General features: G+C 38.4%; 4 protein-coding genes across 11 annotated transcripts; 2 read left to right on the top strand and 2 right to left on the bottom strand.

Annotated features, from left to right (window-relative positions):
- Positions 1-58146: 58146 nt before the first annotated feature.
- LOC121313515 (GREB1-like protein) lies at positions 58147-94250 on the top strand. Its single transcript, XM_041246164.1, has 33 exons — positions 58147-58238; positions 64723-64876; positions 65712-65915; positions 66487-66663; positions 67153-67329; positions 67794-67913; positions 68032-68166; positions 69319-69459; positions 69627-69746; positions 71155-71292; positions 71698-71883; positions 72485-72823; positions 74954-75082; positions 75165-75299; positions 76885-77082; positions 77312-77492; positions 77748-77937; positions 78037-78170; positions 80066-80405; positions 80813-80928; positions 82611-82855; positions 85260-85822; positions 86074-86176; positions 86320-86475; positions 88607-88746; positions 89100-89261; positions 89626-89830; positions 90512-90677; positions 90922-91149; positions 91339-91480; positions 91684-91884; positions 92130-92268; positions 93432-94250. Exons 2-33 carry the CDS (start codon positions 64726-64728, stop codon positions 93593-93595), a joined length of 5925 nt encoding a protein of 1974 aa, XP_041102098.1. The 5' UTR covers positions 58147-58238; positions 64723-64725; the 3' UTR covers positions 93596-94250.
- Positions 94251-94352: 102 nt separating this feature from the next.
- Positions 94353-111437, bottom strand: LOC121313514 (N-acetyltransferase ESCO1-like). 4 transcript variants are annotated; one of them, XM_041246162.1, is made up of 10 exons: positions 111035-111437; positions 107008-109234; positions 106160-106262; positions 104409-104466; positions 103026-103149; positions 101583-101714; positions 100937-101026; positions 100465-100608; positions 99089-99273; positions 94353-98384 (listed from the first exon to the last, which is right to left on the bottom strand). In XM_041246162.1, exons 2-10 carry the CDS (start codon positions 109231-109233, stop codon positions 98243-98245), a joined length of 3204 nt encoding a protein of 1067 aa, XP_041102096.1. In that variant the 5' UTR covers position 109234; positions 111035-111437; the 3' UTR covers positions 94353-98242. The 4 variants fall into 4 exon arrangements, with proteins under 4 accessions (XP_041102096.1, XP_041102094.1, XP_041102093.1 ...); XM_041246160.1 differs by lacking the exon at positions 111035-111437 and adding an exon at positions 110672-110852; XM_041246159.1 differs by lacking the exon at positions 111035-111437 and adding an exon at positions 110281-110453.
- A 6395-nt stretch (positions 111438-117832) lies between these two features.
- On the bottom strand, positions 117833-135129 carry LOC121313513 (phospholipase ABHD3-like). Its single transcript, XM_041246158.1, has 9 exons — positions 134689-135129; positions 132909-133072; positions 130045-130227; positions 128643-128688; positions 122469-122581; positions 121600-121773; positions 120500-120548; positions 120250-120415; positions 117833-118201 (listed from the first exon to the last, which is right to left on the bottom strand). Exons 1-9 carry the CDS (start codon positions 134848-134850, stop codon positions 118023-118025), a joined length of 1236 nt encoding a protein of 411 aa, XP_041102092.1. The 5' UTR covers positions 134851-135129; the 3' UTR covers positions 117833-118022.
- Positions 135130-135195: 66 nt separating this feature from the next.
- On the top strand, positions 135196-230262 carry LOC121313512 (E3 ubiquitin-protein ligase MIB1). Of its 5 annotated transcripts, XM_041246154.1 has the most exons (23): positions 135196-135253; positions 141529-141640; positions 147646-147860; positions 151010-151181; positions 155654-155783; positions 160021-160125; positions 162576-162642; positions 165386-165590; positions 168098-168281; positions 168723-168867; positions 169360-169493; positions 172893-173000; positions 174292-174489; positions 176357-176508; positions 212076-212208; positions 213280-213366; positions 214559-214720; positions 216768-216949; positions 220052-220244; positions 220401-220479; positions 222894-223007; positions 226448-226548; positions 227247-230262. In XM_041246154.1, the coding sequence occupies exons 3-23, from the start codon at positions 147659-147661 to the stop codon at positions 227385-227387; spliced, it is 2994 nt and encodes a 997-aa protein (XP_041102088.1). In that variant the 5' UTR covers positions 135196-135253; positions 141529-141640; positions 147646-147658; the 3' UTR covers positions 227388-230262. The 5 variants fall into 5 exon arrangements, with proteins under 5 accessions (XP_041102088.1, XP_041102091.1, XP_041102090.1 ...); XM_041246157.1 differs by lacking the exon at positions 147646-147860; XM_041246155.1 differs by lacking the exons at positions 135196-135253; positions 141529-141640 and adding an exon at positions 146334-146638.
- The last annotated feature ends 25041 nt before the right edge of the window (positions 230263-255303 follow it).

The raw sequence follows: 255303 nt of genomic DNA, 5'->3' as shown, positions 1-255303 counted from the left end.
TGTATAGTACCTCATTGTGAATATCTGCTGTAGATTTCAATTAAAAATTATTCACAACAGACAAGCTTCTTTATCTTACACTGCTTGTGTTAAACTGGCTTACCATGTGCCACGTGTTACATGTTAACTATTCCTATGTTATTTATTATGATAACAGCTATAAAATGTGCTTTCTGAAGATGCAGCATACAGTTCTGTATAAAAGGTTACCACTGTATTTTTGCACAGCATTTTTGCTGTTTTGCCCTGCTTTATTTATGGTTCTACTGTACTATGCACTTAGCATAGTTTACCATGATTTCACAATGCTGTATTATATGCACTTAGCATAGTTTACCATGCTTTCACTATGCTGTATTATATGCACTTAGCATAGTTTACCATGATTTCACAATGCTGTATTATATGTACTTAGCATAGTTTACCATGCTTTCACTATGCTGTATTATATGCACTTAGCATAGTTTACAATGCCTTCACTATGCTGTATTACACTTTTACTATGCTTTTACTATTCCATCATTGACTTTTTTGTATATAACTTGGCACATTTTATAGCTATCACATCTTCTGCTTATCCTACTTATAAATTCAACCCCCAATACACTGCCTAGTCACAGAGTTACAAATTGAAAATCACATGATATTGTAGATGCCCATTGTGAAATTTAGAAGTGTTCAATGCAGCTAATATCTCAGAAACAACACACTTAAGTAACCCTTTAAAGGTGATCATTCTCCAATCAGGTCTTTTTAGAACAGTTTACAATTCAGTCCTTCATCTGGTAAAAGAAAAAGCATCAGGCACTGGGGAAGTATTCCATGGTAATTTTCCCAGAGAAACCAGAACCATTTTCATTGTTCTTTTAATCAAAGATAACAAAAGAAGGGAGCTGCTTTTACATCCCATGCTCATTTTGTTTGCCTTTCACTTGGTTACTATTGCCGTGTTGGACAAGACCCTTTATAAAGCGCGGAAGGAGCTGTCTCATTCTACCCATGTGAAAAAGTATGACTATTGTTTACCTCATTTGAAAAGCGTTGATGTTTTGGCAATAAAGGAGCATACAGACCTATAGTAAAAGATTTCCGATGTTTTCGAAACCTGCATTTGTCTAATTCAAGTTAAGATTTTGACATATAAAGGGAATTTACTAGAGACCACAGTGGGTTGAGTGGCTTGTATTCCTATTTCTGGAGGCTCGAATCAAAAGAGTGGATGGTTATCATTCCAAAAATCACTTGTTTTTGAAGGTCTAAAAAGAAGAGAGTTTCTCCGCCAAGAAAAATTGCAAGAAGCAAGAAATAAGTGTTGAATTTTTTTTTTTTGCTAGAGAAATAAAGGGTCAGAAAATCGAATGAAACCTGCTGAATAATGATATGTTAACATATTAAATGACATACCGCTTTAGAGTTTTCCATATACTTTACAATAAACTGACAAAAATTGAAAAATGTGACATTTCGAAATCTAACATGACATACTACTGCTATTTTAGCTTTTGTGGTATCATTTTGTTGTTTCTTTGATTTCATGATGTTAAATTGCAGATCTAAATTATGTTCATATTTTTCAATCCTAAAATTCTAAGTGATGCAAGACTTTGGTCATAGCTGTACAAACACACACATTTTAAAACAGCAGTAAATACCTATCTGTACCAACAGAGGGCGCCTTTTACCTGCGTATCAGAAGTTTACCTCTTGTATTCTTCTAATTTCAAAGGCCCTAATGGCTGTGGCACGCTTCTCCTATGTGCTTGCTCCTCAGCAGAGAAGCATGCAGATGGTTTAATCTGACATGAGCAATTGAAAGAAAGAAATAAGGCGTTATTCCCCAAGTATTATCCCAAATATTTTGTAGTGTGTGTGTGTATATATATATATATATATATATATATATATATATATATATATATATATATATATATATATATATATATATATATATATACACATATATATATATATACACACATATATACAGCTCTGGAAAAAATTAAGAGACCACTGCAAAATTATCAGTTTCTCTGGTTTTACTATTTATAGGTATGTGTTTGGGTAAAATTAACATTTTTGTTTTATTCTATAAACTACTGACAACATTTCTCCCAAATTCCAAATAAAAATATTGTCATTTAGAGCATTTATTTGCAGAAAATGACAACTGGTCAAAATAACAAAAAAGATGCAGTGTTGTAAGACCTTGAATAATGCAAAGAAAATAAGTTAATATTCATTTTTAAACAACACAATACTAATGTTTTAACTTAGGAAGAGTTCAGAAATCAATATTTGGTGGAATAACCCTGATTTTCAAGTACAGCTTTCATGCGTCTTGGCATGCTCTCCACCAGTCTTTCACTTTGATGTTGGGTGACTTTATGCCACTCCTGGCACAAAAACTCAAGTAGCTCGGCTTTGTTTGATGGCTTGTGACCATCCATCTTCCTGGAGATTGAGCTGGCCATGACAGGGTCTTGATCTGGTGGTCCTCCATCCACACCTTGATTTACCTGGCTGTGTGGCATGGAGCATTGTCCTGCTGGAAAAACCAATCCTCAGAGTTGGGAAACATTGTCAGAGCAGAAGGAAACAAGTTTTCTTCCAGGACAACCTTGTACTTGACTTGATTCATGCCAAAGCTGCCCGATTCCAGCCTTGCTGAAGCACCCCCAGATCATCACCGATCCTCCACCACATTTCACAGTGGGTGCGAGAGGGGTGTGCCACTGTGGCTTGTAGGCCTCTCCAGGTCTCCGTCTAACCATTAGACGACCAGGTGTTGGGCAAAGCTGAAAATTGGACTCATCTGGGGGTGCTTCAGCAAGGCTGGAATCGGGCAGATTTGTCTTTGTGAAGGACGCATGAATCAAGCCAAGTACAAGGTTGTCCTGGAAGAAAACTTGCTTCCTTCTGCTCTGACAATGTTCCCCAACTCTGAGGATTGGTTTTTCCAGCAGGACAATGCTCCATGCCACACAGCCAGGTCAATCAAGGTGTGGATGGAGGACCACCAGATCAAGACCCTGTCATGGCCAGCCCAATCTCCAGACCTGAACCCCATTGAAAACCTCTGGAATGTGATCAAGAGGAAGATGGATGGTCACAACGGTACCTAGCAGTCATAAGCTAGATAGTGTGCAAGTGACCGCCAGTCAGACACCCATCATGATCAACCGACCCTAAAATGTCATGGCCACCCAATCCTCCAGACCTAACAACCATGAAAACCTCTGGATCATCAAACAAAGCCGAGCTGCTTGAATTTTTGCGCCAGGAGTGGCATAAAGTCACCCAACATCAATGTGAAAGACTGGTGGAGAGCATGCCAAGACGCATGAAAGCTGTGCTTGAAAATCAGGGTTATTCCACCAAATATTGATTTCTGAACTCTTCCTAAGTTAAAACATTAGTATTGTGTTGTTTAAAAATGAATATGAACTTATTTTCTTTGCATTATTCGAGGTCTGACAACACTGCATCTTTTTTGTTATTTTGACCAGTTGTCATTTTCTGCAAATAAATGCTCTAAATGACAATATTTTTATTTGGAATTTGGGAGAAATGTTGTCAGTAGTTTATAGAATAAAACAAAAATGTTAATTTTACCCAAACACATACCTATAAATAGTAAAACCAGAGAAACTGATAATTTTGCAGTGGTCTCTTAATTTTTTCCAGAGCTGTGTGTGTGTGTGTGTGTGTGTGTGTGTGTGTGTGTGTGTGTGTGTGTGTGTGTGTGTGTGTGTGTGTATGGAATTATATATATATATATATATATAATATATATATATATATATATATATTATGCGCTATTGAGTAATAAGTGCTATTGCAGATGCATTATATCAGTGTAATCTAGATAACAAATGGAAGATTACCTTTGTATCTGTCTTTTTTCTCTTATTTTTTCTTAGTATATGTTTTAGACTTAAGTATAGATTTGAATGGATTCAAATTCACAGCGGTGAACTTTGTCAAATAAATCAATTCATTACTGTGTCAATGTATTCCACCCAGTCGATGTGTGAGTTTAGTTTGCACAGCATGTTTTATTTAGGTTGCAGATATGCATAATGACACATGAAGGAACTTCATAAAACTGAAATATTTAAAACATGGTAAAACCTGGAACTAGTGAAATGTAAGTGTATGGCTAATGTATCAAGTGCAAGGCATTTACAAAAGGAATAAAACAATCTTATCTTCAATATAAACTTCTACTCCTGTATGAATCCAAGTTGTTTCTTTCTAGGTGTATATCATAAAAAATGTTATTTCTTTCCGAAAATTTGCCCTTGCATCACTGATACAAAAGGACCCAATGTAACTAAATGCCAAATATTTTATTTTTACATTTGTACATTTTTGTATATATAATAATATATAATAATAATATATATTCAGTTTGCAATTTGAATATATTCAAATAAAAAAAAAACCTGTTTCATTAGAGTAAATGAAAGAACAAATATCCCACCCAGTCATTCTATATTGGTGGTAAGTAGATAACATTTTATTTTAAAAGGATAATTATCTTTTCAGGGACAACAGTATATTTAGTAAACAAGGAGTCCGAGAGGAAATAAATGTATCGCTCACAGTTGCTCTTCATTCCTAGACAATAATCTTGTGGGGTACAACTGCTCTTTTGAGATGACATGCAAAGCAAGGTCTTGTGAAATATTAAAGCTATCCTTAGGGACACAACAGGGACTATGTGCACAGAAACATATCAATGCCTTAAGTACGTTTCCTCCTTTACTTGCAGAGGGCAGCCTGGTACCAACACTCAACTACATGTTTTTTTTCCCCTTAGAACTACCCTCCGGCATACTTCAGGATCATAATGTGGGTGACAGTTTCCAGGCATTAGAGTTTTGTTCATAACATCAGAAACACTCAATCAAAATTCTGAAGTGAAATGTACAAGGAGATCAAGACCAAAGTTTGTGTGCTACCCTCACACACATGCCAAACACTCTCCTTTCTCACTGCAGTGTTGTCAATGTTTAAATCTATGAGCACTGGTGTTCCCTTCTATTTTCTTGGGACGATTTCCAAAAAGAAAGTTTGAGAACAAACTGTTTTTTGGACAACATTGAAAAGCAATCAGTCTCTGGTACAGAAATGACTGAAAACAATGAAATTAAAAAAAGAAATCTGGCCTGATTTTTACTGAACTTGGGAATATACTATAATGTTACAATACAGCTATTTGAAAATATTGTTTTGTTTCATAACGGATGTACTCTTCTCAAAATAGCTTAATTGCTATGAATTGAGATTTGGAAAAAAGAAATTTAAATGACCTTATTTATCATCATCATTTTGGCACAGGAAAAGTATTCAATTTAGAATTCTTAGTAGGTCAAACACCTTTGCTTGGAATGCAGGGCGAGTCTTGCAAGCATGGTTAAAGCACCATTCACAGTAAAGTGACGATCTTGGACCAATAGCAAGCTCTGCATCATCCATTGTGCCTGTGTAACGGGCAGTGTTGTGTGACACACTGCTGGTCCAGATTCTGCCCCTGTCAGTGAAATGAGATGAGGTTAAAAGCTCTAAGAGCCCGAGTTCTTTTGCATTGTGGTTAAGACGCTCTCTTGTGGTGCGCAAGATCACCTTTTCGCACCCAGCCTCCATCCTGTTATACCTCAGGGGTAACTCAGTTGTAACAGTGAATCAGCATTCAAATTGGGCATTTCAAACTAAAAAATTTAGATTAAAATCCATTGTAAATTGTTTACCACTGTAAAAATTGAATGCTTATTATTTGAATCAATAAGCATAATGAACATGCCTTTATCAGTAGCGCTTTAAAGACAAATAGGGCATTGAGCACTATCAATCACAACTAGCCCAGATAATTTGCTACACAAAACAAACAGATACAAAAGTGCATTCCTCAGAGATTCAGCAATATTCTACATTCACACCAGGGTGACCGTGAGAAAAAAAACAGAAAGCACTGTTCTGAGAGGCAACACTTATTCTATTACTTATTATTACTTATTTCATAAACAATGCAAGTATATTTTAGAATCTGGAAGAAGACTGTAAACATTTGAATGGAGATAGAAAAAAAAATAACATGTCTTTGAAATGCTTTTTAGATTATTGATTTATTGCTTTATTGATTGATTGATTGAACAAATGATTTCACTAGAATCTCAAATGCTTTACATATTTGGACCCAACAAGAGTTTTGGGACTCCCAAGCTAAATGCCCAAGCACAAAAAACATGTGAAAAGAACATTTTTTAAGGATACCGGATAATGTGGAAGTCTATGTATGATGGATACAAGTTGGGTAGCATTTGAAATTAGTATAACCTAAAAAGTCTGCAATCGACGCCCCTTGAAATGTGTTTGAGGTGGAAATTGTTCCCAATGTTACATGGTGTTATTGGGTTAAGATCAGGGTCAGGGGAACTATATTTTTGTGGGAGTCCACTGCATGAACCAAAGTTAAGGCATAACTAATATAATACCAATACAAGTAAAAGTCTTTTTTTTTTGTTTTAGCATTGTGGCATGGGGCTTAGAGAAGCATCCCTTCAGAGACAGTGCCTGATGATAAAAGTAGACCTAAACAAAACAGAATTTGGGCAACTTCTCAAATGTTATGCGCTCCAGCTGGGTGGGGATAAGGCCAAAGGAGCTATTCCCAAGGTCACACAGACAAACGCCCAGGATTAGCTGGATTACAAAACCTGGATCGATTGGAAATTTGGAAATCATACTTTAGCTGTGGGCTTGACAATTAAACACGTACAAGCGACTTGTTTTTACCGAGGTATATATCTTTGGTATTTGTTGCATCATACATCATATAAACATATATTCATATTTTTTATTCTAAACCGGTGCAGATCTTAATACATTTAGAGCCTGATTTTCAGAAGGCGTGTTTGTACCGCTATTTATGGCCACCTAATTATACGTCTCGGTTTTCAGTGGGGCCATGTTAATTTCTACTCGTAACGTCCTTTGCGAATCCTGCTTAAGAATGATTTAGTTAAAACTACAGTTGATTTTTAAGGTTCATTAACAAGCCACTTAATTAACGAGTGTATTTTGGTGTTTTGCACCTTTTGAAAATAAGGCGTTGTTTGCAAAATAGAACCAGTTATGGATTTGAATTGCTTAACGCAAAGCCTAAAATTCAATTGCGCCTCTGACTTGAACGCCTTTTGAAAATAGCCTACATTATCTGGAGTCGCAAAGATGTTTTACGACCTGTTTTTCCCTCTGCCCCTTTTGAAAGTCAGGCTGTTACTCTATATTTATCTCACTCCCACTCACAATTGATATGCATTGAAAGCGAGAACTTTCACCCCAGATAGGACAAAGAGGGAAGTATAGTTCGCAGTCCAGTGATTTTCAACCTTTTCATCTGAAGTACCAGTGTTTCCAGCAGGGACTACGAGGTGCACCAGTAACTATGTGCAATCTTAAACGGCTGCTGTAAAACCGAAACCTACCCCATTACAAACAGGTTTGCTGTGTCTGTACAAACTTGTCTGTGGCCTCATTCTGCTGAATGGTTCATCTATGCAGCTGATGACTACAATGAACTCAGCATGTTTATATTTTAAATATTTTTCAAGTGCTTTGTATGGAATTAGTGACCGCACCTTTAATTGTGTACAGTTGCAATATGGGAAATAGCATGCTGCCGCTCCCACATGCTCATTGTTAGTGAAGTCCTGATCTGACAGCATGTAACACTAATACATCTTAAGATTAGATGTACTGTTTATTTTTCAGAAAAAAAAAACAAGTTTAAACTGAGTTTGTTGTGCTGTATTAACGATATTAAATACACCACAACAAGAACATTGTCATTTCGATATTTTCATTCGCGCAATCTGAGAACTAAATTTACTGAGTGCCTTTAATTTCAGCAATATTTCTGTGCGTTCTGCTCGCACATTTCTTTAAATCAATTTGAGAAATAAACTTTGTTTTACCCCCAACAGGTGACCCAGCTTTAGTAGAAAACTCACGCTACATTACTGCTTTTGATTACTCTTAAATTACAGTGCCTGCTTCTTTGGCTGAAGAGATATTATCAGCTAATCATCTAACTAGGGAAGCTGCTGCACAATCAAATCATTCCTATTTGATGGTAAACAATGTAACTAAATATTATATATTGTATATTGTATCTGGGACGCAAGATGAAACAGACGAGAAAAATCAGTTTGTGTTGGTTCTAAGCTGTATTTAGGCTGTCTGCGATTTGGCTGGCGAAAGCGTTGGTTTACTGGAGTTCACAAAGATTTGTTTTCAGGTTGGTACGGTAATCTTTTACTTCCTTTGTTTCATTGTTGAGCTTTGTGCTGCATTACCGCTCAGTTAATTATTTTCTTTATTTTAAGATTCAAGTGCATTGTGTTAATGCACGTATCCAACACATGAACCTCGTATGTGTTTTTGTTTGAGTTTTTGTCTGTTGTTCTGCATTTCTTAAATGCAGCTGTTAATTTTAAGCTAAATTTTTACACAACAGTACTCCTGTTTGGTCACCATCCCAACTGTTGCAACAAACTGGGGTTCCCGTATTGTGCTGATATTAATTCAGTACCTCGCTGCACTTACAATAATTTATATTCGACCAAATTGTTACCGTCCTTCTCACACCTTTGTTATTAAAACATGTGATATGCGTTTCTTTTATACAACAGACCGACGCATATTTACAATATACTGTTCAGGCTGGTATTAATTTCCCAAAACAATACTTTTGGGAAAGTGTACCAAAGTTGTGAGGGAGAATGCGCGGACAGCATATGAGGGACATCTCTCTACCGCCATCTAGTGTTGGTGGTGTGAGCGTGCAACCTCAAGGACCCTGGTGCCTATTGAAGGCATAGAGTGATCTACAATGTTAAGTCTGTAGAACCTGGTAAATGTATGGGGTCTAGCACAGCTAGCTGCAGCACAAATATCAGTCTGAAGAGGGCCCATGACCTGGCCACACCTCTGGTTGAGTGCGTGGCCACCCTCCCAGGTGGGGGGAGGCCGGCATTAGTATAGGCAGTCGAAACCGTGTCCACAATCCAATGGGACAGTCGCTGCTGACAGAGGGCTTGACCTCGGGTCCTTTCACCATGACAGACAAAGAACTGGTCAGACTGACGCAGCGCTCTTGTCCTATCCACATAACATCTCAATGCCCGAACCGGGCAGAAGGAATTTAATCTTCTATCCATCTCCTCAGCAAAGGGAGGGGGATGGAAAGCCTTTTCAAGTAAAAAGCTGTAATCACCTTGGGGAGGAAAGCAGGGTTCGTGCACAACGACGCTGTGTCAGAAAGACTATGATTCTTGGTGGTAAATATCCCTCCCGACCTGTGAGAGAGGTAAGGAACAGAACACTCTGGACTACTTGTCCCGCACTTCGTTCCGAGGGTTAAAAGGAAGTCGGTCATGTAGAAAAGAGAGAGCTTTTGTACACTAACTCATTGACCCTGCAGGTAAATAATGTGGCAGCTGCAGATTACAGGAGCGGCTGCAATCGTTTACCAAGGGGTCATGAGTGATGCTATAAATAGGGGTCGAAGCAATGTGTCTGTTCCTTCATTTTGGTTTGAGTGTTAAACTTGTAAGGACCCGTGGGAGACCCAGTGATAAAAGTTGCCATGAGTGTTTTGTTTTGTTTGTCTATAATTTGTCTATAATTGTTTGGCACAGCCTACAGATCTGGAGAAGGGAGAAAAGAGAGACAGAAGAAAAAAAAAAAACTGTCTTTTTTTAATATGGGAAAAAATTATATAGATGAGTGGTGGATCAATACTGCCTGTTACACTTGACAATAGGGCTAGATATCGAGCCTAATAGCTGGATTACCTTCACTATTATATATATATATATATATATATATATATATATATATATATATATATATATATATATATTGTGAGCAGGGAGAGGGTTAATTTCTAGAGAAAAAAAAAAAAGAGAGGCCCCTCTGTCTACAGAGCGAGAGGGAGAAGCAAAAAGCAAGGGAGAGGAGGTGAAGAGCCCACCTCCACCACAGCCCAAACCTCCACCCCTGCGATACAGTCTGGTGTTACTGCAGGTAGTACCTTGCCTGGTGCTCCTGGACACTCTGCCTAGACCTCCCTACTCTAGACCTGTAGCCCAGGAGTCTGCACCATCGGTCACAGCTCTGCCCATGATTCCCTACTCTGCTGTCCCCCAGCACCCAGACGTTGCTTGGGCTCCCCCTGTCAGCTGTGTCGCTCCCCCTGGGTGATCGGACATTGCTGCGCCTGTCCCCAGGTGAAGAACTCTGTCCGCTGCTGAGGCCGCCTGTGCCGCGGTCGTCGCTGCAGTCGCCCCAGTCAGTCCGGTGGGGTCCCGTGTCGCCGGATCGCGGTCCCTCCCTGGAAGCGCCGGAGGGACAAGCCCACCCTCAAGCCCGCCCATGGAAGAGGGTGAAAATTGACATTTGTGGACTTGAGGGTGGGTGGTCTTTTAAAGGAGGAGGGAGGTGGCCTTTAAATGGCCGGTGTCTTGAAAAGACATGGGGGAGGATGTGTGAGCAGGGAGAGGGTTAATTTCCTCCCTGCTAAAGGAAAAAAAAAAAAAAAAGCAACATGTGAGAATGTAGATATGCGTGCATTGTGTGAATTGTGTAATTATTAGTTATCCCCTACACCTCGTGTTTGTTATAAATTAGAGCCAGGTGCAGGGTATTTAAAGAGAGCAGCCAGTCTGTTCAGGGCTGCTGGTGTGTGAGGAACCCGGTTGATGGTGATTTCAATCAAAAAAAAAAAAAAAAAAAAAAAGGTAGTGTGAGAAAGCTTTTTTGCGTGTTGTTTTTGTCAGTGTGTGTTACAGGTAAACAGCTTAGCCGTCCTATGTTAGTTAGATTCCTGGGTGTAGTAGTTAGTGCTCAAGTGAGAGCTAGGTGTTTTTTTCTCTGTTTTGTCAATTATCACCTGCACCTGATCGTTATTGATAATTAGAAGCAGGTGCAGTTGTTAAGGAGTGTAGTCTGGTTGAGGCTGCTGCTGCTGTGGAGTGAAGAGCCCGACTGAAAGTCGTTAAGGTCTGTTTAAAACCAACCTTTGGTTTTATAAAAAATGTATTAGTGTTTTGTTTTGGTGCTATGTCAGGTGAACAGCTTAGCTGTCCTGTATGTTAGACAGAGACCTACATAAGTGTAGTAAGTGCTCAATGAGAGCTAGGTTTTTGTTTATTTGTATTGTGAACAAAAGTGCGCATAAGTGCAGAAAATTAAAGTTTTCTTCTCTGGGTCACGTTTATAAAGAGGCACGAACCTGAACTATGGCCAGCTTGTTCACTCATATATATATATATATATATATATATATATATATATATATATATATATATATATATATATATATATATATATAGCTGCAAGCAATAGAAACACAGACACTCAACAGTAAACTGGAATGTGTGTTTTTTTTTTTTTTTTACAGCTGCAAAAAGCAGAGGAAAATTCTAGAAAAGCACATGCTGCAGAGGTTAGAAAGCAGACTACAAAACACAGTTGTGTAGCGTTAGCTCAGCCTTCAGCTGCTGAGTTTCTGATTCTGGGGAAGTGGCAAGCTTCTTCCAACAATAAAATTGCAAGGGAACTGCGGAAGAACTTGAGAGAAGAGTCAATCACTCAACTGGAAGAGGTTAGTGTTATACTCACCCCACCTACCTGTTCACAAAAGGCAAAAGAGACAAAAGTCTCTGTGCAGTGACTATTTATTACCGGGAGGCGGGACCAAGGACATCACTCCACGAAGGGGCCTATCGGCAGCTTGGATATAAAATGCTCAGCAAATACCTGACAAGCAGGCATATCCCAAAAGTAGTGTTTTGGCGTCATCTTTGAATTGAAAGGGAACAACTTCCACTCTAAACTAATTGAAGTCAAATAAGATTTAGGTATATTTACATAATATACATATATACACACATTTCAGTTTGAGTGCAAGTAAAACATGACAATCAGGGATGCTCTTGATAAATCTTCACAGGTTTTCTTCTCAAACTGGCTAATGTCATGAAATTACTATGGCAACTGGCGATGCAGTGCTTTAGTTGAGGTAACCCAGTATTCAAAAGCAATGGGAGTAAAATGACCTTGATAAAATTTAACCCTCTAGTTCCCGGTAATGCTAACACATGTTTAATTTCACTTAATATACATGGCTTTGTTCTGTTTGGATGCTACATTTTGTTTACACATTAAATGGGAGTCTAAATTGTATCAAACTTAATTTTTACTCTGCCGAGGACAACCAAACCATATGTAGTTAAGCAACAGTGCATTAAAATAATACTAATTTAACGCATCAAAGTAAATAAATAATACATCCATACATACAAATATAAATAATCTTATTTATATATCGAAAGCATTTAAATTTTTTTTTTTTTGCACTGCAACTTAATTGGTAGAATAACAGGTTTGGTAATTTTGTATAAATGTGTTTTTTTTTTATGCTGCTTGTTGAAATAAATATTTGTGTCACTAGGCTCTATACTCAAAACTGTCTGTGCCGAAATTTCTTAATACATTTAACACGCGTCTTACACAAAACACTTCTTACACACAGCGACTATATAACCAAAGAGTTTAATATGAAACGCTGTAGATTTTGAAAACACAGAGGATTTGACAACATTCTGATATTTGTGCTTGTTATCCCCTCATTAACTGGTCATTTGGGAGTTCAAAGTGATACTCTATAGTTTTAGTAATGTTTCAAGAAACCTTTTTCCATGAATGTTTTCTGACAGGTCTGCCCTAAAAACACAGTAGCCTAGCATTCTCCATAGGAACTATACATTGTAATTGTAAACATGGATTTGTGTGCTGCGGTTGTAGCATGTATGGGCAGTGCTGTTGCTGTTGCTGGTATTGCTGCTAATATTGCTGTAATAAATAAGGAGGATCAAGTTCAGCCTTTGCAGTCACCACAAGCCCTCAGCACTGCAAAAATGAACTGTCAAACCAGGACACAATGTTAAATAATTGATAAGACTAACTAAACCATTTAAATACAGACTATATTAATGGTTATTTCATGGGGCGCATATGAGGGCTGAGTGTTAGAAGACAGACTGCACAAACGTAACTCTCACTACTCGGAGGACCTAGAGGAGCTTCCTTGCTCGGTCTGGGAAACAGATACCCATGACAGCGCAGAGGTTCCATGTGGCTGGAACAGAAAAACACATAGGATGGGAAGAGCCCCTACTGCTCGGAGGACCATGTTCTAGTGGCCTGGGTAGACTTGGCTTCCCAAGGGGAAGAAAGGTCTCGGACCTGGAATCGGAAAGAGTTAGACAGGGTCGTGAGCCCCGAAGGGATCTGAGAATAAGAAGACAGTCAGAGGCCAGAGCTGTGAAAGTACAGGTGTGGCCGGGGGTCTGGCTTCCCATGAGCTCCTCTGCTGTATTGGCATATTGGTGGTGTGGCCAGAACCCGAGGCAAGGGTAGTGAGCTTCACTGACCCCAGCCCCCCCCCCTCCCAAGATAGGATCTCGGCTTCCACAAGCCTTACTGTGAAGAAAAGACTGCTTGCTGCACACACAAAATAAAAATTAGAAATGACAATGTCTGAAGGAGAGGTTCTGATGTAAGTCTATATAGCTGCTGAAGAGCAGCGCTCCATGTTCTTGATAAGGTGCTGGTTTACGCCCACGCTTGTTGCTGAGGTAGCTGCTCCTATCTGGAAGGAGTGTGGTGAATAGAATTCAGGGGGCAAGCCTGCCCCCGAGGTGAGTACAGATAGATGAAAGGAGAACCAGTGTCTTGTGATAATTGTCCTGGATACATATGTGAATAGCTTGTTTGATGGGAGAGCATAGTTTCTTGTGGCTAGCTGTTTAGATAGGGATGAAAACAGGCATAATGGAGTATCAATTTTTGAAAGCTGAATAAGCTGCCCTTGCCGGAGTTGATCAGTCTTGGATATTCTGAGATATAGAAGGAAGTGGCTGTCAGGGACCAGTGACAAGTCAGAATGACGAATGCCTAAAAATGGAAAACTAATGGAACTGTGAACTCAGTGCATCGCATGAAGCCGAAAAATGCTGTTAAGCACAATGTTTCCATCTTGAGGTCGTCAGCTGGGTTGAAGCAGCCGCTTCACAATGTATTGATCAGTTTGGACAGAATGTCCAATGTTATCGGCTGTCTAGCTGGACAGGATGCAGGCAGGCTCTATTCCATCCCTCGGAGCATTAGGCGTACCACTGGAATTGAAAGCAAAGGAGGAGATGAAATGGACTTGAGGCAGTACTGGTCCTGGATGCCGGAGATGTAAGACCGGATTGATGATGGACCCAGTTTGAGAATGTTTCTAAGTTAGACTATAAATGCTAGCAGAATTTCTTGATTGATTTCATTTCACAGTGGGTGCGAGACACTGTGGCTTGTAGGCCTCTCCAGGTCTCCGTCTAACCATTAGACGACCAGGTGTTGGGCAAAGCTGAAAATTGGACTCATCAGAGAAGATGACCTTACTCCAGTCCTCTACGGTCCAATCCTTATGGTCTTCTGCAAGCCTCAGCCTGGCTATTTTTTGCTTCTCATTGATGAAGGGCTTTTTTCTAGCTTTGCACGACTTCAGCCCTGCCCCTAGGAGCCTGTTTCGAATCGTCCTCGCCGTGCACTTCACCCCAGCTGCCGTTTGCCATTCTTTTTGTAGGTCACTTGATGTCATCCTACGGTTGCTGAGTGACATTCGAATGAGTTGGCGGTCATCCCGGTCAGTGGAGAGTCATTTTCACCCTCTGCCGATCTGTAGCTTTGTTGTCCTCAATGTGTGCTGCTTGACCTTGTTCTTATGAACCGCCGTCTTTGAAATTTTAAGGATGGAAGCAACCCGACGCTCACTGTATCCTTCTGCCAGTAAAGCCAGAATTGAACCCTTCTTTTCCTCACTCAAAACTTTCCTTTTCAACTCTTTGGTCATGGTCAATAGTTATTTTTTGATTCCAATTAAGAACATAAGAACATAAGAAAGTTTACAAACGAGAGAAAGCCATTCGGCCCATCTTGCTCGTTTGGTTGTTAGTAGCTTATTGGTCCCAGAATCTCATCGAGCAGCTTCTTGAAGGATCCCAGGGTGTCAGCTTCAACAACATTACTGGGGAATTGATTCCAGACCCTCACAATTCTCTAAAAAAGTGCCTCCTATTTTCGGTTCTGAATGCCCCTTTGTCTAATCTCCATTTGTGACCCCTGGTCCTTGTTTCTTTTTTCAGGCTGAAAAAGTCCCTTGGGTCGACATTGTCAATACCTTTTTAGAATTCTGAATGCTTGAATTAGGTCGCCACGTAGTCTTCTTTGTTCAAGACTGAACAGATTCAATTATTTTAGCCTGTCTACATATGACATGCCTTTTAAGCCCGGAATAATTCTGGTTGCTCTTCTTTGCTCTCTTTCCAGAGCACCAATATGTTTTTTATATCGAGGTGACCAGAACTGAACACATTATTCAAGATGAGGTCTTACTAGTGCATTGTACAGTTTTAACATTACTTCCCTTGATTTAAATTCAACACTTTTCACAATGTATCTGAGCATCTTGTTAGCCTTTTTTATAGCTTCCCCACATTGTCTAGATGAAGACATTTCTGAGTCAACAAAAACTCCTAGGTCTTTTTCATAGATTCCTTCTCCAATTTCAGTATCTCCCATGTGATATTTATAATGTACATTTTTATTTCCTGCGTGCAGTACCTTATACTTCTCTATTAAATGTCATTTGCCATGTGTCTGCCCAGTTTTGAATCTTGTCTAGATCATTTTGAATGACCTTTGCTGCTGCAACAATGTTTGCCACTCCTATTTTTGTGTCGTCTGCAAATTTAACAAGTTTGCTTACTACACCAGAATCTAAATCATTAATGTAGATTAGGAATAGCAGAGGACCTAATACTGATCCCTGTGGTACACCACTGGTTACCACACTCCATTCTGAGGCTGGTTGGTGCAGACCCAGAGCGGACAGGCTCTGAGCCCGGTGAGACAGGATGCAGGACCAGCACGGCGGCGGGTTAGTGCTACCCAGACGGGGCAGGCTCTGAGCCCTGTGAGACAGGAGCAGTATTGGTGTGGGGGCTTTGACAGAATTGGTGGTTGGCCATGGAGTCCTTGGAATTATTTCCTAGGTAGCGAGCCAGACAGTCTCCGTGCAGCACCATAATCCGATTTCCAGCGTGGAGTCTCACGCGGTAGACCATCTCTGTCAGCCACTTCAGGATTTGTCAGTCTCCTTCCCAGGTGCTATCCAGCTTAGGACGGAGTCCTTTTTTGCGCCACGGGCAGTACACCCAACCAGCACACCTGCTTGGAATCCTCGGTCTCGGGCATGATGGTCGTAGGCCCATTTTTGGCCGACTCTGGCCCCCTGTAGATGTTCCCGGGAGAAGGCGTGGGCAATTTCCAGGTGTTCTTGGAGGGTGGTCAGATATTCCAGTCCAGGGCCCTCCCTCAATTCTGATTCCGATGGTTTCCTGAACTGTAGCTCAACTGGGGTGCGCAGCTCGCGGCCAAACATCAGGGTTGCTGGGGTGCAGCCCATAGATTCTTGGGTGGCGATCCGATAAGCCTGAAGCATCAAGGGCAGATGAATATCCCAGTCGCGCTGATGGCTGGAGGTCAGGATCGCCAGCTTGGTGGACAGTGTTCTATTAAAACGCTCCACCAACCTGTCGCTCTGAGGTTGGAGAGGCGTTGTCCAGGTTTTGTGAATACCCAGAGGGTCACAAACCCTACGAAGGACCTGGGATTCGAAGTTTCTTCCCAGGTCGCTGTGTAGCTCTTCAGGGACACCGAACCAGCAGACCATCCCTTCCAGTAGGGTGTTGGCACAGGTGGTGGAACCTTGACCGGGCACCGCATACACCTCGGGCCACTTCATAAAGAAGTTTATGGTCACGGAATGTAATGGTTTCCGTGATCTGTGCAGGGGAAAGGACCCAAGACATCGACCCCTACCCGCTCGAGGGGTGCCCCCACTTGATACTGCTGCAGTGTAGAGTGGCCACGGCCCAGGGGAGCCTTCTTGGCAGTGCAGGAGTCACACCAGTGGCAGTGAGTTTCCACATTGGTGCAACACCACCTCCAGTAGAATTGCTGTCATTGTCCCCATCGTTAACGAACCTCAACTCTAGTTTGTGCAGGCGTTCCTTCTGCTCCAAGTGGGTGCAGTACTGGCACTGGCTCTCCTCGCAGGGGCGGCGTGAGAGAGCGTCTGCGTTTGTATGACACCAGCTCAATGGCAGATGGCAAAGTCAAACCCCTGAAGCAACTCTATCTAGCAGTGTCTTCTTTCCTCCCACTTTCCTAATGCTAGTGCAAGCATTTCTGCTTACATTGGTTCAATGAAAGAAACTACAATGTATCTTTAGCAGAAGAGCTTTTTATTTAATTCCGAACAACCCTTAAAAAGTCAGCATGTCTTCTCAGAAGTGAGAGACCGGGGAAAGAAAACAAGCCAGTAATAAGGCGCACAGAGGGGAAGAGGCACACACAGACAAGACTGCGTCATGACAGTGACTGACCTACATTTCACAGACTTATACAGAGGGTCACAGGAACAAAAACAGAAAATAAAACTCTTAATTTTAACACAATAACATCTAATAATTTTGGATAATAATCAGGGAACAGGACCCCGCAACGGTGCGAGTACTTTCCCATAGTCCTTTGCTCCGGCAAATGCAAATGAGTCACTTCTCAAGCGTCCCGAAGCCGTCCGACAGAGAGCGGTAGCTCTGGCTTCAGGTCCAGCTCGTTACAATATACTTTTAACATCCACATAAGCCACTTGTATTTTCATTTTGTCCTAACGGCTCTAAATTGTATACCGGTACTCTTTTTAATTAAAAATATCAATATATGTATTTATTTTATGATATGTAGCTAAATGTAACAAACAAGCCTTTTGCATATGTTCCAGTGAATTGTATTAACATTATTAACGTTAGAATTAGGGTTGCCACCTGGTCCCATAATTCCGGAACACTTTGGGACGGGACAGGGTTTTTAAGTTGCCCTTAAACTGAAAGAAGTAAACATGTGAATTGAGCACAAAGCACTTGCTTAATTTATACTGCTTCTTAATTATCCGAATCATTGTGATAATACAAATCTAACAAAATAAGAAAAGCATCTTGAACAAACGTGTGTAGGTTTATTCAATATGTTTATTTTTATTTTGTACAAAATGATATTTCAGTTCTCAATATTTAAATTAGTAATATATAGCCCTAATTTACATGGGCTCTCCTAATTAAATAACAACAGTGATCCAGTGTTCACACTGTCTGGAGTCAGGAATAGTGAACAGCTGCTGAGTATTATTGATTTCAGTGGGAGAAGGTGATATACTATTACAAACTTTAAAGAAACTTTAAAATATATATTTTTAAAACTATTAATAAAATAAATATTGATGGTGTATTTATTTATTTATTTCATTTGTTAAAAGCTATTATTGTATTGTCATGCTGCCTCAAGATAATTAATCACCAAAATCAATTTATCAAAGGTTTAGGGCTCAATTCACATGTTGATTTCCTTCAGTTTAAAGGCAACTTCAAAATCCTGTTCTGTCTCGCAGTGTTCCGGAATTATGGGGCCAGGTGGCAACCCTAGTTAGAATCCAGACAGGAACCAATTTTACAAATGCTAATTTTCATTAACACAATCATCTGACATGTTTGTACCGAGACTACAGTCTTAGTTTTGGATATATGAAAACCATGTTTAACATTAAATTACCGTTTTTCAATATACAAACCAAAGTGGGATATGAAAATCCTTATTTCGCTCGTGCAGCTTCTTTTCTGCTCGAGCTCTTCGCCTGCAATTGCATCCTCGTAGGGTTGCATTGACCTTATTCAGACAACCGAGAGGCACAGGCGACCATTTTTTAAAGAGAGGGACTATTTGTTTATTTATTTATTTTTTAAAGATGGGTCATATTTAATGTCGCTTTCAGCATTCATCGATGCAGCCACCTGTATCGTGAGTTACATGTAAAGTTAATAGCATCAAGTTTGTTGCCTGAAATATGTCGGAAAGAAAATGGAAACGATCCATTGAGAATAACGGTTCCCCCTTTCAAAATAATGAACCTTTCTAGTTGCTGAAAGTTTGTTGCTTTTTAGTCTCTTTGATAGGGAGAGAGTAGCTTTCAAACGGAAACGTTTTCGAAGCAGCAGTATAGAAAGTAGTACGGGATCGTATTCCTCCTGAGCTGCCTGCAACAGTTGTTATTCCTGGGACGAAAAAAGAAAAAATGATTGCAGTTTGAAATATGTAAGTCCATTTTTCTAGTAATTAAACGTAAAATACGCCGTTAGTGGGAGAGAAATGTGATTTCTTAACGTTGAATGCGATTGGTTCATCACCTGAAAAGGTTTTTTTTTTTTAACCCATGGCCTGGATAACGGTGTTAATAGCCTATTTGGCACCTCCAAACTTTAGGCTTTAAAATGATATCGATTTTGTACCTTCTGCAAAAGTGATAAAAACAGTTATCGGTGCATTAATACACAGTGACTAGTTACATTTAAAATCGTATCCTCGTGTCACTAGACAGTTTTGCTTAATGCATAGACTATCTAGCAATATAAACAAGTTGTGTCAAAATAATATTTTAAATGTGAATTTGTCCTGAATGTATGCATTATGTTTTACTCAATAGTGTTAAAGGGAAGTTGTGTTTGTTGTTAGTAGGTCTCGTACTTTAGTGTGATTTCTGTAAGGGTGCCATATATTATTTGCCATTGACTCTGGCGGCATCTTCAGAGGGAACATTGGCGTTAATAAACACTTGTCCCAGAAGTGTGGCAAAAATGTTCCAATAGACTATCGCGCTGAATTTAAAACGGGCTTACACTAAACCTTTAATGTAAGCCAGTAGTCCAAAGCACTGTCTCGAACATCAACTTGTTCGTTATTCCTTTTGCAGTATCAAGGTGCTGCTGTTGTGTATTGCATTGGGTTTTGTATGTGAAACCAGTAAAACATTTGCTATGTATTTGCTGTTCCACAGTATAAATGGCATTGCTTCTTGTGTACAGTTAATTCCGGATTCGCCTTTGCTTTTACAGTTGGTCAGAACGGCGACACGTTTCTTTCAGCAGCTGTTTGTCCACTGTGGCTGAAAACGACAGGTTACAAGGCGAGACTCATTCAATTAGAGTAACACCTTGTTAGTGGAATAATGCTGCAGTTTAGGTGAAAGATACCTTTTGTTCTTCAGTGATGGATCAATGTGCCATTGACCTTGATTTACCTATAAAGACCATTTATAGGGTCAACATAAATTAATCGCCGTGAAAGTACATATTTTTGTTTGTCATTAAAAAATAAGATTCCAAAACACGCAAACAACTGTATTATAGTGTACGCAATGGATCAGATCTAGGCTAGTAAGCGCCTGACCTTTTAGATGGGATATTAAATTGTATTATTACAAAACTGCATGAGTGGAAAAAATACTAGCACTTTTTAAATCTGTGCTAATAAGTTACATACTAAATTTAAGTAAACAAACGGATATTTCTGTAAATAAAAACAAGCAAAAAATATTCTATTAATAAAGGTGGCTTACGCATGAATTTTGTTTGTACATTTTCTGATATTTAATTAGATGGAAAAGTATTCAGTATACTGTGAACAAATAATATTTATTTTATACTGTAATGTTTATTTTTCGTAAAAGTTTTTTTTTTTTTTGTCAAAATCTGCGTATTCTAAGACAATTTAAATAAACGTCAACGTGTGTGAAATCGTAGCTTACGATTGTGTTTAATTTTTCAAATTTGATTTTACAATGTATCAGTATCCATATGAAAGTTCAGGTCTTTTCCACCCCCTCGCACACATAGGGATGAAAAGGTTTTGTACTGGAGGTAGGGGATCATAATAGACATCTGGTTTTGTGAATTGGGGAGGGATGGCTAGTTTGTATCCACGCTGTATTGCAGATGTAGCCATTGGAACAGACTTTCTCCTATGGATGAGTGGCAGAAGATTGTGGGTGGGAAGCAGATGTGACTCTGGACTTTGATACCTCATTTTACCTTTTTATTTAGATACTAGCGATATAAAATGCATGCAGACCTAGAAGAGTTGTCCTTATTAATATTAAACACAGTTATAAATACTTATAAAATGGAACCCTATTTGACATATAATATACAGTATATGTATACATGTACGATACAGTATATTTAATTATTTATTTATGTGCCAATGGATCAGAGGCGTCTAGGGTTAGACACAGTGCCAGAGCATTTACATTTTCATTCACACTCACCTCAGTCTTTATTTTCTTGGCCCCTTTGAATAATGTGTTTTCAATTCAGATTTTATAGTCTCATATTCAAATGTTCTGTTGATTTGAAAAAAAAAATCTTTAAGGAATCTTGTAAAATTGGTCTAAGGAATGCTGGGTTGTTGTGTAATCATTTGCAGCTATTAGAAGCACAGAACACAGACATTTTGGAGGGGCTTATCTGTATCTGAGTGGCACATGCTTACTGATGTGTTCATGTGAACGTGAAGATTGCTCCACATTTGGGATTGCTCCACAATAAGGATAGTGCACCATTTGTCAGTTTTGGGCTGTGTTTTTTAAAAGAAGGGTTAGGCATATGTGAAGGGGGGGGGTTGGAAATGTTGACTTTATTTTTTAGAAGTAAAACAGTTGTTCTTGTCATGATCCTAATTGCAACAGTAGAACTAATGCAACTCTGCAGTTTTCCTTGAAGTAGAATGGCACTGCTTTTGGTAACATTCTATGGTTACTCCCACCCCCAATCTTTATTTTGGATCACAGCAGGACATAGACATGATGGAGCCAAAATACTTGGTCAAGCCAACTTTGAAGAGTGTCTTGGTAACTTGGCTTTGGATGCTTTAACATTGAGAAATTTGAACCTTCACTCATGTTCTTCCATCCCAAAACAGGAATGATGAGCGTACACTATTGAATATCGACAGTTGACTTTGTTGCTTTAATATCCATTTTAATGCATACTGCATTAAGGACATTATTTATGGTAGTGGAATGGACTAAACCAAGTATTGAATGGTGAAAAATGTTCTGTTAGCTCTAGTTTTGTTTACAGAGTTTGTATGTTATTGATACTCTTGTTTGTATTAATGTTTAACATGTTTATCATAATGAAACATTTGAATTCCATTCTGAGGTGGTGTAAGCACTGAGGAGACAGGTAAGCAAAATTTCACAAAGTATTATCCAGAATCATAACTGGCTAGTAAGTGCTGGGTTATGTTTTAAATACAGGGATGGAAATAAGACTCCCATTGCATCTAATTTTATCCTGGCACAACTGAACTTTTTACCTGTATGGTGGAGTGAATCAAACACATATTAAAAGCTGGAATGGGTGAAACTGCTATGAAATAGGAGTCTTATTTCCAATGATAAAATAAATAAAAAAAACTTGAGGCAAGATGTGCTGTATACATTATGAGTGATCTGAGGAAACAGGCTTGTCAGTGTAGGCAAACCCAAGTTAGTGTGATGTAAGTGTAGTTACAATGGTGTAAAAGGTGTACATGATTGTGTAGTAGAACTGTTCTGATTTGTTTGTGTAAAGACCACTGTGTTTAAAGTGAAGAAAGTAGCTCCAGTCTAATTGATTTTGTGTGAAATAGGGAAAGAAAGCATTTGGTTAAATGCTATGGTGTCCATGTTCTTTCGTAAACCAATTTACGATACCACATAGGTACCGACTTTACCAGAGCAACGTCACAATGGTGAAATTCTCACACATCACGTGTGGGTGGGGGGGGGTGGGTGTGGGGGTGGGGGGGGGGGGGGGGGGGGTCAGTTTGAAAGTGACCATCTGTGCTGAGACGGTACATTTTCTGTGAGGGCAGCTATTGTTTCATCAGAACAATTGGGATTTAATCTAGACAGATAAGAATAGCTTTGGCAGGCTTGTCATGGCTGTCTTCATATTTTCTTCCAAAGTTAATCATTTACTGACATTTTTCCTTAAACCATTTCAGCACTAAGACAACCTTACTGTAATGAATAGTTTCAGTTTCTTATGTGAGTCATACAAAAATTATATAGAGGCATTCTGAAGACTGGGACCAGTTAACTGGTCTGCTGTGTTGAGTGGAGTTAGTTTTTCTTGACTGCATTCGTTTTGCTGTTTGGAGTGGAGTTAATTTTCTTATGTTTTTGGTCTGCTGTGAGTTTTATAAGGACAGCGACAAGGCATCCAGTTAATTTATTAGAAATATGATGTTTCTTGGCAGCCACAGCTAAATATGCTGTTTATGAAGAGAACGCTAGAACATGAGTGTAGTGAACGTGTGCTTTTTGGGAGATCTAAACTAAACTTTTTAGTACATTGTGAACACGGATTGCACCTATTAGTTGTCGACGGCTCATTCTGCAGTGAACAGTTTTTGAATTGCCTCCTTACACTTACATGCCACACACTTAAGTGTTCGACATTAACCTTGTAGAGAGCGCAGTTTGGCCGGTAGTTATGAAGCACCACAGGACCGACGGGGCGGGTTACATTTAACTAGTATTATATATATATAATTAGTGCATATGGCTTCCGTTTTATGAATCCAGGAAAATGGGCGAGTGTGTCAAAAAGCTGAAAATTAATTTACAAACCATTTGTTAAAAACATAACAACGAACTAATCCTAATTTCCCCCCCGCGCGTCATATTTGTTGTACAGTCAGAAGCTGAGACCAAGTACCGAAGTGCTGTGTTGGTACTCGTTCCCGCGGCAAATCTTTTACAAAATCTGGTTTTCTACAACTAAGCAACCAGTAAGCCAAAAGGAAAGAGCTGAACTCAATAAATCATCAAGAAAGTAATTATGAAAATGAAGACGAACATTTAGAGTGGAGGCTTCATTATGACATAGAAAAAAATGTAACGTTTAGCCTTGCTTGGCGTCAGTTTCCCAGACTTGCAGATAAAACAGCAGCTTTATTTGCTCTGAATTCGAAGTTTTGTTTACATCATATCCAGCCTCTCAGTAAAATGTCACGATGGATACCCAGATACGCCTTGAATAGTCAAACTTCTTGATTTGGTATCCGATGTGTTCAGATCAAAAATGACTCGCTGGTATCACTCCGCAAGACTGACGCTGACATTGGAGAGGCGACACAAGCGACAACGCTCTCTGTAGGATTGTTATTATTTTGTATTATCAATATTGTTTTAATAGTGTTTATAATTAGGATTACGGGTGGGAATTTCGAATAGTTTCGTATTTGAATACACAGGATGCAACCTTTTTGTGTATTCGATTACACACACACACGCAGACAGCATAACTGTAAGCCGGTAAAGTTTAGCCGGGTTCACAAAGTGTTCAAACAATGTCCAAAACGAGATTTCTTCCCTCTGTACCCTATTTCCTTATGCACAAGTTTTTTTCTTTTGTTTGCTGAATTAAAATACAGAACACAATGAACAACAGCAACGTCACAGCGCGTATCTCTTCTAATTAAAGCAACAGTAGCATAATATTGCGAAAGCACTAAATAAGTTTTGCTGTAGTGTATTGAGAATAAAATTACACCTATCATGTAGCAACCTAAATATTCTACATCTGTTTAATTCTAACATATGTATAAAATAATCTTAGTGTAAATATTGTAACCTGGCCAAAATAGAAAATACATTCCAACATTACAATAGTTTAACATTACTAATTACAACTAGCCATCAAGTACTGACATCAGATGAATCGAAGTCAAGTTACTTTGTTTATTCAATAACCTGTAAATAATTCAAAACAAGGATACCTGGTTGTACTTTAGTGGTCAGTGCAAATGTTGCCGTTACCCCATCCATTCACAGAGAGTCAACAGTAGATGTTTTACATTGAACTGCAGTCCAGAGTTTAAAAAATAATTAAATAAATAAAAAATAACTCCTTTCCAACTCCAAGTATCTTGCCTTTTCTTATAGTCACTGTGTTGTTGTGCTTAACATTTAGTATGTCTTTATATTCATCATAACATTAAATTACCTTTCTAATTTCAATGATACCCAAGTTTGGATTACTTCTTATAGCACTTGCTATATACATGTTAAATGGCTGAAGTAACATATTTTGAAAGGCTTTGTTTAGCCACTCACTTTTGAGACGTGGGCACTCTGGTTACCATGCACAGTTAGAAACATACTGAAAATAAAAGTGTGGCAAAGTGGTTTGTAGTGCTCTGGTGTATAGGTGAGTTGAGGTGCTCCAACAAAGGACAAACACAAAGTCTACCGGTCAGGTTTCTTTTAATGCCCTTTATAAACCGGGTTTCAAATAATAAAGCTGGCTCTACCCAGCAATGGGTATTGCCAGTGAAAACTGGACCCAAAATAATAAAGCTGGTTCTACCCAGCAATGGGTATTACCAGCTACAAAACAAAGGGGTTGCAGTCCCGAAATAATAAACACAAAAACACGTCTCCAAACTGGGTGCTCTGGTGCAGGTGCGGTGCTCTGAGTGCTGGTGCTCGTGCGCGTTCAGGTCCGGGCTTCTCGCTGCAGCTCCAGCTTCGTATCAGCCGTCTGGCAAAACAAACACAATACTCCTCAATGAACCCACACTTCATTCAAGATTCCGTCCTTGTCTCCTCCCATTAACCACAACAAAGGAGCCGATTACGGCGTCACGTCCCCCTAAAGTACCCTAAGCCCCGCCCCCTCCGATAGCTAGTTCAATCACGTCTCCTCCAATTCATGACTGAAACTTCGCTCACCGTACTAGGGCGATGACTCCAGGTACCGTAACGCCGCCCTCTTCCTGAATGGCCGGCTCCCGACTGTGCCCAGGATGAACTGCCCAACCATTCAGTAGGAAGCCCGCAGCTCCTGTTGTACAGTGCCCTCACTGGTCGAGAGGGAGATTTTTGATTCGGATTCATTCGCTCTCCGTCACATATCCCTCAGAGTGGAGCCGAAGGAACACTCGGCTGAATCTACCTTACCCATTACACCCCCCTCCCTGGAAAAGTAATCCGCATTTTGATGATCTTTCCCTGCACGGTGTGTCATAAAATACATGAAGGGTTGCAGTGCCAGATACCACCAAGTTATCCGGGCGTTGCTATCCTTCATCGTGCTTAACCATCTGAGTGGGGCGTGGTCAGTAACGAGATTGAATGAATGACCCAAGAGGTAATAGCGTAAGGTCTGAGTGGCCCATTTAATGGCCAGACATTCCTTTTCTATGACGGAGTAGTTGCGCTCCTGAGGGAGCATTTTCTTGCTTATGTAGAGGATGGGGTGTTCTACTCCGTCGACCTGCTGGGACAAGACCGCCCCCAGACCAACATCAGAAGCGTCGGTGTGGAGGAGGAATTCCTTATCAAAATCTGGTGTGATCAGGGCGGGGGCTCGGCAGAGTCGTTGCTTAATGGTATCAAAGGCCCCCTGACATTCCCCTGTCCATTTAATTAAATTTGGTGCGCTCTTTTTAGTGAGGTTCACTAGAGGGTTTACCACTGTGGCGTACTCGGGGATGAATCGACGGTAATAACCGGCCAACCCCAAGAGAGACCTCACCTGGGACTTGGTTTTCGGGATTGCCGCGTCCATCAAAGCCTGGACTTTGGTGGCGACGGGTTTCACCTGCCCATGTCCCATAATAAATCCCAAATATTGTGTTTCTTCTTTGGCAAATGCACATTTACCCAAGTTGGCTGTCAGCCGGGCTACCCTCAGAGACTGCAAGACGGCTGCGACCCTAGCCAAATGCTCCCGCCAGGTGGAGCTGTAAATCACCACATCATCAATATACGCTGCTGCATATTCATGATGTGGGCGTAAAACCTGGTCCATTAGTCTCTGAAAGGCAGCAGGCGCACCATGTAGCCCAAACGGCATGGTTGTGAAATGAAACAAACCATCAGGGATAGAAAATGCCGTTTTCTCATGTGATCTGCGGGTTAATGGGATCTGCCAGTATCCCTTCGTCAGGTCCAAAGTCGAGATGAACCTCGCCGTTCCCAGTCTATCTAGAAGCTCGTCGACCCGAGGCATGGGATATGCATCGAACTTGGCAATAGCGTTCACCTTGCGGAAATCAACGCAGAAGCGGTTGGTGCCGTCCTTTTTGGCGACTATCACAATTGGACTGCACCACTCGCTCCTGGAAGGCTCAATCACCCCAAGCTCGAGCATATCCCATACCTCTTTGCGAACGCCACTTCGTCGACTTTCTGGGATCCGGTAAGGTCTCTCTCGAACTGTGACACCTGGGGGAGAGATAATGTCATATTCAACTAAGATTAGTTCTGCCGGGCACATCAGAAAAAACATCCCTGAACTCCTCAATTAACCTACGCAGATCTCTCTGCTGATCTGGGAGTAACTGTTCCCCCATCGGAATGTTCTGTATGCTAGGAGCCTCTATACAGGGTCCAAAATCATCCTCTACCTCACCTGGGGCTATAAATAAGGCATCCCTTGCCTGCCAGGGCTTTAATAAATTGACATGGTAAATTTCCCGTTCATTACGGCGATCGAGCTGCCGAATTTCATAATTAACTTTTCCTATAGCCCGAATCACCTCATATGGCCCCTGCCATTTAGCACATAGTTTCGATTCTGATGAGGGAAGTAGCAGCATTACCTTGTCTCCTGGTCGAAAGGTTCGAATCCGTGCATTTTTGTTGTAATGCTGCTGTTGTCGGTGCTGAGCCGATTTGAGGTTGTCCTGGGCCAAACGACCGACCAAATCCAGGCGATCACGGAGTAGGAGCACATGCTGCACTACGTTTTTGGACGAGCCTTTGTGCTCCTCCCACCCCTCTCTCAACAGATCGAGGATGCCGCGAGGCTGTCGGCCGTACAGGAGCTCAAAGGGGGAGAACCCTGTTGAACTCTGCGGCACCTCTCTCACTGCAAAAAGGAGGTAGGGGAGAAGCGATGCCCAATGTTTTTGCTCTTGGTTCACAAATCGTCTCAGCATCTGCTTTAATGTCTGATTAAAACGTTCCACCAAACCGTCCCATTGTGGATGATAAACGGACGTCCTGATGGGACGTATTTTTAATATTTTATACACCTGCTGTAGCGTTTGAGACAGAAAGTTAGTCCCATGGTCAGTCAGTATTTCTTTGGGGATCCCTACTCTCGACATAATCTGTACTAGTTCTTTGGCTATTGCAGCGGCACTAGTGGACCTCAATGGAACTGCCTCTGGGTATCGCGTTGCATAATCCACCACTACTAATATATGCGTATACCCAGAGTCAGAAGGTAGCAAAGGGCCAACTATGTCCATTGCAATGCGTTCAAAGGGAGTGGAAATAATTGGCAGTGGGACCAAAGGGCGGGGTGCACTCGACCCGGCGCTATTCGCTGGCAGTCTGGGCATGTGGCTACATATTTCGACACTTCATTATGAAGTCCTACCCAATAAAATCGAGCCAATATGCGTTCCCTCGTCTTGTCGGCTCCCAAGTGTCCTGCAAAGGGGATGTCATGCGCCAGCCTCATGACCTCAGGCCGACACGACAGGGGAACCATCAATTGCGTTACAGGCTGTCCTGCGCCCGTGGCAGGGTTTACTCTATACAGTAATTGCCCCTTGATAATGAAGTGCGGATATACCAGTGCCCCAGCACCTTCAACGTCCTTACCTTCAATAGACCGGACCTGTTCCCAAGCGTGCACCAGTGTGGGGTCGTTTTTCTGGTCCCACACTAGGTCCGCGCTTGAGCCCCACATGTCCGGTACATTGAGAGGGGCTGGAGTAGCATCTGCCCTGGATGGCCCAGTAACCTCGCCCCCTCGGTCACACTGCGTACCGACTCCCTTTGAGTGGCGTTTGATACCATCTGCACTCTCTCCCACTAGTCCCCAGCCTCGTTTCAGAGATGCACCTTCCCATTTTTCGATCCGTCTCTCTTTCTTTGTTTTCCTAGGACGAAAAAGAGAATTAAACAGGTCGGCTTGCAGGGGAAAAATATCACCAATCGTTTCCCCTGCTCTGTCTGCCACGGTTACGTGTGTGGTCGGGACTGCCTTTTGGAGCAATTGTCGATATTGTGGCCAGTCCCGACCCAGGATTACGGGATGCGGCAGCCTTTCCACCACCCCCACTGTGAGGTGGCGTTGTGTCGAACCTATCGACACGTATGCTTTTAGGGTGGGATATGTCGCCGTGTCTCCATGGATACAGGAGATCGCCACCTTGCCTTGTGGCTGCCACGACATACCGCCTAAGAGAGAAGTTTGAATTAAGGTCTGTGCACACCCTGAGTCCACTAAAGCATGGGTACTCACATTACCAACCACTATATCAATAATACAAGGCCCCTCCCGACCCTTTCCCCGTACCTTACCTGCCTCAGATGCCAGATAACAGGTCGCCACGTTGCATTCCATTGCCGCGGGGCACAAGCGGACGATGTGTCCAGGCTCATGGCACCTGAAACAGACGATCGGGGCATTAGGCACTGGGGTTAGCTGTCTGTCCCGCTGCTGATACTGCAGTGGGTCGGGGGCAGTAAATCTACCCCAGCTGGGGGCCAACCGCTGTCTCCATGGTAGGGAGGTGGGCCGGCCCATTGAGGCTGGTGATGTGGGAGGTCTGGTTCCCAACTGGAGAGACGAGGGCACTGATCCGCGGGTGATGGGCGCGACGAGAGGGGTCAGTAGTCCGGTCTTTACGGAGACCAGGGAGTCCTCATAATCCTCCGCAAGTCTGACGGCGGCCTCCAAGGTGGTCGGATTGTGGCGCCGTATCCATCCCTGGGTCTCGGCGCCGACCACATGGCAGAACTGCTCCAGGACGATGGCTTCCCCCATTTGCTGACCCGTTTTTTCTGCCGGGTTGAGCCAGTGCACCATATGGTCACAAAGTTTTTGCGCGACCACTCTGGGGCGGGTCTCCCATGGCCTCCGATACTCCCGGAACCGCAGCCGATGTGTCTCCCCCGTGATATTGAGGCGTCGGAGGATGGCCTGTTTGACCAGGCCGTACTGGCTAGCCTCCTCGTTGGTCATGGCCTGATCCTCCCCGATCAGACAGGGACCCAGTTGGCTGGCCCAGTGCTCCTTCGGCCATGACACAGTGGTGGCCAACCGCTCGAAGGCAACCAAGTACGCCTCCGGGTCATCCTCCGCAGTCATCTTTTGCGCCCGTATATTGAGAGGCGCCATCACGGGTACTGCTGGAGTTCAGGGTGCGTTTCCAAGACCGACCCTCTCGATCAGCGCCGTGAATCTCTCCTCCCTCTGTCTATCCTCCATCTCCCGTCTGTGCTCCAGTGCCTGTAGCAGCGTGGTTAGCGCAGCCATGTCCATGGCTCCCGTTTCTGACACCAATTGTGGCAAAGTGGTTTGTAGTGCTCCGGTGTATAGGTGAGTTGAGGTGCTCCAACAAAGGACAAACACAAAGTCTACCGGTCAGGTTTCTTTTAATGCCCTTTTTAAACTGGGTTTCAAATAATAAAGCTGGCTCTACCCAGCAATGGGTATTGCCAGTGAAAACTGGACCCAAAATAATAAAGCTGGTTCTACCCAGCAATGGGTATTACCAGCTACAAAACAAAGGGGTTGCAGTCCCGAAATAATAAACACAAAAACACGTCTCCAAACTGGGTGCTCTGGTGCAGGTGCGGTGCTCTGAGTGCTGGTGCTTGTGTGCGTTCAGGTCCGGGCTTCTCGCTGCAGCTCCAGCTTCGTATCAGCCGTCTGGCAAAACAAACACAATACTCCTCAATGAACCCACACTTCATTCAAGATTCCGTCCTTGTCTCCTCCCATTAACCACAACAAAGGAGCCGATTACGGCGTCACGTCCCCCTAAAGTACCCTAAGCCCCGCCCCCTCCGATAGCTAGTTCAATCACGTCTCCTCCAATTCATGACTGAAACTTCGCTCACTGTACTAGAGCGATGACTCCAGGTACCGTAACGCCGCCCTCTTCCTGAATGGCCGGCTCCCGACTGTGCCCAGGATGAACTGCCCAACCATTCAGTAGGAAGCCCGCAGCTCCTGTTGTACAGTGCCCTCACTGGTCGAGAGGGAGATTTTTGATTCGGATTCATTCGCTCTCCGTCACAAAAAGCCATCATGAAAAAATATATAAATATATTGAGCCAGATAAAATCGCATCTGGGCCAGTAAAAACACTAGCTCAGTGGCCTGAGGGGCCAGTAGTTAAAAATCTAAACGTAGAGCCCATGGTTAAGAAAGAAGAACATTAGGCATCTCTTGTGCACCTGAGGGATAGATTAGCACCCATGTACAGAGATATTATTACAGTCCTAACAATGTTGCTGTTAACCGTGCCAGTTACCCAGTCCTATTTCACTGCACTGCCCAGCTCTCTGGTGCTGATGCCTGGGAAGATGTGTTTGCAGTCGCTGGTCAGGAGTAAAGTCGCATCAATCCAGAGCTGTCATTTGAGGTCCAAAGTTCTGCTGGGAGGGACAAAAAGAGATGAAAATCTGGTTGTGTTGCTACTGAATTTGAAACAGTGGCTCTGCTTTGTGTTCCTGTTCTTATTTTAACATGTTACTAAGGAAACGGCTGATAAGAAATGCTTATTCCAACCCACATGCATGATTTTTTTTTATTACATTTATTTAAAATAATCATTCACAAAAATGCACCAAATGATCAGTTTTGCTGTTGGGATTTCTAGGGTTGTTTGTCAGAGCAGGTATGTTTTGATTGTGAAAGCCTCCAGCCCGGGATTGATTTGTAGAGTTTGTTGCTCTGGACAAAGCAGAAGATTAAGGGTAATCAATTATGGACAAAGGAAGCTGAGAGGCTGTTGAAAGGTTTTGGAGTAAGTCAAGACAGTGTTGTGAACTATTTACAAAGCTGACTGGTGAGATTGCTGTAAATCACCACAGCTTCATTTATTTGGCCTTATTGTAAATCTGATGAAAAGTGGGGGAAAAAAAAAAAAAAAAAAAAAAAGTAAAATCAAATAAAAAAACAAAAAAACAAGGAAAATATATTTTAAAGAGAGAAATGTAAAAGGACTAAACTGAATCTGAAACACCATCCTTAATATCACTTTTTCATCAAAAAAGGTAAATTGTACACAGTCATTAACTGTGACTAAAATGTGCAACTTGTCATCTCTCTCTTTGTATTTACTGGGGACCATGCAATAGAAATTGAAAGGAATAAAATGCCAGTGCTGTTTTTGCAGCATTTGTTTTATAGAAATAACACACATTCTGCATGGTCTGTTTGTTATGTGTGTTTGCAAGCTCACTAATGTGCTTAATTAGAACTTATTATCTAAACATGTAATTTGAAAATAAACTAATTTGACATGTTCAGCTTTGCATGGTCTTGATTGATAACACGGCCAGACCACTCTGTCTTTCTTGAGAATTAGTGCTTCTCTGTTCGTAATGAGCTTCAGTTTTGAGAAGGAGCACTCACAAGATGCCACTGTAACCGGTATGGTAAGAAACAGCATGTATGCAGTGCAGATATCGGGGAAAACTTGAAGAAAGTACTTTTCAACCATTAAAAGTGAAGCTATTTCCAGTATTATTGATTTCATAGCGAGTTTGGGTTTGATACATGATTGAAATGAAAGAAGTTGGCCAGAGGGTGACAAGTGCTAGTACTAGTGCTGGCTAGTGGAAAGGTGGTGGCTAGTCCTTTGACTTGTTTGTCATTATTCATTAGGCCTACTGTTTATTTTATAATTGAGTGTTTTGAACTGAAACATGTAAAAATGTTCACATATTTGATTAGTCCCTTTTTGAAGTGCGAGTGGGCATCAAGGCTCGTGGGCCCTTGAGCAGCTGCACCATCTGCACTTATGATAGTTATGCCCCTACATAAGCATAACATATTGTAATAGAACAAGGTTTTCTTTTTCTCTTCCAATTGTCATCTGGCAGTTGCAGCCTGAGCAAACATATGCATAAAATTATTTTGGTCCCCAGTATAAGATACCAGCTGCTGGTACCCATAGAGACTATAGTTTGCCAAAGTGATGTATCTGCTTTCAAGGGCCCTTGAGTTTTCTCAATAGGTTGTGAAGAATGGATTGCAGCAAGGCAAGCTGAGTTAAAGCAAAGTTATTACATCTGAGATAATTCTGTTGTATGTACAGCTGTGGTCAAAAGTTTTGCATCACCTTACAGAATTAACACATTTTGCTTCATAAAGTCGAACAAAACCTGCTGAATAATGTTACGTTAACATATTGAATAGCATACTGCTTTGTAGTTTTCCATATACTTAACAAAAAACTTGAAATGTGACATTTTGAAATCTAACATGAAATACTGTACTACTGTTATGGCTTCCAGTAGATTTTTGCGATATCATTTTGTAATTTTTATTGTTTTTAATTGTCGCAGTCCAAAAATTCTAGGTAATGCAAACCTTTTGGCCATAGATACACATGTGTACTCTCAACACATGAACACATTTGTTTTTCACAGGCTCGTCACAGGTTATGTGATAAATTTATATCAGTTTAGCTTTTCAGCACAATGTGTTATCTTTTGTTACATCTCCTTTTTTTAAGCTTGGGAGATCCCTGTGTTAACCGTGTTAATGCTATTAAATGTTCCATATTTTAACAGCAACTGTTTGAGATATTTACTACACCGTTCCAGGCATCTTCAGAAAACCACAAAGCTCTGTTGCCTCATTTACAGAACTACTTTCCTGATATGATGAATACAACTACACCAGTGGCATTGCTGAGATTTTATTTTTCAAAGTGAACATATCTCTATTTTTACCAAGAAAGATTTTAATTTTAACTTCAACAGTGACAGGAGGACTTTGAAAGTGACATTTTGGAGTTTTAAATCTAGCTAGGCTTGTTTATGTACAGTTGATTTACTGCATTAGGATTATTCTTGCTTTCATCATTGTTAGGTCACTGAAACCAACCTCTGCCTTTCTGCAGAGGTGAGGACTGACTACTCACCCGTCCACCCCACGCTCCCGTACCCCACCCCCCTGGGTGGGGTAGGGGTGGTGGGGTTGGCCAAGAGGCATTTGAATAAGCGTGAGGGTCATGTTCACAGATTGACCTGCCGGACCCTATGCAGCCTGCAGTGTTTTCTGAGTGCCTATGGATCCTCCCCAGCTGTTCTAGGCTCTGCAGGGCAATTAGAGCACATTAGTGGAGCAAGCCCAGGGTTTGAGCAGCCTGCGCAGTAATACTCAGTGCTACAGAGGGCGATTAATTAATTTTGCGCATTCCATTCTCTACAGTCCACTTGTAATTGGGATTCGAGGGATTTTATGATTCAACCCCCACTTAAAATTTAAAATGCCTCTTTGAGCTTTTGTGCATCTTTGATTTATTGGAGGTGGGGTCAGAGTTGAAAATCTGTGAAAGAGGTATTCAGTTTAGTGGTGCACATCTGCTTATTTTACGTTACTTGTTTGGTGATTAGAGTTGTTTAAGTAGTTTTTTAAAATGTTTTACTTAATGTGACGCCAGCAAGACGGTCCTTATGGAATATCTGCCAAGAGTATATTCCAGGCTCACTGACAATGTGTAGATTAGGTGTGAAACATGGTGTTAGCATCGGACCTTGATTTGTACTACGTTGCTCCGTTATTTGCCAAGCTTGGTGTTAGCTGAGCTGGGAGCCTCTTAATCATAAATGTAGAAATATTGTTGTGCAGGTTATTTATAGGTTGTCCATTGGCACCAGTGATTGTTTTATCAGTCATTCTAACAATTAGTTTTAATCTGGTTTCCTTCAAGGTTTTGCACAATAGAGTAGAATTGGAACTTTAGGACTCCAGATACAGAATGTTGTGGATACATTTCAATCAGTAAAGTATTTCATTAAATTGATCCACAGAAAATATTCTGAATTGACTACACCTTTCCAAATTCTTAAATTCCACTGTGGTTGTAAGGACTAATGCATACATATAATTGAGGGAAAGGTAATATTACATGTGATATAAAAATACAGAATGTGTGTTTTAATACATTCTTTTCACCAGGTTTGTGGTATGTGTGTACCAGTGAAAAGTTTGAGTATGCCTGCTTGAAATCAGGTTTTTCATGATTATCTATGCTTTTAACTGTATAAACTTGTCTATAAACAGTTTATTTCATTATATGATACATGTACTTATATAAGCTGATAATCATAAGTGAATCGCATTGAAAATTTTAATTTTTAAATGAAAATGTAAATCTTGTCAATTTCAATGAAATGGTCACCCAAACCAAGGGGATTTCAGTCTGAAGCCCAAGTCAGTTAAAAGTCTGAAATGTGTTTAACACGGTGTTAGAACACTTGCCTAAGTATAAAAGTGTCTTTGTTAGATGTTCTCTGAGTTAACTAGCATGATACCTAATTAACCCTTTGTCACCAATTATTGTTAACAGGTGAGGGTCCATGATTACTATAACTATAAGTAGCATAGGCAAGTTTGTCATTCCTGAATGTAAGTGAGCAGAAAGTGGCAAAATATGCTCAGTTAAGCAAAGAAAAAATAATTACTTTTAAAATAATTACTGTAATTACTTTAAGAAATGAAGGTCAATCTTTAAGACAAATCGCAAGAACTTTGCAATTGTCTGTAACTGCTGTGGCCAAGATCATCAAATGATTTGAAGAAACTGGCACTCCTGAGGACCGAACAAGGTCAGACAGGCCAAGGGTGACCTCAGAATCAGAGAACAAGTTCATTCAAGTCACAAGTCTGCGAAACTGGCAATTAACTGCCCCTGAAATACAAGCTCAGCTAAATGCTACTAGAAGTACAGATGTTTTTCAACATCAACTGTTCAGAGGAGATTGTGTGAAGCTGGTCATGTGTCATGGTCTGGGGTTGCTTTGCTGGTGACAGAGTTGGTGATCTTTACCAAGTCCATGGCAAGCTCAACCAGCATGGCTATCATAGCGTACTTCAGAGGCATGCCATTCCATCAGGATTATGGCTAGTTTGGCAGTCCTTCATTCTTCACCAAGATAATGACATGAAACGCATCTCAAAGTTGTGCAAGAACTATCTGGAGAAGAAGGAAAGTGAAGGACAACTCAATCTAATGACCTGGCCTGCCCAGTTTCCAGACCTCAATTCCATAGAACTTGTATGTACGAACTGGACAGAAGAGTCAAAGCAAAGCTACCCACAAGTGCCCTACATCTCTGGGAATTGCTGCAGAAGAGCTGGGAAGACATGTCGGGTGATTTCTTGCTGAAACTTGTTAACCGAATGCCTTGTGCTTGTGAGGCTGTTATTAAGGCAAAGGGTGGCTACTTTGAGGAATCCAAGATTTAGAGCTAATTTTCTCAAACATTGCTTTGATACTCCTTATATTTTGTTTTGTATATTGTAACATGTGTTTTAATTTTCAAGTATTTACAGAAACGTATACGATGTAAAACATTGTCGTTTAAAAAAAAAAAAACCTAGTTTCCAGCAAGTGTACTCAGACTTTTGACTGGTACTGTATATATATTGTGGTGCGTTGGTTGCACACGGAGGACACGGACAACAAAGTTTCAAAGAAAGTAATCTTTTAATAGCGACTCTGCTGCAGCAAAGGATCCAAGAGAAAAGAATTACAAGCAAACAAACTGAACTAATAAATAAACTGGAGGCAGGTCTTTTTCCAAAAGTAAAAAAACAAAAAAAAAAAAAACACAAACGGTTCTTAGTAGTCTTGCCACAATGTCCACAGGCTCCTGTTCATTCACCGTACCTCCAGTACTTCTCTTCCAATGAGATTCTTCCATGGTTATCTGGCGTTTCACCATTCTGTACAGACGATCCCAAACCACCTCCTGAACATAGAAGACTAATCCTTTTCTAAAGGATCTCCTATTGTGGCCCAGATAGGCCATAGGTGCTTTCCAAACGAGGCAATTACTAATTAATAAGCCAACTCTATGTCCTATACTAGCAGCACCTGTCCCTATCATTCAATTTACTCCTCAAACTCGTGGTAGGCTGATTGCAAGCCAGCCAAGGATCATTCCAGCTGTCCCCTAAGCTGGTCCACACAGCAGTTTCAGCCTGCCAGGAGAACCTCCTGCTGGTTGTTCTGTGAATATATATATATATATATATATATATATATATATATATATATATATATATATATATATATTATAATATATATATATAATAATGATATATAAAATATGCTATCTTTCACATTGCAATGTACTTATTGGTAAAGCAAGGGGACCCTGTTTTCTTTATTTTGTTTGGTACTCAGTGAATAACTAATACAAGGTGGTACAAACAATTTTCCACACTTAAATAGGTATTTACCTCAACTCATTTAGAAGTAATACTAAAAAACTAATGTAACATTAACTTGAAAAAGGAAACAAGTTGAGAATGTAAATACATCAATATTATGTAATTTCATAATAGTACATTTAAAAAATAGCAATAGCTTACATTTTCAATTGTGAAATATTGTTTTTTGTGAAAAACAAAAAAAACTTAGAAACCCTTTAAATCAATGCAACCTTTACAACAGTTTAATGTAGATCGTAATGGTTTAAAAAAAGAATGAAAGTCATTGTCGAAAATATGGATAGGGAATTGCTTCCGACTTGTTGAAGGAACGTGGCTCATCCTTGATGTTAGCTGGTGTATATTTATTGGTTGGTGATAAGTGACCTTTTCTTCCAGCTATTCAAACTAATGGCCCACTATGAATTCCTCTTCTGTGAGGTCATAAAGTAGCAGCAGTGACATTTAACCTGAAGACCTTTAGAACCCTTTTCTGTCATAATAAATCACAGAGGCTACCTGGGTGCATGGCAAAGGTCAAATGTGTTCTACTGATACATTTCATTAGAGCAGAAAGGCCAGGGGACGAGGACACACATTGACTCTCTTGCTCGGCAGCAGCAATTAATGGATTGTAAGAAGGAAAAAGGATGCCCTTATGCTGTACCAGCCAGGGAAGCACGTTGAGGTCTGACAATTAAATCAATAAACTAATTTCATGAGGAATTGTGTTTGTTTTTTCTTCACTAAATGAAGATGTCACTTTCCCACCTGCTCCTTTTAGTGTTTATACAACGTTTCATTACCTTAAGGACAGTTTTTTCTGAATTTCTTTTGTTTTTGCAAACATTACATTTGAGGCTGAAAAAGTCCTCAGTTGAGGACCTGTTTTAATGCAGTGGCAGGTGCTGTAGCAGACATTGTTGTGTTAAGTGAGGCTAGCAATCCATTCTTTATACACTTGTCTTTAGTTTTTGACCAGCAAAGTATAACAATCCATAGGTATTGGATAACCCCTTATAAAAGTTTCCCATAGTAAAAGCATAGCAAAGTGTAATAAAGAATGGTAAAGCATAGGTAAGCATTGTAAAGAATAATGAGTTACAGTAAAGCATATTAATAAACATGGCAAACCAGGGTAAATGTATAATACAGTATAACCATAGCAAAACAGCTAAAATACCAATGAAAAAATACAGTGGTAAACTTTTGTACAGAACTGTATGTCGCATCTTCAAAAAGCACCTTTTATAACTTATCATAATAAATATCATAGGAATAATTAGCATGTAGCATGTGGCATATGGTAAGCCAGTTTAACACAAGCAGTTTAAGATAAAGAAGCTTGTCTGTTGTGAACAGTTTTTAATTGAAATCTATAGCAGATATACATAATGAGGTACATACAATATTGCTCTTTAGTGATGTGAATATCGTTCAAGATCAATAATAATTTCCATATGGCGATACTGTGGGATTTTTTATTTTTGTACATTCAGAAACATCATTTTTGTTGTTTATACTGCTAAAAATATGAATGCAGTATAACCAAGTTTTTATTGCATTTTCAATTGAAACTGTTTCCCAAGACTTTCAAATGCAACAGTGAGCAACACCGGCTGTAGGATTTGATGAGGCGGTGGAGAGCAGTGGCTTTTCTACTGCAGCTGCAAGAAACCGTCTGACGCTGGTTCTTGCATTACCTTCTGGAAGAGTAAAAAATTACTTGGACAGGGAGAAAGTGAAGAAGTGCTGTTGAGCCCTCAAGGACTGGGAGAATGGTAATAGCTGTAAACTTGACTCTTAAGGTCACATTCCGTTAGCATTTCCTGATAAGCAGTTGATGAGCAGACATAAAAACAAAGCACTGATCACTGTCGACAGATCTGACAAGTAGAGGTGCTGAATGGGTCAGCGGTCTGACCTGTAGCTCATTATGAAAGATAGAGGATTGGTGTGTTATTCCAGTAAGATACATCTGTTTTTACTGAGAGAATTGCAGTTTTACTGTCCCTGTAAAGTTGTTGAATATAATTGAAATTGCTTTTTTTTTTAAAGTAACATTTTATGTCTTATGTAACATGTATTGAAATTATGAAAGCAGCTGTTATTGTTTGCATTTAGTTTAATACAGAAGCAAATTTAATCTTAAATGAAATTGCTAGAGCTCCTTATTCTTTACCCCTTTTTTTCTCCATCATGTTGAATGTTGTGGGTAATATCTTGATATCCTTGGCGACAGAAATAGTTGGTAGTAGATGGCTGTTTTTGTCTCTTTTATATTCTTAGCTGTATTATGAGAACCCCTCAGCCAGTTTTGAGAAAAGATGTCTGGGATATTGACTACTTCATAACAAGGTCATTCACATGTAAGCCTAATATAATATTTATTGAGTTAAATCAATACCATATTTTGGCACTAAGCCATTTAAAAAATACATATTTAAAAAAACCAAAAACAATTCTAGGTATGAAAAACCATTCGCTTTAATGCTTTAAAATATGTTTGTTTGTACTGAATACATTGGGAAATAAGTAAGATAATAAGTAGGAGAGAACCTTAACATAAGATTGTGACAAAGTGCCCGCCCCTGTGTATATTATCTGTTATGTGTTGCGTGTGGTGTGTTTAAATGTTGGTGTATAGACATTGGTACACGGGATATAAACGGGTCTGTGTAACACGAGTGTTTAAAAATGTATATGTGTATTTAGGCACGAGGATTGCACAGCACTTCACGTGCAAGTAAAATGTAGTAATATGTGAGCACGGGGAATTGCACTTTATTAATTCACGTGCTGGAATTCAAGTGAATAATTAATTGGTAATTGAATCCCAGCACAGCAGTATATATAGATGCACGTTGTCACATACTCGTGGTTGGGTGTTCGGTGAGTGGAGAACGGGATTGGAGACGGAGGAAATAATAAGTATAATAATAATAATAATGATGATAATAATAATAATAATAATAATAATAATAATAATAATAATAATAATAATAATAAGTATAATAATAATAACAACATAAAGTATCTGCTCACCGTATTTTTGTTTAGTACGAGTCAGTTTTTGTTTGTCTTTTTATTTTGGCATAGAGTGCCGTGTCCTGTTGTTTTCTGTTAGTTTAAACCCTTTTATTTACAATAAACCGGCGCAAGCAAGCGCCATCATTTCATTTCACATCATCGTCTTTGTATATTTCATTCCTTCCTGGTTCTGACGCAGCCCACTTGGCCGTCTTTGTGACACGTGGTGTCCTGCGTGGGATTTAACAGCACCTCCAAGCGTCAGACCAGGAGAGGTTTTTTGTGTGGAAGAAAAAAAAAAAGGGCGTCTTTGGATTACAAAAAAAAAAGAAAGAAATGGGGAGAAGCAGGAAAGAGGATAAAGAGGTGAGGGACAGGGAGGAGGAGTGCTGCCTAAGGGCCAGACATCCCCGGCGATGTAACCAGTCCTTGCCGGGGTGCCTCCTCTGCAACCAGGACCATCTCTTTGCCAACTGTCCCTTCCGCTGCCCCTACCAAGAAGGAGAGGAGGAACTGCCGCAGAAGAGGAAGGCAGAGGTCCCACCGCTGTCTCCAGAGCCGCACCAGTCTCCTGCAAGTGAGGGAGCGACACACCAGTCCCTTGTAACAAGGGGAGACTACATGTCGCTCCCACTTCCACCACCAGGAGACTACACGCCGCTCCCACCTCCACCGGCAGGAGCAGAGCAGCAGGAGCTGCCTCTGCCTCCGCCACCTCCATCGGCAGAAGCAGAGCAGCAGGAGCTGCCTCTGTCTCCTCCACCAGCAGAGGGTGAATGCCTGCTGGGTCCCCGTCCCCAGCAGAGGGTGAATGCCTGCTGGTATCACTTCCCCAACTAGCAGAAGGTGAATGTCTGCTGGTAGCACTTCCCCCACCATCACGAGGAGAGGAGCTGGAGCTTCCTATGCCTCCACCTCCATCAGGGGGAGAGGAGCAGGAGCTGGCTCTCCCTGGACCAGGACTAGATGCTGGCAGTCCTCAGCAGCCCTTGTATAGGCTGCTGAGAGAAGCACTGGGAAGAACCTCCCGGCCGCAGTGGCCGAAAAGAGGGCCAACACCCACACCCCAGCTTGTCCTGACTGCCAGCCTCGCTTCGCCCAAGGATGCCAGCCTCGCTTCGCCCAAGGATGCCTCAGCATCGCCTGGGGTTGCTCGGCATCGCCTGGGGTTGCCTGCCGCTCGGCATCGCCTGGGGTTGCCTGCATCGCCTGGGGTCGCTCGGCATCGCCTGGGGTTGCCTGCCGCTCGGCATCGCCTGGGGTTGCCTGCCGCTCGGCATCGCCTGGGGTTGCCTGCCGCTCGGCATCGCCTGGGGTTGCCTGCCGCTCCGCATCACAGCCGGAAGTACTGTGGCCGGAACCCCACGAAGGGGAGCTGCCGGCCACGAAGGAGGGGGAAGGTCAGGAGACCACACCCCAAGCAGCCTTTCCGCTGCTAGGACTACCCTGGCAGGAGAATGCTACCCCACTGTCAGCATTGCTGCTGACAGCATTACGACCTGTGGGCCCCTGGAAGCCTCCGGTCCTGGCCAAGGACTTTGGGCGGGACTTTTGGGCTTTTAAGGGGGTAGGTGGCCATTGACGCCACGTGTGCTTTGCACAGGGGGGGGTATATGTGACAAAGTGCCCGCCCCTGTGTATATTATCTGTTATGTGTTGCGTGTGGTGTGTTTTAAATGTTGGTGTATTGACATTGGTTGTTTAAAAATGTATATGTGTATTTAGGCACGAGGATTGCACAGCACTTCACGTGCAAGTAAAATGTAGTAATATGTGAGCACGGGGAATTGCACTTTATTAATTCACGTGCTGGGATTCAAGTGAATAATTAATTGGTAATTGAATCCCAGCACAACAGTATATATAGATGCACGTTGTCACTTACTCGTGGTTGGGTGTTCGGTGAGTGGAGAACGGGATTGAAGACGGAGGAAATAATAATAATAATAATAATAATAACAACATAAAGTATCTGCTTACCGTATTTTTGTTTAGTACAAGTCTGTTTTTGTTTGTCTTTTTATTTTGGCATAGTGTGCCGTGTCCTGTTGTTTTCTGTTTGTTTAAACCCTTTTATTTACAATAGACCGTCACAAGCAAGCGCCATCATTTCATTTCACATCATCTGTCTTTGTATATTTCATTCCTTCCTGGTTCTGACGCAGCCCACTTGGCCATCTTTGTGACAAAGATACATACTTCATTAATACATTTGTGCATTTTGAATAGATAAAGAAACAAATTGTGCTTTGATTAGTATACTGGATAAAGGATATTGCTGTGATAATAATCAACAATGTTCCCACTGCATTTGTTAGTGAAGCTTAAGAGTGTTACCTGCCACTTGACAGTAATCAAACAAAGTGTTTGGCTGGTTTTGATCTGATTTATTTTTTTAAAGTGACCAATTTTTTTTTTATTTTTATTTTGCCCCCAATTTGAAATGTCCAATTATGTTTTTTGTCCTCACCGCAACGGGTCCCCACAGAGCACAGACATTCTGAGGGCATGTGAGTGTCTTCTGATTTCACAAGCCTAAAGCCAGAATCACTTTGACATCGAGCAATCCAGAGCAGAGTTGGGTGGGTTGACGATCCTGGAGAACAGAGATCAGCCCTCCTTTTTATCCACTCTGAATGTGCTCGGTGTCTGGCCAGTAGGGTTCACTGTTGCGCGATGAGAAGGAATCCCTGCCTGTTTCCCAACCCCCACCCCAGGAGCGTCAGAGCCAATGTGACGCCCCCTTCAGAGTCCCCAGCAAAGTTCAGCCTCATCACACAGCCCGGATCCAAGCTGTGCTTTAACTGGATGAGCCATCAGGGACCTCCATGACCTAGCATTTTAGCAGATATTGTTATTGTACAGCATATGTTGTAAACTCCTTATGATATGGAATTGCAGTAATGACCATCACATTTTTTTTATATTGTAAAAACATATATAATATATATTATATTTATACTCCTGATTTCATATATATGTATATTTATTTTAACTTGCTCTAAAACAGTATGGCAAAGACAGGTGTTCAGTGATGGAACTATGAGTCCCATTGATCCATTTCTGGTTTTACTATGAGTTTAATAAGACCCACCTGAGCTTGTTACCTGTACACTATGGCTAATACTTTCATACTTTTTAAACGGATTTGAAAGTGATTCATGGCTGCTGAGTTTAATTTGAACTGATTGTATTTTACAATGTGTATATATTGTACAGTTAAGCTGCCCCTTAAGTGTGACCCCTGTAAAAGTAAATGGTAACACTTATAATCCTGTAGAAACCTCTCAACAAACAAATAAATCACACAGCCTTTGAGGTAAATGAAAGAATCGTCTAGGGCTTGTGGTAACGAGCAACGGGCCACTGCCACTTACTGGGCTGGAGTCCGTGTTTCTCACGTGATGCCCCAGCGACCCACTTCAAACAGGAGTTCATCCAACCGTGAAGTTGGGTTTTAGTCTAATTACTTTTCACTTGAGTGTGAATTCATGTTTATGGTGGTCCGCAAAGTGATACCTGTGTGTCAATATTTGTTAAACCTGAAATCACTGAACAGATTTTGACACTGTCCCTAAAATTAATTCAGTACTGTATTAAATTAAGCTCATTATTTGTCATTTTATTTTTTTTTCAAAATGTTTGAAAACTTAGTGTAAGTAAACCACTACTAATGAAGTTTGGGAATAAAGCAAGCCACATTTTGTGCACGTTTTACTTCTCTGAGCAAAACGGAATAGAAGTATAAGTTGAGGTACAAAAATAAAGTGAACGTATACTTTGGAAAATTGTAGAAGGAAATTAAAACAAAAAGATGTACCACATTTTGAATATAACCCCTGACGACTGGAAGGTCTTTAGTAGTTTGGTAAAGAAAAACAATGTGCTCATTTAAATTCATAGGTAAAATAGACAAACATTTTAGCTTTCTACAGCAGTGATATGAGAACATTAGCAGCCAACCACAGTAGTAAAAGTTGAATTCAAATGTCCTAGATAAAGTAACTGTGTTACAAGGGAGGTTTTCACACAGTCCTTGTTAATCCTTAATTTAATCTCTGTGTTTGTTTGTGTGATTGGGAGGGGGTCTGTTTGACAGTGTAAAAACATGGTAAAGACGCTGCAAATAGAAGACTGCTGTATCCCATGTACCAATCTGAATGGGCTTAAAATCCTTAAAGTGGGGGTGTGTGTTTGTGTGTCTGTGTGTTTCTCCCTGCTTTTAACATCAAGCTATATATTGGCAAATTGTCAAATAAGGCCATTCTCCTAGAGAGTTGAGATTAAGATTCTAGCCTACTGTAACATTTTAAACAATACTGAGCCGAATCCAGGCCTGCCTTATGCTAATGGTCATTTTACTTGTCTTGTTTTATATTCTGTATATGTTTTTCATATCTATTTACTTTGCTTTCCTTCTAAAACTATGCTCCACTAAGAAACATTCTTTTTCAAACAGTCATGTTTCTAGGATAACAAACAAAAAGTGAGAAAAACCTTCCAGACTCAGCATTTACAGGCTGAATTAGTCAAGCAGTGACCTGCGTACCCTAATAATTGAAGATCATTTGAAACAGAATATTTGTGTGTCTTTAATATACCTAGGCTATGTTTATTTTTAGCCAGTGTGCAGTGTGCATATTTGGTTCCTCTGACTTATTACAGGTAATACCTTCTGTCATCGGTCAGCTGTATCATCTCACCACGATTTTTTGTATTGATTTTGATGAAAGTTGTTTTTTTGCTTATTAAATCTTGTCAGTTTTTGAAGAAAATGTACATCTATTTAGGTATACAAAGGGATTTGGTTAGCAAGATGTTAGAGAGCAGTTGTTCTGCATTTATTCATCTTTCCCAATCTTGGAAGGTAGTGTATGTCTGGGATAATGCAATTTAGTTTTAATAAGTAAGGTATATTAAGTTCAGGAACCAACGATGCATACAGAACAAAAAGTAAAGCACTCTACTCAAAGCAGGGTTGAGAAACGTCTCTTACAGGTGCAATAAATAAAGAGCTTAGCCTCAGGTAATGCAAGGTCAGTGTTCCATCAAGACTGGAGTATGGCACAGGCAACCTGACTGCGCTGCCAGCACAGATTGAGGGGGAATGGACCAGTAGCCAACAGTTGCTGATAAGAGGACTCCTTTTGCGTCCTCTTATCTGCCTTATACCCATTCAGTTTTTTTGCAATATAGATAAATATGCACAGATTTTTTTAAGATTTTAAATTATAGCTCAGCATGCTAAAGAGTACAGTCAGTGTGCAAAGCATGGCCAACGTTTTTTGTTGTCTGGCAATCACTCAAGAGAAAGAAAAACAGTGCCTGATGTTGGCTTCAGTTATTTAATCATACATGATTTATCTTTTGTTCCCCCTATTAACCCACAGAAATAATGTGACATACTTAAATAACATCAGAATTACTCCGTTCACATTCCTCAACCTTCAGCTGCATGTACGGATATTATTAATAATACAAACTGTTTTAAAGTTTCAGTTGCAATTTATTTTTCCAAATTAGTTTCTATGGCATATTTGTTTCCTCTCATTTCTACTGCAGTAACTATAGCTTGAGGAAGTGGGTTTATTCCTGTTTGCTGCATGAATAGCTGTATTCATCCTTGGATTGAGTCTGTGCAAGGCTCTGCAGTAAATATTTTGCTATACTGTGTTATTTAAAGCCATAGTTTCTGTTTGGAATATAAGGTCATGGGCATTCATTGAAGGACCAGATCCAGACTCCAGCTTTAATTTTTCTTGTTTTATATAAATTATTTGTATTGTCTTTTTAGTCTGTGCTCACCTAGCTGCAAGACAGACTCCAGACTCCCAGCTGCACCTCATGATAAAACACAGACTAAATATTTACCTGTGAAGTGCAGGGCTGAGTCCTCAAGGTCTCTAGACGATAAGCTTTCAGTATCAGTCCTGTGGCCTTAGATGACATAGTTGTGTTTGGCAACTTCCAGCTGCCAGTGATTTAAAAAAGCTAATGATTTGCTTAATAAATGACCATCAGTGAGTTTCATATTGGTTTTTTTTTTTTCATTTTATTGTTGATATAGCCAACCAGAAAGAATGTTTAATGGTAATTAACCATATTGATTTTCGGTTAAAAAATAGCATTGTATAATTGCCAATCAAGCCAGGTACATTATGAAGATGAATACATTGTAACAAGAAACAAACACAACAAACTGTACCATAATTACAGCAATGGCCAAAAGTTTTGCATCATCCTATATAATTAACACATTTTTCTTCATAAGCCTGCTAGTTAATGTTACAATAACATATTGAATTACATACCGCTTTGTAGTTTTCCATATACTTACTTTAAAAATGTGACATTTTGAAATCTAACATGAAATACTATAATACTATTATGGCTTCTAATAGACTTTTACAATGTCTCGCTGTAGTTTCTTTGATTACATGATGTCAAATAAAAGATCTAAATGATGTCTCGGTCTTAAAATTTTAGGTGATGCAAAACGTTGTTGTACATAAGCAGCTTTGCCTCCAGAGTCAAATGAAAACATTTATTATAAAATAAAATAGTGATACTGACCCCCCATTACTTGTTCAATTAGTTATTTGACAGGAAAGACTAGCCTATCCCTAACAAACCAGTGCATTTAGCTAATTTATTCTTCAGTCACCGGATTTGAATAGTTTCTGTTTCATCAAATGGATGTCTTTCTTGAAGAGGGTTCAGAGAACAACAACAAGAAGAAGTGATTAGGTCGTAAAATGTAGGCCAGAGTAGACTTTGCTCATTCGAGTATTTTTTTTCTTTTCTTTTATCTGTTTGTATCTTTGACATGGACCAGCCTCTTACCCATCAGACAAACAGACTGCCCCTCCTGCCAGGCCCAACAGTAGGTTGTGCTGATGTGGAGCTTTAGGGAAGCAGGGGTCAGGCAGAGGGGATGATGGATAAGCACAGCCTCCTGTCTCTGCAGGAAGTGGACAGGGGATTCTTTCCTCTGGTCAAGAAGGAACTTCTTTGCCAAGGTGTCACTTCACCCGTTAACCTGCATTCTAGTTGCATTTGTCCTCTTCAGGGGAAGAGAGGGAGTGAGGTTCCGTTTAGGAACTTGCTGCTGTTTTAAATAACTAATATACTATAAAAATGTTAAAAAGCCACATGAAAACTGGTTTCCGTGGATACAAGCCTCCATTTAAGCTGATATTTATTACTGTCCTTTTGGGCGAACAGATGGCTTTATAAGCTTCTATACAAAACGTGTTATTTAAAAAGGAAATCATCTTTTTTAATTTTTTTTTTTGCAGGGAGATTTTTTAAATTTTATTTTACAGAATGTTATGTGCTTTTTTCAGTATGAAATTGTAGACCTTTTTTAAATTTAGTTTTATAACAACATAGTAGTCTAGTTTCTTTACATACGCCAAAGAAACCTTAAACCCTATATAACCAAATAACACTTTGCACTGAAGCATGTCTCATCAACTATTTTGAAATAATAGATTTCCCATTACAATCTTCATCAGTGGTTTTGTTTAAGATGTTAATACAGCTTTTAGGTACTGGCCCTGAACATTTAACATATTCTTTCCCCTTTATTTTCATATCCGATGATGTTTGGTAAAAAAAAAAAAAAAAAAAAAAAAAAAAAAAAAAAGTCTCATAAAACCATGTGGCTGATCTTGACCCTAAGTTGCTCCTGATAAGGGTGGATGTTTTGTTAAGTTGTGTGTCGCATTAAACATGGCTTTTAAACCTCCTTTTACAAACCATGACTAATAAGCTTTCCTAAATTGCATTTGAAACGGTTTGCCCTAGAAGGCTCATGGTGACAACAAAAGGAATTACAGGCTGATAGAGGGCTCCTGGGTTATTCCCTGAATCTGGGAAGAGGATCTATTGTCATTCCCAGTTCTATTGCTGCATTGCGCCTCCACCACAAGCTTTCATTTGTGTTCACACAAATGGTATATATGTGTATATGTATATATTTATATGTATATTTAGATGTGAGAGAGCTAAACAATAGGAATTCCTTCATAGTATAATAGAAAAATGTATAAACTATCCTTCTGTTAAATGTAATTTTGTAGTCCTGAAATCCATTTGCTGGGGGTGGCTTCAGGGAATTGCATCGCCACAAAGGCAAGCTGTCCCACTGGTGGGAGGTCACCTTTAGTTATTAAAATATCCCTGTGCCAGCCAGGTGACTTTGCAGTCAAAAATATTGTAGTCAAAAAATGGTGTTAATGTTGTATAGAAATAGTAGTATTAAACAGTTACATCTATACGTTTGTTTTATGTTAGTATTATTTACCTTAAATTATGTTAACGTAGCATCTCATCTGTTCTCAAAAGTGAAAACATTTTGGCAATAATATAACTTACGATCATAAAACCTTTTTCCATTTCATTTTTTTGTTTGTAATTCATGAAACCTTTTTTTCCACTGATTTAATCCAATGTTTATAAACGCAGTCCTTTAAAATAAATAAATAGATAAATAAACTGTTAGTCAAATTCAATCTCGGACTGTGGTTACTATTTGTACACAGTTGGAAAGGTCCCACATTGCAATAAGTTGCAATTTATCAAGTTTTGTCAAATTTCAACTGAAACCAACTTGGGAATAGTATTCTAAAGGAATTTAAATAAGGATATCCCAATTTTTTGCATTTCAAAAGAAAATAATATCAAAAGGGGGTTCAACGACAACAAAAAGGAAGTTTGATGAAGCTGTGCGAATTGAAATGGTCAAAACTCCTGCCCCTTAATGAAGTGAGTACAATGAACGTCATTGCCTGATGGATCCTATTGGTCGTGATCCGGCTGCGTGTCATCCTGTGGTTTGCACTTAATTGGAACAGCTGACTGTGCATTCTTTAGACTTTGCATATGCTTTGTTAGCCCTAATGGGCATGTTGTCCTTTCACACTGTGGTGAAAGGGATAAGAAATGGGGGCAAAGCTTGTGTTTACTTAGAGCGACAGTGTATTTCTCTAGTTACTTTTGAGCCTTTGTGGTTTAAACAGGTTCTTATTGCCAAAGGGGCGGTGCACGTTGGCTTTGTTACACAGTATTTCAGTTAAATAATACTAGAATAATAAACCAATTTCAGTTGAAACCTAAGCCACATACTGTATGATTGTAGGGGATTCGATCAACCCCAACCCCAACCCAACCCATCCAATTCAATTTAACTTTGTAAATTTAGTCAAAGGATTCCCTGCCAATGCAAAGTAACCAATTGAAAGGAAGCAATGTGGGGTTTTTTTTAAACGTAAAATATTAGCCATCTGCACAGACTTGTTGGTTCTTGTCAGATAAAGGACTACCCAGGGCTATTGAGGCTTGGAAAGAGATAAGCCACAGTAGTGGTGGCTTTGGCACTGGCATTTTACACCTATCTACTAGGACTGCTTAAGCACATTTGTAAACAGGTTCTGTGTAAATGTTACAGGAATGCTGGAATTGACAAGGTCATGTAGACCTCTCTTTTCCTAGAAGCCTGTTGCTATTTATTATCCTGTTTCAATGGTTAAACTAACATTGGGATGAAGAAAATATATATGATAGTAATCAAAATAGGGAAAAAATTGAGGAAAAACAGCAATTTAATCCTGTTAATGTAATTTTGTAAACCAACACAGTACACTTAATGGGCAGAAAAGCAGTATCTGCACAGCTAACATGTAAACAGTGCAATCGGTTATCACAACAATTACATTGATAGTATAAGATATAATAGTGAAAACAACAGGACTCTTTGAAGTCACTAGCACCCTACACTTCATATAAGATAATTCGATAAATACAATCATTTGGTGAACATTGGCCACTAATTAATATGACAAAGACCAAAAAACACCATGTCTGGTAGTTTAACAAGCAATCTTTGTAAAAAAGCAAATGCACTTAAGCAGTTTCAAATATTTGTTCATGACAAAAGTATTGGCACCTTTACATTACAAGTCTGTAAAAATGAATATAACTAATTAAAAAAATATATACAAATTGATTTAAAACCATTACACATTATAAAGACAATAGCCAGAAAAAACAGATCATTATTTTCAGCCTGTTGAAGAAGTGTGTTTTGGATTCACATTTGAGGAAACTACAACAAAGGAAATGGTTACAGAACAGTAGCAAAGAATAATGGAATACCGAAATCCACAATTAAAGCAATAATCAAGAAGTACCACAGAACAAATTCAGCTGAAATGCTTAAAAGAAGTGGAAGTCCAAAAACAACTATGGGTACAGCAGGTAGCAGAATCATCCAAGCAGCTAAAAAAAAATCCTAGAGTCAAGGACATAAATAAAGATTTAGAAGCATCAGACATAATAGTGCACAAAAGAATGGTACAAATGCACCTGAACACAGAAGAGTTGTACACGTAGCCTTGCTGCAAGCTACTTTTAAAGAGAATTCATAAAACAAACTATCTAGAATTTGGCAAGAAATATTAACTGGAATCTGAAGCATTCTTCAACAAAGTTCTCTGGTCCAGTGAGACTAAACTAGAACTTTCCCCCAAAATGGACCACAGTATGTTTGGAGAAAAAAAGGGAAAGCTTTCAATGAAGAAAACCTTGTACTTAAAGATAAACAAGGAGGTGCTTTGATTATGATGTGGGGATATTTTAGTAGTTCAGGTGCTGGAGACATTGATGAGATTGAAGATTGAATGAATACAGCCATGCATCAAAACATTCTACAAAGTACAATGATACCATCTGCTCATAGGCTGATTGACAGACAGTGATGCAAAGCGTACGGCTAGGTCGCACTCTCAAGATCTCAATCCCATAGAAATGTTCAGGGTTGATCTGAAAAAAATCTGTAGCTATGCATTGTGTATCCAGTCTGTCTGAGCTGAAGGTAATATTCAAGACAAAATAGGCCTGGATTTCACCAACAAGATGAAACATACTGGTTAAGAATTCTCATAAACATCTGAAAGCCATAATAAAAGCAAAGGGAGGACACATGAAATACTAAAGCAGGGGTGCCAATACTTTTGTCATGAACAATACTATAAATTTAAATAGGTTTGTTTGTTCTTCAATAAAGACTATTTGTTAAATGACATGAAGTTTTGTACTTTGCTTTTTGTTTTATTAAAACGTGGTTAAAGTTTACTAAATCCAATACTTTTGTCTGTGACTGTAAATTGGATATTCCTCAACATTTGGGAGGCTTAGAGAATATGGGTAATTACCAATACCAATGTGATCAATTAGTTTTAAATAAATACTAGATACTTCTGTTCTATAAAAGACCCTAGTTGTATTTCTAAGGATTTATTTTTATTTGTTCTAATTTTAATTCAACAATTTGTAGCTTCCCGATGGCACTGTAGAATATAAACTGTAGGTTTGTTGTTGTATAATGAGAGTCCAGTTAAGTACAGTGAAAGTCTGTATTGGAAATCCTTTTAGAGGGTGGTCTTCAGAAGCATTTGTTAATAGAAGGTGCTGACCTGTGTTGGAAATCTGTTTTTAGTTTAAGGTTAAATGCCTTGCACTTAAACCCGGTCAGATTATCAGAGTGTACCGCGAGGTCAGCAATCAACTATGTTGAGAGACAAAAGCTTGCAGTCCCTTAATTAATTGGCTGCAATAACTGGTGATATATAACCCCCCCCCCCCCCCATCAGTCTCTATTGCCCTTTTAAATTGCTCGATTTAAAATAAGTTTTATAACTGGACAGTAAACGTCCAAGGGCTTAATGATGATGACTTCTTCATCTGCCCAAATGCCCCTTTTGTCATTCCCACATTACCCCTTTAGATTCCCGTGGCTAATCTGCCTTTGGCTCATTCAGATCCCAGTCTCTGGTGCTGACTTCAGCAATGGCATTCAGCTGGAATGCTGCCTTTTGTCCTGCTATCTTGACTGAGGCCTCCTTGGTTTCTAGAGTCATCTGGTATCCTCACTCATGGGATTTGCACTTCAGTGCTCAGCAGGTAGCTGCAAGCTTAGCTTTTTATAAGGGAGTTAGACCATGGCCTGCCAACCTGCTAACAAATGACACTATGGGCTCCTTTTTAACCCTGGGTGAACGAGAAATACATGGAAAGTTAGTTTGTTCACAATCTTTAATTATTACTATTTGTTATATGTGTGATGGAGGCAGGATAGCAATTTATAGTACACTATCTGCTTCCCATAGCTTAAACAAACTGTGCTATTTTTTCATTGGTTAACAAAATTTCTTGTCAATAAAACACCTCCAGTACTGAGTTTTCAAGTGGTGCATCTTATGCATTGTGTTTTTGCTAAATTTGCATACTAGCCAGTTACTTTCGGTGAATATGGACAGACGAAGCAAAATGATGAACTCTACAGGACTCTACTTTTTTAAATAAATGAAGGTATTTAAAGCTAGATTCATTCATGCAAGTTTATTTTGTAAATACTATACAAATAATAATTTTCTTTTGCATTTCCTTGTACGTGGTTAAAAAAATAAAAGATTTCTTCCATGCACATAAAAGACTACCTAAACTTTGGGTGGAGGAATGACAGTTGAGTCTCGAGGTTGCTTCTAGGGTCTGTGTGAGTCAATGCATGAACCCCTGTGCAGTCCAAGAGCTCAATTTGCTTATCGACTTGTGCGGAACGGCCGCAGGGTACCCCCAAAGCTGGTCCCTTCCTGGAACTCCTGATCTGAAGCCTGTAAGTGGGTCCAAGCTAATGTGTGCGTGATCATGCACTTTACCAACAGGAAACACTGTGATGTAAAATTAAGAATGAAGAGCCCTTCTCTCACTCGTTCAAATTTTAAAATGTTAATTTAACATGCATCCACTGATCCCAGAACCATGGGATTATGGAACAGAAACTCCGATCCATAGCCTGGCTGTACTGGAACCAGAAGAATGCTGTTATCCAAGGCTGCTGCAGTGCCGGATCTGAACCCTACACCCATAAGATCAAAGGGAAAGCCTGTGCATAAAAATAATGTCTGGTAATGTAAAATATACAAAGGGTCTTATCACTTGATCAGATGATGGAATTTCCTAAAAAGTGCAGATTGACTACTGCAGGCTAAAGTCTTCCTTGAAGATTACATTTTAACAATTTTTAGCACTGGCCCTGTTATAAGAGATGATTATATCTTTTTGTTTCTGATCGCTCAGGCAGGGGTGACTTGGTGGAGCAGTGATTGGTGGTTTGGGTAGGAAGGGGCGGAGTTCTGCATACAATACGTTCCATTGTGCTTAGAGGAGAGTCTTTTGAGTTGAGAGGTTTCAAAGCCTCAAAGTGAAGCACTTCATGTAGAACTAGGCCAATGTCAGGAGTAAACTGCATGTATAAATATAAATAAACAATGTGCTCTTTAGGTGAGCATTGCTAAGTGCAGTTTATATTTGAGATGTTGCATTGGCTGCTTTTCCTGTAGAAGGATCAACTTGGCTGGGAGCATTTGGTGACAAGAGCCCCTTCTTGATGTGTACCTCTGTGATTAAGCTATTGTGCTCATGTCCTTTCCCTACTGTTTTAGAATCTGAATAGAAATAGTTGTCATGCTTAGATAGTGGATTAGTCTTACAATGTCCTTGTTTTACCTACAATTCTGTACCTTTTAAATGTAAAGTATTTTTTCTAACAATCCCTCAGATTAAATTTAAATTAAAAACTGTGATAAAGATTAGGATTTGTGGCAGTGTTTGCATTGTGACACCATTTTCTTTTGTTATTTGATGCATCTGAAAAGTCACTATAAGGGTTTGCCACTGTCAAAAACTCTACAGCGTACGAAAATGTTTTTTTTATTCTTTTCCATATTTCATGATGTACTGGAAATATACTTTAGTAAAAGTCTAGGGAAGTGAATAAATACGTTTTTTTTTGGTACGCACTGAAACGAATCTGCAAAATAAAAAAAAAAAAAAAAAAAAAAAACTTAAATACAAGTTAAATAAATAACTCTGTTTCAAAATATGTTGCAGTATTCCAGTGAGTTGCATCCATTAGATACTTTATATATTTTTAAAATATATTTATCTTTCTTGTTGGTCTGGAGTTTCTGGCTTTGCTTTACTTTTTGTTAGCTCTGACCTGCCATTGTTTGAGTGTCAAATTCTTGGTAGCAGTTTTCCAAGCTGTGCCGCCTTTTCTTTTTTTCAGTTGACCAGTTACTCCTGTTATGTTACATTATCCACACAACTATTCAGCAGCTGATCAACCCTGCTTCTCAGAGTAAAGGAAATAAAAATAAAGGCTTGTGTGTGTATAAAACAAATAATAACTGGTAGTCTTAACCACCCATGCACTTGAAGGAGTGGTTTCTAAGCATTTTTGAAGTCACGTGGTACGATTCATCAAATAGATTACAATTCTTCTAACAATTTGCAGTTGTTTGTAATATAAGTTATATTGCCCTAAAATTTTGAAACCATGTGTTGATATTTTTTTTTTTTTTTGTGAAAACTGTGAATTTACTTAAATGGGCTTGTACATCCCTTTACAGTTTGTTAGGTTCAGTTCTGCAGTTAATATTTTAAGTGCTGCAGTGATTGGCTTATACTAGAATACAATGTAGGTTGTCCAATGAAGCTACCTTCAGAATAATCTGTTGATCATTCATTGTTGTCAAAAGTTAGCACAGCAAAGGCCCACTGTGGAAGTCATAGCACTTAGCACGGTGGTGCCGAAATGGCTGAAGATAATTTTGACTACCTTAATCAAGATGAAAGAGATGTATTTTATGTCATTATTATTATTAAATATGTATACATATCAGTACTTCTCTGCATATGTAAGGGAATTTGATTGCTACTCAGCTTACATCACCAGGCACCAAGTAACTGAATGGATAAAATCAGAGCAATTAATTCCACAAATTATTTATTTATCTGCACTTAAATAAAGAAAAACTAAAGAGTGTTTTGTATATGTGGGGAGGAACAATCTCATGAAACCAGGGGCAAGTTCTGGTGAGACGTTCCTTGGAAAGCATTCTGATATTGACAAGGTCGCCCACGATTGGAATTGGCCCAATAAACCATAGTGGGAGAGTGAAGCTGTGGTTTTTCATGCTGGACTGAGATTTATGATCTTGTGATCCATCAAGGAGGGTGTCTTTCTGTTGGAGTTGTGGTTCTTCTCTGTCTCTCTCTTTCTCCCTGGAGTTGCTGGATGAGATGTTCTCATCTTTTGTTCACTCACAAGTATGGTCCTCCTAAGAGCAGCTGTCACTTCAGGGTGAGCCTGGCAAGATGGATGAGTCCCAAGTGAACTGGAGCAAATGGTAGAAATGACGATGGGCAAGGAGAGAGGGGGAGGGTGTGTGTGTAGAGGGTGGAGAGGTTTGGGTGGGTGGGGGTCTTACAGCATGAAGCAGTGAACAAGCAATCTCTGTTAGACCTGAGGAGTATCGTGTACAGTGTAGGTTGAACAAGGACAGAGCAGAAGGCTAGAATTAGTGTGGACAGTCTGTCAAGTTATTGAGCCAAAACTGACTTAAACTGTTCAGCTGCAGTTCTTTAGTTTTAGTGGTGTAGCTTCCTTATTTGGATGACTTCAATTTGGACTTGTTGCTGCTGGAGTGAGAAGACTGACAGCTGTGTTGCATGTCATGGAAGGTAAACTTTGTTTAATAGATTCACAAGCTGGGCTTATTTATTACCTGAGCGGTTAATGAATGAAAATATTATCTCATATTTTAAAATTAGCCATGGTGGAAACTTCAAGGAGAAGGCTGGAGCGTTTTTTTTTTTTCTTTGTGGATCTTACCTCCCTGATGTTTCCCTTTGGAATCAATACAAGATGGTGATTTCAAATTCTTGGTATTTGTAGTAAATGTTCAACCATTCATGATGCTTCATAATGGTAATTATATTGATGTACATTATTTGACATACACAGGCAACCTTTACTTTAAAGGATTATATTTCACTTTCTTTTTTATTTGTCAAACCTTTTGCTTTTTACAAAATTGTTTTAAGATCTGAAAAAATGTTTGTATGTCAAGTTTAGCTCATGTAAAAAATGTGTGTATAGAACTGTACCTCTTCACTTCTGAAGTTTTTGCAATATATTGCAGATTGACAAAAGCTCATTTGCATCCTGGTTACATTTCATCTTTATTGGGTGTAAGTAATTATGCAAATTAAGGGATCAACAAAGAGGTGGGGGTGGGGTGGGGGTGTAGGGGGGCAATTGAGGAGAGTGTATGCTTACTAAACAGAGGTTCTAGAGCCTGAGGGCAAAGGTCTTGTTTTGCATTGCAATTAGACCAAAATGCATCTGAAATGTCATTATTTGTCGGCATTAGTGTGACGCAGGGAAACAAAACTCGACTAGTCCTGGGTAGCCATTTGGATTGAGTTACCACTTTTTCATTAAGGCCATTGTTGTTCTTAGAAGATCAATTGTAAGAGCATTGAGGCTTGACCTTACTGACCATCTGTATCGGACAAGCATGTGCCATGCCCTGCAGACCAGCGGAGAGTGCGAGTGAGCGTGTGTGTGAGTGAGCACGCGTCCAGGGATTCACTCATAGCAACTACAGTGGCTTTAGTGGAATAAGAGAGGCGATTGTGGAGCATGGTGTGGTACAACCAGGATACAAATCACAGTGTTTTGGACTTGAGGAACAAATAACGAGGCTGTGTTACTGCAAGTAGCCGTAAGAAGTTTTGTATTTACAGGTACCATACATTTATCATTTTGATCAGGATGGTTTTTGCATTGGGATAATATCTTGCCAATGTGGGTGTATTACTGGTGAAGGATGAAGGAGTTACTGGACTAATGTTACATTTTTTGTGCTTTTTTTCACCCCAGTTCATTTTACCCTTCCTGTGTGAACTGCACTTTCTTTTAGAACATTGATTTTAGTCCTTTATTTTTGAAGGCTGTTTGAGGATTAAGATGTTGATGATAGAGTGCAAACATCTTACAACACTTAAAATGGACTTTACAGTTGATTTCTGTAAATCTTGCAAACATCAGCTGCTGGATGTTTTGGAGGATTACTAATTAACTGATATTGTGATTGCGCGCAACTGAATTGGATGGTCTTTTAAAATTAGTTTCTGTTGCTTACTAGAATGCTCTGTTTTACACATTTCCCTCTGACTCGCAAATGATTCTTTTGAAATGAATACAACAGTAACACACCCAAATGCTCCACTTTCAAATTCAAAGACTTCACACTGTTGTTTTGATCTACTCCGTACCTATCAGCAAAGAGAAAATTATGAATAACCTACGTCAAATTTTACTCTCCTTATCAAATCCAATTGTAATGTTGTATATATTTATATAACATTACAATATATATATACAAAACTATTCATTTGAATATGAACAAAGATAGAACATGGGTATAAATAAATGCACCATTTTGATGAACTGGTCTTAAACAGAAGACATTTTAACATATAGAAATAAACAGTAAGCCTTTTGCCTTTTATTGTCACCCGTGACATTTAGATGAGTTGAGTATGGACCCCAATTCAGTTCCACCTTTTAGAATAATACTACATTTTCAGTAATACAATATTTTCAGTAATACTACATTTTCAGTGCTTTACTTGACAGGGTCATGGAAGGAAAACATTTATTCCTGTTTTAATCTGGCATTAAAACTATTACTGTACATCTAAATTAGTGTGAGATTATATAAACTCATTGGACCTGTTTTGAAAGGAATAAAACATGTTTAAAGTAAAACTGCTTTTGCTAGCCTTTTCACTGGCTTCAAAATAGGGATTGTAGGTTGTGACATGGTTTTCCTAGAAGGGTTGGAAGGATACGACTGCAAAGTGATCAGCCCTGATAATGCTAACGCTATGCTTTGGTCTCTCTCTGTGTCTTTGTGTAGGTGTTAAGGCTCTGTCTTCAAGGAGGAGGGCTTTGTGAACTGCAGCTGCTTTTAATCATTGCTATGCTATGGTGAAAATGTTTCAAGAAGGTTAAACAAAACTTAAAAGGTAAGCCATGCATATTTATTTGTTCATTTACTCGGTGTACAGCTATGGTCGAAAGTTTAGCATCACCTAGAATTTTAGGATTGAGACATTTAAAAAAAAAAATTAACATAATTTAGACATTTTATTTAACATAATGTAATCAAAGAAAGTATGCTCTACGGGAAGACGTAAAAGTAGTGCAGGATTTCTTGTTAGATTTTGAAATTGAAGTAAATGGAAAACTACAAAGTGATATGTAATTCAATATGTTAACATTATTCATCAGGCTCCATTAGACTTTATGAAGCAACATTTGTTAATTTTATAGGGTGATGCAAAACTTTTGGCCATAGGTGCAGGTTGGGTTGGGTTGGGGTGGGGCGTGGGTGTCTAGACCTTGGCACCTGTTACAAGAAGTGTTTTTAAAGATCAACCGCAGCATACACTTGGGCTTGGTAATCTAGTATCTCCTACAATACTGGCAGATGGTTCATGACATGCCATATCCTCTCAAAATAGTGACCCTTTTTTGGGAAACACAGCATGGTCTATTCAATTGATCTAAGTATCACCACTGAGTTAAATATAATTTGAGAGCCAATGTTAAGAAACTCGAGCATTTAACAGTGCACATGAGCCTCTAGTGCATTTCTATCTGTTGAAAATATATAAAATGGATCCTATTTAGTGATTTAAAAGATAATTTAGTTCAGTTGAATAGTCCCTAACTTTTCTATATAGAATACTTTGAAAACCACTCGTGAAGAACAGTTAGTTGAGTACAATTATAACTTACTGCTAATTATCAGATGGGGTTGTCTTCACATGACTGAAGATTGTAATATTAGATTGTTTCATAAAGCAACCATTCAATACTGTTGGTCATTTGGCTGGCACTCTCCAGGACTTCCAGACCTGGTCTTTGTTCTAACAGTGCCCTTATTTATTAAATTAAACCAAGTAAACATCTGACCAGGTCCATAAATCAGTTATGTACCAAATAAACCAGGAATAGACCGGCACACATGCCCACAGTCACTTGACTAAATGTAATTGGATAGCAAACAAAACCGTGTATTTGCGACTAGAATACATCAGTCGGTTTTACTTTCCTTAGATTTTTGTAACCATTTTGCAAAATGCTATTCATTACCGGTGAGCTGTGGTTGAAGCAGCACTATAGAGCCCAGTGTGAGAGCAGAGTCATTGCCACATAACAGGCTCAATTTACAGCTTGGGTTACGCCACCCAGAAACTGACGACCTCTTATCAGACAGGCTTCTGTTGAAGCACCTGAGGCATGGTGACGGTGAGGAAAAGGGAGACCTCTGTAATTCTACATTTCTCCCCAGGCCAGCTGCTAGGAGGAAGAAACCTCTGGCAGTTTGTCAGACACAATTGCAATTGATAGACTGGGTCAGCTGCGAAGCAAACTGTGGTTTTGTGCTTTGAAGCTTTTACAAAAGAAAAGCATCTCCCATAAAGCTGTGGGGAGTTGCTTTTCAAGAAAAAAAGAAATACTGTAGATGCTTTGTTCATAAAAGCTTATCTCGATCAAAGCAGAAATAGTGAATGTTAATTTGTTCTTTTGTCCTAGCAAAGGGTAACCTTTTTCACAGGGCTTTCACAAATCTCTTGAGGTCTCATTCACAGGTTAATTAATTAAAGTTTTATTTTTACAGAATCAAAAATAACAAATGATTTATGCTGCTTGGCAGCTACCAGCCTGATTTTATATATTCCCAAAACAAATAGCTTGTACTATTGCAGTAAAATGTACCAAAATCGTTTGTTGGCTGGATTTGTACATTGGCACAAACTGGTACAGAATTTAGTAGTTGCATAATATGTAGCACACCTCATAAAGTGTTGCGTTTCCATAGTGATGTTTGTCCATTGTAAACATGTTAACCAGATTTGACTGAATTATTTTGTCTGTGTGAGCAAGTTAATGTGGGGGAGCAAAAACAAGACAGACGTAACAGAGTTTAATGTACAGATTGGGGAGAACAAACTAGAATTTGTATTCTTACCAGTTCCGTCCAATTTGTTTTTACACGTGCTGTTTATTTTACATGCACTGTTTAAAATATATATTTTTTCAGAGTAAAACAGTTTTAAAATGCACTGCATAACAAAAGGACATCAGTACTGTATCTCCAGCCAAGCCCCACCCCTTGTTCGCTGTATTTTTCACATACCTCTTCATAGTCGTGCATACTGATAAATCCTCTCCTGATTACTCGTTTTATCACCAAACTCCTCAATAATGTGATCCAAGTCATTATTTTATTACTATAACATCTCAAAAAGCTTGTCAAATGTCTGTATATATTCTTTGAGCACTGGATGCGGAAGCAGCTATCGTCTTTGTTTGTGTCCGTGTTATCTCTGTGGTGTAAGGGCTATGTGTATTGCTCAAATACGCCCCCTCTCCCTGCCTTTTTTTCAGCTTCATTCGGCTCCTATCGGTCTCACTCGGCCATTGAAAAGTTTTCTCTGCTTTTTCCAGAGAAAAAAAACGACTGGAGACCTGTGCTTGATGTTTTTTTGATGTTGTCAGGCAGGGTTAATAAAGTTGAGCCTTTTTTTTATTATTATTTCTTTCCACTTTTAGCCAAGTTTGTTTATCTCTCCCACTCACTCTGAATTCTGTAGGGTAGTTGCACAGACTTTTCTTACAAACAAACCTCGGAAGTTAAGTGTTGTAGTTGTTCAGGATAAGAAGGGGGTTAGCCTCAGAACCCTATGCTTGTTAGGAAAGAAGCAAAAGGTCAGGCACCCAGGGACTTAGCACGTGCCAGAAAAATGCTTTCTGCTTCAAGGCACAGATCCCTGGTCTTTTCAGTTTTTGACTCCCAGCAACAAAGCAAACTTATCGCACGGGCACATTAAAGATCGATTGAACACAATGAAGGACAGCGCAACTAACTTTTCACTATTGTGCCTAACATTGTTTAATGCAACAGAGCCCATCTCTGCTTCACATCATTCGTGTGACTGTACGTCCTTACATGACAAAAAAACACTCGTCAGCACGTATTGATAAACTATTCGAATAGAATTGTAGTATATATATAATATATATATATATATATACTATATCTATATATATTATATATATATATAATATATTCTCCCAACAGAGTACAGTCTCATCAGAATAAGACACTGGACACTTCCATAGTACTCCACAGGCTTTGACAGTACCAAATTCAAGCCAGCCTCATCAATGTTTATGACAGTTATCTCTATCCATTTAAAAACCTCCAACTGTAAGAAATGGCAGTATTATTACTTTATAGTAGAGGATATCAGTAATTAGTGACATAGGAGCTTAAGTCTGCAGCACACAATAGATAGAGATGATTTTAAAACTGGTTAATATTTAACCTGCTTAAAATAGTTCACCAGTGACTGATTAATACAAGGTCATGGAGGTTGTTTGTATTATTTTATATTTTTCTTATTTAAAACTATACATATGCAAAAGCAAAGATAAAAAGAACAGTTCAAAGAAAAAATAGCAAAGAACAAGAAAGACAGCAAAATAGACAGAAATCAGGCAAGAGATCAGTGAGAAGTATATAGACAGATGGACTGGAAAGCATAGGTGCCATTCACCTTTACACTGTAGCAAGTCTAGTTAAGGGTATATTATCTCAGTCTTTCAAATTGACCTTGGACTAGTGGATTCAATGAGGGAGTTTAAGTTAAATCAAGCCAGAGTATCTTTTGTTTGTTTTTGTATTTGAGGAAATGCAAGCTTTTCATTGTGTTACAAAGTTATCAGTAATCTAAGTATGTAGATATGAGATCAACAGGGACTGCTTTTACTTCACTGTTTGCCGAATGTAATTAAAAAAGACAAACAAGTTGTGCTTACTGTGGTGATTTTATTTATGGGACTCTTGTGGATTCTTTTTTATTTTTTTTGCTCCAGAAGTAAAGTTCAACATATCTGCCTTGGAACTTGAGGACACACAAAGCTGCAAGCTGCTCACCCAACTTGGTTCTTTAATACAAAGCTACAGCACTTACTCCAATTTACATGCTGATAGGGTACTTTAAGCCTCACAGATCAGTCTCTTAAAAAAGTTTAGTTAGATAGGGCTGGTTTTCCCATATCTGTAGTGCTGGTAAACATTAGGCTTAATATTAAACTGCTAACTTTTTCATTGCTGCAAAATGGTACAAAGGTCTAGTAAAGAAAACAGCTCAAAATTGTAGACCAGTAAACTAATGTGTTTTTTATGTCCATTTTATTTCATTAATTATCTGAAGGTTAACTTTCTATTCTTGCTGAGAGAGTAAAACTAAATTAACAGTTGGTACAATTAAATATGTGTATATGTGTGTGTGTGTGTGTGTGTGTGTGTGTGTGTGTGTGTAGGGGGGGACGGGGGGTGGGACCTTGTAAAAGGAATCAGTTTATTGACAGCTTGTGGCATGAATAGCCTTCGCAGCAGCAGCTATTGACCTGTGTGACTCGTGTTGTTCCTTTGCAAGGCCTGTCGGAAGCCTGCTGTGCTTGAAGAGCTTTTCAGCCAATTGAGCCACTTTAGCAAACACTCTGCCCCCTGCTGAAGTGTACATCTCATGGGCTGCCTCTCACTTCCTGACTCCTGGCACATTAGCCACCTGCTACATGAGGGGGCTGACCTTTGAGCCACAACAGATGTGTTGGCATGGGGGGGTGAAGGAGAGAGATGAAGGGGAGAAAAAAAGAGACAGGAGTTATGTAAAGAAACAAAACCACCTCATTTTGATTTCAAGTACCCCACTTTCCAGTGTTTCCATAAAAATAATCCAGAATACGAATTAATAGAACGATAAGCAATTTTAAAATATGCTGGTAAGAATAAGAGGCTTTTTACCCGGATCATGCAACGGTTAGGAGTTTCCAAACTGAAACCAACATTGTCGTGTAATTCCAAACCAAACGATACCGACAAAAGATAGAACCGAACTGAAACCAAACCCAAAATATTTGTAGAATGAAAATGCGGCAACAGTCTCGGCACTAAGCCAGCACCATTTTCAAGAGCTCATTGCACACCTTTCTGCCTGTAGGTGCTTCATATTAACATCCATTAATAATTTTAATATATTAACATTAATCAAAAGATATGACAAGACTTACCTGATTGAGTCCGACAGCCCTCAGTAGGGATAACCACAGCTTCATACTTAGTCTGGATGTTTAGATGTCTTGGGCTGTTTACTTTTTAGGTCTGTTGATGAACCATCTTGACACTGAGTAAGCACTAAACTGGGCAAAGCTGCAAAACAAGTGAAGGGGATGCTTGATAGTAATTTGAGAAAGACTGCTTACTATCACCTGGATTCAAAGAGACGTTGTAGCCTACTATTTGGAGTCTGAGTGCTTTAAATTGGATGCTTCTGTGAGCAGTTCAGTTTATTAAGATAGCTTAATTTACTGTGCATATATTGAAATTAGTTTTAATTGTCTGATTACGTTGTTGCTGCATTCTATTGATATGTTGATTGAAATCAAGTGTAAGAGCCTTACCCATGTTTTGTAACGGGCTCTAATAAACCAGCATAATAAACAAGAAATTTGCGTATATTTCTGGGGGGCTTGTGTCGGGCCCGAGTACTAACAGCTGAAAGAGTTGATAAAAAAACGATCAAAACTGACTCGTATCCCTACCTGAAAAAGATTTAAAACTAATATAACATTCTTGATTCATTTGTTTTATGTGAAAATATTTTGTATTTTTTCAATGTGGCTGCCAGTCTGCTTAAATAAAAGGTAATTGTAAGAGTATTGAATCTTTACATTTCACTTTAGTTGTACAGGCTCTGTTGCTGACTCATTTCTAATTTAAAAACTTTCTAGATGAGTGACACAGGCTTTCAATCTTGAGAGGGCCATGCTTGGTTTGGAGAATAGAAAGCTCTGTCATTTTTTGTGTTTAGTCCATAAGGTTTATTACTGGGAATGCTCCAAGCTACCTCACGTCTCTGTTAGAGACTTGTAACTCTACCTGTGCACTAAGATCAAATGATGTGTCTGCTTTTAAAATTTCTAAATTGAGATCCAATATGGGCCAGTGTGCCTTGTATATCCGGCATCTCATCTTTGGAACTGATTGCCTTCAAACATAAAAACGGCCTCTTCACAATAACATTTGAATCACTCATAAGTGTTTATTATAAATCTGACCAGGGTTGGAAGTCCTGTAAATATGGACTACGACCAGGGTGATGTCAATTCAAATTGCTCAACTTTTTATGCTTTTCTTTGTATCAATGCTTTTATGATTGCTTGAACTGTTTTTTGTCCTATATGAATGATTTATTTATTTTATAATGTTATTTCTTGCTGCCTTTTCTTGCCACGACCCCCCTGGAAATGAGATGTACATCTCAGTGGTTCTATCCTGGTTAAATAAATACATTTGAATTTGAATTTGACCCCTTGTTCAAAAGAAGACTAATTGGTTTCGTGTGTGCTTGTGTTTTTTTTATCTTTAACCAGACAATGGGTAATTCATACGCAGGGCAACTGAAATCAACTCGCTTTGAAGAGGCTCTTCACAGTTCCATCGAGACATCTCTCCGTTCAAACAGTGTCGTCCCTCGGCCTGTGTTCTCTCAGCTCTACCTTGAGCAACAAACTCTTAACTTGGAAGGTACTGTGACATCACTGAGCTGTGACAGCACACCAAGGCTTCAGCTGTAACCAAACCTTTAGTTTTAACAGCGTGCTTTTGGAATACACAGAACAATTTATTTGTAATCAGAAATAAAAGGGGATGCCTTTTAATTCAGGGCATGTTATCTGCCTTACAGTAGTGTTTTTCAGTTCAGTTATTAACATATTTATCTGCAGCCAAAAAACAGAGCATAGTATAATAAAATTATGATTTTCTTCTGTCTGCACGTCTGTATGCCTGACTTTCACAATCCAAAGCAAACAAACTAAGAAGGTTATGTAGGTCATTGTCTCACAGGTAGACTAAGGCATATGCAAAGACTGGGAAACCTTTGAATCTTGACCTCCAAGCTGATTCATTGTTTTCGATGTTCTCTCAATAGTAGTAGAACCAGTCAACTAATTTAGATAAAATGTGGGTAACATTTTGTAGAATTAAGTAGAGTAGTTTGGTACGAATTGGGTTTCAATTGTGTTAAGTAAATCTGTGTAATCACAAGCAGGTCAAAATAGCCTGTCTTATTTCGCCTTTCTTAAAGTACCATTGACCAAGAAGCAAAACCATTGATCCAACAATGTCCGTCTAAAGATTGCCATATATTAGACAGTATTTTGTTCTGAAAACACTGTTGGGAGAAACACTTGACATATTAACCAAAATGTAGTCACTTTCTGTATATTTCTGTGGATTTGAGAGACATGTTAGGTCATGGCTGCAGATATCGGAATACATTATTCTAGTTATTATTATAATTTGTGAATGATAATGAGCTCAGTAAATTGTGTTAAGAGACATTTGGTTGCTTCATCAGACATCAAGCCAAAGATTGAGGAGCTGAACAAGGCGCTTTCCCTACATCACCTAGAGAGGGGTAACCAGGAGCTTGTGAACGAACAAGACACCAACCGAGTGGACCAAGAGGAGGAGGAGGAGGATGAAGACATGTCCGAAACCAATAGCCCCCCAATCCCCTACACAGAGAAACCAGCCCCCGAAGGTTCTTGCACTGTGGACGGTAACTATGAAACCAGAATGGATTAAAATGTCTTGCTTTCTCTTTCTTTTCTTTCTAAATGGATGCTATGGCTTATTAGATGTATCATTCAACTGGGAATTAAATTTCAGTTTAGCCACTTGCTCACTAGCCACTTGCTCACAGCATGACTTTTGGAACACCATTGATTTGATTGCCTTGTACCTAAGTTTTGAAACATCTGTGAAAACACAGGCAAATGGATGTGTCATGTTTGGACTGTCCTTGATAAATGTTTGTACATCTCCATGTGTTCCAGTGCTTTTCAGAAGCACATTTTCTCAGCAACGGACATACTATACCACTCTATGTAACTGAAGGACATGATGGTCAAAGGATTTGCCCATGTGAACACAGTGAATATGTATATGAACAGGGATTTATGCCCAAGATCTCCAGCTTTTTGTTCAGTGTTTGACCACTTACAAACTCATTCCTCAAACTAGCCATTTAAATAAGGCATAAATAAAACCGCCCCATGTAGTGATTGCATTTTTTTGGGTTGTGCTGCCACATGTCATCCTATAATCTTCCTTTGCATCCGCCTTTTCAGGTTTCTGTCAGGCTGGTAGAGACTTGCGGCTGGTGTCTGTGAGTATGGAGCAGGTTGAAGTCCCAGCAGGGTTCGAGTTGGTTGGTGCCAAGTCACCAAACATCCCCGAGCACATACTTGTCTGTGCAGTAGACAAAAGGTTCCTGCCGGATGAGAATGGAAAAAATGCACTTTTAGGTAAGTCTTTGATGGGCATTAATGTCAAGTGGTTCCCTTTGTAATTTTTGGTTATTATGTTTAAATGTTAATCAACTATGCAAATAACAAAGAGTTTTACTTTACTTAATTATTAACATAATCATTGGTCAGATAAAAACAGGACTTACTTTTGAAGCAGGGATTAAATATTAAAAAGTTGTGTAGTCATTAGGTAAAAAAAAGACAATGGCAATTAATGTTTTATCCCAATACATGCTGCTTTTATTGACCCGCTGATGGGTCAGATATAATTATCTGTTTATCCAGCTGGGGTTTACCCCCAGGCGAGACTTATTGGCCCTCTTACTAAATTTACTGCATAAAATACTGCATATTGAGGTCCCCAATAAATACAATTGTAGAGCAACAGTATTAGGATCTGCCTCTCTCTAGATCATTAAAGTATGTTATAAAAAGAAAGGTTCATTTTTTGTATTTTTTTAAATATTATTATTTTATTTTAAACAGGATTTTCAGGAAATTGTGTAGGCTGTGGGGAGAAAGGATTCCGCTACTTCACTGAGTTTTCAAACCACATCAACCTTAAGCTGGCCACCCAGCCAAAGAAGCAGAAGCACTTAAAGTATTACCTGGTGAAGAACTCTCAGGGTGCTCTGTCTAAAGGACTGCTCATCAGCTGGAAAGGTATTGACATCGCTCTGCAAAGTGTCCTTGCACCCACCTGCTTGGGTGTTTGTTTGCATGCTGCCAAATCGGAACACTTGGTAACACAGTTGGCTAAGTATCATTTAAAAGAAATCACTCTCTTACTACGTGGCTGTCTAATGTCTCTTTACTTTTAAAATACAGCATGCCAGACTGTGTCCAATAATACTTTTGCGGGGAAATGTTTTCTTGTTAGTTCTGAAATGTTTTTTAATGAAAAAAATATTTTAAGAAATATGGGAATATTCTTCTGTCGAGCTTTTCAAGACACATTTGTTACAGAGTTGGAATATTAATATAGGTACTGGTATACTAATACTATGCTTCTGCACGTACAGATTTTGTAACATAGAAATATGTGAAGAAGATAAATGTCTGTAATAACTAAGCATTTAGCAAAAAACTTAAAATACAGCAAGTAATTATCACTTTATCATCATTAGAATGTAAAGCAAGACAATCGGCAGGCTTGTCGTCTATTAAACCAAGTTCTTCAACGTCCCCAACTAAGAGTCAAGAAACCGGAGCGAGTAACGGCTACAGTTCGGCCTTCATTCACACAGGTGTGTTTTTATGTGATTCTGGATAGATCAAGGTATGGATCACATATATAAACTGCAAGCGTTTCCATACAGGAAAAACACCAAATACACTGCCCTAACAACAGAGACTCTCTTGCAGCAGACTCTCCATCCAGTCGGACACAGACTTCCTCCACAGTCAGCTTAAATGGAAGTCTGGACATGTCCAGAGATCGCAGCCTTGCGAAACCTCCAGTTGTGTCCTCGCAGCTTGTGACAAAGAATCAAGCCGCAGGTTAGACTCTTTACTCATACCCTCATAATGTACTATGGGCTAGATTCTGAAAGCCATTTACTTCAAATTGTTTTTAGCACAATTTTATTAGATAGTAGAAATGCGCTCAATAAAATTACCAATCCAGAAATAAGCAGCTGTGACATTTAATGTAGAGGCTTGTGATTAGTCTAAAATTGTTTATTTAGAAATGTAAATTAGAAATGTTTTTTCTTTCAGACCAAAAAGGTGCTGAAGTCTTTATGGAGTAAATAGCTTTGAGAATTTATCCCTTTCTCGCTCTTGCAATGACCATATCGTACTGTAATCCTTGTTTACAGATAACCTCAGTTACCATTATTTGAGAAAATGAACAGGGCCTTTTATATATTGTGTAACAGCAAAGAGCTGCCTTAATTTTCAAGCTTTTCTTTGTTAAACCAATTTTGTAATCGATGATGGCTGTGGGGTCATGGAGATGTTTGGTTGCTGCCTAGCAACACTAAAAGCCATTGATAAAGAGGAGCAGGACTTTAATGTATTCTCAAGGCTGAGTTTCCCTTGAGCTGCACCTGTTCCAAGAGAGTCCTATTGACAAGCCAGGTCATCAACAGAAGACAGATGCAGTCAGGTTACAGTTCCCAATCAATAGTACACATGAAAAACAGCAGTAGTCCATAACCAACTGTGTTTTACCACTAAGCAATCTATCAATCAATCAACAGGCACTTTTTTTTAAAGATTTCCTGTGGTTCTTACTTCCAATTTCATTTCATTCTTCTATGTAATTATACAATGCAGTACCTGCATGTGCTTTTGGGTTGGCATCTCTGCATTTCTTAGCTTTTCTAATAAATGTATGTATTTTGGTGTCTTTAATTAGATAATCTGCCATGGTGCAAATGCAATGGTAGATTCCAAATTGCTATAAAAATGTTGGTATGCCTTTATAAAAAAAGTAGCAATAAAAAATGTCCTTTTCCTCCAAACCTCTAAACTTTGACCGACTATTCCATTACCTGCTTTAAAGCCATTTGATCTGTACGTTTCCATCCCGACAGTCATTATGAATTGTTTACTTTTTTATTTTGCTTACAAAGTATAAATAATGTATTAATCAGTTCTTGTAGAATAAAAAGAGTTTTGTGTGTGTGTGTGTGTCTGTGTTTTCAGCTTACGCTGCAGCACGTGTTAATGGCTGTGCTAACGGGTTGAGTAATGGAGAAAGGGCCTCCATGTCCAGCTCATCACAACCACCTCAATCGCTGGCTCATTCCACCTCACACAGTCCTGGCTACAGCGCTGCAGACCCAGGTGACTCTTCTCTTTTTCTAGTGTACCCTATTGTGCAGTTACTTAATATAGTATAATAAGTAGTATATATATATATATATATATATATATATATATATATATATATATATATATATATATATATAAAACAGTTCTCTTGCTCTTTCTCCCACTTTGCCGCTTCCCAGTAGCAATGAGCGCCGGACCTCCTAAGAAAAGGCATCGCGGCTGGTACCCTGGTTCTCCAGTGCCGATTCCTGCCACAGCCATCCCTGTTCCTGCAATCCACCCTGTAGCCCAATCATCAGGTAACGCCACATGGGAGCCACTCGATCACAACCCTGTCCAGCGTTCCGACTCTGTAGGGCTTCTGCTGCTGAGACCACATGTTTGCTGCGGCAAGCTATAGAACCAAACTATTAAAATATGAATATAGCTTACATGCCCTCCGGATGTGTACCATTCCTCCTAATTCTAATTTTATGTGTACAAATGTGTTTGACTTGTGCAGGTATTGAACCTATGACCTCTCAAGCCAGAGGGTCCCTTTTTAATACCCAGGATAATTGGTCGGGACAGTGCTGTTGGCACAAAAACCTCCCTTTATCTGAATAAAACCAATAAAAACTAAACAAAGAATAAATAAATAAATAGACAGCTTACATATGTTACAGAATGCACAGATTCCAATACATGGTTATTATATGTATAGTGTTCAGGGATCGGTGCCAGAAACGGGAAATGCATTAAAAAAAACAATATCTTCTCATCTATTGACTAAAAATATATATTTGTGCCTGGTGAGATCCAGATATCAAGAACATTTTATTCATTTGTTTCAAAATTAAATGGTTTGCATAAAAGTGTACTGGTTATATGAAATAATATTGACAAAACTTCCTTTTAAAATCTTGTTATACGCATTCATAGGGATGAAAGGGTTAAATAAATATCAGTTGCCATCTACAGCATTCTGTTTATTAATCTGCTAATACATACTTGTTAGAAATGAGATGACCAATTAAAATGGTTAATGTAATGGGATGATTATTTAATGATTTCTCATTACGTGGCTTACTGTGGAGGCTATATCGACATCTTTTGGCTGTAGGACTAAATTGCAGGTTAAAAGACAATGCAAAACCCATGACCTTTAATGTGTTTAGGTCACAACCCTATCCTCTTTGTTCTAAACATGTAAACATAGTTGACAATGGCATCCCAGTGGATTGCTTGTTATTCTTGCGTTTGCACTCATTTCGATCTTAAACACACATACCAAGCATGGGGAGGTTCCATTTCAAAAACACGGCAGCTGAGGAAAAGTATGCAATTTGTTCTCCTAAGCTTTTTAGAACTGTAAGTGGGAATACACTGTAATTGAATCTAGATAGTATCTTGGAAGATTATCATCACTTTGGTTTCAAATTCCACAAGTTTTTGAAAAACACAAAACAAAAGCTGATGGGCCCTTGTAATATATGCTTTTAATTGCATTTGTGACATTAGGAAATGTTTTACAAAAGACCTCTTCTGACATAATTAGGATAAATATCACACCTCACTGGGAAATATAAGAAGATTCACCATAGGGACCCTTCCCCGGTGTTGTAGTATTTATGCCACCATTTGTTTTTACTTTGAAGATCAGGACTTTCCGGAAGGTTGCTGGGATATAAACAGCATTGTTTTCCTGTGTTTTTGTTTTCCTCGCAGAGCCACTGTTGCCGGCCCCTGCTCCTCAGCCCATGGTGTCTGGCGTCTTCCAGCCTCAGGCCATTCCCGCAGCAGAGACAGTGATTGTACCTGAGAATCTGCTCAACGACTCAGGAGTCAGACCAGTTATTCTCATTGGTAAGAGTGTGAATTAACCTTTACACCCCAGGTCCTCTCCAAAGAAATGTCATATTTTTTAATTTCTTATAGTAAACCCTTTTCAATTTGGTTAAAAAAAAAAAAAAAGTATTAAAGGGTAGTGTATGTTTTTGTTATCATATATTAGAAAGTTGAGGTTTGCTTCACAAATGTATAGTTTTTTAATCTTGTATATGCACACATTGCAATCTCTTGTTAAATACACACAGCAGGGTCTAGGTAGCATATGTGCTTAAGGAGAATACAGTATAAATAGTATTTGTCATCCTCCAAGACTACATCTGTGGGCAGTGGAACTGAGCTGATGCTGTATGGAGGAAGGTGAAAGGTGAATGTGCAGGGCTGGGATTAACAGCTGTTTCTTGTCATTTTGTTTTATTTCAGGTTATGGCACTTTACCGTATTTCTATGGCAATGTGGGAGATATAGTGGTGAGCCCACTACTGGTCAACTGCTACAAGAACTCCCAGCTGAACGGCAAGACTCTGGAGAAGCTTGGCATGGCTATCAGCCAGTTACTGAGTGTGGAGAGTATGATCTTATTGACCCTGCAGTACCTGGTTAGATTAGGTAAGGCACAAGAATTGCAAAGCCTTGAGCAGCTACTTTGCAAAATCAGTAATACCCCTGTACAACCACCTATGTTGGTCTTTACTGCAGAAGAAGGCAGTCTGGAGATTAACAGACTTGTTTAATATCTCAAAGTGCTTTGGGTTTTGCTAATGGTCTAAGAGCCTTAGGCAGAATTAAAATGGCTCCTAGAAATTTCTTTAGAGCTTGCAGTGTTTTTTTTTTTTTTTGTATTCATCCCCAAAGCTATTTGATGCCTCCCACCTCACCTAATGACAATTCTGTAAGCTCCATGGCTATTCTTAGGCATTCATGGGTGTGGCTAGTGATGCTAGCTTAGTTGTGTGTTTGTTTGCTCTTACTTCAGTTCTCAGCCTTTTTAAAGCACCAAATATGCAGTAATATAATAATAAGGAATAATACCAAAGCGAACATTTACTGTACTCTTTAACCTCACTTTTAATCTTCTAAACTTTTAAAACCTTTGAACCAGACATTTGTCCTGTTGTTTATATTACCGTGTTACTTCAGTTGCATTAAGATGTATCTGTTTAGAAGAATAAATCTCTTCTTCAGCTGTTTTGTTTGCCATTGCTTGCAGGCTCCGATCAGATCCCACTGCGGGAGGAGTTTGAGCAGATCGTCCTCAAGGCCATGCAGGGGCTACCCCTGCAGGAGCACTCGTCTCTGCTGCCCAGCGCCGGCTTGCCATCCTGTTACTCAGTCTCTCAGGCTCAGCTGCCCTGGCTGGCCCGCCTCACCGCCAGCGTCTCCAGAGACTCTGTGCACGTCCTTGTAACCCACAACTCCCTGGGGGAGGGCATTTCAGAGACGCTTCGTTCCCTCAGCGAGGTCCCGCCTCAGCAGCGCCTGCCTGACTATGTTGTTGTGATCTGCACCTCCAAGATGCGAGGAAATGAGTTCTGTGTGCTGGTCCTAGGTAGATGCTTAACAGGCTTGGAGTGTGTTGAGTTTATGTGTAAATTGCATTATATATATATATATATATATATATATATATATATATATATATATATATATATATATATATATATATATATATATATGTATGTGTGTGTGTGTGTGTGTGTGTGTGTGTGTGTGTGTGTATATATATATATATATATATATATATATATATATATGATGTGTATGTATGCATGTATGTGTATATACAGTGCCTTGCAAAAGTATTCAGACCCCTGACCAATTCTCTCATATTACCGAATTACAAATGGTACGTTGAAATTTCGTTCTGTTTGATATTTTATTTTAAAACGCTGAAACTCAGAATCAATTATTGTAAGGTGACTTTGGTTTTATGTTGGGAAATATTTTTAAGAAAAATAAAAAACTGAAATATCTTGCTTGCATAAGTATTCAACCCCTGTGCTGTGGAAGCTCCCAGTTTGCACCGATAAAAGAAATTGCCCTAACGAGACACAATTACCTTACCATTGGCCTCTACCTGTGAACCATTAACGTTGCTGTCACATTTTCTGAATAAAAACCCCACTGTTGAAGGATCATTGGTAAGGCTGTGAATCTGAAGGAAAATGAAGACCAAAGAGCATTCTACAGAAGTTAGAGATAAAGTAATACAAATGCATAGATTAGGGAAAGGGTACAAAATAATATAATATAATAATATGATATGATATAATATGTTTGGATATCCCAGTGAGCACAGTTGGATCAATAATCAGGAAGTGGAAGCTGCATCACACCACCCAGGCACTGCCAAGAAAAGGCTGTCCCTCAAAACCCAGCACTCAAACAAGAAGGAGACTTGTGAGAGAAGCCGCAGAGGCCAACAATCACTTTGAAGGAGCTACAGAGTTCAGTGGCTGGGAGTGGAGTAATGGTGCACCAGTCAACCATATCAAGAGCTCTGCATAACACTGACCTGTATGGGAGGGTGGCAAGAAAGAAGCAGTTACTCAAAAAGTACCATCTGAAAGCATGTCTGGAGTTTGCCAGAAAGCATGAGAGTGACCCAGCTGAGATGTGGGAAAAGGTTTTGTGGTCAGATGATACCAAGATAGAGCTTTTTGGCCAAAACTCAAAGCGCTATGTGTGGCGCAAACCTAACACTGCCCACGCCTCAAGACACACCATCCCTACAGTGAAGATGCTTCTCATCAACAGGGGCTGAGCATCTTGTCACAACTGAAGGAAGAATGGAATGAGCAAAATACAGGAAAATACTGCAAGAGAATCTGCTTCAGTCCGCTTGGGAGGAAATTCAATTTTCAGCAGGACAATGATCCCAAGCACAAGGCCAAAGCAACATTGAAATGGCTCAAGAACAAAAAGGTGAATGTCCTGCAGTGGCCAAGTCAAAGTCCTGATCTCAATCCCATTGAGAATCTGTGGCACTATTTGAAAAATGCGGTCCACAGGCGTCGTCGAACCAACCTGAACAACCTGGAGCAAATCTGCCAAGATGAATGGGCCAAAATCACTCCGACACTGTGTGCAAAGCTGGTACATACTTACCCCAAAAGACTTAAAGCTGTTGTTGCAGCAAAAGGTGGCTCTACCAAATATTAATGTGTGGGGGTTGATTACTTATGCAAGCAAGATATTTCAGTTTTTTATTTTTCTTAAAAATATTTCCCAACATAAAACCAATGTCACCTTACAATAGTTGATTTTGAGTTTAAGTGTTTTAAAATAAAATATCGAACAGAACGAAATTTCAGTGTACCATTTGTAATTCAGTAATATGAGAGAATTGGTCAGGGGTCTGAATACTTTTGCAAGGCACTGTATATATATATATATATATATATATATATATATATATATATATATATATATATATATATATATATATATATATGTATATATATAATACTGTATATATATATATATATATATATATATATATATATATATATATATATATATATATGTATGTATGTATGTATGTATGTGTATACACACACACACAAACATTAGGACCATTAAAAGTGAGTGCTTGGCAGTGTTAAAATACACATGCTGAAATAAAATATAATTTTGGTAAATGGTGTTTTTCCTGACCCTTTCTCGCGTCTAAATCCAGGTCAGTATCAGTCCAGGGCACTCGCAGAGAGCACACTTACCACTAGCGAGTTCCTGAAAGAGATCAGTTATGAGCTGATCACTGGGAAAGTCAGCATCCTTGCTTCACATTTCAAAACTACCTCATTAGGTAAGTTGAATCCTTTTTTTTACTTACTTTTGCTCTTTGAACAAGTCTGGGTGCAGATATATTCTTTTTTTCTGTATTCCAGGAGATCATTTAGACAAACAGCTGGAGCGGTTTCAGCAGAGGAGAGGCGATAAGGTTATTGTGCCTTTCCATGGCACTGTTCACGACTGCGTTCAGTCGCAGGAAGCCGTTGCCATGGTGCCAATGCAGGACATGGGTGAGGCCTGGCGCTTAAACCACTTCACACTATTCTTAGTAGAGAGAAATGATTTTGTTTTATAAAATAAATTCTACTTACCCCTGCAATGCTTGTTTTTGTAAACATCCCAAATTGAAGCATTTGTGTTCATTCATGCAGGCTCACCCCTCCCATTAATAATGTAGTTTTTTTTAAATGTGTTATTTATTTTATACTGTTGGCTGTGAAAATAAGCAATTACTATATTAGTTTTGTTGATATTGCCTTGCAGTGCTCTTTTTACTTATCAGTACTAACTATTCTGCAGTAACACAGGGCTGTGGGGTCGCAAAGTATTTTTTAATGGTAGAGAGAGGTTGCAGTGCTGCGAAGTTTGAGAACCGCTGCTATAGAGTGTTACCTGGTTTCAAAAAGTTCTCCTATGACAGGATATGTTTTTTTTTTTAGATGAGACTTTAGGTTACAAAGCTACAAATACAGTTTATATTAGATTTACAAATAATTCTCTCAAATGAAAGTTGTGGAAATTAGTTTTCTAAAACAAAAAGAAAACAATTAAGGTTCTATTTAACAAAATTAAGAAAACATGGGGAAGTTTTTCACTGTAGTTAATATTAATGGATTGTCTACGAGTAGAGTTAACATACTGTGATGGGAAAAACAGTAACTAGAGAAGCAGGCAGAGGCAATAATTCTGCTATCAGAAACAATTCATTGTCAACTGTCTTCTGTTTTAAACAAACACACAATTGCTGTATATGAACACATATTGTCACTCAATCTGAATTTCTAAAGCAATGTCGATTCAAAAATTGTAATAGACACGCTCTTTCACTATTTGTGTGATTTTTAGACTTTCCTGCAGAATACTTTGCAATTTGTGAGTCAGGGAACATGTTTACTACAGATGTGCTGAACTAGTAACAGCATGTAGAGGTCTCTACACTTGCAACTTTCTTGATCTCCATTTTTCCTTTGGCGACCAAAGATGTTATTAATTAAAGCGTTGGTTTTCTGATCATCGCTGGCTTTTTGGTGTTTTGTGATCTGTTGTGCTTACCACAAACATCATTCCTGCATAGTACACAGAATGTATGTCTTTTTCCAGTGTTGCTTAGGATTATGTGAGAATATGTTGTTGTTCAAGAAGCTTGACATTTGCATCAATATATTTATTTATTTATTTTTACCCGACAAGGAAGGCTTATTGCACACGTAGCTATCGTAGATAGTCAACTATGTGAGTTTGCCTCATGCACTGATTTCTGTCGCAGGTCTCCCCTGGGTCCTAAACCCTGCTAGGTACAGATGGGGATTGCAGTAACCACAGACTTACATGCCTTTTGCAGAACTAAAAGGTTGCTGACATAATGGGGTTTAACAGTATAGTTGTGAGTAAAATATGTGAGAAAATCTGTCTGGGATAAGTGTCCAAAACACGGGAGAGTCCCATCAAATAAGGGAGAGTTGACAGGTCTGCATTCATTAGAAATACAAGCGGTGTGAAACACAGCGCGCCTCTGGCTTAAACATGTTTTGTAAATGGTGCTGAATACCAGTCCAATAATGAATCATACAGTAAAGTCTTACTGTGTTTCTCCAGGCTCCGGCAATGAAGTGTTCCAGATTTACGCTGCACAGCTGAATGTAGCCCGCAAGCTTTTATCCCAGGTGTGCTCCATAGCTGACTCAGGCATCCAGAGCTTGGACCTGGGCCGTTTCTGCAAAGTGGACTTCATGATCCTAGTGCCCCCCTCCGAGGTCCTCTTCCACCAGACTGCACAGCGAGTCAGACAATCAGGTAGGTAGAAAGAGCGAGATACAGTTTGAATGATGTTCAACCTTAGCTCTTATTTTGGGCTGGGACTTTGTGGCTTAGTAAACTAATCGCTTAATTTTTCTTTTATGTACTTACCCATGTTAGCAGCAAAAGAGACAAAACTGATGGGACTTTAACGCCAGCACTTGCAGTATGCAGTTCTGAAACGTTTCTTGACCTTTCTTGACTTTTCTCCTGTGCTGCTCTCTAGGAGTTCTGGTGGATCTGGGCCTTGAGGAAGCAGCCGCCACCCACCAGAAAGCAGAAAAATATGTTGTTCGGTTAGACAACGATGTTCACAGCAAGTTTGAAGCCTTTGTAAGGAAAGTCAAGCAGAATCCGTATACCCTGTTTGTCTTGATTCACGACAATTCTCACGTGGATTTGACCAGGTACGATTTTGTAAGGAATGTTCTGCGGATTGGATTTATCCTGTAACTACAAACTAATTACAGGAGACTGCAATAGTGTCTAGTGATATCTATGCAGAAGCTCGTCTACATTATACACACAGAACAAAACTGCAGTACAACACAAGAACACTCAGACCTTTCACTTGTAGCAAAAACAAGATTACTGCCTGAGCTTCAGGAACAGGTCAGCAGTGTGTGTGTGTTGGCTAATTGGTTGTTGACGTTCTCCCCCAGCTTGATCTCAGTGTCAGGGTCTCATGGAGATCTGCAGGGCTTGGCTGACCGCATCATTAACTGCAGGGAGGCTCTAGAGTCGATGAACCTCCTGGTCCTGCAGGTCAGCTCCTTCCCCTTCACCCTGCAGACACAGCAGTCCCGGATCAGTGTTCATAATGAGGTGCATTGGCCACTGTGCGAGAGCAACGTAAGTGCAGGCCTAACCCTCCTCTTTAAACTGGAAGTCAGCCTTGTTGTGTGTCTTCTGATGTGCTGGTTGTGATTATCCTGTCTTTCTGTCTGTCAGGAGGAGTCTGGTGCAGAGGAGCAGGTGTATTTTGGTCTGAATGACTACAGCAGGTCCCTGCAGTGGGGCGTAGCGAGTCCTGTTCTGAGATACGACGATGCCTTTGAAAAAATGGTGAACACCCTTTTGGAGAGGTAAATGGACTACAATTTCAAATATTGCATTTTTAGTAAAAGTTACCAGATATAAGTACTTACGATTAGCCTAGTTACACATAGCAGCAAATATAACTGCTTAGCACTGGGGTGTTATAGCCCCAGGGAAGAGGATAAAGTGACTATACTTTGGGGAAACACTAGCATGAAACATTGCATTGACATGTGTTGAAAGAAGTTTATCTGCATTCTGATCAAATGCTAGAGTCACTAATGTGCTCTACATATTGTCAGTATTGTGAATCATTAATCAAAAGTTAATGGAAAATGTGTGTTGGTACCCATTTGTCTAATGTTTAAACATTCATAAACATTTATAATGTCAAAAATGCAGCTTGTGTGACCCATTTAGCTCAGTCATTGAGCCTCATTCACCAAACTTCTGGAACTTAGGGGCAAATATTCAAAAGTCTTGCAAATTTTCTCATCTTTCTCGCAACTCTGCTTGCGTTATGCGTAAAATCGCAAGTGTCTGAAACCTAAAAGAGTTGCAGAGAAACTGAAATAATCGCAGCTCTACAGAAATTAATAAATTAACATGAATTAACACAGGAAATCAACCACAACTCTCTCGAGGTATATAACCATCACAACTTTTTTCAAAATGAAGACTTGGGCTTGACAAGACATAGCTCCAGCACCTCTTAAGCTATGAAAGTTAAAAATGTCAATAAATGTTTTGTTCTCAAATGCGTTTTCTTACACTTCTCAACACAGTTTTATCTATTCAGCGACTTCTTGCGTGCACTAAACAGAGACAGTCCACTGCCAGGGACATTTAGTTAGTTTACCATTTACGTGCCATAAAGATGCCACTGGCTGTGAAAGAAGGACTGTGATTTGAAAAACGTCTTGAACGATACAAGCAAATTCCTACACTACTTGGTTTGATTGAATGAGTAGTACACAACAAGGTTCAATATGAAAGCTGAACATTAATTTCAACAAACAACATGTTTTTAATGAAAATAAATATTGTAGCCTACTTCACTAAAGTGAAAACTGTCTTCTGTTATTTTTAAATGCCACTGCTTCTGATTTGTACTACTGCTTAATAACAACATGTTATTTAGGGTTGGTGTTGAACTTAAACACGTTCCTGCCTGCCTGTACCCCTACCCCCACGCAGGGACACTGCCTGCTAACTTCCCCTATTCAAAAAATATACAAAAACAATAACAACTGTCTGGTTCTCTTTGCTTTTTTCAATGAATCGAATTTAATTAATAGAGAATAAAAACAAACTAAGCTAACAGTTGTCTAGCCTAAACAGAAATGTATTTATTTATTTATTTATTGCAGTCTCCACAAACCGCAGGTTCTGTTGCTTTCACAGCGCTGATAATGTTAGATATAGCTAGATATCATTACAGCACGGACCATGGGTCAAACCAGTGTTTGTGAATTGTTTTTTTTTTTTTTTTTATTTTTTTTTTTATCAGTGTCAGCTTTCTGAAGTCATCTGAGTGCCTTTCCACTTTTTATTTAATTTTAAACTGTTTAAATGCCAAACCATAACAAAACAAAATAATAGTGCATATACACAGAGCAAAAAAAAGTGGACGGGCAAAATCTATTTTGAATGTCACTCAAAAGCACAACTTTTTTGCGGAAACAAATCTCTTCAACTCCCCTTGCAACACACGCAGGGCGTTTTGAATATTTGCCCATTAGTTCTTTGATTTCAGTAAAATTTTCTTTAGCTAAAAAAACAACATCTTAATAGTTGAGCTCAAACCACTAAAGGCTTAATCTTGTATATAACCTACAAATAATGTATTCAGATGATTTGTCCTGCGATTTGTCCTTTGAGTTTTCTGCAAGGGTTGACCAACACAATATGTAATAATCAATGCTCTCGATGTCCTTTGCAGGTACCCACGGCTGCACAGTATGGTGATTCGTAGCTACCTCCTCATCCAGCAGTACACTGAGGCCATGATGGCCCTGACCTCCATGACCTCCCTGAGGGACCACGCAACACCTGAGACTCTGGGTATCTTAGACGACCTGATCGGCATGCCAGGCAGGGACAACAGCGGCCGCGGCCACATGCTCATTATTCGCGTGCCCTCGCTGCAGCTGGCCATGCTGGCACGGGAGAGGCTGGAGGAGGTCCGCGACAAGCTGGGCCTCCAGTACCGCTTCGAGGTCATCCTGGGCAGCCCCTCGTCCGAGCTGTGCCTCGCCAAGCACTTCATAACCAGGATTAAGGTAAGGCCATACTGCTGACAGAGGGATGTCAGGTACAAATTACAATTAGGATTTAACAAATTGCTCTGTAGATTTTTATAGAGTGGAGCAGTATTTGAAGAATCATTGCTGGTTATTTTATATGCAATTTCAGTTCCGCAATATATCTCAGACATCAGTGATAAAAACAAAAAAAACAGGGTTCATGAATTAATTGAACATAACATAATATTTTCATATCGAGTTAAATGCCTAGTTCAGAGTTGTTATTTTTTGTTGGTATGTGTGCGTTTCAGTGTCCTTGATGCAAGATAATTCTGAATATGTTTGTAATTTTAGCAATGCTATAAAACTAGGCTTTGTTCTTTACTATTTTTTTTTTTTGGATCCATTTATATTCCAAGTTTGTGTCTGTTGCTATATTGCAGGCGTGGAGAGGCTGTGAAAGTGAAGAATGGGTTCCCCGCACCTATGAGGACCTGGAGGGACTGCCGTGTGTTGTGATTCTGACTGGAAAAGACCCACTTGGGGAAACATTTCCAAGGTCCTGCTCACGTAATTTATACCTCTTTTCTACTGTACAACTCTGCCCCACCAGGGCTGGTGCCTAGTAGTTGAGAAAAAGGATTCTTCTATGTTAGCACACATTTTCCAACACATGGAAGAATACAGAAATAAATGGAGCGGCAGAAAGCTCTGGTTACTCTTCTCAGTGTATATGTTTAAAACTTTTTTTAGTGCCATCAAGTTCCTTTCTGGTGCAATTTCCTTAGCAATATTACTGTATATTATGGGCGATCATTTGTATGGCAAATGGTATGGAAAGACAGCACCACACAATTACATTTAAATACAATTAACATATTAGTTTGAATTAACATTACAGTGTTTATTTTAAATTGCTAAAAACAGCTGCAGCACTTTTTCAAGTGTAAGTAGAAGTACTATGTTTTTCGAAAGGCACAATTTTTTATTTTTTTTTACGGTATTTGAGGGAGGCGTATATTTAAGCTTATTTCTGCGGTTAATGTTGTAAAGTGGTGCTGCATTTATTTGAGGTGGGGTAGGTAGAAAATGTACATGTTTCATTATCGAGAGCAGCGTTTATTACAAATCTGATAGCTGAAAATATACCGCTTATTCAAGGGTGGTGGAAATTCAAAGTAATATGGTAATTGTTAAATGGTGGAAAAAATGTTTTATTTGTTACTGTATGCCCCAGAATTCCTTCAGGTACATACAATAACAATATGTCTAAAATGTGTTTCTCATACAGTAACACAGTACCCTCTTTTAAACAAAAAAATAAATACAGCTAGATTGGAAAATCCTGCCTGTCATGCAATACTGATCGTTTCTTTGCAAAATCACATTAGAAAATGTGACATGTTTCTTGCAATTTATTTGTAGTTGCTAAAATATAACCTGTTGAACTAACTATTCCTAGAAGAATAGAATCCTGTTCGACACAAGTATAAATAGTGAACACATACACGCATGACTTGAGCTGCCTCTCAGTAGATGGAATGCTATGAAAAATATGTTAAACTAAATAGAATCTGCTTTCCATGCACTGTGATCAATATAGAATTAAAAATAGTGTTGTTTTTTTGTTTTTTTTGACACACAGAAAATGTATATTTTTTCCACTTTGGGAATCCATTAACCAATTAAGATTATGATCTTCTTGTGAGCCACTGAGAGAAAGGTTATTATCAAATTTTGAACCGGTGCTAAAATGATGCAATTCCTGCGTGTTTGTGTACAGTATATGTATGTAATTACATTTTTAAAACATATGTCAGTATTTTGTATGTACGCTATCGGGGGCTGGTGGTTGTAATTGATGATCGTTTTGGATATCCTTTACTGAATACCACTGTAATGCAACTATAGGCTGTACTTTTCCCTCCTCCGACTAGCTGCATGCTATGCTGTTAGTCTCTCGAGTGTACTGACTGACACAACTTAATGACAAAAAGCATTAACCTCGCCTCTGACCCTGCTGGGGTCAGTGCTGCGAGTTTCACAGTTTGGTTCTCTCTCACCTGGACAAATAGCCAGTGGAAAACCACCTGTACCATGAGGGCCTGGGACCTTCAGGGTTTGGGTGTGCCAGTTTAAAAGGGGTATTAGTAGCATGCATTGGAGTTGTAGCTTCCATTTTGTAGCTGTAAATCTGAGGAAAGAAACATCTATATTTAGAATGTGTCCTTTGCCGTGCAGGTCGCTGAAGTATTGTGACCTGAGACTAATTGACTCCAGCTACCTGACCCGCACAGCCCTGGAGCAGGAGATTGGGCTGGCATGCAGTTACGCATCACGGCAGGCGATCCACGGGCCCTTGGGGGCCATGGACCTTCCAGAGCAGCAGCAGAAAAAAGCCAACAGTAGTGAGAACGACTCAGAGGAGCTGCACATCGACCTGGAGAGACCGCAGAGCAATGGCAGCGCAGTCACTGAAACCTCAGGTCAGCCACTCTCACAGTACAAGAAGTGGGCCTGCTAGGTCAATCAATCAATCAATCAATCGATCTTTATTTTATATAGTGCCTTTCATAGTGGACCACCATCACAAAGTGCTTTACAAGATGCAGTAACAAGAAAATACTTCAAATACAGAGAAATGCATAATCCATGATATACAGTAAAAAAAAAATATATTGATATACTACAGTGGAAAGTGCATAATACATGATAGTAACATAATACATGAAATAGTAGCAGCAACACAGCATCTAATAGCAGATATCAGACTTAAAGCGCATGGAAAGCAAGAGAGAACAGGTGGGTCTGTAGAGTTGATTTAAAGCGAGCGACGGTGGGAGCATCAATCACCAAAGCTGGGAGAGAGTTCCAAAGAGTCAGAGCCATGAAGCTAAACGAGCGTTCTCCAAGCGTGGTGCACTTTTGCTTGGGCATAACAAGCAGGCCAGAGTCAGAGGACATCAGCTTGTGGGCAGGGACATAGCTGGTCAACAGGTTGAGGAGGTACTTGGGACCTGTGTGATGAAGGGAACTGTAGGTGAGCAGTAGAGTTTTGAAAAGAATCCTGAACTTTACAGGTAGCCAGTGCAGCTGGGCAAGAAGGGGGGTGATGTGAGCATGTTTTTTACATCTGGTAAGGATCCTGGCAGTGGCATTCTGAACTAGTTGCATTCGGTTTATGGTGCATTCCAAGACACCACTATATAGAGAGTTGCAGTAGTCGAGTCGAGAGGAGACAAATGCACGACAAAGTATCTCCGCATCTGGGAGGGAAAAATAGGGACGGACTTTGGAGATGTTTCGAAGATGGTAGAAGGAAGATTTGACTACAGAGGAGATGTGGGCATCAAAGGAGAGGTTGCTGTCAAGAAGTACACCAAGGCTTATACTGTGGGGGAAGGCAGCAGCAGACAGTTTCTGAGGTTCAGGGCAGCTATATTTAGATTCTTAAGTTGAGTTTTAGATCCTACTAGAAGGAGTTCAGATTTGCTAGTGTTCAGCTGAAGAAAATTGGCAGACATCCAGGCCTTGATATTTTCAGTGCAAGCTGAGAGCCTGACCATGGCAAAGGGGCTTCCAGGTCGAGTTTTAAGTAGAGCTGGATGTCGTCAGCACAAGAGCGAAACATGAGGCTGTGTTAGTGGATGAGGTGACCCAAGGGAAGCATGTAGATATTGAAGAGGAGGGGCCCAAGAACAGATCCTTGGGGGACACCACAAGTGACTTGGTTTGCAACACCACTGCTTCCATCACAGAAGACAGACTGCATGTGCCCACATAGGTAAGAGGACATTGAGGAGAGACAGGTTCCAGAGATCCCAGCATACTTCTGATGGCGGTCAAGAAGAATGCTATGATCTGTGGTGTCAAAAGCAGCTGTTATGTCAAGGATGACAAGCACAGAGGGAGCACCAGCATCAGCATTGAACAGGAGATCATTCACAGTCCGCAGCAGTGCAGTTTCAGTACTGTGATGCGGCCGGAATCCAGACTGCAGAGATTCAAGCAGATTGTTGTGTGTGAGATGTTTCATCAACTGACTGGCTACAGCCCTTTCGAGAGTTTTTGAGAGAAAAGGGAGACTGGAGATTGGACGGAAATTAGATAAGTCAGCCGGGTCAAGGGAGGGTTTTTTAAGTACCGGCGTAACTCGGGCAAGCTTGAGGGCAGCAGGAACTAAGACAGAGTCCAGGGACAGGTTGAGAGTGTGCATAATGGAGGGAGCAAGATCAGCACAGAGACATACAAGGTTAGTCGGCCAGGGGTCCAGGGGGCATATGCCAGTAGTTGATTTCAACAGTAAGCCGGAGACATCAGCAATGGAGAGAGGAGAAGGAGGAGAGAGCAGAAGGGGCAACTGGAGGAGCGCCAAGGTGCCGCTTGGGTTCCAATAACTTTTGAGTGTGGGCTGAAACCCAAGAGTAAAAGAATGCATTGTACCAGTCACCTAGCCCTATTGCAAACCTGGTTTTAATTGTCTTTATATAATAACATTTCTATGTTGATAGTGATGTTTTGCAGAGTCTTTGTGGAGGGGTACAGAGTAATTAAGCTGTGACTGAGAATGACCCATATTCTTTTTGACATGTCTGTTTCAATTTGGTCTTTTACTTCACATTATATTATTGCATGTCCTTAGAGACTATTTATTATCTCTGGTCTTATATTTAAAAGGTTTTATATTGTTGCCTGGTGATATTTCAGTATGTTGCCATGGAGATTTTCTTTTTCTAACCAATCAAAATGATGCTTCTGCATACACAGAACAAACATAAAAATAAAAAAATATATATTAACTCCTTTGCTTTGCAAGTTTAATCTCTTTAAAATAGAAGAACGTTGTATATATTAAATTATTAATAATATGGGATTTTATTCCTGTAGTAGGCTCCATCACGGAGAATGAGGTGAGCTCTTCAAGTGCTGCGGACAGCTCCCAGAAGACATCCTCCCTCACCTTTCAGAACATGGCCAGCAGTTCAGCCGAGGAGGGTGCCTCTCCACCGGGCGTGAAGCTGGGCTGTGACTCCCAGGGAAGCCAGCCGGCCAGCAGCAGCATCTCAGTCCCCCAGTCTTCCTCCTGTGGTGCCTCCACATCCCCCTCTTCCTCTTCCCACAACTCCCGGAGGCCCAGCCAGTCCACACGTGAGAGTTGGAGCCCCCAGGCTGCTCACCCCCGCACAGTCATCCTGTCCCGGGCAGCCTACAACCTGCTGGGCAGTGAGAGCGCCGGCCAGCTGCACTCTTCCTCTCTGCTGCCCCACGCCGATGTGTCCTGGAACAGCTCCCTGCGGCCCCTCTTCTATAGGGGCCTCAGCACAGAGGAGCAGTCCCTCTACTACCGCCAGTGGACCAGTGCCCGCCAGCACCATGCCGACTGCAGCAACCAGGGAGGGCAAGAAGCCATCGGCTTCCACCCACGTCGTTTGTTGCTAACTGGGCCGCCACAGGTGAGTTAGCCTCACACAAATAGTTACAGCATTGATTTCCAAAGAGGCAAAATAAGAATTAGGTTATTACAAGATACAGGATAAATATGTACAGTATGTTCATGACATACATAGAAAACTCTGTTTTAGACATTATTTAGCATACAAAGCTTAACTCCACCCCCAGAGGCCCTGCAAAATCAACATGGACATTTCGACACTTTGTAAGGAGTGCTCCAAAGGCAGCTTGCTAAGGCTGGGTTGTGTTTCAGGTGGGGAAGACGGGGGCTTACCTGCAGTTCCTGCGGATTGTGTTCCGCATGCTGATTCGCCTGCTGGAGGTCGACGTGTACGATGAGGAGGAGGTTGATGAGGGTGAGTGGAGTTACTTTCATAAGCGCATACTCGAACTGCAATGACTTTTCAGAGAAACAATATTTGGCATTGGTAATAAAAAAGCTGATGCATACAACAATTATATTTTTCTTCCATGTTTTTTCAATTTGAATTGTTTTCAGATATCACAGAAAGCAGTGAATTAGCACAACCATCCAGTGATCAGTGGCCAAACATTGAAGTCATCAGCAGTATGCCCTTTGACCTTCGCCCCCATGATCCGAAGTCCCGTCACACCAGTCCTGTGTACACTGAGAAACTGACCAAGTCTCTACAAGGTCAGCTTGAAACAAAATTGCAGTTGCTCAGTTACAAGTAGCATAGTATAATAGCATATGTGCATTTGACAAACTTACTGTTTGTGTTATAAAGGATGAATGATAAAAATTGAATGTAGGGTTTTATAAATACAGGAGATTTTGCCACTGATCACCACAAAAAAGTCCATAATATCAAAGTGAAAAATAAAATCTATGACATTGTTCTAAATTAATTACAAATACAAAACAGAATATAATTGATTGCATAAGTATTCAGCCCCTTTGCTATGACACACCTAATACGCTCTGGTGCAACCACTTGTCTTTAGAAGTCACATAATTAGTTGAATGGAGTCCACCTGTGTGCAATTAAGGTGTTTCACATGATTTTAGGTTACATACACCTGTCTCTGTGAGGTCCCACAGTTGGTTAGTACATTTCCTAACAAAAACTACATCATGAAGATGAAGGAACATTTAAAGCAAATCCGGAATAAGGTTCTTCAAAAGCACCAATCAGGGGTAGGACATAAGAACATTTCCAAGTCATTGAATATCCCCCAGATCACAGTAAAGCCCATTATTAAGAAATGGAGAAAATATGGCACAACTGTGAATCTGTCTAGAACAGGCCATCCTCAAAAACTGAGTATCTGGGCGAGAAGGGCACTAGTCAGGGAGGCCACCAAGAGGCCTATGGCAACTCCTAAAGGAGTTGCAGTCTTCCACGGCTGAGCTGGGAGACACTGTGCATATGGCAACAATAGCCCGGGTGCTTCACAAAACTGGCCTTTATGGGAAAGTGGCAAAAAGAAAACCATTGTTGAAAAAAACTCACATCAAATCTCGGCTAGAGTTTGCCAGAAGTCATGTGGGAGACTCTTAGACCAAGTGGAAGATTATTCTGTGGTCTGATGAAACCAAAATAGAGCTTTTTGGCCTCAACGCTAAGCGCTATGTTTGGTGCAAGCCCAACACCGCACATCATCCTGAGAACACCATCCCTATTGTGAAGCATGGTGGTGGCAGCATCATGCAATGGGGATGCTTCTCTGCATCAGGGCCTGGAAAGCTCATGAAGAGAGAGGGCAAAATGGATGCAGCAAAGTATAGAAAAATCCTGGAGGAAACCCTGCTGAAGTCTGCAAGACCCCAAACATACAGCCAAAGCCACACTGGAGTGGCTTAAAAACAAAAAGGTCAATGTCCTGGAGTGGCCCAGTCAAAGCCCGGACCTCAATCCAATTGAGAATATGTGGAAAGAGTTGAAAATTGCTGTTCACCAAAGGTCCCCATCCAACTTGACGGAGCTTGAGCAATTTTGCAAAGAAGAATGGGCAAAAATTGCAGTGTCCAGATGTGCAAAGCTGGTAGAGACTTATTCAAATAGACTCATGACTGTAATTGCTGTCAAAGGTGCCTCTACCAAATATTAACTTAAGAGGGTGAATACTTATGCAATCAATTATTTTCTGTTTTGTATTTGTAATTAATTTAGAATAATTTGTAGATTTTATTTTTCACTTTGACATTATGGACTTTTTTTGTGTTGATCAGTGGCAAAAACTACTAATTAAATCAATTTTGATTCCATGTTGTAACACAATAAAATGTGGAAAAGTCCAAGGGGGGAGAATACTTTTGAGAGCCACTGTAGACTCAACAGATAGCTCCGGAGTCTGAAATTCTGAGTTAATGGACATTGCAGGTTTAGGAGGCGTGGTGGAAATGTTTCAAAGCCTATCCAGCCAGGGTCACCATAATAGTTCTCCAACAATAGGGTAGCTCCTCAACAATAGCTAATCCTATTACTTGATTGTAAAGGTGGTATTTGGGACTAGGCCATGCAGGCCCATGATGAAACCAGAAATCGCATTGATTGTACGTTCACTACTAACCTAGGGAAAAACCCACCTGACATGCAAAAGGATCCAGTTCTCGGTACAAAGCCCCTACTAGGGCACCCAGGCTTCTGGGCTTGTAAGTTCTTAAGCCTGTTGTACCCAGCGTTTTAATTTTGAGAAAATTTTGCATGGTTTGTACATTACAAAAAATGAAATATATATATATATATATATATATATATATATATATATATATATATATATATATATATATATATATATATATAATTTTTTTTTTCTAACAGGTTATAATAAAGAAATAAAGCGTGAGATATCTGCCAAACGGAAGACAGTCTCTATAATGTTAACCAAGTATGCCACTCACAATACTTTCCACCACTGCGAACAGTGTCACCATTACACAGAAGCCAGCCCAGCAACACAGGTCAGTTACTCTGCAGAATATCGATGTACATTCAGAGGAATAACTTTGTATTACTACAGTTGCTGAATGAGATTCAAAGCATATATATGTTTTATATAATAATAATAATAATAATAATAATAATAATAATAATAATAATAATAATAATATGCTATTTTTTAAATGAATCTATTAATATATATATGTATTTATTTAATTTAAAAATCCACCATGAAAATAGAACTTAATGTTGTAACCTGAAAATGTAGTCATGAATAGTCGTATATAGTTTTTTAAGATAGTGAATATTAACTCTCCTTTGAGACTGAAAGAGAATCTTTTCTGAATGCTTTTACCTTGTGTTGTGTTCACAGTTGTCTGACTCCACACTCCATGCATTCTCTTTTTCATCCTCCGTGTTGGGAGGCGAGGTCCAGCTTCACTTTGTCATTCCCAGATCCAAGGAGAGCTACTTTGTCTTCAGCCAGCAAGGGAGGCAGCTGGAGAGCATGCGTCTTCCCTTGGTCTCTGATAAGGTGTGGAGCTGAACTGCAGTGAACACTCATAGCTGGAGCTTAGAAAACTTTCCCATAGTACAAGCAAAGCAAAGTGTATTATAGCATAGGGAAAGTGTGGTAAAGCACAGGTAAGCATCGCAAATCCTGTCTTTAGGATTTGAGATTATGCATTCTGTCACATGGCAGGTTTAACAAAATATTACAGGACCTTTTTGCAAAATCGAACTGAGTGCAACAGTGCTAATGTCCAGCATTCTCCAGGTGTATCTTCTACTGTCTATAAGGGGTTTTGATTCTCATTTGGAAAACTATGGTCAGGTGGAGTCACAGCAAAAATGTTAAGGTACTTGCAAATGGCTAGTGCATCATTATTTATTGACAGAATGCTGATGTGTTGAAGAGCCCCATCTTCACACCGACGACAGGGCGGCACGAGCATGGCCTGCTAAACATATTCCATGCCACAGAAGGTGCTAGCCATCTTCACGTCCTGGTAGTCAAGGAGTATGAGATGCCTCTTTACCGCAAGTATTGGCCCAACCACATCCTGCTAGTCCTGCCAGGGATGTTCAACAACACTGGTGTAGGCAAGTACCAATAATCTCGCTCTTCATTCATTCATACAAAACTGGTAGTACTGAGATGTTCCACCACCCAGTACGTACACTTGTACAAGTTAGTGTTTGGGGCGTAGAAAGAGACACCCGTGACTATTATTAAAATAACAATATGTTATGGTTGTTAGATAAATAATATCAATCTGCTTATGACAGGGTAGCGTCATTGCCAAACTCCTCCAACAAACAAAGGATTTCTGGATTTTTTCATACATGTGGCCACTCCCCAGTTAGCATTAGTTACCTAATTGGGTACCTGTGATTGCTGGCATGGACAGATTTAACACCATCCCTTCCAGCCTTACATTCCCACAGAGACACTATTTTCAGCAACAGGGCTTCTGCTCTGCCACACTACTGTACTATTTCAGTTCGGGCATGTGTATTGCATTCAGTGGTAAGGTGGAATGGGAGTACAAAGTAGTAATGCTAATAAGGAAACATCTTCAACAATGTTGTGTCAGATACTGTTAATTGTTTTTATAGCGTCGTTAATAATTTAACAAAATTGTAACTTTATCGGCATACAGTACTAATAATGTGCATCCCAGCTTCGGGTTACTCTCTTACTATGTTAGTAAGGTCTTATGGCCTCCATAGTTCCATGTATGTTGGCAGAGTAATAATTCAGTGTTTGGTGTTTCTGTTCAGGAGCAGCCAGGTTCATGATCAAGGAGCTCTCCTACCACAACCTGGAGCTGGAGCGAAACCGCCTGGAAGAGCTGGGGGTCCCGAGGCAGGAGGTCTGGCCCTTCACCCTCATCATGGATGACTCCAGCGTTCTGTGGAATGTGCACCATGTTCAAGAGCGGACCAGGTATCAACCAGGGCTACTTATTTATTAAGTTATTTTTGTACACCTTGTTTACAGAAGTTAAAGGTCAATTTTGCATGCCCCAAATATAGTAAATATCCATGTATTATTATAAAGGATTTTAGTATATGGACTGGAGGTAGAGTAAATCCTATTGGCAGTGCAAAATCAGGTAGTATGGTTATATAGCATTATCTCTTACGAAAAGACAGTATCCTGACATTCTGTCGTTCTTTCACTGACACAGTCAATCAGCAGACGCATCCCCCAACTTCAAGAACATCTCTCTAAAGACAGTCCTGCAGCACATAGAGGCCACTCCCAAGATCACCCAGTATGCCATGTGTGGTATCCGGAAATGGAGCCGCCACCTGGCAGCCAAGAGACCCGGTGCCCCTTTCTCACGCTGCCACATCCACGACTTTGTTTTGCTGAACATTGACCTGACCCAGAATGTTCAATATGACCTCAAAAGGTAAGCAGAACCCTCATTGTTTATTATGCACACCACCTAAACCCATCAATGGATTTATAGACAGTTTTACATACATTAATATTAGATGTAAAGTTTTTATTATTATTATTATTATTATTATTTATTATTATTATTATTATTACCCCTTTGCTGACACAAACCACTCCCTTTCTTCTTGTGACCCTGCAGGTATTTCTGTGAGGAGATTGACTTCAATCTGCGGGCTAATAGCAGCGGCTTGCTGATCTGTCGCTTCAACAACTTCAGCCTCATGAAGAAGCACATTCCTTGTGGTGGCCATAAGGACTTTGTCATTAAACCCAAGATCTTGGTAAGGAATTTCCCTTGTTGTTCAGAGCAAATAAATGAAATGATGACTTTGACCACACTGAAAAGTGTTGAAGCTCCAAATATGGTATGTTAATGTTAATTAGTCACCCATTGGAGAACAAATTACTTCTGATCTTTGCATATAGCCATTGCTTGCAATTGTGTGCCTACTTGTTTCAGTCTAAAGGTTGCGATTCCGTGCAGGTGTCTGATAACTTGACCTCCATCAGCCCCTCGCAGTATGTCTGCGCCCCAGACAGTGAGCACATGCTGCTGGCTGTCCCGGCCCAGTTTCTGCTGGAGAAGTTCCTGCAGCACAGCAGCTACAAACTCTTCCCCAAGGCCATTTTCAATGAGAAGAGCCCAGTTCTGGCCATCGACTGTTACCTGAATGTGAGCTCAGAGGTGAGGAAGATCTGTAGTGCCCTGCCCACACTACTACATTTACTGCTGCAAAGCAACAACTCGCAAGTCACTTGACTTCTCAGTTGAGAAGTGAGTATTGTTTATGTTTTAAGTTACTCTGCCTTCTGATACAACTTCAAAGAGTTTTCACAAACACATTTTGGCTTGTGCAAGTGGAACTTGAGTTATTGAGTTACTTGTGCCTTTGTTGACTAACACAATGTCCTGCCTTATGTCTGTGTCAGGTGTCGATCTGTTACATGAGCTCTCGGCCTCACTCAGTGAACCTGAGCCACGAGGGGCTGGTGTTCAGTGGGCTGCTTCTCTACCTCTGTGACTCCTTTGTGGTTGCGGACCTGCTCAAGAAGTTCAAGTTCCTTAAAGGTAATGATTAGAGCTAGGATTTTGTCACAGAAAATTTGGACATAAATCATGGCGCAGTCGCAGTCAGTGCATTCAAAATCACTGAGAAAATGACAGAGGGAGAATAAAGTCATAGGGATAAAAAAAATAAATAATAACTGTCTTTAATAAAAGCATATTGCAGCACCTGGTGCGCACAGGTTCAGCAAAGAAGGACGAGACAAGCAAATTGAAATTCAATGTATTGTTTTTTTATTTGCTCTGCAACGGTGACTATCTAATAGTAGCATTTATAAGAGTTGAACTAAGCAGAGAATAAAGACGCAAACGGGAAAGGGCAAGCAGACGAGAAGCATAACACACTTTGGGGGTGAGAAATACACACATCAGGATAACACAAAGAGGGGCAGACAAGAGACATGTACATTAAATTAAGTGCATCCGTACAACAATTAAACAACAAGTGGAGCAATCATTTCAATTAAAAAGAGAAAACTTTCAATGTGTGTCCCGCAGTGAATGCTGGCAGTTAGTATAGTACACACAGACACACTGAATTTATGAACCGTTAACATAACTTTCAAGAAGTATTTAATCGAAGAGCTTAGTTTGACTCTGAATTTTTTTTCTTCTCCATAAAATAAAAAGAAAACAGGACATCAAAGTACAAAGTTGGAGATTAAATGTGAAATTTACTGTTAATGAGAAACTTTCTAATAAAATCACATACAGATTGAACATAATTTACTAACATCCCCGCAAGTCACGCGCATCAGCAAAAATCACGGACTCAGTGACACCCGCAACCACTGTGACTAAATCCCGGCCCTAGTAATGATCCCACAGTCAAAATGGCTGTCTTTTATCTTGTTATGCTGATTTACTGCAGAAAATGGAAAACCAAGTTACTATGCAGGATTGCTTAGAAAATATAATTGCCAAATATGATTCTGAACCATCAACAGCTTTTGTTTGGATTTTCTTCGATAATGCACTGCATTGACTTGTAAGGAAAGCCATTAAGAACAACAACTTTTTTGTGTCTGTGCTTAACATATCAACCTGTTTACCTTTGCACAACGTAATTAGGGTTATCATGTATGTATTTTTTAAATTAAATGAGGAATCCTATTTGAGGCAAGCAGTTTTTGCCACCGCTTTTATGCAGTGTTATGTTCTTGCAGGTGCCACTTTGTGTGTTATCTGTCAAGACCGGAGTTCGTTACGGCAGACTATTGTGCGCCTGGAGCTGGAGGACGAGTGGCAGTTCCGCCTGCGTGACGAGTTCCAAACAGCAAACAGCAGTGATGACAGACCCTTGTACTTTCTCACAGGGCGCCACACCTGATACCAAAAACACCATTCATTATTGTAGAAGATAATCATAACAAGCGGAGAATGTGTTCAGCGAGAGCTGGACTTACAATCATATCCAAAGAAATGCAAAGAAATCTAGTTGCCCTCTGATCAGCGCGCAGAAAGCGCATTCCATCTACACTCGCCTTAAAACTGCATGAATGAAAATGATTGATGCCAAAATGGTGGTACATGAACTTGCACAGCTGGCACAAGGTGAAACATATATGGTACTGATAAAGCACAAAATTCTTGTAGCAGCTCTTGGAATGGTCTGGACAATTAGCAAATTTGAGGGTTTAATAGTAACAGAGTATATTAAAGTTAGAATGAGAAGTCAATGAGTATCCTACCCCGTGTCATTTGTGTTTTGTGGTTTCCAAATCCTGTCGTTTGTGTTTTACATCACATCATTGAAAGATTAAGCACAGCATGCTTCATGCTTTGCTGCTAGCATTTAACTCAACCAGTGCATCACAAATGAATTTCAAGGGAAGCTCAGACAGGTGTAGGAGAGACAAATAACCAAATTAGTCTCACATTGATGATGCAAAACCCTTATGTGAGATTCTCACATCAGGCTATTAGAAGTGGTCGTCAGCAGCAAGGCTTAGGGTTTATGAACTTTTCTTTAAATAAGTTTCAATCGTGATGAAAAACAGAAACAAGGCAAGAATTGGACAAAAATATACAAAGTGAAGGGATGAGAACTAATTGGGCCCTTTATTAGTTTCATTATGTTTTTTACTCCCAAAATCCCAATCATAAACTCTGATCCCGAGGGAACCAACAGATTGAACTGCACAGGTAACGAGTTGGAAAATGGGTTTAGAAAAAAAAAAAAGTGTTTACAATAAAATAAGTAGTAGAATAATATATTAAGTCAGAGAGTATGGTTTCTTATTTTGTGATAGAACCGATACTTTGTTATTGCTTTATTGAATTGCCGTGACGTGGTTGCAGAGGCACAAGGATTCTACCTAGATTCCTGTGATGTTTTTGCTAAATCCTGGCATGTCTCTTCTCCGAAAGAAGTAATTTTAATTGGAAAAACAGTCAGGCCTCTAAACAGAATTTTCTATATTTTAGAGAAGTTGTTTAAGCCGGATACTGGTATTAAATGGAGACAAATGGATAGATGGTGGAGCCCCTACAGGTGGGACTTGTTGTAACATACTTACAAAATATACCTTTCTACTAAAGCTTTAAAATGGTCTGCTTCTAAAATTCACTGTTGAAGCTGAGATGGACAGAAAGTTGCCAAATTCCCATTTACCAAAAAGGAAAGTACATCATCTAAACCAGTAGTTTTTTTTTTATTATTATTATATTAAATGCTGACACTGGTGGTGAACTTGTCTGACAAAACCCCATGCCTGAGCAAGGCACTAGTTAAATAAGCAATTTCTAACACTAATGTTATTTTCCAATCAGCTTCATTAATTAACTGCTGAATGTCAATGAAATGCCTCTGATGTATGCATTGTTTATTTTCTTTTGTTCTGTAGAAAGTAATTAAAAGTAATTTAGGCATGTAACTTATGCAATTGCTTTTTGTATTTTCGAACAGCTGAAAAAGTCTAAATTGCTGTCACCCCGCCCCCCCCATGAGACCTCCTTGGTCACCTGTGTGATCGAACTCACACTTACCATTTTGTATTTGTTTTTTGAACCTATGTGACATTCAAAATATGCTTTTGGCTTCAATTGGTGAATGTAATAAATTGACATTTAAGCTGTATTTATCTATGTTAATGGCATTTATTTTGTTTTGTTTTAGAATCTTTAGAATCTGTACGAGCAGTGTTAGGCTTGACATTCCTGAGGTGGCCAGTGTCACACTAACTTCTTTAAGACTAATTTATAAATGGTAACCTATCCCACTGGGTAAACAGTGTTTTTACTGTATCACATGCTGCCCTCAGTAGCAACTGGGACAACACAACTATGTTTCTGCTACTATGTCAACTTGGCTCCTTCACACTTGTTAGCCATACTCTTTGGCAGCATTTTCCCCATCTCTCCTACATGTACTGATGGTAGGATTGACTTTGGAATGATCAGTCACTTTCTATACCTCAGATATAACCGCCTCCTTGTAGAAGGTTATATGTGGAATTGAGGACATTCACATTATCATTACACACACAGTGATGAAGCTACATTGCTGTGATGAATCACAAAACACTTTACAACACAAGACCATGCAGATACCAACAGCTGCATACAGTATATTATGTAACAAGAAGTCTTTGACTTAGACAAAGTCTTTTTTAATGTCTTTGAAATGCTGGTCAAAGCATTTTTCTAGTTTTTATTTCAGTATTGCCACACCTTTCCATTGAGAATTGTATAGTTATGAATGACCTACTGTATACATTGAAGCAAGTATAAGAGCAGTTCGTGAAACTGAACCTGGGAGGAGCATTCTGTACTAATGTTAGTTACTCACTGATGCAGACACTTCACTCATAGCAACAGTCTCAACAGTTTGTGCCAGATTCAAGACTATACATAATAAACTACGTTGGGTGCATCAGAACCGATTTTAGACGGGAAGTCACATTAATAATTATAATTACACACTCCTCCCCCCATCCCAAGAATTTTACTATTAATCAGTCAGCACTGCGAACCTCATTGAAGCTCCTCTGGTATCTGCATGTTGTTCGTTCAGAAACTCTGAAAGGCCTACTTTTAATAGTCATTGCTTGTATGCACAAAGGAAAGCAGCAAGCTGGTTATGTTAAAGCCAGAAAACAAGTCACCAGTTATGTTACGGTTCAGAAATGGATGATAGATTTAGCCTGAAAATAAAACCCACCAGAGGAACCTCTGCATGCGAATGAGATGTTGCAGTTCATTTGAGAAATTATGGGAAAAATACTTAATATTATGGATTACAATACCTAGTAAAACACATTCATTTCAGATCATTGAAGAGCTTGAGAAAAAATGTCAAAATATGCTCAGATTTTTAAAAAAGGAAAAAAGACCAACAGATGTAATAAGGTGGCAGAACACTATAATATTGTTGATTCTATCATCTACTTGACAGATCTTTGAACATCATAACCTTGTCCAATTTAGGAGACCTACTGCAGTATTAAAGCTGAATGTGCAATCATGAGTGACCAACACGTTCAGTGAAAATGCTGGTGTCTAAAGAATGTCACAAGATGTACTGTTGTAAAAGGTATCTTACATGATTAAATTCCCTCACCTAATCGGACTTTCTCTTCTTCAAAGAAGTGTTTACTGTGTTGTTGTACAGTCCAAGCAATGTTCACTACCTGTTCACTAGATTTGAAGAGTCAGCGTTGTAAACCATTTTCCATGCATTCCAAAGTTGCTAAAAGTGTACTTATTCCAGTCAAATTTAATGTAACTGATGCGCTTTTACAAATCACCTTTATTATAGTTAACAATACTTTATGCTATGCCAAGCCAGATCAGCCAAAGTGTCATTATACTGCACAGGTGTCAATGCCATCTAATGCATAATTGTATTGCCAGAAATATAAAAAGAAACTGGCTCTATAAAGAGTGTGTTAGAGAAGACCATGGAGAAACTGCTGAGCATGGATAAAAGCAGAAACAAAAGTAATTGCAGCAAGAACCACTCAATGATTGAAAGAACGGGATAAGAACAGCTGCATCAATGGCACTTCTTTCTCTGCTACATACAATCATTATACCCAACAGGTACTGAATCTCACTGGGACTAAGAGTAAAGTAGCAGTCTGCAGTCTGGTTGAACCGGTGACTCATAATACAGAATGGGTAAAGAAACAGCAAAACAGTTTAAACCAGTGACAAGTATAACTGAAACCAAAAACAGCTGCTTTTCAGAAAACTGCTTGATATGCTATTTTAAATGTCTTCTTTTACAAATTACATTATATGCATATCAAATTAAACAGTCTCAGTTGTCATTTTCAACTGCATCATGGTGTTGGTGTGCAAAACGGTGCCACATGAATGCAGGTACCTGTGAATCACTGATTTACAAAAACTTGTAAACCATGTAGATCAGTGCCATCTAGCAACTGCTCAGGAAAATACACCCACATTTCAACAGGACTGAAGTGTTTGTTAGTTTAATTTTGTATTCACAACTAAATATGGAATCAAACTTCTGTTTTGATGGCCTTGTACATCTCCATTACCTGTGTAACACTTGTATTTCCAATAAAAGATAACAATTTCTAACACCTTTTGGAAAAAGAAAGAAGTAGAATGCATGTAACTCTTAATTTAAAATACATCATTATGTTTGCATTAAAAAATTAACAAAATACTATTTTCCTTTTAAAATATCAAAGAACTCTGTGGAGAATGGAAAAATAAAAAGTTCTCCAACTTATTTGTTTTTATTATTTAACAACCTGAGTTCCTGGAATAGCAAAACTTCAACCTTCCTCTTACCCTAGTCATGTTTTTTAAGAAATGCTTAAAGAACTAACTCTTAATGGCTCAACAAGAGAGTCCACGTAAATGCTTCCTCAGTCTCCCCACCCAATCATGGCCCTTGCTGCATTGCACACATTTCATGAAACAGAAAGCATTCATTGAGCCAGTTAAAATATTATTGATACATCCAGAAGTTTCAAAAAGGTTATCCGCCAACCTTTCCTCATTAGCGATTGCAGCTGATAAAATTATAGACCAAGAACTGCGGTGTTCCAAAGTAACGGGTTGCAAACAGCTTTCCATCAGGCGTTGGGTCTGAGAATGCAATTTCTTCTTTACTTAAATAAGAACCATATATAAAGGTGCTCCTGTAAAGAAATCAAAAATGTGTCTCATAAAAACCTGCGTAAGCAAATACCAAGAATCTGTTCACTTGATTCAAAGTTACAAACTGTGCATGAAATATCCACTTTGAATTTGCAGACTGCTTAGACAAAGACACTGTTCTTATGTTGAGAAATTAAACACAAGAACAACACTATAGAAACGCTGTTCGGACACTAACTGAATTAGAGTCCTTCATGCTCTCGTCTGCTGGTCTCTCATTAGAAGCAGGTAAACATCACATCTAAGGAGGTTTTACATTATCTGAGTACCTAAGTACGAATAGGATGATTACAAATAGATATTTTCAATATAGCTTTCTACTTCCATGATAACATAGAATACATTATTTATAATTCAAAGGTTTTTTTTTTTTTTTATAATACAATAATCCATCTGCCATAGGGGTGTTGTCATAGCACAACTAAAATTAATCTGTTGTGCTAGTCCTGCTTACTTAACAGTTTAAGATATGTTGGGGACATATATCATTAACAAGTAACTTTTAGATCCTGCATCACTCAAAGAGGCTTACTATCATAACAGGGATACTATTGAGAACAGAGTGCACAATGACATACAGTAACAAACTTTTTAAAATGGAGACAATTGTAAGTTTGAAGGACACATTCACACCAAGGTACTTTATATCAAAGATAATCGCAACCTGTTGAGGAAACACCTTTACCTCAGACAGTCGAGCAATCTGGATGCAATTCCCTTCCGTCTCATCAAGCTGAACACCCAGATGCGGCTGATGCCACAGATGGCTGGCTCTGGGGTGGTGGAGCAGCACCATGCCCGCTGACGCTCAAACATGACCTTATCCCCGTCAGAGCCCTCCAGGCCGCTCTCATCTATCACCCTGAAGCCCTGCCATGTTCCACAAAGCAACAGTTAGTACAGGAAACTGGTCAAAAACACAGAATCAGGTAGTTTCTTGGGTAAACCCCTACAGAAAGTGTACCATGGTAAAAGAATAGCAGTGTAATAAAGCACAGTGAAAGTATGGTAAAGCATATGTGGGAATTGTAAAGAATAGCATTCTGTAGCAACACACAGAGGAGCTGAATGCCTGTAAATCATGTAGAACACTGCCATCTAGCAACTGATCAGGAAACTGCACCTACATTTGAATACAGTGCTCCCTCGCTATAACACGGATCACAATATGAGCATTATAATCGAAGACCGTTATAAACGGGGGAGGAGGAGGGGGAGGGGGGGTGCCGCGGGACACAACATTCATCTGACTAAAATACAAAATAAAATAACTCCCTTTCTATAATGCACATACAGTGAAGTAAAAATGTAACTTTCCACGAATTAACCATGCATAAAGCACCATGTGTTTTTTACAAAAAAAAAAAAGATAACATTCCCACTCGTGGATCATTTTAATTAGCAGTTTTTAAACTATAACTAGCCCGGCTAAACGGAGGTCGGGAGTTCAGTTTGAAGCGACAGACAAGCAATCAAGTGTGAGAAAGAGAGCGGGTCAGGTGAGGTGAAGAGGTAAAGGGCTCGGCCCAGAGTGGGCCTGAAGTGAAACTGAAGTGTCTCGTCTCCTGGAGAAAGCTGCAAGCTGAACAACACGGTACTGTATTTACTGTAGAAATATTGCATGAAACACTAGTACAGAGAATTGGGGGACATGCTGTAGGAGTGTTATATCCGAGGCGCGTTATAATCGACAGCCTTATAGTGAGGGAGCACTGTATTACTGAAGCACTCAACATTAGCTTTGATAAAACACTGAGCCACAGTAGTGTCTCAGCTTGAACCTTTTCAACCCTGTGAGTTACCAAGCTAAAACTTCTATGGGCACAAATACAGCTTGACAGCAATGTTTTTTAAAGCTCAGATGGGTGATTTTTTTTTTTTCAATTCAAATTCTCCCTAGGGCTAAACTACAAACACCATCCCTGGTAGACTATGACAAAGTCAGGCAGTGGCCCACAGTTTCCTCAATCTCAATTTACTGTATTGGCTTGGTGTTCAAGCGGTTTTACTGACAAGTTGACAGATTTATTTATTTATTTATTTTTATTTTTTTAAACCGACCTCATGAATATGCTCGGCTATCAGACAGCCAGTAACCTTCTTGTCATTGGAGACGAACAGAAAAGTCTTGGTGTTGGAAGGGCACTTGGTTTCGACCTGCTGGAACCCTAGGTCATTGTCCACCATCTCACGAATCTCTTCAACCTAGCAAAAGATGCACTGACATGAAAGCACTGAAACATAGCACTTTTCAGGAGCTCCACAGTACAGAAGCATTTACTATGTAAACGCAATAGCTTAAGAGGCTGTCCATGTAGAATCGCAAACATTGACAAAAATAACTTAATTTGCAAATCCATAATAAAGTACAGAACACATGAATATTAATTAATACTAGTAGTACACTATTACTCAAATAATGGTGCTGAAGAGGACTTCCTGTATAAAACAGGAACCTGAAGATCAGCTAATCGACTTAAAATGAAATGAAATCAAAATGAATCAAAGATCATTAGGTGTTAAAAATACATACCTTTTTCAATGCATATTTAGGGTCATCGGGAAGAACCACTATGATCTTGCCATCAGGATATTCTCCTAGAATTCGCTCCTTTTTCCAGCCCTGAAAGAAATTGACAATTCAAAATTTCAAAACTGAGAACTCAAGCATCCAAAACAAGGGTGAGTGATACTAGTAATCTGTATCTCATTATTAAAAGGAGCCAGTGCAAGTATATGACCTTAAGTAATGTTCCCAAAATATCATGCGCTAAAGTACCAAACCTCTCAGAGAAACCAATCAGAGCAAGAATAAACTCATATTACAATCACTTACCGTCACAATTCTCAGTTTAAAAAAAGTTGGTCTTGCAAAGATGGCCTAATTTTAATTATAGATCTAAGCTCTAAGGTAGTACTGTACTGTACTGCCAAGCTCCGTTATAAGTGTCATCATACCAAATAGTTTGATCTTAAATTTACAACGATAACAAGACACAGCAGCAGTACAGAAATGTAATTTTTCTGTGTTTTCTTTTCATAATACACCAACATAAGGACACTGAAGAAACAGAATGTGAGTAACAACCAAGCTAAAGTACACGGCCGCTGTCTGAATTGCCAAGCGTTTAAGCCCAACATAGTGCATCAGCCATTAGTGCACAGCACGGTTTCCTCACCACATATTTGACAGCACTGATGAACTGATTGTGGAACAGCAAGTGCTGTGCCTCATCTTCAGGACTGGCTGCCGAGTACAACATTCCACACATGTTACAGGAAATGGGCCCAAACCGCTTCTGACCAGCATCCTGCACAGACAAACAACAGATGCCAGGTAAAGTTTCTGCTAGGGTTATTAACCAAAGCTGAAGGACATTCCAAAAGGTCTGTAAAGAACAATATTTGCATATTACCGTACTATACCAAGCTAAACAAAATCAAATTAGCCCCATATGTGTGAAGCATTTGACCACTAATACCTACTTTCCATGGACAGTCAACTCGAGCTGGGCAGGAAATACTACCCCAGAAATACTTGTCAAGAGCTGTCAAGACCTGAATTCGCTGCAGACGCTTTCAGTCAAATTGTCAGTGATTTAAAAGATAAATCCATCTAGATATTCTTTTGCATTTGTTTCACGCAGTACATATGCATAGTTCTACATAATCATCTATACAATGCCTATAGAAAGTCTACACCCCCTTGAACTTTTTTCACATTTTGTTGTGTCAGTGCCTTAGAGTTTCATGTATTTAAATAAGGATTTTTTTCCTCTTATCTACACACCATACTCCACAATGTTAAGGGGAAAAAAGTTTTTATTAGGAAAAAAATGATATACTAAAAATACAAAACTGAAAGATTATAATTGCATAAGTCTCCACCCCCTCGGTAGAAGCACCTTTGGAAGCAATTACAGCTGTGAGTCTATTGGGATAGGTCTCTACCAACTTTGCACACCTAGATTTGGCAATATTTGATCATTCTTTACAAAACTGTTCAAGCTCTGTCAAGTTCCTTGGGCCGTAAGGGCCATATAAGAATGACAAATACTGTAACTGATTAGAAGACCTTATTGTTGTTCTCCATGTTGCTGCAGTGACATTGTAGATGCTATAACGAGTTAAGATTTCATTAAGTAAACATTTATTTGAATGTTTTTGAAATTAAAAATATAAATTAAAAACTGTGTTCCATTTTTCTTTGTGAACGCGCTTAGAAAAACGCCAATTCAAAAACTGTCAAAATCACCCATGGTAGCAAATCCGCCAAATTTAATACCAGCCACAATATTCCCGCCCCCTACAACATGTTTGACTGACATTTAGTGATGGAATTTCCTCCCAGCCCAAACTCAGACTTTAGAATTCAGACCAGCCCGAGAAGTGAAGTTGGACAAGAGAATTTGGGCTCCCGCCCGAATTGGGAGCCAACTCGAGTAACTTCAAAACATGCAAACGGTGGTGTGGAGGGGCAACTCAAGCACATACCGGGTTATGTGGTTCATGGAAACGTGGCATAATTAGTATATTCCAGAACCCATTGTTGTACAATTCCACTGAAGCTATTTTACACAGATTTTAGAATTTAGACATCAACATAAAGATTATGTACTTACGATGGTCAATTGCAGCGTGCCGTTTTTTTCTGCTTCCTTTAACTTCTTTATTTCTTTGTGTATTATGGCATCAGAAAGAGGAGTGGAACCTTTCACCTGAGGTGGCAGGTCTGATGAAAGTACCCTGCCGTGGAGGGAAGAATATTTTTTAAGTTTCAGTTTGCATATTTGTCACAGATATGTAGAATCAGCCTGGCCTTCCATAACCTACATTTACTTTACTTACCTGTTTTATACCATATTATGTGTGTGTTCTCTATCATTCTCTATCGTTGTTTCTGCCTGGATCATTATTTTCCAGCCTTACAAACTATTCAAGCAACCACTTCTAAAAGTTGGATTTCTGAAGTTACTTCTGTGCCCGCTACAATGGTGGAAACTTTGAGTGAGTAAATTGAAAATCTCTATACAAAATCAGAGTTTCAGAGAGGACAAAAATGGCAGGCCTTGGGGTCATTGAAAATGACACCCTTGAAGTAATTATTCGAATCCACTCACTTCAGAAATCAAGCCTTTAGAAGAAGTTGAAAAGGAACATTTTTGAATAGTTAGTAAGTATTCAATCAAGCTTTATTCTATATAGCGCCTTTCATAGTGGACCACCATCACAAAGCGATTTACACGATGCAGTAACAACACGAAAATCCATAATACTTAAAATACAGAGAAATGCATAATACATGATATACAGTAAAAACAAAATGGCAAAATACATTAAATACAGTGGAAAGTGCATAATACCCGATAGTAAGCAAGGTAAGCAAGAATCTAAACAGAGAACGATAAGAACATGCATAATCTCCCACCACTGTGTAACTAATATAAAACAACGGGACAAGTTAGTCTCTTTAGTTTATTCATGGCCAATAAAAATATCTGTTCATGTTGGAATCTAGAGAGATGCTGTAGCCATTGGTTAATGGTGGAAGGTTTAAAACACATACAGAGAGGCTCATTTGTGGATTTTCCAACAATCTACTCTAGAAAATACCTTAAAAGATTAAGTATGACCATTCAAATTCATAAAACATTAATCGTTCTTTGATATGAAAGCACTGTTTCTGAAACTGATGACACTGTCAAATTCATAAACAGATTTCTGATTTCTTGTTCAAATCTATATGTTACCACTGCACTGGAATGTTTTCTTAGATTACATTAACATTTTGATGTGTGTTTGTCAAATAATTTCAATTACCATTTTTTACTGTGGCACAGTACAAACATTTTGGCAGGCAAAAAAGGTAAAACAGGTAAGAAATTAAACAGACACAAGTATCCCTCTATGTGCAATTTTGATGTGGAAACAAAAATACATTTACTGAGGTAGCCTCACATCTACAAATTATCAACCATATCATGATTACAGACATGACAACATACTTCTCCATGTTTTCTGAAGAACTGGAAAGTGTTTGAATCGGCTGCTTGTGTTCAGACCCTAGATAGAAAATGGAGACACAGTGGTAAGACATCTTTTTTTTTTTTTTTTTAAACAGTATAAATCAGACAGGAACGCAAGATGCTTCAACTCCCAATCATCTGTAAAATATTACTACTCAAGTTTTGCTAAGGATCAACTTTTTAGGTCAATTTAAAATCAGTACTGGTTGAATTAAATTCCTGTCTGTGACATATGGACCATATTCTTTTAATATGTCAGCACGCAATGCATGTGCTTTGTGACCCTGTGTGTTTAATTTTGAAAGCAGATTGGCGTACCCAAAACATTCAATACGTGTGCTTAGTACTGAATGTAATGGCTCAGAGACACATTAAACGATGGTTAAGTAATGAAGACATGAACAAAGGGCAAAATCGGGCAACTCAACACCACATGGTTCAATATATGTGTCGCAAAGTGTGGTCTCCCCTTTGTGGAGTCGATATTAAATCAGTGTTTTACTGAATCTCTTGATTTTAGTCGTCTCAGTTTTGAAGGGTTTAAAATGATATGTCGACATTCATTTTCCCTTCTTTCGAACCTTTGGACTCTAAAATAATTTACATATGCATACGGTTTATTCCGCTTAATTCGAAAAACATTGAAAAATCACAACTCAATTATTTAGTAAAAAACATAGTAAACTACCAAACTTTTTTTTTTTTTTAAAACCACTACAGTATAAATGTGCTATTTTTAGTTAAGACACTACCTTTACGGTTATGAGAGCAAAATGTTGTTAACCTTTATTCCTGCAGGAAATATATGTACTCTATTTCAGGCCATTTCATTTAGAACTAAATAAAATTGGCATGCACTGTTCAAAAACTTAAATTGTCCAGAGTTTACAGTCGGTGGTGTAGTCCTAAAATCTGAAAGTACCAGCTTGCCAATTAAAATATTGATTTTCCTAAAACAAATTATACAAATTCATGTTTTATTTGTACAGTGTACGTTGAACCTGAGGTAACACAGGTAATGCATGTGACTTTTAGGATACTCCCCTTTATCAGTGCTGCCAGATTGGCTTGGCACAGTTTTAAAACTGTGTTTAGGGCCAGTCGTAGAATGCACTTTCTTGCCGTCTTCTTTTTCAGCATTTTTACTAAATAGCTAGCCTTCTTAAAGTAGTACTGTAGAGTGTAATATAAGTTCCTAATGTTGTATTCATTGCATGACAAGGACGACTGACTGAAATCAGACAAGTGTGCGGGACAGTTGTCTGTGACTTCACTTTGAAACACTTAAAATACGCGCCGGTTATCAGACTCCGATTCGGAAAACGAACTGGAACGGATTTCTGGCTCGACTACACCACTGTTCATTGTGCAGCCAAATACTGCAGATTTAACTGGATATGCAGTCTTTTAATAAAGCAATCATCTCATTGCTCAGCTATGTTTTGTAGACCATATGCAAATATCCTACTAAACACATTTTACTACAAGATTTTAAAATTATTCTTATACCTACCTAAAAATAACTTATTTTTTATTTTTATACCCCCACCAAGAATTGCTCTACCCCTCAAACAGGTGGCCAATCTCCCTGAAGTCCTGGTTTTAGACTGTGTCCAAGGTCAGACACAGGCCAGATACACGACCACCGACCCTTCCCTGATCTGTGTTATACCTACATTTGGTGGGTGTCTGGTATTTAAATCAGACACCAAGTTGTTGTGAGTCTTTACCTCCAGTCTCTTGCTCTTTTGGCAGCTTCAGCTGTTTCAGTGAAGCAGAGTCTGCTTGGACAGCAGAACTTTCCGCACTGGAATCCACATGCAGAATGAAACCCTGACAGAAAAAGTTATAAGAATCACATCTGTATTCCCTTTACGATTTGCAGGGGCACACAATCGTCAGACTCATGGCTTAGGAGTGCTTTAGTAGACTTTTCAAATTGCTCAGCTTAGTATAATTTCAAAAAAGGTTCACAAATGAGATATCTGGCTTTCCTAATGTCCATGGACAAAAATTCAAATTTACATGTTTACATATTTAAAACCAGAAGTCCTGCACATAGCTACTAACTGGATGAAAAAATAACACATACACATACACACTTAAAAGATTCAGCTTAACAGCGTCTAAATAAAGCAGAGTTACTGTTGCTAGCTTTGTAAAAGCACCCTACCAGACGGCTCCTCCTCTTCTAGACAAATTAATAGGGGTAGCACTGTTATGCCTGAATAGAAGATTAGACCTTGTGACAGAGTAAAAATCCTGCCAGTGTGTGGGGGGGGTAATGTCGAGCTGTCAAGGAGGGTGTTAAATTCCTCCCTGACAGAATACATGTGAGAATGTGGCTAGAGTCTTAATTGAATGACCAATGGTTAATTAGGCTCCAGCCACATGGTACATAGGAGTTGAGAAATCCTTTGTCACAGGCCTATATAGAGAAACCCATCTGTTCTAGGAGAGCGCAGAAGTTTAATGGATTCTTTGAACACGTACCTGTTGTAGAAATCACTTTCAGTACCAAGGATTGCTGTCTTTGTAAAATTGTAAAGAGAAGCTAAAACTTAACTATTCCACATACCTCATTTGCGAGTTCTCTGGGTTCAATCTGTGAGACTGCTGCCTGCTCTGAACTCTTTGTAGCAGTTTGTTTAGGCTCATCAAGTTCGAAATCATCCGCTGAGTATTTTGCTCGAGGTTTAAAAGATATCGGTTCAAGTTTCCGCTTGTTGCTGCTATTGCCATTGGGCAGCGGTACTATCAAGACAGGCACTGGCTTTTTCACCTGGGTCTGTAACACCTTTACTCCCACAGTGGTGGGCTGAGAGGCAATGATGGCCGGTGTCATAGTCACTCTGGGTATTGGGACATTATCTGGACACGTCCTCTGTTTTGCCTGCTCCATTTTCATCTTCTTCATTCTTGTCCAGCTGAGCTGTTGCCGCATAACTTCAATTTTCCGCATTTGCTCAATTCTTGACAGTTTTTTTTTCTCCTTGCTTTTCAAAGGCACCACTACCTGACTCACGAAAAACTGTTTTTTTGGCTGCAGGGTTGGGGTTTCTGGCAGGTGTCCTGGTGGGCAAACTAGCTCAGGTAATGCCCCATCACTGCCTGGCTCCTCCGCAACCTCTGGCTCTGCTTGCTGTGGCCTGCTCTCCACCACCAGCTTGGCGTCTTCTTCCTTCCACACCTGCACTGTGTCAGATTCGATTTCCTCTGCTATCTCCTCACACAGTGCAAGTAAGTTGAGCTGTTTGGTGGGCTCAGGGAGTACAGCTATCTCTGCTGCTTGCCGAGCCCTTGCCTTGGTTTGAGGATTCATTTCACGCTTGCTAGAAGGGCCTGGGCTGGCTTTAGCGTTCTTCTTGATATTCCCTGTTTTAGATTTTTTAACTACAGGCACTCTCTTAGACAAGAAGGTCTTAGGATCCTTTTTATTTTTAACCTCCAGATGACTGGAGTTTTTCTTGTCATCCTGTTGCTCTGAAGTGGAGTCTGCGGAACCTTCTGCCTTGGGGCCCCTCTTAGTTTTTGGGGAATTTGAGTTTTCATTAACTTTCTGTTTCTGTGAAGTAAGAGGTGTAGATTCATTTTCTTTTTGCTCGGCTGAAGGAATGATGTACATCTCTAGATCTCCCTGTACCTCTGAAGTCTTTAAGTCTTCATTGCTTTTTTGAGCATCTAGAGGACTGTAGCAATCATTATTCAGCCTATCTAAAGTACTGGAGTCTGTCTTGCCTGCTCCCTGTGTCTGTATTGTCTTAGAAGTGCACTTAATTTTTTGTCCTTCTAAATCACTGGATTTCCTTGCATCATCTTTCTGCTGTACTAAAGGACTGAAGTCTGTTACACCCTCTCTCTGTACCGCTAAAGAACAATAATTCCTTTGAACTTTTTTCTGCACATCTGTTGTATAAGAGTTCCCCTTACTTAGCTCTGTTTTATAAATTGTAGATTCCTTGATCACTTTTAACAGTGCCATCAGTGGAGGAGAGGTCTTTTTAACTCCTCCCAGCTTCACCACTGAAGAAGCAGAACTTTTCTTAACTTCTTTTCCTGAGAGTTGATTCTGGCTGAAGTCCACTTCATCCTTTTTGTCCAGAGGTATTTTCTCAGATATGTCTGAAGTTGCTGCTTTATTGCTCTTTGGTCTGGGCGGGTCTTCTTGAATTCTGACCGAGCTATCTTGTTGTCCAGCTTTTTTAGATATTTTCCCAGAGGGTACAGTCTTCTTTGCCCCAGTCTCTGTCACCACATTTCCTCCTGGTTTTGAATCACTAGAAGAGATATCCTTTACAGGCTTTAATGATGATCCAGCTTTGTCAGATACAGACTTCCTGGCGTTCTTTGCACACTCGCTGTTTTCTCCGTATATAAGTTGGGTCTGGCTTTCTCCTGGCAACCGTTTAGGAAGCGAGTTTGGGACTGCAAGCTGTTTTTTCTTTGGAGCTTTAGAACTCGTTTTGGAGTTTTTCCCTTGAATAGGTAGGGCATTACTGTAGTTTGGTTTGCTTTCAGAAGTGTTTTCCTCTGCCTGTTTAACCCGAGAGGACTGTCTGATGGGTTTCTTGGTTACAAGGGCATTTGTGGTTTTCTTTACCTGATTCAGTGCAGATGATGGCTTTTTCTTGGCACGTCGGTTAGCCAAAGTACTTTTATGTGGAACTGTTCTCTTCTGAGGTTTGGTTGACTTAACTGAAGCCTGACGACTTCTACTGGATGCTGAGGCACTTTGCGATTGTTCTAGTTTTCTTTTCTTGGAATTAGATTCCAGTAAAACATTTTTTCTTTTCCGAGCTGGCATTCTGTAGATTTAATAAAAAATAAATATTAAAGTACCAATACTATAACAATAGAAAGACATCACAGGGATGGAAATATGATTCTCATTGCATAGCAGTTTGATCCATTACTGGTTTTGCTGTGAGTTTAATAAGACACACCTGAGCTTTTTACCTATACACTTTAGCTACTCAAAACTGTAATAAAACTTGGAATGGGTGAAACTGCTATGCAATTGGAGTCTTAGTTCCATCCCTGTATTAGCTTTAATTAACAACAAATATCTACTGTTTTAATTCTGAATCACATGTATTTAGCTACATTTGATATTCATAATTGTTTTGCAATGTGTTTTTTAAATCGATTTTACACACGTTTTGTCTAATTTGCAACACCCAATTTAAATGTCACCTAAATGTTTTATTTTCAAATATAACTTATTTCAATGTGAGAATTTTATTATAGCCTACAATGTCAGATGTGTACCAGTTTGTCGTTTTAGGTACACCCCAAAAACAGCTATATATAGATTACATAGTGCATGTGCAGCTTTGATCTGCAGAGTTACTATAAGATGCGTCATTGCGAATTGCATATGGCTAGTGTTTTAAATTTTAACAAAGTGGCTGCGTCACAATAGGAATACCCCGACCAGCAAATAGTAGTTGTACAGACACCTGTACTAATGAAAACCATGGCTGTGTGAACAGACACATGCACCACGTGCCACTGTCTGTGTTAAAAAAAGGACACCCATACCAGGTTAACTAGTTGGCACATTGTTTCAATTCTGAGGGAAACGGGAAGAAAAGAAAACACACACACACACACATCAAATAATCCCCCCCATCCACACACCGGAGAAGGACCCCGATTCAAATTCCTTAGTTCAAATACTTTTTTACATGTCACCGGGCACATGGTTATGAGAATAGTGTGGTTTCATGAACAGTAAAATAATGATAAAATAATTTTATAGTCTATTTATATACAGCTACTCACAGTAGAGCGACGCTAGTCTATAAAATGAACTCCAGTATGAGCAAAATACATTTGACGAACATATTACCGTAATATCCTTCCGGGCCCAACGGGCATTCTTCCAAAAATAACTCGTACTTACACAAAATATTATTATATTATAATAAATGGATGAAAGCTATATTTGCATCCTGAGCGATTCGAATAAAAACCATATACTGCTGTAGTGATGTCAAAATAGCATATTCGTCTAGAAGATTACGCTGGACTTTGATCCGTATTTAACTCGTGTGCTCCCCAAAATGTCTCGTGTTCAGTCACTCGACAACACCCACAATTCGTGGTTTTCAGGCACTTTTAACAAATCTGCCATTGTGAAGATTTACAATCAACCTCCACCAACGGCAGCACCAACCAAGCGAACGAGACAAATAATGTTTGACCTGGACAGCGACTAAAAAATGTAATAAAAAGCATACCCCATTGAAACACCTTTTCCTTAAAAATACGTTACTTTTTCCAGTTCAATATATACCCAGTTTAATTCACCGTTCCAGAATTATCAAAAAGAACATTATATTTTAGATTATTTAATATTGATTTAATTGACGTTATTATTATTCTAAATACACTTGCAAGTTCAACCTCAACAGGAAGTTATACGAAAATAATTCCATCTAGGGTTTCTGTGGCAGTTTATAAAGTACTCGGCCTAACGGTCTTGTAGTTTATGACGTCACATAGCCTCTAGATGTAATTATTTTCCTGTAACTCATTGAAACCCATCTATTATTATTCTACAGGGTACAGACGTGATTCTCTAAACCAATTATTGCACTAACCTCGTATTTCCCCCTTTTTGTACAGTCTTCAGAAATAAAATGCACGATTCACGAGTCCTCGAAATCTCCTCTGAAGTCCAGAGAATTAAAGTTTAAAATAACCCGTCTCATAATTATTATATTTTAAAGTAGCAGGGCGCAGAAATATTATAAATAATAATACGTTTCTAAATAAGATGCGTAAACACTGATTTGCAACCCATGCACATTTTTTTGTCTGCGAGTGTGATCTTGACAATTCCAATGCCCTTCAATTTTGAACTCCTTTATCGTGCAGCTTAGCAAAGGTTGATTAAATTACACTCGATACTTTAATTATTTACTGTCATTTTTTTTTGGTTCTCTGTCGCAGCTGTTTCTTTAACAGGCAGAAAGTTTTCTAGTACTTCCGGAACCAACAGGCCAGAACTCAAGAGGCGGAGTTTTGTATTAAAGGTATGAGGAATTAAAGGCTACGAGACACTTTGAAACATACCCTCCGACTAAAAGCTGTGAAATAGACTACAGACGGTGTTGTGAAATATCCTGCATCCCGAGTGATTTTTGCACCCCGCCCGCCCTTCGGGTCTCTTCGGAAAAACTCCGTGCTTTCTGCAGTCAATTATGTTGGATTGATATGGTGACATCTTATTGTTTATTTTCCTTTATAATAGTCAATTAGATATATCTAATATATGTATATTATTGCAGTTTTTGATATTATGCAATATTGTTTCTCAAGAAAATATCTAAAAATATTTTATACAATAACCCCTGAGTTAACTCTTGGTGGAAGCACCTTTGGCAGCAATTACAGCTGTGTCTGTTGGGATAGGTCTCTACCAACTTTGCACTCCTAGATTTGGCAATATTTGACCATTCTTTTTTACAAAACTGTTCAAGCTCTGTCAAGTTCCTTGGGAGGCATTGATGGACAGCAATCTTCAAGTCATGCCACAAATTTTCGATTTAGGTTGGGTCTCTGACTCGGCCACTCAAGGACATTTACCTTTTTGTTCCTTAGCCACTCCAGTGCAGCTTTGGCTGTGTTCTTTGGGTGATGCACTGTGTTGGGTTTGCACCAAACATAATGCTTTGCATTTAGGCCAAAAAGTTTCATTTTAGTTTCGTCAGACCACTAAACCTTTTGCCACATGGCTACAGAATCTCCTGAGTGTTTTTTTGCATACTTCAAATGGGACTCAAGGTGGGCTTTCTTGAGTAATGGCTTCCTTCTTACCACCCTACCATACAGGCCAGATTTGTGGAGTGCTTGGGTTATTGTTATCACATGCACACTTTGACCAGTCTTGGCCATAAAAACCTGTAGCTCTTGCAAAGTTGCCGTTGGCCTTGGTAGAAACTACAACAGGAACTGCTGAATTTATCCTGAAATCATGTGAATCACTACAATTTAACACAGGTCACTTGACTTTGTGTGTGATTTTGAAGGCGATTGGTTACACCTGAGCTAATTTAGACTGCTGGTACAAGGGGGGTGGACACTTATGCAACCAAGCTATTTCAGGTTTTATTTTTAATAATTTTTTTTACAAATTTCTAAATATTTTTTTCACTTGGAAGTTGTGGGGTAGGGTGTGTAGATAAATGAAAAAAAAAAAGTATTTTAATTCCAGACCATAAGGCAACAAAGGGTGAACATTTTGAAAGGGGGCGTAGACTTTCTACAGGAACTTTATATAAAAAATGTAAAATAAGATACTGCATATAAACGTCTTAAGTATGTAAAAAACGATTTGTAGTTACGTAATGTGTGTCCTAAAATATTGTCTTGAGAAAGAATATTGTGTAATATCAAAAACTAAAAGACGCATATCAGATTTATCTACTACGACTATTATAAAATAAAACAAATAATACAATGTCATCATAACAATCCAACTTATTATATTCTATAAAATAAAACAAATGATACAATGTCAGCATAACAATCCAACTTATTATATTCTGATGTAAAAAATGACTGTTTTTGTATTCTTCTTGCCTTGTTAAATGCTATCTACTCTCTCGCCTTCCTCCCCTTCCTGCTTCAAAATGCCATGCACAATCACAGCAGCCATAGCCTCTCGGTTTGTATCCAATCACATCAGTCTATCAGTTGAAAGCGCACACTGGGCGGGGTGTGCAGAAAGTCCACGGGATGCGGAATATTTCCAAACATATGTCTGATAATGAAAAGGTTTAAACAGGCCTGCCAACTGTTCCCATATTTGCTGGGCCTTTCCTGTTTTTTTGACATTTTTTCCAGACAACTCCTGGGATAGATTTTATCCTGTATTTTCCTAAAAGCTCTGCAGTTAAATCCCTTTATGTCCCTTATATATATATATATATATATATATATGTATGTATATATATATATATATATATATATATATATATCTATATAAGGTATAATATATAGAATATGATATATATATATCACAATAATTAATATATATATGCACAAATTTCAAGATTCTTGAAAAACAACATATTCTCACATAATCAGAAGCAACTTTGGAAAAATCATATTTTCTGTAAAGTGTAGATTGACTGATAACATGTGTTTATATACAGCAGTATTGTATTCATTTAAAACAGAAGATAGTTGACAATGACTTTACTGCTATTAATGATCTGATTCAATGCATCTCCGGTCAGTCGCCCTCGAAACTGAAGGTTCGTGGATTTTGATGCTGTTTAGCAGGAATGTTGGTGCCAGAGGTATAAGATTTCCTCAAGTTTCACGTCTCTAGGTGAAACAGTTTTTATGTGAGAGGCCACCAAATTGCTTCCAGATCATTTTTTCATTTAGTTTCATGGATGATAAATTTAGGAATGACTGGAAAAGAAAAACAACTTGCTCACCTTGTGCTTTTAATAATGTAATAATGTTGGCTCAGCACGTGATGTGAATGGTTATGATTCATACACATAATGGAAAGACTGATGTGATGAGGTAAGTTCACATACTTGGCAAAACTTGCAACATTATTGCAGTCTATATTGACTCAGTTGATGACCATCTTGAGCACTGTTGGCACTCTGGCAACTTGTAGGCTCTTCCTGATGCCCTGGTGGGGATCACCAACAGGAGGATTTGGTCTCGCTCCACAATCAAGATGTCTGGATGCTGTGGGAATGAAAAACTTTGTGCTGGTCCAGCAGGATGCAAAAACTTGACTCTGACCTCATCACTTTCTGGCAGACGTCCTTCAACAAAAGCCAGCCCCATTTGCCATTGTACTCGCAGGCAACATAGTTTGCAATATCTTCCAAAAAATTGTTTCAGTTCTTGTACAGCAAACCAACGCCACCCGAGAGGTAAAACAGATATTTCACTTCAATCTTTGTTTTTAGATCTGCATGGAACCTCTTTACAAATATTCCAACATCCCTGCCAAACAATATCAAAATTGGAAGAGGTCAGGTCAGAACCCTTCCTGAAGTGATTGATTTGACGTGGACTGACGACACATGTGCAGTGTAACGAATAACGTTACCACATTGTTGTGTATTTTGGATTTTTTAATATATATATATTTTTATGATGGACTTATTTTAATTTAGATTTTTTTTTCTTGTTATATAAAGTATTTGGCATAGCTTGTCCTTTAATGACAAGGTCAATATGCAGTACCAAACTCAGCCTTTAGGTTTGTTGTGTGATGAAAGTAACAACACAAAATCAACTACAGTGGATCTGTTTACAAAGTATTGGCTGCTGCCAAATCAGTACAATAAGAATTACAGTGCAATAAGAACCATAGATGCCAAGAGAGCATGTCATGATTGTTTTTCTGTTTTGATATTTTTCCTTTTAAAAGCAATTAAAAGGAATATCGTATCACAGTCTATCATTTTTTTTCAATGTTAACAAGTATTAAAAAATAAAATAAAATAAATAAATTATATCAAGGCCTTCTTCAGCTGTGTAGAAATAAAAGTAAACACAGTGAAGTAAAGTTGTTGTTTTTCAAGAATCCTGTGGAAAATAAATAATTATTATTATTTATTTTTTTTAATAACAGGGAGGTTCTGTTTAGTATAGAAGGAGGGAGGGGTTCAGCTGTTTCTATTGGGAATGGGGGTGTTGTTAATTTGTTAATATTAGTATTGATCGATATATGCAACACTGGAGCACTCCTGTCTTGGAGAGAGAGAGAGAGAGAGAGAGAGAGAGAGAGAGAGAGAGAGAGAGAGAGAGAGAGAGAGAGAGAGAGAGAGAAAGGCTAGAACTATAGCTTAAAGTTTCCATTGTCAAACAATAACCATATGTTCACTGATGTATGCTGTACATTGACTAATATTACCACAGATTTGTTTGGAAGAAGGATCTGACTCAGTTGTGCTTAAACTGAGCAAGTAAAACTGACATTCTAATACAGTGCTCAGTTTGCTACCTTCACATTTATGTTTTCACCAGCAGATGGCTCTTTTGTCAAGCAGACTACATTAAGCTTTATAATTGTCCTGTTGATTTTTTTTTTTTTTAAGTTGAACTGTTAAAAAGAATTGGCTTCCCTGTGTTTTATCCATTGATTTTTTTCTGTTGAACATCCAAGTCCACATGAATCATTCACTGAAAAGCTAACTAACTTGTTTGTTAAACACGCTGCGTCACCATCTTCCCCACCTGCGAACTTGCTTACCTCCCCAGTACCTAGTTTATATTGCAGTTAAACTACCTGGAACTTTTCACCTGTCAGTCATTAGGGGAAGTACAGGAAAGAAGGTATTAAATGGCAAAGGACAATTTGGCTCTCCAGGTTAAATTACCTTAGGTTCCGTAGTGCAAGACTCCTGAAGAAACACAAATTAACAAAAATCATAAAAACACAGAAACATAAAGAAAAAGCTGCATGTATGACAAAGGGAGTCACCTATAATTCTCATTTGGACCCTTCTGTACGGAGTTGCATCGGTGCCGTGTACAAATTTAAAATGTATAAGTTGGTAAGCCAGGTTCTTGGAGAACATAAAAATATTCTCCCAGATATGTTCCCAAGATGGAGCAAAATTATAACAGTGCAATTCCCTTGTCCATATACTATTAATCAGTAAGAGATCTATGTTATGAGTAAACAAAATGATTATACAATAAGGATACTAACCTCATTGTTAGGGTTAATCTGGGGAAAGATCTTCAAGACAAAGCAGCGTCCCTCTAAACACCATACGCCTTAAGGGCTGAGTGAAACCTGAGGTACAGAAAAAAAGAAAAGCTGGGGAGCTGGTAGGTTTCCTGAGGGTCTTGGAATGTGCGCAGATCAAACATATCATGCAGAATATGATATAATATATTTTTGTTATTAGCCTTTCTCCAGACATCCAATATATTGGCAATGATATGACCCATATGCAGAGAAACCATGCGTTGCTTAAGGCCAGAGAAGGGGAGATCTTGTAATCTATGAGGATTTGCTATGTTGACCTCAATAAACCACCAAGAGTCCAGCGAATCTACAGCCACAGCCAGAAGTTTTGCAATTATGTAATTCAATATGTTAGTGTAACATTATTCAGCAGATTCATTCGACTTTATGTAGCAAAGTTTGTTAATTCTGTAGTGTGATGCAAAACTTTTGGCTATATCTGTAGTAGCTTGCAGCTTTGGGTTTAAAAAGCTACCAAGATCCACCCTGACTCATGATGTTCAACTTGACACATCCTGTTTCCAAGGTTACCACCCAGAAGGAAACCTTTACATGTAAAGCACAGGTAAACAGTATTTTTATAAAATTATCTTAACCTACCCAATGGAACAAAAATTGTGCAGTGTGAATTAGCAACAATAGCAGTGATTGTAGTACTAGATTCTAGCTAGGGTTATATAATGTATTCCTTTCAGAGAGTGCATCTCTATCTTTGCATTGGCTTTAGAACGTAGGCCTTAATGTTGAATAACAAGAAACTCAGAAAGTTAATTTAAGCATTGAAAGGTGTGGCTAATTTATTGTTTTTTTTAATTGTTTTTATTAATTTCAGTTTTCTTTTTGGAAAGGACTTGGTAAATGTGTCCAAAGACACACACACACACACACACACATACACATACAAATAATAAATATAAATGCAACAACTGCAACATTAATAGAGGGTTATTTTTTGTTTATTAGATATAGGATAGAACTTACATTAAAATATTTTAATCTTACTGCAGCATAAACATGTTAAATATTAGTTAAATTATTATTTTATAATAAATATTACTAGCAGCAGTATAAAATATGAGCCTCTAATTGTGCTACTCTCTACAATATGACTTTGTTTAAATGCAGAGTTGAAGACAAACAGTTATACTGCCATAACACAGAGTACTTCATGCTACAGGAAACCAGAACAGAATTTAATTGAGAGAACTTTACGTTAAGTGCTTTTTAAAAAGGAATTACACTTAAAATAGTGCAATTTCACATTCCTTTACCAGCATTCAAAAACAGCATTTTTTTTCATACACAGTAAATGTTACTTATTCCTATTTGCTGAATGATGAGTGAAAATTGTATTTCCAGCATGCAGTATCGTGACATTTAACAATAAACAGATTATACTGGCTTTGTGTTGTTTTTTAGGACACCTTAGAAAATATTTTCTGTAAAAAAAAAAAAAAAATATTACAATGAAAACAAATCCTGTATGTGCAATAGACTGATATCCCTGAGGACTAATGGCTTCTGTTAATTAAAATAATTAAAATAACTGTAGAATATAAAATCAGAGGTAATAATAGTAATATAGTTTGTGGTATATGGTACTTTATAATTTTATTTTTTTTTTTTAACTTAAAAGAAGTGTGATCACCCAAAATGCAGATTTTTCCAGTCACTTCAAGGATTGTGTTGACACGATTGAGGCGTTGCAAAAAATCTAGACAAGTTATAAGTAGCTGTTAACTTGTTTTCTTACCCATGGTATTAACACTATACAGAAATTACTTTGTGCATTGAAACTGATGTGCCTTTTGCAGAGGATTTTTTTTTTTTGCTTGCTTGGTTGTGAAATGCTAGAGGTTTTCAAGTTCATTTCCTTGCTCAATCACAGCCTGCATGAACTGCTTGAAGACTCTGTCCATATAAGTGCTGCATCGAGGCCAGATTCCTTCAAGGAAGCCGATGTGACCCCCATGGGAAGTAATCAGGAGCGCAAGGTTCGGGTTCCGTTTCGCAGCTTCCACAGGAATGGCTAAAACAGGGAAAAGGTAAGTAGCCATGTTGACATACTGACTACTGACATACGAGTTCTTTTTGAAACAATAAATATCTGAGTAAGGTTTATTTTTGCACCATTTTTTGGAAATACAAAACACATCTACATAAAACGTTTGCAATTATACTGCCAGGGGGAACCTTTTTTTTTTTTTTTTTTTTTTTTTTTTTTTTTTTTTTTTTTTTTTGCAGATCTCAGAGATGAATACAATCTACTAACCCAGTCCGCCAATTTTTTAAATTCATATTTGGGATACCCAATCCAAGAAACTGGCCCTTTTAATAAAGATACCACCATGCAATTTGATTCCCATTGTGTATACAATACTGTGTTAATGCTACTTGTATATGCATCGTTCTAAAGGTACTGCACACATGGGTATACTAGGCAGTTTACAAAAGGAGAATGTTTGCTGATCTTATGAAATCGACTTTGGCATACTTTGCCAACAGTCATGGCAAATCACCATGTGATGGGGTCAGTGATACTACGAGGAACATCTTGGTATAAAAACAATCCTTCAGCATCCTTAGGTCAAACAAATGGCCATCTCCTTAAAAAAACGGTTCTGTCAAACGAACAACATAAACTTTTGTTTCATTAATAAAGGCTGAGATGAGAAGTTTTCTTATACAAGAAGTATTCTTCAGGAGCGATTTGCACAACCACAAGTGTTACTGTAAATTCAGCTTACAATATTAGTTTATTGTATTAAACATATCCACCACTGCAACTAAGATCATGAGTGAAGACACACTGCATAACCTCATTGCTGACTTCCTTGGAGGCTTGCCATTCAAATCTCAGCTCTCCACAAACTTATTATATATGTGCTCTATGTCTATAACTGATACAGGTATCAGCATGTTGGAAGAGACAGAGACGCGTGACTGCTGCCAATCTTCCAAGAAATCCCTGGGATAAGTTCAAACAATGTGGAGGAAATTCCAAGATGCTGAACAAGCAAAATGAAAAGGCTGTATATAGAATTAAATGCATTTGAGAAACAAAATCACTTGTAGAAAATAATTACTGCTGGTAACATCTGGAGGCCTATAACTCAGTCAACATAAAACGAGGAAAAGTATTGTCATGCTGTCACATGACCTTTCACACATATCTGTGTGCTGTTTCAGGGGCGTGACTGTTTGCACATCTACCACCTGACCTTTCACACATATCTGTGTGCTGTTTCAGGGGCGTGACTGCACATCTACTAATTATTTGCTCCAATACCATCTACATACTTGCTACACAGTACAGACCATATTTAATGGCAACATCTTTATAGTTATAGGCCAATTACTGCAGGGGCCAGGTTCTTGTAAAGGGCATTGCAAGTCAAATTTGAGTTATGAACTTGTAAAGCATTGTATGTACTGAACAAACACGTTGTCAGGGATTCATCATATCTTGATTGCTGAATACTGTCATCTGAAGTATGTGTCATGTCATCAAATTCTGAGTCAATGCTTGCATTCTTGAAGAAATTTGGATGATTGGACATGGAAAGGCTGTCTTTTTTTTTTAATCTAATTACTTCCTTGTGCTGTATTTTTTTATAGCAGTCTTTTTTTCATTTTAAACACATTCTAACCTTTGTTTTGCTGAAATGAAATTGCACAGAGTTTGCAAAGACAGAACTATAAGACAATAAGGTTTTTTTTTTTTTTTTTTTTTTTTATCTATGCTTGCTGAGCAAATCTAGTTAATAAAGTTTTGGAACTAAAGAAGCAATCACATTACTTAAAACAACACAACTCTGTTTCAAAAGAAAAACAGAATTACAGTATGCTTTTGAAACTGATGTACATTTATTAAAATCAGCTTTGGGTTTTGATAATAACCCTCTACGTGAGGAGACAAAAGGTTTGGCTAATCAAGGTTCAGGCATTAGCTTTGTTAATTGTTAGCTACTATTAATACAATAGACGTATTGTTTTGGTTGTGCTGTGCCAATGGGCCTTTACTTAGATACAGTGGTTCTGTTTATAACTATTAGCTGCCTTTCTGTAACAACTTACCATGGCCTGGAGAGAAGACATCATCCATAGCATTTAAGCACAGCACAGGAATCTGGACAGACTTCAGCTTGTGACAGGGACTGGCAGCTTTGTAGTATTCTTCATTTGTAGCATACCCAAACATGATGGACGTAAACCGCTCATCAAATTCCCGGATGGTTTTGGCCTACAATAAAAAACTTGAATCAATAAGTCATATAATACAGCGCAAGAATACAACAACTTACAGCAGACAACATATCAGGATTACCTTCATTACATGGTCAATATCGAAAAGCTTCTCAAGAATTTGCCTGTGTCTGAAATAAAATACAAAAATATATAGGTATACAGCATAGTTGAACAATTTAACACAGTTATAAAAGATATAGGTCTCTAAATGAAGAATGTTTTGTTTAGGTTTGTAAACACTGGGCTATTTTGTTGAGCTAAATGAAAAGGGAAACATACATTATAACAGTTAAAATTATTTCAACTGTATTATTTCAAAACCAGAAAGAAATAACTACTCCTAGCAACAAATCTGCAGATTACATTTCAATTATGACACTTTTTGTCTTTATAAAAACTACCAAACAAGAAAACCTATGGTAACTGTTTGCAATTGTTCAATACTAACACTGCATAAAAAAAAAAAAAAAAAAACACTGGTTAAAAGCAGCTACAAACAAATCAAGGTAGGTCCCATAATCCTAGTGTAAATTGTTTTATTTCTCTGTGCCTTTTGCTCTTCCTTCAATACAGGGCCCCATGTGTCAACTGAAGCCAAGCGCAAGTTCTCCTTAAACAGCCATGTGCCAGTACTTTATAAGACAGGCAGTGATTGTAATAAGAGTTAATGTGGGAAAGAAAAAATATCCAAACTGTCTGCTACTGTCTAGAAACTAGACAGCATGGAATTCCTGTTAACTAATCAGATCAACGGCACCATAAATGTGCTTGAAACACTTACTGGCTAACAAGGTAGCATATTTGATAAATAGGATTGGCTTAGGTTTAGGTTTTTTATTAAGCATAAAGCTGCCTTGCTCATCCAGCCCTTTTCACAGTTCATGCTGAATCCTGCAAGTATCCTTACAAACTAGGCTCTTGAATTATTTTATTGCAGGACCATGTCCCAGTATGAATAACATTTACAAATACAAAATTAATGGGCAACACGATAGCTTCATGCTGACCTCACAACTGGAATTGTCAAGTATCAGGACTGGGCTTCACTTGGCTAAGCTATTAGACTTATGTTTGACTGGTCCTGTAAAGGGGGAAGTGATAGACCTTGGAAAACCAGTCATAAAACACTAAACACAGAAACTGCCTCATGCTGCTGCAGAGTGTTTTAGTTTTACTAACCTGTTGACTGAAGCCTTCAAACAGCTGGTGAGGTAAGAATTGAAGAGGAACCGGTTGAGTGGTTTCTCCAGCGAAGCTGCGCACTCAAACACATCCCACCCAGCCGAGAACACAGCAGCTGCTCTCAGAGAGGTCTCCCTGCCTGCCCGGCACAGGTAGTTTGCCAGCATCATTCTGCAGAAAGCACAGCGGCCCCATTATCTGTTTTATTGTCACTGATCAAGTGGTTTCAGCAGCAGTGCAGTTGCCACACAGCTAATCGCACACAAAGGTGGCAGGGTAGCTAAATCCACAGTGGTGCCAGCAAATGGTGCCAGACAGGAGGGCGGGGACTACCTGGCAAGACAGTGGCAGCTGGAGAAACCAGACGCTCCAATATCCTCTCTCAGCTTGTGCCTCAATTTATTCCCCACATATCACATATGCCACTCAGACCGACTGGCAGATTCTGGATGTGCACAGAAAAGCACTAAACTAGGCTGTGTAAATCTGGGAAATAGATACATTTACAAGTGTATCTCTATATAGCAAGAGTGGAAGTTTGGCTCTGTATACAGTAATTAGATAAAGACTGACTTGCTCCAAATGCATTATGTTCAAACACTTACAAAGTAAGTAAACTTAGCACTAACTCACTTATATAAAAAGTTATCACAGGTTTTATACTTACACTTGGCAGGAAAATCACAAACAAGACAGCATCTGGTAACAGACATTATTAGATCTATAGGTTTTTTTAAAATTATTTTTACCATTGCCATTTATATAAATGTCTAGGATGTCTTTCTGGCATGAAATAAAAAATCTCCATGAGAGCGGCACGACAAGCACAACAAATAATAAGAACAGGATACAACTGAGATACCCACCCTCCCATCGAGACGCCTGCTGCCAGCAACGGAGCTGCTGAGTGTGTGCTCTGGATGTGATCGATGACAGTCTCCAGATCCTCTGTGTTGGCGGCACAGTATGTCCTTGGTGTCTGAAAGCAGCCATATGAGAATGCACATTAAAAAAAAGACATGGGATAAGCATTTTACCACTCATAAGTCAAGGAGAAAAAACAAATAGAATGACGGTAACAGAGATGTAAATCCTGCTGATGGAAGCTTTTTAAACCCACACACACACACACGCAGCCAGAAGAATCAATTTGATTACAGTATATGTTTCATTCCCATTTGCAGCTGCATGCTTTAAGGTATAGATTAATTTCAAGTGCTTTTTACCTAGCGCTTTTTAAACTAGAAGCATTCACCTAAATGCTTGAAATGCAAAAGTAGATTTTAGATCAGCATGTTGTAATGTTTACGAGTTCTTATGTCTCAGCTATCTGATGAATACCCTGCTTCCAAGCATTTTTTGTAGCTACACTGTAAACCCACCTGAATAACTGATGAATAGATGTGAAGGTGCTGAATTAGTTAAATTAATGGTCATATGCACATGCTGTTGTAGTCGATTTGGTTAACCTGTTGAAGAGTAAGTAGTGGGGTTCTGTAAAATATAGCGTTATAAATTGCCATGTGTTGCTCCAACTGTTTAAATCTTTCCATTGTTAACATCCTGACAGCTTTTTAAATTTATAACTTAAAGTCTGTTTAAGATTAAAAACAAAATTCCAAAAAACATAAGTGCTCTGACTTTTCTGTTCTGTACACATCATGGTTCATTATTGCTGTGTTACCTGTTTGACAATGTGGACAATAATCCTTGAATGATCAGTTTTGAAACAGACTTTAAAGTTGTAGCAACACATGGAGACGTGTAACGCTATATTTTTCTGAACCCCACTACTTATTCTTAAGGTGTCATGCAATGTGGGGTTGAAAAGGTTTCAAATTGAGGCATTGTCTGCAACACTTTGCATGTTAAAGAAACGTGTTTGACTTTAACACTGAAAAACAATGCATCTGGTTGTTAGCAGGGAACAAACAATGTATTCAGCTTTCTGGACCAACAACATTAAGCATTCACGGCTGCTGTTCCCAGAAAATGCTTAAAACAAGAGACTCTTTCACTTGCTGAATGGGAACATCATCACTAACGCCTTTTGTTTGCTGCTTTGTAGATCTCCATGAATGTGCAGAAACTGTTATCATAACCCTGGTTTCCTGGAATAGAAATGTAACCATTACTGTATGGGTATTTACCTCCTAAAGACCCCAATCCAGAACGTGATATGCCAAAGCTGCTCTCAGAGCCAATGACGCAATCATGGCCTGCCCCAAAGGCAAAAAAGGACTGCAGATTTTTCATTCAAGCCTGTTGCAATCCTAGACGTAGCGACCTTGAGGGTTAATGGTCACATTTATATTTCACGGAACCAGACAGTAGCCGGTCTGAGCAGTAGTAAGCACCCAGATGTCCGTGGTACTTTGACAGCAATACTTCAGATGGCTCCCTGGAGTAAACTCCTAGGGCTGCTGCTCGGCTTGTGGCTTGGCCTGCAACGTCTTGTCCACCGCGGGACTAAACATATGACCTGGAGTAATCAGGCTGTCTAACATTGGAGCCATCTCCCTGTCAGACGTGTGCCTGGGAAAGCCAAGGCTGTCTACGTGCAGGTACCAGCGCAGCCAGGTTCCTACCCACATCCTGCCTGTTGAGCTTGGAGATACGGAGCAGGTTCTTGCTAACCAGGCGCAGCTCATCCAATTGTTGTGGTGTGGGCCTGTGGTCCTCAGAAAGGGACCTCAGCAAATGATACCGGTAGGCTACCAGGATGCTATTATAATTGCCCAGCCTTGTGGTGAAAATTAGGCGCCTGGACCAAGGCGGCAATAGAAGCCTCCACCACTGAAAAATGGACCAGGCCCTGTTTCTCCGCATCATGTACCCTATACAGGGCATCAATCAACCAGGAAACAGCAGGAGCTGTTGCTGGATGATCCCAGGAAGACTGGATTTCAACAAGAAAATCTGGGCGCACCGAGGGGGACACGGGAGGAACGTTAGGCTCATCAAAGATGGTCTGCCTTGTTGCAAGAGGGTCACTTGCAAAATTGACCCTCTTGATCAGCAGTAGAAGCTCTGCTGACATGGAGAGCTTAACTGCAGGGGATGCACTGTCAGACTCCACGTCCTCAGTCGGAAATGCCAGCTCCTGTTCGCCGACCTCCACAGCCTGTGGCCACTCTGTGCTCGTAGCCCCCTGGGGCCCCAAAGGGACAGGCAGGGCAGGCAGTGCTGAACGTTCCCGCAGTAATTCCGCGAGAACAGTTCTTTGGTGGGAAACAGCTGCCCAGAGCTTTTCCAGTTGCTCCAAGTCTGCTGATTTCTTGAAGCAGAGGAGGATGGGGAAGACAGCCTTCTACTAGGCTTCAGTGAGGACAGCCTTCTACCTTGCTACTTTCCCAGGGGCACTGTCCACTCTCCCTTGGCACAACACCATGGGGTGATGACGCAGCCATCGCGCCAATAGAGGGTGATGGGGAAGAGTGCTGAGCAGGAGTAAGGGACACAGAGTGCTCCGTAGAGCTGCAGGATAGCAGCTTCTCAAGCAAGTGCTTGGAGAAAGGTGCGCAAAACTTGCAGAAGCTGCGATTACCTAGTGATCTGGCCCCAGACAGGAAGAGCATCTGCCATACTTGTCCTCATTAGGCAGACTGGCCTTGTATGTCTCCCAGGGATAAAACCCAGTCATGATGCAAGAAGCAACAGTTGTACAGTTTCTGCCTCAATCTGCTTATAGATGACCAGGCGAGTCAAGACCCGAGAGGGACCTTTTTGGTACCAGACCGGTGACTTGAGCCCCAGTCGGTAGTGGACTGGAACTGGATCGGTACTTGGAAGGTATCGGGTTGGTTCTGTACCGGCTTGCTGTATTTAACATTGGGTCGGTACTGGTTCAGGGCTGGTGTGGTACTGGTACAGAACCTGGTTGACACCAGGCTGGTTCAGTGGGTTTTACATCATGTAGGACTGGGTCGGTACCTGTTTGGTGACAGTAGAATTGTGTTGGTACTTGGTACCTGGAAGGTATCAGGTTGGTTCTGTACAGATTTGGTTACTTTAGCACCAAGTTGGTTCGGTACCGGGTCAGTACAGTACAGTACAGAGTCAGAGATCGGCTGTTACTGGGTCGGTTCGCTACCGGTTGACTTTAGAACCAAGTTGGTTCGGTCCGGACGGGAGCACAGTGGGTCGGTGACCTCGGTACTGCTACGGTTTGCAGTCACCGTGGGTGGCAAGGCACAGAGATGACCACCTGTACAAGCCACTGGCAGAACCACTCAGTTAGTACCACACACGAGACTGAGGGAAGCCTGCTTGTTATAATGGTACTAATAGCCTTCATAATGGTGATGCTAAAATTGTCACCAAAATGGCAGCAAGATACTGTGGAAGAGATTGCAAGCAATCACAACTGAAGCAAGTATTTTGGTCCTGTGCAGTGCTGCTGAGCCCAGCAGCTGCTCTTGCTGCATGTGTGCTACAGCACCACGATGGAGACAGGCTTGCAAGTAGTCTCTGTAAAAAAAACGTTCAACAAATACAGTAATTTTAACACTTACATAAAATGTTTCATATTTTTAGCCAAACCTAAAATGAGAAATAAATAACTCCAGCCGGAGCAATTGCAGCTTGGGGGAGAGCACAAAGTCAGCCGACTTATTTTGCTGGATCCTTGGGAAGGAGCCTCTCTAGGCTTCACATGGGGCACAAGGCCTCAGTGGGACTAACAACCAACAGGCTGTAGTGCACAAAATTTGCGTAATTAGTAAAAACTATTACATCGATTATTTCACTATCACATAATTTGTGTAAAAACACAATAAATTAGAACTATACTGCAGACAGAAGTAACAAGTACTTATCTGAACAAGACTCTCCGGTCATGTCAGTCTTGAAAAGAAAAATGGCGATGTGATCTGTGAGCGCAGTCCTTTTCTGCCCTCGGGGGCAGGCCATGACTGAGTCACTGGCTCAGAGAGCAGCTTTGGCATAACATAATCAGGATTTGGGTCTTTAGGAGGTAAATACCTGTATGGTAATGGTTACATTTTGTACTGGAAATGGAACAGAGTGCTAAGATGTAAAGCATTGGCACAGTGCTCTCATTGAAACAATTCAGTGAGTAAAGGGAAAACATTAGGCACCCATTTATTTACCCATTCCTATCCAACCCCAGTACATTGTGTTTGCAATGGCTGCACGGTAAACACACGGTACGTTTACAAAGTCAAAAACATAAAGCAAGCACAGTACACTGTAAATGTACTACCGGATACAGTGCTGATATGGATTTGATTATTAAGCAGTGTCCAAAAATGAACAAAAAAATAAATAAACAATATTATTTTGAATCTCGAGTTTCCCAATAATTAGTGATGGATACAGTTTCAGTTATGGGAAATTACACTTATTAAAATGATATCACTGGCTCACAGCAATTTAATTATAAATTGATAAATGAGCTTTTAAAGTTGCAATGGTAGTTATTTCTTCATGTGCTCAGATAGCAATATACCCTATGCAAGGACAAGATTGACCACTTAATATAAAGGCGTTTTTTTTTTTTGTTTGTTTGTTTGCACTATTCCAACTGGCATCTAGAGTTCACTGTACAGAACAGTAAAATACCAAGACAGCCTCCTGCAAACAACATTCCTGTTTTGCTGCATATGGTTGTGGCTGTTTAACACTTTTGTACTGAATGCCTGCATGTGTATATTGAAAATGTTTTCTCTTTAAAAAGAGACGAGAGAATGAATTGACAACAGTTGACAGGTGTTTAAGGTAACTGGGAGAAGACTACCTGTGTGTAGCAGAGAAAAACTAGCTACTGAAAACTGTTACCACAACATTTATCTGTATAGAGGGAGAGACTATGAAATATTTTAGTTAGGAATAAAAAACAGTCGTTTGATTTAGAAAACCTACTACTTCCAAATGCAGTTTAAAAAATTATGCCTCAGAGATACATGTCATTGTTTTTAATTGTCAACTCAACCTGCCAGTAGTGATAACAGCAGGGTGCAGTGGGTGTGTGAAGACCTGGAATCCCAATAAAAGTTAATTGCAGACAGATTCAACTTGTCATAACATGTGTGGTATGTCTACTAAAAATCGCAGTGGAAAAGTAATTGTCCTGAGTAACTAAATTGGACAGGATAGGACAGTCAAAAAACTGTTTTGTTTTTTGTTTTTTTCGAGGTCATGCAAGTTATTTGTTCAATGAAGACTCAAGAGTCCACTTACAAGAATGCTGCTTTTATGTTTTTGCAAAAACAGCAGGATTTCGGACCATGGTACATTAAATTACTAAGTATTTCATGGGTACTACTGTGTGTCCAAACACTGCTGTATCAGCAGCTTTTTTTTGCAGATCTTATTGGATGGATTATATACTTTCAATTTAACACTGTTAGTATTACTATTACAGAATAATTTTACATTGAGCATTCTTGGGGTGCAAACTCGGCACAGTTCTTTCATTTGCTGCGTTAGTGAAATCAGAATTAGTTTAAGCACGCACATAAGGACAAAACTAGCAATTTATACTACATTGGACCCTGGGGTGTTATCACACTATCTAGCAGAAGGGTGTTAAATAGAAAGTATTTCAAACTCACCAAGAACTGTAACAGTGGTCAAGGAAATTAAATGTTTCAAACAACAAACAAACGTTAGGGGGGTTTATTCAACTGCTCTAAATAGTGTTGGCGCCAAATGCTGCTGTACACTGTGGTTTGAATCATTAAAAGAAAGACCCTTTGTGAAAACCAACATATTTAACGGTGCCTGCAATTGTCATTTTTGTTTCAAGTCTGGTTTGTCTTTAAATATTAGTAACATTTCAATATTGAAATATGTAAACTATGGCATATAGTAGAAATGCCAGGACGAAAAGGGTATTGGACCTGACAAAGAACTACATTACAAGACCAGAAGCTCACAAGAGCAAAACTGCTTCATATACATATTTTTGAAACACTATTTCTTTCACCTATGTGCTGGCAGCTATCTGGCCATGGTACTGCATCTAAGTTATTGAATTCCAGTCTTGCCACTAGACCATAAATGTTGTATTTTCTTACCAAAAGCCTCTCTCCAGTCGCTCCTCTGTTATTAAAAACAACACACCTGAAAAAAAAACACAGAAACCTCTTTATTTATTTAAAAAAAATCTGAATGTAACAGTATGGCAGGCAGTGGTAATTAAAGGTTAAACAAAAAGGACCAGGAACAAAGCCTGTCTGCTGTTAAGAACCTGAGGAAGGACTGGAGGGAGTTCAGAAAACTGGGCAAGTAACAGGTTAAAAATGTGCTCAAGTTAATTGGGTAATTGGTTAATTGTAAATTCCTGGAATTCCATGCTTTCAGTTGAAAGGGGGGATGGATTCAATTAATTAGTTCTAATGTTGGTATAAAAAGCCTGGTCAGTCAGATTACTAGGCCATCTTTCTGAAAAGAGTGAGGGGCTCAGGTTAATGGTAAGAAAACTAAAACTGAACAATTGTATGACTGTTACGGTGAAGCCTGCTGTGCGGGTACCTAGGGAAAGCTTAGTGAGGGAAAGAGCTGTACTTGCTGAGTGGGGTGATTCTTTAGATTAAACCATGCCACATTCCTCTTTGTTTTAATAGTGATTTTATTTTTGCAGTTTTTTTCATTTGTTAAAATATCCTCCTTCCTCTGGAATGCCTTTTTAATGGATTTCCAGCTTATGATTAATACAATTGTGCCAAACCGGCATTTCCACCTGGTGTCCACTGTCTTTCAGTTATCTTGCACCTCTGCTCCTGTCACACTGAACCATTGCATTTGTTTCAAGTTCTGACAAAATCAATGTGGCTTAGCAAAAATACGCAGAACCGTGCTCTACTTTTCTGTAAAGTCCTGTGCTTGCATTTGGCCATATGCAGTGCTTTAATGGACCACGTGGACTTAACTATAAAGCTGCTCTGAATAAGCTATAATACGCTAATCTATAAAAGAAGTGAGGCCAGTGACTGTACACAGCCCATGACAAGCTATATAATCCAGTCCAGTGAATGAGTGCAATTATTTTAACACATTGCACTTACTAGCCTTCTTTGTTTCGTGCGTAGTGATGCAGCTTTAGGAGCTTACTAGTATTTCCACTGCAAAGCCACTAAAAATGTTTACATTTGGGGGCTTCACTCCCAAATGTAATACAGAATTTGATAGTATTTTTTTTCTTTTCATTGTTAACATTCTGACAACTTTTTACACTTATAACTTTAAAGTCTGTTTCAAAGCTCTTTTCAAAATGGCCACTCTAATGCACTGGGGTTTGAGATCTGTCCTCTAAATCACTGCAAAAAAAATAACAAAATTACAGCTCCGTTATTTGAAAGGTTGTAGCTACACATGCGGACGTGTAAGGATATCTACTCTTTAAATAGATTTCATACTGGATGAATCAAAATGCCTCTCATTATGTTCCATTCTCACTTATCACCAGCGTATATATACCTGTAGCCCAGTGCATGACTCTGCTGGATCATGTGGAGGATATACGATTCCCTGCTGGTTCCTGTGAGCCCAGGTAGCAGGAGGATTGTGGGTCGAGAGGCTGTGTCAGGGTAGCACACGCTGTCATCATTATCAAACCAGTCCAATGAAATCTGTCCTCCATCTGCTGTCTTAATGAACTCACTGGAACATTCAGGTCAGAGATAATGAATGTACTATCCATGGCTTAGACACTACGCATAAAAGATACATACAGCCCCTGGGTATGCATTTATACAGTAGCCTGTGGCTAGGCTTTCAGCAATAACCATCTTAAAAGCTGTGGTGCATCACAATCATTTTACTTTAAATTAAGGCTGTTGGGTGTCTTAACTTTATTATTGCACTGTTAAGCATGAGCACTTACCTTCATCAAAAGGCAGACCTATCTGTTTACATTCCTCAAATGTAATTTTAGGGCCATTTCATACCTAGTTCATTTGGCAAGGTTAATTCGCACAAGAGTTCAGTTAACACCCAAGTTTGGTTCGTTTTGGTAGGTGTGAATCATCAAAAATACATTTTTTCGCATCAGTGTGCACCAAATGAAGGGACTAGATCCACTTGAAAAAGTGGTCTAGGCTCGACTGAGGGGGAACACTAATTTGTTTTCTAGCATCCACAGAGCCAGCATCTGTGTGAAATGTATATATGTGTTTCTACATATTTTGTCTTATTATTTTTACATGTTACATATATAAATGGCTTGGTCACTCTCGCTCTGCATAAATATATCCCTCTTCCTGTGCAGCTGTGCATACTTGGTCTCTCTCTCTGCCTTGACACACTTTTGTCTGAAACGGGTCCTCATTGATAAAGGGGTATTTTCTGAGCGGTAATGTATCATTATAATACAATCCTATTGAGACCAGAAAGACTGACAAACAGGGATTAGAAGGAACTGCTAACAACTTACTGAAGTCTGACTGATGCCAGTGACAATGCAACAGTCAAAACAGAAATGCAAAGAATAAAATATTCCTCCTCATATGTCGAAAAAAATGATTTCCAGATATCTTCAAATGGAGCTTTAAATGAGATATCTAAAATGCATTTTCAGATATCTTTAAATCATTTCAAGATAAAAAAGAGAGAGAGATATCTTTAAATACATTTTCAGATATCTGAAGTGCAAATTAAGATCTCAAAATGACTTCCTGTTCATTTATAGATTTCTCAAAATGGACAGGAAGTTTGTTCAAAACATACAAGAGCATTTTTACAGGAAGTCACTTAGAGGGTTAACTGAAAATGTTTTCTTTTTCTTTTTAGGCGATGGTGCTGAGTATGGGTTAAAGTGTACAGTGCTTTAAAAGTGAGAAAGGTGAAGATGTGTGTCTGATTGTTTGGAACGTCAAGATGTACTTGTTTATTTGATTCAATCTTGTTTGCATGTTTTAACGACTGATTCATTGCGTTTCTTGACTGAGTATAATAAAGTAACGTGTAATAAAAAACGTGTCCAGCATTGGAAATTTCTTTAGCTTTCTTCAGCTTACGTGTTAATGCTCCTAACAAACCCTAACTATACACACGGTAGTTAAGTCACTAAGCCAGACAGCTTTTCACACAAACAAGAAACATATTGAACAAAAGACAAATCTACTTTTTGTAATACTGCCGTGAAAAGGTAAGAATTGATGAGCAAATGTTGCAAGTTGTAATCTTTTTTATATTAGTAGATACTGTGAAATATACCTTCCAGTACATACCCTCTGTCATTTATCAAGATTTATTTTTTATGCACCTTTGATATGGCACTCAGGTAGACAAGACTAATCAATCAATTGTTTTTCAATCGATCAAGTCCACAGTTGTGATTAATCATTAATCGATTAAAACCTGTACTCTCAATTCATAATGACTAATGTGATAGCATTCAGGTTTACAGTCTGTGCACTCTCACCCAGAAAGAATCACTACGGTTCTTGGTTATCAATTTATTGCTCCTTTGTCACAGTTTATCACCCAATTGGCCAAGCATACAAGTTACATTTGTAAGGCAAAGGTCTTTTTTCTTTATAATAAACTTTGCAATACTGGTTAAATTACAACATTCTGCACTCTAATCCTTCATAGCGTTCCTGGAAAACATCCAAGCCACACTTTAATATAAAAAGATCTGTGTTTCTCATGAGATAAAGAGTCTGGACGGAATTCCACTGCAGCCGACAGTTTACACATGTATTAAAGAACTATACTGAACTCAGACTCAGTTGAGACTTATTCCAGGTCTGATAACTATTGACTCTTTATCCACACTGCCTACATAATGCACAACCAGCACCCTCTTAAATCATATTGCCATACCCATTTTCGAAACGTGACGATCGGTCATTATGCACGTAGTGGGAATAGGTTGCTCTGTATGCTGGCACCTTGCCAATAAAATGCATCAGTTCTGATAACCAAGACTGGGTGAATGGTAAGTGAATCCATCCCCCATTGTTTGCTGGGTTTCCTTAGAAAATATCTATATCTATTAAGTTAAAATTGGATCCTCATCACAGGTTAAGCTGCAACTGTGAGGCTGTTATAAAACCTGGAGATCACCCTCAGTGTATATGTATAAAGAACCTAACCTTGCAATATAATGTTATTTTTAAATCTAATCCTTGTGATTGCATCCAGCATATTTTCTCTTAGTTTACTGTTTTTAAATGCAGTCCAATATATAAATGCGCTAAAGTACATAAAACGTACTTTTGCCATGTACAACAGGCTAATTTAATAATTACTCGTTCAGGTGCTAAAAGACGAGCATGCAGGCTCAAAGCACTGCATATATTTTAAAAACCTTTGTTATACAAATCTACATTGCTTACTTTCTGTATTCCACCCAAGGCTTTGTGATAATAAACGGTCTAATCAAAGTTTGGATCCTTCCTTCCCAGCACCAGAAAGTGGGATAGTATGTTTCTGAAACCACAGGGCAGTGCTCCTTCAGAAAATGGCAGAACTTCTCTCCCCCCGTGACAAGCTGAGGTTTCTGATGAGAAAAAAAAAAAAAAAATTGTTTGATCAAGATACAGCAATTCCGTCCTTCACAGGAGTGTTCTTGTACATCACATAGCCTTCTTACACAGCTAATGAGCCACAAGTGGAGTTATCAATGTTTACAATTTCTAAAACGAACATTAAAATATCTACACCACTACAAGAAGGACATGCAGCGGTTTCTCTGTCCCCTTGTGAAACCATTTAAAGTGGTTCTAACAGCAATTAAAAAAAATATTGTTCTTTTAAATTGTATTTTTATTTTGTCATGTTGCTTTGACCAGAGTTTAGAAGTTGCTCTTCTGTTCTACTTCTCTAGAATCATGTCAACAGAAATAAAATGTGTCAGGTGAGGTGTCAGGTCATTGCAAATATCCTATGCTGGGAAAAGATATCCTAGTTGTCCAGCCTCCACACCTGCCCTATTTTATATCCTTAACACGTCAAAATAGTGTGTGCCCACCATGGACAATGCCCACCTGGCATTGATTATATATGCTGGCAATGAGGTGGATTGTTGGATGCCTTCATACAAATGCTTGATATACACACATCTATAATTTTCACTTAACTGTTTGGCGCATTACACAGTACATACTGTATGGATGGCTCACAGCTACAGGGTGGAAGCACTGTGGTGGTTTGGTAACATATGCACATCTGTTTTTCTCCACAGACATGCACACTGGATTTGGCATTATAACATTGAACTGGAAGAGCAATTTTATGACTTGAGGGGGTTTTGAAAAGCAGCCAGACTTCCCTTACAAAACCATAAGCTTTCCTTTATTCGCAAAGGCCCAATGGTTCTCAACTAGTAACACAAACGCTATTATATTGCAACAGTATTAAAACAAAAGAGACACTTGAAGATAATAGCAGCCAAGCAGTCCCTGAGGCAGCCAGTTTCAATTAACTCATCACCTGTAATTATTACAAAAACAATTTGCTTCAGCTCAGGGATTTCTTCTGATAAGTAACTAATTAGGCACATTACTAAATATCTTCATACCATTAAGATCTGAATACTCTACTTAAAAAAAAAAAAAAAAAAAAAAATCACATTGCTATGCCATATATACTGTACATAATTACACAGCTACTGTGGCAAACTAATCAATCATATATCTTGCATGCTCATTCATTTATTAAAATATTCATTAAAAATGGGTATTGTCCTAAAAATAAATAAGGGCAGGAATAATAGATCTTTAAATCACTACGGTCATCCACAAGAGACAAAGCGTTTCAAGACAGCACATCCCGTACTGCTTACTAGACACCATTCACAGCAATTGCACAAAGAAATACTAGTGCGTTACGGACAGGATATGACGCCTGTCTGCATCGGTTTCTCAGTCCATCTTATATGATGATGTGAATCTGTTAGGTTACTTTATATTACCCTAATAGTACTAGTAAATTACGATCATTTGCATGCTCTCCCATACATTGCGTGACTGAGATCAGCGCATTGGCACTGCTATTCTGGTGTTAATACACATTGAACGAGAACTTCAAATATGGCCATGATACACACTAGTAAAAAAAAAAAAAAAAAAAAAAAAAAAAGAACAAAAGACAATGACAATACAACTGTTCCCATACCTTGACAACGGAGCTCAAGTAGTAGTAGGTATACGCAGCGCTGAACCCCAGTACCAATGACAGCCCCACTCCAGAACCAAAAAAACCCACTTTAACGTGATTTTCTAAATAAAGTGACAGGTCCCTCGTTAGAACATTCAAGTTGAAATCCAGGGCGATCATTGCCGAGTTCCAATGCCCACGCGTGTTCAACGAATCTGGAAGGGAAAATGACTAAAAAAGAGATAGTGGACTGGACACTCCGCGGTTGCTTATGCTATCCCGTATACGTACAAAAATACAGCCCTCGGTTTGATCACCCAGACAGCATCAACAGCTATTGGAATAAATTAAATGACACCCGCAGTCAGAACATTAGTTTGTCCAGCATCAGGGTCCTTTTGCAGCACTCAGCTTCGCCGCCAAGCGCCTGTGTGAAAATCCTGCATTGAACAAACGTACGCTTTACGCAATAGGACGATTATGTATCCCATTAGAATTCCGTATCACCTAGCACAATGCGCATGCGTAAAGTGAGATCGCCCCACAGGCACGGCTGATGCTTCTTCTGCTCATGTCTAACAAGGTAAATTACGGGCGGTGTGCACGCGCAGCAGTTGTGGCTGTATTTTGCAATCATTTACTAACATGCTGAATACGCGTTTTTGGCAGGGCGACACGATTTATTTGTGATATATAACCAGCTGTGGTTTGTTTTCATTAAAACGTCTTTGAAGTGTTCTTTGATACGCAAGTTGTTATCACAGGGATATACTATATTATTGTGTGCATTAGTAGTGTATTTTAGTTTAAGGCCATTCCTGTTGTAGCGTTGCGTGGAACCCTGGTTGAATAAAAAAAAAAAAAAAATCGTATTAGATTTTCATTTTTTCCATGGGATTTATATTATCATATAGGATTTTTAATTCTATTCGGTTTTCCAATAGGATCCTTTAAGATTTTTATATATAGGATTATTTTTTTAGAGAATTCAGTTCATTTAAAGGAATCCTGTAGGATTTATATTAGCCTACTGGATTCCAATGTTATGTTATTTTCTGAATGTTCTTTACAAATTCTAATTTAATTTTTAACAAATAATACAATTTCCTTATCTGATTTGTTCTTATTCCGTTAAGATGTGAAAGGCGAATGAGAGAGTTCAAGTATAAAATAGAGCCCTGTGACTTTTTGTAACAAAAACAAAAACTAGATTTCCCAGGAATTCTAAAGAGGTAACATTTTGTCTTTAAAAAATTCTACAAGAAATTGTGCCAATGTGCAAGGTTTCAGCTTTCACTACTTGTTGTCATGAGAAGTCAAAAATATAAAGGTAAGTTTTTAAATATTTATTTTATATCACTGGCAAGATTACGTTTGCATCAGTATTACAGGAATAACAGCGACAACAAAGCACAAGTGCAGATTATAATTGTTCAATTGTTTTATTTTTTTATGTAAAAAAGTCATAGTTACAGACAAAATAACCAAACACACAAACAGTCTGCAGTCCCACAGATTTCAAAATACAAAACATAAACACCACACTAGTATATAATATAAAACCACATGACTTCTTTTTCTGGTTCATAGCAGTCCTACAAGTGTGCACAGTTTCATAACATTAGTATCTGTTTAACTTTTTAAACAAAGAGAAAAGTTGGAAGAACAACATTTGTAGTCGAGTGACATTCTCTTAATCTTTGACAGATATTTGTTTATTTGAGAGCATATAGACCTGCGAGTTGCCCAAGGGAGGGTGAAGGGTCTGGGGAGGGGAAGGAAACAGGTGTTTGCACGGAGCATGGTGGCGGGAGCTCCAGGCCCGAGACCTGCAGAAGGGTGGGGCTATCCATGGGGTGCTGTGGTCTTGTGCGGTCGCCCTACCGTCGAGCCCCATTGATGGCTCCGGTGTTCAAACCTCCTCTGGGAGCTTCATGGCAAGAACCAGGACCACTGAAGTGTTGGACATGTCAGGAGGTGGGCCACATTGTTTGGGACTGTCCAGCTATGGAATGTGACCTCATCCCTCCAGGTAAAAATGTTCAGTTACCTCAGTCTCTCCAGCAGATGGGTTTTGTCATTCCTGTGACAGAGGATAGTACACAAACCCAAGGGTTAATCTCAATGGGGAGAGTACAAATAGGGTTGTGCCCTCGCTTGCCAGTGCCCTTCATTCTGGGGTGGGACTGCAAGTTCAAATATTGGTTGGCTGCTGTGACTGCCCCGTCCCCTGCATTGACTAAGGAGGAAGTGCTTGGAGAAATCTTCTCCTTTCACGACCCGGCTTGGTTTTGCCATAGATTCAAGCCCCGAAAAACAAAACAAGAACACAGGGCCGCTAAGAATGAAGGCTAGCATTGGAGGGAATCCAATTTGTTTCAGGTGGGGGCGGTTGGTGAAGGTCCTGGTGGGAGGCGGAGGAGCCAGCACAGGGATCTGATACTTCTGCCTCCATTTGGGACCCACCTGACCCGAGTTGGAAGCCATGGGAGCTCATTTTTTAGCTTGCTCCCGTGACTTTCGACTCGAGCAAGGTTGTGACGACACACTGAGCAGGCTCTTTGACCAAGCAGCTGAGGTTAATGGTTGGGTGGTGGAGCCCAGACATGCCACCACGAAACCACACTTTGATATTGATTGAGATCTACTGTATCAGGTTGATAAATTACCCCAAACTGGGGAAGTGCATGGAGACCATCTGACACCAAAACAAAAAAGTCAGGCTCAAGATCTGGTGGAGGCTTTTCCGGATGTGTTCTCTCCAGTCCCAGGGCAGACTTGAGTAGCCCACCATCGCATTGACATTGAGCTGGGGACGCGAGTTCGCCAGAGACCCATACAGTATACCTGAACGTAAAATACAGGTAGTGAAAACAGAGATTGATACATTGCTCAAGTTGGGGATAATTGAAGAGTCCCAGAGTGACTGGAATAGTCCAATTGCTTTAGTGGATAAGCCGGATGGATCAACTCGGTTTTGTAATGACTTTAGGAGAGTCAATGAAAAAAGTTTTGTGCTTATCCCATGCCCTGGGTAGATGAATTGCTGGAGCATTTATGCACGGTCTGGATTTAACAAAGAGATACTGGCAGATACCCCTAACCCCGTGTAAGGTAGCGGCAGTACTGCAATCCTTGTGGGAGGCCGGGCTCACTGATAACCCAAAGAAGTGTGCAATTGGGAAGAGTGAGTTGGAGTATTTGGGCGGTGGCCAGATCAGACCGCTGATTGCAAAGGTGAAAGCCTTGGCTGCCTGTCTGACTCCTACGAATAAAACCCAGGATCTCACCTGGAAGGCTGCCTCAAATACTGTTCAGTGGACGGAGCCATGTCAGAGGGCCTTTCTCACGCTGAAGAAGAGGAGACTGTAGCACGCCAGTGCTATGCAGTCCGGATTTCAGTAGGAGGTTCACCCTGCAGACAAATGCGTCAGAAAGGTCTCGGGGCAGTGCTGTCTTAGGAGGTGCGGAGAAGTGACACCCTGTCCTGTATATTAGCAGAAAGCTAATTCCCCACAAAAGGAACTATAGTGCCATCACGAAGGAGTGCCTGGCAGTAAAGTGGGCAGTTGAAGCACTCCGGCACTACCTCCTGGGGTGAAACTTCACCCTGGTTACAGATCATGGAAGGCATGTAGAATTTTTTAATGGACCGGTGTTGCCATTCTGAGTGGGAGGATAAGTGACAGGGGAGATATGTGCTGGCTGTCGGGCTCATGCGTGATCCTGCGGGGGTGGGAGGTGGTTAGGCTTGCTTAAAGTTCAAAGGCACTAGTACAGTACTCCAATAAATCAAAATATTTTTCTCATTTTGCATGCCAAGGATACATCATGTGAAATTATCATTAACAACAAAGTTGCAGTGAAAGTGGGGTACATTTATTTTTTATTGCAATGCAGTTTACAACACGTTCATACAATATGGGCTCGATCACTCACGTGAAAGTGTTCCTGTTAATAATTTTTGATTCATTTAATTTCATTGCATCGTTTTGCATTGGAACTTTATGTTTTCTTTCTAAACTTCTGATGGGGTCATGAACTAGTTTAAATGAAACAGACATTTTAACAGGGAGTTTATGGCCAGCAAAAGTCAGTGGAAAATGTGATAATATCATGATAAACAACTGCACAATGACTGTACATGTTTATCACAGGACACTTTTAAAACGGTCTATTCTTCTGAAAGTCACTCTTCAGTGTTTTCTCTTTTAAATCACTGGGTTGTGCTTGCATCAGCTTCGAGTATATCTACATGGGCCTGACGGATGTACTGATTATCACTATATCTGGCATAAACAAAATGCTATTTGGCCAACTCAGTAGCATAGCATTGGCACTTTGGCCACCCCTGGTGTAGCCATTAAACTGTCCCACTGCAACACACACAATTACTCTGAACAGTTGAAAACAATTACGTTGTAGTACTGTATTACTAATATGTATACCCTGCACAAATTCAGTGGCTATAACTGAGAATAGTTTGAAAGAATAATGTGTGTAATATACAGAGATAGCTAAATACTATACCATATTGTAAAATTACATAACATAGGATGGATATGGCTGACTTAAAGAGCAACTTGGTACTGTTATGAATAATAACAGCTATCTTAACCTTCTGTTTGTTGCAGTGGGACAGTTTAATGGCTACACCAGGGGTGGCCAAAGTTGGTCCTTCCAGTTCTGGTCTTTGTTTCAAACCTGTTCAAAATTGTTTAATTGAACCAATTTAACCTGCAGCCAGACCCTGAAGTAGTTAATTGACTCATTTTACATGTTAAACTCTCCAGGGCTGTAATTGGACACCCCTGGGGCCGTATTACAGGACAATTTCCTATCTTATCTTTCATGACTAAGATAGGGTTTTTCCTAATTTGGTATTGCAGAAGCATTTCCTAAGACAGCAGTGCCTACAATTTCATAAGTGTCTCATCCTATTCCTACATAGTTAGGAAATCCTATCTGACGGCAATCTTATCCGTAAACGACTGGTTGAGTCTGAATGGAGCAGGTTACAGCTCGAGTTTCAGGTAACTAAACTCGAGTTGTGGCAAAGAGACGCGGGGCTCTAAATTTTACTCGGGAAGAGACATGGTTTTGATCGCAAAAAAATCTACAATAAAATCTAGTTAACATCAATAAACAAATACTGCTATTTAAAAAAAAAAAAAAAAAAATTAAGCAATACTTATTCAATTTCAGTCATGAACACCATTTTATTTTAATTAGGAATGCCAACACACAACGATATCTCACAGGCTAAAGTAAAGCTAAAAATAATAACAGTATTGTGATATGTTTGTGCCTCTGGTGTGAAAGAAAGTGTGTACAGGAATATAATTTTGTACATTCAAGAATCCAAACTTGTATTTTTCGAGTTACATTGCATATATGAGCCGAAGGTTATAGTTCAATGGATCGTCTCACTGTGTAATACAATAAGACGACAGAATCAACGCAGAATACTTAATATCCTATTACTAGGTAAAGTTTCAAATATCAATAAGCATAATCAACGACAGTAACACGAACCACCACCTCAGGAGGTGGGGCTAGATCTAGATGCAACACTTTCCTTTTTTAACTGACAGATAGGAGCTTCCCCCGAGTCCTAAATAATAGGAAAGAAACTTAGGAAAAGATCTAGTTAGGAATGTTCTGTCGTGCTATTTCCGATCTTAAATTAAGATAGGAAAATATATTAGGAGAGCATTTTCTGTAATATCAACTCTCCTAAACAGGTTAGGACATTCTGTCTCTGAAGATAAGACAAGAATGTCACTTAGGATGCTTTTGTAATATGGCCCCAGGGATACAAGCTGGTGTATCAACATGAAAAAAATGTTTGAGAGCACTTTTGAGACCACAGGGATTTTTTTTTTTATAACTTCAGAGTTTTAAAAAGTCATGCGATGGCTGAAACCCAAAATGATAAACAAGTGTGAATCTAAACAAAAGAAAAATACATTAAGAAGAATGTTATGTTTTACACCCATAACAAGCTGCTCTTTAATTGTGTGTAACTGTTCTATACCATGGTAGACTGTCACTGTAATATTGAAGCTCAAGGATTTCCCATCCTTATAAGATGATTTTGCCATGCTTTACTATAGTCTTACTAGTATAATACACCACAATACAGCATTACATTTTTAGAATGCTTGTTATATATATAATATTATATAAATTACGGACTAGTTTTCATTTTACATGTGTTGTACTGTATGTGGAGTCAATGTTAATAAAGAAAATAAAACAGTAATTGATTCAGAATATACGTACAGGCACAAATAACATCCAAGTGGTAAACCCTGGGACTTAGACATTAAGCAGTCAGGATATTAAAATATTTACGATGAAACATTATGGAAGTGTGAGGACTGGAATGTATTGTCAGAAAACATCAGTAAAGGAGTGAACAACATTGGTCATTTATCTTAGAGCTCCCAAAAGAGAGGTAGATTTTATGGACAACTTGCATGGGGTTGTGATGTCACTTTAAGCCAAAGTTTCTCCCTGTGACCCCTAACAAACTGCCTTAAATTAGACCCCATATAGTTATGATACACAATACGGATGATCATGTATTGTCATTTTCTGTGTTGCTATGCTAGCATCATTTGTTTGTTTACTGTGTTTGAACTTAAGGTGTATCAGGATGTGATAAAGTCAATGCAAAATAAAAGTCTATGCAGAATCACACATGCCCAATAGTCATGTGTAGTGTGCATGCTGATAGCATAACATTTTGATCTCTGCTAATTCTAATTCTTGGAAAGGGGAAGCTATATATAGATAATGTAAGTTTCAATGATAACATCGTTGCAGTCATTTTGTCGTCTTTTGTATTTGCAGAGAACGGTTCAAAGAAGAAAGATGTAACCTGGAGTATAAATGGAGCAGAGCTAGTCTGATGTTACACCAGAGGAAGAACTGAAGAGTGTGACATTCTGAATCTCCAGAACGGGTAGCTATACCAATTGTGTACTTTGCTTACTGTTCTGTAAGTTTAACAAAGTACTAGTGAGCCACAATACGTTTTATTGGGTCCCAGTTCTTCTGAAAGCCTGCTTTATAACTGCTTAGCTATAATTCACATCCAGCCAACCAGCTTTATCTGATTTGGTCTGGAAAACTGATGACCCAGTATTTTGTGGTGTGCTTTTTCTCCATAGAATAATTGAATTGTGCAAAGTGAACTGTGCTATTAAACTAGGAGATTTCCAGCCATAACCTACGCAATTTGGTGACGATAGGAATACAAAGAAAGTACTAAGCTGGGTGTAATAATTAGTCACACAACTGATCACTCACTGATAGCCCTTTTGAAATTAACACAATTACCAGGATATCTGCCCAAATCCTTCCCTCAACCAGGACCCTGCTTTAGAAGGGAATTTTATATTCTCAACTTTCCACAAAATTCAACACAACATGTATCTTTTTCATTGTATATGTGAATTCTCCTATCTTCCAGAACATTATTTTCTGTTTAATATAATATTTTTCTATAGTGCTTTTTCATAGGGGACCACCATCACAAAGCACTTTACAGAGAGAGGCTGTGAACTGTGCATTATATGCAGAGTCAGGATGGAGCACAAGGAGGGTTAAGTAACTTGCTCAGGGTCACACAGTGAGTCAGTCAGTGGCAGAAGAGGGATGTGAACCAGTGATCTTTTGGTTACAAGCCCTGGACTTTAACCACAGGACCACACTGCCTGCTTGGCACTACGGTGAATACAGTAAAGCAAGATCAAAATTGGACGTCCCCATTAAGTTGTCTGCACTTGTATGTTTAATATTTATGGGTGATACACTATTAAATTTACAGGAAATTGCTGGTAATATTGATACAATTATTACAATGAAAAGCTGACAAGTGTAGAATATGAAACGACTTTTTATATGAATAAAATCTGGTTTCCCTTACAGTTAAAGGAGCCAGATACATTCAATAAAAGATTAGGAAACATTTAGCATTATTTAAAACAGTCTTTCTAATTGGATTAGCTTTGTAAATATGTCAAAAGTCTGAAATAAGGCATATTGGCCCCGATATTTGAAAAGTTTGCGCCGCTCAGAGGGTTAAGCTCCTTGCAAATGGTCGTTATGTGGGAATGCGCAACATGTGCCATATTCAAAACTTCTTTTTGCGTCTCATGTTCTGCACTGTGCACATACATAATGTATTCAAAGTGCAATATGGGGGGAGTGGTCGACAATTTGCGTGTTCCTCCATTTTCAAAAGTATGCGCCAAGCACAAAGCCAGTTTTGCGAGGCACACAATAAAGCCTTTAAAAAAGCAAGCCGTAATTCCGCGCACACCGCTCCGGCATTCGCTCAAGCACTGACCGCAGGAGCTTTCCAAGGTACAACAATGGAAAACACCCAGCAGTTAGACAAGGTTCCGTCCACATCTGCAGTAGGCTACAGTACGGTATGTAACATAGACCGAACAGGCAGATACAGTACTGAACAAATACCTTTTATAATTTAGTTGGTTGTCACTGTGCTCATAGCTATGAAACTAGATGGCACAGGCAGGTGATGCTAACACTGAAATGTGTGTTCTATTACCTGGAAGTCAACCGTCTTGTAATTTGAGGTCAGTTCCATCTAACATAAAGGTTAGCACATATTTCATTTTTTTCATACCCAAAGTAAAAAATGCATGTCTTGTTATGTATATTATAACTCTTAGTAGTATTGGAGTTTGTTTGAACTGGTGGCCATGTTAAATAGAACCAGATACTTTTGGTGTAAAAACATAACCAGTAGGTTCTCCCAGTAGTACTGAGAGAATTAAATGATCATATAAAGTCTGGCTGGGGGAGGGTGTCAGATAGTTTTATGCTGGGGCAGGTTGTCACAGGTGACCGGCGCATTTTCAACTCTCTAAATATCATATTTGGAATAAAGTTACGCAGAAAAAAAAAAAGAAAAAAAAAAAGAAAAAAAAAACCCATCAATTTGTATGTGAAGAGTTATTCTTCAATATACTGAGGAACAGACCCTCGCAGCATGTCACCAGATTGAGGAAAATAATAAAGAGTAAAAAGTGTGAAAACCAGCCCCGGTCTCCCCTATTTAATTATGGATGGACAGCACTTGCAGGTCGCCACTGACAGTTTCCAGGAGGTCACGGCTAATAGGCTAGGCTACTGAGAAAGAAATGAAAAGAAAACTGATGGGAACATAATAGAAAACAAGAAAGAAAAAAAAAATGTAATACTCATTAAATAGGTCGAATGTACCCATATATTTGAGACACTCGTCAAAATGAAGAACACGAATACAGAGGTATCGATAGCTCAGCTCTCTTCACAGTAACCCGGTGAAGTTAGGTTGGTATTGGATATTGGATATTCGGGTGGATATTCGATATTCACACAAAACATTAATATTTCACCCAATGAAAGATGTTATGCTAAGGAGTAATTTAAGCCATGTCTCGTTGATTTGCGAGTTAGCATTCTCTAGTTATGAACACAGAAAATAAGCGGACATATTCACTATACGTTGTACAGTAGGTTACATCATATAATGGTTCACATAAAAACTCGCAATACAATGCCATTTTACTTCATGAAAGATGGCATCAACAAACATGCGATTTCTATATAAATTCTCTACATTTTAGAAAACCTTTTGTTTGTTTAGTTATAGGAAAATCAGCACATTTCAAAGCAAAACCTGGCTCCTCCTCCTCCTCTTCTTCTTCTTCTTCTTCTTCTTCTTCTTCTTCTTCTTCTTCTTCTTCGTAGTCCTAGTAGTAGTAGTAGTATTTTTTGCCTCTTCTTCTTCTTCTTCTTCTTCTTCTTCTTCTTCTTCTTCGTAGTCCTAGTAGTAGTAGTAGTAGAGTAGTAGTAGAATTTTTGTTTGCCTCCTCCGCTCATCAGGATCATTCATCATCATCATATAAAAACGGAGGAGGAGAAGAAGAGTAGTAGTAGTAGTATTTTTGCCTCCAGGATCATCATCATTATCTTCTTCTTCTTCGTAGTCTAGTAGTAGTAATAGTATTTTGGCCTCCTCTTCTTCTTCTTCTTCGTAGTCCTAGTATAGTAGTATATTTTCTCCTCCTCCTCTTCTTCTTCTTCTTCTTCTTCGTAGTCCTAGTAGTAGTAGTAGTATTTTTTCCTCCTCCTCCTCTTCTTCTTCTTCTTCTTCTTCGTAGTCCTAGTAGTAGTAGTAGTATTTTTGCTTCTTCTTCTTCTTCTTCTTCTTCTTCTTCTTCTTCGTAGTCCTAGTAGTAGTAGTAGTATTTTTGCCTCCTCTTCTTCTTCTTCGTAGTCCTAGTAGTAGTAGTAGTAGTATTTTTGCCTCCTCCTCCTCTTCTTCTTCTTCTTCTTCTTCTTCTTCTTCTTCTTCTTCTTCGTAGTCCTAGTAGTAGTAGTAGTAGTATTTTTGCCTCCTCCTCCTCCTCTTCTTCTTCGTAGTCCTAGTAGTAGTAGTATTTTTGCTGTTGATGATGATGCTTTTCTTGCTGTTCTTGTTCTTATCCTCATTGTTGCTTTGTATAAAAATTAAAAACATAGGCCTATAGTACCCTAATCAGCAGTGGTTTTATTTTCTTGCGTTTTGATGTAAAACTGCATTGCCAGCCAAAATAAATATTTAATCATTTTATCAAGCAAAATGACCCAAACATGTTCTTTTCCTACACAGCCATGTATATATGCACACAAAGCTTGAAAACAGCTGTTTAGTTATTACCAGGACTTCCTTGAAAGGATGAACTATCGTAAAGCATTACTTAGCAATTGTTAGTTATTATATATTACCAAGACCTCTGAAATATGACAAATACATTGTACTATGACGTGTGCTGTAAAGAGCGTGCAGTCTTAATTTAAAATCATTGCAATCTCATTGAAACTTACATTTCCTTGGTTAAAGAACATACAGAGTAGTGCCTTTACATCTTAATGCAGTGTTATTCATATATGGTAAGAAAGAGGGAATGCACTTTATTTCTTAACCATTATACTACTGTATATGCAACTCTAAGCATTTTTTTTCTTTAATTTCAATGCATGATGACTCTGTGGTGGGCTCCCCCTGGTGGATGATGGGTATATGACTGGTTGAATTGTACATTTTATTTTGCAAGCTTAAAAATGAGTGGTGAGGCAGTGTACCTGGTCACCAACATGTGATTTTAGGACTTGCATTAATTTTTCTAAAAGATGTAAAACACCTGTTCATTTTACAAAATTAGAAGAACCAAATAACTGTCTTATATATTTCAAATCCTTAAGCACTCTTAGGGTGTTTTGTTTTTCGTTTTGTAACATTAACATATATTTTTTTCTCATTTAAAAAAAAAAAAAAAGGAGTTAATAAAAGAAACAAGGAAACGTTTTGGGACTATTGCCCATAGTTTCAAATCTTTGGCCATTTGTAGGCCCCAGAAATGTGCTTGTTACAGTTGCCAAGTGCTGCTGGACTCCTCAGCCCTGGAAAATTAAATAATGTAAAACGTGCTGTTAAACAAGAACACATTTTGGGCAAACTTGTAATGCAGTAGAAACCGAGCCAGTGGAAAAATGTATAAAACCAGTTGAATGGCGCTTAAACAACTGGGATAGCTGTGGCAATACCCGAGATTTCCCTTAAAAGATATGCCCTGTAAAGTTATCATTATTTTTCCTCCATGTTTAATTCTAACTGTGGGCTGGAGTGACAATGGTTACTACCAATAACTTTTACTCTCGTTTTCTGCCATAGATTGTTTCAGCCTGTCTGGCTCCGATATCCCGCCCCCTTTCGTCATGCGTCGCGCACGGCAACGTTGCGTCCCCTTTGCTCTGATCGCTTGGGCTATGATTGACAATAATGGCGACGAGTCAGTCTTAAGTTATTCGGTTTCAACGTTACCAGCTTGAAAATCCATCATCAGGAGACCGGTTTACATGCATTCGGACCCCGGAGTAAACATGCAAAAGGATCTCTAGCTTGGTAAAGAACGGGTAACTCATTCGAGGAACCTTAAAGTTCAGGTATTGGGATTTCGAGGGAAGCACGAATCAGAAATAAGGTCCCCGAGATCGCGCTGACAACAACAACCAGCATACGAATCAAATAGGGATTGTTTTATTGTTTCTCCTAAAGAAGAAGAAAAAAAGGGAAAGCCTTCCAGATGCGGAACTGCTTACTATTACAACACGGCTTTTAAGGGAACTTGCAGACAGATACCTCCATTCACACTTCATCACCCCGTTTTTAAAGCGAGACTTGTTTGCGAAGGAAAACAGAAACGTGGATTGAACAAAATCATAACAAAAAGTTGAACATATTTTAGTTGGGCGTTTTGAACACATTTCGTGACCTGTGTTTAAGTTGATCCTTCTAACTTAACTTTTTTGTCGTATACACGAGTGGGATTAAGTATTATAGAAAAGACAACGCATAGCCTAAGTGGTTATAAAACAGAAGCGCTCTTAATTTGTATAAAGGAAGTTGGATGTTGTACTTTGTTGTACGTTTTGAAGACTTGCCTAGCCAGTGAGAAAGTCTAGGAAGAAAACGAGATCTCAGGCTTTGCTTTGTTTAGCAACTGGACGCCGACAGTTATCATCGACTTTACCGCAGACTGATCTAAGCCGACAACGAAAACAGTGGCCAAATGGCAAACTGAAATGAGTGCTCTTTGTTATCTTTTGAAAAACACCGCCCCGTAATCATTTGCACATAACAAACATTTCCAAATAACTTCAGCGAGAACACAACGGCTCAGCTAAACCCCAGACACAGCAGTGCCGACCATGTAAACTTTGCTGTTTTGTATGTGCGTGGTATAGGTGGATTGAAATATAAAGGAATATGTGTGATTATACTTAACAAACTAACTTTATATTTGTAAGAACTACAGTCGTCTGCTTTTGGAACTCAATGCAGAAAGCCTAAACATATATATAACTTTTGTGGTTTATAGTGTCATAGTGATTTTAAATGACAACCGGCAGGAATAATCGAGTCATGATGGAAGGCGTGGGTGCCAGGGTGGTCCGGGGTCCAGATTGGAAATGGGGCAAACAGGATGGCGGAGAGGGTCATATTGGCACCGTCCGCAGCTTCGAGAGCCCAGAAGAAGTGGTGGTCGTCTGGGATAACGGGACTGCTGCCAACTATCGCTGCTCGGGGGCATATGACGTCCGAATATACGACAGTGCACCCACAGGTAAAACTTAAAAAAAAAAAAAAAAAAAAAAAATTATTATAATAAATAATGCGTATTGTGTGTGTTTTTTTTTTAGCCATACTGACGTATTATAATATAATTGGGATCTAAAACTTTCTATATCTCGAGGTAATCCTCAACCAAGACAACATTGTAAATTTCATTATTAATCAGTTCAAAAGAGTTTTCCCCACCCCCCAACCCCCCCACCACCCAACCCCCCCCCCCCCCCCCCCCCCCCCCCCCACCCCCCCCCCCCCCCCCATCCCCCCCCCCCCCCCCCCCCCCCCCCCCCCTCCAAGTTGTATACCTTGTGTACACATGCCCAATTTATGTATGTACCTCACAGTAAACCCATATTTCAATTCCCATATTGTCCTCTTTCTTTTGAGGATGCAGCTGTTGGTCTTCAACACTAAAAATGGAAGTAGGTTTCCCAAACCTCATTTTTGTAATTGCCCATGTTGTTATTCTGCCCAAGTTTGCAAGATGCTTTTTCTCTGATGCTGCTTTTTGGAATTCACACAGGCACTCCTACTCGGGTCCTTACCCAGGTTCTGGTTACCCGGTTCACAATCCCACATAGTGTGAAACCACATACCTGGGTTTGACCCGGGTCCCCACGACCCACCGCAGGATGTGGGTCGACACGCTTGGACCCGGTTTGAGCGAGACAAAATGCATGGTGGCTGTTCGTAAGCTGAGGAAATAACAAACAACCACGCCTGTGTGAAGGTTTACCTTCCGAAAGGAACATTTCTGTTTAGCCATATTTTTGTTAATTTTTGAGACACACCACGAGCCAGATTGCAGCAGTGATGAAGAAACATTTGTTCTAATGAACATTCGGGCTGACGGTTCTAGCCAGGGTTGCTTGGGTGGAAGCGTCTGTAACAGGTTGTTTCCAGGGCATTGATATGCGTGTTGTTTACTTGCGTCTGCAACCTGTCAACCCTGCTTTATCAACAGCAGTGTTAAGTTGCGAAGCCGACCTGCATGACACAAGGTCCTGACCGGGTAGATTCCAATCCAAGTAGAACCTGCCAATGTGGCAGTGTGAAAGTGGCTCTATTAAACACTTTACAGACCAGTGTTATACAAATTACACCACCTGGACCACTTGATTAAATGTAATGTTGTTGAAGCTGACACCCTGGGATCCTTCAAGAAGCTGCTTGATGAGATTCTGGGATCAATAAGCTACTAACAACCAAACGAGCAAGATGGGCCAATTGGCCTCCTCTCGTTTGTAACCTTTCTTTTGTTCTTACATTACTGCTTACAGTGCTGAAGAAATACTACTTAGTATTGCAACATAACATATTTAAGGGTTTGTAAACATACCTGCAAAATAAACAGAAATAATAAAAAGATCAGCTTCCAAATTATGTTCCTTTTATACATATCAAAAGAAATACAATAGGGAACATTGTCACTACACCTGGAAGCTTCTTAATTAGCAACAGCACAATCACTTTAATTTATCTTGCAATGGTTTAACAACTCTAGGGCAAATGAGATTGATTCCAAGCCTAATATTCTGTACTCATTGTATTGCATAGCTTTGTAAATATGAAGGCTGCCTGATGATCTTTATAATGCAAACAGCGAAGATATAGCCTGGTCATGTGGCAAAATGTACTTAACAAAAGGCCTGCATGCACACACAATATATTTATAAAGAAACTAATATTGCATTCCTTATTAATCGCCTTGCTGTAGCAATATAAAGCATCCTGACTCCAAAAATAGAATATTGTATCCAGTTGCTTATTCACCAGTCACAAATCAACATGCAAGTGACAAGATTCAACCATACTTTTTTTGGGGGGGGGGGGCGGGACCTGGACTTATAGGTCATGTGTTTCTGGTAATTACCAGGCAGGCTACAATTAGCTGTCCTGGCATTCTTACGATCCATGCTCTGGCTACCGCATGCAGTATTCACAACTAACCACTGAGATGCCGCAAAGAACAAGGAGCCTATCCTTCTGTTAAAAGTTAGCTCTTCTATTTACGCAATTGCCATTTTTTACAGTAGCAAAGCCATGGGAACAGATGAGCTGGGATTTGAACTGGGGACCTTCTGGTTACAAGCCCCTTTTCTTTACCACACAGCCTGCTATGTAGTCATTTAAAATAAAGAAGCAGCAGAAGCAACACAGTTGTTCAGACTATAGTAAACATTTTTCATTCAATTTACATTTAAAAAACAAAAAAACAAAAAAAAACCCTGTCAGTGTTGAAAAGTAAAAAGTTCCACTTTACTACAGTAATTTTATAGTGAGCTGGAGTTTTTTAAATTTATTTTACAAACAACAATATTTGTGTTTTTATGTTAAAACAAATCATGCCTTGCCAGTGTACAACTTATTATCAAAATGAAAAAATGATGTAAGTTAAGCTCCTAGGCACATTGTTTAAAATCAATAGTGTACTGTAACTTCCCAATGTATGCAGTGCTCACACAGACCGTTCAGTGCCGCTTCCTGCTCAGTGCAGAGCCGCTTGCTGCTTCACTGGGTCACGGACGATGATTATTGATCATTTTTCAATACAATAAAATTATTGTGATTTTTCCATATTGCCGATTTATTGTTCCAACCTTGGCAGCTGCGTTGCTTCAATAAAATATATACTGACTACCTAGTGTACAAGATGTAAGATACATTTTATGGTAGAATAATGGTGAAACATAAACTGTGCGCTAACACTAATTTGTCAGTAGTGCGTGACCAGTGTATCATGACTAAAAAATGTCACGGTGCATACAGTAAGGTAATTCATATTTCACACCCTTACCAAGTTTCTATTTAATGATTGTCAAGAAAGCAACCATCTTTTCTGTTGTGTTCCATTAGTAAAAACACAACAAAGGTCCCCGATGGTGCCTGCCGGTCATACTCTTGCTTTGAATACTGTGGATTCAAAGATTCCCTGTGAAGTAGGTGTGATGTGCAAAGTAAGACTGGGGTTAAGGTAGCATTCTAATACAAATGTCATATTTTGTCCTTAAACAGGCTTGTTCTGGAAAGTAAACGTTGTTGTTGCAGTGCACTTTGAATGGCTTTTTAATGTTGATATGCAATCTAAGAAAAGTGCAATGCTTTCATCTTAAGGGTGGCATTTTTACTTCCTCTCCGTTACAGGAATCAAGCATGATGGGACCATGTGTGATACTTGCCGTCAGCAGCCGATTATTGGTATCCGTTGGAAGTGTGCAGAATGTACAAACTATGATCTGTGCACAGCTTGTTACCATGGAGAAAAGCATCATCTGAGGCACAGGTTCTACAGAATCACCACACCAGGAAGTGAGAGGTCAGCAACCCTTTTATATTGCTGTGTTTGGCTTTCTTATTAAGCATGCAATGTATTATTTTGTTCCTACACCCAAGCTGTTGAAGTATATGCATTCAAAATGCAGCAGGGACCAATATTTCCTTTACCAATCACTTTATTGTTTGACAAAGCATTTGAATTCCTAATCAAACACTTCAGCTACAAAAGTTGAAGATTGACTGTGTTGCTTTCCTCCTACAGTTCAAGAGTTACTTTTGTCAGACCCTGATTTATAACATTTCTCCTACTTGAGAAAACATAAACAGCATAATTATTGGCAAACAGAAGATGATGGAAATAAATAAATAAATAAGTAGGTAGGTAAAATAGATATATCTTTTTTTGGGATAGGCAAACTCACATCAGACAAGTTGGGGCAGGGCAGGAGAGAGCCCTGCTTGTAAATAGTGTGATTGGTGTATTGCTGGTAGGGGTTGGCAGGGATGGGCTTAATTTCCTATCTCTGCCAAATGTGGCTGGAGCCTTAATTGAATGGTTAATGGTTAATTCAGCTCCAGCCACATGGTATTTAAGCAGGGGAAATCCTTTGTTTGGGAGGTTGGTATTTTGGTTAATTAAGCTTAATTATGTGTTATTCGGTGGAAGTCGGTGAAAGCGAATGCCCATCCTGACAGCACTGTTAGTGTTTGTTATTGTTTTATTTAAACCTTTTATTTTGGCCATTGTGCCTGTTACTTTGTTCCTGGGTTTTTGTTCATGGTGTTTGTGACTTGTTTTGTTAAACCTTTTTATTTTGCTCCGTGAGGAGTGTTTTGGTTTACTTTTGTTTGTAAATGCTTAAACCTGCAGTTGATCTCTCTGAGTCGCCAAGGCTTTGCCATCATATCGCACATGTTAACACTTTCTATGTGAAAGGGCCTTTTATAAATGAAACATACATACATACATACATGTTAAACATAACATAACTTTAACTTGTATTGGATAACTCTTTGTACCAAGAGCAAGTGCAAACCTATTAAATATTCATGCAGTGCAAATCGGCAAAGAATGAAAACTGATGTTGACCCACCAAGAAGAACGTTGACATTTTTTTGGGCTAATGAGACGGATCTAGTACACACCTCAAACACCCATTCTTGTTATCTCTGACTCTGCTCTGAAGAGTCAGGGTGTTTCCAAATTACAGGGGAATCAAACAACATACCCTGAGGGAATAAAACACTTATCAACCTTGGTTCTGCTTAAAATATCGTACCTCCTAGACAAGTGTTAACTTGATCTTCTAGTCCTGGTATACTTGTTTTTTTAATAATATCTCTGTCTCTGGTATAATTTGTTTCCTTGCTGTTTTAAGAACAATTGATTTCGAGTAGCTAAAGTTGAGAAGGGGATTTTGGGTTGTTTGCAATACAGTACATACCTCTTTACGTAGACACCTACAGTAGATCAGACAATGACAGTCCGCACCAGTTTCACAGACAGCTCTGTAGTACTGAAGGAGTGAGTAGGGTAAATGATATGGACATGGTGAGAGGCATTGATGTTAACTGGTTTAACGTGAAAGAAAGCTGTCTGAATTTGGTTTAGCTCACAAAGATAAGTTAAAATGCACACACAAGCTTAGCAGTGATTACAAAAATGTAATGATACGTTAAAAAAGAAAGTATCATCTAAGGGTATGGCGTCTGTCTGAATGTCACAGTTACATGTTTACAGGTGCATACAGTGGATGCAGTTAATGGGGTCCTATTTTTTCATGATACAAATGGTCAGACTCCTTTTAGTACCACTTTGAAGGAACTAAGCAATATATATCAGGAGTTCATCAGTAGCATGGAAAAATAATTAACATTAAAAGTATTGATACAACTAATAATCCTGTTTTGCTGTGGGACTCAATATACAGTAGTACTGCTTTAATTACAGTAGTGTTTATTATAGTAATGCAGTTTATTTTACATTAGTGCAATTCTGTTGTATTATACATACATATTGCAGTAATTAAAAACATAAGAACATTTAAACACACACAAAGTTCTGCAAGCTAATATTCTCCATGTCTGAACATTGCAATCCTTACTTGAAACTCATTTTGAATTTACAGCACTAGCAGTGTATTTAACATCACTGACATGCTTGGTTAATTTGTTTCCTTCTAATAGACACCAGACCATCTTCTAAAACATGTAACTAAAACATTATACATAACCTATTACTTTGTAATATGGCATTAAGCTTTTCATGAGTGTCGTTGTTTTATTTTAATTAGCTCCCTGTGGCAAAGTGGTAATTAGTAGCAGGTGTATAGCATGGTGCAGTAATCCAAAGAAAAAAACAGACAACAAAGTACGGGAGAAATGGGTTGTTTTATTTTTATAATCCAATGGTCTGATGACCAGCCAGTAAATAATAAAGTGCGTGCAATACACAATAATGTGTGTGACACACACACAATCACAGAGTCCAAAGTGAGTGCTCACAGTGCTTGTTGTGCAGTACACTATAATACGTGCTATAGTGGTGAACAAATGATGATAACAATGTTAGTCGTGACTAGTGCAGTGTTGATCTGGTTTTGTGCTGGCCCTTGGCGACAGCTCCGGATTCGTGTTTAGCCGTCTATTGATCACAAAACACAGACAGTTACTAAACAAACAAAACACTCACAAACTCTTTCTTTTATTTCTCTCTCTTTATTTAGGGAAATCTACCGGTCCTTCCAGTTCCTCGTATCTTTAATCCAAGCAAAAGAAAAGATTCACGATTCTCCGGCCCCTTTATGCTGTCATGCATGACCCATTGGCAAACGATGGCAGCTGCCTTTATTACTTGCAGCTGCTTCCTCCTTTACCTTCCAGGTCAATACGTTCCTGCAACGGGGTCTCGCCTTCTCCCAGGCTGACTGACTTCCCAACCCTGGAAATGAACTGTCAGGCCAGCCCGTCCAAAGACTTTGCCTTTCGCTACTTCGTGCCCTCACAGGTCTGGAGGGAGATTCCATCACACTCCCGCGTTAATAATTACCACAAACTTATTACCTTAAACTAACAGGACGCTGCCTGTTTTATTAAAGATAGTGAGATTTCGTCTATCGTGCATAGCAAAATCTTCAGTATTTCAGTTTAAATTTGCAGGACGACTCCTCACTCTCAGGAAACAGAGCATTCTGATTGGCTAACGATGACCACATGATTTGTAAAGAGCCTTTCATTTCACATGGTTGTACGACACTAGAAAGGGCACAAAGTCAGGTGGAACCTAGGGCATGCAAAGTTTTATAACATAACATGATTTTGATTTGAACATGCTCTGAGTGCCTTCTAGAACCAAGTTGCAAAGCCATGGGGTAGCTATAACGCTTGATTTGGGTAGTCTTACTCTTCTGCAAATAGAAATGGATGAAAAATCATGACATAACCATTTGGAACCTTACTCGGGACTTTTAACTGTTTGAAGCTCCTATCTGATACCAGACGGTAAAGTCTGCTGTCTGATGCTGTATATATAAGGGATAACACACGGCAGGGCGTGTTAAAGCAACACAAACCACAAGCCCTGAAGTGTGTTATCTTGCTTATAAAACAGACACAATAATGCATAGAAAAACAAACTTTTATATGTTTTTTTAAACAACAAAAAATGTTATTGTATATTCTTCCATTTTGGAGAAAAAATAGTCCACCAGACATGGTTAAACTGGAGGCTTTCAACATTTCCAACAATTAATAGAATACTATTTTATCCCAGCTCGTATCAAAATAATTAAATCTAGCCCTGTCCAGCTACTTACCTCAAATGCCTGAAGCTAGTTAAAATGAGAGTACACACAGCCAAGAACGTGCTAGAACCGGGGGAGGGACCAAATTTTGTTGCAGGCTTTGCAATGCACTAGGCCGCCACGGGGATAACAGGCCAAAACGGCTAAAATAACATTAAATCACAGCTCAAAACTTGTGTAAATACTGTAAATATATATACTGCTTTTTGTGAAAAATGATTGAGAAAAACAAGCAATAAGGCACAACAGAATAGTAATAAAAAGCTATACTCAGGCTCTTGGTTGCGAGTTTAATACGTTGTATATTGATAATTTATTAATCGAACTGTAATTAGACAAAAAAAAAGTTCCGCCTTGCATTAAGCTATATTTATGCACGGTTTAAAACCCCTCAGCAGCCAATCAGCGTGCAGCATCTGAACATTATTATGTTATAATATTACTTCACTCACTTAAGGTCAATTGTCATCGATGATTAAGACAATCACTGTGAAATGGGGGCTAACGCATTGCTTTTTATATAAAGATGGACTTGTGTTGACTGATAATACAATCTGAAACATTTGCATCAGGAGTTTTATTCTACTGCATTTTGTTGCTGTTTGTTTTGGGTGACCGTGAATGTCTATTAAATGCAGAGCCTCCATTTTTGACAACAGGTAACTGAAGATGTATGTCAATTTTTTTTTTTTTCTTGATTTTTAAAAAGGGTTCTGCTTGAATCTCGCCGCAAATCTAAAAAAATCACTGCCAGGGGTATCTTCACTGGCTGTCGGGTGGTGCGAGGAGTTGACTGGCAGTGGGAGGACCAAGATGGAGGCAACGGGCGCCGGGGCAAGGTACAGCAAAGTTGGTGTTCTGTTTCTCTGTACACTTGCAAGATTTCCATACACCTCCCACTTTCCAGGAGACAAACATTTCCAATTTGCAGCTAATACATGTACCAATGCCATTCCATAAACTTAACATCTCTAGGCCTCTACCAGGGGCTGATAATTATATACAGCTACAACTGTGCTGTTTCTCATAAGAGGTTCAGTGGTCAGGCAAAATGGGAACTGAAAAGACCTTTCGTGATTAACTGAGGACAGCATGGCCACACACTTGACTTTTGCCTCTGAAGCTTCTGGTTTTAATTCAGTCATGGCTAAAAGTGAAATTAAGGGGTTGGAGGTTGTTCAGTCCCAAGTGGGTGTTGTTTCTGCCGAAAGCAGCGACCGTTTTGTCACTTTTTCCTGAGACAAGTTAAACTTTTTTTTTTTTTTTTTTTTTTTGCAATATTCCTCCATCACTTCTCTCGTTTGTGACGCATACAAAACTTCCTGGCAAAGAGATTATTTTGAAAGCCAGGAAGTGTTTTTTACATCCTTGAAAGACCTGCCGCGCTGCAAACATTGTCTTGAAAGGAAACTGCTCCTTTGTCTAGGTTTCAAGTCTTGCTTGTTTTGACAGTTCAAATGGAGTTGTCCTGAAACAAAAAATTCCTCAGATTTAAGTCTGGTTTTGACCTTGTATGTTTGCATAGCTCTACTTATCTTAAAGTCCCATGGCTTTGAAAATAAAAATAAACTTCTGCCGGACAGGTTATATAGAAACAAAAGTGATAACATGCTTGTGTAGCAAATAAAATGAATTAAAGTAATAACAAAACCTTTTTTTTATTTGATATAGTATGATTGGGTGTTTTATAGATTAAATTAAAATAGTACTAGTAGCGTCATTGCGGCAAAATCAGAGGAAGTGAATGTAAAGAAATTACCAATTCAAGAACATAAAGATTTTACGATTTATTTTAAGTCCGTCCTTCACTCTAGTCTGGACTGGGGGGAGGGAGGGGTTGCCATTAATCAACTTGGAAGTGAATCCACAGTTACAGCTTGTGAATAACAGCAGCTGCCTTTTTTTCGGGGGGGGGGGGGGGGGGGGGGGGGGGTGTTCTTTGTGTGGTGTTAGAAGTTTTATAATTGCAGTGGTGGTGGGGTGTCTTAGGCCCTGGTAAGTGAAGGAGAATTGACATCAATGTAACAGAAGTCTCTATGTGTAGAACCATATGTTAATTCTATGAAAGTTTGTTACTTTTGGAGAAGTGATCAGTGTCAATGAAAATCATAATACTTTTAGCATTATTTTTATTTTTTTTAAAACTGTGTATTCAGATTCACAATCGTCAACAAAAATTCAAGACTTCAAGCCAGCCTTTTCGTTGAATGATATTTTAGGGAGTTTTTCTACCAAAGAAACAAATTGTTTTAATGTTTGAATTCCTCATGAGGTAGAAGTTGCTGGAAAATGTTGGCAACAATTAACTTGGCAGAAGAAAGCTGCCTGACAGGGCAAGCTAGGGCATATGTTTGTGTAAGCCTGTAACTGGAAAAGCATGAACTCCCTCTACAAAAGGAATAGCTGCTAGGCAGGGTGGGGGGAAGAAAATGCCGAAATCTTTATTTTATTTTGGGATGTAAAAATGAACTTGAAAAATATTTATAAAAATCGATTTCTTTTTCTTATTTGTAGTAAAAGATTCTGATTTTAATTGCTTAGAAGCTGTAATTGTGAACAGTTTTTATTGTCTGATGGGTCATCATTTTCATCATTTTCATGTAAAACAAAAAAAAAGTTATCTATCTTGTAAAGCACTTTGTGATGGTGGTCCACTATAAAAGATGCTATATAAAGTAAATATTGATGTTAATGATTCTGAGGCTGGATGCTGTGTCACATGAGGGAGTCCTTTTGTGTTGGTTTATTAACACTGATGTAAACTGGTAGATTGAGAAGTTTGAGTTAATATTTATACTTTTTGCTTGTGTTGAAAGCATAGCACAGGAAGTTATGAAGTAAATAACGACCTAACTGACATTTACAAAACTAGCAGAAATTTCTTGCAGATCATGTAATAATTGGAATGGTCTACCGTGCACTTCAAGGTCCGTTCCATTACAAATAGCTGGTTGTTTTAACACTAGAACTGCCAGGTTTATGCTACTACCTAGAACTCCAAAAGATGTATTCATGAACATCGTGTCATTTGCATAACAGAAACACCATATTTAAATGAAAAAAAAATCCATAAAACCCTTTATTTTCAGAATTAGCACATATAACACATGACTTCAAAAAATGAAAAGCTATAATAAAAATATTTGAAAAGAAAATAGTGTAAAGTGGTATATGTACATACAAAATTGTAAAAACAAAGTAATTTACAAAAATAGCAGAAAATAACTCAATTCACATTGTGTAACATGAATGCGCAGTCAGGGAAACATACTTCAAAGTAGCCCCCGTATTAGCACAATCCACTTGTTCTTTACATTTACTACATAGTGCTCTTTCACACATGGCATAGATATCACAAGTTTTATTTTTATTGCATTTAGTTACCTGGCATTGTTTTCTGTTGTGTGTGTCCCTTGATGCACACTGTATCCAGGTTGAGCTGTGTTTCCCTGCTGCGTTTGCAGTTTTCTGATCAAAATTTCCAAAACGAAGGAATTTACACGTCCATTTCGTTGTAAAATACAACAACTGGACACCGGTGATTGCTTTCACGGAGTACTAAGTTTTGCGCAGATGGTGGAAACTCTCTTCTCGCTTTGTTTACTGTTCCAACCAGGCTGTGTTTTTTTTTTTTCCTTCAACTGTTTTTACAGTGAAATAAAAAATTGTCATTGGTAACATTCATCCCTTTTCTTAAGCACGGTTAAATCAGCCTAAGCACCACATTGTCACCTAGTCTCTGACCAGCTGGGCGAGTTTCATCTTTGCACAGGTAGGGGTATGGTCTGCTGTCAGCCAAAACATGATCCCAAATTTGACAGGTTTGTTTGACATGTTTTGTGTCCACAGACACCATGCTTTTGTTGGTAACAGCTGCTTGTCCATGTAATGTTTTATGTTTAGCTTGAAGAAGTCGTTCCAAATTTCTGATGCCGAGGCAAATATATCTGTAGTTGCTGTCAAATCATAATGCAAAAATCTCAAAATTTCTCGAATAATTCTTGTAATAGTAATATTATGAGACAGCAGACTATATATGCTCACGTAGACAGCCAGACGGCAGTTCCCCAAGGAATTGATAGGATTACAATATATATTTGGATAGCACATATCTAGAATTCAGGAGCAATATTATGTTCAAATACATACTGCTGTAAACTCAGTGGAGGCGTTTATACATAAAGCAATAACAAACTTTTGAAAATATCGTATTATAGGTTATATTAACAGTAAAAGCACGTATTGTAATAAGCCATCAAAATGACGGCTTTTGCCGGTTCTAGGTAGAAGTGCTCGGAACTTTTTTATGTTTGTGACTATTTAATACGTGTATTTAGGAAAAGTCAAGAACAGACAACCGCAGATCTTTCACACACGCAGAGTAACTTTCAATTTTCAAAATGACTGCCGTGGCGGTTCTAGTGTGAAACCTTTTTTCAAGCTGAGTGCAAATAGTAGTTATTACCGCACACTATTGGTACATGGATGCCTTTGAATTTTAAAAGTAGTGTTCCCTTGGTATTTAGTACATTTTACTGTATTATTGAATGATGAACTAGGCTGCCTAGGATCAATGATTATTCTAACTTGTGACCTTACTGTGATGTACAAGCTAAGTAAACCGACATCCAGCTAAAAAAAAAAAAAATCCTGTAATTGTTTCTGGAAAATTTGGTATAAACCGTAAATGCAGAACACTAAGTTTAGGCAACAATATAGAATTTGTTTTAATTCTGCATGTTTTTGTATTCTTATAAAGTTTAAATAATAATAAATAATAATTCCAGTGTATAATTTCAGTTACATCATTCACATATAATATGAACTTTGTAAAAACATGATGGTTATTACAAATAAACGGGATGTGCATACTAAACATGCTTTCCTCTGAGTTCCTTCCAAAAACAAAAAATTAACAAGATGGGGTTAATCTGAAGGCTGACTTAAGGGTTTCATGTAATTTTAGTGCTAATATAACACTAAGTGAGTGTGATTCACACTGTATTTGCATTGTGAGTGATGTTTATTTGTTTATTTTTAAACACAATTTGTCTTTCTCTTCCCATTCTTGCATAGGTGACAGAGATTCAAGACTGGAGTGCAGCCAGCCCTCACAGTGCAGCATATGTTCTGTGGGACAATGGAGCCAAGAACCTTTATAGAGTGGGGTTCGAGGGCATGGTAAGGAGAATAACAGAACAAAAAAAGACACAGGGCTTCCTCTGGCGGGGGAGGGAAGGGGCAGGACACATGATCGGGAACGCTAGCCATTGTTTGCCCATAGAGTAAAACCCTCTATTCTTAGCTTTTCCTTTGTGATGTCCATGCATCTCGCTGCAGACATGTGCGAAGGCTATTGTAAGTGCAGCTGGAGGGGGACCGATGCATATGCATAAGAAAGGAAATCTGATCAGTCAGAGGTTGGTGGTGAGAAGAGGGGGGTGTGGGCAAGCAGGGGAGATGCAATGCCTATTGGATGAATGGAAGCCAACTTCTTTTGAACTTGAGCCATTAAAAGTCTTTACTTAAGTAACAGATTGGCCACATTCACAGGATTTAAATAGCTAGACAAAGGCTGTGTGCTTTTTCCCTTTTAGCATGCTGCGTTTTCATTTTTTTCGTAAAAAAATGTCATTGTAATATTCCTACCTTAAGAATTCAGATTACCATATGGCTTTCTCCTTGTTACTCTATTTTGTTACATAATTAGCTACATTTTTTACTGTTATAATACAGCAGTTGCTAACGTCGACCGTGCAAAAAAAGTGTAACGACCTAAAACTGGCCCCTTTATGAATTTTCCAGTTTGCTGAGAGGTGTAATTTATTCTGATTAATTCTACTTGTTCTATAGGGTTGATTGAAGAGGGCTTACATAGTGCTTAGCAAAACAGTTTATCCGCTACAGATGAATGTGGATCATGATTTACACTCGGTAAATGATTGCACTGGAGAGTGCTATAGCAAATCTTCCACTTAATTATTTTTAGAAGTGCTCCATCTATATCTTAAACCTCAGTGCATTAACTGATTCATTAAGGGATAAACAACGATGACTGTCTAATCAGTGAAAATAATTCATTGTTTTGAGTGCTGTTAGGCACAAGACTGTGCATTATTTTCTTACTGATTCAACACTGAGTTGTTTATATATCATTTCTTCCTAATTCATACTTGTTGGATAATGAGATTCAATTGATCGTTAATTTGGTAATTATATTTGGTTTTTGCCCTTTTGTTGCGCTTAGTTCAAACAGTTAAATGTTTCTCGCATGTGGGAATGTTGTCATGCGTCCCTTGGAGTTTGAGTTTGAAATCTCACTTACACAGACAAGTGTCTAAGTGAAGATAGTAGCGAGGACTATGTGTTTTTAGACGTAGAACATCTGAAAAATACAAATGTAAAAAACAAAGGAGTGTGAACTGGGAACAAAGAGTAAAGTTACTGATCGTTTTGCCAAACGTGAAACCGATGAAGACCTGAATATCATTGCCAGCGATTTGGTTTGAGAAGCACACAAGCAGAACGTAAGTGGACTGTAAGCTTGTCAAATGGGTACAGTGGTTAAAGCCAGGAAAGAAATGCAAAAGCCGAGTTTAAATCGAACGTCCAGGATTTTGTAAGTGATGATAACATTGCTGTTGTTCCTGAACCTGTCCAGAATAAATGAAAATATGAAGGGGAGGGGGGGTGTTTGTGTAAATGAATTATGTGGTAGAATATGGGTGAAATTGTAGGGCGATTACATAGGACCCCCAAAGAGTATGCAGTCTTTACCCTGGAATGTAAGGTAGGCATTAAAAATGTGAGAGGAAAAATAAATGTAGTTCTTGCTGTTTTAAATGAGGAATGAAAAACTACATCTCCTAGAATGCCATTTAACAAGCCAGGCATGTATAAAATGACAGGCTTCAAAGAAAATAGTTGTTGTGTGAAGGTAAGGACCTGAATATGGTGTACATTAATACAAATTATATTCAATCTGTGATTTGTGAATAATGTCTTTACAAAGTCAGTAAGGTGGATTGGCAGTTTGACTGAGTTAGGGGTTCTGTTCAGTTTACTAACACTCCAAAACAGGAGCTAGGATTTATTTTTATGTATTGTTTGTTAAAAGAAGCTATGTTCCCACTGGAAAAGGGACACCGTGGAACAAATAAATATACAGGTACCATCCTGTTTAATTTATTGTAGAGTGCTTTATTCACCAAAGACGTGTTAGGAACCCAGAACTGTATTATGCTGTAAATTAATCAATCAAAATATCAAAAGGTGATGATACAGAAGTTTAAGTGCAATAAGCAGTTTAATAACAATTATCGGTGATGTTTGTCTGCAGGTGTTTTCATTGGCATTGTGCATGAAACCTGGTGATTACCATTGGTTTTATGGGGAAACTTTTATCTGTTTTAAATATTTAGCTTTTTTACCTTATCAGTATACTTGTCATTAGTAGGTTATCAAGTACACGCAAATAATTATTTAGATTGATGACCAAAAATGTTAATAAGTTGATGTATTTCTTTTTTTGATCACCAAAAAGTTTTTTTTTTTTTAAAAGCAAACTATTGGCCAAAACAGACATTTCTAGCCCAGACATAACACCATTTCTGTGTCTCCTCTTTTTCTAGTCTGACTTGAAATGTGTTCAAGATGCAAAAGGGGGGTCATTTTACAGAGATCATTGCCCTGTGCTAGGTGAGTACTCCATTAGTGCATTAGGTGTAACACAGAAGTACTTACATTGATGTATTCTGTTTTTTGAGGAGGAAAATCCAGAGCCTTCCAATTAAGAAATAAATGTGAACATGTAGTCTGTCCAGTGCTGATGGAAAACAAACCAATTCCTGTTTTGTGTGTCTCCTATTTTGAGGTTTCATGTTCATACATTGGGAGCAGTGTGTGTCGGCCAGTAAAAACTCAAATATTTATCTTGACCTCTCGGGAGTACAACGAACCCAATACCCTGTAAAGAAAGGAAATAAACACTCTTCTGTACAGTAATGTGTTACTTATTTCAGACGGCACTTATATACTGATTTCCTTTGCATGACATGCTTTTGCCACCAAATACAATTAAGGCAGTGTTTATTTGAACAGTCAGATACAAAAAGCTGTAGTCCTGTAGGGAAACATTTAAACATGGCTGTGAGACCTTGAAAGAATGCTTTGTCAAATTGTTCCACTGGAATAGAGGTTTTGTGTGTGCCATTAAAGCATCATTTGAGCATGTTCAAAAGGATTCAGATTTACTCTGCTTTGACCTTCTTACGACTTAAAAAATAGACACACTCAAGGTGATAAAGTGTATTTACTTTGTCTTATTCTAAACTACAACTGTGAAAGTTTGACACTAATTTTCAAAGACAGTTCCCTTACCTTGATTTTATATATACGCACAAAATACCAGTCAAAAGTTTGAGTACACTTGCTGGAAACGAGTTTTTTTTCATAATTGACAATGTTTTACGTTGTATACGTTTCTGTAAATACTTGAAAATGAAAACACGTGTTACAGTATACAAAACAAAACATAAGGAGTATCAAAGCAATGTTCAAAAAAATTGAAAATTGTCTCTAAATGTTGGATTCCTCAAAATAGCCACCCTTTGCCTTACAAGTCCCATACAAGTTCTATGGGATTGAGGTCTGGAGACTGGGCAGGCTAGGTCATTAGATTGAGTTGTCCTTCACTTTCCTTCTTCGCCAGATAGTTCTTGCACAACTTTGAGGTGTGTTTTGGGTCATTATCTTGCTGAAGAATGAAGGACTGCCTAACTAGCCGTAATCCTGATGGAATGGCATGCCTCTGAAGTATGCTATGATAGCCATGCTGGTTGAGCTTCCCATGGACCTAATAAAGATCACCAACTCTGTCACCAGCAAAGCAACCCCAGACCATGACACTGCCTCCTCCATGCTTGACAGTGGGAACCACACATGCAGAACTCATGCGCTCACGCTCTCTGCGTCTTACAAATACTCGGCGGTTGGACCCAGATATTTTACATTTTGACTCCTCGGTCCATAAGACCGACTTCCACTCATCAAACGTCCAGTTTCTGTGTTTTTTGACCCAGGCAAGTCTCTTCCTCTTATTCTGCACTCTTAACAATGGTTTCTTTGCAGCAATTCTTTGTTAGGCCAGCTTCACGCAATCTCCTCTGAACAGTTGATGTTGAAATATCTGTACTTCTAGTAGCATTTAGCTGAGCTTGTATATCAGGGGCAGTTAATCGCCGGTTTCGCAGACTTGTGACTTGAATGAACTTGTTCTCTGATTCTGAGGTCACCCTTGGCCTACCTGACCTTGTTCGGTCCTCATGAGTGCCAGTTTCTTCAAATCGTTTGATAGTCTTGGCCACAGCAGTTACAGACACTTGCAAAGTTCTTGCGATTTGTCTTAAAGATTGACCTTCATTTCTTAATTACAGACTGTCTTTTTTCTTTGCTTAACTGAGCGTATTTTGCCATTTTCTGCTCCCTTACATTCAGGAATGACAAACTTGTGCCAACTGTTAACAATAATTGGTGACAAAAGGTTAATTAGGTAACATGCTATTTAACTCGGAGAACATCTAACAAAGACACTTTTATACTTAGGCCAGTGTTCTAACACCGTGTTATACACATTTCAGACTTTTAACTGACTTGGGCTTCAGACTGAAATCCCCTTGCTTTGGGTGACCATTTCACTGAAACTGACAAGATTTACATTTTCATTTAAAAATTTAAATTTTGAATGCAGTTCACTTATGATTTTCAGCTTATATAAGTACACGTATCATATAATGAAATATTAAGTGTTTATAGACAAGTTTATACAGTTAAAAGCATAGATAATCATGAAAAACCTGGTTTCAAGCAGGTGTACTCAAACTTTTGACTGGTACTGTATATAATATATATAATATATATATAATATATATATATATATATATATATAATATATATGTGTGTGTGTGTGTGTATATATATATATATATATATATATATATATATATATATATATATATATATATACTATAGATATATATATATTTTTTTTAATAACATATACTTTTTTTTTATAGAAGAAAGGTTCAAACAAATAATTGAGTGCATTTCATTTTAGTTTCTTTGTTTAATTTTGCCACTAGATGACAGTATTACATATGTTTGCAGTTTTATATTGTTACTACTGGTTCAGGACAGAATATTGATTGAAGTACAGGGGGTGGGTGATCGGGGTCGGGTGCCAGGTCTAGGAAGGCACTGATTTGAGTGTTAGTTCCACAATTGGCTTTACACACAATGTGGATGTGGAACTTTTGTGGCTATCCCCCCATCACCCCCCGCTAAAACGGGATTGTGATAGTGTTTTACCCCCCCCTAGCACCCACCCAATCACTGCTTGCCCTTTTCAGCTTCGACATTCTCACAGTTCTATTTTGTTCCTCAGGTGAACAGAATGGGAACCGGAACCCTGGGGGTCTGCAGATTGGCGACCTGGTGAACATTGACCTAGATTTAGAAATTGTGCAGTCCCTGCAGCATGGACATGGCGGGTGGACTGATGGCATGTTTGAGACCTTGACCACCACGGGCACAGTCTGTGGCATTGATGAAGATCACGACATTGTGGTGCAGTACCCCAGTGGAAACAGGTGGGTGGAGTGAGAGTCAAGCATGTACCCATGTATGTTCATAGTGGGACTGAAGAGTTAAGGCCACCACACACCAGATGCAGTGCCATTTTTCACTGGGTGTCCATACGCACCAGAAGCAACACAGAGATGTGTCAAGTTGGAAAACTGCCAGATCAGTAAAACTATAAAAAATTGCTATTGGCAAAACTGTGATCAAGACTGGTACATATTCAGCAATATGGCATAGTAATTATGGGTGCCTTCTCTGACGGTATTTCAGCATATATGGCAATACATCATACATATCAGGCTTATCCAGTGCATTTTGAATTGTTCGGAGCCATGGAGGGGATAAGAGGAGAAATATATATCTCCTACCCACTTCATACTATCTCGTGGCCACGAGATACCGATGTCGTGCGCACAAGATATATATAATTATTTTCTGTCATGTCACCTCCCGGGCTGTATCGTTTATAATTGCGATGATCTTTGTCATAAAGCTCTGGGTATTTTTTTCCACAGCAAGTATTATTTTTTCCTCTAATTTTGGATACTGCTTCACCCTGCTGGACCACATGCATTGAAGCTGTTCTCTGATCGGTCAATTGCCTAGTTGTCGCGCAACAAATTGTAAAAATTAAGTTTCAGTTCTATTTATTTTGTGTCGTCTGTTGTGTCCCCTGTGATGTGAAAGATACTTCTAGGTATAGGTTCTATTTATTTTGTCACATTGCTGCAAAGTTTCACTTGTTGCATCACGTCTGGTGTGTCAGCCTTTAGGTATGGATAGAAGGTCTGGAACCATCTATTTCTCCTGAAAAATACCTGAATATTGTTTTAAATTACATTTAAATGTTTTGAGTGCCGTTGCTGATTCAACACTTTGTTGTTTATGCAACTTAAAACATTTCTTCCTAATTGATACTTGTTTGATTTCGTGAGATTCAGTTGATTGGTAATTGGTTTTGTTTTTTGCTCTTTTGTGACGCTTGGTTCAAACAGTTAAAATGTTTCTCAATGTTGTCATGAGTTCCTCGGAGTTTGAGTTTGAAATCCCACTTGCACAGACAAGTGTATGTTTGTAAGTGAAGATAGTAGCGAGCACTATGTTTTAGATGAAGAACGTAGAAGTGGCATTACAGACATAAAAATGAAAAAAACAAAAGAATGTGAACAGGGAATGGAAAATAAAGTTTATCGATCATTTTGCTGAACCTACAACAGATTACGTTACAACAGATCATTGTCAGCGATCAGTTTTCAAGAAGTGTAAATGTAAGTGGTCTGTAAGCTTGTTTGAACAATGGTTAAATAAAAGAAATGCAAAAGCTATATGGAGGTTTTGTGGCCCAGTGTTTTAAAGAACAAGGCTTTTAACCAAGAGGTCCCTGGTTCAAATCCTGGGTCACTTGTTGACTCACTGTGTAACCCTGAGCAAGTCACTTAACCTCCTTGTAGTCCATCTTTTGGGTGAGATGTTGAAAGTGACTCTGCAGCTGATGCATAGTTCGCACACCCTACTCTCTGTAAGTTGCCTTGGATAAAGGTGTATGTTAAATAATAATAATAATAATATGAAATGTGAAATGCTAAACTGAAATCGCAAGCAAGTGTTATAGCTGAAATGTCCATTACTATAATTAACTCATTGTTGAAATAATTGTTGCGTAATAAAATGCTATTCGCTTTTCTGTTTAATTGTTCTGACTGGTTTCATTGATGAATGAACAGTTTTCTGTGGTTCTATAGTACAAACTGTGGATTCGTTAATCAGCAATATATCTGCCATGCACTCCTCTTCAAAGCCGTTTTTAGTTAGAAGATTTGTAGAATTAATCAAAGGGTGATGTTACAAATGTTTAAGGTGGTTTAAGCAGCAGTAAGCAATTTAAAAGAAGGATTGGCACATTTACATCAAGTCTTTAAAAAATGTATAGATCTGTATATTATATATATATATATAATTAGATAAAAAACCATTATTGGTAACTAATAATATATATAAATATAATGAGAGAGAGAAAAAACCATTACACAGTAACTAAGCTGCAATATAAAGTCAATAGCCAGAACAAGAGGTAATTGTTTCCAACACCTGGGCCAGCATTAACTAGATGTAACATACTGGTTAAGATTTATCACTAGATGTCTAAAGGCCATAATAAAAGCAGAAGGAGGACACGCAAAATATTAAAGCAGGGCTGCGAATACTTTTGTTATGAATAAATATTTGAAAGTGCTTTTTTATTTATTTTTTTATAAAGATTGTCTGTTAAACTAACAAATTGTGTATTTTGTTTTTTGTCATATTAATTGGTGGCTACTGTTCACTAAATGCTTGTGTTCAACATGTTTTCTTGAATTATCTTATATTAAGTGTAGGGTGCCAATACTTACAACCTGTATCCTTAATGAGTTACAAAAAAAACAGAACAAAGGGAGCATTCTATTTCTTATTTACTGGGTTCAGGAATGGGAAGTGCCTGCTTGTTGACCTTCATTCTTTTGTGCGTTTGTTTCAGGTGGACGTTCAACCCCGCTGTGCTGACGAAGGCAAATATGGTTCGGAGTGGAGATGCAGCTGCAGGCGCAGAAGGGGGCACCTCCCAGTTTCTTGTGGGAGACCTGGTTCAGATCTGCTATGACATTGAGCGAATCAAGCTTCTCCAGAGAGGACATGGCGAGTGGGCAGAAGCTATGCTGCCGGTAAGTGCAATATCTACAATGTCAGATCAAAATGCAGGCTTATTCACTTTGGTTTTGTTCAGTTTTGCTTTTAATTATGTGCTAAGTCCTAAATTAATCCAAAAGTGGAATTAAATGGTAATGTAATCCCCACACCCTTCCTGCCATTTGTGATGCACTGAGAAACTGGGCCGAGACCCATCAGAACTTATTTCAGATGGCTACCAGCTACTACCACATTCTAATGTTTCTATCGCGAGTAACCTGGGCTGCTTAAAGCTTAAAATCCTTAAAATAAGATGCCTGTTATTGCATTTGTTAGGAAAGTATCAGCTTTTTATTTTTTAAAGGGATTACAAGAAAAGTCTAGATTTGTGTGTGTCATCTTTAGTTCAAATCTGTATCTAAAAAGCTCCAAATGTATCTTACCAAGTTTGCTTATTGCAAGTTTGCTTATTGCAGACTTTGGGGAAGGTTGGTAGAGTCCAACAGATCTATTCAGACAGTGACCTGAAGGTGGAGGTTTGTGGAACATCCTGGACATATAATCCTGCGGCTGTTACCAAGGTGGCCCCAGCAGGCTCTGCTGTGACCAATGCATCTGGAGGTGTGTGTGTTTCGTTTATGTAGTATCTGGGCTGATGCAGGTACATTATACCTTATTTTAAGAAGTCCCAAGGGACGGATCACAAGAACAGCGCTGTAAATGTAAACTTGGTGTTGTATGGATGAAGTGTGTAGTGCCTGCTCTTTTCCTTTCATCATGCCATAAATTACTACTATTATGCCAAGTGTCAGATCCAGTATATTCTAGTGCTGATTTTAACACAGTGTTCTGATGATGGGAAATGACTACAATTTTTAGGCTTGTTGGTTAAAACCCTGTAATTCTTTAGTCTTTTGATTAAAAGCCTAGCTGACAGAATTGCTTGTAACAGAAACAAGCATATTTTGTTTAAATGTATACCAGCAGTGGGTACAAAGAGGGAAAAAAATAGGTGCTCATGGAAAATACAATTAAACAGTCTTATAAATCAGAGTGGTTTGCAAATTATATTTTCAGGGTGATTTATTGCAGCGTTTTAATCTTTTGCCATAGAACGTCTGTCTCAGCTTTTAAAGAAGCTGTTTGAAACACAAGAATCTGGAGATATTAATGAAGAACTCGTAAAAGCAGCTGCCAATGGGGATCTTGCCAAAGTTGAAGACTTGTTAAAGCGCCCTGATGTTGATGTAAGTTATTTCCTCTTTTGTGTTGCACTAGCCCAGTGATAATTGAGAAGATTAACTGTGTAACTTATCTGCATAGACCATTTAAATTTTTATCTGTACTTTGTTAATGTGATTATTCAAAATTATTCACACCCCTAAACATTAACACACACACACACACACACACACACACACACACACATATATATATATATATATATATATACAAAATATATATATATATAGATATATATCCATACATATAATACATAAATATAAAATTTGTGTCCAAAAAAGGGGTAAAGCAAGCACGGGCAATGTGATCTTCAGAGCATTAACACTAGAGTGTGCCTCAGGCGTGCCCTGGAGCGACCACCCTATCGGTGTCTATGTGTGCCATTTTCACACACGCTGTTTATTTTACACGTGCTGTTTTAAATTTTTTTTTTCAGAGTAAAACAGGTTCAAAAGGCATTGAATCGCAAAAAAACACCCAGTACTGTATCTCCAGCCAAGCCCCACCTCTTGTTCGCTGTATTTTTCACATACAGCTCTGCTCACAGACGTGCATACTGATAAATCCTCTTCTGATCATTTGTTTTGTCACCAGACTCTTCAATAATGCGATCCAAGTCATTATTTTATTACTATAACATCTAAAAAAGCTCTGCAAATGTCGGTGATATGGATGCAGATGCAGAAGCAGCTACCTCCTTTATGTCTGTGTTATCTCTGTAATGCATGGGGCTATGAGAAACGCCCTTTTTATTTATTTATTTTTTTTCTCCCCGGTTGCATTCGGCTCCTATCTGTCTCAGTCGGCCATTGAAAGGTTATATATATATACACGTACACATTTATTAAAATATCCCCTTCTGTTGACAAATTACATAGATATCAAGGACTTTTTTTTTTTTTAACTTTCTTGTAAAATCGTGTTATAATGCACCTCGCTATAGTGTTAACTAAAGCAGCCATTTTGAAAAGAACTTGGGTACAGACTTTAAAATTATAATTGTAAAAACAATGTTAACAATGCAAAGAGAAAATACACGTATGTTAGGTAAGGAGTTGTAGCAACACGGGAGAACATGTAGCGCTATATTTTTCAGAACCCTGCTACTTAGGGAGATAAGCTTACACTACATTTAAGCTTGCTATTTATATGCAGACCTTCACCTGTGGAAAACATTTTGTTATTAATAATGACAAATACTACCCTCCATGTTCGGACTTGCTTCAAACTGTTCCCTGAAGGCTTTGTGTTTTCCGTTATTGTATAGTAGCACTCAGTGACTTTAAGACCCCACTTCCAGAAAACAATAAGACCTCACTGGTGCTTATGGCTGTTTAAAGAAGTAACTATGTGACCTGCAGTGTTTTCTTTGTATCTGAGCCAGATCACAAGGAAATAAAATACAGTACATGCACATCAGCTATATTGTTCACAGCCCTCACCGAAAGGGCTGTAGTGGGTCCCAGCAGGTCTTCTGAGCCGCTTACATCACCATCCATCATCACTGACCCCTTGTTTCTCGCACTGCACTGTAGCATGGATAAAGTGCAAATGTGGTTAATGTGGGATAGAGACTGCCAGAGGCCTTCTTTAGTATTGCAGCCCACACTACGTTAACCTTGCATCACTACCCAGAATCGCAGTGGGAATATAGCATTTAATTAGATCACATAACTCCAAAAGTAAAATACCAGCAAATAGATGCTATACTAAAATTTACTCTGTCATACTGCTGACATAAATACAGATGCTTAAATCTAAGTGCTTTAAAGAGTAAGTTGCAGGGTTCCTAAAAATATAGCGTTACACGTCCCCACGTGATGCTACAACTGTTTAAATAATGTACCTGTAATGTTCTTTTCATTAACATCCTGACAGCTTTTTACACTTATAACTTTAAAGTCTGTTTCAAAGCTCTTTTCAAAATGTCTGCTCTAAAAGCCCATTGAACTAGATCGGTCCTTTAAATCCCTGCAGGAAGAGTGGTTTAAAAAAAAAAAAAAAAAAAAAAAGAACAACTAGTAAGTGCTCTGGCTTTTCTGTTCTGTACCACATCATGGATCATTATTGCTGTGCTGTCTGTGTAGGCAATAATCTTTACACTATCGGTGCACTAGAGCAGACATATTTGAAGAGAGCTTTGAAACAAACTTTAAAGTTATCAGTGTAAAATGTTGTCAGGATGTTAATAATGAAAAGAAAAATGACAGGTACGTTATTTAAACAGTTGTAGAAACATGTATTCATTACATATTTTATTGAAGCAATGTTGCCTCTATAGGTACTCCCCCAGTGCTTTGGTATTATACCTTGCTCCAATGCATGGTGGCAGTGTCATTTATAAAGAGGTGCTATGTATAACGATCTAGTAGTGGATTTTTATACAGCAACTTTTGTTTAAGAACTAGTAATTTACCATGACATTTAATGTGTGATTTATAGTACTCGCACGTTGTCAAACAGCTTCTGTTAACAGAGAAAAAAACAAAACAAAACCTTTGAAGGTTCAGAATTACCTTCACATTCCTGGCTAGTGAATGTACCTTTGAACCTGAACACAGCCCTACTGCTAAAGCACCACCACTGTTTTTGAGCATAAAATATTTGTTAGAATCTGAGCAAACTCTTTTAAAAGTACCTAATTTATATTGAAGACGCGGGGCCTTTCATCGATAGGCTGCTGGTTTCATTCCCAGGCAATGCTGAGAAGGTGATTTCTCTGGTTGCTCTGAGTAGGCCCTATATAGTATGTGAAGCAGGTTCTGGTGGTCCCAGTTCATAGTGGACAGGTGTCTTGCAAAACTGGTGGTTGGCAAGAATTGGTATCTTGTTGATAAGGAGGGATAGAGTTTAATGGGCATGCTGGTCCATGTTTATTGTAGTGAAGTGCTTTTTATAAATAAAGGTTGTATATTGTCTGATCCTAGGCACTACAGAGTTCTAAAACGTACACAGAAATAAAATAAGAATGTTTTGTGCTTAAGTTCAATTGGGGGGGGGGGGGGGGGTTATGGGTTATTATTTATTCTATCTTGGTCAACTTCTAGTAAGTATTAAATTGCTAACTTTTTTGTTTTCCCAGCACGGTATTTTTCCCTGAAGGCTCGTTACTAGGAAATGCTGATTTCTCGCCTTTTGTTCTCCCTCTTGCAGCATGTTTTCTTATTTCTTTTTTACTTTGTATTATTTGGACCTGTTTTCCTTGTGCCAATTACTGGAAGCTGGCTAAGTGCCCTATGCTTTTCAGAAGAATAATTGCATGCAGCAGGTGGCGGCTAGACCAAGAAACGCTGGCAAAGTGATGCCCCATTAATTCCCTATTGAGGCATTTATATTCATGTTTCACATCCTTTAAATGTAGTTCATGTCTAACCTATGTGTTTGTTACTGATGATGTGTTCTAGGTGAACGGACAGTGTGCTGGGCACACAGCTATGCAGGCAGCCAGTCAAAATGGACATGTGGATGTGCTAAAATTACTGCTCAAACACAGCGTTGACTTAGAAGCAGAGGTATGTTCAGCTGTTTAAAAGCTAACCGGGATGTTTCGTTCCCTTTTCAGCATTTGTAACCCTGTTTTTATGAAGCTTAGCTCACCATTATCCTTTAGGGTTTGGAATGTACTGTATGACTCTTTACTGTTTTTTGTTTTGTTTTTTTTAAATATCACATCATAAAGAAATTAAGGGTTACAGATAAACATTTTAAATTAAAAGTGATTGTTCAGATTTAAAACTATGCAGTTGTTTTACTATAAAGAAACAAAGCCAACAGGAATGAAGCATTTTTATATGCATGGGATATTCTTTGTGAAAGGCATTAGAAAATAAACCACCTGTTAATATACATCATGTCAGCTATGCTTTGAAACTTTTTATATTCATCTTTATTTAAAAGAACACTGCTGGGAGAATGAGACTTCCTATTCATGGACCAGCAAAGTTATTGCAAGGTTTAACTGTGTATTGCAAAGAAAATATTATTATTGGCTTTATAGTGTTTGTTATTTAGAGGACTAAACTATATGTATTAAATTTGGCTTAATATAAAGCTACAATATCTAATCTTAAATGGATTTCAGTATTGGTAACCTATTCAGATTTTCAATAAATGTATTGCCATTGCTAGCTCACTGTGCTCAAATTAGGTAGTGTTTCTGTTGCCTTTTGCAATAATAAAATGTATATATTTAAAAGAAGTTGCCTTAAACTGTAGGACTTCAGTTTGAACACATAGTAATTAAAATCTCCCAAGGTGACCTTCTAAACTCACAATGTAATACACATTTGGAGTGACTTTTAATTTTTAAAGTGTGTCACTTACATTTCAGGTATACAGTTTGATTACATGTATTCCTATTCAGTAGAAATTATCAGCTTCAACTTTAGAATATCAGACTAAAGCAAATACAAAAAAAAGAAGTTACTTATTTGGCATCTTCTTGGTTGAATACTGGCTGAAGTTGAAGATGTTGCTCTTTAGAACCCATAATTTAGGTATATATTAAAGACAAAATATGTCAAACACTGCCTAGGATGATTAGCAGTGTGCTATTTTATAAAATCAGATCTTTTGGTAATTTTGGAGTGTGCTTATAGTCTGAATGTGGTGACAACACTACTGCAGCCTTTGCAGCAAGCAGTGCCCTGTATTTTATTTAGTGAGCATAAGAAAACTCAGGTCTTGTATTTTCAAGGGGATACTGTGCCTTTGTTCCTGCATATAGAAACAGAGGCTGCATACATATTCTGGCAGGCAGAGAGAAGGCAATGGAGTTAAAACAGTGGTATGTGTGTATTTTAGGACAAAGATGGAGACAGGGCTGTGCACCACGCAGCTTTTGGAGATGAAGGGTCGGTAATTGAGGTTTTGCACAGAGGAGGTGCGGATCTGAATGCTCGAAACAAGCGCAGACAGACTCCTTTACACATTGCAGTAAATAAAGGTCATCTGCAAGTTGTTAAGACTTTGCTGGACTTTGGCTGCCATCCCAGTCTTCAGGTAAAAAAAAAATAAAAAAAATACTCCCTAAGACTCTTTTTTTTTTTTAATTGTAGATTATAATTATGCTTTCACACCATCACTTGATTTATATAGGTTTATAAATATTCTGTAGCATTTAGAAAACCTCCCTCATAAGTTGTTCAGCAGATTCTGTAGAGGTGCTTTATGCTCCTTTTAATATTCATGTTTTTATACAGGGTGTATTCTTGATATTTCCAGTGAAATATTAATGTCTGCCCCCCCCACCTCCGTCTCCTTTTTAACAAGTGCTTAAGGTTTCCCATATACATGCTGTTTTCTCATTTCTTCTGCTTTTTTAAATGTCCCATTTGAAATAAAAATGATGTGCCGTCAAATGAAGAATAAATAGCACTGCATTAAAAAGATGTGGACCCACTTCACAGATTAATAGCGATGAATAAGTATTTGAACTGAGAAATTCATGCAGAATGTTTTCATTCATATCACCCAAGCTGTTCTGGTTGGGAAGGCACTGTACATTACTTCTTAGGCAAGACCAAAATATATTGTATTTCTGGTCATCCTGCTTAAACTTTTTTTTTTTTCACCTCACACCTTCTGTTGCTTGCTGCAAAGACTTGTTTTAAAAGGGCACTTCCTTCCTAATTTTCCCTGCTGTGGACAGCCCCCCCTCGCTCCCCCATTATAGCTTGCCTCCATTCTATTCTGCAGCAAGACCAACTGTTCCATTCTGTTTTATAATCCTGAAGAAATACAGAAGTGTGGCCTCACACAGTTTATATCAAGCTTTGTTGTTGTTGTTGTTGTTGTTGTTATTATTTTAACCCTTTCCTCTCCCCAGCGCTCTGTCAAATTCGCTTCGGCCTGTGAACTGTAATGAAAAGGCCAGGCAGCCTTTAATTTCCTTTGCACTAACCACTTCACTTATTAACACAGATTGCTTGGGATATCCATGCAGAATAATTGCTGTGCATTTTATATTTTCAGTATAGTCTTCTTATTTGAGTAGCACTGCACACTACGCTCTTAAGTACATTTTGTTGAAAACTACACATGTATAAATTGCTCCTTTTTTTTTTGAGCGTGTGCCCATGCTTTAAGTTTTTTTTATAGCTGATGCAACTGCATTTAGTATCCCCCTGTATAACCTTGTCTTTAACATCCAGTAAATCTCTCCTGCTGCATATTTCATCACTTCTCTTGCAATCTTATCCATTTACTGAAACAGCTTGATCCTTCTGGGTCCCTGCCTAGGTACCAGTACCAAAATATGAGCATGATCGCTCTATATAAAAAGTGCTGTTGCCCAACAGTAAGCATGTTTTGCGATCAGTAATGTCAGCTTCATACACTGGTACCTGCCAGTGATCGAAAAACGTGTTTACTGTTGGGCAACAGCACTTTTTATATAGAGCGATCATGCTCATATTTTTGCTGTCAACTTTTCTCACTTCACTTTTTGGTTTTTGCAACCCCCAACTACACTCAGATCAAGGCTTATTACTGATGGATGTATTTGACACACAGTTGTAATTCTTGGTAGCCAGAGATGTATTAAACATGTATTTTCTTTTTATATACTGTTTATTTTACCACATAAATTTGACTTGGTAATATATATATATATATATATATAAGTAAATTCAAGTTTGTACAAAATATTGGATGATTTAAGAACAACCAGTTCACACGTTTTTTTTTTTTTTAACCCAATTACTAAGTATACATTTTGAACATAACCCTATACACTAAGATTGTGAAAAAAGCAGAACACTTCACAATGTAGACCGTGCATTAGTGCGTTAAACATGTGACTGATACAACATTATTTGTAAATCCAGTGCTTGGTACTAAACTCGAAGCATGTATTAATGATGTGCAGGACTCTGAGGGAGACACTCCTCTTCATGACGCCATCAGTAAGAAGCGGGATGATATGCTGTCTGTGCTTTTGGAGGCTGGAGCTGACGTCACCATCACAAACAACAATGGATTCAATGCACTTCATCATGCTGCACTACGAGGGAACCCCAGGTAGGAAGCCTGAACCTTTCCATCGTCTTCTCTTTCCGCTCGGATGCTTCATGGAAACAAACCCCATAAAGTATCATCCTGGGAAAGAAGGGGAGGGGGTAGAGCTCGTACAGCACAAATGTGTCTTAATTCCAAACTGAGTTGCACAGCAGAACGTCACACATGTGTCCTTTTATTTGGGTGAGTGCAGGTGAGTAATGATTTATTATAATTTTTAGAACTTGGTGATTGTTGCCTAGAGGGTACTGGTGTTTGCACTTGGATTTATTTGCTATTTATCAACATGGCCAAAAGAACATTCAGTGATGAATTGGATTTTTGGTACTTTATTGAGAAATAGTGACCAGTGTCTTTGAACTAGATGCCCCCTTAGGCAGGTATACTTTAATACGAAAAAGTTTTCATGCTTTAACCCTTAGCGGTACACTTTATTTTCACATGCACGGTTTATTTTGCACTTGTGTTTTAAATTTTTTTTTTCAGAGTAAAACAGGTTGAAAAGGCCCTGCATAGCAAAAAGACATGTACTGCATCTCCAGCCAAGCCCCACCCCTTGTTTGTTGTATTTTTCACATACCTCTTTAGACATGCATACTGATAAATCCATTAATAAGTCATTATTTTATTACTATAGCATCTCAAAATACTCTGCAAATGTCCGTGATATTCTTTGAGCACTGGATGCGGAAGCAGCTATCTCCTTTGTTTGTGTCTTATCTGTATGGTACAGGGGCTATGTGAATTGCACAGATACGGCCCTTTTTTTTCGGCTTCATTTGGCTCCTATCGGTCTCACTCGGCCATTGAAAGGTTTTCTCTGCTTTTTCCAGAGAAAATCGACTAGAGACCCGTGCATAGAGGGACTACCGAGTCTGTTCAGGTTGTTTGTCTTCAGACTTGAAATAGTCTTGAAGTAGCTGTGGCTTTTATGTTGATGGTTCCAAGTGCACTTTTTTGTTTTATTGCTGCAGTATTTTCTTGGCAGGAGGTTATAACTTGCATTTTACTGTTAAACAGCCATCGAAAACAATGTTATCGATAGCAAAAACTATGTAAACAAATTAGGTTCTCTGTACATCCACATACACGAGGAGGCTGTGACTAATTGTGTGTGGATTAATTGGTTGTTTATATGTACGCAGGCATGTGGTCCAGTGATGTGTGTTTTTTTTTTTTGCTGTTAGCTAGTAGAATTGACTTTTTGTTCTGGTTGCGTAATGTTACACCCTTGCTGTGCAGTAGACAGCAGACATACATTTTTAAATAGAGGAGTATGATGTTACTTTTTGCACAGTATGCACATTGTGTTATAGCCTGTCATTAATAAATACAGCCTGTTGCTTTTCGTTGAATTTAGCGCTGGTACGCTTTCTTTCATCGTTTGCGGATCTGTTATGTGGCGTGTTACTTTTTGAAGTCACACATAGCAAACTGGGATTGCAGTTTACATTTCTCAAAAGGGTACAGCTGTTCTGGCTTCCAAGTAATATTAGCAGCTCCAGGCAACACTTCCAGAGCTGGGCTAAATTCCTATGATGCAAACCGTAAAAGCACAGGGATCAATATTTAGCTTTCCCATAAAAAACTGTTTTCCCAGTCGATGTGTAGATTTGCCTTGTGCAGCAATGTAATATATAAGAACACAGGAATGTTTACAAACGAGAGGAGGCCATTCGGCCCATCTTGGTCGTTTTTTGTTGTTGCTAGCTTATTAACCCCAGAATCTCATCAATCAACTTCTTGAAGGATCCCAGGGTGTCAGCTTCAACAACATTACTGGGTAGTTGGTTCCAGACCTTCACAATTATATGTGTAAAAAAAAAAAAAAGTGCCTCCTATTTTCTGTTCTAAATGCCCCTTTGTCTAATCTCCATTTGTGACCACTGGTCCTTGTTTCTTTTTTCAGGTTGAAACAGTCCCCTGGGTCAACATTGTCAATACCTTTTAGAATTTTGAATGCTTGAATCAGATCGCCGCATAGTCGTCTTTGTTCAAGACTGAATAGATTCAATTATTTTAGCCTGTCTGCATGTGACATGCCTTTTAAACCCAGAGTAATTCTGTTCGCTCTTCTTTGCACTCTTTCTAGAGCAGCAATATCCTTTTTCTAGCGAAGTCACCAGAACTAAACACAATATTCTAGATGAGGTCTTACTAATGCTTTGTAAAGATTTTAACATTACTTCCCTTGATTTAAATTCAACACTTCACTATATATCTGAGCATCTTGTTGGCCTTTTTTTTTTTTTTTTTTTTTTTATAGCTTCCCCACATTGTCTAGATGAAGACATTTCTGAGTGAACAAAAACTCTTATGTCTTTTTCATAGATTCCTTCTTCAATTTCAGTATCTCCCAAGTGATATTTATAATGCACATTTTTATTGCCTGCATGCAGTACCTTACATTTTTCTCTATTAAATGTAATTTGCCATGTGTCTGCCCAGTTCTGAATGCTGTCTAGGTCATTTTGAATGACCTTTGCTGCTGCAACGTGTTCGCCTCTCCTCCTAGTCTTGTGTCGTCTGCAGATTTAACAAGTTTGTGTACTATAAGAGAATCTAAGTCATTAATGTAGATTAGGAATAGCAGAGGACCTAATGCTGATCCCTGTGGTACACCATTTTGAGGTTTCTCCTCTAATCAGTACTTTCTGTATTCTACATGATAACCACTCCCTAATCCATGTGCATGCATTTCCTTGAATCCCTACTGCGTTCAGTTTGAGAATTAATCTTTTATGCAGGACTTTGTCAAAAGCTTTCTGGAGATAAAATAAACCATATCAGATGCTTTGCAGTTATCCATTGTCGATGTTGCATCCTCAAAAATCAAGCAGGTTAGTTACACAGTCTCCTTTTCCTAAAACCATGCTGACTATCTCCCAGGATACTGTTACCATACAGGTAAAACTGGATAGAAACAGGTCGACGTGGGACATGTTGCCAGTATCCTCCTTTTGTAAAAACTTGTGAAAAGTAATCATTTAATAGATTTGCTATTTTTTTCTCTTCCTCTATGATTTTGTATGTGTATAGATAGGTATCTATCTATCTATCTATCTATCTATCTGTCTATTCACAGCTTTTACATCTCGTTGGCTCGTGAATTTCTCAAACAGTAAATTTCATTTCACCTCACAAAGTTCTTTTGTTGCTTTTGTTTTAGAATTTTTTTTTTTTTTTTTTTAAATAATTAATGGTAAATGTTTACTTTTGGACATGCAAAGCTACTGTTGTAAAGACGTTACAATACAGTATTACATTTAGTATGATGGTGCAGATTGATTGTTTTATGGTCATTTGTAAGAAATTGATTAAAATGTTGCTTTTTAAAATGTTGTGCTTTTGGCAGTGGGAAGGATGGAAAGTCTCACAGGTCAGTAATTAAGAAGCTGAGCTTCTGTGTGGTAGATTATATTTTTTCCAGGACAGAATACAAAATCAAATGAAAACCCAGAGTATATTGGCAGTATTATTGAGGTCTAGCATGTTTTCAGCAAAGTTTGACTTTTTTTTATGTACTTTAGTGGGTGTGTACTGTTTTTGTTCTTGGTTGAGAGTTACCAGCAGTTTGACTTGGGATGTTGCGGTAGTTTTTGCTAAGAGCAATAGGTAAAGCAAGGAGAGTGTACTGTGAACATTATGGCTAATTGCCCGTAACTCGTTATCACTGTAAGCAAGCTGCACTAAAGTAGTAGCTTGTGTACTTTTTTTACATTTGGTAATTTCAATAACCTGTATTAATGGGTTACTCGACATCTATTGTATATTGTTGTAAAAAAAAATATTTGGTGCCTTCCTTTATTCCACTTGCTTTACAATTTAGAATTGTCGCAGGCATGGGTAAATATTTGGAATGGTTCTGTTTGTTTTAAACATCTTTCTTCAGTGGAATGTGGCAGGAAGCAATCGATGACTGTATTCTAGACTTATCCTCTGGAAATGGCTTTGTTTCACTTTCCCTGTTGCACTTAAACATGCTTGATGTTTGTTTATTTTTTGACATGACAAGGGACAGAATTCTGCTATCTTTCAGAAACAAAGTAATCAGTTATTTACAGGACAAGTGCACCATATAAAAATGATTTTGATCTCCATTCATATGAACATGGTTTGGGCATGAACAGGGTACTGTAGTTCACACAGTGGCTTTTTATTGGATGGCGCACAGAAAAGGCACTGATGGAATACTACATTTCCCCTACTTTGTTTATATTACACCTTCCCCTTTGGCTAGCCATTTAATGTTCCGGGGGACCAGATAAGAAATGTAACGCGTTGCTGTCAGAGGTCTTCTGTGTGCAGGTTAATGGAAGCAAGCAGTGCTGTGTGTGTACTAAGTAAAGTGTAAAACTACATCTGGTTTCCATCTGTTTATTGTGGCATTGTTTGAAAGAAAGTTGAACACGTGAATCCTTGTGGAATGAATATTGTTGCTGATTGTGTGTGCAGTGAACATTTTTTAGATCTGTCCTATTCTACTTACTTTGAGGACATACTTCAGTTCTACATGCTGACTATTTCCGTGATACCTCATGTATTTAAATAAAAAAATATTGCCAGTTTTATTACCTCTGACAAAATAATTATGATTTAGTTCCCAGTTATTCAAAACCTTGTTTTTAAATGCCCATTGTGTCCAATGTAATAATACCAAAAAAGCTTGCCATCATTTGTATCTGTTCTTAAATATCAGAAGATCAAATATAAAGTATGTTAAATATTACAATAGATTTCATTCAAGTATGTTTATTTTTAGTGCAGTCATATAATACTGAACATAGAACAATGCATTATTAACCAGCACCAATTAATGGTGTATTGATGCAAAGCTATCTGCAAACTGAAAAAAAAAACATACATCTTCACAGAGCCAAAACAGATTGCAGAAGGAAATTGACAGCAGTACTAAGGGGAAGGTTGGCTAAAAGCGCACAGTTACAGAGACACAGCTGTGTTTTGTATTTGTGGGGAGAACCAAAGACAAATTTTAGCAGTAGCTTAACATAAATGCCCCCACCTTTTGGAAGAAAACTGTCCTGTAGTGATCAATGCATAGCTACAGCTGGTTGAAGGGGACCAAATCCATTGAAGAGGTGATTTGGTTCCATTTTACCAGCTTTAGCAAAGCATTGGAAGGTAGATTTGAACCTCAGTGCTATAAAGGAAGGAAAATAACACATGTTGATTACTATAAGTGCCAAGTGTTCTTTGTCGTGGGTATAGCACATAGTGATGCCGAGAGCACTGGAGAAATATAATTTCATCAGTACCAACTTAAAGTGCATTTCGTGCTTCAGAAACAGATCTACGGAAAAGGCTCCTTTTTCATTCTTTCAAAGTTTTTGGTAGAAAAACAGTAATGTCCCAAAGAATAATATGTAAATCATACTTCAGCAGAATATCTTCTGGTAATGTAACAATTACTAATAATTACTTATTCTAGGTCACGGTCAGCTTGCTTATGAGTAACAATTTCCTGACTACAGGTTTTGTGTGATTTGATGCCTTGAGTGGGGAGGTTCATTCTGTAAGTGCTTGGATTAATTTCTTCATTGTTTTGACCTATAACCAAATATTAGTCCTTAATTATGGCAGCATTGGTTATTAAAACAGGAATTAGATCCCCCTATCTTCTAGTTGTCTATTTCTAGTTGTAGTTTAAACTAGAACAAGCTAACTGTTCACCTGTTTTCTGATGAGGTACAGTATAAGGAAAGCTGTTCTTTACACCGCAAGGACCAGGGCAAAGGCAGCAGAAGCAGGTGCAGCTCAATATGGACTTCGCCAACGAAGCGGCTATAAAACCAGCTCTATTAATATGCCCCCATTCCATCCCCCACCCCCTGTGCTGGTGGTCTTGTACACTTCCAGCTGCTCAAGTGTGCTTTTGGATGGCTCCCCTGTTTCATACATTGGCCATATCAGGGCAAGAAAAGGCAGTGGAAAAAAGCAGTACAGCATTTGATAATGTCAGCATCTGTTCTCTGTGTCAGTCAACCGCTTGGAAATGTCTGATACATTGGTGTCAGCACATACCCAGGGTTCACTGGGTTGTCAGTAATATAAAAAAAAAGGGAAATAAAATAGAGAGGAGCAGCTGACATCAGTGGTGGATATGAAATTTGAGAGGCCATGCCTGTTACCGGTGATAGTTTAATATATAGCAGTCATGTAGTGATGGCCAGTTGTCCCTGTCCAATGATGGCTCCTTTAGCTATAAAAATGTGCACTGTCATTTCTATCCAAAACATATTCAGCCTTGTCAGCTTAGCTGTGTAATGGTATGAATTACTTTTTTCTCGACCTTTTCAAATATCCATCAGTATTATCCTTTTCCATGCTCTAAGGCTGTGCAGCACGGCATACATCGACTAAGCGTATTGTATTTTAATTTTATTTTAGCCGACTTGCCTCTAGCTCAGAACAAGCTGAATAAAACCATTCAGGTGAACAATCTGTGATCAAGTTATACAAAGCAGATCCACTGTGAACTATTTCAAGCTTATTTTATTTTTTTGTTGTCTATATGATTTGCTAACTTAATTGACAGGTTTAATTTTGAAAAGAATATATACTTTTGTAATTTTAAAGTCTTTTTTCTACAAAGACAGACAGGAGAAGGTGCAGTTCAGTTACAGGACTGTAACCTGTTTGAAAATTGGTGTCAAGGGTAGCCAAAGTGAGAGGCATCTTGTCAGTGGGGCCCATAGTGCTACAGAGTTTGACAGCTGGGGCGTGGACTGACTGAGGCGCGGGGGTAGAGTGACTTGCCCAAGGTCATATACAGTGGCAGTGTTGGGATTTACCTTCATTGTTCAGTTCAGTTAATTGCTCTGTTTTGTACAAAGTGCTAGAGGAAAAAAAGCAGTAGATGGGTGCAGCAATCCATCATTGCGTCCTTTATTTTATGAAGCTGTCGACAATGGAAATCAGCTGACTGGCAGACACAATCCAGAAATCTCTGCATTGTCACTTTTCCATGCACTAATCTGACTGCACTTCGCTTCAGCAAAGCATTTGGCAAGCATAGCAAACATTAACAATGGTGTTGAGGGGAGGGGAGAGGAGCAGGCTTGGCAAAAAAAAAAGGGGGAGGGGGAGGTGGTGTAGAATCTTGAAATAATATTCTTAGGATTTGGTTGAAAATTCATTGTTTAAGTCCACAATATTTTTCGACTTTGCTTGATGGATTACTTGTCATGCTTCTATTTATGCAAAAAAGAGGTGTTAAGATACATTAGGTCAGTTTTATGGTTTAACACAAATTGGTGTTCTACAAAAGTGTGTGTGAAAAAAATATTTAATTCTGGGGAAGAGTAACTTCTGCTGCTTTAGAAGAAAGAGTAGGACTCGTTTTTAACTCGTCTGTCACCATGTTCAGAATAGAACTGGTAGCACCCATTCATTTAGAGTTTTTACTGGTGCAGTCAGTTCATCAAAACCTTGTACACCTCCGCAGGGCCTCAAAGTACCTCCAGAACCAAATAACTTATTAAAGTAAAGAAGACGACAAAACCATGACAGTTACTTACTGTTCATCGCAGCACTGCAATTAAATTAATGATCTTGCTCTAACCATCACACGCCTATCTAACTGCTTCCTTAAGTTCAAAGGCACAGCTAAATTGCAGTTCAGAGATCCATAATTCTTTTGTTGCTCAGTGCCCAACCAAAAATACATACTTCTTTACATTCCATAACTTTTGTATATTCATATGGGTACATAAAGAAGTATGTGCTCTGGGCAGGCAGAAAGATGGCATCTGTGCTATGAAAATGCTTCACACTCTCCCATCGATTACACTTAAGCTTTATTGGTACACAATATAATAAGAATAATTTGCTTTGTAAGTCCAAGCAGCATGACCTGGCATTAAACCACGAGTACAGTAATGTATTGATTATATCAATATAAGGTGACTTTCAATGTTACCTGAGGTGTCCTCAAGGGGTTTTTCCATCCACCTGAGCTAAACATTCTTTTCCTCTCATATGCATGAAATATTTTACAAATCCATACCGTACAGTCTGCTGATGACCCCATCTGTCCTCCAGAGAGCTGAAAAAAAAAAAAATCCAAGGATTTGTTGAGCAGGGTTAGAGCGTCCTTGCCATTTTTTTTTTTTTTTTTTTTTTAATTTAGAACTGCCTGAATGGTAGCTTGCTTGCTGGCAGGCTTGCCCTCTCCCTTAGTATTGTCCATTATAAACTTGATTGCAGTGTTCTGGGAATTAGGGAGTTCTTCAAGCCAAATGACTTTGTCACCACACATCCCTTTTTTTTTATTTATTTTTTTTTATCCCTCCCCCCTCTCCTTCTGCATCTGCCTCCCGGTGCATGGGCTGTGGTTTTAACCACCTCCCGACGATCTGTTAAAACGGTGCTGATGTTTGAAAAGGGGGTGATCCTGCTGGAACAGGAAGCTATTGTGAGCAGGATTTTGGTTATGGGCAGGCCAGAGGTCACATGCAAGAGCTAATGCTCATTCAGCACTTCTGGAATGGTGTTCTACTTTTTTTTTTTCCAGCCACTCACCTGCTTCTGTTTATTCCAAGGCTACCGGTCTATTCCAGTCTCAGTAGATCAATACCCATTTGCATGGAAATGTGAATTGTTCAGCAGGTCGCTAATTAATTTTTACCCTCTCCTCACATTTCACAAGTAAATACTGTCCCAGAGGCTTTGAACCAACTTGCAGTCGTTGAGGAAACAGGGCATTAAAAAAGTTATATTGTAAGCAGTTGCAAAGGTAACATGCTTTGAGAGTCCGGGTTCTTTGGAGGTAAAATAAAAAAAAGCGAACGAAGAAAAAGGTTGATAGTTGGTTGGTCATTGTTTCGCAATGGGTGTCAAAGAAATAAAACAATGAAAAATGTTTGCGGGAAGGGGGGTGCTTTAGTCAGAAGTATGACATCCCGTTTAGGAAATTTCACAGTCTGCCGATAGAAAGGGGGAGAGCAGCAAGAGCAAAATTCCTGCAGCTCACGATAAAAAGCTAGTGCAGCTGATCAAGAACAAATCAGAGGATAGCTGGAGAATTACACAGCAGCACCAGGAGAAACAGCAATGCAGCATTACGATTACAGCATGCAGACTTTGGAGGAAATACTGGTTACTATCATGAACATTTTTGGTTATGACTGACTTGCATCTAGAAACAATCTTTCAGCTAAACACTACTCCCCTCCCACCCCAAAAACAACAAACAAAAAAAAAAAAAGCTTTTTTTTTTTTTTTTCTTGATTTGTACCTCACAGTTCCTTAACATTAGTGTCAAGATCTTATCTCAACAGCAGTCGTCTAGCTGGAATTAAAAAGTGATTAGCCTTTATCACTGAACTTTCAATAAGAATGCAACTTGAGCAAAAAATAGAGAAAGACATAATAGGTGTAGCCAAATGGCTAAACAATCGTATATCAACATGGAAGCAGCCATACAGTACATGGAGCATACGTGTTCATAATTCTATCAGAGGCAATAAACAGATTCCATGATTCAAGAAGTTAATGAGCCTATCATTAGACATCAAGTTAACAACAACAGCTAATGAGCTAAACAGTTCATTGCAGCAGTACATTCTGGGTCAGCCTCTGGGGTTGCAACGATTTTTCATTTTTTTTTTTTTTTTTTTAAGCGCTACCAACTTTTTTTTTTCTCTTGAAAAAGGTATCCTCTATTAAAAAAGGGTGTAAATTCCTCCAACACATTTACGTACAAGCAAGTCATGCAGTTCATCACAGACGGCTTCCCGAAAGAAAAGTCAAGGCAATCGCAGGCACTTCCGAACATTAGCAAGTATATTACCTGTCCAGTTAGTAGCATGTAGCCTGTTTGCAGTTAAAACAGAGCTAATGACCTACAGAGCGATACATCTGCAGCAGCCGTCACATCCAGAGTGCACGCTGTACTCGCTGAATCAGCTTCTCTGAGCGGGGGAGGGGGGTGTGGGTGGGTTGCTGGGGGGGACCCCCCCCCCCCTCGTATACTTACCTTTTAGGAGGAGGAAAAAAAAAGAAGAAATGCATGTTTCATACCAAAGCATGCTGCAAGAAAAAAAAACCTATCTATGTACAGGATGCTTTCTTTTTCCAATTGTCAAGGTGTTGATGAATGTTTTTTTTTTTCCCTTTTACCTGCACCTGCTCTTGTGCGCTATGCGAGCACCTTCATATGGATGCCCTGCTGGAAGCAGTTTTGCACAGTAACAGGAACATGTGCTGTTTGTTTAGGTTTTAGCACAAGCTGTAGATACTTGTTTTTGCCATTATAGCAGTTTGATAGAGAAAGTTCCATTGCATAGCTCAGGATGAAAAGTTGAGCCACAAAAGGAAGAAAAAAACATCTTCTGTTTGTTTTTTCTCCTTTTTTTGGAATCACTGCAATATCTTGTGCCTTATTTATTTAGTTTGTTGGTTTTGTTTCTTTTTTTGGTTTTGTAAAAAAGAAAAAGCAGGAAAAAATAAAACCAGAATAAACCCCTGTTTTGGCAGTATGAACCATCTGTGAGGAGGGAGACCTTCCCAGTCTGGAGGGGTCAAGTCTCCCTGCGGGGGGAGGAGGTCAACAGGGGGGATCCCACACGCTCCGCAGAAAGGGAGAATGAGAAAGAGAGAGAGAGGCTGGCTGGCGTTTCACACTCAGAGGGCACAAGCAAAACTGTTACAGCTTTATAGGCAGCTAAACATTTGAAACATGCACTCACAGGCACAGCAGCCTCTCCAGTGTCTCTCTCCTCCCTGACCATATTTAGTCAACCATAGCAAAAAATAGTCTCTCAGCTGTCAATTGTCGATCCAAGACCAGGGGGGAGCCTCCATCCCGCTCTCCGCCTATTGATTGCTCGTCCTGCAGTAAGCCCCGGCATGGCTCTTGCCATTCGCCAAGCTATTTTTAGCACAGCCAAATAAAGTGGTCTCTCATGTTTCTGCTTATATATTTCCCTGTTTTTTTTTCTCTTTTCCTTCTTAACACTGAGCTTGCGCTGCATATGGTGCAGCCCATTGCAGCTGACACTATACTTGGAAAAAGCTGCCAGTAGTGGAGCAGTCTATAGGGAATATGGAGCAATACATATCCTTGTATTGCTATAGAAGACTGTGTAACCTGATTTCTTGATCGCTGAAAAGTGCCATGAATAATAATAAATCTGCTTAAGCCCCCCTTCAACCTCCCTCAGGCAAGCAGTCGACCCGTTACAAATGTATATCCAGTTGTAAAAGCGTAGAGTTTTTTTTTTTTTATTTCCTTCCCCACTGTTTTCTTGTTGAATGAATGTTTGTGATTTCTTTTTCTGCAATTTATTTTTATCCGCAGCCTATGGATAGCATGCATTGTGTTTTTATAGTGTGCAGGAATTGTTTGACGTATAAAATTTCCCATGGGAATGCTGTGTGTGGTTTGGTTTTTTTTTTTTTCATTAATCTTCAGATGGCATAGTGTAACATTCACTGGCCTTCTGAAACATGACAATTGAAAGGTAAATTTAATTATGAAGTTTAGTTTCAGAGTAAATATTGCAGCTTTGCTAAAAATGTAATTTGGTGACTCTGGGAGTCTGTGAAGCAGTAATCACGTCTGTCTTCGGCAGCACTTTGCAGTTTAAGTGACAATATGCTTTCCTGGTACAGTTACGTTGATAGGCAGCATACCTGTTTATTGATTAAACAGATTTTTCTATATTGGTTTACATTTGTCTTAATGATGTCAATTCAGTTTTGTGAGTTAGGAACACCAACTGGATATATACATGGGGATCAAGTCACTTCTCCTTCTGCCATCAATTCTAAGTAACTGGTGCTTCAGATTCAGTAAAGAAAGAGTTTTGTTAATTCACGATTGTCAAGTTGACAGTACATTGTAATTCTGCTGGACTTTAAATATGTTAACCTTCCACTAAATATCTGTCATCAGTATTTCACAATTTTGTATTTGTCAGATTCCAAACTGATAAGGGAGCTATACAGACATTTTACTCCTCAATACTCAAATGTATATTTCAGAAAATGGAAAAACAGTAATCTAGAGTGCAGTGTTGAAAACCTTACTAAAAGGTAGTGGTTTCCAATTATTGCAATTAGACTGTGTGGTGGAGTAACAGTCCATCACTAGTAATCCATCGCTCGTAATGCCATCATCCTAAACCCTTCTTGCATGCTCTTCTTTATAAGACAATTGATTGAATTAATCTATTAGAACAAACCTTGGGAAAGCTGGTGGTGTATAAACTGACTCTCCCTCTCTTGTTTTGTAGAGGGGAGGGCTATGTTGTGCAGAGAGTTTTCAGTGGCTTCACTCACTGACCTCGCAGTCCCTAAGTGCAGATCAAGGCCAAACCAAGGTTAATAAAAATGCCAGATGGCTTTGAGTGACTAGCATGAAACAATTTCAGAAAATACCACTCAGTATTTTCCCACACTTAATATTACCAATACCAGCCTGCTAAATGTATCCTTTACGTTAGTTTTAAAAACGTACACCCTTACATTTAGCAACTAAAACGCCTGTTGTCGCTGTCACGGTATATGAATGCCCCCTGGTGTGCCACAGTAAAAATTGCAACTTTGCATTATTCTATTCAAATCTGTGTAAAGCATTTTACAACCAAACAATATGAAAATACAGACAGCTAATAGATCTAGTGAAAGTTACAGTACCAGTCAAAAGTTTGAGTACACCTGCTTGAAACCAGGTTTTTCATGATTACCTATGCTTTTAACTGTATAAACTTGTCTATAAACACTTAGTATTTCATTATATGATACGTGTACTTATATAAGCTGAGAATCATAAGTCCATTGCATGCAAAAATTTAATTTTTAAATGAAAATGTAAATCTTGTCAGTTTCAGTGAAATGGTCACCCAAAGCAAGGGGATTTCAGTCTGAAGCCCAAGTCAGTTAAAAGTCTGAAATGTGTATAACACAGTGTTAGAACACTGGCCTAAGTATAAAAGTGTCTTTGTTAGATGTTCTCCGAGTTAAATAGCATGTTACCTAATTAACCTTTTGTCACCAATTATTGTTAACAGTTGGCACAAGTTTGTCATTCCTGAATGTAAGGGAGCAGAAAATGGCAAAATACGCTCAGTTAAGCAAAGAAAAAAGACAGTCTGTAAGAAATGAAGGTCAATCTTTAAGACAAATCGCAAGAACTTTGCAAGTGTCTGTAACTGCTGTGGCTAAGACTATCAAACGATTTGAAGAAACTGGCACTCATGAGGACCAAACAAAGTCAGGCAGGCCAAGGGTGACCTCAGAATCAGAGAACAAGTTCATTCCAGTCACACGTCTATGAAACCGGCGATTAACTGCCCCTGATATACAAGCTCAGCTAAATGCTACTAGAAGTACAGATGTTTCAACATCAACTGTTCAGAGGAGATTGCGTGAAGCTGGCCTAACAAAGAATTGCTGCAAAGAAACCATTGTTAAGAGTGCAGAATAATAGGAAGAGACTTGCCTGGGCCAAAAAACACAGAAACTGGACGTTTGAGTGGAAGTCGGTCTTATGGACCGAGGAGTCAAAATGTAAAATATCTGGGTCCAACCGCCGAGTATTTGTAAGACGCAGAGAGCGTGAGCGCATGAGTTCTGCATGTGTGGTTCCCACTGTCAAGCATGGAGGAGGCAGTGTCATGGTCTGGGGTTGCTTTGCTGGTGACAGAGTTGGTGATCTTTATTAGGTCCATGGGAAGCTCAACCAGCATGGCTATCATAGCATACTTCAGAGGCATGCCATTCCATCAGGATTACGGCTAGTTGGGCAGTCCTTCATTCTTCAGCAAGATAATGACCCGAAACACACCTCAAAGTTGTGCAAGAACTATCTGGCAAAGAAGGAAAGTGAAGGCAACTCAATCTAATGACCTGGCCTGCCTAGTCTCCAGACCTCAACCCCATAGAACTTGTATGGGACAAACTGGACAGAAGAGTCAAAGCAAAGCTACCCACAAGTGCCCTACAACTCTGGGAATTGCTGCAGAAGAGCTGGGAAGACATGTCGGGTGATTTCCTGCTGAAACTTGTTAACCGAATGCCTTGTGTTTGTGTGGCTGTTATTAAGGCAAAGGGTGGCTATTTTGAGGAATCCAAGACTTACAGACAATTTTCAATTTTCTTGAACATTGCTTTGATACTCCTTATGTTTTTTCTTTTGAATATTGTAACGTGTTTTCATTTTCAAGTATTTATAGAAACGTAAAATTATGCCAATTAAAAAAAAAAAAAAACTAGTTTCTAGCAAGTGTACTCAAACTTTTGACTGGTACTGTATGTTGAAACAACACTGTCAAATTCTTCTCCAGTACATGTGTATGTAACAGACCAGGGATGGAAGTAAGACTCCCACTGCATACACGTTTAATCCATTCCTGGTTTTATTGTGTTTGACACACCAGAGCTTGTTGATTACACTGGGGCTAATCCTAGCAAAACCTGGAATGGGTCTTTCCATCTCTGCAAACTAAATTGTAATGAATCAGATTGTATGTATGTGTACATTTAACCGCATCTCCATTTCAGATGAGCTTCTGTATAACTGTGTGTGCTTCTGACTAAATGCTTTGTAGATTACACACTGCTTTGACCTTTATTTATAATATCTTTGGGCATTGGGAGATCATTTAAAATGCTGAGGGCTCTGTTATGGGCACTAAAGTTAATGAAGATTGCACCCCACTAATACATAAATTGCTTAGAAATAAAAAGCCTGCAGTCTTTGGTTTCAGAATGCCTTCAAATAAATTACTGGGGAGGTTTTGTTGCATCTTTATCCCAGCAGGGGAATGTAATATAAAGGTCAGCAATAGGTTGCCACAGTGTGGGATAACATGTCAGTGCTTACCAACCCCATCATATGATATTTTTCAGAATCCATGAATTCATGGGGTTACTGATAAATTTGTCACATGCTAGCAATGACATTGTGAAAATATGAATTAAAAGGGTAAGTCTTTGGGTATCTATGGTACCTGCACCAAATAAAGTCTATTTGACTTCCAGTGGTAAATTCCCCAGAGCCAGTGTTCATCTGTTTTGAGCTCAACATGATGTAATGACTTGAGATTTCCACTGAGATGATATCTGATTAAGTACTTTGTATCTGGTTTTGTGTTTCACACATTCACAGTGGTGTTTTTCAGGTAATTGCATTTGTTGTACATCTGTATTAAGATGAGCAGTGGAATGGCAAAGAGTGCTATCCTGCTGCTGATCCCATCAACCAACATCCAGTAGGATTATTACATAGTGTTTGTGTGCTGATTAAACTTCAAGTGACCACACTCCTTGCCCTTTTCAGAGCAGTAGGAACTACTGGCAGTACACTGGAGTTTATAGTTCATATGTATTTTTTTCCATAAAAAAAGTAAAGTTAACTTGCTTGTTTCATTTCACCAGCTAGGCTATAGTCTCATCTGTGAGTAGATGAAACTATATTGTACGATTATAATCATGCTCGCTGACCTCTCAAGTTGAGTTGATTTCCATGCATTCTGTGTGGTGCAGCCTACAATGCTGAGGAATGCGTAATCTGACTTTCACTAGTGATAAATACACTTTCTGTTGTCAACAAAGTTATTTCAAATTGGTGCAGAATGAAAAGTGTATATTGGTAGCTTTTTGGCCCATTTGAAGGAAACGTGATCATTTGTTTGCATTAACTCATCAGTGTTTTTGACAGATACTAAATATTAATCCCAAAGAGTCTGAAATTGATTGCAAAGTGTATGACTCCGAGGACTCCTGGTGTGTGAAGAGTGCATCAGTCTGCATTCTAGTTGGTTTTGCCTTATTTAATGATGCTGTCACTCAGGATCAGTGTTGCAGCGTTTCAAATAGGAATTTTACTTATGGTGTCGGTGTTTCCCAGTGTTGATATATTTTCTGATTGACACCACTTCAAGAGATTTTGCTGTTTGAGAAAAAAAGACAAAAAAAACAGTTGTCAGAGTTACAAAGTTGTTGGCATTTTAAACGTAGGGCTACCTTAAACATGCAGCTAGAATAAGAAAAAAATCTTTTTGAGGTGGAAGCATAAGGTACTGTTTTTTTCTACAGCACATGAGACAGACATAATGGAATCACTTGAGATGCTGATACTTATAATTTCCTAGAAGTAGACATTTCATGCAAGCAATTTCTAGAGGATGGTTTGCTGGAAAGTGCAGTAGGAAGCATGCAGCATGCCTCAAAGTCCTTTACTCTATTTCAGATTCAGAACCCTCTCAACAGCTGTTCTGACAAAAGCCTTGGCTATAGGGTTATAGGGTTAAAGTATGTGCCTGACATCACTATTTATTATTGTGTCATGCCAGCCTTTGCTGTGACTGAGTGTTGGTTTACTTTATTAAACTAAATCTCTTGTCTATAAGACCACTTTGGGGCTTTTTTTTTGGTTGACACCCTGTGACGGGGTACACCCCGGCCCTGTGTGTTATATTTATGTTAGTATTTAAAATGCATTGTTTGTGTTGAAAACTACACAGTTTTGTTATTGTTTACAGCATGGGTGGGGTTTAAATGCCCCATCCAGATAAAATTGGGAGAATGTGTGGTCAACAGTGAGTGATTATTGATAAACTGGCTGTGACCATGAGGGGTAAATTAGTTAACAGATAGCCAGTTGATCCCTCGACCACAGTATAAAAGACCTGCAGCTGTCGCTGAATAGGGTGGAGTGTTCAGGAGTGGAGAACGAGAGTAGAGAGGAGGTAAAAGAATAAATCTAAATAATCAATTGCTACACATGCTGGGTCAGCACCAGCACAATACTTTTAGCTATTATTTGTTTGTCTCCATTTTGGCCAACGTGTCTTTTTGTTTTATAAAGTGTTTGTTTTGTTGTATCTTTTTATTTGTAATTAAAACATGCAAGCAGCGCTTTCATACCCCAGAGCTGTCTGTGTCTGTCTTCCTGGCCTGACGTCACCACCCAAGCTATCCGTCACACACCCTTTCATCAGTTTCCCAGTTCTGTATGTGTGCTATATAAACAATAACAGTAGCATATGGTTAAAGGTTTTAAATCTAGACCACAGAGACCTGAGAAATTCCATCCTAGTACAAGAAAATAAAAGCACTGATGGTGTGCACGCTAATGTATTTGTGTTTCCTCCTTTGGTTTTAATTCTTTTTTTTGCGTGTTATTAATACTGGGGTTAGGGCTTCTGATAAGGGTGAAAACTATAATGTGGGATATGTTACACAAGTAAAGTAAGTGCATGCTTTTGAAACCGAGCAACGCAGGTCCAGGCAGCTGCTGAGTATAAGCTACCACCTGTTCTTGTCCTGTCTTTTGAAGCAATCAGAAAATGTACAGCTATTGTTAAATTTAGTGATGGGAGAAAAACAATGAATAATACCGTTGAATAATGTGTTTGTTTGTAAGTAATAAGACCTGACGAGGGCCCGTAATTCATAATGTGTAGGGTCTTATTACTTTTATACATCAGTGTTACAGCACAATTATTATTTATTGAAAAATTAATGCTTTTGTATTCTTCCACAAACACTCTAAAATAAACATTTTAAGAAATTTAGTCCTCCATTACAACAAAGTTGCATATGCGCTTCTCAAAAACAAAACAGCATTTTTTAAACGAATTGTTACATTATTACTGATTTTTATTTTTTCTTAACGATCTGCAAGTATGGGAGATATTTGTATCGCTCACATTGATAGGGCAGCTTGGATTATCGGGACACTCATGCATTTAATGATCTTACTTTGATATGTTGTAATTAAAACATTACCCTTTTAAATGACTCCTACGTGTTTTATTGCAGTGCACTGGGGCAGCTGCTCATTCGGTGCTTTCCACTATCGACAGGATTTACAGTGAGAGATGCTGCTTTTTAAAGGCCTGTGTTATACAACCAAGTCAGCGATTTGCTATTTTAACAAAACCAAAGTGCATTTAACAGTTTAACTGCTTTAAAAAGAAATTAGTTTTGGATACATTAAGTTAGGTTTAAAGCTAAAAATATGTTTGGCCACCCTGCTAGTATTAGTAGGTTCATCAGTATGTTTGACAAATAAACCTGGTGGACTAGTACTGTTTGATTATGTTTTTGTATTTTACAATATGGAAAAGCCAAACAATATAAATCAATAAAGTACACTGGCATTCTCCCTAGGAAAAAAATTAAATAAAATCCTGATTGGTGTGTGTTCTCCATTATCACAGTCTTGCAGTAGGGTTTTCTGTCTAATGCGCATTGACATGTTGGTTCCTTCGACACAGAAGAGAAGACGAAGATTACCTGTAACATTTCCTGTACCTGTAACATTTCTTCTGATGAACTCCTCACACCTATATCCCACCCTCCTTTCCCCCTTTTCTTTTTTTACTGCCTTATTTATCGAAATGTAGAGAACAATGTTTATTTGAAGGGGCCACAAAAAAGGACTACATTGCAATGATCTCTGGGTTAAAGATCTGTTTGTTCTCCTGACTCAAGCAAAATGGAGACCAGGAGTTCACTCTGTGTGGAGTTCATCATCTGACGAAGAAACCATATTACTGGTGATCTTCTTATCTATAACCTCAATTAATTTTAAACAAAAATAATAATAAAAAACTAAAGATTGCAGTTTAGCATTATGCATCAGTGCTGATCATTGCCTGCTAGGTAATTGGTCATGGCAGTAGTCTCTTCATAAATCCTAAATCCAAATGCAAGGATGCTTAACCAAAGATGAGGTTGATTATCTCGTTTGTAGGACCTGCTTCCATGTGGAATTGCTTTTTTTTTTTTTTTTTTTTTTTTTTTTAAATGCACTTAAACAAATCAGATTTTATTCAGATGTGTTTTTTTGTTGCTGTTGTGGGAAGGAGCAGGGGTAGACTAGGGCCCATGAAACCACTCAGTGGATTCATGATACATTTTATTAACCTGGTTACACTGTAAGAATCTATTGTAAAATATATAAATGTCATAGGTCAAGTGGACAACATGTTTCAACGAATCTTCATGAGAGTGGGACAGTGATGCAGTTGTTCTCGACCATGGGCAAATATAACATTGCACTGTAAGATTAGAGATATTACAATAAATTAATAAATACTTTGACCCATCTTTATTCTCTTTAAAATTGGAGACAATAAAATCTAGTCGCAACATTTTTGTAATCTACAAAAAAAAGTATGGCTGTGTAATAGTCTGTGTTTGGATTTTGAATTGTGGTTTTGTATACTCTGTACTTTGTATGGCCAAATAGGCTATACGTGCAATTTATAAGATGATGCCGTTCTGAAACCATTCACTATCTGATTTGTAGTGCTCAGTATGGCATTAAGCTTGGTTTCGGTTTCACTTCTATGATGAAGCCAGTTTAAATAAATAAGATTTATAAATTAAAATGGAGGTACGGTCACTCACATAAGCCAAGTGTTCAGTCAGTGTAAATAAAAAAGGAAAGATTTTCAGTGGATTTAAAAATGCAATTAATTTAATGTGGTGCCTGTGTCAGAAAAATTCATAGCTATTCAATTACATTATCTACTTGGCTAGTACTCCAATTGACTGTATGCCAGGTAGCTAAATGCATTTCAGCCTAATATGTCCACTTGAAATGTGACTATTATATCTTATTTGATCAATAAAATGTCTAGGATGGCCCCTGTTGAAAGATATATGACACACGCTAAATATCAAGCAGTATATCATAATTTCTGCACGTGGATATCTAAAATGGTTATTGGTTACACACAGGTTTATTTGGTTTGGTATTCTTATGTGCTTTCATTAAACTAAAATTCACTGTTTAGGGCAGTGTTCGAAGGTTTGTTCGCTAACCAGGAATTCGGAGTTAGTTTTAAACCTTCGAAGGTTCGTCAGGTGGCATTCACTCAATGTGTTTTTTCTTTTCATTCTATCTGTTTACAGAAACCATTTGACACTTACTGAAATACTATAAATCACACGTTAAATGTCACATATGCAGAATTCAATCTTTTGACTTGTATAATGCATATTATGTAAACAAAAGTTGTTTTATTAAAATCCACTAACAAATCGTTATACGTAACAACTCTATTTGGAATTGCCATGTACAGAGCAGGGTATAGTATGCCAAAAAATTGGGGGGGTACCTATATATCGGTTGTAGTGCTTCAGTAAAATATGTATTGAATACCTAGTGTACAAGACAGTGTAAGAGAAGTACTATGGTAGACTATGTCTGAAACATACAAGATATACGCTAACACTAATGATTTTAATTTGGAAAACGGAGCACCGGCCACTCCTCCCCCTCCAGCTTGTGTTTTCCAGAGGTAAACCTTTAATTTCTTCATTTGCCATCTCGACAGCAAAGCATTTTAATCAAAATATTGTGTATTTCCTAGAAAATAGTACCGGGAAAATATTGAATAGACAAAAATCGGGTATAAGTCAGTAAAAACTGACGTTCAGTTAAAAAAAGAATTCTGTAATTGTTTGGTAAAATTCGGACTAAACCGGAAACGCGGAACACTAAGTACATGCCATGCTCCAAAAACTCAAAACACGCAATCAAAACTTTGACGTAAAAGTCAACAAATGTTTTGGCTGCTGAAGAACAGCATATCCTTGTAAATGCCCTAAAAACAAAATGTACAGCTATGGCCAAAGTTTTGTCTCACCCAATAGAACACATTTTGCTTGATGAAACCTGCTGAATAGTGTTACATTAACATATTGAATTGTGTACCGCTTTGTCGTTTTTCCATATGCTTTATGGAAATCTGACACATTGAAAAATTTGACATTTTGAAATCCAACATGAAATGCTATACTACTATTATGGCTTCTGGTAGACTTTTGCAATATCTGTTTTGTTGTTTCTTTGATTTACATGATGTTCATATAATTCTCAATCCTAAAATTCTAGCTGGTACAAAATGTGTGGTCCCCAATGGGCATGTTTTGGGTAAAACCCCTTTAAAAAAAAAAAATAGAGAGAGATAATTTGTTAAAGTATTGTATTAATAAAAAAAAAAAAAAAAAAAAAAAATCAAGGAAGATGGATTTACATAGAAACTCTAAAACACATATATTCTATGCATGTTCATTATTGTTCAATAGTTTGGAATCTGCATTGGAGTATGATGACTAGCAGCACATTATCAGATACATAATTTATTATTGTCTTCAGAATAATTTCTTGTAAATAATGAATGTGATAACTATACCCTAAAATGCGTTGGCTAAAACTTGCTTTTACTGAAATGCCCCCTTTAACAATATCATTGCCAATGTAATTATGATACCACATTATACCCTCAGTTTAGAAGAGAAACCACTCGTACTAAAGCAGTTTCTTACTATCCAAGAAAGGGGTTACCATACCCTTCTGTGGAGCAGTCAAGGACAGCCTACCAGCAGCAAAATCAACTGTACAAAAGTGTACTTGCAAAATACACAGTTGCCTGTTTAGAAAGAAAGGCGAGAGTCCATATAAAGTACTGTTCAATGGAGGGAAAATAATCCACCTGACATTTTAGTTGCCTTCAGTGTTCTGAAAAGTGGATATAATTTTTCCACAACTGGAACTGGGTTTTTATGGCTTCTAAAATCCTCCATCTTGAAGTGTGACCAGGTCACATTCACCTTTGTGAGCTGGATGTAATGATTTGACTCCAAGCTGTCTACTGCTTTGCCTGTTATCTATGAAGACACAGTATGTGTGTGTTTTTTCCCGTAACTGCTGTAAGCAGTCAGACTGCTATGTTTCAACATTCTGAATAATAATGATTTTATAACTTGGTTGGTTATTTAATGAGGCAGTTCACTGATTGTTAAAAATGTCCATAATGGAAACATTTTGTGATACAGCCAATTGTGGTGTTTCTACAATGAGTAATATATCATTTATTTATTGTTTGCCTAGTGCCCTTTTTTGTTGTATTCATATCGGTTGTTGCACACAAAAAGCTGATATGGAATATTACTTTATAAACCGGCCGGGATATATACAGTACATTTTAATGTGTTTCTGCTTTTTGCCTAGAGTAAAAGTAATTTGTTGCTATTCTTAGATGGAAATTTAATTCAATTAAAGCTGCACTTTAAGGGACTTAAATGCTGTTAGCCAGTAATCTAAAAACTGTGGAAACTGCATTCATGTATTGAGCAGCAGATTGAGCTCGTAATCGCAAGCATCGCAATTGCTTCTGTTGTATTTTGTCCCACTTCATGCTTTGGTGACTAACAAGCAGTAAAGAGGCTGTTTCCAATAGGCTGTAACTCCTTAGCTTTTATTAGCACTGATAAGAAGTTTTAATTGTGCACAGTAGAGATTAATAACTGCCTGTTTTAATAAGCACAGCATTAGAGGATGATTTTGCAAAGTTTCAAGCAGCTTTTTTAACTGCAAAAATGACCTTGTTAATGTTATTGGTTGCAGATCTATTTAGGCGTAAACGAATAGGCATATTGCTGCGTAAATTGCGAGGTGGGGTCTTGCTAAAATACATAGGGATATTTAGGTTACTTATCGTTAAGTAGTAAAAATGTGCTGAATTTAGTTTTTAAATATTTTTATTGGTATACATATCTCCATCAAAAGAATAAGTATAAAAAAAGCCCTTCTGTTAAATGTATCTGTTTTATTTTGATGATACGGCCTACAATGGATAAGGGTAAGTCATTACCAGATTTAAGTTGTCAAGTAGTGCATTGTAAATATAAATAACCCAATTTTTATAAATTTTATATAGACCTACTGTACCCCTAGGATCACTTATCTATTAATACAACCGTTTCATGCCTTACTGTATTTTTAAATTATTTCTCTCTGCCTTTTAAATAAATAGTCATTTAAGGAGTACGGTTTAGCTGCTATTTACTTTAAAATGCCAGCTTGTGCTGTCATAGTGGCTGGTGGTGACAAGCTCTGATGTGGTGCCCTTTGTGACAGGATAGCATCATGGCCCAAGATGTTACCAGCAGGAATTAGAGACTCGGAGACAGACGCTGCAGTGAAGCGCTGTTGCGCACAATTATTAAACACAAAACACAAGAACAAACTAAACAGGCACAAGGGCCAAAATAAAAGGTTAAACAAAGCAATGCTATATTAACTAGGCTGGGCATTCGCCTTCAATCAACTAATTGACAAATGGCCATACCTGTGATTGTTGGACAGAATGAACCCCATCCCTACCAACCTTGCATTTCCACACACACTATTTACACACACAAGGCTTTTGCCCTGCCACACCATTGTTTCAACTTTAAAGCACAGTCAAGGTGGAGTATGTTTAGCTAGAGACACAGTGGTCTAAATACCAGAGAGGAGTTAAGTTAATATATGATACTAATCTGCCTTAAGTGGGTAGAATAAAATTAATAAATCTTATTGTTAGCTTAGGTAGAGGTCATGGTGTGGAATATATTTACTTCTATGCTATTTTGCAGTTTAATTAAACGGGTAATTTATTATTATTTTTATTTTTTTGTAAATGCTTTTCCAGTCTCTCTAATTGGGTTGCAAGCATGTGAGAGAGGCATTAACTAAACTGTGTTGCTTTCACTTTGACACATTATTGATTGTGCTGTGGCACAATGTAGGCACCAACTCACAGAATGGAAACTAGGGTTTTAGGGATGTTTTATAGGATTGCAGTTTGTTGCATAGTAGTTCATATTTCCTTCATAATTTTATTATAGTAACGTAGCTAGCTGTGACTAAAGATAAAGCAAAGCTTAACTCATTACTTTGACATCCTGCCCACAGTGGATGTATCACAGTAGGTGTTCTGAGGAGTGATTTGCTGAAAAACTGGCATACAACCTATCCCATACTAACTGTACAGGCAGCTAGTGGCAGACACCTACAACTACCTGCTAGCAGCATTACACTCAGGTTTTTTTTTGTTTTTTCATTCCTCCGAAGCATTCACGGTTTTTACTTTCCACAAACAACAAGCGTGGAAAAAAAACACCACAAGATATCGTACTGATTGAAGCCGACTTTTTAGTGGCTGATGTGTCCTAAGTTCGGTACAATTAGACATTCACTAAAAGTAAAAACTGAAGTGTTAACTGTAGACCCCAATAGAAACAAAAGATTTTTAAATATTAATAACTACCCTAATTATTGTGAGAATTGATAAGCAGCTGCCATTATTCTTTTTGTAGATCAGTAAACATTTAGAGGTTTATGTGTGTATACTGTAGTAACACTGTTCTATTATGTAATCTTGGGTAGTGCAAGTAAATAGCTTTCATCTTGTGCCAGGTTATCGTCCCTTGAGGAGACTCATGACCATGGGCTTTACCTAGATTAATAATTGGCTTCCAGTCCCAAACTGTTAAAGTACAACCTGGGTTACCAGGTGGCAGGCTTCAGTATTCAGCCAGTGGAACCACTCCAGTGCTGGTCTGGAAGTATTGCGCAAGGAACCAGGCTTCCGGAATTGAATTAAATATGTAGTAGTATCCGCATAGAACGCTTACATATTTAAAGAGTTTCTGTTGGTTGTCTAGGCAGTACTGTTTCTGTTCAAGGGAAGCATTTCTAAATATTTCTTGCCCTTTCCTAGTACTGCAGTGTGAATCTTTTCATTTATCATAGAAAAGTTGAAAGATTTTTCTACAGGGAACTCTAAAGGCAGTTTTTAACAAAGGAGGAAGAAAGACAGACAGAAAAATAAAATATTTTAATGATGGACTTAAAAAAGAGAGTTTTAGCCTCTAGCTGATCAAGGGGAATGATAGGTCACCTGAATGTAACATGCATGAAGCAGCAGATTGTAGGTCATTTTCTTCTTCTGATGGTCCACAAACCAAATCATGCTTTTGGAATGTCAGTATTGCACAGGCATACTGGCAAGTTCTGTACCCTTTTAAGGACAATGGAGGCTGATGGCAAAGTGAATATATCAACAAATAATTACTTATTACATATACCTGGCAGGAACAGATGTGAGGGACTGCAAAACCTAGAAACCTTAATTTTGTCGCCTTTTTATTTTTATTTTTTTTAATACTGCTGTCCAGCACTTTGTGCAGAAGATAAATGTGATTTGTAGCCTGCAGCTGATTCCATTTGATATAGTAAGCTGCAAAGAACAGATGTTGTTTAAATTAGCATTTTTTATATTTATTTTTGATCATGTATGATTTTAATTTTTCATTTTTATTTTTAAAACAGACACCACCACCCTCTTTCTAATAGCACAGTAGTATATTTGTCTGACTTTGTAGTTGAATTGCATCACTCACAGGTTTTACAGAAGGGTAAAGAAAGCAGTTTATTTACTTTATATTTACTGCCAAAAATGAGTGACATTCCACCTATTAACTTAATTATTTGGGGATGAAACTCCAGGTAACTGGTACAACACCAACTTTCTGAGTGAAGATAGCAGTCCACCTAAAAAAATAATAAAAATAAAATAAGTGCACCAGCCACTGTCAAGAGTAGACACATAACAGTAGATGAGGAACGGCTAAATGAAATAGAAGAAAACAAAGATTTGAAAAAGCAAACAAAAAAACTACAGCATGGGCTGTTAATATACGTAGACTGGTTTAAAGAAAAAAAAATATGGACATTCATTTTAAGGAAAAGAAAAAAAAATCTCAACAACATAAGGGAATTTTATGCCACTGGGGATCAGTATTCACTTCACAGAACTGGCAGAAGGCACAGGTGTCTCTGTCCATCAAATCAACAGTACGAAGGTCACTGTTGAAACAACGCTTAAAGGATGCATTGTAGTAAGAATACTTGTGTTAACGGGTAACAAGACTAAAAGGATGAAATATACACAATAACATGGACAATGACACCTGTGCCTTCTGTCAGTTTGTTGTCAATTCAATGCTTGTCTTCTTTCTATTCCTTAAGGATATTATCTTCAAGTATTGCTCATCCTTGTTAGACAGCTTTTTGGGTCTTCCAGTCCTGGGTTTGTCAATTACAGATTATGTTTCTCTGTACTTGTAGATTATGCTTTGGATACCACACCTTGAAAATCGAGTGATGCAAGCTCTTTCACTCAATGTTTTTTCTGCTTTATGCAAGTCAATGTTGTTATAATGGTAGAAAACACTAGTGGAGGCTATGAGTTTTAATTGTTGATATTCATAATGCATCAGAGTAGAAAAATGCAACGTGTCTAAGACTTTTGAACAGCAGTGTGTGTGTATATATATATATATATATATATATATATATATATATATATATATATATATATATATATATATACTATATATATATATATATATACACACATATATATATATATATATATATATATATATATATATATATATATATATATATATATATATATATATGTGTGTATATATATATGTGTATATATATATATATATATATATATATATATATATATATATATATATATATATATATATATATATATATATATATATATATTATATATATATATGTGTGTATATAATGTGTGTGTGTGCGCACACTGAACTTATCACTATTATAACACATTTATTTTCGGGGAAAAAAATATATAAATGATAGACATTGGCAGTGTGTTTGGTTTCTTTTTAATAACTTGGTCATACATCCTTGACCATAACACGCTTGAGTGATTATGGCTGAAGCATATGCACTTAATCACCTAAATAGAGAGACAGTTGATTGGACACTGGACTCATTTCAGCTGTTGAATTGCAAGCTTGAATAAAAGCCATAAAGAAAATCACAGAAAAAAACAATATTCCATGTCTGTCAAGAAAGCAGCGCCTTTGTGCAATCGGCATGTTGGAGGCTGGACTAGGGCAGCGTACTGTGGCTCGCCGTCTTGGGTGCTCACAGCCAGCAAATTTAAACCTGGTGAGACGGTATAACCAGACACTCACTACCAATGACAGGCCACAAACTGGGAGACCAAGAGTCACAACACCTGCCCAAGGTCGATAGATTATTTTTCAACATCTTCATGATGTCAGCTGTTAATCGGCACAATAAAAAGTCACTGCACCTACTCTAAAACAAGAATTTGTCATTTTTCGGAGTGTGTGTGTATGGATCTCTAGGAATGTGGTGCATCCCAGCACTGTCTGTTGTGAATTTTTTAAAAGGAAAGTGAAAAATAAAACATTTTAAATTGACGAGCAACATATTGAGTTGACGCCAAATCTGCAGCCTGTGAAATTTTATGGCACAGAGATTGTCAATTATTGATATACACACTCAAATCTGGTTAAGTGTTGACTTGCCAAAGAACTTGGATGTAGGATCCTTTAGTTTTGCAAAGTGAATATGTTGCTGACAGTGCCTAATGGAAAACCACCCTGTACCCAAACCAGAAAAAAGAATGCAGGATCCTGAATTGTACTGGTAACCCGTAATGCAAATGTAATCAAGTTAGTGTGCTGCAATATTGTTATGCAACATGTGTAGTTAAAGCTTGACTGCCTATACAGGTATGTCCTTCAACTGTAGTTTTACTGTAGTTGTACATTTTGAAGCTCCAGACAAGGTATTAAACATAATGTTTGTATGGACTGCTTCAACACTGCTCTCATACTTCAAACATACAGCATTGTTGCTTCTTCAGATTTACCATTAAATAAGCTATATCGAGCATGAGATTTTATAGGGGGAGTGCTTACAGGGGTTTGTATTATCCCACAAGTACCGAGTGTGCTTGAATTTTTATGGGATGTTTAATAACGCTCCTAATAAGCAAATGTGTAAACAGTTTGGCAGTAAGACACGGTGAATAAATCCTGTACATGATTTACAAGTCTTCCTTCCTGTGGCTCTTCTGATTTCTATAAAGCCATTTTTAATTCACTGTTGTATTTAATAAAACCTGACCTAATATATCCTGTCCTGAGAAGAGTGGTTGCTGTGAATGTACCTATGGGGAAGAGGGGTGTAACGATTAATAGTGTATCAACAAAATAATCCATCATTTTAAGTAATCACTTGATCGTATTAAGCATCATACAAGCAGGACTACTTGTGTAAATTGACCTGTAGCAGGCAACATTGGCTTTTCCAGTCCATTCAGTGCAACACTTTGTTGTAACCAGTTCCTGTATTATTCAATTGACCATGCTGCAGAGTTCAGTATTAAGGCACAGCAATGGAATACTGATAGCCAAGTTTGTTACCCCTGACCTACATGGAAGTTTAAAATTGGTGTCTCTTCAGTCAAGGACAGGTCTCAATCTGTGTCTGTCTATCATCAAGTTAAGACCGTGTAATTAAGCAATATCATTAATGAAAAATAATTTTCATATTTCCCAGAGAGAGAGTTAGTACATGGTTAAAGTGCATGCAGTATTCTTAGAGAACTGCTTTATTAGACAACGCTACTGTTTTTGTTTTCCGTTTTAATGTTTCCGTGGTGATGTGAATGTTTTTGTAAACTTGCACTACCTGTTCCTGCGTACTAGAAGCAAAATCTGTAGGGCCTGGCTTTAACGCACAAAATGACATTCTCTGTGTGTAAACACGAAGCTAAGTGTCTAAAACTACACCTGGTGGTTCCTTTCTGTTCTTACAGTAGAATGATTGTGAGCATTGGGTATGTAGACAGTTGAGTTTTTACGGTTTTAGTTGTATGTACTACAGGGATGGAAAGAACACTCCCATTTCATAGCAGTTTGACCTAGTCCTTGTTTCCCTACAAGTTTAATAAGATGCACCTGACCTTGGTATCTATACACTGTGGCTAATGAAGCTTGTAGTAAAACCTGTACTGTACCTATCATGTAAAGAGAGGGTTTTTTTTTTAATTATTATTTTGGTGCTGACTGAAAATGGCTTAAGAAAGGGAAATTGGGCCACCTAGAAGGAATGGGATATAAATAATAATGTGCCATTGGGTCCTGCTCTCTAGTCTGCTATTGTATTAATTTAAATTCTCCACAATACAAAGTAAATTAAGGTCAGTTGAAGTGGAATGTAATATCTGGTATCCTATGAAAAAATGCAGCCTGTCTGTTACAGTAATTGGTGCATTATGTTGGCATCAACCTGAAAAAGGGTTCTCCTACATTTGGTTTATTAAAAGCTCCCATTTCTTTACCACTGGCATTGAGGCACTTGTCCTTAGGCTTGCTTTGAGCGATAGTTCCCCTCAATTTGCCAGGCATGACTGCCGCTTGCACTATTGTTTTAGCAATCATTAACTCATGCAACGCAGTGGCGAGTGATTGCTGCAGTTTAAATTGTTTTGTTTCTCAAGTCAAACAGCCAGCAGCGCCTAACCTTCTTAGACTGCTGGTGCACTCCCACAAAAGCAGCCTTCTGTGTCTCTTTGTATCAGTCAGGCAGGTGGAACATGTCTTCAGCACCGCGCAATATATAAAGAGAAACTCACATCAAATGGGACTTCACTAACGTGTCAAACAATATAATTAATAAATAAAGGGGTTGGACAAATACCAAAATCAAGTAGTCTTTAAGATTAAGTTTTTTTTTTTTTTTTTAGACAAACAAAAGAAACCGCTAAAACAGGAGAGCTAGGTAGATATTCCAGCAGCCATAGAATGCTGACTGCACATCAATCAGCCAATAGAGCTCTTACTCATCAGCTGTGAGGTAATTTCATTAAACAAACTAGGGGGAGGAGGGGGGAATGTGTTCTGTTACATGGGATGTCTCTGGTAAAGGACTAAATAGTTATTAATAGTGTATGTGTATAAATATTGTAGCAGCATCCAGGTTTGCCATTTACTAGAAATAACAATTATGTAGGTTTAGTGTAGGAGAGGGTGTCACTAGAGTGTGGGCTGTAGGGGTGTTGCCCTTTTTCACAGGATAGTGAAAATACAGGTTGCACTTCCCTGTTGGATTTTAACAGAATATGTCACAAATCCGATGCCTTTCAACAAACTGAAATTGTATATGGAATTGTTTCAATAGTCTTCCCCAAAACATACAGTGAAATAGTAACTCTGAAATTCAAATGAAGCTCCCACAGAGGCTACAAGGCAGAAAACTTTCGGTGAACGAACACGGTCATCATGTTTAAATTGAAGGTGTCATTTACAGTTTAAAAAAAAAAAAAAAACAAACAAACAAAAAAACATAACGACACCATCGGATTCTTTTCAACTTTTTTTCATTCAGACTTTTTCAGCTGGGTGTACGCGTGCACCTGGAGTTTCTTCATAAAATGATAGAAAGAAAATAACGACGTTGTTGTTGTTGTTATTATTATTATGGTGTATTCTTTTACATTATATATGATCTAAACCGAAGTGCTTAAATATTTTTTTTGTTCAGCAGCTCAAAGGTTAGTATCGTGTAGTTTCAAAATTATCATCCACTTGTACACATGCATGATTACAATTGAGAGGATTTCCACTCTGATATTGAGTGAAGCAAGTGTCTACTGATTCTGCCAGTGGAGAGCCTTTTGTGCAGCCCAGTTGTCGACTTGTAGTTTGAATTGAACACTAGGCAGAGCAGTATACATGCTCTGGTAAACAAATAATAATCACAATACAATACTTTTTTGTTTTATTTATTAGGCATGTCTGCATTTTATTAACAGCAATAGCAGCTAGTTGAATAATGGCCGAATTGGGGTAAAACGTTAAGATATGAAAAGTATGGGTGCGCGATAATACCAATATACCGGTATGTTGCAGTATTAATCAGGCAATAGAGTAACCACTATTTGAACAACAATACCGGTATGTTTGCTTAAACTGATTCAGGGAAGCGTCTACTGGAAAATGTCAGCTGTTATCTCATGAGATAATCACTTCCAGCAAGAACTCGTAATGCGAGCAGTGCTAACACAAAAGAAAATATGGCACAGCACACGAGATTTTGAGCTGCTTAAATTCTGCAAAGCAAAGTCACATGTGTGGACTCATTTCCTAATAACAACATCTAAAAAGGATGGCTGTATATCATCAAACATTGCAGTATGTTGTTTATGCAAGGCTGAAGTAAAATATGCTGATGGTACCACCAACCTTACATACAGTAGTGTAGTCCTACATCTTAAAGTACCAGAATGCCAATTCAGATAAAGATTTGATCTAAGGCAAAGTTATACAAATACACTTTTTGTTTGTATATTGAACTTGAGGTAACATTTAATAAGTAATTAAATCATCTAGCGGCTAAATGTGGTCTTCGGTGGTTTGGTTATTTTTTGGCTGTTTTTATCATAAGAACTGTATCAGTGCAATTTTAATTTTAACATTTATTTTCAAAGACCCTTCTGACAGTTCTGGACAATGTCATTTTACACTGTATTCTGAATATCTTTTTTTTTTTTCCCCAGGACCTACTGCATTTGATCTCATCATCTTGTTTTTATTTTAAATAAATGTGTAGCACTTATTTATGCTTTTGTAATATATATTAAATCTTAAAGCAAGGTCAGTCGTTTATTCCAAACCCTGGGTCTCTGCACTGACCAATCTGTAAAGCAACTTTAAACCTGTGTTTATGGTCACAGTCATAGATGCAGTGTTTAATATAAAATTAAAATTAAGCTATTTTATAATACAAATTTAAAAATGACATTTTACAAAATTAAATAACTTTCAAACTTGCACTGTTTTTCAAATTGATAGCCCATGCACGTACTTGAGGATCTAACAAAAATTAGTTACTGGGCATTTCATGGGAGTTTAGTTTGTCATATTAGATTCTAATACTTTAATTTAATAAAAATGACAAACACAGTTTATATATGTAGATTCATTTTGGTAGCAAAAATCAACACCAGCATCATTCAGTGTTGAATTCCAATATGTATCGCAATATTGTCTTCAGTGTTGCAATATGTATCCTCAGTCCCAATACCCACCCCTAATGAAAAGTGTTGCGGCCTGTCATGTCTAGGTGCCGAAAGATAGGTGTCAGCTGTTTCTCTCTGTGTCCTCCACCTGTCAACACAGACTGAATGACAAATTACATTGTGTTTGTGGAGATGTCCAGTTGGTGCTGTAGGTTGCGTTTTGAGTCCATGGGGAATCGCGCTTTATACATGGTGACCCAATTAAATCAAGCTACTCTTCTATATACTGTAGTTCTTTTTTTTTTTTTTTTTGCTCGGTAAAATACCTGTGCAGCAAGCCAGCAAAAAAATTGGTTTAATTCTGCTGATGCCTCACACAAGTCAATAATTTAATACCTGGGAATGCTTGCAGTGGCTTCCATAATGGACCAGTTTGATTACAGCGGGGAAAAAATGGTAAATAATATATTGCAGTTTTTCTATATACCATTCTGGCAAGTGGGAAACTGAATTGCAGCAGTATTAGTAAGCTGCATTAATAATGCCTATTCTCTGTGTGTGTGTGTGTGTGTGTGTGTGTGTGTGTGTGTGTGTATATATATATATATATATATATATATATATATATATATATATATATATATATATATATATATATATAAATTGATTGGTGTAATAAGTATTAATAGTCATCTGCAGTGTCAAGTTTTTTTATTTGAGGACTGAGGGCAAAAAAGTACATGAATTAATTATTTGTACAATGTCATGCAATAAATCCATGAGTTTTTATATAGGATCACTTTAATCCCAGTCTTATCCCAATAAACTCAGTTTTTTTTATGTCTCTACCTGAAGATTGACTTTTCTTCTATTGATCAGTGTTTAGCTTAACACAGTATAATTTACTTGCTCACCGAATGCATGCAGTATTAGGCAAAGATCAAATATCAAACAATGGATTTGTTCTAATTATTTGAGGCCAGAGATATGAAGTTATTTATACCATTTCTATGTTGAAGCTCTTGCTCGTAAAAGTGCAATTAATAAAACTTCAGTAAAAATGTATACGGCCATCTATAACTATTAAACTCTCAATAAAGGTATAATTTGAAATATGAAAAGAAGCGTAATAAATTAAATGAGAAATGTTTGTACTGGAAGTCGTTTTGAGTGTCTCCATTAAAGCCATTTTACAAGGGCAAAAAAACCAACCAATTTTTAAATATAATTTTTTAAATAATCAACTTTATTTTGACAATGTTAGCTTTTTTTAAGTTCTGAGGTTTTGAGATAACTAATTAATAAATGTACATATAGATGTACACACAAACAACACAGTCACTAATGCAAACCCTAGATCATTTTAATGCTTCTAAAATAAACTGCAGATTTCCAAACTACAGAGGGTTAATTGATGGTCAGATATAGCCCATGCAAGAGGCAATTTTGATATTAAATCAGCTTCTGACAGTTTCTGTGCTAGTGAATATTAAGTGGCTATCTTTCAGAGAGAGGAGAAAGGTCAGTAGTAGGCTGCTCAGCATGGGGTCTGTCGCAGTGTCTTTCAACACCCTCTGCTGGCAGCTGCTGGATCCTCTCTAGCTATCCCTCGACACACACACACACACACACACAAAGGTAGCAATGCACACCACAGGGGTACATTTCCAAACTAGTTAGTTAATGATATTTAACTTTATTACAGGAAAAAAAATTGCTTTGCAAGTGATCCTAAAATCATAGCTTGTCTGGACTTGAACGGTACAAAAAACAAAAAGGAAGTTAGATCTATTTGCACACACTGAAGGCACTTCATTCTATAATGAAGCATCTCCTGCGACTGGTTTCTTGCATTGATTGCTCAATGAATTGTTTACCTTTCTGGGGTTATATGTGAACATTTACTCTGAGGAAATGTATCGGATGTCCTTGACCTGCTGTCTAATATGGCTACTCGGCAGTCATCTGATTTTGCTCATGGTTACAGTATCTCTGAGGTTGAATGGATTTCTTTCAAAGTTCTGTGAGTAATTACCCTTCACAGAAAGACAATGACAAACTTTGCATGAACATTTGTTACAAGAAGTAATTCTACATCTTGAATGTAGATCAGTGGTTCCCAGCCTTTTTCAGTGTAGGGTGTTTGGATTTTTACCACAGACCACTTGCCATGCATTTTTTCACAACAGCATTTTGAAACTCATTTGTAGGCTTATATGTATAAGTACATGTAGAAAGTAAAGTATTTATATAACGTACCTAACTTAATGAGATTCCTGGGCTTGAATATTCTCTACCAGGTCGACAGGGAATGTTGTCATTTTATATATTGAAAGTTGCTGAAAGCAAAATTCCTTTTGTTTTAAAAAGGTTTATTATTTTACATTCTGAATGCTTTGTAGACAAATGGTTCCATTTTGCAGGTTTAAGTTTCATTTGACAGGTATTGCACCAGAGCTTTGGTCATCCTTGGATCCAGTAAATGTAAACAGTAGTTCTGGTCCCTGGAACTTACTGCACTCCCCAAGTCGCCCACTTCAGTCGATGTGCATATAAAAAACACACTGGAATACAAAGACGAGGTGGGCGGCCAGCAATTTGGAAAATTATTGGACGGTATTTCCAAAAGTAGTGTTAAGAGAATTTCCTTTTGGCATAGTCTCGTGAGATTTTAAACCTGGCTGAATAAACCCATATACTGTAATAACATGGAGCTGAAATCAGTCATTCACAAGTCAAGCTACAAAGATAGCCCCTTTTTTTTTCACTTAAGGTTTTATTACTATATGCAGCTAACCTCTCCAAAAATGTATAATATGGAAAATATATCCCTGCCAACACTGTAGCACATTTTATATTGTTGAAAATGAAAAGTACTAAAACTATGGTTTTGTTTGTTTGTTTGTTTGTTTTAATTTAGTCATTTCAACAGCGTTTGGAATATTCAATGCAGTGCGCTACTGTTATGTGTAGCAAAGGCTGGGGTCACCCAGATCCATGTCCTTTTTTTTTTTTTTTTTTTTTTGTGTTTTTTTTTTTCCTGAGCAGTGAAAAAGCAAGTAGAATCATCACAGATTAGAAAGCGGTTTCAATTCAAGGCGATGCCTCTATATATATATAGAGGCATCACCTTGAATTGAAACCGCTTTCTAATCTGTGATGATTCTACTTGCATTAATAATAATAATATATATATATATATATATATATATATATATATATATATATATATATATATATATATATATATATATATATATAATAATATTATCTCCCCGAAGTCACTCAATATCCTTTTAGTAAAGTAGGTGCCAAAAACACTATCCACGGTTTTCTGTAATGTCATAAATTACGGGAACGAAGGTCATATTAATTTATAAACTTTCAATTGGGTCAAAGTTAAAGTGTATTTTCCTCTAGAGGAATTATCACTTTTTGACATCACTACTGTGATATTATCACTTTTTTTTCAAATGGTTCAGGATGAAAATACAGCCTTCATCCATGTATTTTATATATATATATTTGTTATTATAATATAAAGTGGTTAAAGCCCTTTGTTTTGCTTAGTTATACATATTGTAGTAGCACAACGTGCGATTGTGTAGAAATGGGTTTTTGCGGGAAGTGCTGAACCAAATTTTGGAAGTTGCTTGCGGACCACAGGTTGTGAACCACTGATGTAGCTCATGGTACTGACACCTTGCTAAGCATTAAAGGCTGTATCTTGGGAGCCAATTGCATCATGTTGATCTGACATTATCTTTGCGGATGGCACAGTTTTAATTATGTGGCACTTGCTTGAAAGTTTGTATTGAAATGTGTGTTCTCTCGCACCTCATCTATGAATTGATGTGTTTCCTGCAGTGCTATGCGGGTTCTGCTGTCTAAGCTGCCAAGGCCCTGGATAGTGGATGAGAAGAAGGATGATGGGTACACCGCCTTGCATTTAGCAGCTCTCAACAATCACGTGGAAGTGGCAGAGTTACTGGTTCACCAGGTATACAGATTCATAGGTTTGCTCAATACAGTCATTTGTACATAGCTATTGAACCCAGTTGTAACATACTGAAGTACTCTATTTATTATTTTCCTTTCTTAAACCAACTAAACGTTAGATGATATAAATGGAATGTAATTGCATCTCAGAATTAAATTTTTCCCTCCCTCATCAATGTCTTTACATTTCTCGCTAGACACATTTTATCTCCTGGCTAAGTCATCCACTTACTATCACTGATTTGGATAAACAGTGAGCTCAGGCAAATTAATCTCTAGTTTGTTTTGATAAATTGATGACCGTTTTCACTTTTTTTAAGCTAGACACACTGACAGATGCAGTGTCCAGTGGTCTCATCGGCACTGAGTTACAGTTGGATTATAGTTTTGCACAAGAAAGCAAAAATTACATCTAAGCCCTGGCTTCTTAGTTTTGTGTTATTTTTTTGCTTCCCAGTAGACCAGAGAGCCTCTCAATGAATTTCAATGTGGAAGTGGTATGCCATTGTATATAAATGTTTAATCATGCAGGTTTGAGTCTCTGTCTGCTGCTTTTAAATAAATTAGACAGGACAGTGGATCAATTGTCAGCCATTGTCTTATTAAATGGGGGTTCTAGTCAAACTATCTAAATGGCTGAGATTCTAATGTAGCCACTGTATACATCACTAAAATAGGGGACTTTTGTTTTCCAAGGTTTTCTCTTAAGATGTAAAATCCCAATGAGTTATTTAATATTTTCTAAATGTGACAATGGGAACAGCTTAATACTAAGTTAATTACTACAGTAATTAAAGGGGCCAGTTCTTCAGAAATTTGTGCAATTACAATGAAGAGTACTAGTTTCCCTGAGTCACGTGGGGAAAAAAAAAAAAAAAAAAAGTTATGTAGTGCTTAACCTGGGTTTACATAAATAAAGGTTAGAGGGGCTATAAGATGTAAACTTAAGATTTATTTACTGTATCAAGCATTCGTATATTTCTCAAGGAGAATGGAGCCAAGCTATAAAACATTGCTGTAGAGAAACAGCAGTAATTGGGTTTAAATGAAGATTGTTTTGTTTTGCGTTTAGGGCAGCGCCAGCCTGGACATCCAGAATGCTAACCAGCAAACTGCTTTGCACCTGGCAGTGGAACGGCAACATACCCAGATTGTCAGAGTAAGTAATTCCCTCCTAATTGAAGATACCATCACGCATATATATTTATCTCTGTGATCAGAAATCAGAAGTTCATTTTAAAATCTTGGTTCTACAGCCAAATTAGTCTTCGATTAAGCCGAGACGGCGCCAATGAAAATGTTATCTTTAAAAAAACAAAAAAATGTTTGAGGTTACTGAAACACCTCCATCTTGTGGATTTTAGTTGAACAGCTCTTTGGTTAAATAAACCTCACCATTTCTGCTGTCTCATATTGCTGGTAAGAAAGGAATATTTTTTAAACTTTGCTAGTTTAGATTGATGTAATTTAATGAATTACCTCATTAAGAATATTATTCAAACAATGTGAATTTTTAATAAGGTTGAATTGTACAGTGTTCTTCTTCTTGACCATGTATATGGTGAACATTTATATAAAATTGTAGTGTGTAATCCTTTCTGAAACACAGGTCACCAGAGCATCTTGTCCTTTTTCTTGAGCAACAGCATTATTTTGCCATGTGCCATGGAAAACCACCCCAGGCTATAGCTTTATCGGCTCCATAGACTTTGATTTAATTAAGACCTGATGTTCTTGTTTTGGGGTTGGACTGTTAGAGAGCAAACAGCATGCAGGTAGATGGAGAAGTCTACTTCACAGGTACTGTTTCTATGGTCCTCCCTTGGCTGAAACGCTTAGTATACCAGGAATTATTATTATTTTTTTTTATATGTGTATTTGTTTTTCTAAGACTATTCTATAAACAGTAGAAATAAAATTATACACTTGAATACCTTAGTCATTAATATACAGAAATTGCAATAGCTTAACGCTGTGCTGGGATCCACAGTTAAGAGACTGCTATTTTTTTAAAATCTTTATTATAATGAGAATGCTAGGGCAATATGGTCCAAATGGGAACCATTACCACACTGCCTTATAATTGGCACTGCAGTATTAAGGGCCACCTTACAACGGAGAGTAATTCAAAATATCAGCTAGTCCAGTCACATTGGTGCATGATAGTGTCAGTGCTGCATTCTCTGTGAATCCTATGGTATGTATTGGTTCATGTGGCTTTAGAATTCACTATGTAAATAAAACATGCACTTCCCTTGCTAGGACAGGAGCACTGTGAAAGTGATGAAGTGTAAGTTTTTTCTGTGTCCAGCTAGAGTTCAGTTCCTAATCCAGTGCTGCATTGCCTCTAGCTGCTGGTCCGTGCAGAAGCGAAGCTGGATATCCAGGATAAAGATGGAGACACTCCTCTCCACGAGGCTCTTAGACACCACACCCTCTCCCAGCTCCGCCAGCTCCAGGATATGCAGGACGTCGGCAAAGAGGATAGCCCTTGGGAGCCATCGAAAAACACTGTAAGTGCAGCGTGTGCCCTTCTTTTTTTGTTTTTTTGTTTTTATTTAATCAGTGCCCTATTCCCATTTGTATATTTTCACTAATGCTGACACAAGAATTATTTTAGTCGTATCACACTTCACATTTTTACATGTATTTGGAGAACCGCTCATTCAATTGTCATGAAACTTGACATTCACATTATTTTGTTTTGTTAATGAGTATCACATTCTTGAGAATAAAGGGTGATGTGTATCTGTCTGTACATATGCTTGGTATACATTGCATATATCTGTCATATTGTTTGCATGTAGTGTATATGCTAGATAATTAGCGCCCAGTCTTGACTGTCTGCCATTATTCATATTAGCATCTAGCACCATTAGTTTTTTCAATATTTTAAAATATTATTGACCTATATTTTGTTTAGTTTCTATCTGTAAGTATTTTGCCATGGTGAATCAAGCCCGCAAGCAACCTTGTCTTCTGAGGTATGTGAAAACAAGCAAACTGTTTTTGTTGTTTTGTGACAGTGACAAAAATAGTTTTCTATTTAATTCTCTCAGATATTCCTCCAGTCTCCAGTTTGTTTGCAGCTGACAGACAAGCTTACTGCTGTGTCCTTAATTGTACTATTGTGACAGATTTCTTTTTTAATTTAACCATGTCATGTAATACCTCCTTTATTTAAAATGCATAAAACCTTGAAAGTATGTTAAAAGCATCGGGGGGGATCTATTTAAATAATCGACTTATCGGAACGAGAACAATGAGCAAGTCACCGCTCAGCTTCAGTCAGGCAGTCTCTCCTGCAACCTGTGTTAGATTGACTAAAACATTTTTAGTCCTATAACCATTGTTAAAATGTTACAGGGCTGCATTTTGACGAATAAGTTATAATGCAGTACATATTCATTTAATCGGGACATGCTTGTTATACTACATAAATACATGACTTTCAGTGCTTTTAAAAACAAAACAGCGAGTTTAGCTAGAATCCCACACTGCAGCTATGTAAAATGTAACTACATACAATAAAGTATAAAGTACATTGCTCTGTTGTGTCTTTTCAAGCGATTTTGAGAGAAAAAAATAAGAATAATTAAAGCTGATTGCATGTGGTCAGTATAAACTACTGTCATCAGCCAACAGCTACAATAAAGCTGCAATTATGAGGTTTACTAATATTGTAATAAACATGTACAACAGAGCAGTTTCCTGATTTTAAAACATAAACATGTTAATAGTAAGATATTTACTTTTTTGGGGGGGTTATATATACACATAACCCAAGTGGGCCAATTTGATCCTACTCTGAAATAGACGCTCTTATCCAAATAATTGCCCAGGTAAAGAGAATATAAGTGCATGGGCGCTATTTCGAGCAAGTACAGTATCCAGAGAACTGCTTATTCAATTCGAATTACAATCTTTTTTCTGTAATGTTCCGTACATACTGTTGACATCAACTTTTTTAATTCTCTAATTTTGATATGTGGTACTGACATGCTTGTTTTAAATGGTCTTATTACAATGTATTAAAAAAACAAAACTAAGACAAAACAATGATCTGCCACCTGTTTGGAATTAGGGTTGCAGTCCATCTTGCAGTTTTGTCTCCCACCTTAGAAAACATAACTCTGTCCAAAAACCTTGGAATGAGATGAGATACAAGTAAGTAATTTGATCAGGAAGCTTTGCTGATGTTGGAAAAGCAAAGCTTAAGCGTTTTCCTCTGAGTTTATTACTTTGTATGTCTGTCTTTTCTGAGTTTGTATTTTGTGTGTCGCCAAGATTGTCCAATATTGATTAGATTTTTTTTTTTTTTTTTTTTTTGCTGAAATTATTTCTAGTACTCATATTGTTTGAGTGTTGAGTGATAAATCAAGCCTATAGACAGTTGAAGTCCAGACCAAAAAGTATTGCAAAATAATACTAACCAGACTCTGGAGCTGGGCCCCTATATCACATCAATTTATATACAGATACAGTGAAAAGAAAATATATTTAACATAAAATAGGAACTGGCTTAATCTGAAGCTATTTTTGTTTTCTTTGGTCTTCCAGTTAATAATGGGCCTGGGAACTCAAGGTGCTGAGAAAAAGAGTGCTGCATCGATTGCCTGTTTCCTCGCAGCCAATGGAGCAGATCTGACTATCAGAAACAAGAAGGGGCAGTCTCCACTGGATCTCTGCCCTGATCCCAGCCTCTGCAAGGCACTGGCAAAATGTCATAAAGAAAAATCAAGGTTGGTGGTTAATACCTATTAGAGTTCATAAAAACAGGAGACCTTGGTCCACCTGTTTTACAGTGGGCAATATTTAATTAATTAAATATAAAATAATAATAGTACAGTAGTCCGTCTCGTATCCGACTGTGATGGGACCAGAGTGAGTAAGGGCGGATTTGTAAAACGTCAGATAAATTAATCTTGTGTTAAATACCTCTACACACAGCTGTAACAATTATTATATTCACACAGTTATTGTTTTGAGATTCAGCATTTGTAAGGGAGCTCCCCTAAACCCCTTGTTTAGAAAGATACAGGGTATTAATGGTTGTGACAGAGTAGCTGTCTGGTGTGTGGGTGCGTGCATTCGCTGCTGAGTGGCAGGCAGGAGATCGAGACGGAGGTTGCAGTTGATGTGCTGTGCAGGTGAACAGGATTTATTTGCATATCAACACACTGAACAGCTGACGTGACACTACCAGCAGTATATACAAAACAGTGAACAAAATCTTTGGTGGGATCTACAATCTCTGAGCTATTCTTCTCTGTTCAATAATAAACAAACTCCGGCTACTCTCACCCGGCTTTCAGGGGTTTGGACTTGCTTACCCTTCGGTATCCAACCCTGCTTCTGGTACTCACTCCACTCCACTCACTCACTTCAGCTTTTTTAGTCCAATTGAATTTGGTTTTGCAGCAGCCCTGAGGTGAATAAATGGAACCTATTTATACCTGGCGCCCCACTGGATCACAGTGCTGATAATAGATTCCACACCTGGTAATCACACACAACAGGCAGGCTCTCCCAGGAGTGTCAGGTACTTCATTAATTAATTACAATATGCACTTACATTAGTGTCGGTTAATTTCACTGTAGCAAAATGCATAGGGTTATGGAAAAACATGACAGATTACTGTACCTGTATTTTTAAAGATTTCAGCAGAAAATTTAAATTCGTTGTACTCCTTGCAGAAGAGGTCCTGAAAAGATGTTGACCTGTTTTTTTCCTTCTGGATTATGCTGAACACTGCCCACCATTGTGTTCAAATTATATTTAATATTTTATTGCAACTGAAAGGCTTTCAACTCCGGTGTCTGTTGTATTGTTCAGGGCATCGTTTATGCAGAAAAACTGATATGTAGCAATACAAATTCATATATTTTTTCATGCACTAAGGTACATTTTTATAGGATCAGTTGAGTTATTAATTTCATTGTTCAGTGCTTATTTTTAGCTATTTTTCTGTAAATCTGGGTTTTTGCTTTTTTATATACTGTGTGAAATTACTGTTTCCGGTAAACTTTCCAAAATGCTTCAGCTTTTTTTTTTTCTGTCAAAATATGTATAGTAACTTGATAGTACTTGCACTCTTAAGTTGTACCTTCTTTCCTTTGCTGTCTTCCACAACAAAATCTTATGGTCACAAGCACATCTTATGGGGTTTTTGTGTTTAGGCATTTTTTTACATTTTCTCACAATTTGCAATTCTGTTTTCACAAATCTCACAAGCTGAGTCTCCAATAGAAATGTAGGAATTTGCTGCCACTCAGTAGTTGGTTTTATTTATTTATTTTTTGTACTAGATTATTTTATTTTATTTATTTAAGTGGGAAAGGGGTGAAGTCAATATGAATTGAGTAACCATTTTCAGTGTTTTTCCAGTGTTTATTGGCCACACAGAGATTTCATTATTTTTTATTTTTTTTTGTATATGGGGTGTTTTATTAATTTTCATTGGTTAAAACCAAAAATTAGAAGCCCTACTGGTGTATCAGATAAACTAGCTTTCAAGACCACAAAGAACTCTTCTTTTACATGACAAAGAAAGTTCAGGCTTAGAAAAATAAATAAATAAATAAATATGTCCAGCTGATCCTATTAAAAGGTATAATCAGAAAAAACCTTGAACTTCTTGTAACGGAGCCAGCACTGCTGATGCTGTTCTTAATGCCTTAAGAAAAATCCTTCTCTTAGGTACAGCTGTTGGTCTGTTTATTTCAACTGCTTGTGCTGAAGGAGTTTTATGTCTCTGTTATTTACACAGCAGCCTCAACCCTCACTGGAACCATCCTTGGGTGGTTACTTAGTTCTAGTGCCTACCCAGACAAAACAATCCAAGTGCACATGATCTCAAAAAAGCACACAATCTTGCAACAACAGAATAACTTGACAAATATGTTTTGCCAAATTATATTTTCTTTTTAGTTTGACAAGATATTATGTGGTATTATTATTGTTGTTATTGTTTTTCATTATTATTACGGTACTAGAAAGAAGTAACAAATATGCTCTTATTAAATGTTTATGTATGAAAGAAAGCAGTTACCTTTAGACGTGTCCTAGGAATCCACTTTTTTCATATTCCAATACTGTACATAAAATAAATGCTTGTTAGTCCAGACTGGATGTGGGATGAGAAACTAAGGAATTGTTAGTCTTCTATATATATATATATATATATATATATATTATATATATTATAGATATATAAGGATATATATATATATATATATATATATATATATATATATTATTGAAGTGATGTTATTGCTTCACTCGAAAATCAAAAGGTTATTTTGTTTCATTACTAAGCGTACATATGGGGAAATTTATAACTGTCTTGCAAACCATGAATCCAAAACACAGATCAAAGCACATGTCGTCGTATGCTGGTAACAGCAGTGTTGGGATATGTAATTTTATAGAGCCTTGCTGGCTGTGATAATAATGAAACTGTGGACTACAATCCTAAGGACATGCAATGATGAAAAATATATACCAAGAAAACCTCTTTTTTCAGGTCGGTTTATATTATTAATTGAAATTCAGTTCATGCTGTTGTGAAATAGTTGGGTGCAGAGGCTCCTAAAGTAAAACTTGCTCTAACTGAAAGCTCTGCAGCCTTAGCACAGTTAAAAGAGGATGGTGGTTTTGTAATAAGGCCTTCTGTCCTCTAGACACAACTATTGCAAACAAAAAACATAAGCTGCCACTGACTTTCCATCATTAAAGCATTGAGCTGTGATCTAACCAACAGCCTAGTGGTTAACCAGCCAGTTGAAAAGTGTACTGTTAAACCTGTTCTGTGACCTGTGTTACACTCTCTCCCTCTTTCCAGTGGACAGGTTGGCTCTCACAGCCCCTCGCTGATCAACAACGAGTGTGAAACGCTTGAGGAGTGCATGGTGTGCTCTGATATGAAGAGGGACACCCTCTTCGGGCCCTGTGGGCACATTGCCACCTGCTCACTGTGTTCTCCACGGGTCAAGAAATGCCTCATATGCAAGGACCAAGTCCAATCCAGAACAAAGGTAATTTCAGTCTTTGGCTCTCCCAGAAAATCTACTCTTTATCTGGAAGTCTGAGAGTTCATGTCAAGTTATGAGGGCACGGCATAAGGTCATGCGTGTGTTTTTAGATTCCTTCTGTTATTAAGGTGTCCTGCCTTTTGCATTTTCTTCCCACAGATTGAAGAATGTGTGGTATGTTCGGACAAGAAGGCAGCTGTGCTCTTCCAGCCTTGTGGCCACATGTGCGCCTGTGAGAGTAAGTAAAACATGAGTTAGTTGCCCCTGTGTTTTAACTTGTAATAACTTTGTGGGCATTGGTCAACAGGCATGCTAGTGTAGACATCAATCTGTATGATAACATTTTCTGTATTGTCACCATTAAAAAATAAATAAATAAATAATAATAATAATTTCATACCAATTGCATCACTGCACAGGGTTATTTCAGACAGTCGTTTATATCAGACAAATGGCGTTTGCAGTTTGCCATTCCCATTGATTTCAATAAAAAGGCAGCACTTTACTGTAGTAAAAACTTGACAGATCGATCCATCAGCTGTTTATTCCTCGTTACTGAGCGATTACCCCTGTACTCTACTTTGGCTGTTTAATTCCTGTACGCAGTGTTGGATTTACAGTTTGAAAAAAACAGCATTGATTGCAACAGCAAGCATGGCTGGAAAGAGAAAAGTGATTCGCATCAGCATGAAAATGGACTTTCTAAAGAAGATGAATGAGCTGCTGAAGATGATCCAGCGTGGTCTAGCACAGCATCTCGGTCTTCCTAAATCTACCGTCGGCGTGTGCAGCTTTTCACTGAATGGCATCAAAATTCCAATCCAGACAAAGAGGGAGCACAATGAAAAGGACGTGGAAGTCGAGGAGGTGCTTCTGTGCTGGTTTCAGAATGCACAAGGGAGGGATGCGCTTATCAGTGGCCCTCTTATAGCCCCAAAAAGTCAAGCACTCGGCTGAAGCATTTGACAAACCTGATGGAAGTCTGGCAACAACATAGGGTTCCGCCAAGCACACAGAGAAAAACTTAATTCGGATGCCGCAGGTGCAGAGCAATGGTTACAAAATGTGTTGTCCAACCTGCTCCAAGAGTATAAACCCGGAACATCTTTAATTGTGACCAAGAATGCTTTGTTCTCTAGGTGTGTTGGTTATGGCACACTCGCTTTTAAAAGTGAAGTTCCTCTTGGCCAAAAAAAAAAAAAAAAAAAGCAAAGGAAAGAATTTCAGTCTTGTTTTGCTGTAATATGAATGGCAGTGAAAAATATGACCTGCTAGAGATCCCCGGTTCAAATCCCAGCTCAGCCACTGACTCACTGTGTGACCCTGAGCAAGTCACTTAACCTCCTTGTTCTCTGTCTTTCGGGTGAGACGTTGTTGTATATGACTCTGCAGCTAATGCATAGTTCACACACCCTAGTTTTGTAAAGCGCTTTGTGATGGTGGTCCACTATGAAAGGAGCTATATAAAAATTATTATTATTATTGGCGTCTCTTGCGGCTCTCAGCGGGATTACCAGCTTCAGCTGTGGGTACGTGCTTGGCAGTCCCCCTCTGTTCCAAATGCTTCTTGCAAAGTTCCTATGCTAACTGTAAAATATATTTCCTCCTTGGTAAATTTGTCTTTGTGCATTCGTTGTAAAGTGCCCAGGAGTTGACGGCTGGTAAGTCCAATACGTTGTAAAGCACCTGAAAAGGCCAAAGTCTGGAGCCAGCTTTCACGGAATACTTCTGTGCCATCTGATCCAAAACATCAACACTCTTGTATTATTTTTGTATATTTTCTTGCGTTGTAAAACTCCACGGTCTCTGGTATTTATTTTCACTAGTCCCGATGCTAATTGACTGACCAAAACTGCACAGCTGGCAAGCAGGCGCCAGCCTTCAAAAGGCTGATTTAAAAAAACGATAGACTGTCAGTCATTCACTCAGGCAGAGAGTAGAGACTAATCTAATTACAGCTAAACACACTGCGGACTGGTAAATAAAAATAATAAAGTAGAATACCATTGTGTATAATCGCAATACAGTTGTTTTCTGTGTGGCCGTCAATGTGAATGCTCCCAGGGCTTTTAGGTATAATGTAATATAGCTCCTTTATTTCTGAACTACTGCGTTTCATGCTTTGTGAGAATTGAATACATACAGACAGAAAGGTACATGAACGTGCACCCCCATATGTGTTACACAACTGGACAAAATTAAATTTTAAAACCAAAAACCGCCAAAATGATTGCAGTGGGGCTTCTAGTGTTAAATCACTGTTGCAGCACGCTGTGCATTGAATGCACTAAAGCAGGGAATTCAGGAGCTTGGTGAGCTTTGCATGTGTGGAGAATGTGAAGCAAGAGGCGATCTGCTTTCTGTCCTCAAGGGAGCTGTAATGAGATTTCTGTCCATTTTCACCCTGTTATGCCCATTCCTGTATCACATATGATCCAATGACTCGCCACCCCACTATTATGAATCCAGCTTCACAAGCCAGAATTTCATATGCAGTACAGTGTGTTGCCGGACAGGGGGAAACAATGTACAAGAAACAGAATCTAGTTACATAAAGTAGCTTTTCTCATTTCAAAAGTGCATGGGCATTATGGAGTTAAAAGTTTCATTATGTAAGTTGACATTCTGTTCCTGTTGCCCTTGTCGTTGCAGACTGTGCCAGCCTGATGAAGAAGTGCGTGCAGTGCCGCGCTGTGGTTGAGCGGAGAACACCTTTCATTACATGTTGTGGTGGGAAAGGTATGGAAGATCCCACTGATGATCTTAGTGAGTGAATCTTCCTCATTTTCCCTTTCGGTTTAAATTAAATTTTTTTGTGGATTTCTTTTTGTTTGTCATTAACCTTATTTTCGCTTTGCCGCCGCATTGTTTTCATGTTATTTTTAAGTTATAATAAACTGTTGCAGAGAGACCCTTGTATTTATCCATATTACAGTATTCATAAGTGCTACTAGTTTTTAAAACACAGATAATTGCACTAAATAATGGTTCAGAAATTAGGCTTATATGCCACACTGATGCAAAACAAAACAAAAAAAAAACTTTTAAATTTGCAACTGAAGTTTATATCTGCTGTTTTCTAAAGGTGACATTTTGTTGACTGCTGGTTTTCAGCTTCAAATTTAGAAATTTTACAAAGTTAATCCTACCAAAATGTTTTGTTAATGTTATATATATATATATATATATTATATTATATATATATATATATATATTAGAAAGCGGTTTCAATTCTACTTGCTTGTTTTCACTGCTCAGGAAAAAAAAACACAAAAAACAAAAACAAAAACAAATCACTGCTCAGGAAAAAAAAACACAAAAAACAAAACACAAAAAAAGGACATGGATCTGGGTGACCCCAGCCTTTTTGCTACACATAACAGTAGCGCACTGCATTGAATATTCCAAACGCTGTTGGAATGACTAAATTAAAACAAACAAACAAACATTAAAACCATAGTTTCATATTGCATATTCCCCTTTTTCTTGCCTACATTGATGAATGATGAAACAAGCCTGTTGATAAGCAGAGCACCACCCAATCATGCCTATGCTTTCCTTTTTGGATCTTTTTAGTTGGCTTCCCATGTATCTTTTTTTTATAACCCAGATTTACCAGCAAAGATGAGTTTGCAGCAGGTGAATTAAAAAGCTTTAAATGACTACAGGGGGATATATGTTTCCATCCATCAAATACATCCCAGTTTTATTTTTAATTTCCATATATATTTGATTTTAATTATTTTGTTACTCCTTTCCTTACCTGTTGTATTCCTATTTTAAGTTGCTGCAACTTTTTTTTTAAATTTTCTAAACCTAAAAGGGAAACTGTTGCAAGATCACACAATCCAATCTTCTTTCCTTTTCCAGTAGAAATGAGCAAATGCCAGCCTGTCACAAGCCTTCCATTTGAAAACCCAGCGTCACAATAAAAAAAAAACAAGCCAAACCCAAGAACAAGCAACAACACTGTGTAGCACAATTTTTGTTCCTGAGTAGTAAGTATTATTTCCTATTTGCTTATGCCTCAAAAGTATAGAAAATGGCTATTATTCTCCACAAACTTTGCTTTTGTGACCAGGACAGTGATATTTTGAAATTTACCTTTTTCCAATGAGAAAACGGTCTTTTCGTTCACATAAAGTCAGAAAAAAACAACATATGAATCCAAATTAACATGTATTTATACTAACGTAATACAAAAATGACTACAAAAGATTTAGAAGTGAGTAGTTTTTCAGGATTTACGATTATACTGTAAATCACTTTCACGAATCAGCCCTCAAATGTAGTCTCCCATCATGTTCTCGTTATACTGTCCTTGGTATATCCAGTATATCCTGGGGGAAGCGCTCGCCTTGCTCCTCCGAGTACGCTCCCATGTTCTCCTTGAATTTATCAAGATGAGCATCAAGGATATGGACTTTGAGGGACATCCTACAGCCCATTGTGCCGTAGTTCTTCACCAGAGTCTCAACCAGCTCCACATAGTTTTCGGCCTTGTGATTGCCCAGGAAGCCCTGAACCACTGCGACAAAGCTGTTCCAAGCCGCTTTCTCCTTACTAGTGAGCTTCTTGGGGAATTCATTGCACTCCAGGATCTTCTTTATCTGTGGTCCGACGAAGACACCGGCTTTGACCTTTGCCTCAGACAGCTTAGGGAAGAAGTCTTGAAGGTACTTGAAGGCTGCCGACTCCTTATCTAGAGCTCTGACAGATTGTTTCATAAGGCCCAATTTGATGTGCAGTGGTGGCATCAGCACCTTCCGGGGGTCCACCAGTGGCTCCCACTTGACGTTGTTCCTCCCCACAGAGAACAGTCCCGCCTGTGGTAGTGCGCCTTGGTGTCCCTGCTGTCCCAAAGGCAAAGGTAGCAGGGAAACTTGGTAAAACCGCCTTGGAGACCCATCAGGAATGCCACCATTGCAGCCTCTTGATGCCATCTCAGAAAAATGCAGATATGTATCCACTTAGGCAGCTGGAACTAAACTGAACTGGTGGGCTTAAGGCTCCTGTATTTATACTACTATTTATATTACTGGAAAGTTCTAGAAGTTACTCCAAGTTTACTCAGCAGTGAATCTATCTGGAATGTTCTGGAAAATAGGTAAATTTCAAAATATCACTGTCCTGGTCACAAAAGCAAAGTTTGTGGGGAATAATAGCCATTTTCTATACTTTTGAGGCATAAGCAATTAGGAAATAACACTTACTACCCAGGAACCAAAAAAAATAAATTTGTTACACAGTGCAATCAGGTCTCACGAAACATCAGATACCTCCTTCAGGCTACAAATATTATACCAGTGTAAATAGTTTTTTTTTTTTTTTTTTTTTCGGTTTGTTCATTGGTTAGCGAATTATTTATTTATTTTTTCACAGAAACTTTATTTGGTTTGGAAATGTTGTAACTGGGTTTTTCAGATGTGGGTACTTTGTTAGTTTATACTTTTGTGATGAGTGTTACTTGCCAGGAGGGGGAGCTATATTGCAATTTAGTGTTCTTCCAATCTCAGGTGTATAATTTAAAATTCAAATAAACCATAAGGATTGTTTAAATGTATATGTCAGTTATGTCAGCAGATTGTTAATACGGTACATTCCTTAGGTAAGTGTTTGTTTGACTCGGGCTAAAGGAATTATATGATAGAAAGTGCAAGTATCTTTTTTGTTTAGTATGTAAGATAATAAAGTATTCACTCTAACTGAGGAATAAATGATTTCAGGGGTTCTGATTTTAGGGTTAAATCTGATGAAGCAAGAAATTGGCGTTTCACGCATTTTCACCTGAAGTAATTGGAGTAGGATGCATTTTCACCTGGAGTTGATTTTATTAGTCTAAAAGATCAATTAGTTATTGATGTGGCGTAATAATAGATTGAGGATTTTCCTAACCAACGGTCAAAATATAGGTATGTCCTGATTTATTAGAGCATGATAATATACAACCTCATTTCTCCCTATTCTTCGTGTGTGTGTGTGTGTGTGTAGGTATGTAATTCAGATTTTAACTAGGTGTATTTGCGTTTTTAACCTGAAAACAGAAACAAAGACTTGCAAATCAGAACCTCACATACATAATTATCGTTTAAACTGGTAAGCTACATGCAAAGAGCACATTGATAACAATATATGTGAAATGTTGCCACATACCCAATTGTTACAATCTGTTTGGCCACATTTTAATGGGTTTTGTTCCATTCTAGCCAGCGCAAACATCCCTGCTTTTCAGAGAGACAAGGACAACACGAATGTCAATGCGGACGTGCAAAAACTACAGCAGCAGCTGCTGGACATCAAGGAACAGGTAAAAGAAAGTGTCTTTTTTGTATTTGTTTTACTTATGTTGAATTTCCCACGGACAACAAGGGCTAGAAGCAATTACAGCAGCTACACATAATGCAACACCTCATGTATCAAGAGCTACCAGGGATTTCGATTATTTCGAACATATTGTCCTGAATTGGTCGCAAAAGCCTTAACTTTGTTCATTGTGCCTTTTAATAATAATTGTATTTGTTTGGTGGTATATATTGGACTACCACCTTGACTAGTAAATAGGAATGGAAATGAAGATGGCCATTGCAGAGCAGTTTGATCCATTCCTGGTTTTAATATGAGTTTAATAACACAACTGAGTTTGTTACTTCTACACTGGCTAATCAAGCCTGTACTAGAACCTCTTGCTTTGCAATAAGTCTCATTTCCATCCCTGAGTAAATGAACGTTATTGTAGTCATCATTAATTGTTTCTTTGTTGCGCTTCAGGTGGCATTAGTGTGGTTTACTAACCATGCACACAGTGGCAAGAGGTGGTTGGTGAACCAATCTTTTAGACTGTGGTTTTCAAATCAGTTAATGAATATCGTATTGAACCGTGACAACAATGTGATTCTTTGTAGTGTTTTAAAAGTTACGTTATCAAAAAAAAAAAAAAAAGATTTCTAATCATTAGTCATCCAAAAATTGTTATTTTTACATGGGAATTCTTCATGTTTCTTACAGACGATGTGCCCGGTCTGCCTGGATCGATTGAAGAATATGATCTTCATGTGTGGGCATGGCACTTGCCAGCTGTGCGGTGACCGCATGAGCGAATGCCCCATCTGTCGCAAGGGTATTGAGCGCAGAATCCTCCTCTACTAGACCAGGGGGGGAGGGGAGAAAGAGGAAGTGACATTGCAGCTGTCTGAGTAGATGCAATTCAGCAATTATGTATCTTCAATAACTGACTTTTGTTTTTATAATTGCTTTTGTTTTAAATAAAAAATAGTGCTGTTCTCCAACTGAATAGTTTAGGTTGGTAGAGAAAAAGGTTTAGAAATGAAAGAATTCAAGAACTGGAGGCCAAATCCTTATCTTACTGTTGCTGACTCCTGTGTTTTGTTTTGTTTTTTAAAGCAAGTATATCTCTCAACCGCCATCGATCCTGAAACAGTGCAAAACAGTACTCTATTAGTGAAATATGCAATGAACCGGTTCATTGTAATGAGCAAGGAGTACAAATATTAAAGCAATCTTGATTGAGTTCATGAAAACTTCACACAAGGGAGGGCAGCAACTGTAAGTAAGCCTGTCTGGGTGTTTCACAAGTGTAGCAGAGAACAGTTTGGATGCTGTTAAATAGTCATTTCATTGAATCCTAGCTGAGGCAATTTTGCTTTAATTTTTTTTTTTTTTTTAATATAGAAGAATAGTATAAATGTTTAACACTAAACCCAGTATAGTTCTTAATATAGATAATGTTAGCAATCAAGAACCAAAGTCATTCAGATGAACCAGCACTTTCCTAGAGGTATTACAGAACTTTAAAACCTGTTGTGTCAGTCTAAACTTTCTCTCCCAGGTAAGCTTATTATAGTCATGAGGCATTTTGCATTCTATGTACATTACAGTGGCTACACAAGACATTTTCTGTGGAAATCTAGCATAAGCGTGCAGTCATATATACACGTGCCCATGAAGCTGTGTGCATTGTAGTCCTGGCATTGTTTTAAAACTAGATTTTATTGTGGCATCATTTATATATGGTTCAGAGTCTGGACTTATTTTTTTTTATTTTGCAGTTTGCTGTTGGTTTCACTTGTCACCCCATGTGCATGATATCAACCATTTAGAAAATAAACTGCTTTTTCAAAAACTGTTTTTCATTGCAATTTGAGGTTCAGAGTACAGTAGGCACCTATACTGACAGTCAATATTGCAAATGGCACAGTGAACAGCAATGTACATGGAACACATATATTTTCGTTTTCTCTTGGTAACTTAGTGCATTCAAGTTATTGTGTGTGTGTGGTGTTTGTTTTTTTTTTTTTTTTTTATAAATGCATCCTAAGCATAGAAGAACCTGATTTTGTAGACTTGTAAACCTGCACTACAAAGGACAAAATAGCAGTTGTGCACCGTAGGTAATTTCATTTTTAGTTTCTGAAGACAAAAATAATAGCTGAATGTGCCAAAATTGCTCAACATCATCAGAACAAAACTACACCATTTTCCTATTGTGCAAGACATCTGACTTGTCCTGTATAAAAAAACATCACTAGCATCTAAAGACTTAACATCGGAAGCAGTTTGTTTTACCTGGTGCCATCTAGTATTTTATGTTCTCCAAATGAAAATATCTAGCGTTTGATTTTCAAAACTGTTTAAACTACACTACACAGAGTAATGGCACAATTGCTTGGTGACTTTTTCATACAATTATTATAGTAGCTGTACATTGTTGAACTAAATTTAGATTTATGGTATTGATTATTCATTTTTAAAACTGCTGTTCTAAGCTCATTTTGACACTTTTCTTGCTGCAGGAATGATTAGCATAAAAGCACACTTAATATATCTGTACTTTAAACTGTATAAGCTATCTCCACTAGCATGTATATTCATCATCTTATATTACAAATTACAATTTATTGCATGAAATATTCTGCTGAATAAGGCAGACTGCTATTAACCTTGTTTCAATTGACTGTTCTTCAGTTGTATAAACGTGACTTGAAAAGTTACATTTTCCACTAAAAGAATGTCTCTGCTCATACAAAATCATGTAATCTGCAATGAAGTGGACAATCAAACAAAAGGTTTTATCAATGGAAGACCACATTTATTTTAGAATGGTTCCTACTCTAAATAGGCCTTTAGCTGCTGCCGCTATCTGCAAGCATGGGCTTGTATTCAGTTAAATGCTGCTTTGTTTTCTTGAGCTTTTTTTTTTTTTATGTATTGAAGAAGAAATGTGCAGTACCTCTACAAAGGTATTCAAGTGCAGTTAAACAAATTGAGCATGTTTTTGTTGTGTTTTTTTTAAACTTGTGTTGTCCAAACTAGGTAATGTCTAAATTTATATGGTCTTTCTGTCGAAATGCGAGCAGTTGGAATCCTAAAAACATGAACGTCATTTCAGATGAGAAGGGAAGTGTGCATGTGTGGGATGTGGGGGTTGAGTTCAACAAGAAAGTAATGATGTATGTGTTAAAAAGAAACTTAAGGGCTGAAACAAAGTGTGAGCATTTTCAATGTAAGCATTATATTAGAGTTCAGCACAAGTCTGCAGTGTTTGTACTGAAGCATGGTGTCAGTGGCTGACAATGCCCTATGCAAATGTTATTTATTTTAGAACGGAAATAAGCTTTGGTTTGAATGCCAGTCCTTGTTTTATCAGCGTGTGTTATTATTTTAACATTTAATCTAGATGCACAAATGTACCATCTAATTGCTAGTAATGTATTTTAACTTGGTAGGCTTTTTTGTTGTTGTTATCACGAAAGATCTTACTTCAAAAGGTGTTGCAGTGCACAGCAATCTCTTGTTTTCCCAATCATTGTTACTGGACTTGTTGCTGTTTCCTTTTTTTTTTTTTTTTTTTTTGCTTGAATGTTTGTGACAACTGCAATAGGTTTTGTAACATGGAAGCTTTTTAGTTCACTCTGTATTACTAAGTGCTTTAAAATAAATGCTTTGTTTAAATAAACTGGTCTTTCAAGACTAACGCTTTAGAAATAAACTCCACTATGCCTCAGTCTTGTGTCGCTGATATTTTCTATGTGTATAGTTATTGGTAATACTCCTGGTAAGAGTCGACGCACTCCTTGTTGGCTTTGGAAACCTGGGGGGAAGGGGTATGAATGAGTTTTTGTATGCAGGGCTGTTTTCCTTAGTTAATTATACAGATGCGTTTTGTAAGAAAAGCATCAAATCTGAATAATTTGATCTTATGAGAAGGCTGCATATGTTGTACCTCTGTGGAAATGCATGGAGAGTCAGAACAAAGTGGTGTAAAGTACTGTCAGTGTACACTTGACTTACACCAACAGTACTTGGATAACTGTAAACCAGCAAAAATTATTATATTGCTAATTATATTAATATAGTGCTTGTTTTGTTCGTAACTTTTAAAGCCTCGTAAGCAAAGGTCAAGTAGATAACTTATTTGGCCTTCATAAAATTATGAAAAACTTAAATAAATTAATAATAATACTTACAGAATTGTTTATATTATAAAACCTCTAGATCAGGCTCCTTTCACACAATAAAGATACATTTTGCAGATTGTGTGGTCATTAATGTTTATATGAGGTAATAGTGGTCATTTATACAAAAAAAGAAATGGGAACCCCATTTTAAATATCTTAGGGCGGAATGGGCAGTTGAGGTCCCCTTTTAAGTATTTTTTCCGTGCACATATTTGTATCGGTACACTTTTGCTTCACATATGCCTGCTGAAACAATATACTGGACTTCACATTGGACAGAATAGATTGTCAAGTATTTATTTCTTAATTTTCTTAACTAAGAACAGTGATGTACCCTTCAAAAATAGTTGAATTACCCTGGAAGTTTTTTGCTGATTTTACTTTGTGCCAACATCTCTGATGCAAATAATTGTTTTAATTAAGAGTTGAAGCAAATTGCTTATGGTCTAAGGCTAAAAATTCTAGGTTTGGCGATCATTGGGATCCAAAGTGTGTTCAGAAAGAAGACCAGTTTCTCCAGGCTTATGTACTGCAGCCCATTGTGTAAGGTCGTCGTTTATCAGTGAGGGTGCTAGACCGACAGCAGTGGTGCTGGAGACAACACTATCTAATTAAGCCCCAGTGTGGCTGTGTGTTTATTTTTTTTACACGGCTTGGGTCGTTGCACTACTGAAAGCGCTATTTTTTGTCAGTTACCCTCTTTGACTTCACGCTGTGCTTGGCGGTGGGGATAGGTGCAGGAGGTCATCTGTTGACAGGCTGCTGGGGCTATGAAAGCTACAGCAATGTTTTCTCCCAGGGCATCCGAAAGTGACTTTGAACCACAGGCGCATTCACAACACACAGATCTGCTTTGAGAGAACCATCTGCGTTTGTGGGATTAGGTAGTGATGGACTGAAACCCATTTTTTACAAAAACAGAATAGCATGTAGAAGTGATATTCCACTTTTTTCATAGATTTTTAAAAAATCAGAGGTTCTGTTTAGACACTTTTTAAATGAGTAGCAAATAAATGTCTATCTGGCTTTTTTTCAATCAAGGTTGTTTTTGTCTCAATGATTTCTGCACCAAATAGAAAGGTGGATAACAAATGTTCTTGTAAATGTAATCAAAATACCCTTTGCCGTTCTATTCAATTACATTATTTATCATTTAACCAGGACACGAACCTACTGAAATTTAAAAAGACAAATTCCTATATAACGGCAAAAAGCTGAAATTATCTTGCTTAATATCTACTTCATTTTTAGGTTATGCTGTAGTACACTTTAGGTAGATTTAATATGTGTGGTATTCTGTACAATTGCACAAACAGACACACAGATTTAGTTCTGGATAAGTGAAGGTTGATAATACAATTAATTTTATTTAGTTCATGTACACAATTTATTTAGTTCATGTGCACAAATTAAACACCCCTAAACTAAGAAGTTAGGTACAATTATTGCTTAAAGGCAGTGGTAGTTTGGTTAATATTTTTGCTGAAAGTGTCCGTTTTGCATAAATACTTGGGGGGGCTTTTAAATAAATAAATAAACAAACTGAAGGTCTAAATACCTCAATTATTAACTATTAATCGAGCTATGGTAATTTATTGAACTGCTTTTAAACTTTATTGCATAGAGTAAAAAAAAATACAGTAAAATGAGGTACTAGGAAAATCGGATTTATACATTTTAGGACAACAATCTGCCACTGTTTTTTTTTTTTTTTTTAAACTGAAACTAGTGATAGCATGCTGTGTTTTTGTCAAAAGTTACAAATGAATCTGACGACACAAAAACAGTTTGGAATGTTTTTGTCAAAAGTTCGACAAATACATGTTTTACAAGGTGGCAATTATATATTAAATATAGTATAAGGTCGTTACAATATATATATATATATATATATATATGTAGATATATATATATATATATATACATACATCCTTTGTGTTACATAAAGGGATATGGCTTGTCACTACCGTTGGATGAGAAAGTTTAGATCACCATCGACGTTACTGCGTAAGACCACAAATTCAAAGTACAAGCCTTATTGAGGAAATGGAATTGTAAATGTGATTATGTACTGAATACTTTATACACTGTATCTTGTTTGTATTAAATGCATATAAAAGCTTGGCTACTGGATAGCTTTGCTTTATGACATTGGCAAACAACAAAGTACACTTTGCTACTCCTCGCCACACAGAACAAAGGTAGGGTTGAGTACGGTGCAGTTTGCCCCTGAGTTGAACCACCCCCATAGTTAGGTAATTCTTGGCAACAAAACTCTCCTGCCTTTGTGCCTCCCATATAGTGATTGCTTTATTACTATTGATTGGGGCAAAGTTTCAGTGATCTGTTTGCCTTTGGCTCCAGTGGAAAATGAAAGAAAAGCATGTTTCACATAGCTGGAAATATACTGAGCAAACAAGGTGTTAGTTGACGTGACAGTTCCTTAAATCCTTTGGCTTATTATCACTGTGAAGATCAGAAACATTCTTATTTGCTGTAACAGCAAAGCTTGCTTAATGCACATGAAAGTCATCTACACTTTGGAACATGTAGATTAGGCAGACATTTATATATGGTATTTAGATCAATGCAACAATATTGTGTATTTGCTAATGTTAATTCTACTTTCTGCCACTGAGCATCAACAGTAATTGTATTTATTCTTCACTCACTTATCTCTTTTGTTTTATATACTTTAATTTGTAATTAACCTTAACAGCCTTCTTGACCAGGTTGTTGTTGTACAGTAAATGACACTTGATTTTTTCTTTCAGAATTATATTTTATTAACGCTTCAATGCATAAACAAGACATTCATCTCCCACAACAATACATCAATAAAAATAAATAAATAAATCATATTAAATAGAGCTATGAAATACCGTAACTATATAACCTAAATAAATAAGTACCATAACATGTTAGTGATCTCTAGTCGAAACAATCACTATGACTGATTAGAACTTTCTGAATATTTATCTAAAGTTCGGGAGTTTCATTTTAATTTATTTTAGAATGTTTGTATACTTTTAGCATATTTTGTGGATTCTGAGGTGTAGCGTTGCTTGTATTAATTCTCCATTGTGTTATTAATTTGATTTAGCCTGTAGGAAGTTTGAGTGAAGGGATGATCTTCTTAATGCTTTTTTAGTGAATATGCAAGTTTTTTGCCAGATTTTTCACCGTGGACATGACATTTACTTTAAATTCTCTTTAAAATGAGGACTTCTTTATTAGTAAGAAGATTGTTTTACTGTAACTTTAATTTTGTGTGGTTAGAATATTGTGCAGGACTAGGATTGTTAATAAATAATACTTCTGCCTGTTTGGTTAAGTCTTTCAACTGTTTGATTTCTGCCATTTGCTCTTTCTTTTCAGCTGATGTGAAGACAGTAATTTTACCTCTAATATAACAATTAAGAGTAACCCAAATAGTTCCTTGTGAAATCTCATCAGTGTTATTTAATAAAAAATAAAAACTCATTGATAAGATTATCTATGCCATTGAAGTCATTAATAAGGGAATTGTTAATATGCTGTGCACTATTTTTTTGTAATTGGATCATTAGTTAGATAAATTGATAATGTGACTGGGGCATGATCTGATATTTCAGTAGTTTCAGTTGTGGCATTATATATATATATATATATATATATATATATATATATATATATATAGAGCGATAGAGAACGAGTAGCAAACAGAATTAATTCTAGCTAAAGATTTATGCATGGCAGAGAAAAATGTTAATTATTTACCAGTTGGATTTAATATTCTCCAAATATCAAGTAAATTGAGTTCTTCGACTAAATTATTTAGGATTTGAGATTTACCTAAATTCTATGTTTTTTTTTTTTTTAAGTCTGATCAGTAAAGTTATCTATTGCTGTATTAGTCACCCCCTAATATCAAAGGAAGATTAATCCAGTCACTTAATGAATTAATGACAAAATAAAAACATTTAAAAAATGATGATATATTATATTATTGGCATAAACTCCATCTCCCCACTAATCAAATGGATAAATAAATAAAGTTTTAAAAGTCAGTTGGATTAACAGAAGTTCTAAGCACCTAAAGCAGTACCTTTTTCAGACATCAGCTTCGTTGTGTATTTTTTGTTCTGTTTCTTGAGTATCCTGGTCCTTCAGAATTAAACTGTTTGTGTAGGGTTAGTTGCTATCTTGTGAGTTTTAAGAAACAATCAATAAATTATAGTAAGCAGTTTTTCTGATTTAGAATTAAAGTATTAGAGCCTCTCACTGTGAATCATCACATAGCCGCCAGGGACACTTTGTAAAAGATCATTATCTTGAAAAAACATACACACACACACACATAGATAGATATATATATATATATATATATATATATATATATATATATATATATATATATATATATATATATATAATATTGTAAGGTGGCAGGGGGGAGGGTCAGATTCCTCCCTGCCTAAAAAATGCACACTTTGTTTAATTGAATTGCTTTTGTTTAATTTGTGGTAATTGTTTTATTGTTAATTATCCCCTGCACCTGGCTATCATTGTAAATTAGAGCCAGGTGCAGGGTATTTAAGGAAAGCAGCCAGTTTGCTCAGGGCTGTTGCTGCTGATGTGGAACGAAGAGCCCGACTGGAAGTCGTAAAGGTCCGTTTAAAACCTACATTTGGTTTTATAAAAATCAGTGTTAGTGTTTTGTTGTTGTGTTATATGTCAGGTAAACAGGTTAGCTGTCCTGCATGTTAGTCAGGGACCTGCATGTGTTTAGTTAGTGCTCCGAGGGAGCTAGGTGTTTGTTTGTTTGATTTATTTTTCAATAAAAGTGCGCGAAAGCGCATTAAAAATAAAAGTTTTTATTTCTGGGTCACGTTCTTAAAGGGGCACGAACCTGATCTACGGCCAATCTATTTATATATTAGTAACGTGGCAGGGAGGGGGTCAGTATCCCCCCTGCCAAAAACATTTATTTTTATTTGTTTATTTTGTTTTTGTATATTATTAAAATAGTGCATCAGCGCTGGAAAAAATCAATTTCTGTGTCCTGGGTCCTGTTTGAAAGGGGCAACGAACAGTGTGAGAGTTGCAGTCATATTACTAATATATATAAAAATATATACATTTTTTTGTATTATTTCTTAGCAGATGCCATTCTACAGGGTGACTTACAATTTTTACAACATATCCCAGTACAAAGTGTCACAGTACAAAAATCACATTGTAAATTATCACATTAGAGTATCATATTACAGATAACAGCAGTTAGAAAGTACAATAAAATCAGTAGCAGAAAAGATCAAATTTAAATAAGAGCAAAATAAAGAATACAGTAAATAATTACATTTAAGAGCAAGTTCAACTAAGAGCAGTTAACTTATAGTAAAAATGCTTATGTGAGTAAAATCTATTTACAGCGACAGCGAGTGGGAGAAGTACAGGCGTGGAAAAGTACAGAGCAGTTTAGAAGCAGTAAGGAGAAATTGCATCTTTAATTGCTTTAATCAGAAAACACAGGACATTGGGGAAACACAGCAGCAGCTCAAAGTCAAACAGCCACGTGTGTTTTTCTGATAATAAACAAGCTGAAACTTGGAGAAGCTGATTCAAATTCAGCGCCGTTCTGAGACACGGGCGAGGGGAGGAGCCAACAGCACAGCAGAACAATGCAGTTAAACGAGGCAGTCTTCCCAGCGACAGCATGTGGAAGCGACAGCGAGTGGGAGAAGTACAGGCGTGGAAAAGTACAGAGCAGTTTAGAAGCAGTTTGAAAGCAGGTTGACAGCTGCAGAAGAAACTAAACTTCAAGAAACCCCTCAACATGGTCTTCAAGCCAATAATCTGTGACACCTGCTTGATGTGGGAAATCCGAGAAAACCCAGCAGAGCTAAACCAAGTGTGCGTAAAGTGCCGTGCGATCCAGGATTTGCATAAACTAGTAAGTATGCTAGAAATGGAGCTGGAAGAAGTGAGACAGCAACAGAATCTTGAGGAACTGACACACCCACAATTCATGGAAGTCTGCATCACCCCTAACAGACTGAAAGCCACCAGGAAGACAGAAGGTCAGAACAGCTGGGTTCAGGTAGGCAGAAGCAGGGAAGAAAAGAAACTTTGTCAAACACAACCACCAGAAATCAAAACAACCAACAAATTTGAGTCACTTCAGAATTTTGATGAGCAGAACCAACAACAAGAGAACAAAAGGAACAACATCCAGGACCCTATTGACAGTGGTGACCAGACAGCAAAAAGAAGGGAGGTCATGATTGTTGGGGACTCCATATTGAGAAACACAGCAAGTTCAATTCGCAGTTTGGACCCCCTTACTACAACAGTGTGCTGCCTTCCGGGAGCCTCGGTCAAGCACATCACTGAGAACGTGGACAGGCTCCTAGAACGAACAGGAGACGACCCGGTAGTAGTCGTCCACATCGGTACAAACAACATTGGAAGAGACAGACCAAAATCCCTGCAAAACAAATTCAGAGAGCTAGGAAGGAAATTAAAAGAGAAAACCAAAACTGTGGTATATTCTGGTATACTACCGGCACCTTGCAAAGGCCCATATGGACAGCTGGAAATAATTAATCAAAACGCATGGCTGAAGACGTGGTGCACATGGGAAGGCTTCACCTATCTTGATCATTGGACCACATTCAACAACGAGGACTATCTGTATAGACGGGACAGACTGCACTTAAATAACAAGGGAACCAGTCTACTTGGAGAAAAAATCCTCGAGCAGGTTCAGAAGCATTTAAACTAGAAAGGAAGGGGGGAGAAATCAACAAAAAAACAGAAGGGAGACCGCATCAAAACAAGAACAACAACTCAGGTAAGACAACCATTAAATGTATTTATCTAAATGCTAGAAGTATCAGAAACAAAATTCTAGAACTTGAAGCTACTGCACTAACAAGTAACTATGATGTGATAGGTGTTACAGAAACTTGGTTGTCTGAGAGTGATGGGGACGAATATAATATTTGTGGGTATACACTGTATAGGAAAGACAGGCAGGACAGAAGAGGAGGAGGGGTAGCGCTATACATAAGAAACAGTCTTGAAGCCCAGGTGTTAAACCTGGACAAAGAAAATAAAGCCGAATCAATATGGGTCAGAATAACGGACAAAAATTCAAAGGGCATAATAATAGGAGCATGCTATAGACTGCCAGATTCAGACGGTGAGTAAAATAATCTGTTATACAATGACATTAGAAATGCATGTAGCAAAGGAGAAACCATACTAATGGGGGATTTCAACTTCCCCCATATAAAATGGGAAAACCCGGTGGGTAGCACGAAGGATGAAATTGAAATGGTGGAAATGACAAATGACTGCTTCCTAACACAATTTGTCAAGGCACTGATTTAGTCTTTTCAAATAATGAAGCCAGAATAACTAAAACAGAGGTCAGAGAACCACTGGCAAACTCAGACCACAACATGGTCTCATTTGAAGTGTTTTTTAAAACCCCAAAAGTAATGACTAAAGCTAAGGTTTACAATTTTAGAAAAGCAAACTATGAAGGTATGAAACAGAGACTAACAGAAGTAGACTGGAGTAAAATAGAGAAAACACCCACAGAAGAAGGATGGTTGTTCTTCAAAAATGTAGTACTAGAGGCGCAAAACAATTACATCCCTAAAGTAGACAAATCTAAATGTAAAACTAAATTGCCAAAATGGTTTAATAGATCAATTAAAAAAAATATTCAGCGAAAAAAGGCACTTTAAGAGCATTAAAAAAGGACCAAAAAGAAAGTACGCAGAAAGAGCACACAGAACTGCAAACGCAAGTCAAAAAGGAAGTTAGAAAGGCCAAGGGAGAAATAGAAATGAACATTGCTAAGGGAGCTAAAACCAATTCCAAAATGTTTTTCCAATATTACAACAGCAAGAGAACATTCAAAGAGGAGATTAAATGTTTAAGAGATACAAATGGCAAAATTGTAGATGAAGAAAAAAAAATAGCAAATATATTAAATGATTACTTTTCACAAGTTTTTACAAAGGAAGATACTGACAACATGCCCCACATGTCATCCAGTTCCTATCCAGTTTTAAATAACTTTAGCATAACTGAGGCAGAAGTGTTAAAGGGACTAGGAGCTCTTAAAATAAACAAATCCCCTGGGCCGGATGAGATCCTCCCAGTAGTACTCAAAGAAATGAAAGAAGTAATTTACAAACTGCTAACCAAGATCATGCAGCAGTCTCTTGACACAGGGGTGGTACCGACAGACTGGAAAATTGCAAACGTAATACCGATCCACAAAAAGGGAAACAAAACTGAACCAGGTAACTACAGACCAATAAGCCTGACTTCTATTATATGCAAACTTATGGAAACTATAATAAGATCCAAAATGGAAAATTACCTATATGGTAACAGGGTCCTGGGAGACAGTCAACATGGTTTTAGGAAAGGGAGATCGTGTCTAACTAACTTGCTTGATTTTTTTGAGGATGCAACATCGATAATGGATAATTGCAAAGCATATGACATGGTTTATTTAGATTTCCAGAAAGCTTTTGACAAAGTCCCGCACAAAAGATTAATTCTCAAACTGAACGCAGTTGGGATTCAAGGAAACACATGTACATGGATTAGGGAGTGGTTAACATGTAGAAAACAGAAAGTACTGATTAGAGGAAAAACCTCAGAATGGAGTGTGGTAACCAGTGGTGTACCACAGGGATGAGTATTAGGTCCTCTGCTATTCCTAATCTACATTAATGATTTAGATTCTGGTATAGTAAGCAAACTTGTTAAATTTGCAGACGACACAAAAGTAGGAGGAGTGGCAAACACTGTTGCAGCAGCAAAGGTCATTCAAAATGATCTAGACAAGATTCAGAACTGGGCAGACACATGGCAAATGACATTTAATAGAGAAAAGTGTAAGGTACTGCACGCAGGAAATAAAAATGTACATTATAAATATCATATGGGAGATACTGAAATTGGAGAAGGAATCTATGAAAAAGACCTAGGAGTTTTTGTTGACTCAGAAATGTCTTCATCTAGACAATGTGGGGAAGCTATAAAAAAGGCTAACAAGATGCTCGGATACATTGTGAAAAGTGTTGAATTTAAATCAAGGAAAGTAATGTTAAAACTGTACAATGCACTAGTAAGACCTCATCTTGAATATTGTGTGCAGTTCTGGTCACCTTGCTATAAAAAAGATATTGCTGCTCTAGAAAGAGTGCAAAGAAGAGCGACCAGAATTATTCCGGGCTTAAAAGGCATGTCATGTGCAGACAGGCTAAAAGAATTGAATCTGTTCAGTCTTGAACAAAGAAGACTACGTGGCAACCTAATTCAAGCATTCAAAATTCTAAAAGGTATTGACAGTGTCGACCCAAGGGACTTTTTCAGCCTGAAAAAAAGAAACAAGGACCAGGGGTCACAAATGGAGATTAGACAAAGGGGCATTCAGAATAGAAAATAGGAGGCACTTTTTTACACAGACAGTTGTTAGGGTCTGGAATCAACTCCCCAGTAATGTTGTTGAAGCTGACACCCTGGGATCCTTCAAGAAGCTGCTCGATGAGATTCTGGGATCAATAAGCTACTAACAACCAAATGAGCAAGATGGGCCGAATGGCCTCCTCTCGTTTGTAAATTTTCTTATGTTCTTATTAAGAGCACGTAGTAAGTACGACTAATGGATGGGAATGATTTCAAACAAGAGCAATTACAAAAAAAACCTGAATGTGGATACCTAGAAGTGTAAAAATGAAATACAAGATACAGGAAGTAGTTATAATTAAGAGCAGTAGTAGAATATGGCAAGGTATGGAGCAGTTCAGTGCTTATACAAGCTGATGCAAGTACTGATACAATTGGATGACATATAGTCCAGTATAGTCGAGAGTTATGAGGTTTGCAGATGCAGTCTGAACACTTGTCTTGAGGAGGTGCCGGAAGGGGGTCAGGCACTGAGCAGTCCTAATATCCCTGGGCAGGTCGTTCCACCACTAAGGGGCAAGGGTGGAGAAAGATTGGGCTCTAGAAGTGGGGGAGAAGAGGGGGGGGGGTGTTTCAGCTAATCTGCCGGTGGTGGAGGAGCAGAGGGGGCAATAGGTGGTGTAGTGATAAGGAGCCAGTGCCAAGAGTGGAGCAGCAATGTAGCTTGCGAGAAATGAAAGACAAGGCGTGCAGAAGAATTTTGGATGAGCTGGAGCGGACAGATAGCAGAGGCAGGGATGAATTACAGTAGTCAAGGCAGGAAAGTACCAGGGCCTTAACTAAGAGCTGGGTGGAGTAGTCGGTGAGGAAGGGGTGAACTCTATGTATGTTGCTGAGGAAGAAGTGACAGGAGTGTGCCAGAGCAAAGACGTGCCAAGAGTATGGGAGGGAGGGGTCGAGGGTGAAACAGAGGTTCTGGCGGATGACGACGGAAAGAGGATGGTGGATTCAAGAGGAATAGAGATAGAGAAATAAGCAGAGGGGGGGAGAAAAGGTCTGATTTGGAGAGGTTGAGTTGGAGATGTTGCAAGTACATCCAGGAGGAGATCAGAGGGGGGAAAGGAGAGGAAGATCTGGGCATCATCAGCATAGAGATTATAAGAGAAGCCATAGGAGGAGATGAGGGGACCTGTCGAAAAAGAACAAGAGGCAGAGGGTGAGCCATGCCAGGTACGTATGATCAGCAAGATAGGAGGAGAACCAGGCAAGAGCAGTGCCGGAGAATCCCAGGTCAGCGAGGAAAGACAGGAGAATAGAGTGGTCGACCTTGTTAAAGGCTATAGAGAGTACAGAGTTAGTGATGGAGAGAAGAGCCGTTTCAATGAAGTGTGCCGGGCAAAAACCAGACTGGAGGAGGTCGAGCAGAGAATGTTTTGATAGGAAAGCAAAGAGCTGACAATGTACCACTTGCTCGAGGGTTTTAGAGAGGAATGAGAGAAAAGGGATCAAGGGAGGGTTTTTAAGATGGGGGTAACTGCAGGCCTATTTGAAGGCAAGGGGAAACAGCCAGAGAGCAGAGAGGTGTTAAGAAGAGAGGAAATAAAAGGGAGTAGAGCTAGGGCAGCAGCCTGGAAGAGGCAAATGGGGAGGGGGTCCAGAGCACACATATTGGGTTTATGGCTCTGGAGCAGGGAGCAAAGATCGGAGTCTGAGAGGGGTGGGAAGGAGGAGGAGGAGGGTGATGGGGAGTGAGTGAACAGAGGACAGGGTGGATGGAGAAGGTGGTGAGGTATTGAAGAGTTTGCGGATGTCTGTGATTCTTGAGAAGGCGGCGGCAGTCATCAGCCGAGATAAAAGGTGGAAGAGAGGGGGAGGCTAAGGAGGGAGAAGGTAGAGAAAAGTTTATGGGGATTAGAGGGTAGAGGAGAAGAAAGAGAGGAGCGAGAGATAGAGATCCAAGGCAGCAGGGAGATTGGTTTTCTTCCATTTCTTTTCAGCAGAGTGGGGTTCGGTACGAGCTGAGTGGAGCACAGAGGAGAACCAGGGCTGGTGCTGGGAGGAGCGGGTCGAGGGGTGAGGGGGCAAAGGGAGTCCAGGCAGGAGAAAAGGGTGGAGGTAGCCAAGTCTATAGAGTTGGAAGAAAGAGTCGATAGAGGGGAGGTGCGAGAGAGCAGCAGAGTAGAAGACAGGGTGAGAGAACAGAGGTTTCGGTAGAAGGTGACAGAGGGGGTCGGCAGAGAGAAGGCGATAAAGTACTGATCTGAGATATCAAGGGGAATGACCAAGAGGATGGAGGGAAGGTAGTCCCTGGTGAAGATGATGTCCAGTTGATGCCCAGGAGAAGGAGTGAAAAAGGGGAGGAAATCCAGCAGAGTGGTTAGGATTGGAGAGGTGGATGTTGAAGTCACCTAACAGAACAACAGGGGGAGGGAGAAGGAAGTCAAGCTCAGCAAGTGAGTAAGGGGTCCAGGAGGGCGGTAGAGAACAATGAGGAGGAGGCATGAGCAGAGAAAAGGAGGGAAGGTAGGGAGGTCTGGTTAGGGGAGTTAGATTTGTGGTGGCAGGGAGAAGCCAGAGGACTGGAAGTAGAAATGGCTATGGGAGAGGGTGGTGCCGAGAGGGAGTCAAAAACAGACAGGTACAGGAGGAGTTGAAAGCATTAATTAATAAAAAGAAAAGAAATATATGCAAACCTGGAATTGGAGCCTTCAGTTCAATGCTTGGATAGAAGATTTTGCAGCCGGTCTACATTGGTCTGTCCTTGTTTGGACGACCACAGTTAAGATTGGTGATCCGGCGCTGAGTGCTGGCACCTAGGTTAGTGTCGGTGCATATGTAGTGCCCTGGAGGTCAAGACCTGTGAGCAGCAAATAATAGCTTTGCAAATTACTGTGATCAAGTCAACCACGCCCTGCTGAGACTTGTCAAATCAACTTATTTTTCAATCATGTAAAGTTACCTCATTCCTTTCAGTTTTCCACTTTGTATAAATTGAATGTTACATGTGGGATCCTCAACCAATTCACAGTCTAAGATATAATACAGTGTTCTAAAAAAATTATTATTTTGGTGTTTCTCCCACAAAAAAATTATAAAATGATTGTGCTGTGTATGACTTTTTTGCTGTCCGTTTATAGCAGTGCTATAGTAGTGCTGGAAAACCAGGACAACCAGGTGCATTAAAGATGCTGTCATTCTCTTGTATCGCATGAGAAGGGACTGATGTTAAATACATAACGTGTAGCCATACAGTTTCAATATTAATTGTACAATCCAATGAAAGCATTTTGTAATTTTGGACATTACGCATGTTACTATCTTGTGTTACCTAAAGGATGCTTGTATGTGGCGTTATTGGATTTTCATTGCCTGTTTGCGAGTGCACTTTAAAAGACTGTCCAAACATTTGTGCTCAGTACATAGTACTATTGTTTTTGTTTTGTAGCTGGAGGCCACATTTACAGAGCCAGTGTTATCGTGCATATGTCACTTTAAGTAGGCTTTATCAATGTATACTCATTCATGTTTTATGAGGTTTGATAAAGATGCCACTTGCTAAGCAGGTTCATACAAACTATATATGTTTTATAGTTTATGTAAGGTTGTTCTTTATCAGAAGTGCATGCAGCCTCCAATCAAACAACACAATGCGATTGATTTTTTTTTTTGTGGCAATGACCTACCTTGGTAAAAAAAAAAAAAAAAAAAATGCAAAAAATATAAGAAGTTAATAGAAAGTAACAGTCCTGAAAGAATCTTATCATTCTTTTATCTTTTAAAACAGCGGGTTATCATAATTGCTTATTTAATAATTGATTGATTAGCAATCGAGTCTCAGCACAGCTGCATAAAGAATTGAGTGTTTCAAACCAATGGGGTGGGTGTTCAGTGTGGAGAGAACGGGAGAGAGAGTCAGAAATAAAAGTAAAAACAATTTCTATTCGTGCTGGAAGCACCAGCATGATCCTTGTTTTGCGGTTTGTGTTCTGTGTTTTGTTTGTCTGTTTGTTTTGGCCAATGTGCCATTTTGTTTTGAGTTCAATGTTTCTTTTTTGTTCAAACCTTTTATTTATTTTACAATAAACCGGCGCACCAGTGCATTCACTCATCATTCTGTGTCCTGACGTTGCCACACAAGCCAGCCTGTTCACAGGAACCCTGTTGAAACCCGACAGATTTACAAAGTCCAGATTCTGCTCGTACCTCTTCATAATTAAAACAGAGCAAAAAAGAAACAAAAACACATTGCAATAACATTTGATGTGTAGTCATAACTATCCTGGCTATATAAATATCCCCAAAATGCATTTACATTTAAAGATAATCAGAGCAAGTTTATAATCGGATTAACATGTTGTTATCCGTTACTTTTAACTGCTTATGGATTTTTCCTATATGACGTATTAAGCAAACAAAAATGTGAAGAAAAAAACACGTCATATCTGCCAGATGATTTAAAGGAAAACAATGCTTCTTATATTTCTGTTCCTGCTAATGTTATTCCTTGTCTGTGAGATGTGATAATGACACACAAACTCTATGACTACCTGTTTAATAGATCTAATTCTTTTGTACAGTCTGTCCACACTATGTCCTTAAAATGGCTTAAAAGTGCCAAATATGGTTAGAATCTACACTGCGCTGTGTTTAATAACGTACTCGAGAACTGGACCAGGCCACCTCAGGGGGTAGTCTCCAGTCCGGTTCTAAATTAGATCACATCAGGTCGTGCGGTTTGTCAGAAGCGTGGATGCTGTAATCCTGGACCACGTTTTTTGTGTATCCTCCAATATCCCAAAATGCTTTCTGATATGTTTTGGCGAGTGGGCATTACAAATATAGTCCTCAGAACAGGATCATGAAGGAGCTGAGAACGACTGTCAGTACTGCTGTACCAGTTTTAGGCTTATATTGTAAAATAGTGGATCGTGGAGCGACAATAAAATTTGTATTTTTGTGGCATGTTGACTGAACCTATAAAAAGCTTGCCTATTGCAAGACCGTTTCTGCCTCCTCTATTGCTGATACCTTGTGTTTTTAAGAAACAAACCCGGAATGTTCATGTTAAGCAACGCTATGTCTTCTGTGGGCACAGGCTCCATATTTGTAAGGTTGTAAACGGAATAAACATGAAACAGTACTTTAGTGTGGACACTTTGAGCTGGATTAATTAAAAGCTTTTTGAGTTGGGTTCTCGAGATCGGTTACGTAGTGTGGACAGGGCCTTAGACTATGAGGTGTATATTTATAGCTTTTCAGAAAGGTGGGACCAAGGAGAGTGTGATTTGCCAGAATTTGAAAGCAGAATAATCTCTTGAGTTTGGGAGTCAGTTTCCGTCAGGTAAAAATATAATGTAAGGTTCAAATTAAATACTGTAAAGTGTAAAAGACTGTGTTGATCCACATTGTAGGTATACTTTTTAACAGGATCAACTGAATATGGATGTATCTGAACTATCACCTTTACCTTCAGTTTTCACTTTGTACCAAAGAAAGAGTCCATTGTGCACTTGTATTTATATACATATTTAGTGATTTGTTTTGCAAATCCAGTAAATCCAATAAAATGATATTTAATGAGATAAGATGTATTCATATATTCATATACATGCATTCGTATATTTCACTAAATATAGTATAAGGATGCCTGACCCTAGCCCAAAATTACATTCTTGAGGAATTTTCAGTATGACCCTCCCTCCCAAGAATGCAATGGGAACACTTTTACTGACATAGTACACATTGTAGACAAAACAAAAACAAAACATCTTGTTGAGTCTTTAACATTATTTCAGTTAAATCAGAATGTGCAGTCCTTGCTATTGCTCCAGAACAAAAACCAGTAAAATATTTGTGCTTCATATATTGATTAGGGTACAGCCCCTTGGCTGTAAAAATTAGATAAATAAGTTACACATTAACTTTTCTATGGGTCACTTGTTTGTTTCACATAGACTTGATAAAAGGAACGCTAATGAAGGACTCTGGATTATTGATTTTTTTTTTTTTTTGTCAAAAGGAACTCATTGACGTGTTTTTCTTCAGATGATGTGGCAACTTTATAAAGAAGTCTCTTCAAGGTTAATAGCTGCAGTGAGAGGGGCAGGTTTGTCCAGCTGTTCATTCTTTTATTTATTTTTTGCTCTGCGGGGAGGGGGGAGGCACCCCTCCCCCCCCCCTGCCCCCCTCCCCCTGCTGCCAAATTGTGCCACCTGACCAAATCCCACCCTGAAAATTCAGTTGAACCTTTTAGAGGATGATGTGATGCTTCTAATATTTGTCTAAGATTATAAAAAGTCAAGTTTTAAGATCTAGATTTGGAAACCTGCTAGAGTAGTGGGTCTCTCAGAATCCAGTTAAATATAAATATATATATAATATATATATATATATATATATATATATATATATATATATATATAGTGAACAGGCTGGATGTTATTTTGGTTTGTGCCCCTTTAAAAATGTGACCCAGATATAAAAACTTTGATTTTTTAAAGCACTTACACACACTTTTATTCAAATTACAAATCAAAAAACAAAAAACTGTCGTTGAGCAGTAACTAAACGTATATAGGTCCCTGACTAATGCGCAGGGCAGCTAAGCTGTTTACCTGCCAGAAACAAAACATAACACCCTTTTAAACCAAACGTAGGTTTACCTTTGTATTTTCACACCACCACAAACAAGCTCTTCACCCTAAAGCCACACTCTCCTGAACAAACTGGCTGCACTCTTTAAATACCCTGCACCTGGTTCAAATTTACAATTACCTCCAGGTGCAGGGGACAATTAACAATTATCAAATTAAACCAAAAGCAATTAAATTAAATAAAATGTACATTTTTTACATGGCTTTTAGGCATTATATATAATCCTCTTCAGTCACCGTGTGTTTAATTGTACCATGTTAAGCTTCCTATCTATAGATCTGTTTTATATATGGCATATCTATTTGGCTGTTAATTAACATGCAACTAAACTTATTTATGCCTCTCAAAAGCATTACCTAATATCTGATTATAAATCTCTTGCTGTACTGTATTCATACATATTTGTTGTGGTTTTGTATTGGAATTTATGTCTTCATACTTATTTGTTGTGGTTTTATATTGGGATTTATGACTGTGAACTGATTGCCTGCCTGACGTCCTTGAAAAAAAGATAGCACGCTTCGTAGAACTATACAGGTAAGATAATTAAAAAAAAAAACAAACAAAAAAAAGATATAAGTAAATAGGTCACCCATGCTAAACTGAGAAATGCACACCTGTTGTCCACTAATTTGGCCATTTCAGCTCAAGATGTTTACACAGGTGACCTATTTTGAGCATGCCTATTTATCCCATGGGTCAATATGCATGCTAGCCTGAGAAAGAAAACCTTTTTTTTTTTTTTTTTTTTTTTTTTAAGTTTCACTAAAACCTGTTGTGTTAGTACTGCTGTTAAATCAGCCGAGTGCAGAGCAGTGAGGTAGAGACATTTATGTTTAGTTTTGGACTTCATAAAAGTCACTTTAACCAAAATAAATAAATAAATAAATAAGAAAGTACACCCTCTAGTTTCAACCGTGTATTTTATACTAAGCTGCCCTGTAATTCCAGTAGCACCATGGAAGCCAGTAAAACAAGCTCTGGGTCTTCTCAACCTTATTTATCATAGCGCATGGAGATGGGATAGCATCCAAGGTACTGGGTACTCCTACAGCTCCTAGCAAGGTCTGACAATAAGGGTTCTGTTCAATTTAATCCACCCCCCTACCCTGTGCAGCTTGATATGCCTCTGTTTAGTTCCACTCTCTGCCTTGCTCTGTTTCAGGCACAGTTCAGTTCTGGAATACTCATACCCCGCCTCTGCAACGTTAGCTTTCTCATATTTCCATGTTGGGGAATCACGCTCTTGCCTGGGCATTTGCTTTCATTAAAGTTTAATCATCCCATTTGAAGTTTCCCCTAATCCTCTGGACCTTTTAGCAGCTTTCGGCACTAGCACTACTTCCTTAACAAAGAAAAACCCTGGTACAGAATGGGAAACAGCCCACGTTAGTGAGAGAAGTTATTAGGCTCAGAATTATTGTAGTGATAATTTAGTATGCACCTGTATGACAGCAGGTCAGTCAAACTGATGACGATTTAGTTATTTTGAATTATTTTTCCATTTTCCAAGTATAAAAAGCACAATTAATTGCTGGTTCAATGTAGTTGCTAGTGAAAATAAATTTAAACAGGCATTAAAGTAAACTATGGCTTGTCTGCTTGTGTTTAATTCAAATTACCCTTCGCCCTTTAGTCAATGCCAAATGGAATGCAGCTGCTCAGAGACAGTGACATCAAAATGAATATACATGATGAAATGTCTGTATGCAGCATGCATGATGATTAATGTTTGGCAGGACCGGAGAAATTGATTTAGTTAGCTGATCAATGTCTAGGCTATAATCTAGCTTAGCCTCACCTATTATTTGATTTGTTCCTTAATGCAAAGCACACCGTTACTGGTTAATGATCAGGAGCTGCCATCTCTCTTGTCTCTTTGAAAAGGTGGCAGTAACTAACACCATGGGGGGTCATGGGGGTCACTCCTCTCTATCTAGAATAAAGTGTATTTAAGGCTGCATCTGCTAATTGTTTGGGAATCTCAGGTCTGCTGTCCTAGCCAGCTCCCCGAACACCTTTGGCTTGTCAGGGATAGGGTGTGTGTGATAAAGAGCCCCTCGTCAGCTTCTTCTTAGGCTGACAACAGCCATCAGTTTTGTTTTGTTTTTCACCTCGCCTTTACAAATGTTTCACGATATGATCCATATTTGAAGTATCTTTCAAATCAAATCTGTTGCTTGAGTGAGTACATCCAGTTTTCACAAGCAACATTTGTTTTTTTAACCCTAGCAAAACTATGTACTGACACAGTTTATTACTGATTCTTGTGACAGGAAATGTATTTATTTAGTGTTTACTTATATACCGTGTATGGTATATTTCAAATAATATTTGTTGACCACATGGTCACACATCAACTATTACAAGATAACCTGTATGAATTATACACAAATTGTTGTCAGACATGCTTTCTTAAACAGCCTAATAATAAATAAAAAGGCTAAAGGTGCTGCAAAGTAAATTATTGGTCGCCACTAAAAAGCCACCAAATGATAAGGCTATTGAACTGGCACCCAGTGTTGTAACTAGAGTTGACCGTCTACCGAGGTCAAACTCAGGTTTCAAACTATAGCTGGCAGTATTTATATGACTGCTTGGTATTTACTATTCAACCTGCAAATCTATGTTACACAGCAAACCAACAGAGAAAATTGAGTATTTTGTACTTTACCAGAACATTTACATGAGCATCAGCATTGCTGATGCAAAAAAACAAGCAAGGACACGACCTTTGTGTCACCATAGCTAGTTACAGCCTTGATAGCACCTATATCTTTTCAAGAATGTTTTCATACATTAAGCCATGGCTAGTACATTTCACTGTAACACATTAGTTCCTGCTTGTTTTTAATAATGTTATTCATATTTTTTTCATGAAAAGGTACACCAAACCTTAAAGTGTATCGCTGAATTTTTTTTTGTTATTTAGCATTCTCATTAATCTACTGGGGGCATACAGCCAAACACATTACACGCTTACAATATTTTTCAAAGGAGTGTCAAATAACAGTGGCAGCCTTTTGGCCAAATATCATATCCTGTATCTAAGCACAGGCTGCCATATCACAAATATGATACTGTTAATTTTGAATTCACTATCCAGACACTTGTCATGAATCTCCTGGTAGCTGACAGTTAATAACAATGGGGTTAGCATACGACTACAGTTCAAGAGCTGAGGTGCCAGTTCTTTAAACAAGGTAGATACCTATCTCTAAACCATCAGGAGCAGGGTTGTTTTGTTTTTTTTCTTTTTACATATGCTTTGTGAAATTATTGATTAACTTGATTGTGATTCCACCCCCCATTCAGCAAAGGATACAGTAATACACAGGCTTTTGTCCATTGGTTTTCATTGAGCTGGATACAGTATAGTGGCATGGCTAATCCCATGATAAACAGTGATGTAATAAAAACTCAACATTAGCTGTCAGACCCTTTTCAGGCGTTTTTTTTTATTTTAGGCAGACTAGCATGTGTGTACATTATAAGCACACACATATCCATCTGGCAATTTTGTTACATTATATTTATAATTAAATCCTGTGTCACATACCTCAAAACTAAAACAACAGACCGTATTAGACTCCTATCCGGGTCATTCTTTTTTTTTTTCTTTTTGTCACAAAATGAGTAAATAAATGAGTTTTTTGTTGTTTTTTTTTTTTAAAAAAGAGAAAAATATTGGACAAAATGAGACTTGGTATAAAGTATTCAAGCACGCCTACTGTGAACAACAATTGTTCTGAAATAAAACTACCAGCTTAATTGATTGTCCGGTAAACTGGACTGAATAGATAGGGTTAAATAAATAACATTGGTATATTAAAAAAAAAAAGAGAGAATGCAAGCATTTCAACTGAAAACAAGCCTTTTTCTGTATAAAATAGCATTTATGGTATAAAATAATCCCTTTCCTGATGACAGCGTCACAAGAAAAGAAAGCACTCAGGCTTCAGTGACAGGCAGCCAGCTCTGTTAAGTCTTCTTCAGTTGAAGAGGGAAAGAAAGAGACTGACTTAATTTTTTTAGATTGGGATCACCCCGGCTGATAGATAAACAAACCTGATGGTGAGAGTGACCGAGAGACTCTGGTCAGACTGGGCAGGAGGTCATGCGGGGGTCAGGTTAACCTGAGTTTGAATTTTTAGGTTGTGTTTACCCAGCTCTGAGAGGGGGTTCTGGGATACTCAATGGTACTGGCATGGCAGCGAAGGTGTTTGTGAAAGGTAGGTCCTCCTCAGTGTGGGGTTGTAAAGACAATTAGTTAAAACAGGGAAACAGCACTATGCATAAACTTTTGTTGCTGTAAAAACAGGAGGGAAGAGAGGGGGAAATGTAATGTCCTGAAAAGGCCATGTGGGCAGCTGGGGTCAGCAGATGTTTCTATGCTAAATGTTTGTAGATTCTAGAAATGAGCTGCACTGTGCAGGGTTAATGCTGTTAAACTAAATTGTTATTACCGTTCTTGAACGTTTAAAATCTCCCTATCTCGGTTTACTCATTTCTCCTGCTCAGTATGTATGACAGACTTCCTGTACTGTAATTGAGTGGCAATGGTTTGAATGATGAAAAGTAAAAGGCTCTTTTCCTCTTAAGGGTGTGTAAAAACGCTTTGGTTTTATTGCTCACTTGCCTATTCAAATGTGTGACGGGACAGGAAGCCAGCTCAGCTTTTAGAAAAACAACATCACACACCTGTTCTGTTTGTGTAAAATTAAGTCATAAGTTTTTTTCTTCTTTTTTAATGACCATCTTGGGTCAATTAAACAATTAATACATAAATAGATATACAGTTCTAAATGACATAGAAAGAGGATTATTGTAAGGGTGTTTTTCTCTGGATAAGGTGAAGATTTTTTCTACCTCCCATTTAAAGAGTAAGTACCAGGGTTCTGAAAAAATATAGTGTCATTTGCTACACCTGTTTAAATAACGTACCTGTAATTTTCCTTTTCATTGTTAACATCCTGACAACTTTTTACACTTATAACTTTAAGCTGTTTCAGAGCTCTTTTCAAAATGTCTGCTCTAGTGCATTGGGTTTGAGATCTGTCCTCTAAATCACGTCGTGATTTAATTTAAAAAAAATTTAAAAACAGGTGGTCTGGCTTTTCTGTTCCCCAAAGCACATCATAGATCGTTATTGCTGTGTTACCTGTTTGACAATGTAGGCAATAATCCTTACACTATCAGTGCACTAGAGCGGACATCTTGAAAATAGCTTTGAAACAGACTTTAAAGTTATAAGTGTAAAATGCTGTCAGAATATTAACAATGAAAAGACAAATTACAGGTGCATTAGTTAAACAGTTGTGATGTGTAACACTGTATTTTTTCGGACGTCCGCTACTTACTCTTTAATCTAAGTCTGAAGACAGTTGTTTTAGGATGACGCTCATAAAGGGCCACATACACACAGATATTCATTTACAAGGGATTAACCTAGGAGGTGTTGTTGTGGAGCAATTTTAGTTAAAGCACAGAAGAACTATTCTTTTTTTTGCTATTTTTCTATCTACTCAGCATAGCTGAGTCATCAAGCAATCGTTGGATGTCAACAAAACAATATAGCTACATTGCTACGATCATCCCTGCCACCATCTCCAAGGAGATACTCAACTTCTGAGTCAGCTTGGCTGCCACAGTGTCTGTGACAGCGAACTTCATCTGAAGAAAATGTTACTCCCCTGCCATGCTTCTTCCAGGTAATGGGTTGAGGATCAATCCTGTTAATCTGTGTTTAACACTGTGCTTTCATTTGGATTTCAAGTTTTGGTTTCATTCTATCAGGTTATACTTCAGATGTCATTTATAATAATCTCCACATGGCAATTTAGTCATTTTTTTTACAGTCCCTCTGGTTGTTCTTAGGGGTGTGCAGAGAACCATTACTCGTACATGTAACTGGATGACGTCAAATGAAAAAAAAAAAATCCTGCCATGAAGAACTCCTCCTTAACAGTGGTTATAGTTTTCTAATGCTAAATATTATTTCTGGTTTACCTAAAACAAGGAAAGGGAAGACACCACAGTACAAGAAAAAAACAAAAAAACATCACAGGCAACTTGAAATATTGTCTTACCTTTAAGATAAAAAGTTATGTCCTCTTACAGGAGGATATACTATTTATTTTCTTAGTAGTAGCCTACCATTTTATGTATAATAAATCAGCATGTTCTTTGTGTGTAAAAAATAGCAGGCTAACGCTTTTTCAAGACCCAAAATAGATGCTGACTGTATATAATACATCAGACATCAATACATCAGACATCTCACACACAAAAAAATAGTAATGCTAAAACCCACACAGTCCCTCCAAAAAACATCTAAAATAGAAACACAAAAACACCTTTAAAAACAGTATATGCTAGTTGTTTTTTTAAATGAAAACAAATTTAATTTTAATGGACACACAGACATAACCGTGGAAAAAAGCTAAAATCCCCATATAAACCTAATATGAGCTAAAACAAAACTTTTATAATAATGTGTGTTTTTGGAAAGTATATTCTTATGAAATCCTCTTTTCAAATCAGATGCATGTATGAATTCACTGTGTAATGGAAGAGTGAGGTGAAGCCCACAGAGTGCTGGGATGACAGTGGGATTTGAACCAGTGACTTTTTAGTTACAAGCGCCTGGACTTTGACCACTAGACCAAACTGCCTCCGATATCAAAATATACTATGAAAATATACGGAGAGTTAAAAAGAAAAAAAAAGGTATTCCTGCAGTTTACTTTAGGAATAATGCAAAAGGCTGCTGGATTTTAACCAATAAAATAATTTTAGATAAATAAATGAATTTATTTTTAAACAATCTTTAAAAGCCTTGGTTAAAATGTAAATGTTTTGTTCATTTAACAAAGTTGGTAATCGCTATTAACAATGACATGTGTTCTCAAATGTGATTATTTCATTGAATGAGAAATCTCAAAGGACTAACACTATGTAAATACATAAATACATAAATAAATAACCCAGAAATCCTTCATAGAAGTGCAAGCCTTTAGTAATATGTATTTTTGTGGTACCAGCTAGTGCAAGTCCTTGTCAGGCAGACTTACTTTTTCCATCTATGAAACCAGCTACCTTGTAGGAACAGATTGGAAATCTTATCAACTTTAGGACTTTGTTCCTTGTTCATGCATTAAGGCTTTTATCTGAATTCTTCTACTTTATTGTGTTTGCTTTGTGCTTTGTGATAGTTTCATAAAAGGCACTCCATAAATAATAATAAGTTTCCTTTGTTTGTTTTGTGTTACACTGATACTGTGGATCGGCACCCAGAAACATTAACATGCAACCAGCATCATAGCGTTAGGATTTTGCAGGTGGTCTTTCCTTGGTGCTTGAGATTAGATGTGCAGTCCTTCTGTCCAGTACATAACAATCCAGTGTATTGCATAGATAGCCTCTCCACCAGTCAGTTCATGAGAAATTAAATAGTTTTTTTTTATTATTATTTGTTGTAATATGTGCAGGATTTATCAGTATTGTACTCTATGTTTTGCATGTCATGGTTTGTGTTCATTGATATCCTTCTTAATGTACAGTAAATACTAGCAGTAAACAGAAAATATTTGGAAAAGGTGGTGTACTGCATAATTTAAATTAAATACTGATTGGTTAAGAAGTCACAACTTTGCTTGCTGCCCCGTCGTTGAGGGCCTCTGCCGGCTGTCATTCGCGCAGCTTGGGCAAAAACAAACCAAAAAAGTCAGCCGTATTTTCCTCCTTCAGGGTTGTGCTTTGCCTGCCCCGTTGTCGAGTAGACCTTGCTGGCTGCCTTGGCCCACCCACCCACCTCGGTGCACTGGGCCTTCAAAAAAAAAAAAAAAAAAAAAAAGCAGCTTCAGCCTGTGTGTCTCCACTGGTGCATGCTGCGCGCTGACCAGGTGGCTGACTATATGTGGTTGAGTAGGCACCACTGCATTATCTGTCCCCCAGTGCTTTGGTACGTCGGTGCATGGTCAGCCTTGGTACTTCGGTGCTTTGGTGCTCGGTGCACTCAGTGCACACGGTACTCAGTACATCTGCTCTCAGATGCAGCCCTTAGTACACTGCAGAACGATAAGGTCATGACCCCATCTACTGCCCCATAGCAATTATTTTACAGTTTCTACAAGATTCTACAAGGCGGGCAGATCCCTCTCTATGCTGAAAGTGTACCTGGCAGCTATATCTGCATGCCACGTCCCCATAGACTTGGTATCCCCAAGTGCCCATATTCTGGCGACCCGGTTTCTAAAGGGTGCTTGGCAGCTGCGTCCCCCTAGAAAGGACGTCTTTCCCAAGTGGAGTCTGGACGTGGTACTGGAGGCTCTCACTAGGGCCCTGTTTGAGCCTATACATTCCATATAGCTGAAATATCTCTCTATGAAGACTGCCTTTTTATTGGCCATCACCTTCGCTGAGCGAGTCAGTGAGGTGCAGGCTCTGTCTGTGCAAAGTTCCTGTATGCATGTTTCAGACAATGGAAATGTTGTGTACGAACCCTGCATTCC

Source organism: Polyodon spathula, chromosome 3 (assembly GCF_017654505.1).
Source record: "Polyodon spathula isolate WHYD16114869_AA chromosome 3, ASM1765450v1, whole genome shotgun sequence".
NCBI classification, from domain to species: Eukaryota; Metazoa; Chordata; class Actinopteri; order Acipenseriformes; family Polyodontidae; genus Polyodon; species Polyodon spathula.
This window is presented reverse-complemented; position numbering and strand designations above follow the sequence as displayed.

Excerpts from the sequence above, each read along its gene's own strand:
- LOC121313515 (XM_041246164.1), top strand. The coding sequence starts at position 64,726 with ATGGGTAATTCATACGCAGGGCAACTGAAATCAACTCGCTTTGAAGAG. Across the intron at positions 69,460-69,626 it reads CTACAGCGCTGCAGACCCAG|TAGCAATGAGCGCCGGACCT; the intron begins GTGACTCTTCTC and ends GCCGCTTCCCAG. Across the intron at positions 91,885-92,129 it reads ACCTGAATGTGAGCTCAGAG|GTGTCGATCTGTTACATGAG; the intron begins GTGAGGAAGATC and ends TGTCTGTGTCAG.
- LOC121313514 (XM_041246159.1), bottom strand. The coding sequence starts at position 110,309 with ATGCCCGTTGGGCCCGGAAGGATATTACG. Across the intron at positions 101,715-103,025 it reads GCACGCTGCAATTGACCATC|GATGCTGGTCAGAAGCGGTT; the intron begins GTAAGTACATAA and ends TTGTCTGTGCAG. Across the intron at positions 98,385-99,088 it reads AGATTGCTCGACTGTCTGAG|GAGCACCTTTATATATGGTT; the intron begins GTAAAGGTGTTT and ends ATTTCTTTACAG.
- LOC121313513 (XM_041246158.1), bottom strand. The coding sequence starts at position 134,850 with ATGATCGCCCTGGATTTCAACTTGAATGTTCTAACGAGGGACCTGTCA. Across the intron at positions 128,689-130,044 it reads AGTCATGCACTGGGCTACAG|GTGTGTTGTTTTTAATAACA; the intron begins GTATATATACGC and ends TTTTTTTTTCAG. Across the intron at positions 122,582-128,642 it reads CGACTGGAGAGAGGCTTTTG|ACACCAAGGACATACTGTGC; the intron begins GTAAGAAAATAC and ends GGCTGCTTTCAG.
- LOC121313512 (XM_041246153.1), top strand. The coding sequence starts at position 147,632 with ATGACAACCGGCAGGAATAATCGAGTCATGATGGAAGGCGTGGGTGCC. Across the intron at positions 160,126-162,575 it reads GAGTGGGGTTCGAGGGCATG|TCTGACTTGAAATGTGTTCA; the intron begins GTAAGGAGAATA and ends CTCTTTTTCTAG. Across the intron at positions 174,490-176,356 it reads GCTGCCATCCCAGTCTTCAG|GACTCTGAGGGAGACACTCC; the intron begins GTAAAAAAAAAA and ends AATGATGTGCAG.